Genomic DNA, 265,101 nt, shown 5'->3' on the forward strand with positions numbered 1-265,101 from the left:
TAGGTCCACTCATCAGGCTCTGCTAACTATCCCCCGCTTCAGTAAGAAAAAGACTGGTGGTACGAAATTTGCAGTACTTGCTCCTTCGTTTTGGAACTCCCTTCCTTCGGAACTCCGCATGTCATCTTCCTACATGGAATTCCGGAAGGGTCTCAAAACTTTTCTTTTCTCTCGAGCCTACAATGCTTAATCCCCCTCTGCTCCTGCCCGCTTCTCTCAATCCAACAGCGCCATGAAACCGCATGGTAAAAGTGCGCTATAGAAAAGTTTTTAAATTCAAATTCAAATTCATGATAAACCCACGTGTAAATGTGCAATAATGATCATTAACTCATTAACACCGGGACACTTGGGAGATGTCACGCTTTCCCACGTGTGGTGTGAGCATCTTGTTCCACAGGCTTGCTCTCAGTCCTATTACTGACTGTTGCACTTTTTAAAGGGAGAGAGAAGGTATGTGAAGCGCTCTGATACCTACAGGTAAAGCTAGCGCTATATAACACTTTTAAAATTAAAATTAAATTAGACCACAGGGAAGTCCCCACCACAACGTTTACAAAAGTGCTATTCTTAACCTCTGACTCTCAGCTGGATCAAACTGAGCAAGGCCTGAATGTGAAGAAAGTGGTTGTCTGTGGAAACTGCTACAGTGCATCAATCCTGAAGCCATGAAATCGTAGGCCTTCGTTATATTAATTTATAGTCAAGTGTGCAGCAGATGAAAAGACAAGACGTAAAGGGGAAGGGTCATCAGTAAATAAGATTGTACCTTGAAATATACAGTCACTAATGGGTATGGTTTAAGAAGCTTTTGCAGTCAGCGAAAGGAAAAGATTCAAATCAGTGAATCATTTTAACTTCAGGGCAGTTGTGACAAGCGCACATATTTACAAATATATTTACTCATCTTGTATGCTGTAGTCCTAAGTGGATGCATCACAGATTTTGGACTGTTTTTAAATATACACACTCAAACCCGCACAGACAAATTAAATAATTACATGCAGTTCCAGCCTTCAATGCTCTTCAATCTCGCCACGCAGCTGCTTTCAGGACACATGGGGGCAGATAGCAAAATGCCCTGGGCCTGGTCACAAACATAACAGGAAACGCACGCACTGCTGTGCGAGCTCGACGTCAGGTGATGGGCAGAAGTAAAGAACACAATTTAAGGGCAATCACCCTTCAGCTTGCACCTATAGCTGAAGTGTGATTGGCATGATTTCACTGCAGTCTTGCCGCCCAGGCCCCAGGCGCCAGCAACATTCACACCTCTCATGTGCTGTGCGCCTGGGGGCCAGATTGTATTGCAGTCTTGCCGCCCAGGCGGCAAGTACATTCACACCTCATGAGCGTTTCGTTTTTATACCGGCGTTAGGCACTCAAGTCCTGCGGACCCCCTGGAAATGTGTCACGGACCCCTGGGGGTCCGCGGACCACACTTTGGGAAACGCTGATCTAAGAAGTTTGGGGTTTTCACCTTTCATCTGATTTAGCCATAAGAGGGGCTTATGGTCGGTCTGAATCTTGAAGTGAGTTCCAAACAAGTATGGCCTCAACTTCTTCAGGGCCCAAACCACAGCAAAGGCCTCCCTCTCAATAGCTGACCAACGTTTCTCTCTAGGGGTCAGCCTTCTGCTTATAAAAGCAATGGGCTGGTCATGACCATCAATATTCAGTTGAGATAAAACAGCTCCCACACCCAACTCAGAAGCATCTGTTTGGACAATGAAGGTTTTGGAGTAGACAGGACTCTTGAGAATAGGTGCAGTACTCATGGCCTGCTTCAGGTCATTGAATGCCTTTTGACAGCTAACTGTCCACTGAACTTTCTTTGGCATTTTCTTGCTTGTCAAGTCATTAAGTGGTGTCACAATGGACCCATAATTTTTGACAAACTTCCTATAGTAACCAGACAGGCCCAAGAAAGCTCTGACCTGTGTCTGGGTGGTTGGAGGAGCCCAGTCCTTTATGGCCTGTATGTCTCCAATGGTTGAACCTGGCCTCCACCTACAAGGTGGCCCAGGTACACAACCTGACTCTGCCCTATCTGGCACTTAGTAGCCTTGATAGTGAGGCCTGCCTTTTGCCGGGCCTCCAAAACTTTCCTCATGTGGATCAGGTGATCCTCCCAGGTGGAGCTAAATACAGCAATATCATCTAGATATGCTGCACAGAAGTCATCCAACCCAGTGAGAACTTGGTTCACCAACCTTTGAAAAGTGGCAGGTGCATTTTTCAAACCAAAGGGCATCACCACGAACTGGTAATGACCTCCTGGGGTAGAAAATGCTGTTTTGGCCTTGGCATCCTCAGCTAACCTGATCTGCCAATAACCAGCTGTCAGGTCAAATGTACTTAAGAAAGTTGCAGAAGCCAACTTGTCTATCAGTTCATCTGCCCTAGGTATTGGATGGGCATCTGTCTTAGTGACAGCATTGAGACCCCTGTAGTCTACACAAAATCTCATCTCTCTCTTACCATCCTGGGTGTGAGGTTTAGGCACTAGAACTACAGGACTAGCCCAAGGGCTCTCTGAGGGTTCAATGACTCCCAATTCCAACATCTTTTGAACTTCTTTCTTAACGCAGTCCCTGACGTGGTCGGGTTGCCTGTAGATTTTACTCTTGACAGGCAGACTGTCACCAGTGTCCACCTCATGGGTGCACCAGTTTGTCTGACTGGGGGTCAGTGAGAACATTTGTCTAAAGGATTGGTTATGTAGGAGAGTGGGGTCTGCAATCCTATGGTCACCCCAGATTTTTGCTTTTTGCTTCACTGGTTTACGACTTTCCCTGGCTGTGGGCCTGCTAATCAGACCCACAGCCTAGCTGTTCTCTCTCTAAATTGACAACCATGTACTTTAGGTGCATTTACCAATTGGTACTGGGCCACCTTAGCAGTCCCTGTACAGTGTACCTTAGGTGCCAAGGGCATAGGTGTACCCAGGGCCTACCAGGGGCTGAAGCATGTATTATGCCACTCCTGGCTGGCCATCTAAAACTGACACAACTGGCTGCACGACAGCTGGGGCAAGGTGGTGTAATCACCCTTTGCTGTAGATATAGTATACCTATATCTAACCCTAAAATGGACACATACATTCCTATCAGTCACTCCTATGGCAGGCCTTAACAATCCTGAAGGCAGAGTGCTTGGAATTATGTGAGATGTTGCTCTAGCATGAGCTAAGCCCGTCTGCAGCTTGCGGAACCAAGTCCTAATAGCTGTTCCATGATAACGCTATACCATATACTCTTAAGTGCATTATCAACCTCGCGGTTAAATGCTAACTCTGGTATAACATTATCAAAACATGTCGAGTAAGGTGTCATACGAATTGGAATACTACCCCCTCACCAATTCTGGCAACGGGGGTAGCATTCCACCCTTCTAGAGGGACACGACATGTATGTAACTGAGTACCCCGGTTAAAGTTAACTCGAGCCTTGGCATCACAAAATGGATGCTGCCACCACAGACACAAGTCTGACCTCCTGCTGCTGGGAGTCCTTCCAGCGAGGACGGCTTGGACAAAGGGTTTCCTGTCTTGGGAGGTGCTAGCACCACCCCAGACAGGATTTTGTGTATTGGGTAGGATAGGCTTGAAAGGAATGAGACATGCCTGGGGCACACAAGGTGCCCTGTGCATACACCGGTTCAAACCAGTTGCTGGGGCACTCCAGCCCCAGCTCTGGCGGGAAACCGGACAAAGGATAGGGGGTGTAACCACCCCCCTTCCTGGTCCCACCCAGGGGAGGGACCTAGTCAGTAGTGCAGCCCCCTTTAGCAGGATAAAGGTAGGAGCTGGTCCCATTCCAAATCAGATTAATCCTGAACTACTCTACAAGAAGAAACTTTGGACTTCGACGTTCTGCTCCACAGAAGACTGAAGAAATCTCCCTTGTGGGCAAGGAGTGTCCACCCTGCACAAGCAGGCACCATCAAGCGTCCAGTGGCTTCCCTTTGTCGTCTTCCTTCCAGGATCCAGACTTCAGAGCCCGACGAGACCCGGATTCCCAGACCTCTCCGACCTCAACTCACATCTGCAGCAAAGCTGAGACCCGTGGGTGCGACGAGACACGTGGGACCGGCCATCTCGGAAGAAACTGCACTTCGCTTCCAGCACAACTCCCGAGGTAAACTCGACCAAGTGCTCTGGGGACTGAGAAGCCCCAACCCCGAGCAGCTCCTGTACCGAAGATCAGCCCTACAGCATCCACGAGATCTGCGTGGGGCCCTTCTGCTTGTTTGCTGCTTGACGCGTTGTCTGGTCACTTGCCGGCTGGCTAGTGGCCTCCTAGACAACGAATCTTTGAATCTTTGCTGCTGGTCTGGTTGCTCCAGACTGGCCCTTGCTCCCTTCCAAAAGAGGGGCACCCCGGACTCTCCTAGTCCGCACCAGACGCTTTCTCCACTCACCGCGTGGGCTGCCTTTGCCATTCCATTAGACTAAATCCATTAGACTAAAGGTGGACAATGGGGAGTCAGTGGCACTCATATTACTTGATTTGAGTGCCGCATTTGACACCGTCTCCCACTCCATCTTGTTGTCCACCTTGAAATCTGTGGGTGTCGGTGGCCCCGCCCTGGCCTGGATTGCTAATTTTCTTTCTGATCGCACATTTCAAGTGTTTTCTCCCACTTCTGTTTCCTCTATCCTCCCTTCTAAACACGGTGTTCCTCAAGGGTCTATCCTCAGCCCCCTCTTTTTTAATTTGTATGTGAGACCCCTGGCTTTTCTGGCAGAACAGGCAGGTCTCACGATTTACTCTTACGCCGATGACACGCAAGTCATCTATTCACTCTCCACCAATAAAAATGCTTCTTCTTCTTCCCTGCAAAATGGACTCCGACAAATATCTGCATGGATGCATGATCACAAATTAAAATTAAATGGGGATAAAACTGAACTGCTTCTGTTTGGCCAAGACATCTCGCTATGGGGCCCACAACATTGGCCTACGGAGATGGGTCCTCTCCCTACCCCAACTAATAATGCTCGTAATCTTGGGGTCCTCCTCGACAATCAATTGTCCTTTAAGCAGCACGTCGTGAAAGTCTCCGCCACCTGTACCACCATCATCAGGTGGCTGAGGAAAATCACGTGGATGCTGCCTGCTGACACCCTGAGGACGGTAGTCCAGGCTCTTGTCATCTCACGCCTGGACTACGGGAACATCTTACTCCTGGGTGCCAGTAAGGAGGTAACTAGGAAATACCAGGTGGTACAAAATATGGCTGTTCGCCTTATTTGTAACCTCCCGGCTAGAACTTCGACCTCGTCTCACATGCGCGAGCTGCATTGGCTGCGTATCGAGAATCGGATTAAATTCAAGGCTCTGTGTCTCATGCACAAAATCCTGACTGGAATAGCTCCACATTATTTATCTGTTCTAGTGCAGCGCTATGTTCCCTCTCGCGCACTCAGGTCCTCCATCCAAAATAAAGTGAAAGTACCGCGTATCAAGAGAGCGAAAATGGGAGGTCGGTCATTCTCCCTGCTAGCCCCCACTCTTTGGAATTCCTTACCTCTTTCTTTACGTTCGGAAAAGTGTTTTCTGACCTTCCGTAAGGGTATCAAGACCTGGCTATTTAATATGTAAGATGTTTGATCTAATGCTCCCTTCACCTCGTATACTTTCGGTCTTCTTTAGCGCCGGGAAACCTCCGGGTAGCAGTGCGCTTAATCAAGTGTAATTATAAATAAATAAATAAAATAAGGCCTGTTGACGCCGATTCCGGATCCAACACCGCCGACAGCGAGAGCCTGCGTGGGACAGCTCGTGCCTCCATCCTGGTCGTCGAAGACACCACCTGGTCCACGTGGCTGCAGAGTCAAGCGTCCACTCTTCACCTGATCGCGACGACGACATCTGGTTCCTTCCTGGTTCCACTCCAGTCACTGGCTAGTGACTGTGAACATTGTCCCCGCTGCTTTCAGGTCCTCTTCTTCACCAATCCACCCTTTGATTGCACCGGACATCTTCCTCCTGGTCGCCTGCAGCATCTTTTCTTTCAGGCTCCATTGACTTCAACGCGAGAACCCGACGCACTTTGACACCTATGCACCCGCGGCCCGTGGGTGAGGTAACAAGGGCACTTTGGTGCTCCAGGGTAGTTTAACTGTCCTAGGGCCAGATGTAGGTAAATCATATTTACCGACTCTTAAATACCGAATTTTACCGATTCGGTATTTAAGAGTCAGTAAATATGAAGGGGGGAGATGTAGGTATTTCCAGATGTAGAAATACCGAATCGTTAGAATTCGGTATTTACCGATTCGGTAATTACCGAATCGGTATTCCCTATTGATTCCTATGGGCTGTGAAACCCAAAGGAATCAATGGGAAATACCGATTCGGTAATTACCGAATCGGTAAATACCGACTTTTGCAAGGGTGCAGGTGGTGTCACTTTGACACCCTCTGGCACCCCAAAAATAGGCATGTGCGCCATGTGGCACACAGACATGCCCTAAGGGCATGTCTGTCTGCCACATGGCTAGGTGTGCATGCACACAAGTGCATGCACACCTGAATTCGGTATTTTAACACCCAATTGGATTGGGTGTTAAAATACCGAATTTGTAGGGCCTTTGGGACTCAGAAGAGTCCCACCTACATCTGAGATTTACCGAATCGGTAAAAATACCGATTCGGTATTTTACAGAATCGGTAAATTTACCGAATCGGTAAATTTACCGATTCTGTAAAATAATGCCCCCTACATACCAATTCTGAAATACCGGTCGGTAACGGCCGAAAATACCGATTTCTGGCCCCTAGTGTCTAGTTCCACAGTCGTTTTAGTCCTATCTAGTCGGATTGTCCGTACTCACCTTTAACTTGAACTGTACTGTCCATAGACGTTGTTACGCATCTCGCGTGTGAGTTCACACTCTGCACACGCGTTCCGTGGGCCTCCTATTACTTACCTAGTGTTAGTGTAGCGTGGTCCCATCGATCCTACAGCCTCTGGACAGCTCCATTCCTTCTATTGACTTTCACATTCCACTTACTTAGTATATGGTTTGTCGTGCCCCTAGGGCACCATTGTAATTTGTGCAACTTAAACGTATTTTTCCTAAGAGTTTGTCATGTGCTTAGCCCTCTGACCTCATAAAGAGTTCAGAGGTGTTGTTATTAATAAATATACTGTTTATTTTTCATAACAACCAGTGTGGTGTCCTTTCATCTGGTATTCAAGGGGTTATATTGTGGTAAAACAGCTGGCTTCACATGCCAAAAGAGTTTAGCCTAAAGACTGCTTTGTCCATGCTACCATTAGGCTAGCTGGTCTATAAGGTTGACTTACAACCAATCACCATAAGGGTTGTTTGGACTGATACAAGGTGATCACTAGAACTAGTGAGCATCATATATCAGGCCAACTTCTCACAGTCGCGGTTAGGTGGACCTTTCAAAATGAAACTGCAGATGTCTTTGTGGAGTCCAGGAGAGGTCAACCAATGTTGGATTCAATGTCAGATCACTAGGGAGACGTTGCTGGACAGGTGAGACACTCAAACACGGTCCGTGGGTGTCGGGTGCAGAGTGGACAGGACAGGGGTCATGGATCCGCCTGCATCCGGAGTCCTTGAATTTGGATGTTTCTGGACAGGGCCGCTGTCCTCAGGAGATCTGGTCTTTGTTGAAGCGTGGGCAGTCTTCATTGGGTTCTGAAAGTCTCTGGCCACAGGAAAGCGTTGTCTTCTTTTGCAGGGTCTTTGAGCAGGAGATAGGCCAGTAGGGCTGGGATCTAATCAGTAGTCGTTTTCCAGGCTCACCTGCATATCGTCTTCTTCATCCTTTTCTTCTTAGGTCGCAGAAATCTGAGAATCTAGGTTATGGGGTGCCCCTAAATACTAAATTTAGGGATGTTACAGGTACTGGCAGAAGGTAGTCAATGGACTACTTGCCTTTAGAAAGACCACACCCTTTGTATGTCCCCTCCCTTTGGGTAGGAAGCATCCCCTAACTTGATTGGCTAGAATCCTTCCATTCAAGATGGAGGATTTCCTAAGAAGGGTGTCCCCTCGGTCAAGGACACCTTAGGGGTTGTCCTGGCAGGTGGAGACGCACCTCTCCCGACTACTAATTTTCCCATCGACCTTTCCACCAAAAGTGGGGCTTGGTCAGGGGGCGGGCACCTCCACTATCTGGAGAGGCCCTGACTAGCATACCAAAGGCAGGAAGCCTTTGAGGCTCACGGCCCTGAATGCTGTCCCTGCTTGAGGGTCAGTGTGAAGCGCATCCACCTCAAGCATCCTTTGTTCCTGACCTACGAGACCGCAAGGGCTCCCACCTCAGGGTGGTCTGAAACATGTCTGTGTGTGGCAGGTCGGTGCAGGCCAGTCAGTTGACACGAGGGAGTTTGATGTTTTTCAGGGGGCATCTCTAAGATGCCCTCTGAGTGCATTTGGTAATAAATGCAGCTCTAGCATCAGTGTGGTTTTAGTATGCTGAGAAGTTTGACACCAAATTTCTCAGCATTCAGTAAAGCCTTCATGGAGCTGTGGAGTTCTTAATGATAAACTCCCAGCCCATGTACCCAGCATGGCTTCACTGCACTTACAATGTCTAAGAATGGACTTAGAGACTGTAGGGGCATGTTACGGGCACATGATCAGTGCAGAAGGTGTACACCCTAAACAAGCCTCACTCGTGAGTACGATAGGCGATGCACTTGTACCCACACATAAATAAGATGTGTGGTCAATCCTTGGGATGGAAGAATATTGTGCTAAGTACATTTTCGCTGAGAAAACATTCCACATGAGGCAGCATCTTAAGGGTAAAATAAGTTTGTTTGGGCTACACAATGTGAAGAGGATTTCCAAAATGTTGAATTGACATTGCTAATGCATCTGCATTGAAATGAATCGATCCCAATGCGGACGTTCATTTGGACGCACAACCAGCCTTGCACTGAATGTTGGAAATGGCAGAAGAAGCATGTAGGTTTGTCCGTACATTAACGAGGCGGCTGCCACGCATTGTACCTTGGGACATGCAGCTCAGAGCGGTGCCAGCTCACACTCTGTGCTTCTCTCTTGCGGCACTGCTTACCACAAATGGAAATCCCCACAAGTAGAATTTGAAACGGTGGATTGCCCATGTACAAGCAAGCGCTTCCTTTTCAATTACCGAATAATGTCCCTCCAATCCGTTTAACGCCCTAGAGGCAGAAGTCACCACTTTCTCTACTCCATCAAAATATTTGTGCCAGTACCATCCCTAAACCATACAAGCTTGCATTTGTTGTTTAAATGGTCTTCTTATGGATATCAGAATGCCCTAAATTGGGCAACTTACTGAGTTCTTCAACCAATACAAAAGGTCTTGCACAATCATCCGAGCACTCAAATTCATCACCTCCCTTGAGAAGTTGCCAAAATGGATGAACTAGAGATGCAAAATTCTTAATGTAATTGGTGTAATACTCTGTCAGTCCAAGAAAAGACCTCAGCCGCTCTCTGTCCTTCGATACCGGTGTCTTGAACCCTGATTATACCAAATACATCTTCGGGCTAATTCCCTCACCAGAAATGATATGGCCCAGATACATCACTGTACCAACTATAACCTGGCACTTTTCTCTCCTCGTTGTTATCGCTTCATTTTGCAGTCTCAACAATCTGTCTTCGAGAACTACATCATGATTTCCCCTACTTTTGCCATAAACCAAAATATCATCTTGGAGAAACATGATCTGTCTTACACCTTCCAACACCTTCTTCATCGCTCATTGGAAACAGGCCACCACTGATGCCAACCCAAATGGCATCCTGATAAATGGAAAAGTACCTGATGGCATGACAATGGATGCTAAATGCCTAGACTCTTTAGTTAGCACCACATGGTGATAACTTGACGACCTATACAAAACTCTAAAAACCTGTGCACCCTCCAACATGGTTAACTCCTCCGCAATGTTAGGTAAGGGTTGTCTATCCACCTAGATGTTCCTGTTAAGATCACAGAGATCAACACACATCCGAATCTTCTTCCGCCCATCCTTGGGTTCCAACACCACAGGTGTCAACCACTCAGAAGACTCAATCTCCTCAATAACACCCAGGTCTTTCAATCCCTCTAGTTCTAATTTAAGTGGTTCAAGCTGCATAGGTGGTACCCTACGGACTTTATGAACAACGGCTTTCGCTCCTTTCTTCAATATGATCTTATGCTCAAACTCTTGCAACAGTCCCAGTCTATCCGAATAAAAAGTCTGGATAGTGTTCCACAATATCATTGTCATCACAGATGCGATTAATCAACATAACCTGGTTGGGTGAGTTTGGATTCAAAGTGATTCTGAGATAACGCTGATGCCACGAGAGGTTGTCACCCCTCTTAGCAACATATATTTCCCCCCAGTTTCTCTCCTTTGAAAATTATCTTCACGGGAAGATACCCAATCAAATCGACTGAAATTCCCTCCTAACCTACAGGGTTAATATCAGACTGCAACAATTGAAGTTTCTCAGCACCAAACATGGTATCCCAATTCTTGTCGTCTATCAGGGTGTATGGAGACCCAGAACCGGCTCTTACATCAATGCCCTTCCCATCTATATTGACCTCATCTTCAGGTATTTCACATATCGCTGTGCTAAGACCATCCGGTAAGTCCTGCACTTGTTAAACAGCATCAGGACCATTTTCCTCTTGGTTCTTGCAATCTCCGGCATAATACCAACTCAAATTGTTGGACCTTATGGTTACCACTGCACAACGATAACATTTAAATTTAGTCGAAGATTTCTGTTTGTCCAAACTCAGCGTCTTCTCTTTGAGGGTTTGACATTTACTCTCATTATCTCAGAGACAGGTTTTTCTTCATTCCTCCTTTTCTTGATCCACCCTGAGGCTTGCTCAGCATTCTCCGCACTAGATATAGCTTCCTTCAAATTTGGATTCCAAGCTAGTAATTTCTCTTAAATCCTAGGATTATTGGCACTCTGTACCATCTGGCCTCTAATGAGAGGGTCTGAGGCTCACCAAATTCACACTTTCTGGCTAAATACATCAAACTAGCCAAGAAATTACTTACAGCCTGATTCATCAAGCCGAAATCGGCTCGCAAAGGGCCAGATTCTGAGAATCTGGCCCTTTGCGAGCGCTATTTTTGCATTTGGGATTCATCATCCCAAATGCAAAAATCGGTAATAGCGATTTCGCTATTTTGCGAGGAATTACATTTAAGGAATCTCTATTTGAGATTCCTTAAATGCAATTCATCATCCATTTAAAAATTGTGAATTCGCAATTTTGGCCCGCTATTTACCGCGAGGTCAAACCTCGTGGTAAATAGCGAAAACTTAGAAAAATGCTTTTAAAGGCATTTTTCTAAGTTGCATGTTGCACACACACATGTCCTTTGGACATGTGTGTGCGCAACACCTGTTTCAATTTGCATTTAAGGGGTGCTACAGGGTGTCCTTTGGACACCCCTGGCACCCTTTAAACCGCTATCTTATTTGCGATTAGCTAATTGCTAATCGCAAATAAGGAATACTCCCCATTCATTCCTATGGGCCTTTTGGCCCATAGGAATGAATGGGGAGTTATTCCTTATTTGCGATTAGCAATTTGCTACTGGCAAATAAGGAATGTGTAGGAATCGCAATATTTATTGCAATTCCTACATGAATCCCGTTTTGCGAGTCCTTAATAGCGATTCGTTATGAATCGCTACTAGGGGCTCGCAAAACGGGAGAATGATGAATCAGGCTGTAAATGCACTGCCTGTTCTTTCTGCCACGAGTGACACTCTTCGTGCACAGAAGTGTGCAGTGAGCATCACAAGAGACACTCACCCCATTCATAGCTGATCCTTTCTGCCATGAGTGACACTCTTCGTTCACAGAAGTGTGCAGTGAGCATCACAAGAGACACTCACTCCATTCATGGCCGATCCTTTCTGCCACTTGTGACACTCTTCGTGCACAGAAGTGTGCAGTGAGCACCACAAGAGACACTCACCCCATTCATGGCCGATCCTTTCTGCCACAGGTGACACTCTTCAGGGCCGGCCTTAGGCATGTGCAAGCTGTGCACCTGCGCAGGGCCACCAAACCCCAGGGGCCAATATATATCCTTAATATAATAATCCTCTGAGGATCGATACATATTTGCGTGGCAGCCCCTGGCAGGGATTTGGTGGCCTCCGGCTCTGTTCCACTTCCAAACACCCTGAGCCTACCCCCTCTTCACTGGCCTCGGCGCTCCGCCCCGCCCGGACCCCCTCTTCCGGGGCCCCCCACCTACGCTCCCTGCCCAGGGCCACCTTGAACCTAGAGCCGGCCCTGCACTCTTCGTGCACAGAAGTGTGCAGTGAGCATCACAAGAGACACTCACCACATTAATGGCTGTTCCTTTCTGCCTTGAGTGACTCTTCGTGCACAGAAGTGTGCAGTTTGCACCACAAGAGACACTCACATATACATGGTCGGTCCTTTCTGCCACGGGTGACACTCTTCGTGCACAGAAGTGTGCAGTGAGCATCACAAGAGACACCCACCCCATTAGTGGCTGTTCCTTTCTGCCACGAGTGACACTGTTTGTGCACAGAAGTGTGCAGTGAGCATCACCAGAGACACTCACCCCATTAGTGGCTGTTCCTTTCTGCCACGAGCGACACTGTTTGTGCACAGAAGTGTGCAGTGAGCATCACAAGAGACACTCACCCCATTAGTGGCTGTTCCTTTCTGCCACGAGTGACACTGTTTGTGCACAGAAGTGTGCAGTGAGCATCACAAGAGACACTCACATATACATGGTCGGTCCTTTCTGCCACGGGTGACACTCTTCGTGCACAGAAGTGTGCAGTGAGCATCACAAGAGACACTCACCCCATTAGTGGCTGTTCCTTTCTGCCACGAGTGACACTGTTTGTGCACAGAAGTGTGCAGTGAGCATCACCAGAGACACTCACCCCATTAGTGGCTGTTCCTTTCTGCCACGAGTGACACTGTTTGTGCACAGAAGTGTGCAGTGAGCATCACAAGAGACACTCACCCCATTAGTGGCTGTTCCTTTCTGCCACGAGTGACACTGTTTGTGCACAGAAGTGTGCAGTGAGCATCACCAGAGACACTCACCCCATTAGTGGCTGTTCCTTTCTGCCACGAGCGACACTGTTTGTGCACAGAAGTGTGCAGTGAGCATCACAAGAGACACTCACCCCATTAGTGGCTGTTCCTTTCTGCCACGAGTGACACTGTTTGTGCACAGAAGTGTGCAGTGAGCATCACAAGAGACACTCACATATACATGGTCGGTCCTTTCTGCCACGGGTGACACTCTTCGTGCACAGAAGTGTGCAGTGAGCATCACAAGAGACACTCACCCCATTAGTGGCTGTTCCTTTCTGCCACGAGTGACACTGTTTGTGCACAGAAGTGTGCAGTGAGCATCACCAGAGACACTCACCCCATTAGTGGCTGTTCCTTTCTGCCACGAGTGACACTGTTTGTGCACAGAAGTGTGCAGTGAGCATCACAAGAGACACTCACCCCATTAGTGGCTGTTCCTTTCTGCCACGAGTGACACTGTTTGTGCACAGAAGTGTGCAGTGAGCATCACCAGAGACACTCACCCCATTAGTGACTGTTCCTTTCTGCCACGAGTGACACTGTTTGTGCACAGAAGTGTGCAGTGAGCACACCAGAGACACTCACCCCATTAGTGGCTGTTCCTTTCTGCCATGAGTGACACTGATTGTGCACAGAAGTGTGCAGTGAGCATCACAAGAGACACTCACCACATTAATGGCTGTTCCTTTCTGCCTTGAGTGACTCTTCATGCACAGAAGTGTGCAGTTTGCACCACAAGAGACACTCACATATACATGGTCGGTCCTTTCTGCCATGAGTGACACTCTTTGTGCACAGAAGTGTGCAGTGAGCATCACAAGAGACACTCACCCCATTAGTGGCTGTTCCTTTCTGCCACGAGTGACACTGTTTGTGCACAGAAGTGTGCAGGGAGCATCACCAGAGACACTCACCCCATTAGTGACTGTTCCTTTCTGCCACGAGTGACACTGTTTGTGCACAGAAGTGTGCAGTGAGCATCACAAGAGACACTCACCCCATTAGTGGCTGTTCCTTTCTGCCACGAGTGACACTGTTTGTGCACAGAAGTGTGCAGTGAACATCACAAGAGACACTCACCCCATTAGTGGCTGTTCCTTTCTGCCACGAGTGACACTGTTTGTGCACAGAAGTGTGCAGTGAGCATCACCAGAGACACTCACCCCATTAGTGACTGTTCATTTCTGCCACGAGTGACACTAAATGTGCACAGAAGTGTGCAGTGAGCACACCAGAGACACTCACCCCATTAGTGGCTGTTCCTTTCTGCCATGAGTGACACTGTTTGTGCACAGAAGTGTGCAGTGAGCATCACAAGAGCCACTCACCACATTAATGGCTGTTCCTTTCTGCCTTGAGTGACTCTTCATGCACAGAAGTGTGCAGTTTGCACCACAAGAGACACTCACATATACATGGTCGGTCCTTTCTGCCATGAGTGACACTCTTTGTGCACAGAAGTGTGCAGTGAGCATCACAAGAGACACTCACCCCATTAGTGGCTGTTCCTTTCTGCCACGAGTGACACTGTTTGTGCACAGAAGTGTGCAGGGAGCATCACCAGAGACACTCACCCCATTAGTGGCTGTTCCTTTCTGCCACGAGTGACACTGTTTGTGCACAGAAGTGTGCAGTGAGCATCACAAGAGACACTCACCCCATTAGTGGCTGTTCCTTTCTGCCACGAGTGACACTGTTTGTGCACAGAAGTGTGCAGTGAGCATCACAAGAGACACTCACCACATTAATGGCTGTTCCTTTCTGCCTTGAGTGACTCTTCGTGCACAGAAGTGTGCAGTTTGCACCACAAGAGACACTCACATATACATGGTCGGTCCTTTCTGCCACGAGTGACACTCTTCGTGCACAGAAGTGTGCAGTGAGCATCACAAGAGACACTCACCCCATTAGTGGCTGTTCCTTTCTGCCACGAGTGACACTGTTTGTGCACAGAAGTGTGCAGTGAGCATCACAAGAGACACTCGCCCCATTAGTGGCTGTTCCTTTCTGCCACGAGTGACACTGTTTGTGCACAGAAGTGTGCAGTGAGCATCACAAGAGACACTCACATATACATGGTCGGTCCTTTCTGCCACGGGTGACACTCTTCGTGCACAGAAGTGTGCAGTGAGCATCACAAGAGACACTCACCCCATTAGTGGCTGTTCCTTTCTGCCACGAGTGACACTGTTTGTGCACAGAAGTGTGCAGTGAGCATCACAAGAGACACTCACCACATTAGTGGCTGTTCCTTTCTGCCACGAGTGACACTGTTTGTGCACAGAAGTGTGCAGTGAGCATCACAAGAGACACTCACCACATTAATGAGAGACACTCACATATACATGGTCGGTCCTTTCTGCCACGAGTGACACTCTTCGTGCACAGAAGTGTGCAGTGAGCATCACAAGAGACACTCACCCCATTAGTGGCTGTTCCTTTCTGCCACGAGTGACACTGTTTGTGCACAGAAGTGTGCAGTGAGCATCACCAGAGACACTCACCCCATTAGTGGCTGTTCCTTTCTGCCATGAGTGACACTGTTTGTGCACAGAAGTGTGCAGTGAGCATCACAAGAGACACTCACCACATTAATGGCTGTTCCTTTCTGCCTTGAGTGACTCTTCGTGCACAGAAGTGTGCAGTTTGCACCACAAGAGACACTCACATATACATGGTCGGTCCTTTCTGCCACGAGTAACACTCTTCGTGCACAGAAGTGTGCAGTGAGCATCACAAGAGACACTCACCCCATTAGTGGCTGTTCCTTTCTGCCACGAGTGACACTGTTTGTGCACAGAAGTGTGCAGTGAGCATCACAAGAGACACTCACCCCATTAGTGGCTGTTCCTTTCTGCCACGAGTGACACTGTTTGTGCACAGAAGTGTGCAGTGAGCATCACAAGAGACACTCACCACATTAATGGCTGTTCCTTTCTGCCTTGAGTGACTCTTCGTGCACAGCAGCGTGCAGTTTGCACCACAAGAGACACTCACATATACATGGTCGGTCCTTTCTGCCACGGGTGACACTCTTCCTGCACAGAAGTGTGCAGTGAGCATCACAAGAGACACTCACCCCATTAGTGGCTGTTCCTTTCTGCCATGAGTGACACTGTTTGTGCACAGAAGTGTGCAGTGAGCATCACCAGAGACACTCACCCCATTAGTGGCTGTTCCTTTCTGCCACGAGTGACACTGTTTGTGCACAGAAGTGTGCAGTGAGCATCACAAGAGACACTCACCCCATTAGTGGCTGTTCCTTTCTGCCACGAGTGACACTGTTTGTGCACAGAAGTGTGCAGTGAGCATCACAAGAGACACTCACATATACATGGTCGGTCCTTTCTGCCACGGGTGACACTCTTCGTGCACAGAAGTGTGCAGTGAGCATCACAAGAGACACTCACCCCATTAGTGGCTGTTCCTTTCTGCCACGAGTGACACTGTTTGTGCACAGAAGTGTGCAGTGAGCATCACCAGAGACACTCACCCCATTAGTGGCTGTTCCTTTCTGCCACGAGTGACACTGTTTGTGCACAGAAGTGTGCAGTGAGCATCACAAGAGACACTCACCCCATTAGTGGCTGTTCCTTTCTGCCACGAGTGACGCTGTTTGTGCACAGAAGTGTGCAGTGAGCATCACAAGAGACACTCACCACATTAGTGGCTGTTCCTTTCTGCCACGAGTGACACTGTTTGTGCACAGAAGTGTGCAGTGAGCATCACAAGAGACACTCACCACATTAATGGCTGTTCCTTTCTGCCTTGAGTGACTCTTCGTGCACAGAAGTGTGCAGTTTGCACCACAAGAGACACTCACATATACATGGTCGGTCCTTTCTGCCACGAGTGACACTCTTCGTGCACAGAAGTGTGCAGTGAGCATCACAAGAGACACTCACCCCATTAGTGGCTGTTCTTTTCTGCCACGAGTGACACTGTTTGTGCACAGAAGTGTGCAGTGAGCATCACCAGAGACACTCACCCCATTAGTGGCTGTTCCTTTCTGCCACGAGTGACACTGTTTGTGCACAGAAGTGTGCAGTGAGCATCACAAGAGACACTCACCACATTAATGGCTGTTCCTTTCTGCCTTGAGTGACTCTTCGTGCACAGCAGCGTGCAGTTTGCACCACAAGAGACACTCACATATACATGGTCGGTCCTTTCTGCCACGGGTGACACTCTTCCTGCACAGAAGTGTGCAGTGAGCATCACAAGAGACACTCACCCCATTAGTGGCTGTTCCTTTCTGCCATGAGTGACACTGTTTGTGCACAGAAGTGTGCAGTGAGCATCACCAGAGACACTCACCCCATTAGTGGCTGTTCCTTTCTGCCACGAATGACACTGTTTGTGCACAGAAGTGTGCAGTGAGCATCACAAGAGACACTCACCCCATTAGTGGCTGTTCCTTTCTGCCACGAGTGACACTGTTTGTGCACAGAAGTGTGCAGTGAGCATCACAAGAGACACTCACATATACATGGTCGGTCCTTTCTGCCACGGGTGACACTCTTCGTGCACAGAAGTGTGCAGTGAGCATCACAAGAGACACTCACCCCATTAGTGGCTGTTCCTTTCTGCCACGAGTGACACTGTTTGTGCACAGAAGTGAGCAGTGAGCATCACCAGAGACACTCACCCCATTAGTGGCTGTTCCTTTCTGCCACGAGTGACACTGTTTGTGCACAGAAGTGTGCAGTGAGCATCACAAGAGACACTCACCCCATTAGTGGCTGTTCCTTTCTGCCACGAGTGACACTGTTTGTGCACAGAAGTGTGCAGTGAGCATCACAAGAGACACTCACATATACATGGTCGGTCCTTTCTGCCACGGGTGACACTCTTCCTGCACAGAAGTGTGCAGTGAGCATCACAAGAGACACTCACCCCATTAGTGGCTGTTCCTTTCTGCCACGAGTGACACTGTTTGTGCACAGAAGTGTGCAGTGAGCATAACCAGAGACACTCACCCCATTAGTGGCTGTTCCTTTCTGCCACGAGTGACACTGTTTGTGCACAGAAGTGTGCAGTGAGCATCACAAGAGACACTCACCCCATTAGTGGCTGTTCCTTTCTGCCACGAGTGACACTGTTTGTGCACAGAAGTGTGCAGTGAGCATCACAAGAGACACTCACATATACATGGTCGGTCCTTTCTGCCACGGGTGACACTCTTCGTGCACAGAAGTGTGCAGTGAGCATCACAAGAGACACTCACCCCATTAGTGGCTGTTCCTTTCTGCCACGAGTGACACTGTTTGTGCACAGAAGTGTGCAGTGAGCATCACCAGAGACACTCACCCCATTAGTGGCTGTTCCTTTCTGCCACGAGTGACACTGTTTGTGCACAGAAGTGTGCAGTGAGCATCACAAGAGACACTCACCCCATTAGTGGCTGTTCCTTTCTGCCACGAGTGACACTGTTTGTGCACAGAAGTGTGCAGTGAGCATCACAAGAGACACTCACCACATTAGTGGCTGTTCCTTTCTGCCACGAGTGACACTGTTTGTGCACAGAAGTGTGCAGTGAGCATCACAAGAGACACTCACCACATTAATGGCTGTTCCTTTCTGCCTTGAGTGACTCTTCGTGCACAGAAGTGTGCAGTTTGCACCACAAGAGACACTCACATATACATGGTCGGTCCTTTCTGCCACGAGTGACACTCTTCGTGCACAGAAGTGTGCAGTGAGCATCACAAGAGACACTCACCCCATTAGTGGCTGTTCCTTTCTGCCACGAGTGACACTGTTTGTGCACAGAAGTGTGCAGTGAGCATCACCAGAGACACTCACCCCATTAGTGGCTGTTCCTTTCTGCCACGAGTGACACTGTTTGTGCACAGAAGTGTGCAGTGAGCATCACAAGAGACACTCACCACATTAATGGCTGTTCCTTTCTGCCTTGAGTGACTCTTCGTGCACAGAAGTGTGCAGTGAGCACCACAAGAGATACTCACCCCATTCATAACCAGTCCTTCATGCCACGAGTGACACTGTTCGTGCACAGCAGCGTGCACATGGCACCACATTAGTGCTCGGTTTATGCACATCGTCTTTAATAAGAATGCAAACATTTCAGCAGCCTCTGAGCTCCGCCAGGTGTTTCCACGGGTAAAACACTTATAAAGGAAAAACAAACCTGAAAAGACAGCTGTCCTGCGTCAGAGCAGCAGGCGGGCACATGCTCACCACTGGTCCCGCTGGGACAGAGGCCGCAGCCCCTTTAACAGACTCAAGACGGGTCCCAGCGTGTCAGGGCCAACATTGCACCCTTGTTCCAGCTGGTACCTAAGGGTCGGAGACAACACGCTTCATTTCACATGTCTGTAGCATGAGCACAGAAAAAGAAGCATGGAGACCCCGCCACCCCATCGAGCCCGAGCAGATCTCTCCCAAACAAGCATTGGCAAAGCCAACAGGTTTCCAATTTAAACTGCCAATACTGATCTATTGCCTCTCAGCACCGCGTGCACGCCTTTGAATGCACGCAGAGAAATGCGTGCACTCTGTGGCCATTTTGGTATGGTAAGAAACACATTCCATGATGGCTGCCAATGGTGCACATGTGTTACGACGCATGTGTGTGCATGCAGTGTGGCACACCACCGGAAGTGATGTCTTTTTTCAACTTTACTGTTCCAACGAGGCTGACAGCCATTTAAGAACGGTGAAGTAAAAACAAACCAGCATTTACAATGCAACGGTTTCGCCTTTTCAAAAGTTGTTGTTTGTGTTTTTTTACATAGCGCCAAGAAACCTCTTGGAAATTATTACAACCGCCTGCCACTTTTGTCGGACGAATGTTCACAAATGCCATTAATTACTCCACCTCACATGACTTCCGGGTGAAACAATTCTCTTGTATATTTTATTTGTAACCAACGAGTCCAAACTGCTTGAAGGGCAGGTAAAAAGCGCTTCACCCAGGACAGCGCTGTGCAGGGCGCCCTCGTATCTCTTTCTGTGCACACCCCATGTGTCTGGACCTGCGCTGAGTGTGCACAAGTATGAAAGTCAACTGCTTTAAAGCTGCGACTCGCACAATGTGTATAAGCATAACAAGTCAACGTGGTTTAATTCTGCGACTCGCACAATGTGGCAAGTGCACAAGTATAAAAGAGTCACCATGGTTTAACGCTGAGACTCGCACAATGTGCACAAGTATAAAAAAAAGTCACCATGGTTTAATTCTTCGACCCGCACAATGTGCACAAGTATAAAAAGTCACCATGGTTTAATTCTTCGACTCGCACAATGTGCACAAGTTAAAAAAAAAAGTCATCAGGGTTTAATTCTGCGACTCGCGCAATGTGCACAAGTATAAAAAAAGTCATCAGGGTTTAATTCTGCGAGTCTCACAATGTTTACAAGTATAAAAGAGTCACCATGGTTTAACGCTGCAACTCGCACAATGGGCACAAGTATGAAAGTCTTCGTGGTTTAATTCTGCGACTCGCACAATGTGCACAAGTAGGAAAGTCACCTGTGCACAAGTATGAAAGTCACCTGGTTTAACTCTGCGCCTCCGAGCTGTTTTAATAACTTTCTCATGTACTTTTAATGTTTGATAATATTTTGGTAGAGGGATTTTAATACCCTGTCTAACGTACACCTTGGGATTTTAATGTGTTTATAGGTTTGGTGCCTCGGTTTTTTAACATTCAATCAATTTGCCAACATTTCTACTTTGTTGTCAATTTTGCGCTGTGTTATTTTTAATGTCTGTACGTTTATGGATTCCCAAAAATGTGAATAAAGTGATGTTGATTGGTTGAACTCAGCAACTCACACAAAGTGCACGCGTATGAAAGTTACCCGTGCACAAGTGTGAAATCACCTGTGCACAAGTATGAAAGTCACCTGTGCACAAGTATGAAAGTCACCTGGGCACAACTGTGAAAGTCACCTGTGCACAAGTATGAAAGTCATCTGGTCTAACTTCGTGACTCATGCGGAGTCTGTGTGCTTTAAGAGAGCCGGGTGCTCTGCGTGCTGTTCTGCGACAGGCATTAACTGTTTGCAAAAAATACAATAAAAATAATCATAATAATCAGATTCATAACAATAATGTAGACTATTGATACAGCACCCATCAGAAACTAAACTTACCCATGAGTTATTATTATCCAGCCAGTCGATCGTGCTCAGAGGCGCTTTCTGTGCACTCGGCGCTTTCTGTGCACTCGGCGCTTTCTGTGCACTCTGCGCTGTGAAGGGCCCTGAGTGTATGAATGAATCCACTTGCCGCTCCCACCCAACCCTTCCCCGGTGGGAACCGACCCCGCGCGGCGCAGCAGCGCTAATAAATCCGTCATCGGCGTTAATTTGATCAAGCCATCCCGGGGTGACTTCCCACAGCCCCCCACCCTGTAATTAGAGCCAGCTCGCGCCGCCCCGGGCTGCAAAAGTGCGTTTCATTCCCCGCATCTGACTGGGGGAGAAGGGCGTCAAACGAAGAAAAAGTCGCGTTTTATGATCCGGATAAAAGGGATTTTATTTGCATGTTTTCCGCGTTCAACTGCATCCCCGTAGACATCTTATAAAAACAAGGGGTTTTGTTCCCTTCACAGCAGCTGTTTAGGAGGAAGGCTGGCTCACGGGGCGCAAATGTTTATTTGATAAAGCTATCAATTTACATAAATGATAGCGTATTTTAAGATATTTACCTGCGTGTTAGGATGGTGTTTCCCCCTAGGCAACACTTTGATAAACACGCACATAGTTACAGATAGATTCACTGACACACACACGCAGATAAAAACACACATATAAACAAACAAACGCGCATACTCACAGACACACGCATTAACATGCATGCATACATGATCTATGTATTCAGACACCCACAAATAAATATAAACGCATACACATAGACATGCGCAAACACACATACTCAACATACATATATGAAGGGCCGCTGGAGGTATACAGCGGAGAGGGCAAAATTATGAGACAGTAAGGAAAGGAAAATTATGCGGCGTGTTATGCCACATTTTGTGATAGTATGGCGATTATTAGTTTACCAGTTATACACATGTCGCAACTACCCGGACAGATGTTTCACTTCATTAGTACAAGTTTAATACAGAAAAACCGTAAAAAGCAACAGAAAGATGATCAGGTGATACACTATGGCAAATCAATAACTAGGCGGGAACGCCGTCTGCAGAACCGCATAATTACAGTCGTCCTGCACCTATGTCTGTCTCTGAACACACACGAGTAAACTCATGTACAAACGCGCAGGCCCGTTAATGCATCTACACACGTGTTTAGCTGTATACAAAAAAAAAAATACAATTAGATTTGATTCGACAAAATTAGACTAGATTTTCTGTCACCAAGGTACGGAGATTACAAGATTCGTTTTTTCATAACAATTAAAATATCTTGTGTACAGATAGTAAAAGGTTTGAGCATAAATAAAAACAAATCTAAAATAAAACCATAACTGAAAAGAATAGGTATATCCAGGCACTAGAATATTGTAACTGTGAAGCCGCTACCAGGTTTTTTACCCAAATAATACCATCAACAAATATCTGAACGCTTTGAACCTCTTCACCTCTTCCTCCCCTCCCTCCCTCCCTCCCGACCCCCCACCCCCCACCCCCACCCCATCCAGGCTAAAACGTCTGCTCCTCGCTTTCCCTGCAGGAGCTGCATTGGGTGCAGTGAAAGAAAAGAACAAACGAAAATAAAAAATATAGCGGCCAGATGCAGATAGCGCCCCGGCCTCAGTGAGAAAGAACCCAGGTCAACATTTCGATTCTACCCCAGCCCGGCCCACGCCCGAGAAACGAATCAAGCGCAGGCCTCTGAAGATGACCTTAGAATGTTATTTTAAATGTTTGAGAATTGAAAACAAGCCACCAAGATAAAAGGAGCGCACCTTTTATTGTAACGTTTTTGCACAAGTCTATTGAAAACTCAGCTGTAGTGAACAAACAGTTGTAGTGAACAGACCACAGGCGCACAGACACGGAGCAGAAACCCGTAGGAAATAGCGAAGACGCAGTACCTGTGATATTTTAGTGTCAGTGCGGCCGGGTTACAATGGAGAAACAAGTCAGGTCCCGGGCCGGCCAGCCAATCACAGCACGGCCCGGGGAATGACATCACGGGGGTGTCCCGGGCCGGCAGCCAATGACAGCGCGGCCCGGGACAAAGGGGCGGGACTTAAAAAAAGTCCCAGAAACGCCCCCGAATCGCGTTTTCACCAGAAAGCGTGATTGACAGCCTCTGTCTCCCAATGGCTAGCCTCCATTTATGGAGCTAGCCAATGGAACAGAGGGCGGAACTAAGCCCTACACTGTAGGGACATAAGATTTCTCCTGGGCGGAGCTAGGAGCTCCGACGCCAGACGAAACCTAAAAAGAGCACAGGAGTGCGCAAAACAAAAGCGGGTGGCCTACGGGTGTTTTAAAGCCGTCGTGCCATTGAAAAAAGATAATACATTGAAAGATACGGAGCGTTGGGCGATGAGCAGAGAAGCATCGAAGCAGGACGGGTGGGAGGCCCCAGAGTTAGGAAACAAAGTCGCCGACCAGTCAAGAGGCCAGGTTTGGGTCCCAAAGAGCCTCGTGCGGATGGTTGAAACTAGGGTGCTGTTCCCTTCCCGGTGAGTGGGTGCATCTGAAGTGGCTTCCATCATCTGTACGGTCTGATGACCGTTCTTCGAGGCATGGGCCAAGAGTACGTTCTGCTCATGAATCGGGCCTCTGCTGGCCAGCTTGAGATCTGGGCTTATTCTTCTCAACAAAACCAGCTGAGTATCTTTGAAAAGTTTAAACAATAAGATCCATATTTATGACCCGGGTTTGCGCCGCTCGTGCCCCACGCAACGTGGTGCAAAAGCAACGCAAACCTCAAGTCAGAATGTTTACCCCATGCAAAGCCACTTTGCGGGGTCCAAACATCTTGAGTAATGCAACGCAGCACAAATCGCTGCGTAGCCTGGCGCTGCCCTGGGAGGGCGTTGTGTGGGTGTTCCCACGCAACTCCCATGGTTTTTAGTGCATTCCCAGATCTACAAGACCGGGTAAACTTGGGAATCCAAGAACGTAACCTTCCCAGGGGAAGCATAACGAGGACTATTTCTCCTCGTTACTTCCTCTCTCTATGCAGGCTTCCTTCTGCAGCGCACACACATAAGGAATATGCGGCTCAGGATTGGTTTTATGCAGGAAGGTGTGCCTTCCTGCACAAGAACAATCCCGCGTGCAACGCAGGCACCGTGGTGCGAGGGTGCTGCGTTGGCGTCAGGCTGCCTATTGTGTGCCAGTGCTGGGGAAAGTCAGGAATGCGCTGTATGCCTTAAATACGGTGCATCCCTGCCCTTTCCTATGGATGCAGTGCTGCGGGCTGACTCGCAGCGCTGCACTGCGCGCTATTTCATAGATATGCGCCTAAGTTTCCAGCACGAGCGAGCTGTAGGCACAGGTCCCCGTTGATCCACCCCTTCCCTCTGCCAGTCTGATTCCAGGACTGAGTTAACTCTCTGAAGCAAGGCCCCTCTTAGGACGAGGACATCTTGAGAGTTTTATGAAGGCGTCCCTTAGGGGACTGAACCCGTGCCAGGTGCACCATGGGGCGCTGCCTGCTGGCACCAGGGGTGTGAGCACCTCCCTATGGTACAGGGCAGCGCGGCGGTTAACTCTAGAAATAACCCTGGCAGCGCAAACACAGGGCCCCTAAAAAGAGTAGGACATCCAGGGGCGTCCTTTAGGGGTCGCCAGGGGTCGCAGTTGCGACCCCTGGCTCAGACCTGTGCAATTCCTTCCATTCTACTTAGAAGCACACATAAAAGCAAGGCCTTGGAATCGCGAGGCAACGGTTAAAGGATGGAATGTGTCTGAAGTCAGTCTGGTGGGAGCAAAAGTGAAAGTAAACGCCCCGCCCAGGGGTCACGCGCACTGCTTGTGTCTACTCGCTTCAGTCTTGAAGCCGGCTCGCCCGGTTAGTTTCTCTCCTCCCTCCATTCCGGTACAGCGTCAGCATGCATGGCATATAAGCAGGGCTTTAAGTGGGATGAAAAAACTATATCCTTGCCTCTCTGTATCCACCACTCTCTGTATCTCCCCACTGTAGTGTCCTGTACTTAATAATGACAGACACTTACTTGATATTGAAAGAGCTTTATTAACATGCTCCTTACTCGTCCCTGTCCCTACTCTAACTAACCCCTTTCCTGTGCTGGCCCCTCCTCTTCCTCCAACGCCGTAACTCCTCCCATCCCAACTACTAGACTGTGCACATCATCTCATCTCCCCCTTTGTTAACAAATGAAACAAATTGACTTGATTATAATTCTTCAATCAGTCTTTTGGGCTTGTGTATGTCTCTTCTCGGTCGGAGACTCATTCCAGTGTCTGCGGGCACAGCAGCTGTCTGATGATCATGTCTCTGTGGTGTACCCAGTTGACTAAATCCTTCTGCATCGTGTTGGTCCGGGTCTCTGTCAAGGACCTCTTTCATGGCTGGGGTACATTTTTGGAAATGTGACACATTTCGGGTAATACGCCTGTTCTCAGACTCTGCGGTAATCATGGTACCCTTCTGCTGAGTGATAGTCAAAGGTTCATCTTTGAATCTACAGTCCGTCTTCTTTGACTGTTCTTGTTTGACCACCACACAGTCTCCTGTACGAAGGGATGGAGATTTTGCTCTCCGGCGAGTGTCTGCATACGATTTCATTTTGCTCTTGCCAGCTTGATCAGCCACCGCTAGCTCTCGATGGACACGTGTCGGAGACACCGGTCGTAGAGCTCCTTCCCATGTCGGGATCCGTGTTCTGATGGGTCGCCCTAACATGAGAGTAGCAGGACACTTTCCGGTCGTAGCATGTGGTGTCGTTTGATAGGCTCTTAGGACCTCATTGAGAGCCACTTGCAAGTCTTGTTTTTCCAAAGTGGCTTGTTGAAATGTCTTCTTCAAGGTGGCCATGAACCGTTCAATGGTGCCATTAGCTTGTGGCCACAAAGGCGTGACCTTACGATGTCGAAAGTTGAGATGTTTTGCGAAGCCACTGAACTCATGTCCATTAAAGGGGGGACCATTATCTGTTTTAAGCTCTTTGGGAACACCCCATGCAGTAAACACTTCGTCTAGGATGGCAATCGTGCTGGAGGCATTGGTTGAGGACACGAACTGTGCTATTGGGAATCTCGAGTATTCATCCATGATAGCCAATATGTATTTGCCTGACTGGAGTGGTCCATAAAAGTCCATGGCAAGTTCTTGCCATACCCCACTGGGTAGTTTAGTCATTTGAAGGGGAGCTGGGGAATGTCAATGCTTCACCAGTTGACACTGGGGGCAGTCTTTTAAGGTGAGCTCCACCATTTGGTCAAGTAGTGGAAACCATACTCACTCCCGGAGAGCTCTCTTTGTTGCAACAACTCCACGATGACCCTCATGGGCAAGGTTAATCACACCTTGACGTAGCTGCCTCGGGATGACGATCCGATGGTCTCTCAGTAGGAGCCCCTCTGAGGTGGCAGACAGCTCTTCACTGACATGTCAGAAGGCTTGCATTTCTTGACATATTTGAGGATCACTCGTTTCCTCCTCACTGTCGTGTCTCCAGCGGTGTGTGCGCAGTCGGCTCACTACTTTCTGAAGAATATTGTCTTGCGCAGTGGCTTCCTGTATCGCTTCTAAGGGGACTGCCGGTGGCCGGGCTAAGCTTACTACAAAGTGTATGTACTCTTCAGCTATTGAAGGAGGTGAGGCCTGGGATGCTTGAGGGTGTCGGGACATGTAGTCCGCCGGATTCTCTGCCTTTCCTGGTTTATGTATATTCTTGTAAGCGTAAACCCCACCTTTCAATGCGAGGTGGCATCTTGGCCTTGGGATTACCAAAGATGGTGACAAGCGCTTGGTGGTCCGTAATCATGGTGAAATGTTTGCCATAAATGAACACATGAAAATGCTCGCAAGCCCATACGACGGCGCGACTCTCCTTCTCAGGCTGGGAATAAGCCTTCTCGGTGTCTGGCATAGGCCACAATGTGTCGTCGATCAGTGTCATTATCATACTGAGCCAGGATGGCACCCAACCCCACTGGACTGGCATCCACCGTTATCTCCGTCTTCCTCTTGGGATTAAAGTAGGCTAGATTGTCCGCTGATTCCACCGCCTGTTTAATTTCTTGGAACGCCCGCTCACACTGAGGGCTCCACACAAATGGTTGTCCTTGTTTGGTGAGGACACGGAGTGGGTGGCTTATGGTGGCATAGTCTTTTATATACCTGGCGCAATAACTCGCCATGCCCAGAAACGATCGGATGTCACTCACATCTTGAGGGCTCTTGGTTGTATTAAGCGCTGTCACTTTCTCAGGGTCAGGCTTTATCCCTGCCCCTGAGAACACATGTCCGAAGAACTTGAGAGTGGACTGATGGAACTCACACTTGTCCTTATTGAGAGTTAGGTTAGCTTCTAGGAGAGCATGGCACACTCGATCCAAAGCTTTGTCATGTTCCTGTGTGTTCGCTCCATACACCAGAATGTCGTCACTGTAGTTCAGTGAATTAGGTATGTGTTTGATGGTCTGACGGATGACCTCTTGGAATATTTCTGCCGCAGAGGAGATACCGAAACTCAGCCGTTTGTATCGAAACAAACCCAGATGAGTGGCAAACGTCGTTATGTACCTTGATTTTTCGTGTAATTCCAGCTGATGGTATCCCTTATTTAGATCGAGTTTGGAAAATACCCTGGCTCCATTCAATGCTGATATCATATCGCTCAGGTGAGGTACTGGGTGACGCTCTCTTTCTATGGCTGTATTGGGGAGTCGCATGTCCACACATAAACGTACCTTTTCAGGGGTGCCCTTCTTTGGAACGATGACAACTGGTGACACCCATGGTGTGGGACCATCCGTTTTCTCGATAATGTCAGCCTGTAACAGTTCCTGGATTTCATCTTCTACGGCTTGCTGAAGATGAAAAGGCACTCGCCTGGGGTGTTGAGCCACAGGGCGCACTTGATCATTGATGTGCCGGCGAATCAGGCATTTGTTCATTTTACCGAGCCCAGTGAACAACTTGGGAAACCTACGAACAATGTCTGGATTGTCATTGACTCGGTATAAGATCTCAACCAGTCGGAGGTGCTCCGCTGTAGGCAGACTAAGGGGACAATCAGCCTCCGGGCCCTCAATGACGTGTATATGTGCTGACACAGAATTATTTTCATGTTTCAATGTTGTTGTGAATTTGCCCAGGCATGGTAGTGGTTTTTTCGCCATCCAAGTGAACACCCTGACATGTGCTGGACTCAAGGGGGGTGGTGGCTTCATTTTGTTATATTCGGTCACGGGCATGTAGTTCAATGACGCCCCACTGTCTAACACAAATTTGGTCGCATGTGTCCCCACTTTGATGCCTAATGGGGGATATTTCTTTAGCTGGTCCGGGTCTGCTACCATGCAGATATATTCATCTGTATATACTGACTCCTGAGAAGTCGATCTCGAGTCTCTTGACGATGACCGTCTCGAGGACCTTCTTGTCCGTTGGGATTTGAGAGACTCCCTGCTGGAGTACGACGAACCAGATGAGGATATTGCTCTGTCCTGTACAGCTTTTGCATGATGTCGCTTAGCATCTGGGCGAAACGACTTTGTTGTTTCACTCCTTCTTTCTTTGCTGTATACTCCGCACATCGCCTCAAAATGATTTTTCCGTCCACATTTTCGGCATTGTTGACCCATTGCTGGACACACATCTGTATGTGGGAAGTCATACCCACATCAATAGCATTTCCGTGAACGGTCTGTCTTTCTGACATGGTCTGGTTTCTTGTCTTTTCTCCTAGATTCATAGCGTCGGCGACCTTTGTGTTGGTGACGGGACGCTGGTATGGACCTTCTCTGTCGCTCACTTGATCTTCTGCGAGTGCTGTTGGTTTGCATCCAATATGCTTGCTCTCTTCTCTCACTACGCCCTGTCTCCATGTTCTTGGCATGCTCCTCCGCTTGGTCATACACCCGGGTCATTTCCTCTATTTCGTCGAGATCATGACTTTATCTCAGTAGTCGCCTACGGAGCGTCTCTGAATGACAACCCTCGATGACTCTTGGCCGAATGGCATCCTCCGTCGAGAATGCGTCAAAGTTGCAGTACTGAGACAGTCGGCGTAGTCTGGATATGAATGTGCTCATCATTTCTTCCTTGTCTTGACGGGCTTGATGGAATACATATCTCTCGTAGTCCACATTCCTTTTATGCACAAACTTTCTGTTCAACGCATCTCGCACTTTGTCATAGGTTCCTTTCTCATCGGTCGGCAGTTCTTTGATCACTTTGCAAACCTCTTTGCCGACCAGATTGCGTAGTGCAATTAATTTGTTTCTGTCTCCCGTGACTTTTGATCCTTCAAGATAGTCCTCGAGATCCTCGAGCCACTCCTGCCATCTGGGGCCCATACTTCCGCCAGCCACCAGGGTCAGTGGTTCTGGTGGGCGCAGGTGCGATACTCGAGTTGCAACTGGGGCTGCCGCCGCTGTACATGCCGCCGCTGTACCTCCACCATTTCGGCTCGGTGAGTTTGACATCTCTGGACTGAAGTGTCAGAGTTACCTTTCACTTGCGAGTGCTTGATGGCTTTTATCAATACTTGTTTTGCATCTACCAGTGCTTGTTTGTAATTACCAATGCTTGTTTTTTTGTTTTTTTGCAATTATCAATGCTTGTTTTGCAATTTCCAATACTTGTTTTTGCAATTATCAACGCTTGTTTTGCAATTTCCAATGCTTGTTTTTGCAATTATCAATGCTTGTTTTGCATTTACCAAGGCTTGTTTTGCAATTATCAATGCTTGTTGTGCAATTACCAATGCTTATTTGCTTAGGCCTTATGCTGCCTGACTTCAAAATGGCCGCCAGGAATTCACACATGGAGGTCGTCCTGAAGGTTGCCTGACTTTAAGATGGCCGCCGTTCTTGAGCTCTCAGTTCACACGAGACTTCACTCTCATTCATTCCTTCGAGGCATGCTCATTCTCCAGGACTCACCGGCAGCTGATGTCTGCATGCAGCATCGTTTGTTCAATGCCTCCGCGTTCCTGGACCTTCAAAAACATTCAGGTACGATCAGGGAAGCTCCTAGCTTCAGCTCGTTACTGGCATGCCATTCCTCACGTATCGGGGGTGAGCTGGCTACTTTCGCGCGCACTGGAGCTCTTCGTCGGGACACTTCCACACGTCCTGGGCAGCACCACAGACGCTCCTTGGTCACCGGAGCAGTAGGCAGAGTCGGGGTGGGCACCCGACTTCTCCTCATTCAACGCGTGCGACTTGCACGCATCGGGGGTGAGCCGCGATTTGGCGCGAACCGGCGCACGGCTTTAAAACACCCCAGCGCTCAATCGCGTTTTCTTCCTCTGGGCTCTACGCGACTAGCAGATCGCGGAGCAGGGGCAACTACCGCTGGCCTCTTGATCTGGGCGGCGGACTTACTTCAGACACACCTGTCTCAGCAGCGTTTTTCCTTCTTTCACGCTGCAGGGGACAGGGACGCTTCTTTGTGGGTTTCTGCGTGTGGCAAACTCCACCACCCCACCCTCGTCGCCAGCTCTAGTGTCCTGTACTTAATAATGACAGACACTTACTTGATATTGAAAGAGCTTTATTAACATGCTCCTTACTCGTCCCTGTCCCTACTCTAACTAACCCCTTTCCTGTGCTGGCCCCTCCTCTTCCTCCAACGCCGTAACTCCTCCCATCCCAACTACTAGACTGTGCACATCATCACACCCACTCTCTGTATCCACCACTCTCTGTATCTCCCCACTCTCTATATCCTTCTCTCTCTGTATCCACCACTCTCTGCATCTCCCCACTCTCTGTATCCACCACTCTCTGTATCTCCCCACTCTCTGTATCCACCACTCTCTGTATCCCCACTCTCTGTATCCACCACTCTCTGTATCTCCTCACTCTCGATATCCTTCCCTCTCTGTATTCACCACTCTCTGTATCTCCCCACTCTCTGTATCCACCACTCTCTGTATCTCCTCACTCTCTATATCCTTCCCTCTCTGTATCCACCACTCTCTGTATCTCCCCACTCTCTGTATCCACCACTCTCTGTATCTCCCCACTCTCTGTATCCACCACTCTCTGTATCTCCCCACTCTCTGTATCCACCACTCTCTGTAGCTCCCCACTCTCTGTATCCTCCCCTCTCTGTATCCACCACTCTCTGTAACCTCCCCTCTGTATCCACCATGCTCTGTATCTCCCCTCTCTCTGTATCCTCCCCTCGCTCTGAATCCACCACTCTGTATCTCCCCTCTCTCTGTATCCTCCCCTCTCTCTGTATCCACCACTCTGTATCCTCCCCCTCTCTGTACCCTCCTCATTAATCCACCTCTCTGTATCCATCACTCTCTGTATCCACCACACTGTACTCTCACCTCCTGAATCCACCCCTCCGTATCCACCACTCTGTATCCACCACTCCCTGTACCCTCCCTCTGTATCCACCACTCTGTGTCCACCACTCTGTACCCGCTCCTCCTGAATCCACCTCTCTGTATACACCACTCTGTATCCACCACTCCCTGTACCCTCCCTCTGTATCCACCACTCCCTGAATCCACCACTCCCTGTACCCTCCCTCTGTATCCACCACTCTCTGTGTCCACCACTCTGTACCTGCTCCTCCTGAATCCACCTCTCTGTATCCACCACTCCCTGTACCCACCACTCCCTGTGCCCTCCCTCTGTATCCACCACTCCCTGTATCCACCACTCTCTGTACCCTCCTTTGTATCCACTACTCTCTGTACCCTCTCTCTGTATCCACCTCTCTCTGTATCCACCACTCTCTGTATCCACCACTCTCTGTATCCACCACTCTCTGTACCCTCTCTCTGTATCCACCACTCTCTGTATCCACCTCTCTCTGTATCCACCACTCTCTGTATCCACCACTCTCTGTATCCACTACTCTCTGTACCCACCACTCTCTATATCCACCACTCTCTGTATCCACCTCTCTCTGTATCCACCTCTCTCTGTATCCACCACTCTCTGTATCCACCACTCTCTGTACCCTCTCTCTGTATCCACCACTCTCTGTATTCACCACTCTCTGTATCTCCCCACTCTCTATATCCTTCCCTCTCTGTCCACCACTCTCTGTATCTCCCCACTCTCTGTATCCACCACTCTCTGTATCCACCACTCTCTGTATCCACCACTCTCTGTACCCCTCTCTGTATACACCACTCTTTGTATCCACCACTCTTTGTATCCACCACTCTCTGTATCCACCACTCTCTGTATCCACCACTCTCTGTACCCTATCTCTGTATCCACCACTCTCTGTATCTCCCCACTCTCTGTATCCACTGTCTGTATCCACCACTCTCTGTATCTCCCCACTCTCTGTATCCACCACTCTTTGTATCCACCACTCTCTGTATCTACCACTCTCTGTATCCACCACTCTCTGTATCCACCACTCTCTGTATCCTCCCCCCTCTCGCGTGTGCCTACCTCGCCCACTGTGTATCCCCAGTTGAACCTTCAGTGCAGAGCTCTGCAGTGTGTTTACTGCCCTCCCAGGCAGAGGTGCCTGTGCTGTCCATCACGGACACACATCTGCATCACCTGAATGTTAGAGTTGAGAATCCTGACAGTGGTGACTCAGCCTTCAGGGGGTCAATCAATCGATCATGGGTTTGTTAAGTGCAGCTACTCACCCGAGCGGGTCTCAAGGCGCTGGGAAGGGGCGCAGGTCCCGGATGTTCACGGAGATCCGAAGAGCCAGGTCTAGAGGTCCTTTGTGAACTTGGAGAGTGCAGGCGTCTGTCTGCGGTGGAGTGGGAGGGTGTTCCATGCTTTGGCCGCGAGGAAGGACAAGGAACGTCCTCCTGTTCTGGTCTTCTTGATGCGAGGCACCATTGCGAGGGAGAGCTGGGCTGAGCCGAGGGTCCTTTGGGGTGCATGGAATGTGAGGCGGTTGTTCCAGTATGCAGGTCCGGTGTTGTGGAGGGCTTTGTGGGCGTGGGTGAGAAACTTGAATGTGATTTTCTTCTCGATGGGGAGCCAATGTAATGTCCGCAGGTGTTGGGTGATGTGGCAGAGGCGCAGTAGGTGGAGGACTAGTCTGGCGGAGGCATTCTGGATGTTCTGGAGTTTGTGTTGATTCTGGCATAGAGTGCGTTGCCGTAGTCGAGTCTGCTGATGACAAGGGTGTGGGTGACAGTTTTTCTGTGTTCGAGGGGGATCCATTTGAAGGTCTTTCATAGGAGTCGGAGGGTGTGGAAACAGGAGGACGAGACAGCGTTGATTTGGCGGTTCATTTTTAGTTTGGAGTCCAGGAATCTTCCGAGGTTGCATGCATGGTCCGTGGGGGTGGGTGGATTCCCGAGAGTGGGGAGCCATCAACTGTCATTCCAGGCGTCAGGGTGTGGGCCTTTGATGAGTAATTCGGTTTTGTCTGTGTCTAGTTGAAGGCAGCTGTTCTTCATCCACCTGGCGACGGCTTCCATTCCTTCTTGAAAGTTGTCTTTGGTTGTGTTGGGTTCATTGCATAGGGGAGAGGATGAATTGGGTGTCGTCTGCCTGTGAAACAATGTTAAGTCTGTAGGATTTGATGACGGGGCGAGCGGGCCCATGTAGACGTTGAACAGGGTGGGGATGATGGAGGATCCTTGCGGAACTCCGCAGGTGGTCGGTGTGGGATCTGAGAGGGAGGGTGGGAGTCTGACCCGCTGTGTTCTGCTGGAGAGGAATGATCGGATCCAGTCGAGAGCTTTGTCCCGGATCCCTGCGTCGTGGAGTCCGCGGGCTAGAGGGCAGTGAGAGACTGTGTCGAAGGCTGCGGAGAGGTCCAGGAGGATGAGGGCCATGGTCTCGCCTCTGTCGAGGAGGGAGCGGATGTCATCTGTTGCGGCGAGGAGGGCGGTTTCTGTGCTGTGGTTTTTCCTGAAGCCGGATTGGGAGGGTGATGTCATCAGTGTGTTTACTGCCCTCCCAGGGCAGATGGGCCTGTGCTGTCCATCACCGGACACACATCTGCAACACCTGGATGTTACAGGTGAGAATCCGGACGGGGCGGACTCAGCCTTCAGAGGGTGATGTCATCAGTGTGATTGAGCTGGGCTACTGACGTCATATGCAATGCGAGTCAGAGTAACTTTCACTACCTATGCATGTGTATTTGTATAACATGCGGCAAGCTGGGTAACACCAGAGGTAGGCGTTTACGCCCTGCACATACTCACAATGTATTAGTATTACATCTGACAGATATTCATTTTAGGTGAGAGAGCTCAAGTGACTCAGATCACATAATTTCCAGCAAGAGTTGGGATTCAAGCAGAGGTCTGCAGGGTCTCTGGTGGTCCGCCAAGCCAGGAGAGTACTTCGCCTCTGTCACACTCTCCGAGGGTTTCTGCTCAGAAGGCCCACAGGCGCTGCCCCCCCTGTTTACGATGGAAACTTAGATCTGTGCCCAGAATGAAAGAGAAGGCCACACTTAGAACACACTTTTATTAGAAGTTTCATTTCACAGATTCAAAAATATTTACACTTTCTCAATTTCCTCAACCTTCTCCAAAAAAACCTCAAGGATGGATGACTTGTAAAGATGGCGTCACCGGGCCCGAGAAGCCACAACACACACTTTAGAGCCCGACCTTAGATTTCCACTTTTAGCAAAGGCTGCTAGCGCCAAGCGTGAGGCATCAACCTGGGTTCCAGGCGCAGTGCAGGCGCCAACGCAGAAGCAGGGGAGCGTCAGGAGAGCAGGGTGGCAGCCGTGCCAGGGGGAGAGGCACTCAGGTGACCCTGTATGAGGAAGCAAAGGACACAGGTGGTTATTCAAAGTGGATGCAAAGCTCGTCCCAGAAACTGCACCTGTGCAGACACCACACCTGAGATGTGCCCACGGCTCGTGCAACCATCCTGGAGACCGGCGCTGCCCTTTTAAACCCTTTGCACAACCCGTCTGCCTTTGGCAATGATTTATTGGGATAACATAAACATAACATAATGATTGATAAGCTTTTATTTGATATGCAGGATATCTTATAAGCGTACACACAATACAGCCAATTACAAATCTACAAAAAACATCATTTAAAAAGGCAAATATTAGGTGCACATTAAAAAAGTAAAAGGACATGTAGTGCCAAGAATAAATTAGCTAAAAATGCATTAAACCACTACTGACAGTCTTACATCTTATCAACCAGAACTGTTTTAAAAATTTGGCTATGCCACATACAATAGGGGGGGAAGTGTCCGTCATTAAGATGCGCAGTGCTACTAAATAACTACGTGTGCCCATATTCCGGCAGAGGGGTTTAAGCCAAAAGCTCCTGGGCTTTGCATAATCCGGGCATTCGAATAGGATATGCGTAATGGACTCTATCCTATTAGGACAACATGCACAATAAGGGGACGTGTGAGCACCTGATTTCCACTTTGATACCAGAGCCCCAAGTGGTAGCGAGCCCACTCTAAATTTAAAATACAGTGCTCGGTCATATGGAAGAGTAATTAGGTCCAGATAGGGCTCAAACACTACAACATCTTTTACTGTTAAAAAGGCAGCAGTGGACTTGCAATGTTCCGGGTTTATAACTAGCTGTTCCGCAACCCAGTTCCAGTACAGTCTCTTCAACACCTCTTTTGGTGGGGCTGATCTTGATAACCAACAGTCCCTCAGTCCGATTTTCTCCTGAAGTTTTTTAGTGTCACTCAACCATCTTATTTTTGCCCAACCGCCCAAGCTCATTATCTCCGCCAACCCATCAGCATACGATTTTAAATCTTCACCCCTCCAGATACGTGTCCATAGAAGGAGAGGGCGAAGCCGGGCTTGGTCTTTAATGTTTTTACAGCCTGTATCCAACAGCACCGGTACTGTTGGGGTGCTCGGAGGGGTGGCAATTATGGATTTTAGGAGCTTACTCTCTACTGTTGCCAAGGCGTCCAGGCAGCAGTGCCCCCACAATTCGGCCCCATACAAGGCTGATGTTACTACCTTAGCCTTGTAGATGTCAATTACTGGGGTAAGCGACCTCCTAGGTGATGCCCGGAATTCCCTCAGGAGGGCTCCTCCTACTCTCTTGTGGTTGAGGACCATCTTAGCAATGTGAGGTGACCAGTTCATGCTATCCGTAATCCGAATTCCGAGGTAGTCAAATTCGGATACTTTCTCCAAGGCAACAGAGTTAAGAATAGGCGGGCGACCCAGTTTCCTTGGAGGATTTAGGACTAGGAACTTAGTTTTATCCACGTTGATTACTAGTCCCTTTGCAACACAGAAATCCTGGAAACGGGTTAGCAGTTTCTGGAGGCCTTGCGGAGTCTTGGAGATCAAGAGCGTGTCATCCGCAAAAAGCAGGGTGGGGATCCGCACTCCTCCGAGACAGGGGGCGTCGGCTGGTTCTTGCTGGAGATGTTCCACCACCCAATTCACATATAGTGAACAAAGGGTGGGCGCCAAAACGCATCCCTGCCTCACACCCCTAGACACTGGTATTTTCTCTGTTAGTTCTCCATTTCTACCCCAGCGGACCTGAGCAAAGGTATGGGCGTGGAGGCTAATGAGGAGAGACAAGATGTATGGAGGCAATCCCAGCTCATGAAGCCCCCTCCATAACTCCTCCCGGGGGACTAGGTCAAAGGCAGTCCTTAGGTCTATAAAGGCCAGGTATAGACTGCCCTTGCCTAGCTCCACCACCTTCCACCCCAGAAGTGCCAACCTGAACACCTGCTCTATTGTCCCCATTCCTGCCCGAAAACCAGCCTGGAAGTCTGATAATATTTTATTTTCCTCCACCCAGTGCAAAATCCTACCAAGTATGGCTTTACCTGCTATCTTTTGGGTGGAGTCTATCAGGCTTATAGGGCGGTAGTTCCCCGGGGTTTCTCTACATCCTTTTTTATAAATCGGGACCACTACCGCCCCCTTCCAGGAATCTGGCACTGACCCTCCCATCATGATGTCGTTAAGGAGAGCTGCAATAACCCTTCCCCACTCCACTGGATGTGCCCGCATAAGATCCCCCGGAAGGCCATCTGGACCAGCTGCCTTGCGGGGGCTACCCACCCAATTACCTTTTCGATCTCTAAAGATGTAAAGAGATCATAGGTATGGGGTTCGAATGCTAGTGGGGAGATCACCCTAACATTTAGTTCCCCATCTGCCGGGAGGTATAAAGCCCCGAAGTGTTTTACCCAGCTTTGTTGGGGGATATTACAGGGTCTCATAGCTGCCTCGGGCCTGTTCCGGGAACCTACAAGGTTCCAAAAGGCCCTTGAGTCCCTACTTTTGCTAGCATGGAGTAGGTCTTCCCAGAATTTCTCTTCCCACTCCATCCTGGCGGTTTTAAGGGATCTATTGTAGGCCTTCCTTGCTTCCAGTATACCGCTATGGGATTTATGCTTCACTGCCTCAACAAGCCTTTTTTTATGTACCCTACACGTTTGAGTATAGCAACCATCACCTTGCTTTTTACTTTGCTTATTTCCTGACTTACTAGGAGGGATGGTAAACACATTTGTCAAGGCCTCTACTAAAGAGGCAAAGAGTCCACTCACCCTACCCACCCCTTCCAAGGGAGACCCCAGAGTTGTCACTGCTTGGTTTAAGAGGGTTGAGATTTCTCCAACCCTTTCCTCGGAGAGGACCAAATTAGCCCATTTTATGCGTCTTCCACAGAGTGAGACTACAGACTCGTCGGGGGGAGCTAATACGGGGTTACTAGGACCCTTTTTTACAGGGCACCACCACTGGGCCATGGTTAAGGAAAGTGAATTATGGTCACTTTCAATCGTCGGGACCACAACCATATCCCTCACATGGTTCCAGAGACATACATCTAATAAGATGTAGTCTATTCTAGAGGAGTGTCCTGGTCTATTGTAAGTGTGGGCCCCCCCCCTGTCCGAAATTGTCCTTCCATTCAATGCCCTTAGATTTAGTTCGAGGCTCAGGGAGTATAGCTGTAACGCCACTTCTGACCATCTCCTAATGGGTGGAATCTCTAATACAGGGATCCCTATCCTAGTGTCCTCCTCGTCCTGGTCAAGGGCAACATCGGAGCCCAAGGGCTCGAACGTACAATTCATATCACCCGCGACCAGGGTACATGACTTGTGTGGAGTTTTATTCAGGAGGGTCTCAAGGAGAGATAGTACAGGCGACTTCCTCCCGCCCTTGGTCCCTCTGGCGTAAACATTATAAACATTTAGAACTGTTCTTCCCCTTTGGTCTCTTAAAATGATATTTTGAATATCCGGACAACCTGTCTGTAGCTCCTCTATTCTGCAGTCTAAGGAGGCTGCTACCCATATGAGTAGACCACCCGAGGGGCGTCCCTTCCCTGTTTCCGAGGTTAGCGCAAGTACAGAGTAGGAGGAGAATCCCACCCTATGTACCGGCTCCAAGCTCCAGGTCTCTTGGAAGATGCATAAGGAGTGCTCATCAACCCAGGCATTCCAATCAGGGAGAGCCAACTTTCTTGCGATCCCTGCGACATTCCAGCTGAAAACCTTAAAAACTAGGTCCGTCACAGCTGGTGTGTCACTGGTTGCAAGAACACTACTGCTTGTAGCCCTAACCAAGGGGACTTGCAAATAACAATCTAGAGGAATGTCCATAATGGCTACCATCCCACTAGCACTTACAGTTGAGGGAGAGGTAGTTCGGGAGGGTGATGCTACCAATGGGTCTATTCTGTTCACAATTTCTTTAACTGCAACTACATCTGTATGTTCCCTGGGATCGCCCTCCTCCAGTCAGCAGCACCCTGGCACCCACAGAGGGTTCAGCCCACTACCCCCAAGACCCCCAGCCCAGCGTGTGTCCCAGTTTTGGCAAAAATCAGGGGTGCTTGGACTCTCCCGTGGCAAGATAACAATTTGCCTAGGGTAGAAATAGGTTAGGTCCACTACTTTAACCCCAGGTACATCCATGTTTTTTATAGGAGTACAAATGGAGCTCACTACTCTGGGGTCTTGAAAGTTTATTATTATGCAGTCCCCCTCCTGGGTTTTTTTCCCCTGCCCTACCCACCCTACTCTGCGGACACTTAGGATAATCCCATCCGCACCAGTAGGAATTGGCTTATTTGACTTAAGCCAGTGGATGCACTTATTCTTAAGAGATTGGTGGTTCTCCGACTGGCCTTCCTTTAAAGGGGGAACGTTTACCAGAACAGCAACAAATGGTTGGCAGTCTGGCGGGAGATTTACGAGGGGGGATCCGGCGTGTGAAATTTTGAGGGGCCACTGTGGTAGTAGCTGGGGCTATTGATTGGGGAGCAATTTTGGTGACCTTCCCTGTCGCTAATCCCTGAGCATTATCTTGTAAGCCAGATGTTTGGATAGCTTTTGCTTTACCTCTGCTTGCCTGGGGCTGTACTTGTGGAAGTGGCTTAGACATAGTTCTGGCAGCCTCTATAAGTGTTGGTGTTCCCTTGGATTGGGGCCCTGCTTTAGGTGGGGACGGATTTTTGGGTGCTGGCGCTTGCACTCTGTTAGTTTCAGCCCTATTTGACCTTTTTGGGTGGTTGGGATCTACCTGTAGTGGTAAGGAAACTACTAGGGGCGCACTCCCCTTTAGTCCCATGTCCTGGTTATCGCTCACTCTTTTTAACTGTTTAAATGTAGTTTTAAGTGAGTAAAACCCGTCGAGGGTTGATTGCTCAAGTTTATCTATTCTAGCCCCCAGGCCCTTAACCTGAGTAAGTAGGGGCATCAAGAGACTATTTACCCTCTCCAAAATAATTTCAATAGTCACAGGGTCGATAAGCTTGGGGACATTATCAGTACTATCACTAGTAGGCGATCCCTTGGGAGAGACCACAGCATCCCCCACTACCTCGACTTTATCCTCTGGGAACAGGCCCTTTGCGTGTTTCCCACCTGGGCAAAAGGGTTTTCTTATTCTTTGATAGAGCGCGGCCTGTCTCACCAACCTACCCTTTTTAAGGTAACCTGCCTTTTTGCTTTTAGCCCTCTTATTCTGCCTACTTGCATCAGTTTCAGATACAGAAGGCACCCCATCTGGAATTACTATAGTGGGGGTTGGCGGTATTAGCAGTAATGACTGTGTTATGACTTTATTTAGAGGCATAGGTGATACTGGTGGAGTAGATATACTGGAGCCACCCACTTCTTCAATGCCACTAGGAAGAAGCGCAGCCAGATTGTTGGAAATGGGATCCCTGGCTGGCCAGGGCTTTCGCCAAAGTCAGTCAGAGACCACCACACCCAAGTCAGGGCAAGGGAGTTACACGCCAAGATAACCCCTACTCACCCTCTAGGTAACGTGGCGCGAGCAGCAAGGCTAAACTTGGAGGCGATGTAGGCTAAGTATTTGCGCACGCACCCCAGCAACAACAACCAAAGGCCCACCACAAAGGAAACTCCACACAAGGTTATATAAAAAATAGCCTTTGTATTACACCAAAACACATTAGATAAAACACACACTTTACAATGTGCCAGAGGCACGGGCAGAATTTACAGGGGATATGTACAAGACAGGGCCACCTGGACCACTGTCAGGAATCAGAAGTAGCACTTTCAGAAAGTAAAATTACTTTAGCACAAAATAGCACACAACCAGTAATCACTGGTAACCAGGATCTCACTAGCACCACCTGCACTAGGGAGAAAACAACCACCTATGTATCACAATACCTGTAGGGGTGTAAGAGGAAAACACATGATGCAATGCATGACATTCATTCAGAGGTGTAAAGGCACATGACGCATAAAAACACATTCAGAGGTGCAGGGGAAGGAAACACATGATGCAGAACCTACATTCAGCGGTGTAAAAGCAAAGCACATGACGCATAAAAACACATTCAGAGGTGCAGGGGAAGGAAACACATGATGCAGAACCTACATTCAGCGGTGTAAAAGCAAAGCACATGACGCATAAAAACACATTCAGAGGTGCAGGGGAAGGAAACACATGATGCAGAACCTACATTCAGCGGTGTAAAAGCAAAGCACATGACGCATAAAAACACATTCAGAGGTGCAGCACAAGAGAACACATGATGAATAAACTACCCATTCAGAGGTGTAAGAAAAGGAGACACAATAGCGCAAAATCCACATTAGCCACCACCTGTGGCGGTCCCTGTGTCCCAAGGTCAGGGCCTAAACGTGGCAGTTGCCCACAAAGTGCTGGGCAACTGGTGCAACATCTAAAATGGGCCAACACTGGAGCCTCGCAGGCTCTGCCCAACTGACTGTCTCTCAAGAGCCTCACTGGGCTCTGAATACAACTGTGGCCCCTTTTTGGTGGGAGTCCCCCCTCTGGGGGACTCGAGAACAATGGGCGCCCAGAGCCTCTCAGGGCTCTAAATAGAGATATGCCCCTTGGGCCCTTCGTGGGCTCTTTGCAACAAAGAATGCCCCTTCGTTGGAGCCTCCGTGGGCTCAGGATCAACACTACCCCCGGAGCCTCTCGGGGCTCTTGAAGCAAGTAATGCCCCAGGTAGTCGGGGCGGCCCTCTGCCAACCGGGGCCGCCCAAAGTGTTCTAACTCCGTTGGAGTCCCTCTCGGGGGACTCTGAACACCAAGCGCTGCCCTGCTGGGGCAGCAGAAAGGGAGGACAGGGCCCAGGTCACGGGGGCGACACCGAAAGCGTGCCCGACACACACCCCTAACCGCCTCGATCAGAGCCCCACTCACCGGTCTCTTTCCTCTGGTGGGGGCTCCTCCGGACAGCAGCATCTTTTTCACCGGCGGCTGGCAGAGGTCCGGGGCTCTCCTGTCACTCGGGAGCCTCGGCAGGACGTGCAGGCTGCTTCCTGCTTCTCCGCCTGGCCCCGTCACGATGCAGCTTGCCTGGCTTCCTGCCTCGGGTGTCCGCCAATGACAGCGCGGCCCCGAGCAGGGAGGCGGGCACTTCCGGGTCGCACTTGGCAGCGGCCCGGCAACGTTTTCAAAACACTCCGGGCTGCGGCGGTGAACCTTCTATTTTAAATATAAGGCGAGGTGGGCTCTCGCTATGGCCATGACAATAGCGGCACGGTCCCTGGCGAGGTGGGCACTCGCCAGGGGCTTCGAAATCAGCAAATCAGACGGGCAAATGCCGGGTGGGCACCGGCTGTGCAAAAAGCGCTCCCAAGCGCTACCACGGCAAATACAGCGCTCCCAGCGCTAGAGGGGCAACAAAGCGCTCCCAAGCGCTACAGGGGAAATCCAAAGCGCTCCCAGGTGCCCTCAGCAGGACAGAGTTCCAGCAAGTCCTTGTGGGGTCCATCAGCAAGCCAGGGGCTGGGCAGGACCCAGGGGGGGAGGGGGGGCAAGCCTTCCCCTGGGCCCAAGCAGCAGCATGCCCCTGGTAGATCCAAGTCAGAAACAAGAACATTTTCATGGGGTCACAGCCCCTCTTTTATACACCTTTTCCCTTTGTCTAAGGGCAGGGTGGGGGCGGAACCAGTCGCATCTGGTTCTGGAGCACTCTTGATGGCCCAACCACCCATTCTATTCACTGGCAGGGCTTGGGTCATCAGTCACACCACAGGGGGGCGGAGCCAGCATTGTGTGGGGAAAACCCAGCCCATCCAGGACACAGGTACACTCCTCCCACACATCACTCATGCTAATCTCACACTCACCACCGGGCAGACCCATCCATACTTCCTGGAGCCTGGCATGCCAGCCAGCTCCAGCCAATCACGCTCCAGCACCCTCACTGCACACATACATCAATGTCTAGAAGTGGCCTTTCCCCACTAGACACATACAAGCCACACATACCGTTGCGCAGCATTCACTCCCACGAGTTCACACATACCAAACTTGACCATGCACCCCTCACGCATCAGGAACTACCAGGGACACAGACATTCCCCATGCATTCCTATGGGAGGGCAGGCCAATCTCACACATGCACTCAGGGAGAGCACGCACTTTACACTGCGCCACAGTGCTAAAGTGCGCAAAGGCCAGAAATCACTATACTTTCAAGGCAAAAAGTTCAGGGGTGACCCTGCCAGAAGGCTCAAGTCCAACACAACCCCCTTCCAGCCAAAACGCAGGTGATGGACTTCCCTGCTTGGGGCGATAGAACACGGACGCGGGCCCGCACTGCAGGGACACCCTCCGGTTCTACGCCAAGTTGATCCATAAGACAAGCACATCCTTAAAAAAAACACAGGCCCAACTAGGCTACCCCACTGGTACTCCTTAGCTGTCCACGGCTAGGACCAGGCCCTAGGCCACCCACATACCACTGGTCCATGCCCCTCCACAGAGTGGGGGGTAGTAACCCCTGGCCTACAATAGCCATTCTCCACTCCCTTTCTCAGTGTAGTTCCAAACTACCACTGATCCTTTCACCTAGGGTCCGCACCCTCAGGCTGACCAGAGGTCACGGGCAAGATTGCCCCACCCTACCTCTACTTCTGAAGCACCCTCCAGAACACAACTCTCCCACCTGGGATCCACATTCACCGGATGCACAGGGGTCAGACTCCCTCTGACCCCCTTCCAGAGTTCTGTACCCTCCCACTGTAGAACAGGGTCCCTCCACTTAAGGTAGGCCCCGCCTGCTCTCAGGGTAGTACCACAACTTTCAGCCAAGAACCCTAAAGATCCCTGCTAGGCCTGTACCACCCCTTCTGGGTAACACAGGGTCTCTTCACTAAAGATGAGCCCCACCTGTGTTCACAGGGGTACCCCTAGAAGACAAACCGGCCAGGACACTGGCTACAGTCGCCCTGCCGTCCAGGACAGGCAACACCTGACCCTGGCTCCCCAACCTAGGGACGCTACCCTTTGGTTAGATGCCTGGCGCACCAGGACTTCTACAAGTTGGAAACAAAAATCTAAGACTTTCTCTCCTCCTTCAGCAGCAAGGCAACCACTGCAGGTCAATACCCCATACAGCTTACCCGGTTCCTTCTCATCAGGCAGGAGTTCCCTCTTGTAACTTCAGGACACTACATACAGTTGCCCTTACGTCCAGATCCGGAAACACCGGCTACTGGCTCCCCAACCGAGGGACGTACCCTTTGGTCAGATGCCTGGCGCACCAGGACTTCCTTGAGGGTGACACAACTAATGTGTCGTGTACAAGTCTGCCTGACACTCAGGACAGAAGTGGCATCACCATGGTCACTCCCTGGCGACACAACCCTTCTGGTTGGCCCCTGACCCACTGGCTCTTCCACTGGGGAACCTATCCCCCTCGCACCCCTCCATCTGGACTTCTGCACCCTCCCAACTGGAGCGGTACTGCCAGACACCAGAACTACTGGAACCCTGGTTACAGAGGTTCCACGTTCTCCAGACACTCTGGAAGATCCTCCTCAAATGACCTATTGGTACAGCCTAGGCCCCCGACCTGATGTTCCCTCTAGAAACATTCCAGGCCCTGACACTGGGTTTCGGGCACCTGGAGACATGCAGTCCCACCCACTCCTTCTCCTCTTGAGACAGGACGTGAGCCCCTACACCGAGACCTAGCTGGGCTACACTGAACCTCTTCCACCACGCAGGGCTGGAAGACACCTCAGACACTCCTTTTGGAATCACTCCATCCCCTATGCCTCTCTCCTCCCAGAACATTACCAACTCCAAAATTCTGTCTCTCAACAGACCACAGAAATCAAAAAGCAGGCTCCACTATCTGCAGACGTTCTTGGGAAACGTTCAACACACAGGACTTAGGTATCTGAACAAAACTAGCATTCAGCAAGCTCCCCATCCAGAGAACTCACAAACACATCCAGTGCCACACACCATTCATCCACACACACCCCTCCCCAGACTGGTAAGGCAGTTTCTACCACCCCTGACTTCTCAACCTGACCACACGTGACACAGGTACCCTTACTCCAGGGCAGGGACGGGGGACACATGCACTGGACACACTTATGCTGCCACCACTGGATCCCACCCTTCTGGTGAATCCAGAAAACACACTGCACATAGGGGGATGATCTACCCTCCCGAGCTAGGGACACCTAACTCAAAGTGCACAAGAAACACATTTCCACAGAAATGACATTTTCAGCAAACTTAAAACAATAATCCCCACAATGTTTTTATCTAAAATGCAGAGTTTTGTGGTGCAGCCAGCTGCTACTAAGGTACAACGCAAACACAAATCCTTATCCCACCGCTTGCCGCCAATGTTGGAAATGGGATCCCTGGCTGGCCAGGGCTTTCGCCAAAGTCAGTCAGAGACCACCACACCCAAGTCAGGGCAAGGGAGTTACACGCCAAGATAACCCCTACTCACCCTCTAGGTAACGTGGCGCGAGCAGCAAGGCTAAACTTGGAGGCGATGTAGGCTAAGTATTTGCGCACGCACCCCAGCAACAACAACCAAAGGCCCACCACAAAGGAAACTCCACACAAGGTTATATAAAAAATAGCCTTTGTATTACACCAAAACACATTAGATAAAACACACACTTTACAATGTGCCAGAGGCACGGGCAGAATTTACAGGGGATATGTACAAGACAGGGCCACCTGGACCACTGTCAGGAATCAGAAGTAGCACTTTCAGAAAGTAAAATTACTTTAGCACAAAATAGCACACAACCAGTAATCACTGGTAACCAGGATCTCACTAGCACCACCTACACTAGGGAGAAAACAACCACCTATGTATCACAATACCTGTAGGGGTGTAAGAGGAAAACACATGATGCAATGCATGACATTCATTCAGAGGTGTAAAGGCACATGACGCATAAAAACACATTCAGAGGTGCAGGGGAAGGAAACACATGATGCAGAACCTACATTCAGCGGTGTAAAAGCAAAGCACATGACGCATAAAAACACATTCAGAGGTGCAGCACAAGAGAACACATGATGAATAAACTACCCATTCAGAGGTGTAAGAAAAGGAGACACAATAGCGCAAAATCCACATTAGCCACCACCTGTGGCGGTCCCTGTGTCCCAAGGTCAGGGCCTAAACGTGGCAGTTGCCCACAAAGTGCTGGGCAACTGGTGCAACATCAAAAATGGGCCAACGCTGGAGCCTCGCAGGCTCTGCCCAACTGACTGTCTCTCAAGAGCCTCACTGGGCTCTGAATACAACTGTGGCCCCTTTTTGGTGGGAGTCCCCCCTCTGGGGGACTCGAGAACAATGGGCGCCCAGAGCCTCTCAGGGCTCTAAATAGAGATATGCCCCTTGGGCCCTTCGTGGGCTCTTTGCAACAAAGAATGCCCCTTCGTTGGAGCCTCCGTGGGCTCAGGATCAACACTACCCCCGGAGCCTCTCGGGGCTCTTGAAGCAAGTAATGCCCCAGGTAGTCGGGGCGGCCCTCTGCCAACCGGGGCCGCCCAAAGTGTTCTAACTCCGTTGGAGTCCCTCTCGGGGGACTCTGAACACCAAGCGCTGCCCTGCTGGGGCAGCAGAAAGGGAGGACAGGGCCCAGGTCACGGGGGCGACACCGAAAGCGTGCCCGACACACACCCCTAACCGCCTCGATCAGAGCCCCACTCACCGGTCTCTTTCCTCTGGTGGGGGCTCCTCCGGACAGCAGCATCTTTTTCACCGGCGGCTGGCAGAGGTCCGGGGCTCTCCTGTCACTCGGGAGCCTCGGCAGGACGTGCAGGCTGCTTCCTGCTTCTCCGCCTGGCCCCGTCACGCTGCAGCTTGCCTGGCTTCCTGCCTCGGGTGTCCGCCAATGAGAGCGCGGCCCCGAGCAGGGAGGCGGGCACTTCCGGGTCGCACTTGGCAGCGGCCCGGCAATGTTTTCAAAACACTCCGGGCTGCGGCGGTGAACCTTCTATTTTAAATATAAGGCGAGGTGGGCTCTCGCTATGGCCATGACAATAGCGGCACGGTCCCTGGCGAGGTGGGCACTCGCCAGGGGCTTCGAAATCAGCAAATCAGACGGGCAAATGCCGGGTGGGCACCGGCTGTGCAAAAAGCGCTCCCAAGCGCTACCACGGCAAATACAGCGCTCCCAGCGCTAGAGGGGCAACAAAGCGCTCCCAAGCGCTACAGGGGAAATCCAAAGCGCTCCCAGGTGCCCTCAGCAGGACAGAGTTCCAGCAAGTCCTTGTGGGGTCCATCAGCAAGCCAGGGGCTGGGCAGGACCCAGGGGAAGGGGGGGGCAAGCCTTCCCCTGGGCCCAAGCAGCAGCATGCCCCTGGTAGATCCAAGTCAGAAACAAGAACATTTTCATGGGGTCACAGCCCCTCTTTTATACACCTTTTCCCTTTGTCTAAGGGCAGGGTGGGGGCGGAACCAGTCGCAGCTGGTTCTGGAGCACTCTTGATGGCCCAACCACCCATTCTATTCACTGGCAGGGCTTGGGTCATCAGTCACACCACAGGGGGGCGGAGCCAGCATTGTGTGGGGAAAACCCAGCCCATCCAGGACACAGGTACACTCCTCCCACACATCACTCATGCTAATCTCACACTCACCACCGAGCAGACCCATCCAGACTTCCTGGAGCCTGGCATGCCAGCCAGCTCCAGCCAATCACGCTCCAGCACCCTCACTGCACACATACATCAATGTCTAGAAGTGGCCCTTCCCCACTAGACACATACAAGCCACACATACCGTTGCACAGCATTCACTGTGGGAGAGGTGTGGCGCCGCGGCCAGGGCGACTGACGCTGGAATCTGGGGACCACGGTTCGATCCCCGGCTCCGGCGGCAGGTTAGCCCAGCACCATGTGACTCTGGGCAATAGCTTGCTTAATCTTCCCGACGGCCCCCAGCGCCTAGAGACCCTTACGGGTGATTGTGTGCTTTACAAATGTGGACTTTACTTCACTCCCACGAGTTCACACATACCAAACTTGACCATGCACCCCTCACGCATCAGGAACTACCAGGGACACAGACATTCCCCATGCATTCCTATGGGAGGGCAGGCCAATCTCACACATGCACTCAGGGAGAGCACGCACTTTACACTGCGCCACAGTGCTAAAGTGCGCAAAGGCCAGAAATCACTATACTTTCAAGGCAAAAAGTTCAGGGGTGACCCTGCCAGAAGGCCCAAGTCCAACACAGATGCTCCAACCTGTCTATATTTTGCCCTATATCTAGCAGCTGGGGGGGGTCTATGGAGCAGCCCGGGACATCAACAGGGGGGACAAATTGGGCCCTCTCACAAGCCGGTGTCAGGGCCTGTGCAGCGGCCCCCAAGGATGAGCGTCTGGAAGGGAGGTAGACCTCAGATAGGCGGCGCTCTGACATAGCAATCTCCTTATCTATTACAGCCGCCACCCTGGTGATAAAACGGTCCATAGTTCCAATCACAGGGCTCCCGCCAACAACTCCCATTTCACCCTCACTCCTAAGCAATTTTCCAGAACGGGTTGACATGGTTGTACTCACTGCTGGTGGAAAGGGACGTGGCCCAGCCCAGCCTCTGACAGCCACTGACTGCCACAGACTGCCCTTGCTTTGCTTTTGCTTCGCTCGGCGTCCCGCTCGCGTCCCGCTGAGCGTCGAGCAGCACGTGAAGTAGGAGCGTTGCAGGCGGGGGGCGTGTCTGTTTGTGGGCGCGTCCTCGCGCACCTGAGGAAGCAGGGACTCCTGGAATTCCGAGTCCCTGCTGCAGCGCCGTTGGAATTGTCCTGGACCTCCCACTGGCTACCGCCTCACAGGCAGCACTCCCTCGTTTGGAGCCGCGGAGCGGGTGCGGCGAGAGGCAGCGGCAGCGGCAGCTCAGCTCAGCACTCGATCCCGAGGTCAGAGGGACAAGATGCACGCAGCAACCTCCAGTTAGCACCCAGGTGTGTCCCAAACGGAGAAAGAAACACGCGCCTTTACACTCTGGCCAGGCGGGGGGCGTGTCTGTTTGTGGGCGCGTCCTCGCGCACCTGAGGAAGCAGGGACTCCTGGACTTCCGAGTCCCTGCTGCAGCGCCGTTGGAATTGTCCTGGACCTCCCACTGGCTACCGCCTCACAGGCAGCACTCCCTCGTTTGGAGCCGCGAAGCGGCACCCGCGGAGCGGGTGCGGCGAGAGGCAGCGGCAGCGGCAGCTCAGCTCAGCACTTGATCCCGAGGTCAGAGGGACAAGATGCACGCAGCAACCTCCAGTTAGCACCCAGGTGTATAACATAATATAACATAACGTGTATCTATAGCAAGGGCACATTTAGTCAAAAGGGTGTCTTGGCAATGAAAAACAGATTGCTAATCCATTGTGCTTTGCACGCGTGGGTTCGGATCCCATCCTCGTCGCAATTTGTTAAGAAGAGACTCCACACGCTATGAGGTGAGAAGGAGTTTATTACGAACCGGATCCTTCAGTGCCAACCACTAGAGTGAGCTCACCAACATTCCAAGGCGAGCTTCACCCCAACATTCTAAGGTAGGTGAAACCAACAGGGGGAAAGGGGGGGAGCAGGGAGAGGGGAGGGGCGTACCAAGTTACAAAAAGATGTTTATTGTTACCCAACTCAATGGTACTCATTTTATCAACCTCAGAAGGATGAAAGGCTGAGTAGACAATCCCGGGATTTGAACCTGTGACCATGACGTCAAACACAGGCCCCTACGGTGGACGCATTACTCCACGAAGCCACCAGACCCGGCAATACAACATAGTTGGAGTTTTCTCTCCTGCCCACTCGCAATGTCTGTCCCTGCAGTTTCTGTGTCTAATGTCGTTCACCCTATAATCCAAACAATGGTTCAAGTGCACCACTTGGAATAGAGGCAATGTTTAGAAAATCACTCCGGAACGCCAACCACACGCACATTACAGCGACGTGCCCTGTTCTCAAAGTCCTCCAAGCGCCGGGTCATGAAATCGTTCACCCTAAGGAGATTGCCAATCTCCGTCTGTATCTCCGAGACGTCTGCCGTGAGGCTGGATGACTTGAGATCCAATGACTTCACATTCCCATTGGTTTTAGATAGGTCGGCCCGAATCAAGTTCACATCAATGGCCACGGTGTCGATTTTGTGGGCCAAAGCTTCATATTGTTGACCTATCGTTTCTTGATATGTTTGTTAAGTGCTTTCAAGATGGCATCTTGATATTTTCAAAAGATGAGGTGGAACACGCTTCACACTTAGATGAAGTGTGTAGTAGACTAAAAAGGTATGGTCTTACTCTCAAGGCACACAAATGCAAACTTTTTAGGAAATCGGTTGAGTATTTGGGCCATACATTATCGGGGGATGGTTTAATTTCTAAAAAATCAAATGTGGAAGCCATTCTCAGCGCTCCAGCCCCAAGCAATAAAGAACAACTGCTTTCTTTTGCGGCCATGTGTGAATATTACAGCAAGTTTGTAGTTAATTTTGCTACTAAAATGGAGCCATTAAGGTTATTAAGGCAAAGTAACACGTTTGTTTGGGAAGCTGAACAAGAAAAGGCATTCACTGATATAAAAAAAAATATTGTCAATTCACCAACTTTGAAACCTTTTAGGATGGGTAGGAAATGTATCATTACCACTGACGCAAGTTTGTATGGTTTAGGGTGTGTGCTTTCTCAAACGGATGGTGTCGTTGAATGGAATGTGGCTTTTTCTTCTAGGACGTTGAATGAGACGGAGCGCAAGTATGCGGTTATTGAACGAGAGCTGCTTTCTTGTGTGTGGGCCATTGAACATTACAGAATTTATATTTGGGGCAGCAAGTTTATCCTGAGAACCGACCATAAGCCGCTTGTACATATTTTATTGATTGGTGGAGGTTGGAACTCCACGGCAAGAATTGCACGCTTGGCATCAAAGCTACAGGAATACAATTTTACAGTAGAATATATTCCTGGGAAAATGTTTTTACTGCTGATTGTCTGTCACGTCTTCCTTGTGAAAGTAAAGGTGATAATGTTTATTGTCTTAGGGAGATTGATTTTGTTTTAAGTCTTTCTGATTTTGTTTCTCCTCAGTATCAGGATATCACTGAACAGTTTTGGATGAAATGTCAAGAGGAGGATGAGAAATTTGTAATGTTAAGGACATATCTTTTAGAAGGTTGGCCAAATAAAACTAATAAAAAAGTAAAACACACGGGAGGTACTAAAAGTCTGAAATCAAAGAGATAGCTGGAACCTAATAGTGTCCCATTTTATGCCCAGACCACAAAGTTGATCCAGAGAAATGACATTGTTATACCAAGGAGAGTGAGAAAAAGAGAAGATACAGAGTCTGAGGAACTAGAAAAAGTACCCATCAGCCCACTCAAAAGTGGAATCTCGTCATCTGGGTTTGTTTGTGTTGGAGAATGGTGTCCTACAGGCTCCTCCTCAGAGAGAATTTTCCGAGGTCGCCTACTATCGGACCCAATGGTCAAACATTCAACCAACAGATGGCAGTATATGAGCGGGAGGGGCAAGAAGTTGCAGTGCTCAAAAGAAGAAAAGGAAGGAAAATGATCCACGTGATTTAAAAATGCCTACATTGATGTCATAAGAAGCTTTATTGGGTCTGACCATCAATGTGGTATGGTTAAAAAGCAGTAAATGATAGCATGCAAGGAATTGCTACCCACCATATATGTTATTCGGTCAACATGTTTCAGCCTCAAAACGGCTTTCGTCAGGACCTATGATGTGCTACTGCAACACTTACTTTCAGTGATGTGATATGTGATCTACACCCACTTTCCAAGTGAAAAAATTGGTGTATCTTCTCCTGTATATACAATGTGGGAAACAAAAACAAAACAGGATTACAAGTATACAATTTTGTGTATCCCTTATCTCTGTAATGAATACATATTCACTTCAATGTTTATCACTTACCCTAATTGCAGGGAGAGAGAACCTCACCTCACCTGGCAACTGCTCAGGATAGAAGGAGGCCACGCACTGGAAATAAACATATAAATCTAAGGTTAAATCCAGAGGCAGTAAAAAAAGGGGTTTTGAATTTAAAGTTTAAAAGCATCTTTACTGGTGATACAAGAGGGCAAAATGGCAAGCGCAGATTTGGAGTGCATAAGGATGAAAAAGCGTCTCACTGGGTGTAGATCACATATCACATCACTGAAAGTAAGTGTGACATACCTAGTCACGTCACAGATGTCTCCCTTTTTCTGCTAAGGAAAGAGCAAAGATGGGTCTACAAACTACGCAGTGATACGGAGGGATTGAACGATGACATCCCATGGATGCAGCTGTGAGTTCACTTCTGAGTGCACATATGTGTACACCTGACCACATCTGATAATGATTTGATGCTACCCAGGAAAAGGCGAAATCAAGCTTTTCCAATATCACGTAGTCCACCATTCCACCGACAATGTCAACAGAATAGCCCCAATTGTTTTGCCACTCTTTTTATTACTTTTTAAATCTCCACGGTTACCAACTAATGAGAAAATCAATACTTGGTATATGTGTGAAAGAAAGAAAAAAAAATTCTACTGGGCACCGCCAAAGCATTTTTGTTGTGGCTCACTGTTTTGTTTATATGCCATTCCGCAATACTTTGCCATACTTCCAATGCAGGTCCCCTAATACGAATTCACACATTCGTCCAGGTTTCTGCATTGGTTTTACTACTATTAGACCATACTGTGTATCTGTGAGGCCTCGCGCAACACTAATGCCCTTGTCGCCAGTTTGCTGATGTTTAGAACTATTCTGCCTCAGCACACCACACTTGTTAACTCTGTACGACCCCATAACTAGTCTTTCGCCACGCGAGGTTTGGATAGCTCGTATGTGCCTACAAACACTCGAACATGTGCGCGAATACACATAAAGACACAGTCTTCAGAACTGATTTGAGTATGTGTGTGTTTTCAGTCGTATTTATTCACATTAGCGACTGACAGCATCCGTTCTTGGAGACAACAAGCTGGCACATTTGTTAGCAAACAAATGGACGTTTGAGATTGGCTTAGCCGCTAACTATGCATGAGCCAATGGGAGCGTCTACTACATGAGCCTCCTCCAAGGTCCGCCGTTTGCAGTTTAGATTCTGCTACGTTCTGGAAATCACATGTTCTTCCAGTTTACCAGTCCTATTGGTCCTTGTTTAACCACCTATACAAGCGCCGATACAGCCTCCCCTGAGTCGCTGAACATTTCCCTTCGAACAGTTTCTCTTCAAAGTCCGCTCGTCTTAGACTTTGGAGTTTGCTATGCGCTGACAATCACTATTGGCGCTTTAGCTGACTGCTCTGATTGGTCCTCGTTTTCCAACAGTGTGGACGTTCCTTTCCCGAGTTGCTAAATCGAGGGTCAGCTGCCATTGGTTCTGACCGTGTATACGCTGTTAATCAATCAGATCATTTTTGGTGACAGCTTCCTCTCAGGTCCGCTATCCTACATACTTAATGCCGCGGACAAGTCTGAATCACCGCCTCCCCCTCGGCTCAGTTCTCAACCCGAGGCAACGATGGAGAGGTGAGTGACTGCGTTTGCTTAGACAGACGCTGTAGAGATCTCATTCTTGGAAAGAATTATTTGACAGCATAGGAGTAGGCGTCTTTGGTCTCTGACTTTTGGTTACCCAACTGCTCTATTCACCATGCAGGACAGTTTAGGCCAGCCAAGTCATTCTTACCAGTGAGACGCTTTTTCATCCTTATGCACTCCAAATCTGCGCTTGCCATTTTGCCCTCTTGTATCACCAGTAAAGATGCTTTTAAACTTTAAATTCAAAACCCCTTTTTTTACTGCCTCTGGATTTAACCTTAGATTTACATGTTTATTTCCAGTGCGTGGCCTCCTTCTATCCTGAGCAGTTGCCAGGTGAGGTGAGGTTCTCTCTCCCTGCAATTAGGGTGAGTGATAAACATTGAAGTGAATATGTATTCATTACAGAGATAAGGGATACACAAAATTGTATACTTGTAATCCTGTTTTGTTTTTTTTGTTTCCCACATTGTATATACAGGAGAAGATACACCAATTTTTTCACTTGGAAAGTGGGTGTAGATCACATATCACATCACTGAAAGTAAGTGTTGCAGTAGCACATCATAGGTCCTGACGAAAGCCGTTTTGAGGCTGAAACATGTTGACCGAATAACATATATGGTGGGTAGCAATTCCTTGCATGCTATCATTTACTGCTTTTTAACCATACCACATTGATGGTCAGACCCAATAAAGCTTCTTATGACATCAATGTAGGCATTTTTAAATCACGTGGATCATTTTCCTTCCTTTTCTTCTTTTGAGCACTGCAACTTCTTGCCCCTCCCGCTCATATACTGCCATCTGTTGGTTGAATGTTTGACCATTGGGTCCGATAGTAGGCGACCTCGGAAAATTCTCTCTGAGGAGGAGCCTGTAGGACACCATTCTCCAACACAAACAAACCCAGATGACGAGATTCCACTTTTGAGTGCGCTGATGGGTACTTTTTCTAGTTCCTCAGACTCTGTATCTTCTCTTTTTCTCACTCTCCTTGGTATAACAATGTCATTTCTCTGGATCAACTTTGTGGTCTGGGCATAAAATGGGACACTATTAGGTTCCAGCTATCTCTTTGATTTCAGACTTTTAGTACCTCCCGTGTGTTTTACTGTTGAGTTGGGGGACTAGGTACTAGTTGGTCTATAAAAACATTTCCCCTCGGACCCTCCACCACCTTTTTGTTTTTTTGTCAAATAAAACTAATGTCAGGGATGATTTACTGCCTTTTCATAATGTGGCAGATGAGTTGTGTTGTGAAGGTGAATTGATTTTCAAATCTGGAAAATGTATTCCGCCAGGTGGTGTACAAGAGCTGATACTTAAGTTAGCACACAAAACTCAGCCATGAAGCGTCTGATGAGGTTACATTTTTGGTGTCCAGGCATGGATAGATTTGTTGACCGTACGGTTAGAGAGTGTAGCGAGTGTTGTAGTAATGATAAGATGCTGGAATTGTATGTTCCACCCCTTAAGACGGTGGAATGGCCAGAGTTTCCTTGGAACAAAATAGCTTTTGACATTTCAGGCACTTTCCATATTTTACCAGAGGCCTCACGTTTTGCTTTAGTTGTGATAGATTATCATTCTAAATGGCCAGAAGTGAAATTTGTGGCTAAATTAACTTCTGAGGTTGTTATTTCTTTTTTCAAGCAAGTGTTTGCAAGAGAAGGATGCCCTTCTGTGTTAGTGTCGGACAATGGAGTACAGTTAGTCTCATCTGAGATGAAATCATTTTTACAGACTTGCAATATTAAACACATTCGGACATCTCTTTATGAACCACATGAGAACGGACAGGTTGAGCGCTTTAACCGAGTACTAAAGAGTTTTGTTGCTGATGCCATTAAGGAGAGTAGTAATTGGATAAATGTGCTAAGGGAAAAGCTTTGGACATATCGCATAACTCCTCAAACCACCACGGAGGTTAGTCCTTTCAAATTACTTAAAGGTAGAGATCCTGCCTCAAGTATATGTCCTTGGTGGTTTCAGGAGAAGTGTAAACATTTGGAAGAGGATGAGGTCGACATTAAAAAGGTTGCGAACAAAGTTAGTTGTAAACAAAGTAAGTCAGCAGAGTGGTACAATAAGAAGTGGAAAACCAAACAGCATAGTTTGGCTGTTGGTGATTGGGTCAGGATTTTGAAACCCTATATAGTTAGCAAGGGATTGAGTAGGTTTGGTAGACCAATTCAAATCAAAAGAGTCTTCAGCAACACAGTCATCACTCAAGATGGCAAAGTCTGGAATGTGAGCAAGGTGGCTAAATGTCCAACACAAGATGATGTACAGTTCCAGTCTCAAGGTAATTTTGGTCATTGCGACAGTTCCAATGGTGGAGCTGGTTCTGGTTTCTTTTCTGACTCAGTAGCATCAAGAGTCAAAGATGACTTGCGGGTCAGAAGAAGACCTACTGCTTTACAAGATTTTGTATAATGTATTTTTGTTTATTTATTTAATGAGGGAGATGTGTTATATTCTGTATATTTAAGTTGTTATGTAACCTGTATTCCTGCCTCTTTAACTGCATGTGCCATGTTATGTTTCTTTACACATTCTATATTCTGAACAGAGCTTTGCTCATGCAGCATTCTGCACTGCTTGTCAGTTGTAACCTGGATACTGCTGTACTAGGATTTGATGCTGTGCTGATCAATAAACCTTTAAGAAAATCAAGCTTTACTGGATTATTACAAAAGGGTCGGTGTCTGGCGGGAGCACCAACAGTCTTGGCATATACAAGATACGTACCAGGGTACACCAGTAGCCATTTGTGAATGTACAGATGTACTTACCATAGTCAAATTTAAGGAAGAAGCTCAGTGACTGGGGTCCTGAATAACAGGATCCCAGTCAGACTAGTGAAAATAAAACACTGACACCAAGCAAAAAGTGTGGTAAACCATGCTAGAAGGATCCTACCTTCCTACAACACCCATCTTTTCCTCTCCCTGAGCGACAAATCCTCCAACACCAGAGTAACTTTCTCCAAATGCATGGTCAACGTAACAGACTGGATTTGAGCTACCTGCCTGAAACTTAACTTCGAGTGCTGATCTTTGGGAAGAAGAACTCCCCACGGGACTCCGCTTGGTGGCCTTCTGAGCTCGGACCTATACCCACTTCAACCAACCTCACCAGAAACCTGGGAATCATCTTCGACAACAAGCTCAATATGACGGTGCAGGTTAATGCAGTCAGATTATCCTGTTTCTTCATCCTTCGCATACTCCACAAGATTTTCAAATGGCTACACAGAACACAAGACGCATCGTCACACAAGCCCTCATCACGAGAAGCCTGAACAATGGCAATGCGAGAGCCGCCAGGATCTCCAACCATTTCCTACTCCATCTCCAGACCATCCAGAACGCTGCAGCTAGACTCAACTCAACCTCCCGCCTCTCCCCCACATCTCACCACACCTCAGAGATTTCAACTGGCTGCCAATATACAGACTCTGCCACTTCAAACTCCTCCTGCGTGCATAGAAAGCACTGCACAACATTGGACCTGCTTACCTCAACAACCGCGTGCACTACCACCAACCCACCGTAACCTGAGCTCAGCCACACTCTCACTCGTACACACATTACAAATCCACAAACGCAGAACGCGAGGTCGAGCTTTCTCCTACATCGAACCCAAGACCTGGAACGTCCTCCCACAGAATATCAGAGCCTCCTCCTCGCTTCTTGAACTCCACCAAAAGCTGAAGACCTGGCTCTTCTACTAAATATGAAAAGCCAGACAAGCACACCTTAGTACCACGCCTACACACCTGCTACAGCGCCTAGATACCCTCAAGGGTGAGTAGCTGCACTTTATAAATCCACTTAACATAATGTAACATAACATAACTGAGACCGTCACCATGCAAGTGACAGACGACACCTTTGTCACCATGAAGAAAGATCGGTGCCTCCTGGCACTGCTACACCTCTCCTCCGGCTCTGATATGGGCGACGCCCCTCCATCATCTACACCCTGTGATCCCGGAGAGGACCGCCCAACAATGTTCTGCACTGGTACTCCTTCCTCTCCCAACAGCACCAGCTCTTTCAGAAGATAGGCACCTCTAGATACCAGAAGCGCCCCTTTCCCTGCCTGGTGCCCCAGGGCTCTATCTCCCCCCTCAGGACATCGTCAGTCCATCTATGGAACCCCTCAAGCTCCAGCCACTGGTACCATCCCCAAAATACACCAATACGCCAACAACACCCACCTCCCTCTCTACAATGTAAAGCACACCAGGCCATGCCAGTTTCCATACCCTTTAAATTACAGTGAGTTATCAAAGAGTTCCACAGGCCATGCACAGTGATCAGCTTTGGCCACAAGGTCTGCGGCTGAGGCTCGGAGGGGAGGTGGTGCGGCTGCGGGTGCCAGCTCCCACACTCAGGGTGCACGGCAACAGGTAACAGCCAAGGCATGGTCCACACTTTAGAAAACTATGGGGCCGATTCACAGAACTAATCTGAGACAAAATCCTGAACTTACTACTTTCGGTATTCACAGAAGGCATTCAGTAGTAGTAAAGTTAGGATTTTGTCTTAAGTCTGTCTTAAATCTACAGGTAATGACCAAGGCCTGGTCCGCACTTTAGAAAACTATGTAAATCAAGTGAGACTGCTTCTGATTCTGCACCACCATTGACCTCACTGACAGTCATCAGGAGTGGTCCTTTTAGATCGCAATAAAGGTACTTTGTATATGGTGCCTCCTGGCAAGGTGTGCTGAAGACACAGCCTGTGACTGTGTACACTGTCCCTGGGAGCCTCATGGAAGGGGAGAGACAGAGGCAAGGGTGGACTACTGTTGCATCTGTTGAACATGCACCCAGGGGGTATATATACACTAACCAACCAATCCGCACCTCCCTTGTGAGGCCAAGGAGCCCAGAACCAGTCTGGTGTTGCTTGCGTCCTCGTCTAAAGGAGGCCTGGCCTGGCAGCTCAGGGTGGACAGCTCCTATCATAGCAGGACCAAGGCAGGTTTGCATATGGCTGGTCTCTGTCTGGAGTGGCAAAGTGGGTGCAAAATGATGGACTGGAATGCAGCATGAGTGATCACCAGTGGCTGAGCTAAATTCAAGCATTCCCCACATTGTTTTTGCTGCTTTTCTGCAATAAAATACCATGCAGTGTCCTCTTTGCGCCTTGAAGTAAATATTGTTGCCCCCTCGCACATACAGGATATATATATATATATATCTATATATATATATATATATATATATATATATATATATATTCTCTCGAACTCCAGTACACAAGCGATGAAAGAAAACTCACTGGTGCCGTGGCCTCGTATTTCAAATAGACGTTTATTGCAACGGGTGCCCAACGCGTTGCGGAGTTACTTCACTCCTTAATCACGGGTAATGTTTTACAAGTGGATTTACATTTTTAAAGGTACAGTGTTTCTGTTTCCCATAGACATAGAAAAAACATTTCAAGGTTTTGTTAAACACGATACACAGTTAAATTCATTTAAATTTGCAGAGATTCACATGATAATAGTGAAAATGAAAATTATTTATACTCTGTGTATAACTCCGAAACGCGTTGGGCACCCGTTGCAATAAACGTCTATTTGAAATATGAGGCCACGCCACCAGTGAGTTTTCTTTCATCGCTCGTGTACTGGAGTTCGAGGGGATATTTAAGGAGTGGCGTCCTTGCCGTGTTGCCCGTCGTCGTGTTGAGGCTCGATATGCTGGAAATTGCATTTGAAATATATATATATATATATATATATATATATATATATATATATATATATATATATGTGACCAAGGCCGCAGGGACGGTCGAAACGCGTCATAGCAAGCTGTTTACTTGGGAAATAAACTGTATGCTGCAACAAAGTTGGTTCATGCCTTGTATTTTCACCTGAGGGGTGAAGCGCTGCGAGGTATTGCAGATATATATATATATATATTCACTGAAAAAACCATAGGTTTCACACCAGTTATAGTTAGCTGGAAATTTTACTCGCATAAAACCATTGAAATTCCCACGTTATAGTTAGTTGGACTCACTATAACTTGCGCGTGCAATGCACTGCTGATGACGTCACATATTACATCACTCATGACATGGTCAGTGACATCACTCATGACATCACTGATGACACCATCCAGTGAATGTGTGTCTTTCCGAAAAATAAATATGTGTTATATATGTAAATGTAAAAGTTGATGGAAGAATAAATGTTTAAATAAGTGTTTACATGGATGTTTTTTTTTTTTAATTGATTGGGTAACTGGCTTATTAAGTGTATCTTAGGCAATACATATATTAGTGAGTAATGTTTAAATATTTAAATATAAGGATTAGTGTTTCACTTTGTGTATAAGTGGCTGCATGGGTTGGTGAGTAGCTACATGTGTATGTATATGGGTTGTTAGATGTTTGTTTTAATATCAGTATGAGTGTCTATATGGTTTGGTGGGGGTATTACTTAGCACATAGATGCATGAGTGACTGACTCTCTGTTTGTATGTGTTTTGAAGACAGCATATGTGCAGGACTGTATGGTTGGATGAGTGTGTATATGTGTATGTTAGTGAGTGAATGACTGTCTCACTAGTGACTTTATCAGTAACTACATATGTTTTAATCTAGTATATGTGAATATTGATGTATATAAGTGAGTATATGTGAGAGTAAGAGATTGTAAGAGTTCCTGTTTAAATAAGTATGTGTTTCTATAAGTGATTGTTTAAGAGAATAAATATGTGTAAATTTCCTTAGAAGTAAGGTGGTAGTGTGTGTATAGCTCTATATGCAAATAAATGGATGTTTAATAGTTTATTTGCATGTGTGAGTATGTGTGTGAGTAACTTTTGGATGACTGTCGGTGTGTAACAGGATGTATAGGTGTATCACTACATATGATGAGTGAGTATATGTATGAGTGACTATATAGAACTGTTTGTGAATGAGTGGATGTGTATATAGATGGTGGAATTACTGAATTGGTTGTTGTAACTGATATGGGTATCTCCATTTTTTTGAAAATTTTAGTTTCTATTTTTGAATTTGTGTTTCAAGGGTTACATTACAGTGAAAGGAGGTCTGTCACTCTGTCACAAGGATGGTGTCATCAGTGATGTCATGAGTGATGTCACTGACCATGTCATGAGTGATGTAATATGTGACGTCATCAGCAGTGCATTGCACGCCCAAGTTATAGTGAGTCCAACTAACTATAACGTGGGAATTTCAATGGTTTTATGCGAGTAAAATTTCCAGCTAACTATAACTGGTGTGAAACCTATGGTTTTTTCAGTGAATTTAATAGTTTTTTTAAATGCTAATTCCTAACTATAACTGGTGTGAAACCTATGGTTTTTTCAGTGAATTTCAAAGGTTTTTTAAATGCTAATTCCTAACTATAAGTGGTGTGAAACCTATGGTTTTTTCAGTGAATTTCATAGGTTTTTTAAATGCTAATTCCTAACTATAACTGGTGTGAAACCTATGGTTTTTTCAGTGAATTTGATAGGTTTTTTAATACCAAATTTATTTTGCTATCAAATATAATATTTTTTTTAATGAAACCTATATTGTATATTTATGTAATACTATTTTTTTTTTTGCCCTGGTGCGCTTCCGGGGCGCGTACCGGGGAGCGCCCCGGTCAGCGCAATTTTGCGGCGCGCCCCGGGGCGCGTACCGGGGAGCGTACCGTTAGCGCTATTGCCGCGAACAAAAACATCATCGTAACGTATCGCGTAGCCGCGTCCGCGTGATACGCACGGCGTAAGCGCGCCCGGAAGCACCCACGCGCATACAAACGCGCTACGTAAGTGCCCCGGGTCGCGTAGCGTAAGCGCGTCGGGTCATATGACCTGAAAATAACACTTTTCATTGGTTCAGAACAGTTTTGTTTTCTCACTAGCCTCACCTATTTTCCTCATTCCCACTTTGTACTTTGAGTGAGGAAGACCTGTTGAAAGACCTCTCTGTACCTATTTGTCTGAAAAATGGCTACAGTAGCAGCAGCAGCAGGAGCATTTGCACCACCACCACCACCACCACCACCACAAGGACCACCACAACACCACAGTGGTGGAGATGAAGAAGAGGAGGAGGAGGAAGAGGAGAGGAGCAGGTTCCTGCCTGAACAAACTACCCCATATAAGCCAAAGGTGCACATTATCTGGGAGTTTTTTTCCATCCCAAAGAACCAGAAGAAAGTTAATGCGCCAAAGGTGACTTGTTTAATCTGTGGCACTCAACTTTCAAGGGGGAACCCTAACAAAAAATACTCTTTTGGCAACTACACCATGATTCGGCACATGCAACGCCAGCACCCTAACAACTATGCTAGGGCAGAGGTCAGGGAACTGGCCAGAAACCCTCCCCAATCTTTTCCCAGCACCTCCCAAAGTAAACATCCCACTCCATCGGGTCCAGAGGCAAGGGAGATGATCCCAAGCATTCAACCCAAGTTTGCCAAACTTAAAATCGTTTGCATATTTTGTGGAGGGACAATTAGCTATGGTGAGCAAAGCATAAAACTTATCAACCGTGCTGGTGACAACCACAAGTGCCCCAAAAAACCTTAATTTTTTCCTGTTTTTTTTTTTGCTCCAGTTGAGCCATTTACAATTCCCTGTTTTTTGTTTCTCCCCATAAAAAATGCAAAAAAAATATAAAACAACAAAAAGAATAAAAAAACCAGTTCTTTTTAGAACTACCTCCAATTTATAAAAAAATGCTTATTTTTTAAAAAATTCTGTCATTCTTTTTTTTTTTGTTGCCCCGCGGGGCCCTTTTATGGCCCCCACATCAAACCTAGGGGGTTAGGGGGGTCTACCCTGCCCCCTTTTGATCATTTCCACCTTTGTTTTTGCCACCTCTTGTGTCTCGATCCTACCGAGACACAAGATGGAGGCAACTCCGGACTGTTTGGAATGTTGACAGACACCCGAGAGCCAATCAGCTTTCCGCTCGCGTACTCGCGTAGCGCGCTGGTACGCGCCCCGGTGCGCGTATCGGTGCGCGCTTATAGATATATATATTTTTTTGAACCTAAATTACTCAAAATCCACTGGAGCACATATCTTGAGACACAGCAAAGGCACATCGGGCTACCAGTCCCTACAATTTTGCCAAGTTTGGTGGAAATCCATTCAGCCGTTCGGGCTAAAAGTGAGTCCAACCGCCCTATGGAAATTAACATGGGGAAAACACGTTTTGGGACCCCCCTTTTATCTCGGCCCCTGCTTGACGAATCCCCCCCAAACTTTCAGAAAAGGAGCAGAGCGGAGCGGGCCATCTTCTCTGAGAAATTCGCGAAGATTTGTCCACCGGCGCCAAAGTTATTCCCAATAGAATGTCTGAATGAGGTCGCACACCGCTCGTCCCATCAGCGTGTGACCCCGGAGCATTATGGTCGATGTAGTCGGTATCAGCGGGTGCGCTTCTACCCGGGTCTTGAGTCTTCAAGGTATTCACTTGGTGTGCTTGCAATCCCTGGACACGTGTTTCGCGTTCATTAACGCTCATCAGCAGGGATTAGGCGTGTGCACGGGGTTGCTGCGTGGGCTTCCGAAAATATTCATAGGTCCAGATACCTCTCAAGGCGCGCGGATGCGTTATCTCGAGGTCGTCACCTCCACCGGCTCAAGGGAGCCTGTATAAATAGTATGTCTGAATGAGGTCGCACACCGCTCGTCCCATCAGCGTGTGACCCCGGAGCATTATGGTCGATGTAAACTCGGGTAGAAGCGCACCCGCTGATACCGACCACATCGACCATCATGCTCCGGGGTCACACGCTGATGGGACGAGCAGTGTGCGACCTCATTCGGACTTATTATTCCCAATAGAATGTTGCGGATTTCCTATGGAAAGTAGATCCTAACTATAACTACCTACTGGCGACCGCCAGTAGGTAATATATATTTATACATCAATGTCTTGTTTTGTTGCAAGAATGCCATTGATGAAGGGATTCAGCCCGAAACGCGTCTGGCAGTTTAAATAAGGGGTGACCAGTACCTGTCAAATCCGACTGCAGCTTCCGAATAAAAATTGGCGAAAATACATCTACCTGTGTGTCTCTTCCATTGAGGGCAACTCTTTTGGTTGGATATGTAGCGGCATGCCTGGCCGCGGAAGAGACCCGCCGCAGCCTGCGGTCCCGCGGTAACACTGATATGTGTTACTGATGTAACGGGAGGTAGCATCGCATTTGGACAGCACGAGAAGTATGCTAAAGTATAAAACCCTTGCACAAAGCTCATGTGTGCACCGAGCAGGGCCCCCCCCCCCCTTGTGCCTGTGAGCGGCTGCATTTGTTTACATCTGTGACTGGGGGGAGGGGGCTGCAGCAGACAGGATGTCCTGCACATCACCTCCTTAGATGCTAACATGCAGGAATGTGAGCCTCTGCAGTGATGCTGCCCTAACTAGCAGGAGCCTGCTGACCTGGCATTAGCCTGCTATGATTAATGGTCAGTCCGTCCCCCCATAATGAGCAAATGACAAAGCACCCTGCCCGGACCATCCTTTCCAAGCACCTGGTCTTAAGAGACACATCACACACTGTGCTGTCGTGTCAGGAAGCATTTTAGGAGGTAAGGCATACCGCTCAGCAGTCGCTGCGCACGGGGGAGCGATCTTCTAAGACCCCCCCCACTGAATCCATTTAATAGAATGGGCGTCTGGTGGTCTTTGCAGAATGTCAATGCTTGGTGTGAGTGTATATACAATACCAAAGTGAGGTATAGTGTGCACAGAGCCCAGTGGGTCCCCAGAGGTATAGCAGAGGGGTAAGGAGATGATACTAAAACTTCTATTTGTGGTGGTGTGGTTGAGCAGTCAGGCTAATAAGGAGGGTTGTGTTAGGCATTTGTTGTACACACTCAGGCACGATATGATGTCAGACACTCAGCAGACCGAATCCAAGACCAATTCTTCTGTATTAAAAGGTATTACTTTGTTATTTTATTTTAGAACCAACAGGAGTTGCAGGTAAGTAACAGAATCAAGAGTTGTAATACTTTTCAGACTGCAGTGGGAATACTTTACAGTATGAGAAATACTTTTGTGTTGTCAATTAAAAATAGTAGCAAACTTAGCAGTTAAAAGAGATAGACAGTTAAATGCAATAGGAGAAAGGCAATGCAAGTGGAGGAGTGTGGCTCACTGATTAGAGCGGCAGACCCTGATGCAGAGGTCTGGCCCGGGACCAGGGTTTAATTCCCGACGAGGCAGGGTCCTGAGCCCAAAAATGTCCACGGACTCGATAATTCGCGCCTCGGTGTCTATTCTAATCATGGGGTCCCACGCTGCAACTCTGGGCAATAGTTGCTTAATCTCCACGACGGCGGCCCACCCACTGCGAGATGCCTGGCTTTCACCCTGGGGATACCCAGTAGGGGTTATCTCACAGGGAAAAGGCAGGACGGGTTCCCAAGGCAGGCGCCTTGATGCCTTTGGGTGATATGTGCGCTATATAAGTCGCAATACATTTACATTTACATTTACAATCCTATGGGAGGAAAACAGGTATATGCATTAACAGATAAGTAAACAACTTACTCTTCCAGTCTTCAGGGGTTGAGATCAACACTGGGCAAGTTTCCATTTAAGGTAGGTACTGCACCACAGGCGGCACTGGGGCGGTCGGGTGCAGAGATCACTGAGCCCAATGTTAGTCATTGGAGACGGGGGGCACCCATTAGAGGTGCGATTTGTAGGTAAATGCCCACGGTTCCAAAGCACAGACCCCTGGGGTTGAACCAAGCATAGGGGGGCCTTGAAGCAGCACCATCCTTACACCACAGCGGCACAGAGGCGTCAGAGTGCTGGGTGCAAATCAACGTCGGCACAACGCTGTCTAATGGGGGATCTCGGTGCATAAAGAGGCTGCAGGCTTGGTCCATCAGGCTGAATGAAGGTGACCACTAGCAAGGCAGGTAAGTTGATATGCCAAAGGAGGGCAAGGCTCTGTTAGCTGGGCCCCCCAAGGTCAGGGAGCTGAGAATTCAGGGGTGCCCTTTGGTGTTGGATTTCTTTTAGTGGAGCTGGTCGCGGTCAGGTGGACCTTTCAAAATGAAACTGCAGATGTCTTTGTGGAGTCCAGGAGAGGTCAACCAATGTTGGATTCAATGTCAGATCACTAGAGAGACGTTGCTGGATAGGTGAGACACTCAAACACGGTCCGTGGGTGTCGGGTTCAGAGTGGACAGGACGGGGGTCATGGATCCGCCTGCATCCGGAGTCCTTGAATTTGAATGTTTCTGGACAGAGTCGCTGTCCTCAGTAGATCTGGTCTTTGTTGAAGCGTGGGCAGTCTTCATTGGGTTCTCAAAGTCTCTGGCCAAAGGACAGGCGTTGTCTTCGTTTGCAGGGTCTTTGAGCAGGAGAAAGGCCGGTAAGGCTGGGACCAAATCAGTTGTCGTTTTCCAGGCTCGTCTGCACGTCGTCTTCTTCATCCTTTTCTTCTTAGGTCGCAGAAATATGAGATTCTAGGTTCAGCTGTGCCCCTAAATACTGAATTTAGGGACGTTACAGGTACTGGCAAAAGATAGTCAATGGACTACTTGCCTCTAGAAAGACTACACACTTTGTATGTCCCCTCCCTTTGGGTAGGAGGCATCCCCTAACCTGATTGGCTAGTATCCTTCCTTTCAAGATGGAGGATTTCCCAAGAAGGGTGTCACCTCGGTCAAGGGCACTTTAGGGGTGGTCCTGGTAGGAGGGGACACTCCTCTCCCAACTACTAATTTTCCCACCGACCTTGCCACCAAAAGTGGGGCTTGGTCAGGGGACGGGCATCTCCACTATCTGGAGAGGCCCTGGTCAGCATACTAAGGAAATTTATTTTTTTGAACGACAAACATTTTTACAGGACTTTGATTTTTACATTGCTATCTCATGGCAAATACTTTCCACACGACCCACCTGGTAATTTATCATAATGTACGAAGAAAATCTATCAAAACGACAAAAAACATTTTTTGCAGGCCTGCATTTCTGATCAGGAACCGTCACCCGCCCAACCCCCTGTACTCTGCAGAGTCATCAGAAAGCCACAAGACCCTCACCCCGAGTAAATGAATCATTCTTCCTCTCCTGCTCCCAGCCTGATAACACATCCTTGACATCTTGATCAGGTTATCTGGACAATGGTCAGACTGCTGAAATACATAAATACAGAAATGTCATCCAGACAATCGGAGAATGGCTCGTAAAGCCAGGGCTTTTTGATCAAGGCAGCTGGGCAAAGAAACCTGAGGAAACCAAGCCCCGATCAAAGCAAAACTAACATTTGGCTGTGTACCTTCCCTTGACCAGGTCACCAACTGCAAACACCACCTGGATCCGGCTAAACAACAACAAACACTGCTCTGATCGGACAATGGTCTTGCAGCCAAAAGACTGGAATTTGAAACATATAAAAAGGCTTGTTAGCTACGGATTTAAGTAGCAGCCTCCTCTGTCTTGTCTTTGACAGGCTTTGGACTCTGTTCCACAGCCCGGGCTATTGAATAAATCTGGGTTCCTCCTGCAGACGAAGGCTCCTGTGTCTCCTTTTACTATGTATGAAGGGTATGGAAGATTTGGGCGGTTCCCCCGCCACCGAGACCCTATAAGTGGGTTATTCCGGTTCTTCAAATGGTGCGTGAATAGGCCCTTCACGAGTACGGAGGGACGGCCCGGTGGACGTGAGGAGGTGCATGGAGAGACTCCGACGGAGGAGCCCTACCCAAGGATTCTTGTAATATTCCGGTAGACCGAACGACTCACCCGTTGTTCCTCCCCACCCGGTCTGGGCCACTTGACCGCCTTCTCGCTGGAGTCCCCTAGCAAATAATTTCTGGAGCAGGACACAGCCCTACGTCTGCAGAAGAGAACTACCCCGTAAGGTAAGGGTGGACTGATCATCTACCAAGTCTGTATGATTCTGTTATTGACTTTCGCAAAAGCCAATTTATTATTGACTTTTGCCAAAGCCAAGCAAGCGAGGTGAATTTTAAAACCCGCTGGTGTCTGTTCTGTATGAAATCTGTATGAATTATTGTCCTTTGCAAAAGACAAGCAAGCGAGGTGAGTTTTAGGAACCCGCTGGTGTCTGTTATCTGTTTAAAAGCATGCCGGTCAGTAGTAAATTCAAGAGGTTATGTTGTTGTATGTGTACGCAGGACTCCCAGCTGGAGGAGGCCTGCTAGCTTCCTCCAGAAGGAACTCCTGGACACACTATGTATAATAAATATGGCCCCGCTGCCATAATGTTTTCCTCGTTTTGGGTGAAATACACCAAGAAAAGTAACGCGGAGTTACAGTGGCCATTTTTTGGCTCCTTTGATTCCCAAGTCCTTGCAAACTTAGAGGAGCAATTAATTAAAAGAAAAACGCGCCCGTCCATGTTTGAGTCTGTCCGATTTTGGAGGAAAGAGGTAGAACAGAGAGCTAGGAAACAGAAGGCGCAAGAAAGAAAACAAGAACGAATGTCTATGGCCGACCACGCCAGAGAAAATTTGCAAAATAAAATGACCAAATCGGTAGAAATAGCGGGTAGGGAGCATGAAATGAAATGAAATGAAATTGGATTTATAAAGCGCATGGCTGCCCGTAAGCGTCCCAGCGCTACCATGCGGACATAAGAAGCTCTGAAGGGGGCAAGGGAATTTAAGAGGCTTTGGGAAAAAGAAAGAATTTGAGACATTTGCGAAATTTGCTAAGGGACGGTTCAGTGCGAATGTGTCTGGGGGCCGGGTACAGAAATGTTATCCAGTCCGTGAGGAAAAAGTAAAGGTCCATATAGAGGGGGGAGAAGAAAGTGATTCCTTGCTTGATACCATGCTAGAAAGCCCTCCTGCATATGCCCCAATGTACCCTGCCCTGACGCCTCACACCCCGCATGCCCCCCTACCACCACCCGCTCCAGCCCCCACTGCCCCTCCTACCGTTTCCCCTGTCACACCAGCCCTCCCAAGTTTTCCCATGACTTCGACCACACACATTAACTCTGTCCTCGCTGAGGGAATGATAACAAGTCTCCATCAGTCCAACCCTAGCGGCTTTACCGCTACCCGTCCTTCTCCTGCTTCCCCGTGGTCTACAGTCAAACAAGACTTATGTCAATTATTTCATTCCCCCCGAATAACCTCCTTGCGCTCAGCGGTCAGCTTTTCGTCCCTTCAAGAGAAAGACCTACAGAGGCAACAGTGTGAATGTTGGATGAATAAAAAAGATATTTATTCCTTTAAAGAAATATGGTTCACCTTTTCACAATGGACAATTATGGAACAAACCACATGGGCTGAATACATGTGTGCTTTGGTCATGCAAAAATTTGAAAATGTGTCTGTTCAGATACCTACCGGATTGATGGTCCTTAGGTCACAAATAAAAAGGGGTGATGTTCAGGGAGAGGGGATGTTTGGGGCTATATCTGTTTTAGTAGCTTACCGTGACATAACTGCCTTTTCAAGTGGCCCTTTAGAAATAGCTATGCCAATGAGAGAGGCGGCCCCTGTCTTTGTTAGTGCACTTACCGATGCCCAAAATAATGGCCGAGGGGCTGTCGAAGCAAACTGGCGCAGGCTTTGGGTTCATGTTCCTTGGAAAATGTCAGAAGTAATGCAGTTAAAAGGACAGTTACCAGATCCCCGGAAGAATCCGGCTGCCTTTTACAGAGAATTAGGTCAGATTATATCTGCAGGTACTCTCGTTCCTGAGGATATAGATTTACTTTTTGGTGCGGTTGTACCCACTGAAATATGGGACAAGATTCGGCATACCGATCATGAAGTGGCATTGGGAGGTAAATGGTCTGACCTAGAGGCTATGGAAGAAGCAAGGGTAGGAGGGACTAAACCAGAAGCTTCCATCCTGACTTTGCCCGGTAAAATAATGAAATTTTTGAAAACACTTTTACGGAAACTGTCATTAATTGGGATAAAATAAACGCCTGTAGACAGCAAAAAGATGAAAATGTGGCTGACTTTACCAGTTTTGAGACTGAATACAAGGGACATAGTGGTTTGTATCCCCGGACCCCAGGTTCTGGCCCAGTGTTTGTCGACAAATTTGTCAGCAACTTACTTCCCGAGATCTCTGCCAGGCTTAAGAAGGTTGAGAGAACATGGTCTGCCCAAACTATGACCGGTATCTTGGCTATGGCTCAATATCATGAGAATAGGGAGAACGAAGATAAAGATAAGGAAAGTAAGAAGGTTAGGGATCTTAAGACTAAGGCACTTCTGCAGCAGGCTTACCCTCCCCGAGGTCCCGATGCCCGCAGGAATTTTAGACCGCAATCCCAACCCCCTCCAAGGGCTCGCCAGTCTATCCCCTCCAGTCCTCAAGGTACGGGAGTCCTCCAAACCGATCAGTGTGCTTATTGTAAGGGGTACGACTTTGGATAGATGAGTGTCCTGTATTAGCAGAAAACATAAGAATAGGGAAGCGAGGCCGACTCGGGATCATGGCCTGCCCAATCCACAAGATAAATAGCGTAGGCCCAGGGATGACACCCCCATCCGGCAGCGCCCGACCAACAGGTTTGATGGGAACGAAGCAACACGCACTTATTATAATGATGATTATGACAAAGTTGATGAGACAGGATCCTACCAAGCATAGGACAGCCAGGAAAGGGGTATTACCAGAGTGCAAATTCCAGTGGATCAAAAGGGCCCGTATGTTAAAATGTCAGTTGTGGGTCATGATAAGAATTTTCTTTTGGATACTAGGGCCACCGGGTCTTCTATTGCACGTCTGTCAGTCCCGGAGGCCCCCCTTTCTGGCAATATGAATGTCTCCGTGGGTTTTGCAGGGACGCCCGTGACCAGTCCTGTCTCTGAACCCCTCCCTCTCGATATTGGCCCTGCACATGTTGATGCTCCCTTGGTCCTTACTACAGGTTGCAGTGAGAACTTGCTAGGTTTGGATTTACTAAAAGCCCTGTATGCGACCATATCATGTAGTCCCCAAGGTGTATCCTTAACAATATCTCCGACTGCAGCTTCCTACATGTATCTGTCCGGTCCCCTCCCAGTAGAGTTGCAGTCTTTACCTTCCTCCCTCTGGGCATCATCAGACACTGATGTAGGGTGTCTCAACATACCCCCTCATGTGGTACGCATCCAGCCAGGTGCGCTCCTCCCCCGCCTTCGGCAGTATCGACTGCCCGCGAAGGAGAAATGGCCCTGTTGACAATAATATCTGAATTGATGGACAAGGGCGTACTGGAGAAGACACGTGGCAATATCTGTAACAGTCCCATTATTCCTGTTCTTAAAAAGACTAATAGAGATGCTCTCTCCCCTAAAATATACAGATTTGTGATTGACCTGAGAGCCCTTAACAAAATAACAATATCCCAATATCCTGTTGTCCCCGACATCACTGCCCTCTTGACGATCGTTCCCTCTGACGCCACACACTTCTGTGTCATTGACCTGAAGAACGCCTTCTTCAGCATACCCATACATCCTGACAGCAGACAATTTTCGGGTTTCTCCCTTGGTGGGCTGAGTTTCAGATTCTGTCGCGCCCCTCAAGGATTTACCGAGAGCCCCAGCCAAGCCCTAAAAAGCCAACTAGATTCCATGGAACTTCCTGACAATTCAACACTATTGTAGTATGTAGACGACCTCCTCATTGCTGCAAATTCTGCCCCAACATGTAAATAAGCTACTCTCTGTCTGTTACGCCACCTTGCCCTCCACAACCACCCGCAAAGTCTCTTTAAAAAATCTTCAGTTTTGTCAAGAGAAGGTGACCTATTTAGGTCATCTCCTCTCGAAGGAGGGAAGGAAGCTCACCGCTGATCGTGTAGCCATTATCAATGCTATGACGGCCCCACGAACACAAAAGCAGGTACGAGCTTTCATAGGCCTAACCTCATACTGTAGACAGTGGACTTCAAATTTTTCGGCCATGGTCAAACCCCTTCTTGCCCTCACCACCAAGGATGTATCAGACAGTTCCTTTCCATGGACTACAGAGCATGCGCAGGCCTTCGAAGATTTGAAGAGGGCCCTGTGTACTGCTCCAGTCCTCGGTACCCCTGACTATAGCAAACAATTTTTTCTTTGTGTACATGAGACAGGTGGCTGTGCATGTGCAGTCCTGACCCAGATGTTTTGAGGTCACCAACGGCCATGTGCCTATTTTTCAGCCACCTTAGATCCTGTTGCGAGGGCTCTCCCAGGATGCCTACAGGCGACAGCTGCGGCCGCCCTCATGGTCCGTCAGAGTGCGGGAATCTTCATGAGCTTCCCTCTGACTCTGATGGTCCCCCATTCTGTAGACACCCTCCTTAACAACACCAAGACACAGTACCTCACTAGCGCACGACTTACAGGATATGAACTGACACTCTTTGCCAGCCATATTAACATCAAAAGATGCACTGCACTAAACCCCGCCACATTACTCCCACTGGACACTCCAGATGCCCGCTTAGACCCACATGACTGCATTTTAAGGACAGAGGACGAGACAAAGGGACGGGTTGACTTACAGAATACCCCGATAGAGGACCCAGAAGGTACACTATATGTGGACGGATCATGTCTCAGAAGGCCAGATGGTAACACCTCAGCTGCCTATGCACTCACAACATTAGAAAAGGTAGTCGAAACAGCTCAGATTCCGCCCAGGCAACAGAACTAGTGGCCCTCACTAGAGCCTGTGAGTTAAGCAAGGGTATAACGGTAAATATCTACACCGACAGTCAGTATGCCTTCGGGGTGGCCCACAACTTCGGGAGGTTATGGAAAGAAAGGAATTTCCTTACTTCCCATGGGACCAAGATCCAACATGGCCCCCTAATACACCGACTGTTAGACTCTCTGTCACTCCCCAAAAAGGTGGCCTTTATGAAATGTCAAGCCCATAAGAAGGTGACAGACGATGTCGGGAAAGGCAATGCTCTGGCTGATCAGACAGCCAGACAAGCAGCGCTGAGGAAGAGGGAAGGAATGTATGTAGGAGGTCCCACTAGGTGGGTGACAGAAGGGGGCATGGTTGAAAATACAGTAAAAAGTGTGCTTGACATTCAGTCCCATACTACTCCTGAAGAACTAAGAGAGTGGGAAGATCACTTAGCAAAGGAGGGAAGTGATGGTTGCTGGGTCCGTACAACCCCTTAGAGACAATGGATGTTGCCTGACAGTCATGTGCTGGCAGTAGTTACAATGGCCCATGGTCCCGCCCACATTAGCGCGAAAGGAATTTGCAAATTGTTGGAACCTACATGGTACAACTCCAAAATACCAGCATATGCTGAAAAGCTGGTTAAAACATGTATGGTTTGCCTAATGTACAACCCCGGAAAAGGCACCGTTACTCCTAAGGGAGGATTCTCTCCTGCTACCTTCCCGTTTGAAGTCCTCCAAATGGACTACATCCAGATGGACAGGTGCGTTAACTTAAAATCTGTCCTGGCGGTGGTCTGTGCATTCAGTTGATGGGTGGAAGCCTACACCGTCAAAGACTGCACTGCTATCACTACCGCCAAAGTACTACTCAAGGAGTACTTCCCACGCTTTGGTTTGCCCCGCTTGGTCTGGAGCGACAACGGGACACACTTTACAGCTCAAATCATGGACCATGTCTGTACAGCATTAGGCATAAAACAGAAATTTCACGCCGCCAACCACCCCCAGTCAGCAGGCCTAGTGGAGGTATACAATGGCATCCTAAAAACTAAAATGGCCAAAATAGTAGCTGCGACCGGTGTCACTTGGGTTGATGCTCTGGCCTTGGCCCTACTGTCCACCAGAACAACGGCCCACACCAGGATAGGATTATCACCACATGAGATTGTGTTCGGGAGGCCTGCCAATGTATGGGGTGTCCCTCGACATAAGAAACTGTCAGATGTTGAATACCCTGTATTGACTGATTACCTGTACAATCTAACCAACAACTTTCGTACTCTTTATCACCAGGTGCACGAGGTCATACCGGACAAAAGCGAGGGCCCAGGACACGTCATCCAACCTGGCGACTGGGTCCTGGTGAGGAACTTCCAGTGGACCAAGAGCCTCGAGACCCGCTGGACACAACCCCGCCAAGTCCTATTGGCACCGCTCTGAAAGTGGATGGTCGAAAAAACTGGGTCCACTATACCCACTGCCGGCGTGTCCCTCTGCCTCTCCCCTACGATCAGTGGGTGAGGGAAGGACTGAGAGACACAGAGACAGAGACAGTTCCAACCTTTGTCCCATTCAGCGACGCCAGGCTACATTCCACATCCACTGAAGCGGAGAGTGACAATGTCCTAAAAGGAAGGGTGGAGCCCTCCCTTAACACTGCTCAGCATCAAGAACAACTGTTTCCTGATCATACCGTCCATGCTTCCGACAGGTATAATCTACGTTCCAGAGGGAAGGCTTGCCTTGGCTTCGCCAGGTGCCAAAGGCTGTAGGGCTGTGATCCTCCCAGGCTGAGAGTAGTGCCATTTGTAAGACTGAGGTCAACCATAATGGCCCTCGGCCACTGCATCTGGTGAAACAACCACCAATCACAGACAGCCACTAGGGGTCCCTGGCTTAGCACAATGGCCGCCTTCCCAAACACCCGTATCCAGAAACGAGATGCCAGTCTCCGACATAGCAGATGCTTCCTGGTCACCGTGGTGACGCTGTTTGTCTCCCTCCTCCTATCAATCCTTGGTTGGCTCTTACTGATCTACCATCCTGCTACATCACCAACTCCTATCCCGACTCCCGCAGAACATCAGTACTATTCCTTACCAGCCCCCGAATTACCCCGCCGTGCAGAATTTTTCAATAACACCTTCATCCAAATGTTGCATCACCACCAACTGATCATTAACACTTCCAACTGCTGGGTGTGCGGACTGATGCCACATTCCATGCTACATCCTGTCCCATTCTTTCCTTATCCATTTTCCATCTCTGGGTCTTGTCTTGCATGGTGGATGTTGATGCAGGAGGCCTACACTGTCAATGGTACTGCCCATCCTGTCCTTGGTACATTCCGTGATGATTTCTGGCGGAACAGATCTGGCAATGCCAATGCTCCTTTTTGCCCGACCAGCTCTTCCACATTGCTACTACCACCAGATGAGCTCGGTGAGATGGTAGTATTCAATTCCACCATTCGACAAACATTTTCCAGGTTCCGCACAAGAAAGATCCTGCCTAATGAAAGGGACACTTTGAAAGTCATAAATGTACAAGGCCGTGTCTGCATCCACGGCCTAGGGACTAAGAAAGTTGGCACCAGTATATGTGACATCACTAAGACACTAAACTCCACATCTCCTCCCAAGTTGGTGGCATCCCCCAACACCTATTTTATCTGCGGGACTGCCGCCTACACTTGGCTCCCCCATAACTGGTCTGGTACCTGCTATCTGGCCTTCCTCCTTCCACCAACATATTCCACCCATGGAGGTTACCATCTGACAATGAAGGGCGCCCTGCGTCGCTCACGTAGGGGTGTCATATCAGCAGAAGATACAGCAGGCCTGGAAGCTGGGGACTTCTTTAAAGGTATGCTTCCATTCTGGGGCCCCATGGCAAACAGTCGAGCTATACGTGGACTGACCAGGGTCCTTGAGGCCACCATCACAGTAACAGCTGGTGCCCTCTCCAACATCACTGCAGAGCTGCAGGTGTACCGCCTCATTTTTTTTAAAATCTGTTTATTAGCATAGTATTTCGAGCAGCAACATGCATACAATTCCATATATATACGAGCATATTAACAATCTTGGAGGTACATGTGTGCGTTGCTCAGATCATAGAATAAAACATAATGTAATTGATTTTTCATTTTCATTTTCATTTTGCTTTAAACGAACAGTCCCAACCATACCCGATCCCACCCTCCACCCACATGAAATCCCACCCGGCACTCTCTTAACAGGTACATCATGTAAAGATCGACAAGTGGGCGACGCCCAATGTATGAACACATTAGAATTAGTACACACAGATAAGGTGTGGTAGCGTGTACCATGGGTCAGCGTCTCTCGTACCCCAACATAGTGCACCGTGGGTTGTATTCGTGCATGAAAGAGTGAAGTAGGGCTCAGCCATACCTCAAGTGTCTACTCACTCGCGTCCTCTTCATCGTCGGCATTGTCAGCCTCAAATGCCCCCACCATGGCGAACCAATCCAAGGAGATCGGATTCCTCCTGTGCCCCCTACGTTCCTCCCTCTGTAGGGCCTCACCCTCCGCCTTACCCCAGCGTATAACTTCCGCCCTCCACAGGTCGGGGTCAGGCGGTTTAGTCGATTTCCATCTGATCGTGATAGCGCGTTTCGCCAGTAACAATGCCAAATCTGAGAAGCGCGTCGCCACGGACCTGGTGCGTGTTGATGGCCCCAGCCCCAGTATTGTACGCTCTAGTGTAGGGGACCTGGATAGAGCACCAGCCTGCTCAAGGGAGGCATGTACAGTGGACCAGAAATACCCTAGTTTAGGGCATTGCCATAACATATGTACCAGGTTTGCATCATCTGTGTCACACCTGGGGCAGTTGCTCTTGGATGCAGGGAACATCACATGGAGGCGGTGTGGCGTCAGGTAAGCTCTGTGCAGTAGCATTAGTTGAATGAACTTGTATTTGGGGGTCCTAGCTACTTTTTTGGGGAACTGAAGTATGCGCCTCCACTCAGTATCCCGCAACGGCCTCCCTATGTCTGTTTCCCACGCCGTCTTCAGTGGTATTAGAGTAAGTGCCCTACCCGCCTTTATGCTAGCCGTGAGCCACCTGGTCAGATGGCCACCCGTTCCCATGAGATAGAGCATTGCGACGAGAGGGTTCGTACCAGGTTCCCGCCCGTCCGGCGACCATGTGCGCGTAAGATAATGGCGGAGGCCGGCGTGTAGAAGAAAGGAGCCGTCGGGGATGCCCTGCTTGGTCCGGAAGTCCTCAAACGATAACAGGTGTCCCTCCGCATAGAGGTCTCCCACATGTGTGGCACCCGCGTCATGCCAGGGCCCCAGTAGGGTCGTCGTAAGTGTGCCCAGGCCCAGAGGTATTCCCAACAGAGGCACTGTGGGGGCATAAGGCGTCCCGGGGGATGTGTATTTTATTGCTTTCCGCCAATACGTAACCGCCAGTTTGAGAAGCGGCGGGGCATTTCTAGGTAGATCCGAGCCAGGTAGTAGCAAGGTGTGCACTTTCCCCTTAGCATGGTCATCCTTCGAAACATCAATCTCATGAAGATTACGGCCCGCCACCCAGTAAGCGAGCCATTGTAGCTGGCATGCATAATTATACGCCCTGAAGTCTGGCAAGCCCATACCGCCGGAATCAGAGGGAAGCTGTAACTTGGCCAGACCTATGCGCCGACGGCCATGACCCCACACAAGCTCGGTGAGGAGAGAGTCGAGGGTCCGAAACGTCACCGCCGGGATCTGGAATGGCAGATTGGTGAAGTAATATATGAGGCGGGGTAGCATCACCATCTTGGATATAGCCACCCTGCCGGGTATTGAGAGCGGCAATGTCAGCCAGAACTGAATTTGCGATTTCAACGTCCTGATAGCCCTCCCTAAATTGCCATCTATCATCATGCCCGCCTCTCTATATATTTGTATCCCAAGATATCGGAAGGTGGTGTCCGCCATCTGGAAGGTATGGGGGGCAAAAGGTAGGGGGGCCGAACCGTCCACTGTTGTAAAGGTGAACCCATAGGACTTAGATTCGCTGATGGTGAGGCCCGAGATTCCTCTAAAATCCTCAAAAACCCGGGAAACCGGACTCAAGTCGCCACTCAGGTTCCTAAGATATAATATAAGGTCATCCGCATATGCAGATACTATGTGATCCGTACCGTGCCGTCGTATACCATAGTGGGGGGCCATCAACCGAAGTCTACAAAGCAACGGTTCTAGGGCAAGGACGAAGAGGAGAGGAGAGAGCGGGCATCCCTGTCTGGTGCCTCTCGCTATAGCTATGGGGCCTGAAATTTGATGGGAGGTGCGCACTCTGGCCGTGGGGATGGTGTACAGCAATCCGACCCAAGCAAGAAATTCTGGCGGTATTCCGAAGCTTGCCAGGGTGGAGAACATATAGTCCCACCTCAATGAGTCGAACGCTTGTTTTAAGTCCAGAGATATGCAGCCCTCGGAGTCCGCGTTCACATTCTCTCCGAGCATGAGCTGGGCCAGGCGCCTAAGGTTCATGGCCGTATTTCGGCCCGTTAAAAAACCGCACTGATCCGGGTGGACCAGCTGAGGCACATATTGAACGAGCCGGGACGCTAGTACCTCGCTCAATATTTTAGAGTCAGTATTGAGAAGGGACAGGGGTCTGTAATCGGCCAGCTGTAGACCATCCTTGGCTGGTTTCAGGAGGGACGTGATCAACGCCTGCATGGATGAGTGCGGTAGAGAGGATGTACGCAGGGCCTCCGAATAAACAGTGTGTAATCGGGGCGCCAGGACGTCAATAAATGTCGCGTAAAATTCAGCCGGGAGGCCATCCGTGCCGGGGGTCTTACCCCTCGGAAGGGCACGTATCGCCTGCCTAATTTCCGCCACTGAAACAGCACGTTTCAAGTCGTCTTGCTGGGTGGCAGTAAGTTGTGGTAGGGCCAAACCTTCCATGAAGGCCTCAAGGGCGGGTGCCGACATGGGCTGCGGGGAATCGTACAGTGAAGTGTAATACTCCTTGAATGCCTTATTAATCCCTAGCTGGGTGGTAGCCGGGCGGCCAGATTGGTCCAGGACCCTCAAAATGGGTTGGCTGATCGGGGAGTCCCGCAATAGGCGGGCCAGCAGGGGGCCGGCTCGGTCGGCCTGTGAGTGTTGCCTATTCGTGTATTCCCTGTAGTCTATGAGCCGCAGGTCTTCCAATAGTTCCGCGTGTCTGATATGTGCTTCTTGCAGCGGTGTAAAGGGAACATTGGTGCCCGCTGCCTCATTTTCCAGGGACGCAAGTGAGCCCTCCACCTTTTTCAGTTGGCCAATCACCTCACTTCTCCTCCCCACTCTAGTGGCCATGGCAGCCCCCCTAAGACAGACTTTGAAAGTGTCCCATTCTATCTGTCGGGAGCTGGCTGTGTGTGCATTTATGGAGAAATAGGTGTCAATAGTATCGGATAGGGAGGACCGGAAGACCGAATCCTCGAGGAGATCAGGAGACAGTCGCCAAGTCGGGATGGGAGCCAGTTGTCTACCCCACTGCCATATAACCTCCACGGGGTTGTGGTCCGATAGGGTTTTCCCCATGTGTTGGGTCTGTACAATTAATGTCATAAGGGAGCGGGAGCAAAAAACATGGTCTATTCTAGTATGAAGCTGGTGGGGGGGGGAGTAAAAGGTGTATTCCCTGTCCATAGGGTGTATGCTTCGCCACACATCTACTAAATCCCAGCCCACAGCCCAACTCGCAAGCGCGTCTGCCTGCTTCCTGCTCTCGGTAGCCTGTAATGGGGGATGTGACCTATCTAGCCCAACATCAAGAACAGCATTGAAATCGCCCCCAATGAACCAGCGAAGATCAGCCCAACCCGCAATCACCTCATTTACAGTTTGCAAGAATTCCGACTGGTTTACGTTAGGTGAGTACACACATCCAATGACAACCGCCTCCCCATCCAATAGTCCCCGTACAAACACATATCGACCCTCCCGATCAATCCGTTGCTCCAACATCTGGAATGGAAGTGAGCCACGTAGCCAAATCGCCGCCCCCCTCGAGAATGCAGAATATGAGGTGGAAAAAAGTTGCCCTCTCCATTTCTTTCGCAGCTTCACCGCTTCAGCAGCGTTCAAATGTGTCTCTTGTAAACAAGCAATCTGCGTCCCCCTGCGGTTGAGCTGTGCCAGGATCCGGTGTCGCTTGTGCACTGATCCCATGCCCCGCACATTCCAGGTGCACAATTGGTAATTGTTAAGAGGCCCCATTACCCTTCGTGTGGTGCAGCAATGCGAATCTCTTGGGTGACCCCACACGTCTTGTCGTACTTAAAAATGAGAGTGTCTCGCAAACATTTAACCCCTGAACAAAAGGGTCCCTGAGCCAACGTACCCAGGAGCCAAACCATGATGCCCAACGTGGGCCCAAGTCAGTCAAGTTCGTGTGCATACCGGGGGTGGTAGGCCTCCGTCGTATGTCACTGAACGGACTGCGTGAGTTTGAAAGCCCACAAGATTATGGGCCCCCACACATGCAACCCACCATACGTGAAGGAGGGGGGGGAATAGTCATACGTTACCACCCGGAGAGGATCAATCGCTTCGTGGCTCAGAACTCCGCTGCCATCTGGGCTGTGATCTTTGGGTAGAGCTGTAAGCTGTCAACTGAGCCAGATACCTCAGTGCGGGTGTCGGTGGTGTCGGTGAGTCTGTCTCCGGGTGCTCCCGCGTCGTGGGCGGCCAGCGCTGCCTCAGTGAGATGCCGTTGCGGCGAAGTCGAAGAGTGGTCCACGGCTGTGTGCCCAAGGGGATGCACCACCGTCGATGTTCCATGGGAGGAATGGTGGTCGGGACTGCGAGTGGTGTTCCGTCGTCCTGGTGAGCTCCTGCGGGAGTCCCCTCGGCGGCCTGTGAGTGGGTCCTGTGACGTCGGCGGGGACAGGGTGACCTCCATCCATTCCGCTGCCTCCTCTGGCGAGTCGAAGAAATGGGACCTGTTGTTATGCAGGATTTTGAGCCGAGCAGGGAACAAAAGGGCATATTTCATGTTCCTGTCTCGTAAATTGCGTTTCACCCCGAGGAAGTTGGACCTGGCCCGCTGTACAGTGGGAGTGAAATCAGGGTAGACCGATATATTCGTATCCTCGAAGCGTATCGGTGCTTCCTCCCTGGCTGCTCGGAGGACTGTGTCTCGGTCTCTGAAGTGGAGGAGACGAGCGATCAGGGGGCGAGGAGGCGCCCCCGGCTGTGGGGGCTTCCATGGCACTCTGTGAGCCCGTTCCACACTGTAGAGGGCGGTGAGGTCTCTCTGGCCCACCAGCTTCCGCAGCCAATCTTCCACAAATCGCGTGGGGTCCCTTCCCTCGCTTCTCTCCGGAATGCCCAGGATGCGGACGTTGTTGCGGCGGGCACGTCCTTCTGCATCGTCCACCCTATCCCAGAGTTTCTTCAGCTGTTTCTCCACGTTCTCCAATTTTGTGGAATGTACCGTCTGCTGCGGGATTAGGTCGTCGAGCGCTATCTTGTGCTCTGCCACCCTGTCCGCCAACTTGTTGTGATCAGCCTTCAGTAGAGACAGCCCAGTCGCCATGGCATCCATGCGCGTTTCTAGCGCTTCTCGCGTCGCGCGTATTTCATTCAGGATCAGATCCAACTTGGCGTCCTGTGATCCCTTACCAGTCGGCGGAATGACTTCCATGTTGGAGGAGGCCAGCGGGTCGTCAGAGCCCGTTGATTGCGCGTCCATCTGTGCGCCCTGGGCCCGGGTTTTGTCCCTGTGCTTGCCCATGGATCTCGTGAGCAGGGTGGCGCTGTAGTGTGTGCAGCAGTCCGCCGCAGTCCTGTCAGGTGTCAAGTAGTGGTTATGGAGGGACCACCACGTGTTGGACTGTGGTGGAAGTAGCAAAGACCTCAGGGCTGGCAGTCGCAGTACTGATTAACCACTCGGTGTTACAACGCCGGGGATGGGCAGGTGCGCCTCGGTAATCCTTCAAACAGTTATTGCTCCAGCGCCACCGAGCCAGTGGTGTGGAAGAAATGGTGGGGCCCAGTGCACTGTAGAGCTAGCCGCATCCGCTGGCAGCGTGGTAAGAGTCTGGGCTGTAGCGCTCAGCAAAGGCGTCAAAGCGCTTTGCGTATTTCTCCACCTCTGACTTCTGTACCTGTGGACTGCGTGTTGGCCGTGCGCGCCACTCAGAGCCGGACGCCCAGGGTCTCCGGCCGGTGATTTAGGGGCAGGCAAGGCAAGAGTGCTACGTTCCAGGGGGGGACTCGCCGTAGACAAGATGGCGCAGGACCTCAATGTAGTCAGGCCGGCCTGGCAATGAATGTCAGAAAGCCCGTTGTGGACGGAGCTATACTCGTGGTGGCGGCAGTATATCACACGGGTTGTCCGCCCTTCAGTTTTCGTGGTCCCGTTATCTCTGCGGGCGGGGGGAGGACATCCCAGGAGTTTTCCCGCGTCCCGCAGGTCGCCGCAGCAGGCAGTCAGGCCACTGCGAAGCAGCCGGGCCAAAGGGCATTAGGGTCCCAGGACCACGCGGGGGATCACTCCACTCACCGCCGCCCCGGCCAGGAACAATGCAGTCCAATCCCGGGTTCCGCCTGGACCGCGAAGAGGGCAGTGGGTAGGCCGGCCAGGCCAGTCACGCGAGGCCGGGGCTTCACGGCGTTCCACAGGCCGCAACAGGCTCCGTCGGCAGAACTCGCAGGAGGAGCGGACTGCCAGGTGGAGAGCCGCACCGCTCCACGCCGCACGCCCCCGGAGACAATCCAGGTAGGGATCAGGTGGGCTGCAGGTAGGGAAATGAAGGATAAGTAGCTAGTGTTACAGGGCTAAGGACGGAGCTGGGGAACTACACGTCCACCATCGACGGCTCCAGGCCACGCCCCCCGGTGTACCGCCTCATAACGCTCCAAAATTGCATGGTCCTGGACGTCATCCTGGCTGATTGTGGTGGCGTATGTAAACTGATCGGCTCCAGCTGCTGCGTGTATATCCCGGACAACGCACCTACAGTGTACGATGCCATCCAACGTCTGCATCGTCTCTCTTCCGAAGTGTGTCTGGATGAAGGCAACTGGTCCCTCACCGGCTGGATCTGGGGCCTTCTTTACCAGTGGGGTTGGAGGGTCCTCATCTTCCTTGACTTAGGAGTAGCTGTCCTGGTCTCCTGCTGTCTTTGTTTTTAGTGCCTGCCAGTGCTCTGTACTATGTGTGCCCATACCATCAAGCCTCCGCCATCAAGCATTCACAACACTAATATGATGGTAATGGTCCAGCAAGAAACAGATGGGTTTATGAACATTGACATTTCATGAAGTATTTGCCACTCTATGGCAAAAGGAGGGTCTAAGGAAATGTATTTTTATGAACGACAAACATTTTTACAGGACTCCATTGATTTTTACATTGCCATCTCGTGGCAAACACTTTCCACACGACCCACCTGGTAATTTTTCATAATGTACGAAGAAAATCTATCAAAACGACAAAAAAACATTTTTTGCAGGCCTGCATTTCTGATGAGGAACCGTCACCCGCCCAACCCCCTGTTCTCTGCAGAGTCATCAGAAAGCCACAAGACCCTGACTCCGAGTAAATGAATCATTCTTCCTCTCCTGCTCCCAGCCTGATAACACATCCTTGACATCTTGATCAGGTTATCTGGAGAACGGTCAGACTGCTGAACTTTCATCCAGACAATCGGAGAATGGCTCGTAAAGCCAGGGCTTTTTGATCAAGGCAGCTGGGCAAAGAAACCTGAGGAAACCAAGCCCCGATCAAAGCAAAACTAACATTTGGCTGTGTACCTTCCCTTGACCAGGTCACCAACTGCAAACACCACCTGGATCCGGCTAAACAACAACAAACACTGCTCTGATTGGACAATGGTCTTGCAGCCAAAAGACCGGAATTTGAAACATATAAAAAGGCTTGTTAGCTACGGATTTAAGTAGCAGCCTCCTCTGTCTTGTCTTTGACTGGCTTTGGACTCTGTTCCATAGCCCGGGCTATTGAATAAATCTGGGTTCCTCCTGCAGACGAAGGCCCCTGTGTCTCCTTTTACTACATATGAAGGGTATGGAAGATTTGGACGGTTACCCCGCCGCCGAGGCCCTGTAAGTAGGTTATTCCGGTTCTTCAATACCAAAGGGCAGGAAGCCTTTGAGGCTCACGGCCCTGAATGCTGTCCCTGCTTTGGGGTCAGTGTGAAGCACTTTCACCTCAAGCATCCTTTGCCCCTGACCTACAAGAGCGCAAAGGCTCCCACCTCAGGGTGGTCAGAAACATGTCTGTGTGTGGCAGGTTGGTACAGGCAAGTCAGTTGACACGGGGGTTTTTGATGTTTTTCAGGGGGCATCTCTAAGATGCCCTCTGAGTGCATTTGGTAATAAATCCAGCTCTAGCATCAGTGTGGTTTTAATATGCTGAGTAGTTTGACACCAAATTTCTCAGCATTCAATAAAGCCTTCATGGAGCTGTGGAGTTCTTAATGATAAACTCCCAGCCCATGTACCCAGCATGGCTTCACTGCACTTACAATGTCTAAGAATGGACTTAGAGACTGTAGGGGCATGTTACGGGCACATGATTAGTGCAGAAGGTGTACACCCTAAACAAGCCTCACTCGTGAGTACGATAGGCGATGCACTGGCACCCACTCGTAAATAAGATGTGTGGTCATTCCTTGGGATGGCAGAATATTGTGCTAAGTACATTTCCAAGTTCGCTGAGAAAACATTCCACATGAGGCAGCTTCTTAAGGGTAAAAATAAGTTTGTTTGGGCTACACAATGTGAAGAGGATTTCCAAAATGTTAAATTGACATTGCTAATGCATCTGCATTGAAATGAATCGATCCCAATGCTGACGTTCATTTGGACGCACAACCAGCCTTGCACTGAATGTTGGAAATGGCAGAAGAAGTATGTAGGTTTCTCCGTACATTAACGAGGCGGCTGCCACGCATTGTACCTTGGGACATGCAGCTCAGTGCGGTGCCAGCTCGCACTCTGTGCTTCTCTCCTGGGGCACATGTACAAGCAAGCACTTCCTTTTCAATAACCGAATAATGTCCCTCTAATCGGTTTAGCGTCAGCAGAAGTCACCACTTTCTCTACTCCATCAAAATATTTGTGCCAGTACCATCCCTAAACCGCACGAGCTTGCATTTGTTGTTAAAATGGTCTTCTTATGGACATCAAAATGCCCTAAAGGAGGCAACTTACTGAGTTCTTCAACCAATACAAAAGGTCTTGCACAATCATCCAACCACTCAAATGTGTCACCTCTCTTGAGAAGTTGCCTCAACGGATGAACTAGAGATGCAAAATTCTTAATGTATTTGGAGTAATACTTTGTCTGTCCAAAAAAAATACCTCAACCGCTCTCTGTCCTTCGATACCGGTGTCTTGAACACTGAATATACCAAATACATCATAGGGCTAATTCCCTCACCAGAAATGATATGGCCCAGACACGTCACTGTACCAACTATAACCTGGCACTTTTCTCTCCTCTCTGTTAACCTTCCATTTTGCAGTCTCAACAATCTGTCTTCGAGAACTACATCATGATTTACCCTACTTTTACCATAAACCAAAATATCAGCTTGCAAAAACATGATCTGTCTTACACCTTCCAACACCTTCTTCATCGCTCATTGGAAACAGGCCACCACTGATGCCAACCTAAATGGCATCCTTATAAACTGAAAAGTAACTGATGGCATGACAATAGATGTTTAATGCCTAGACTCTTTGGTTAGCACCACATAGTGATAAGTTGATGACCTATCCAAAACTCTAAAAACCTGTGCACCATCCCACATGGTTAAACCATCCGCAATGTTAGGGAAGATGTTCCTGTTAAGATCACAGAGATCAACACACATCCGAATCTTCTTCCGCCCATCCTTGGGTTCCAACGCCACAGGTGCCAACCACTCAGAAGACTCAATCTCCTCATTGTCACCCAGTTCTTTCGATCCCTCTAGTTCTAATTTAAGTGGTTCAAGCAGCATAGGTGGTACTCTACAGACTTTATGTACAACGGCTTTCGCTCCTTTCTTCAATATGATCTTATGCTCAAACCCTCGCAACAGTCCCAGTCTATATGAAAAAAGTCTGGATGGCGTTCCACAATATCATTGTCATCACTGATGCGATTAATTAACATAACCTGGTTGGGTGACTTTGGATTCAAAGTGATTCTGAGATAACGCTGATGCCACGAGACTAAAAGGTTGTAACCCCTCTTAGCAACAAATATTTCCCCCCAGTTTCTCTGCCTTTGAAAATTATCTTCACTGGAAGATACCCAATCAAATCCACTCAAATTCCCTCATAACCTACAGGGTTAATATCAGGCTGCAACAATTCAAGTTTCTCAGCATCAAACATGGTATCCCAATTCTTATCGGCTATCAAGGTGTACGGAGACCCAGAATCGGCGTGTACATCAATGTTCTTCCCATCTATATTGACCTTATCTTCAGGTATTTCACATATCGCTGTGCTTAAACCATCCCGCCAGTCCTGCACTTGTCGAACAGCATTAGGACCCTTTTCCTCTTGGTTCTTGCAATCTCCGGCATAATACCAACTCAAATGGTTGGACCTTATGGTTACCACTGCACAACGATAACATTTAAATTTAGTTGAAGATTTTCTTTGTTCGTCCAAACTCAGTGTCTTCTCTTTGAGGAGTTGACGTTTACTCTCATTATCTCAGAGACAGGTTTCTCTTCATTCCTCATTTTCTTGATCCACCCTGAGGCCTGTTCAGCATTCTCCGCACTAGATATAGCTTCCTTCAAATTGTGATTCCAAGCTAGTAATTTCTCCTAAATCCTAGGATTATTGGCACACTGGACCAACTGGTCTCTCGTGAGAGGGTCTGTGCTCCCCAAATTCACACTTTCTGTCTAAATAATTCAAACTAGCCAAGAAATTACAACATACACAGCGGGTCCGTTCTGCCATGAGTGACACTCTTTGTGCACAGAAGTGTGAAGCGAGCACTACAAGAGGCACTCACTCCATTCATGGCCGATCCTTTATGCAATGAGTGAGACTCTTTGTGCACAGAAGTGTGAAGTGAGCACCACAAGAGGCACTCACTCCATGCATGGCTGATCCTTTCTGCCATGAGTGACAATGTTCGTGCACAGCAGTGTGCAGTCAGAATCACAAGACATTTACCCCATTCATGGCTTTTCCTTTTTGCCATGAGTGACTCTTCGTGTACAGAAGTGTGCAGTCGGCACCAGAGATGCTCACCACATACATTTCTCGTCTTTCCTGCGACGAGTGACACTCTTCGTGCACAGCAGCGTGCAGTTTGCACCACAGAGACGCTCACCACGTACATGCCCGGTCCTTCATGCCACAAGTGACACTGTTAGTGCACAATAGCGTGCACTTTGCACCACAACAGATGCTCACCACATACATGTTCCGTCCTTTTGCCCACGAGTGACACTCTTCGTGCACAGCAGCGTGCAGTTTGCACCACAAGAGACACTCACACATACATGTCTGGTCCTTCCTGCCACGAATGACACTGTTAGTGCACAATAGCGTGCACTTTGCACCACAAAAGATGCTCACCACATACATGCCCGGTCCTTCATGCCACAAGTGACACTGTTAGTGCACAATAGCGTGCACTTTGCACCACAAGAGACGCTCACCACATACATGCCCGGTCCTTTCCACCACGAGTGACACTCTTCATGCACGGTAGCGTGCAGTTTGCACCACAAGAGACACTCACACATACATGCCCGGTCCTTCCTGCCACGAGTGACACTGTTAGTGCACAATAGCGTGCACTTTGCACCACAAGAGACGCTCACCACATACATGCCCAGTCCTTCATGCCACAAGTGACACTGTTAGTGCACAATAGCGTGCACTTTGCAACACAAGAGACGCTCACCACATACATGCCCGGTCCTTCATGCCACAAGTGACACTGTTAGTGCACAATAGCGTGCACTTTGCACCACAAGAGACACTCACACATACATGCCCGGTCCTTCCTGCCACGAGTGACACTGTTAGTGCACAGTAGCGTGCACTTTGCACCATAAGAGACGCTCACCACATACATGCCCGGTCTTTCATGCCACAAGTGACACTGTTAGTGCACAATAGCGTGCACTTTGCACCACAAGAGACGCTCACCACATACATGCCCGGTCCTTCATGCCACAAGTGACACTGTTAGTGCACAATAGAGTGCACTTTGCACCACAAGAGACGCTCACCACATACATGCCCGGTCCTTCCTGCCACGAGTGACACTATTAGTGCACAATAGAGTGCACTTTGCACCACAAGAGATGCTCACCACATACATGCCCGGTCCTTCCTGCCACGAGTGACACTGTTAGTGCACAATAGCGTGCACTTTGCACCACAAGAGACGCTCACCACATACATGCCCGGTCCTTCATGCCACAAGTGACACTGTTGGTGCACAATAGCGTGCACTTTGCACCACAAGAGACGCTCACCACATACATGCCCGGTCCTTCATGCCACAAGTGACACTGTTAGTGCACAATAGCGTGTACTTTGCACCACAAGAGACGCTCACCACATACATGCCCGGTCCTTCCTGCCACGAGTGACACTGTTAGTGCACAGTAGCGTGCACTTTGCACCACAAGAGATGCTCACCACATACATGCCCGGTCCTTCCTGCCACGAGTCACACTGTTAGTGCACAGTAGCGTGCACTTTGCACCACAAGAGACGCTCACCACATACATGCCCGGTCCTTCATGCCACGAGTGACACTGTTAGTGCACAGTAGCGTGCACTTTGCACCACAAGAGACGCTCACACATACATGCCCGGTCCTTCCTGCCACGAGTGACACTGTTAGTGCACAGTAGCGTGCACTTTGCACCACAAGAGACGCTCACCACATACATGCCCGGTACTTCATGCCACAAGTGACACTGTTAGTGCACAATAGCGTGCACTTTGCACCACAAGAGACGCTCACCACATACATGCCCGGTCCTTCATGCCACAAGTGACACTGTTAGTGCACAATAGCATGCACTTTGCACCACAAGAGATGCTCACCACATACATGCCTGGTCCTTCCTGCCACGAGTGACACTGTTAGTGCACAATAGCGTGCACTTTGCACCACAATAGACGCTCACCACATACATGCCCGGTCCTTCATGCCACGAGTGACACTGTTAGTGCACAGTAGCGTGCACTTTGCACCACAAGAGACGCTCACACATACATGCCCGGTCCTTCCTGCCACGAGTGACACTGTTAGTGCACAGTAGCGTGCACTTTGCACCACAAGAGACGCTCACCACATACATGCCCGGTACTTCATGCCACAAGTGACACTGTTAGTGCACAATAGCGTGCACTTTGCACCACAAGAGACGCTCACCACATACATGCCCGGTCCTTCATGCCACAAGTGACACTGTTAGTGCACAATAGCATGCACTTTGCACCACAAGAGATGCTCACCACATACATGCCTGGTCCTTCCTGCCACGAGTGACACTGTTAGTGCACAATAGCGTGCACTTTGCACCACAATAGATGCTCACCACATACATGCCCGATCCTTCCTGCCACGAGTGACACTGTTAGTGCACAATAGCATGCACTTTGCACCACAAGAGATGCTCACCACATACATGCCCGGTCCTTCCTGCCACGAGTGACACTGTTAGTGCACAATAGCGTGCACTTTGCACCACAAAAGACGCTCACCACATACATGCCCGGTCCTTCATGCCACAAGTGACACTGTTAGTGCACAATAGCGTGCACTTTGCACCACAAGAGACGCTCACCACATACATGCCCGGTCATTCATGCCACAAGTGACACTGTTAGTGCACAATAGCGTGCACTTTGCACCACAAGAGATGCTCACCACATACATGCCCGGTCCTTCCTGCCACGAGTGACACTGTTAGTGCACAATAGCGTGCACTTTGCACCACAAGAGATGCTCACCACATACATGCCCGGTCTGTTCTGCCATGAGTGAAACTCTTCATGCACAGCAGCGTGCACATTGGACCACAAGAGACACTCACACATACATGCCCGGTCCGTCCTGCCACGAGTGACTCTGTTAGTGCACAATAGCGTGCACTTTGCACCATAAGAGACGCTCACCACATACATGCCCGGTCCTTTCCACCACGAGTGACACTCTTCATGCACGGTAGCGTGCAGTTTGCACCACAAGAGACACTCACACATACATGCCCGGTCCTTCCTGCCACGAGTGACACTGTTAGTGCACAATAGCGTGCACTTTGCACCACAAGAGACGCTCACCACATACATGCCCAGTCCTTCATGCCACAAGTGACACTGTTAGTGCACAATAGCGTGCACTTTGCAACACAAGAGACGCTCACCACATACATGCCCGGTCCTTCATGCCACAAGTGACACTGTTAGTGCACAATAGCGTGCACTTTGCACCACAAGAGACACTCACACATACATGCCCGGTCCTTCCTGCCACGAGTGACACTGTTAGTGCACAGTAGCGTGCACTTTGCACCATAAGAGACGCTCACCACATAGATGCCCGGTCATTCATGCCACAAGTGACACTGTTAGTGCACAATAGCGTGCACTTTGCACCACAAGAGACGTTCACCACATACATGCCCGGTCCTTCATGCCACAAGTGACACTGTTAGTGCACAATAGAGTGCACTTTGCACCACAAGAGACGCTCACCACATACATGCCCGGTCCTTCCTGCCACGAGTGACACTGTTAGTGCACAATAGCGTGCACTTTGCACCACAAGAGATGCTCACCACATACATGCCCGGTCCTTCCTGCCACGAGTGACACTGTTAGTGCACAATAGAGTGCACTTTGCACCACAAGAGATGCTCACCACATACATGCCCGGTCCTTCCTGCCACGAGTGACACTGTTAGTGCACAATAGCGTGCACTTTGCACCACAAGAGACGCTCACCACATACATGCCCGGTCCTTCATGCCACAAGTGACACTGTTAGTGCACAATAGAGTGCACTTTGCACCACAAGAGACGCTCACCACATACATGCCCGGTCCTTCCTGCCACGAGTGACACTGTTAGTGCACAGTAGCGTGCACTTTGCACCACAAGAGATGCTCACCACATACATGCCCGGTCCTTCCTGCCACGAGTGACACTGTTAGTGCACAATAGCGTGCACTTTGCACCACAAGAGACGCTCACCACATACATGCCCGGTCCTTCATGCCACAAGTGACACTGTTAGTGCACAATAGCGTGCACTTTGCACCACAAGAGATGCTCACCACATACATGCTTGGTCCTTCCTGCCACGAGTGACACTGTTAGTGCACAGTAGCGTGCACTTTGCACCACAAGAGACGCTCACCACATACATGCCCGGTACTTCATGCCACAAGTGACACTGTTAGTGCACAATAGCGTGCACTTTGCACCACAAGAGACGCTCACCACATACATGCCCGGTCCTTCATGCCAAAAGTGACACTGTTAGTGCACAATAGCATGCACTTTGCACCACAAGAGATGCTCACCACATACATGCCTGGTCCTTCCTGCCACGAGTGACACTGTTAGTGCACAATAGCGTGCACTTTGCACCACAATAGATGCTCACCACATACATGCCCGGTCCTTCCTGCCACGAGTGACACTGTTAGTGCACAATAGCATGCACTTTGCACCACAAGAGATGCTCACCGCATACATGCCCGGTCCTTCCTGCCACGAGTGACACTGTTAGTGCACAATAGCGTGCACTTTGCACCACAAGAGACGCTCACCACATACATACCCGGTCCTTCATGCCACAAGTGACACTGTTAGTGCACAATAGCGTGCACTTTGCACCACAAGAGACGCTCACCACATACATGCCCGGTCATTCATGCCACAAGTGACACTGTTAGTGCACAATAGCGTGCACTTTGCACCACAAGAGATGCTCACCACATACATGCCCGGTCCTTCCTGCCACGAGTGACACTGTTAGTGCACAATAGCGTGCACTTTGCACCACAAGAGATGCTCACCACATACATGCCCGGTCTGTTCTGCCATGAGTGAAACTCTTCATGCACAGCAGCGTGCACATTGGACCACAAGAGACACTCACACATACATGCCCGGTCCGTCCTGCCACGAGTGACTCTGTTAGTGCACAATAGCGTGCACCCTGCACCATAAGAGACGCTCACCACATACATGCCCGGTCCTTTCCACCACGAGTGACACTCTTCATGCACGGTAGCGTGCAGTTTGCACCACAAGAGACACTCACACATACATGCCCGGTCCTTCCTGCCACGAGTGACACTGTTAGTGCACAATAGCGTGCACTTTGCACCACAAGAGACGCTCACCACATACATGCCCAGTCCTTCATGCCACAAGTGACACTGTTAGTGCACAATAGCGTGCACTTTGCAACACAAGAGACGCTCACCACATACATGCCCGGTCCTTCATGCCACAAGTGACACTGTTAGTGCACAATAGCATGCACTTTGCACCACAAGAGACACTCACACATACATGCCCGGTCCTTCCTGCCACGAGTGACACTGTTAATGCACAGTAGCGTGCACTTTGCACCATAAGAGACGCTCACCACATACATGCCCGGTCCTTCATGCCACAAGTGACACTGTTAGTGCACAATAGCGTGCACTTTGCACCACAAGAGACGCTCACCACATACATGCCCGGTCCTTCATGCCACAAGTGACACTGTTAGTGCACAATAGAGTGCACTTTGCACCACAAGAGACGCTCACCACATACATGCCCGGTCCTTCCTGCCACGAGTGACACTGTTAGTGCACAATAGCGTGCACTTTGAACCACAAGAGATGCTCACCACATACATGCCCGGTCCTTCCTGCCACGAGTGACACTGTTAGTGCACAATAGAGTGCACTTTGCACCACAAGAGATGCTCACCACATACATGCCCGGTCCTTCCTGCCACGAGTGACACTGTTAGTGCACAATAGCGTGCACTTTGCACCACAAGAGACGCTCACCACATACATGCCCGGTCCTTCATGCCACAAGTGACACTGTTCGTGCACAATAGCGTGCACTTTGCACCACAAGAGACGCTCACCACATACATGCCCGGTCCTTCATGCCACAAGTGACACTGTTAGTGCACAATAGCGTGCACTTTGCACCACAAGAGACGCTCACCACATACATGCCCGGTCCTTCCTGCCACGAGTGACACTGTTAGTGCACAATAGCATGCACTTTGCACCACAAGAGATGCTCACCACATACATGCCCAGTCCTTCCTGCCACGAGTGACACTGTTAGTGCACAATAGCGTGCACTTTGCACCACAAGAGATGCTCACCACATACATGCCCGGTCCTTCCTGCCACGAGTGACACTGTTAGTGCACAGTAGCGTGCACTTTGCACCACAAGAGACGCTCACCACATACATGCCCGGTCCTTCATGCCACGAGTGACACTGTTAGTGCACAGTAGCGTGCACTTTGCACCAAAAGAGACGCTCACACATACATGCCCGGTCCTTCCTGCCACGAGTGACACTGTTAGTGCACAGTAGCGTGCACTTTGCACCACAAGAGACGCTCACCACATACATGCCCGGTCCTTCATGCCACAAGTGACACTGTTAGTGCACAATAGCGTGCACTTTGCACCACAAGAGACGCTCACCACATACATGCCCGGTCCTTCATGCCACAAGTGACACTGTTAGTGCACAATAGCATGCACTTTGCACCACAAGAGATGCTCACCACATACATGCCTGGTCCTTCCTGCCACGAGTGACACTGTTAGTGCACAATAGCGTGCACTTTGCACCACAATAGATGCTCACCACATACATGCCCAGTCCTTCCTGCCACGAGTGACACTGTTAGTGCACAATAGCATGCACTTTGCACCACAAGAGATGCTCACCACATACATGCCCGGTCCTTCCTGCCACGAGTGACACTGTTAGTGCACAATAGCGTGCACTTTGCACCACAAGAGACGCTCACCACATACATGACCGGTCCTTCATGCCACAAGTGACACTGTCAGTGCACAATAGCGTGCACTTTGCACCACAAGAGACGCTCACCACATACATGCCCGGTCATTCATGCCACAAGTGACACTGTTAGTGCACAATAGCGTGCACTTTGCACCACAAGAGACGCTCACCACATACATGCCCGGTCCTTCCTGCCACGAGTGACACTGTTAGTGCACAATAGCGTGCACTTTGCACCACAAGAGATGCTCACCACATACATGCCCGGTCTGTTCTGCCATGAGTGAAACTCTTCATGCACAGCAGCGTGCACATTGGACCACAAGAGACACTCACACATACATGCCCGGTCCGTCCTGCCACGAGTGACTCTGTTAGTGCACAATAGCGTGCACTTTGCACCATAAGAGACGCTCACCACATACATGCCCGGTCCTTCATGCCACAAGTGACACTGTTAGTGCACAATAGCGTGCACTTTGCACCACAAGAGATGCTCACCACATACATGCCCAGTTCTTCCTGCCACGAGTGACACTGTTAGTGCACAATAGCGTGCACTTTCACCTCAAGAGATGCTCATCACATACATGCCCGGTCCTTCCTGCCACGAGTGACACTGTTAGTGCACAATACCGTGCACTTTGCACCACAAGAGACGCTCCCCACATACATGCCCGGTCCTTCATGCCACAAGTGACACTGTTAGTGCACAATAGCGTGCACTTTGCACCACAAGAGATGCTCACCACATACATGCCCGGTCCTTCCTGCCACGAGTGACACTGTTAGTGCACAATAGCGTGCACTTTGCACCACAAGAGATGCTCACCACATACATGCCCGGTCCTTTCCTCCACGAGTGACACTCTTCGTGCACAGCAGCGTGCAGTTTGCACCACAAGAGACACTCACACATACATGTCCTGTCCTTATTGACACGAGTGACAGTGTTTGTGCACAGCAGCAGGCAGATAGCACCACAGAGATGCTCACCACATACATGCCCGGTCTGTTATGCCATGAGTGAAACTCTTCATGCACAGCAGCGTGCACTTTGCACCACAAGAGATGCTCACCACATACATGCCCGGTCCTTCCTGCCACGAGTGACACTGTTAGTGCACAATAGAGTGCACTTTGCACCACAAGAGACGCTCACCACATACATGCCGGGTCCTTCATGCCACAAGTGACACTGTTAGTGCACAATAGCATGCACTTTGCACCACAAGAGACGCTCACCACATACATGCCCGGTCCTTCATGCCACAAGTGACACTGTTAGTGCACAATAGAGTGCACTTTGCACCACAAGAGACGCTCACCACATACATGCCCGGTCCTTCCTGCCACGAGTGACACTGTTAGTGCACAATAGCGTGCACTTTGCACCACAAGAGATGCTCACCACATACATGCCCGGTCCTTCCTGCCATGAGTGACACTGTTAGTGCACAATAGAGTGCACTTTGCACCACAAGAGATGCTCACCACATACATGCCCGGTCCTTCCTGCCACGAGTGACACTGTTAGTGCACAATAGCGTGCACTTTGCACCACAAGAGACGCTCACCACATACATGCCCGGTCCTTCATGCCACAAGTGACACTGTTCGAGCACAATAGCGTGCACTTTGGACCACAAGAGACGCTCACCACATACATGCCCGGTCCTTCATGCCACAAGTGACACTGTTAGTGCACAATAGCGTGCACTTTGCACCACAAGAGATGCTCACCACATACATGCCCGGTCCTTCCTGCCACGAGTGACACTGTTAGTGCACAATAGCATGCACTTTGCACCACAAGAGATGCTCACCACATACATGCCCAGTCCTTCCTGCCACGAGTGACACTGTTAGTGCACAGTAGCGTGCACTTTGCACCACAAGAGATGCTCACCACATACATGCCCGGTCCTTCCTGCCACGAGTGACACTGTTGGTGCACAGTAGCGTGCACTTTGCACCACAAGAGACGCTCACCACATACATGCCCGGTCCTTCATGCCACGATTGACACTGTAAGTGCACAGTAGCATGCACTTTGCACCACAAGAGACGCTCACACATACATGCCCGGTCCTTCCTGCCACGAGTGACACTGTTAGTGCACAGTAGCGTGCACTTTGCACCACAAGAGACGCTCACCACATACATGCCCGGTCCTTCATGCCACAAGTGACACTGTTAGTGCACAATAGCGTGCACTTTGCACCACAAGAGACGCTCACCACATACATGCCCGGTCATTCATGCCACAAGTGACACTGTTAGTGCACAATAGCATGCACTTTGCACCACAAGAGATGCTCACCACATACATGCCTGGTCCTTCCTGCCACGAGTGACACTGTTAGTGCACAATAGCGTGCACTTTGCACCACAATATATGCTCACCACATACATGCCCAGTCCTTCCTGCCACGAGTGACACTGTTAGTGCACAATAGCATGCACTTTGCACCACAAGAGATGCTCACCACATACATGCCCGGTCCTTCCTGCCACGAGTGACACTGTTAGTGCACAATAGCGTGCACTTTGCACCACAAGAGACGCTCACCACATACATGCCCGGTCCTTCATGCCACAAGTGACACTGTTAGTGCACAATAGCATGCACTCTGCACCACAAGAGACGCTCACCACATACATGCCCGGTCATTCATGCCACAAGTGACACTGTTAGTGCACAATAGCGTGCACTTTGCACCACAAGAGATGCTCACCACATACATGCCCGGTCCTTCCTGCCACGAGTGACACTGTTAGTGCACAATAGCGTGCACTTTGCACCACAAGAGATGCTCACCACATACATGCCCGGTCTGTTCTGCCATGAGTGAAACTCTTCATGCGCAGCAGCGTGCACATTGGACCACAAGAGACACTCACACATACATGCCCGGCCCGTCCTGCCACGAGTGACTCTGTTAGTGCACAATAGCGTGCACTTTGCACCATAAGAGACGCTCACCACATACATGCCCGGTCCTTCATGCCACAAGTGACACTGTTAGTGCACAATAGCGTGCACTTTGCACCACAAGAGATGCTCAGCACATACATGCCCAGTTCTTCCTGCCACGAGTGACACTGTTAGTGCACAATAGTGTGCACTTTCACCTCAAGAGATGCTCACCACATACATGCCCGGTCCTTCCTGCCACGAGTGACACTGTTAGTGCACAATACCGTGCACTTTGACCACAAGAGACGCTCCCCACATACATGCCCGGTCCTTCATGCCACACGTGACACTGTTAGTGCACAATAGCGTGCACTTTGCACCACAAGAGATGCTCACCACATACATGCCCGGTCCTTCCTGCCACGAGTGACACTGTTAGTGCACAATAGCGTGCACTTTGCACCACAAGAGATGCTCACCACATACATGCCCAGTCCTTTCCACCACGAGTGACACTCTTCGTGCACAGCAGCGTGCAGTTTGCACCACAAGAGACACTCACACATACATGTCCTGTCCTTATTGACACGAGTGACAGTGTTTGTGCACAGCAGCAGGCAGATAGCACCACAGAGATGCTCACCACATACATGCCCGGTCTGTTATGCCATGAGTGAAACTCTTCATGCACAGCAGCGTGCACTTTGCACCACAAGAGATGCTCACCACATACATGCCCGGTCCTTCCTGCCACGAGTGACACTGTTAGTGCACAATAGAGTGCACTTTGCACCACAAGAGACGCTCACCACATACATGCCGGGTCCTTCATGCCACAAGTGACACTGTTAGTGCACAATAGCGTGCACTTTGCACCACAAGAGATGCTCACCACATACATGCCCGGTCCTTTCCACCACGAGTGACACTCTTCGTGCACAGCAGCGTGCAGTTTGCACCACAAGAGACACTCACACATACATGCCCTGTCCTTATTGACACGACTGACAGTGTTTGTCCACAGCAGCAGGCAGATAGCACCACAGAGATGCTCACCACATACATGCCCGGTCCGTCCTGCCACGAGTGACACTGTTAGTGCACAATAGCGTGCACTTTGCACCACAAGAGATGCTCACCACATACATGCCCGGTCCTTTCCACCACGAGTGACACTCTTCGTGCACAGCAGCGTGCAGTTTGCACCACAAGAGACACTCACACATACATGCCCTGTCCTTATTGACACGACTGACAGTGTTTGTCCACAGCAGCAGGCAGATAGCACCACAGAGATGCTCACCACATACATGCCCGGTCCGTCCTGCCACGAGTGACACTGTTAGTGCACAATAAAGTGCACTTTGCACCACAAGAGATGCTCACCACATACATGCCCGGTCCTTCATGCCACAAGTGACACTGTTAGTGCAAAATAGCGTGCACTTTGCACCACAAGAGACGCTCACCACATACATGCCTGGTCCTTTCCACCACGAGTGACACTCTTCGTGCACAGCAGCGTGCAGTTTGCACCACAAGAGACACTCACACATACATGTCCTGTCCTTATTGACACGAGTGACAGTGTTTGTGCACAGCAGCAGGCAGATAGCGCCACAGAGATGCTCATTGCTCACCACATACATGCCAGGTCTGTTCTGCCACGAGTGACACTGTTAGTGCACAGTAGTGTGCACTTTGCACCACAGAGATGCTCACCACATACATGCCCGGTCCGTCCTGCCACGAGTGACACTGTTAGTGCACAGTAGTGTGCACTTTGCACCACAGAGATGCTCACCACATACATGCCCGGTCCATCCTGCCACGAGTGACACTGTTAGTGCACAGTAGCGTGCACTTTGCACCACAGAGATGCTCACCACATACATGCCCGGTCCGTCCTGCCACAAGTGACACTGATAGTGCACAGTAGTGTGCACTTTGCACCACAGAGATGCTCACCACATACATGCCCGGTCCGTCCTGCCACGAGTGACACTGTTAGTGCACAGTAGTGTGCACTTTGCACCACAGAGATGCTCACCACATACATGCCCGGTCCGTCCTGCCACAAGTGACACTGTTAGTGCACAATAGCGTGCACTTTGCACCACAAGAGATGCTCACCACATACATGCCCGGTCCTTCATGCCACAAGTGACACTGTTAGTGCACAGTAGTGTGCACTTTGCACCACAGAGATGCTCACCACACACATGCCCGGTCCGTCCTGCCACGAATGACACTGTTAGTGCACAATAGCGTGCACTTTGCACCACAAGAGATGCTCACCACATACATGCCCGGTCCTTCATGCCACAAGTGACACTGTTAGTGCACAATAGCGTGCACTTTGCACCACAAGAGACGCTCACCACATACATGCCCGGTCCTTTCCACCACGAGTGACACTCTTCGTGCACAGCAGCGTGCAGTTTGCACCACAAGAGACGCTCACCACATACATGCCCGGTCCATCCTGCCACGAGTGACACTCTTCGTGCACAATAGCGTGCACTTTGCACCACAAGAGACGCTCACCACATACATGCCCGGTCCGTCCTGCCACGAGTGACACTGTTAGTGCACAATAGCGTGCACTTTGCACCACAAGAGACGCTCACCACATACATGCCCGGTCCGTCCTGCCACGAGTGACACTGTTAGTGCACAATAGCGTGCACTTTGCACCACAGAGATGCTCACCACATACATGCCCGGTCCGTCCTGCCACGAGTGACACTGTTAGTGCACAGTAATGTGCACTTTGCACCACAGAGATGCTCACCACATACATGCCCGGTCTGTTCTGCCATGAGTGACACTGGTCATGCACAGCAGCGTGCATTTTGCACCACATGGGACGCTCACACATACATGCCCGGTCCTTTCTTCCACAAGTGACACTGTTAGTGCACAATAGCGTGCACTTTGCACCACAAGAGACGCTCACCACATACATGCCCGGTCCTTTCCACCACGAGTGACACTCTTCGTGCACAGCAGCCTGCAGTTTGCACCACAAGAGACGCTCACCACATACATGCCCGGTCCGTCCTGCCACGTGTGACTCTGTTAGTGCACAATAGCGTGCACTTTGCACCACAAGAGATGCTCACCACATACATGCCCGGTCCGTCCTGCCACGAGTGACACTGTTAGTGCACAATAGCGTGCACTTTGCACCACAAGAGACGCTCATCACATACATGCCCGGTCCGTCCTGCCACGAGTGACACTGTTAGTGCACAGTAATGTGCACTTTGCACCACAGAGATGCTCACCACATACATGCCCGGTCTGTTCTGCCATGAGTGACACTGGTCATGCACAGCAGCGTGCACTTTGCACCACAAGAGACGCTCACCACATACATGCCCGGTCCTTTCCACCACGAGTGACACTCTTGGTGCACAGCAGCGTGCAGTTTGCACCACAAGAGACGCTCACCACATACATGCCCGGTCCGTCCTGCCACGAGTGACACTCTTCGTGCACAATAGCGTGCCCTTTGCACCACAAGAGACGCTCACCACATACATGCCCGGTCCGTCCTGCCACGAGTGACACTGTTAGTGCACAATAGCGTGCACTTTGCACCACAAGAGATGCTCACCACATACATGCCCAGTCCTTCCTGCCACGAATGACACTGTTAGTGCACAATAGCGTGCAGTTTGCACCACAAGAGATGCTCACCGCATACATGCCCGGTCCGTCCTGCCACAAGTGACACTGTTAGTGCACAATAGCGTGCACTTTGCACCACAAGAGATGCTCACCACATACATGCCCGGTCCGTCCTGCCACAAGTGACACTGTTAGTGCACAATAGCGTGCACTTTGCACCACAAGAGATGCTCACCACATACATGCCCGGTCCTTCATGCCACAAGTGACACTGTTAGTGCACAGTAGTGTGCACTTTGCACCACAGAGATGCTCACCACATACATGCCCGGTCCGTCCTGCCACGAATGACACTGTTAGTGCACAATAGCCTGCACTTTGCACCACAAGAGACGCTCACCACATACATGCCCGGTCCTTCATGCCACAAGTGACACTGTTAGTGCACAATAGCGTGCACTTTGCACCACAAGAGATGCTCACCACATACATGCCCGGTCCTTTCCACCACGAGTGATACTCTTCGTGCACAGCAGCGTGCAGTTTGCACCACAAGAGACGCTCACCACATACATGCCCGGTCCATCCGGCCACGAGTGACACTCTTTGTGCACAATAGCGTGCACTTTGCACCACAAGAGACGCTCACCACATACATGCCCGGTCCGTCCTGCCACGAGTGACACTGTTAGTGCACAATAGCGTGCACTTTGCACCACAAGAGACGCTCACTACATACATTCCCGGTCCGTCCTGCCACGAGTGACACTCTTCGTGCACAATAGCGTGCACTTTGCACCACAAGAGACGCTCACCACATACATGCCCGGTCCGTCCTGCCACGAGTGACACTGTTAGTGCACAATAGCGTGCACTTTGCACCACAAGAGACGCTCACCACATACATGCCCGGTCCGTCCTGCCACGAGTGACACTGTTAGTGCACAATAGCGTGCACTTTGCACCACAAGAGACGCTCACCACATACATGCCCGGTCCGTCCTGCCACGAGTGACACTGTTAGTGCACAATAGCGTGCACTTTGCACCACAGAGATGCTCACCACATACATGCCCGGTCCGTCCTGCCACGAGTGACATTCTTCGTGCACAGTAATGTGCACTTTGCACCACAGAGATGCTCACCACATACATGCCGGGTCCTTCCTGCCACGAGTGACACTGTTAGTGCACAGTAATGTGCACTTTGCACCACAGAGACGCTCACCACATACATGCCCGGTCGGTCCTGCCACGAGTGACGCTGTTAGTGCACAGTAATGTGCACTTTGCACCACAGAGATGCTCACCACATACATGCCCGGTCTGTTCTGCCATGAGTGACACTCTTCGTGCACAATAGCGTGCACTTTGCACCACAAGAGACGCTCACCACATACATGCCCGGTCCACCCGGCCACGAGTGACACTGTTAGTGCACAATAGCGTGCACTTTGCACCACAAGAGACGCTCACCACATACATGCCCGGTCCGTCCTGCCACGAGTGACACTGTTAGTGCACAATAGCGTGCACTTTGCACCACAGAGATGCTCACCACATACATGCCCGGTCCGTCCTGCCACGAGTGACATTCTTCGTGCACAGTAATGTGCACTTTGCACCACAGAGATGCTCACCACATACATGCCGGGTCCTTCCTGCCACGAGTGACACTGTTAGTGCACAGTAATGTGCACTTTGCACCACAGAGACGCTCACCACATACATGCCCGGTCGGTCCTGCCACGAGTGACGCTGTTAGTGCACAGTAATGTGCACTTTGCACCACAGAGATGCTCACCACATACATGCCCGGTCTGTTCTGCCATGAGTGACACTCTTCGTGCACAATAGCGTGCACTTTGCACCACAAGAGACGCTCACCACATACATGCCCGGTCCATCCGGCCACGAGTGACACTCTTCGTGCACAATAGCATGCACTTTGCACCACAAAAGACGCTCACCACATACATGCCCGGTCCGTCCTGCCACGAGTGACACTGTTAGTGCACAATAGCGTGCACTTTGCACCACAAGAGACGCTCACCACATACATGCCCGGTCCGTCCTGCCACGAGTGGCACTCTTCGTGCACAATAGCGTGCACTTTGCACCACAAGAGACGCTCACCACATACATGCCCGGTCCGTCCTGCCACGAGTGACACTGTTAGTGCACAATAGCGTGCACTTTGCACCACAGAGATGCTCACCACATACATGCCCGGTCCGTCCTGCCACGAGTGACACTCTTCGTGCACAGTAATGTGCACTTTGCACCACAGAGATGCTCACCACATACATGCCGGGTCCTTCCTGCCACGAGTGACACTGTTAGTGCACAGTAATGTGCACTTTGCACCACAGAGACGCTCACCACATACATGCCCGGTCGGTCCTGCCACGAGTGACACTGTTAGTGCACAGTAATGAGCACTTTGCACCACAGAGATGCTCACCACATACATGCCCGGTGTGTTCTGCCATGAGCGACACTGGTCATGCACAGCAGCGTGCACTTTGCACCACAAGAGACGCTCACCACATACATGCCGGGTCCTTCCTGCCACGAGTGACACTGTTAGTGCACAGTAATGTGCACTTTGCACCACAGAGACGCTCACCACATACATGCCCGGTCGGTCCTGCCACGAGTGACACTGTTAGTGCACAGTAATGTGCACTTTGCACCACAGAGATGCTCACCACATACATGCCCGGTGTGTTCTGCCATGAGTGACACTGGTCATGCACAGCAGCGTGCAGTTTGCACCACAAGAGATGCTCACCACACACATTTCTGGTCCTTCCTGCCACGAGTGACACTCTTCGTGCACAGCAGCGTGCAGTTTGCACCACAGTAGTGCTCGGTTTATGCACATCGTCTTTAACAAGAATGCAACCATTTCAGCAGACTCTGAGTTCCGCCAGGTGTTTCCACGGGTAAAACACTTATAAAGGAAAAACAAACATGAAAAGATAGCTGTCCTGCGTCAGAGCAGCAGGCGGGCACATGCTCACCACCGGTCCCGGTGGGACAGAGACCGCAGCCTCTTTAATAGACACATGACGCGTCCCAGCGTGTCAGGGCAACACTTCACCCTTGTTCCAGCTTGTTGCAGCTGGTACCTTAAGGGTCGGAGACAACACGCTTCATTTCCCATGTCTGTAGCATGAGCACAGAAAAAAAAGCATGGAGACCCCTCCACCCCATCGAGCCTGAACACATCTCTCCGAAACAAGCATTGGCAAAGCCAACAGGACTCCAATTGAAACTGCAAATACTGATCTATTGCTTTTCCCATCGGTGCCTCTCAGCACAGCGTGCATGCCTTTCAATGCACGCAGAGAAATGTCTGCCCTCTGTGGCCATTTTGGTATGGTAAGAAACACAGTCCATGATGGCTGCCAGCGGTGCACATGCGTTACGACGCATGTGTGTGCATGCAGTGTGGCACACCACCAGCAACTTTGTCTTTTTTCAACTTTACTGTTCCATTGTTGGCTGACAGCCATTTAAGAACAGTGAAGTAAAAACAAAAAAGAGCACAGGAGTGCGCAAAACAAAAGAGGGTGGCCTAGGCGCGTTTTAAAGCCGCTGTGCAATTGGAAAAAGATAATACATTGAAAAATATGGAGCGTTGGACGATGAGCAGAGAATCATGGAAGAAGGACGGGTGGGGAGGGTGGGAGGCACCAGAGTTAGGAAACAAACTCACCGACCAGTCAAGAGGCCAGGTTTGGGTCCCAAAAAGCCTCGTGCGGATGGTTGAAACTGGGGTGCTGTTCCCTTCTCGGTCAGAGGGTGCATCTGAAGTGGGTTTCATCATCTGTTCGGGCTGATGGCCCTTCCTCTAGGGATGTATGTCGTTACAACGCATGCTTTTACCCCGCATGCCTTTACGACGCAACTTTTACAACGCAAACCATTACAACGCTTAGTGCTTAGGGGTGCTGGATAGTGAATAGTTTAATTTACTATTCCAACTCCAGTCCCCGTGGATAGTAGGGAAGGTGTTGGATAGTAAATTAAATCTATTCCCTATCCTAGAGTGCCCCCCATCGCAAGTCGTTGTAACGACTTGCGTTGTAAAAGTTGCGTCCTAAAGGCACTGCGTTGTAAAAGTTGCGTTGTAAAGGATGTTTCCCTTCCTCGAGGCATGGGCCAAGAGTACGTTCTGCTCATGAAACAGGAGTCTGCTGGCCTGCTTGAGATCTGGGCGAGTCCTTCTCAACGAAACCAGCTGAGCGTCTTTGAAAGGTTTCAACAGTAAGATCCATATTTATGACCCGGGTTTGCACCGCTCTTGCCCCACGCAACGTGGTGCAATAGCAACGCAAACCTCAAGTCAGAATGTTTACACCTTGCAAAGCCACTTTGCGGGGTCCAAACATCTTGAGCAATGCAACGCAGCACATATCGCTGCGTTGCCTTGCGCTGCCCTGGGAGGGCGTTGTGGGTGTTCCCAGGCAACTCCCATGGTTTTTAATGCATTCCCAGATCTACAAGGCCGAGTAAACTTGGGAATCCAAAAACGTAACCGTCCCAGGGGAAGCATAACGAGGACTATTTCTCCTCGTTACTTCCTCTCTCTATGCAGGCTTCCTTCTGCAGCGCACACACATAAGGAATATGCGGCTCAGGATTGGTTTTATGCAGGAAGGTGTGCCTTCCTGCACAAGAACAATCCCGCGTGCAAAGCAGGCACCGTGGTGCGAGGGTGCTGCGCTGGCGTCAGGCTGCCCATTGTGCGCCACTGCTGGGGGAAGTCAGGAATGCGCTGTATGCCTTCAATACGGTGCATCCCTGACCTTTCCTAGGGACACAGCGCAGTGGGGTGACTTGCAGCGCTGCACTGCACCGCTATTTTGTAGTGTAGCTCCTATATTCCCAATAGGCTCTACGCATTGGAATAATATATCCTATAGATATGACGTACGACTGAGGTCAGTATGTCTCTATCGAACATATTAGACTTAACAGTGAGTGCCAGCTAGCTCAGAGGTCACTAGAAACTTTCTCGAATAAACAAGAAGGGATTCGTTTCTGACAAACGCATAAACATGACAACTTTGTTTACCTAGAACTGGAATAAATATCTTCAGAGTCGTGGGAACAATAGATAAGTATTTTACTCAGTCAATCGTGCATGCTTCTTTTCTACAGAGTTGCAGAGAAAATAGAGAGACGGGCGTTTCAGTAAAAGGGGTTTATTGAACAGTCTTCTTTCTCATGCAAGAGAGGTGAACTGCTACAATCGTTAGATAGAATGCAAAGTATAATGCGTACAGCGTAAACAGTAATATAATATAATACTGTAATAGCATTGTCTAGTGCTATGACATATAAAAATACATACAAAAATAACACCGGCTAAAATGCTCAACTGGTGCTTCTAAAATACGCCAACCCCAATGTACCTAACCCAGGTTTAGTACGAGGGAAGAAGTAAGTCTGGTCTTTAGCATAGGTTTAGTTTTTGCCAAGAACTGCCAAAGGTTTCTCTAGGTTCTAATCAGCTCCATACCTTTAGAATGAAGGAGGTTGGTATCTCTGTCTCGGACTCGATTTCCCAACACCCCGCAAGGGGAGTCAGGAACACTGAAGCTGGATTCTCAGCAGGAGGATGTCAGCTTCTTGTCAGTGCGTCAGCTGAAGGGTCGGCTTCCTTCGGCACTTGCTGTAGCGAGCTGCGTCGGGCAAGTAGGTAGTCGAGCTGCACCGAACCTAACCAGGCTTTGCTATAGCAAGTGAAGGTATATTTATACCTTGAAGGTGTTTAGGAATGCCAGCTATGACATAAAGTCGGGCATTTGAACGTCATGAATGAACCCCTAAGGAATAGATGTTCATGCATAATAATGAGTTTCTTGGAGAAATCAATATTCAGGCTAGGTGAAGTTCCCTTCTGCTTAAGAGTCTGGTTTTCCAAGAAATCGCTGTGACGTTTGGTGAACGGATGGAAGTTGCTATGCCTGTATTTGCGTAGCATGGGCTATGCCTAAATAAGGGCTTGATTTCTATGCCTATATAAGTGTAATGCAAATTGTACCTATATAAGGGCATATATCAGGAAAATGTATTCGGAATCTAAAACGCCATACAACAATTTCATAGATATGACCCTACTTTTCCAGCAAAAGCAAGCTCGAGACACAGGTCCCCGTTGGTTCCACCCCTTCCGTCTGCCAGTCTTATTTCCAGGACTGAGTTAACTACTTATTAGGACGAGGACAACTTGAGAGTTTTATGAAGACGTCCTGTAGGGGAAAGAACCCGTGCCAGGTGCAGCATGGGGCGCTGCCTGCTGGCATCAGGGGTGTGAGCGCCTCCCTATGAGTACACAGGGCAGCGCGGTGGTAAAATCTAGAAATAACCCTGGCATCGCAAACACAGGGCCCCTAAAAAGAGAAGGACATCCAGGGGCGTCATTTAGGGGTCGCCAGGGGTCGCAGTTGCGACCCCTGGCTCAGACCTTTGCAATTCCTTCCATTCTACTTAGGAGCGCACACAAAAGCAAGGCCTTGGGATCGCGAGGCAAGGGTTAAATGATGGAATGTGTCTGAAGTCAGTCTGGCGGGAGCAAAAGTGAAAGTAAACGCCCCGCCCAGGGGTACGCACATTGCTTGTGTCTACTTGCTTCAGTCTTGAAGCCGGCTCGCCCGGTTCGTTTCTCTCCTCCCTCCATTCCGGTACAGCGTCAGCATGCATGGCATATAAGCAGGGCTTTAAGTGGGATGAAAAAACTATATCCTTGCCTCTCTGTATCCACCACTCTCTGTATCCACCACTCTCTATATCCTTCCCTCTCTGTATCCACCACTCTCTGTATCTCCCCACTCTCTGTATCCACCATTCTCTGTATCTCCCCACTCTCTGTATCCACCATTCTCTGTATCTCCCCACTGTAGTGTCCTGTACTTAATAATGACAGACACTTAGTTGATATTGAAAGAGCTTTATTAACATGCTCCTTACTCGTCCCTGTCCCTACTCTAACTAACCCCTTTCCTGTGCTGGCCCCTCCTCTTCCTCCAACGCCGTAACTCCTCCCATCCCAACTACTAGACTGTGCACATCATCACATCTCCCCCTTTGTTAACAAATGAAAAAAATTGACTTGAATATAATTCTTCAATCAGTCTTTTGGGCTTGTGTATGTCTCTTCTCGGTCGGAGACTCATTCCAGTGTCTGCGGGCACAGCAGCTGTCTGATGATCATGTCTCTGTGGTGAACCCAGTTGACTAAATCCTTCTGCATCGTGTTGGTCCGGGTCTCTGTCAAGGACCTCTTTCATGGCTGGGGTACATTTTTGGAAATGTGACACATTTCGGGTGATACGCCTGTTCTCAGACTCTGCGGTAATCATGGTACCCTTCTGCTGAGTGATAGTCAAAGGTTCATCTTTGAATCTACAGACCGTCTTCTTTGACTGTTCTTGTTTGACCACCACACAGTCTCCTGTACGAAGGGATGGAGATTTTGCTCTCCGGCGAGTGTCTGCATACGATTTCATTTTGCTCTTGCCAGCTTGATCAGCCACCGCTAGCTCTCGATGGACACGTGTCGGAGACATCGGTCGTAGAGCTCCTTCCCATGTCGGGATCCGTGTTCTGATGGGTCGCCCTAACATGAGAGTAGCAGGACACTTTCCGGTCGTAGCATGTGGTGTCGTTTGATAGGCTCCTAGGACCTCATTGAGAGCCACTTGCAAGTCTTGTTTTTCCAAAGTGGCTTGTTGAAATGTCTTCTTCAAGGTGGCCATGAACCGTTCAATGGTGCCATTAGCTTGTGGCCACAAAGGCGTGACCTTACGATGTCGAAAGTTGAGATGTTTTGCGAAGCCACTGAACTCATGTCCGTTAAAGGGGGGACCATTATCTGTTTTAAGCTCTTTGGGAACACCCCATGCAGTAAACACTTCGTCTAGGATGGCAATCGTGCTGGAGGCATTGGTTGAGGACACGAACTGTGCTATTGGGAATCTCGAGTATTCATCCATGATAGCCAATATGTATTTGCCTGACTGGAGTGGTCCATAAAAGTCCATGGCAAGTTCTTGCCATACCCCACTGGGTAGTTTAGTCATTTGAAGGGGAGCTGGGGAATCTCCATGCTTCACCAGTTGACACTGGGGGCAGTCCGGTGAGCTCCACCATTTGGTCAAGTAGTGGAAACCATACTCACTCCCGGAGAGCTCTCTTTGTTGCAACAACTCCACGATGACCCTCATGGGCAAGGTTAATCACACCTTGACGTAGCTGCCTCGGGATGACGATCCGATGGTCTCTCAGTAGGAGCCCCTCTGAGGTGGCAGACAGCTCTTCACTGACATGTCAGAAGGCTTGCATTTCTTGACGGATTTGAGGATCACTCGTTTCCTCCTCACTGTCGTGTCTCCAGCGGTGTGTGCGCAGTCGGCTCACTACTTTCTGAAGAATATTGTCTTGCGCAGTGGCTTCCTGTATCGCTTCTAAGGGGACTGCCGGTGGCCGGGCTAAGCTTACTACAAAGTGTATGTACTCTTCAGCTATTGAAGGAGGTGAGGCCTGGGATGCTTGAGGGTGTCGGGACATGTAGTCCGCCGGATTCTCTGCCTTTCCTGGTTTATGTATATTCTTGTAAGCGTAAACCCCACCTTTCAATGCGAGGTGGCATCTTGGCCTTGGGATTACCAAAGATGGTGACAAGCGCTTGGTGGTCCGTAATCATGGTGAAATGTTTGCCATAAATGAACACATGAAAATGCTCGCAAGCCCATACGACGGCGCGACTCTCCTTCTCAGGCTGGGAATAAGCCTTCTCGGTGTCTGGCATAGGCCACAATGTGTCGTCGATCAGTGTCATTATCATACTGAGCCAGGATGGCACCCAACCCCACTGGACTGGCATCCACCGTTATCTCCGTCTTCCTCTTGGGATTAAAGTAGGCTAGATTGTCCGCTGATTCCACCGCCTGTTTAATTTCTTGGAACGCCCGCTCACACTGAGGGCTCCACACAAATGGTTGTCCTTGTTTGGTGAGGACACGGAGTGGGTGGCTTATGGTGGCATAGTCTTTTATATACCTGGCGCAATAACTCGCCATGCCCAGAAACGATCGGATGTCACTCACATCTTGAGGGCTCTTGGTTGTATTAAGCGCTGTCACTTTCTCAGGGTCAGGCTTCATCCCTGCCCCTGAGAACACATGTCCGAAGAACTTGAGAGTGGACTGATGGAACTCACACTTGTCCTTATTGAGAGTTAGGTTAGCTTCTAGGAGAGCATGGCACACTCGATCCAAAGCTTTGTCATGTTCCTGTGTGTTCGCTCCATACACCAGAATGTCGTCACTGTAGTTCAGTGAATTAGGTATGTGTTTGATGGTCTGACGGATGACCTCTTGGAATATTTCCGCCGCAGAGGAGATACCGAAACTCAGCCGTTTGTATCGAAACAAACCCAGATGAGTGGCAAACGTCGTTATGTACCTTGATTTTTCGTGTAATTCCAGCTGATGGTATCCCTTATTTAGATCGAGTTTGGAAAATACCCTGGCTCCATTCAATGCTGATATCATATCGCTCAGGTGAGGTACTGGGTGACGCTCTCTTTCTATGGCTGTATTGGGGAGTCGCATGTCCACACATAAACGTACCTTTTCAGGGGTGCCCTTCTTTGGAACGATGACAACTGGTGACACCCATGGTGTGGGACCATCCGTTTTCTCGATAATGTCAGCCTGTAACAGTTCCTGGATTTCATCTTCTACGGCTTGCTGAAGATGAAAAGGCACTCGCCTGGGGTGTTGAGCCACAGGGCGCACTTGATCATTGATGTGCCGGCGAATCAGGCATTTGTTCATTTTACCGAGCCCAGTGAACAACTTGGGAAACCTACGAACAATGTCTGGATTGTCATTGACTCGGTATAAGATCTCAACCAGTCGGAGGTGCTCCGCTGTAGGCAGACTAAGGAGACAATCAGCCTCCGGGCCCTCAATGACGTGTATATGTGCTGACACAGAATTATTTTCATGTTTCAATGTTGTTGTGAATTTGCCCAGGCATGGTAGTGGTTTTTTCGCCATCCAAGTGAACACCCTGACATGTGCTGGACTCAAGGGGGGTGGTGGCTTCATTTTGTTATATTCGGTCACGGGCATGTAGTTCAATGACGCCCCACTGTCTAACACAAATTTGGTCGCATGTGTCCCCACTTTGATGTCTAATGGGGGATATTTCTTTAGCTGGTCCGGGTCTGCTACCATGCAGATATATTCATCTGTATATACTGACTCCTGAGAAGTCGATCTCGAGTCTCTTGACGATGACCGTCTCGAGGACCTTCTTGTCCGTTGGGATTTGCGAGACTCCCTGCTGGAGTACGACGAACCAGATGAGGATATTGCTCTGTCCTGTACAGCTTTTGCATGATGTCGCTTAGCATCTGGGCGAAACGACTTTGTTGTTTCACTCCTTCTTTCTTTGCTGTATACTCCGCACATCGCCTCAAAATGATTTTTCCGTCCACATTTTCGGCATTGTTGACCCATTGCTGGACACACATCTGTATGTGGGAAGTCATACCCACATCAATAGCATTTCCGTGAACGCTCTGTCTTTCTGACATGGTCTGGTTTCTTGTCTTTTCTCCTAGATTCATAGCGTCGGCGACCTTTGTGTTGGTGACGGGACGCTGGTATGGACCTTCTCTGTCGCTCACTTGATCTTCTGCGAGTGCTGTTGGTTTGCATCCAATATGCTTGCTCTCTTCTCTCACTACGCCCTGTCTCCATGCTCTTGGCATGCTCCTCCGCTTGGTCATACACCCGGGTCATTTCCTCTATTTCGTCGAGATCATGACTTTATCTCAGTAGTCGCCTACGGAGCGTCTCTGAATGACAACCCTCGATGACTCTTGGCCGGATGGCATCCTCCGTCGAGAATGCGTCAAAGTTGCAGTACTGAGACAGTCGGCGTAGTCTGGATATGAATGTGCTCATCATTTCTTCCTTGTCTTGACGGGCTTGATGGAATACATATCTCTCGTAGTCCACATTCCTTTTATGCACAAACTTTCTGTTCAACGCATCTCGCACTTTGTCATAGGTTCCTTTCTCATAGGTCGGCAGTTCTTTGATCACTTTGCAAACCTCTTTGCCGACCAGATTGCGTAGTGCAATTAATTTGTTTCGGTCTCCCGTGACTTTTGATCCTTCAAGATAGTCCTCGAGATCCTCGAGCCACTCCTGCCATCTGGGGCCCATACTTCCGCCAGCCACCAGGGTCAGTGGTTCTGGTGGGCGCAGGTGCGATACTCGAGTTGCAACTGGGGCTGCCGCCGCTGTACATGCCGCCGCTGCACCTCCACCATTTCGGCTCGGTGAGTTTGACATCTCTGGACTGGCGTGTCAGAGTTACCTTTCACTTGCGAGTGCTTGATGGCGTTTATCAATACTTGTTTTGCATCTACCAGTGCTTGTTTGTAATTGCCAATGCTTGTTTTTTTGTTTTTATGCAATTATCAATGCTTGTTTTGCAATTTCCAATACTTGTTTTTGCAATTATCAACGCTTGTTTTGCAATTTCCAATGCTTGTTTTTGCAATTATCAATGCTTGTTTTGCATTTACCAAGGCTTGTTTTGCAATTATCAATGCTTGTTGTGCAATTACCAATGCTTATTTGCTTAGGCCTTATGCTGCCTGACTTCAAAATGGCCGCCAGAAATTCACACATGGAGGTCGTCCTGAAGGTTGCCTGACTTTAAGATGGCCGCCGTTCTTGAGCTCTCAGTTCACACGAGACTTCACTCTCATTCATTCCTTCGAGGCATGCTCATTCTCCAGGACTCACCGGCAGCTGATGTCTGCATGCAGCATCGTTTGTTCAATGCCTCCGCGTTCCTGGACCTTCAAAACCATTCAGGTACGATCAGGGAAGCTCCTAGCTTCAGCTCGTTACTGGCATGCCATTCCTCACGCATCGGGGGTGAGCTGGCTACTTTCGCGCGCACTGGAGCTCTTCGTCGGGACACTTCCACACGTCCTGGGCAGCACCACAGACGCTCCTTGGTCACCGGAGCAGTAGGCAGAGTCGGGGTGGGCACCCGACTTCTCCTCATTCAGCGCGTGCCGACTTGCACGCATCGGGGGTGAGCCGCGATTTGGCGCGAACCGGCGCACGGCTTTAAAACACCCCAGCGCTCAATCGCGTTTTCTTCCTCTGGGCTCTACGCGACTAGCAGATCGCGGAGCAGGGGCAACTACCGCTGGCCTCTTGATCTGGGCGGCGGACTTACTTCAGACACACGTGTCTCAACAGCGTTTTTCCTTCTTTCACGCTGCAGGGGACAGGGACGCTTCTTTGTGGGTTTCTGCGTGTGGCAAACTCCACCACCCCACCCTCGTCGCCAGCTGTAGTGTCCTGTACTTAATAATGACACACACTTACTTGATATTGAAAGAGCTTTATTAACATGCTCCTTACTCGTCCCTGTCCCTACTCTAACTAACCCCTTTCCTGTGCTGGCCCCTCCTCTTCCTCCAACGCCGTAACTCCTCCCATCCCAACTACTAGACTGTGCACATCATCACACCCACTCTCTGTATCCACCACTCTCTGTATCTCCCCACTCTCTATATCCTTCTCTCTCTGTATCCACCACTCTCTGCATCTCCCCACTCTCTGTATCCACCACTCTCTGTATCTCCCCACTCTCTGTATCCACCACTCTCTGTATCCCCACTCTCTGTATCCACCACTCTCTGTATCTCCTCACTCTCGATATCCTTCCCTCTCTGTATTCACCACTCTCTGTATCTCCCCACTCTCTGTATCCACCACTCTCTGTATCTCCTCACTCTATATCCTTCCCTCTCTGTATCCACCACTCTCTGTATCTCCCCACTCTCTGTATCCACCACTCTCTGTATCTCCCCACTCTCTGTAATCCACCACTCTCTGTATCTCCCCACTCTCTGTATCCACCACTCTCTGTATCTCCCCACTCTCTGTATCCACCACTCTCTGTAGCTCCCCACTCTCTGTATCCTCCCCTCTCTGTATCCACCACTCTCTGTAACCTCCCCTCTGTATCCACCATGCTCTGTATCTCCCCTCTCTCTGTATCCTCCCCTCGCTCTGAATCCACCACTCTGTATCTCCCCTCTCTCTGTATCCTCCCCTCTCTCTGTATCCACCACTCTGTATCCTCCCCCTCTCTGTACCCTCCTCATTAATCCACCTCTCTGTATCCACCACACTGTACTCTCACCTCCTGAATCCACCCCTCCGTATCCACCACTCTGTATCCACCACTCCCTGTACCCTCCCTCTGTATCCACCACTCTCTGTGTCCACCACTCTGTACCCGCTCCTCCTGAATCCACCTCTCTGTATACACCACTCTGTATCCACCACTCCCTGTACCCTCCCTCTGTATCCACCACTCCCTGTATCCACCACTCTCTGTACCTTCCTCTGTATCCACTACTCTCTGTACCCTCTCTCTGTATCCACCACTCTCTGTATCCACCACTCCCTGTACCCTCCCTCTGTATCCACCACTCCCTGTATCCACCACCCCCTGTACCCTCCCTCTGTATCCACCACTCTCTGTGTCCACCACTCTGTACCCGCTCCTCCTGAATCCACCTCTCTGTATCCACCACTCTCTGTATCCACCACTCCCTGTACCCTCCCTCTGTATCCACCACTCCCTGTATCCACCACTCCCTGTACCCTCGCTCCGTATCCACCACTCTCGGTGTCCACCACTCTGTACCCGCTCCTCCTGAATCCACCTCTCTGTATCCACCACTCTCTGTATCCACCACTCCCTGTATCCACCTCTCTGTTCCCTCCTCTGTATCCACTACTCTCTGTACCCTCCCTCTGTATCCACCACTCCCTGTATCCACCACTCCCTAAACCCTCCCTCTGTATCCACCACTCTCTGTGTCCACTACTCTGTACCCGCTCCTCCTGAATCCACCTCTCTGTATCCACCACTCTCTGTATCCACCACTCCCTGTACCCTCCCTCTGTATCCACCACTCCCTGAATCCACCACTCCCTGTACCCTCCCTCTGTATCCACCACTCTCTGTGTCCACCACTCTGTACCTGCTCCTCCTGAATCCACCTCTCTGTATCCACCACTCTCTGTATCCACCACTCTCTGTATCCACCACTCCCTGTACCCACCACTCCCTGTACCCTCCCTCTGTATCCACCACTCCCTGTATCCACCACTCTCTGTACCCTCCTTTGTATCCACTACTCTCTGTACCCTCTCTCTGTATCCACCTCTCTGTATCCACCACTCTCTGTATCCACCACTCTCTGTACCCTCTCTCTGTATCCACCACTCTCTGTATCCACCTCTCTCTGTATCCACCACTCTCTGTATCCACCACTCTCTGTATCCACTACTCTCTGTACCCTCTCTGTATCCACCACTCTCTGTATCCACCACTCTCTGTATCCACCTCTCTCTGTATCCACCTCTCTCTGTATCCACCACTCTACTACGGGTCTAGCTAGCGCTATACAAAACTTTAAAAATAAAATTAAATAAAATACAGTTACACAAACAGTGTTACAAATGTAAACAATGACAGGTGTAAACAGACAAGTTGTGGCTGAGGGGAAAATAACAGCAGATTTTCAATGAAAACAGAAATACACAACGAAACAATTGTGTCCTCATTAATTAGAGCCACATCTGTGGCGTCAATGGCGTTTCAACCCATAGATAAATGGAGGGTCATCATCAGGACAAAACTTCAGATGTAGGAGTTTCCACCAGCATGGAAGTTTGCACGCTTACACACGTTGCTGCCTTGCACACTCTGGGGCAGGTTTATTCTTTTTAGCACAACGCAGCATCCAACATTACTGTAATGCACAAGGGGGGGAGGGGAAGGACTGCAGACTCTAATGTATTGAGAATGCCCTGCTGCTCCCCACCCCTGTGCTGGCGCAAACACAGGCAGTCCAGAGCCGTGCACAGACTTGCATCATGGTGCAGAGGTGTGCGCGGGCATGGGATGTGTGCTGGATGCACACCCGGCTTTATACCCAGACAAATCCTTAATTGCACCCTAAACTCAATGTATGCTGCACCATCAGTGGAATGAAAAGCTTTCTCCTTGTTGGCGCCTGATTCAAGGAGGGATGATGGTCTTAGATACAAAACCAGGACTGGCCCTCTCAGTGATCTGGATTTGCATCAAAAGCTTTCGGGGCCTGTGCTGAGCCACCGACGCTACACACAAGTAACACCTCCTTGACCCAAAATGGTTCTAAGCACTATTTGTGCGGAGAGAAGAGCACCTTGCCGGAGCAAAATACGCTTAGGACTGGAAACCAAATACTCTTCAAAGGGTTTACCCACTTTACATGACATTGTACGACTCTGTCCCAGCGCAAACCCATGGATTATCCAACCCTCTGTTTCAGTGGGTGTCCCTGCGGCTGCCTTGTAATTTTGGGTTATTCCTCGTGCCCACCAGTATGTGTCAATCAAATGAGGCAGTTTGCACATATATATGTGTGTGTGTACATGTGTGTAACGCTTCAGCCACCCCTTGCACACACACTTCTAACGGGTGTCCCTGCGGGTGCCTTGTATTATTCGTTCATTCCTGGTATCCCAGAGTGTGTCAATGAAACGAGGCAGTCTGCACACATATATGGGTGTGTGCTTGTGTGTGTCACTTCCCCTACCCCTTGCACGCACACTTTTCATGGGTGTCCCTACGGCTTCCTTGTCCTCCTGCAAATGCCAGAAACCGGTCCTGGGAAGCTTGTTTCCGGTCCAGGGAAGGCATGGCTTGGCAGTTCGGGCTGGACTGTTCCCATGAGGCACAGGGTCAGACTGATTTGCATATGGCCATGTCTGAACTGGGGTGGCTGAGTGGGCTAAAGAACGGTGATGGATTAAACCCAGATCTGTTGACTGGGTGTGAGTGTTTGATTGGTTCAGATGCTCTGTCCATCACCACCCCCTTTTGTACCGCTTTGTCCTCCTGCACATTCACTGGGCTCATCAGTGTGTGTGGTTGAAATCAGTCTGCACATGTATGCAAGCGTCGCTCCCCTGCCTCCTTGCACACTCTGAGTTTGAGTTTGAGTTTAAAATATTTATAAAGCGCGCGTTCACCTGGCGGTTACATGGTGCTATGAGGTACTGAGCCCAAAAGGACAGGAAGATCGGGAAGGAGCAAAAGATAGGAGCGTTTATGAAGGGAAGGCTTGGGAGAAAAGGAGCGTTTTAAGCGCTTTACGGAAGTGAGAATATTGGGTGGAAGATCTGAGGAGGACGGGGAGGGAGTTCCAGAAGGCGGGGGCAAGTGTGGAGAATTTAGTACCTCCCCACTTGTTGCGCTTAAAGCGGGGAACTATCAGAAGTTGTTGGGAGGATGAGCGTAGTTCCCGAGTAGGGGCATAGGTTTTAATTTCAGAGGAGATAAAGGCTGGTGCTAAGCCGGCCCGGGCCTGAAAGGTGATGCAACCCATCTTGAACTGAGCTCGTTCTCGGATAGGAAGCCAGTACAAGGATTTAAGAAGAGGGTGACGTGATGGGATTTGGCCAAGTTATAAACCAGGCGGGCAGCCTGGTTTTGTACCAGCTGCAATCGTCGTATACTGTAAGCGGGCAAGCCACAGTAAAGAGCGTTGCCATAGTCTAGGCGGGAGATGACCATCGCCAGGACTATGATCTTTAGGGCAGAGAGTGAAAAGAAACGAGAGACTTTACGGATGGTACGGAGTGAGAGGAAAGAAGAGGACACCACTTGGTTGATTTGGGAGTGCAGGGTAAGTTGGTCATTTAGTTTAATACCGAGAGTTTTTACAGAGGAAGATGGAGAGGGAGGGGGACCTAGGGAGGGGGGCCAGAAGAGAGAGGACCAGGGACTGGAGCAACCACCTGTCAAAACCAGCTCGCTTTTGTCTGGGTTTAACTTCAGGTGGTTGTAGTTCATCCAGTCCCGGATAAAGGTCATGATAGACTGGAAATTGATCATGGACACAGGGGAAGGGGATAGGGAAGAAATAAGCTGGAGGTCGTCCGCGTAGTTATAGACGGAGACCTCCATTTGTAGAAGGGCAAAAATAAGAAGGGCAATGTACAGGTTGAATAAAAGAGGGGAAAGTTGTACTTTGCGGAAGTCCGCCGAGAAATCGCCCAGGCACACTGCCTGGGTGCGGTCCCTCAGGAAGGAGGACAACCAAACCAAGGCCGATCCACCGATCCCCGCCGCCTTGACACGGGAAAGTAAGATGGAGTGGTCCACCATGTCAAAGGCGGCGGAGAGATCGAGAAGGATCAGGGCCTGTGTTGGTGGGGCCTGGCAGCTGCCTTGTACTGTTGTACTTTCACTGTGTTCACCAGTGGACGTCAATGAAAAGAGGAGGCCGCACACACATGCATGTGCGTATCACTCCCTTGTGCACACATGTATGTAAAGTAAAGTAAAGTCCACATTTGTAAAGCGCACAATCACCCGTAAGGGTCTCTAGGCGCTGGGGGCCGTCGGGAAGATTAAGCGAGCTATTGCCCAGAGTCACATGGTGCTGGGCTAACCTGCCGCCGGAGCCGGGGATCGAACCGTGGTCCCCAGATTCCGGAGTCAGTCGCCCGGCCCTTGCACACATGCATGTGTGTATCGCTCCCTTGCACACATGCATGTGCATATCGCTCCCTTGCACACACATGTATGTGCGTATCGCTCCCTTGCACACACATGTATGTGCGTATCGCTCCCTTGCACACACTGCTCTAATGGACGTCTCTACAGCTGCCTTGTTTTCTTCAGTAAATAAACAACAATGGTTCTTTAGGACTTTTTAGGTGGAGCCTGGGCAGCGCATGCGCTGCTCTGCGAGGCTTGCTCTATTAGAGTATGGACTTGAAGCTCCGCCCAATTTTTTTCATTGGCTTGTGTCATAGCCCTTCGTAAAGGCTGGCTTCTGATTTGTTAATAGACTTGGTAGTCCTCCTTGGTACCGCCTTGTTTTTATTTGTAAACTCCCATGAGGACTGGCCCTTTTATTGCTGTTATTAAATGGTAAGTCTTATTTAGCCTGTAAGCACTATTTTCTTTAATGAGTTTCTCCTACTTCAGGCACAACATACTTTCCTGCGGCCTTCAGCGCGCCATGCGCACTTTAACTTTCAAGCAGACCCGGACAATGGCGGGCACTTCTTTGAAGTTAAATAGGTCTCACATTTACAAGAGTTTGAGCTATTGCCATTGTAAATAAAAATGCCTTTTATTTATGTGTTAATTATCCAAACAGATAAATAAAAGGCATTGTCATTTACAATGCCAAAAGCTTAAACTTTCAAGAATGCGAGACCTATTGCATTACAAATGCTTGTTTTGTATATATACTCACAACCCTAACTTCTTTCTAAGTTTTCAAATAATCTTGCTCTGCTTATTCCTAAATGTACATTAAATATCAGCAAAGTCAATGAAAGTGCAAACGGCGCGGTGCTCAAAAGGTGTCGTAGAGAGGTCTGGGTTGCGTGTATATATACAAAAAAGAGTCCCATAGAACCCCTGTTTATTTACAGTTGGTACCCTGGCTCGGATATTGGGCATAAGGATACACTGCATTTTCTTGCACAATCATTGTGTCAACAAGTGAGTCTTTGTTATCCGAAAGTGCCTGCTTCAACACCGCCACCTTCCCGGAGAGCTGGAAGCACGCCGAGATCAGCGCCCTCCTGAAGAAACCTACAGCAGACCCCACCGATCTCAAAAACTTCCGCCCCATCTCGCTCCTCCCTTTTCCTGCTAAAGTCATCGAGAAGATCGTCAACAGACAGCTGACCGCCTTCCTCGAGACGAACGGATCCCTCGACTCCTCGCAGTCCGGCTTCAGAGCCAACCACAGCACCGAGACCGCCCTCATCGCAGCCACCGATGACATCCGGACCCTGCTCGACAAGGGGGAAACAGTGGCCCTCATCCTCCTGGACCTCTCCGCTGCGTTCGACACGATCTGCCACCGCACCCTAGTCCAGCGCCTCAGCAACATCGGTATCCAAGAGAAGGCACTGGAGTGGATCATCTCGTTCCTCGCCGGAAAAACACAAAGAGTCCGCCTCCCCCCGTTTCGCTCCGAGGCCACCGAAGTCATCTGCAGCGTACCGCAAGGATCTTCACTCAGCCCCACCCTCTTCAACATCTACATGAAACCTCTCGCAGCCATCGCACGCCAGCACAACCTCAACATCATCTCTTACGCCGACGACACCCAGCTGATCCTCTCCCTCACCAGAGACCCCGACACCGCCAGAACCTGCCTACACGAAGGGATGAAAGATGTCGCCGAGTGGATGAAGGACAGCCGCCTGAAACTGAACTCGGACAAGACGGAAGTCCTCATCCTGGGATCTTCGCCCTCCGCCTGGGACGACTCCTGGTGGCCCCCAGCCCTGGGCACCGCACCCAAGCCAACCGACCACGCACGCAACCTGGGCTTCATCCTGGACCCCTCCCTCTCGATGACCAGACAAGTCAACGCCGTCTCCTCATCGTGCTTCAACACCCTGCGTATGCTTCGCAAGATCTTCCGCTGGATCCCGACCGAGACCAGGAAGACTGTCACCCAGGCACTCGTCACCAGCCGACTGGACTACGGAAACGCCCTCTACGCCGGAACCACAGCCAAGCTACAGAAAAGACTCCAGCGCATCCAGAACGCCTCCGCCCGACTCATCCTGGATGTCCCCCGACGCAGCCACATCTCCAGCCACCTGAGGAACCTGCACTGGCTCCCCGTCGACAAGAGGATCACGTTCCGGTTCCTCACCCACCACACAAGTCTCTCCACGACCTGGGCCCCAAGTACCTCAAGGACCGCCTGACCTTCTACACGCCCACCCGCCAGCTACGGTCCACCAACCTCGCCCTCGCAGCCGTACCACGCATCCGAAGAGCCACCGCCGGAGGAAGATCCTTCTCTTACCTGGCTGCCAAGACTTGGAACTCCCTCCCCATCCACCTTCGGCTGACCCAGGACCATCTCGCCTTCAGGAAACAACTCAAGACCTGGCTGTTCGAGCAGTAGCATACCCCTCCCCCAAGCACCTTGAGGCCCTCCCGGGTGAGTAGTGCGCTATACAAATGGCATGATTGATTGATTGATTGATTGATTGCATCGCTCCCCCGCTTCCTTGCAAAGCCTCTTTTGGTGGGTGTCCCTGCAGCGACTGATGTGAGGAACTGGGGTGATCCCCGAGCTCTACCTGTATTTCTAACTAGTTCCACATATTTGCAAACCATAACAATGTGTGGCTATTTCTAATGCTCCTTGGCAGGGGCGGAGCTTGGTCAGTAAGACTGGGGGTGCGAGCTTCAGATTTTCTGCCAATCGCGCTGGCGTATCAGGTTAATCATTATATGGGAAGCTGCGCATGAGGGTGGCTTAAGGGCCAGAGCAAAGGGAAACGAGTGCGGGTTGTGAGGCGGACTTAAGACAGTATTTTGTAAAACAACCATGCTTTAAGACTTTCAAAACAGAGAGGAGCGCATATGTGTGTGTTTTTGTCTGAATGAGTATTTAAAAATCCCCGGTGAAATCCAACTGACACCTTATCATACCAGACTGAAAGCGCCTGTACCCAACCATTTATTAAATAATACATTTATTGGAGGGGGTGTAACACCCCAGACAGCTAAAAAAAACTGAAGACAGAGCCAGGAAGGAAATTCACTTATGGTGGCCTTTGGCTCATCCCAGTAGACTCTTTCCCTCTCACGTCATGTTATTGGCTGAATGGGGTATCACCCAACTTCCTTTGGGGCTCTTGCATTGCAACGTATGAAGGACTATTTCCCATCTCAGAAGTACACTGAACCATCACACCTTGAACTGTTTCTACCACAGACGCACTTGTACTTGTATATTGTATATACGCACTTCAAAGCCCATAGGAATGCATGGGCATTAACTGGTCGGTATTTACCACATCGGAAAATACCGACTGTTTCCGATTCGGTAATTGCACATCTGCAATTACCTACATCTCGGTATTTTTATTTTCCGACCTCTTAAATACCGAGTCGGTGTGACTCGGTATTTAAGAGGTCGGTAAATAAAAATTACCTACATCTGGCCCTAGGTCTTTCAATTGTCCTTGAGCCTGGTTCCACTGCTGTGCTAAGCACTCCTGCAGCGGGACGCATGTGTAGTCTTGCGTGAGGGACAATGAAGATGCACGAAGCCATCATGCCTATGAGTTGCATAAAGACTCGGGCAGAGAGCGAGTGTTGGGGCTTGAACCTTTGGATTAGTAGCTGCATACTGTTTATTCTTGCAGCGTTTGGGTATGCTTTCGCTGTTAGAGTATTTATTGTTGCTCCTAGGTACTGCTGTACGTGGGATGGTTGAAGGTGAGATTTTTGGTAGTTTAACGTGAAGCCTAGGCTGTGGAGTAGGTGAATTGTTTTTGACATGTGGCTGGCGCACTGCTGGGCTGACTTTGCTTGTATGAGCCAGTCGTCCAGGTACGGATAGACATGAATATGTTGTCTTCTCAAATGTGCAGCTACTGTCGCTAGGCATTTTGTGAACACTCTTGGAGCTGTTGTTACACCAAATGGAAGGACTTTGAATTGGTAATGTTGATTTAGTAGCGTGAACCTGAGGTACTTCCTGTGAGCAGGATGTATCGGGATATGGCAGTGGTTCCCAAACTGTGCGCCGCGGCACCCCGGTGCGCCGTAATGAGGTGCCAGGGGCGCCGCGCGCACGATGTGGGAAATGGATGTGACACCTTTTAAGAACAACAGCAAATCGTCCGTGCAACCGGAAACTGCATGCATACTGCCACTCAAGGAGATAGCCCGTGTGTACCCCGTCCATGCAGGCAAGTGTGAAATGCTAAGGGGAGAGCTCCCCATGTTTCAGTCCGAGATCTGACGTCTGACACGACGGGCGCTTAGAGGGTAATTGAATATGCTTAATCGAATGCGCACACAACTGTCACAGCGGCGCCAGTCGCGGGGGTCCATTCAGGTAAGAGCGGTGACCTGAGTGGGGGTTGGAGGATACGTTCCTCTACTTTGCCAGGTACATTAACTCCTTTACCTCCTCCTGTTTCTGCCATCTTAGACTCTTCTGGTTATAAAACGTCCTCCCTCACCTTCCGGGATCTGTTCCAAAAACAGTGGTCTGTGCTCTCATTGTGTCATGCATCGGCAATGTGCTTTACCTTAGCCTGCCTTAAAATGGCTTTTCAACTAATCCCACAGATTCAAATGGCCCTAACCCTCCGCTGTCATATTCCACCTTACCCCAGAGGGCCCCACTGGTTTCCAGGTCGCAAACGTGTGCAGTTTGAAGACCCCGTGCTTCTCACACCACATGTTCTATGAAGAACCTCAATTGTGTATCCATCCTAAGCTTACCTCTTACCCCTCGACTTACCAATGCATCACTTATGGGGGGGGGGAGTGGCTGAAGCCCTTTCAGTCCAATGGGCGCCTGACACGGGGGGTAGCACCGCACACCTTGAGGGGGTGCGTTCTGAATAAAAAGTAAGGAGGCTGGTGGGTATACATTTGTGGAAAAGGTGCAGGTCGATGCCACTTAAATGAGGCACTGCAATTATAGGGGAGTGTTGTAAGTGCAGTAAAATCATGTTACCCTTCGGTAACGATTACTGTTATTTTCGTTTTATGTTTTTCTGTATTCATAATTGTTTTGTTCTTTTTTGTATAGTGCTCAGAAGCCTTGGGTACTTCACATAAAAACGAATTAAACTAAGAAAGATTGGAAACCTGAAAATAAAACGGAATACATTCAGACCATGAGCAGGGGCGTAACTTGGTCAGTAAGATCGGGAAGGGGTGAGCATCAGATTTTTCAACCATCACGCTGGCAAATAAAGTTAAAATATATTGTTTTATTTTTTAGCTGCTGGCTCTGAGCCAGTGAGGCGATGCTCCTACTCCATTGTGGAGGAGCCGCCCCTGAAATAGATTATATGACAAGCAGGATGCATGATGTAGCCTTACACCTAGAGCAGTCGACTTCGGAACTGGGGTACCGGGTTCGAGTCTCGGCAATGATGCTCAACATCCTGTGATTCTGGGCAAATCACTTAATCTCTCCGTGCCTAAAACTGAAATGTGTCCATCTATAACGAAACTGGTGCTCATGAAAAGCGCTATGATACCCGATTTCTTGGGTCTAGTTTGCGCTATATAAAATTTAAAAAAAAATGTTTTAAATGAGAGGGGCTTAAAAAGCAGTGGGAAGTGAGAGGAATACAGATTAATAGGAGTAACTAAATGAAGGGCAGGAGAAAGGGCACATTGCCTCAGCTCCTCGAAATAAAGCCAGAAATACAGAGAACCTGGAAGGTGAATTAACTCAATAAACAAAATTCAGAAATGAGAACTGATGGGCACATTCAACATTGTTCTGCGACATGGCGATAGTGGCAGCACATTATAAAGCGTGGGGGGCTGGGGTTACCACGGAAACCAGTGTTTTAAGTGGGATCCAGAGGGTGGCTGTGGGTGTGGAGGGAGTCTCTTAAAGGGGCGTGGTAAAAAAATGGTGGGAGCCACGGCCAACTGCTGATTAGGTCAAGGGAGCCGCAGGTCAAAAAAGTTTGGGAACCACTGGGATATGGAAATATGCGTCTTTGAGGTCCAAAGTTGCGAGGAAGTCTCCTTGCTGCAACAGTGGTAACACTTGTTGTAGAGTGAGCACATGAAAATGCTCTGATTAGATGTACTGATTTAGAGGTCTGAGGTCCAATATTGGTCTGAGAGACCCGTCCTTTTTGGGGATGAGGAAGTATAGTGAATATACCCCTGTACCTTGATGTTCTAATGGTACTAGTTCTATGGCCCCTTTTTGCAGCATGCTGATGACTTCTTGCTGCAATAAGTTGAGGTGTTCTACAGACATAGGACGTTGTCTTGGAGGTATGTTGGGTGGTGTGGAGGTTAGCTCTAGGCAATAGCCATCTCGGATAATTTGCCTTACCCACTTGTCTGTAGTGATGTTTTGCCAGACAAGTAGGAATTGTTGTAATCGTCCCCCGACCGGTGTTATATGGTCTGGGGGTAGCGCTAAAGAGTCACTGTTTTGTATTGGTAGAGGATCTGGTGGTGTTGTTCCCTCGTCCTCTGCCTTTGTTGTTATTGCCGCGGTATCCACCTCTATTGTTTTTATTATAGGTGGTTTGTGTGTTTCCCTTGTAGTTTGTGGTCTGCTGTGATGAGTTGCCTCTTGCAGCCCCCCTGTAATTTGAGCGACGAAAGGAGCCTCTATGTTGTTGTGACTGTAGGGCTCCCATAGACTTAGCCGTCTCAGTGTCTTTTTTCATTTTGTCCAGTATTGTATCTGTTCCTGGACCAAATAAGTAGTCAGGATTGACTGGCTGGTTTAACAAAGTGGTTTGGACTTCGTTTTTAAAACCAGAAATGCGGAGCCACGCATGTCTCCTGATCATAACACTGGTGTTAATATACCTGGCAGCTGTATCTGCTACGTCTAAGGCACATTTAATGGAGGCGTTAGTGATTAGCTTTCCCTCCTGTATTAATTGTTCAGCCTGTTCTTTGTAAGTGTCAGGTAAATGCTGGAGAAGTGTCTCTAAGGTATCATAGTGTGCCCTGTCATACCTAGCTAACAGGGCTTGCGTGTTAGATATTCTCCATATGTTAGCTGCCTGTGCGGCTACCCTTTTCCCTGATGATTCTTTGTCGGGAGGCGAAGCTTCCCCAGTTGTTTGAGAGTTTGCATGTTTACGTGCATTTGCCACCACTAAAGAATCCAAAGGCAATTGTCCCTTAATGAATGTAGGGTCTAGTGGCGCTGGCCTGTATTTCCTCTCTATTCTGGGGTTAATGACCTTTGCCTTAGTGGTGTCTTTAAATATGTCTCCTGCATGTTTAAGTAACCCTTTTAACATAGGCAGTGTTTTAACAGATCTTTCTGATGTGGCAAAAGTGTCAAAGAGGAAATCTTCCTCCACAGGGTCTGCATGCATGTCCACATTATGATGGGGGGGCTGTCCTTTCGATTAAGGAATTAAAAGCAGCTGTGTCCTCTGTAGGGGAAGGCCTAGCAGGGTATGCAGGTGTATCAGGAATGGGTTGAGAGTCACCGGGATGTACAGGGTCAGCCCATGGTTGAGTGTGACTGTCTTGGTCAGTATCTACTGGGTAGCTGTATTCCTGATCATATTCCTCATCCACCTCTTCATCTGAGTGTGTGGGTGTATATGAGTATGGGTTAGGCCTAGTTTGCTGAATAGGCTCAAATAGAATAGGTGAAGTAGAACAGTCCCTTTTCTTTTTGAGTGGTATAGTGTAAGTCTCTTTCTGAGTCTCTGGTCTGATCTTCCTCTTGTAGAGAGTGAGTTTTCCAGAGTTAGGGTCAATGTAAAGTTTTGATTGTTCAACTGATTCAGGGTCTGGATGTAAGACTTCCTGTTCAGCAGTTCTTGATGCTTTTGCCAATGTCTTTTGCTTGGTTTGTTTCGGTTCGATGCCGCTCTTGGGGTCGACCGCCTTTGTTTTTGAGGAAGGTGGGAGGCCAAACTTAATCGGTCCGATGTTCTTTTGTGGTACTACAGTTTGTTTCGGTAGTGCCTGTTTCTTCGGAGCCGTACTTTTTCCTGTTTCGACAGTGTTTTTTGGTTCGATTATGGCCTTGTGTCCTTGTGTCGATTTCGGAACCGATGGTTTCGGATCGACGCTCTTTGTTGTCGGTTCGACGGCCTTTTTCGGGTCGATTTTCTTCGGCTCGATCGTTTTCTTTTGCTGAGCCATTTGTTTGTCGCCTTTTTGTTTGGGGTCGACAACCTTCTTTGGATCGAGTCCCTTTTTTGTGTTGGCAGCTGTCGACGCCGATGTTTTCGGTTTGACGCCCTTTTGTTTTGGAGTAGATGTAGGGGCGCTGGCTTTTGGCTCGACGACCCTTTGGCCCGAAGACTGTATTGTCGACGAGTTTCTTCGGTCTTGACTCCGATGGATCGACGTAGTGGGGTCCGAAGACCGTGTAGTCAATCAGTTTCGGTTTCGTTTTCTGTTCTGTTCTGTTCCACCACTTTTGGTTTCGATACTACCAATTTCGTACGTTGATCCGATGGCTCTTTAGTAATATTCTTAGCCGAGCTGTATTGCGGGGCTATAGAATGTGTTTCGAGATCTTGGCTAAGGCCTCGACCTGAGCCTGTGGAACCATGGAGGTATAGGTATGGGGCGCCGTACTCACAGTTGGGCCCGGTTCGTCACTGGAGTCGTCCTCTACGGCTCCAATCCCTTGTTCGTCGTCCCCTACCTCGACGATGTCTTCTTCCTCGTCGATGTAGTAGTCGGAGTCATGCTCCGATTCTTGATCCAACTGTTCTTCATATTCTTCGGCTTCGGCATGATCTTCTTCGTCGGCGAAGATATTTTCTGGCTCTGGCGCTTGTTTTTGCATGGTTAGTCTAGCGGCCCGTCGAGTTCGAAGTGTCTTTTTGGAACGAAATTGAGCACAGGCTAGACAGTCGGATTCATTATGTTCTGGCGATAAGCACTTGTTACATACGGGGTGCTTATCGATATGTGGGTATTTAGAGTTACAAAGAGGGCATCTTTTAAATGTGCTCCGTTCCATTGACGACTGGTCGCGTGGCGCCGAGAAGGCCCGCGGCCCGATTTGACGTCCCAAGTTGTAAAAGTTTGTAAAGAAGTCTGTCGGCACCGATTCGAGACAATACCGACGATACCGAAGGCCTTTTGGCCTCTAGAAAGTGTAGTTTCGATTCCGAACTTCGAGTAAAGGAAAGTACATCCGAACCCAATGGCGGAAAAAAACAATCTGAGGATGGAGAAGATGCCGATGCGCACTGTAGTCCAGGGGAGGAGCCACCTATCTGGTGATACTTCGAAGACTCTTCCAGGACAACATTGAGCAATCATCCGGACCCAACACTAGGCGGCGATCTATGCACAGATATGAATTCAGCAGCCCACATGCCTCGAACATATAAATTAATGCATTATATGCCACAGCAATTCACAAGACCCTTCCTTACACAAAAAGGTAATACAGAGCAATTCACAGGACCCTTCCTTGTACGCGAAGGTAATAACACCGAGCAATTCACAAGATTCTTTCTTATACACTAAGGTAAGATCGAGCAATTCACAGGATCCCTCCTTATACTCTATGGTAATACTCAGCAATTCACAGGACTCTTTTTTATACACGAAGATATGACGGAGCAATTCACAGGATCCTTCCTTATGCACTAAGGTAAGACGGAAGCAATTCACAAGACCCTTCCGTGTACTCAAATGTAATGCCGAGTCTAAGGAAATGCAGAATCATTCACAAGACCCTTTCTTATATATTATGCTAAGACAGAGTTTACTGAAGGGTCTTGCGATTTGTTCTAAGGTTTGGCCAAATAATTCACAAGACTCCTCCTTATAAACTAAGTAATATAAGACAGTCATTGCATAATGGGACCTCTGGCAAATCCAGATCTCTGCTGCAATAGTAACTGGGGTGGTATGAGCACGTTTGTATGTTCAGAGGCCCATTGAGACGAGAACCCTGTCCTAAACTGGGTCCAAACGTAAGAGAGCTCCTGCATAGACACGTATTTGAATATTCAGAGATCAGACATACAAAAAGCCCCAGTACATGGAAAGACTGGGACGATGCTACGATTCCCCACCGCAATGCGTGGCACCAGATGGGACACGTAGGTTCCTTTTCACAAGCCAAACAACTGTCCCATCCCCCCACACCCTTTCCCCAGCTCGGTAGGTTTAAAAGTAGAAAAAATGTCCCTCTCGGTCCTGATTAGCTCTTTATACGGGGATTTCCTGTGGAGACGACAGACCAATTTTGAAGATTCGAAAGCTACATGAACTCACTAATACTGGCCTAAAGTCAAGTGACCACATCTCCCCAGCACTGATGTCCCTCCACCTACTCCTGACCAAGCACGGGCTGAATTCAACACTTGACGTGTCGTGCACAAGGCCCTGCGCAGTCACCGGCCACCTACGGTCAGTCCCTCAAAGCAGAGTCGCCAACCTTTGACCAGATCCCACTGTGTTGGGGGCAGATCTGATCCTGCAGAAGGCTTCGTCATCCGGAAGTGGCTCTCTCTGGAAGCTCTCAGAAGGAACCTTTGGTGGCACCAATGCAAAGAGCTGATACTAACACATTAAATAATAGCGCATTAAGAAAGAGGCCCAAAGAGGGGGAGGCAGATCTGGGGCCCCCTGCTGGGCTGGTCAGAGAGGAGAGCTGATAGCCATAAGGTACTTGAAACCTTTAAAAGTTGGATGGGTGTACACTGTATGGATTATTTTTGGGGTTCAATTTTACATCTGGCCTAAAAATAACTTGATGAACTTTTCGCCATCAACTCAACACGTTTATATGTATTTAATGAGCTTAAGATTAATGAATTGTATGTTTTGCTGTAATTTTGTCAAGCGATTTACTTCTCTGTTGGTCTTTGTGATTCTATTTTAGCCAATATTTGATGTAATTAATCATGCTGCCCTTGTGGAAAAAATTACAATGAAAAATATTTTTTTTATAAAGAAAGAGGCCAAGGACTCTTTGGAGACATGCCAGAGCCTGAAGCACTGAGTTTCTGTCCAGGACACGCGCGCTGGTCTTAAACTTCAGGTGCTTTCCAGAAATCTGACTCAGGGTGGAGGTGGAACTGTCAGAGGGGAATAGCCAGACACATTTCCTGTTTGCCCCGGAATAGTGCCATCAGAAAAAAAAGACAAGGGCACCCTTGAAATCAAAAGGGGTCAAGGCTAATGGAAACTTCTAAGAGACAGTGGTCCCTTATAACATCTGTGGAAAAGTAAATTTTGCCATGTTCTGTGTCCCTACGTGTCATCCATCATATGTTATGTGTGCATGATTAAATATGCATATGCGTTCCCCATGTCCGATTAATGACGCAATTACAGTTGTGTCCACCTCTAGTATGCCAGTTTCCAGTCCTCGTGAATACTACGAATATCAGGCCTATGTAAAGCTACGTTGCCACGTTTCTCAGTGTGCACGTTATTCTATTATAAAGTCCCCGTTTCTAGGCCTCAAAAGGGCCCGGACACCAGATTCAGCTCCTGTCTCCTGAAGCCTCGCTGAGGAGGGATACAGCCCCCACCTGTATCCTCGACCCTTCACTTACTTCCTGCCTCGCAGTGCCCGGCCCAGCCTGGCTCAGTCTCTGAGTCTGCCAAAAGTATGTTATAGTTCCAGTTATCAGTTCAGTCCTCCTTCTCTGCATTCCTAAACTACTGAATCGCATCAATAGTTTCCGTCATTGTCTAGCCTTCACGTCTCCACGTTAGAGAAATACTGCATTTAATGGTCATTTAATATTCTTCAACACGCACTACATGTAGAATAATGCATGGTCCAGTCTTAGAATCAAGTTAGCCTTTCCCCTCCTAACTTCTAGTTCCTATCAACATGTTCCCTAAACATCAGTTACTAGATAGGGTTTAGGTACATGTCGCTCCGACCCTCCAGACTTCAGTCTCTGCTCCTAGCACAGAGTTCATAGCCCCCAGCTTCTCCTAGTGATACGTCATTGCCAGTTTGCGCGCACCATCAGGTTAGAGGTCCCGGCTCCTCAGGTAGCCCCCTCCATGGTTTCCGCCCCATTCATGACATATCCTGTTACGTCTGCACCACATGTCTATGTATACGCCCAGTTACACCTACTTTCGCCTTTATCTTTCGCGACTGCTACGCGTCACGCCTTCTGCTCCACCCACTGCTACGCCTACTGCAATGTAATGCTATGTGTTTGCGTTATGTATATATGCTCATGTATTGTTATTAAAAGTCAGCGCGCTCATCCCAGATCCAGCCCCAGCAGCTGCTGGGCCCTGTCATCCTATTCCTATGCAGGTTGTCCTGTTCCTGTCCTTATGCTGTATTAAACCTGCAAAACTCCTACTACCTCGAATCTTGACTCTTATTTATTGAGCTATCTGTTATGATATATGTCTAGTCAAAAAGAGAGGTATTATTTATTTATTTACCACATAATGGCGCCCGAACAGGGACTTGCCCTTTCCCCACGCGTCGGTGAAGCCACGCCGACCCCCTGACCCTCTGCAGTCGTGACGGAACTCTTCTGCGCAGTGGCAGATATTTCTGCTCAAGTATCCCTCAGGCCCACGGAGGAGACGGAGGAGGCGGTCCAGCATCCAGACGAGACGGTGGAGGAACGCGGCGAGTCCTGACCAGAGCCCAAGCCAAGAGTCCAAGGTCCGAGGTATCCGGAGGTCCACCCGTAACTGAAGTCCGAAGCCCGAAGTTCGTCGTCCGTCGTCGTAGCAGTCCAGTCCAGTCCGAGGCTTTCCGTTCTTGCTGCCCGGTGAGTACCGTTACTGGGGTGGTATCTAGACAGGGTCAATTTAATTGACTCTGGTCTGTGGGTTGGTGGTACACAGTCCCACAAACGAAGTGTCCACTTCGGTGGATGCGGGTCCTGACGTGTCTCTTTATGAGACCGGTAAGTTTCGTACTGTTTCAGCAGTGCATCTAGTTTCTGTTCTAGTCAGTTTCTGTTCTCGAGAAAATTTATGTGTTCTGTTCTCAGTATTTCCAGGTAGTATTCTGTTCGAACTGATTATTTTAAATGTTTTTCATGTATTTTAATGTCGTGGTATGAATGGGGAATAAGTATCGTGTTCATTGTGTATTGTATTGTGTCTAGATTACAGTTCAGTCATGCCCATATTTTCCAAGTTACGTCAGTTAAAAACTAGAAAGGGTCTGCTGGAAGCAGCAGTTCCCGTCCCGCCCAGGGACAGTCCAGGTCACTTTATGTATCAGAAACATGGCATAAGTGCCATATTGTATCTAGATTTATGGGTAGAGTATACCAAACAGTTAGAAGAAAAGTATAGATGGCCCGTATCGGGTACATGGGATGCCGAATGCATCATGCGAGTAGAAGAAGCATTATGGAAAAAGAAAGCCAGACAGTCACAGAAAGATGCCATCGAGTTATTGCGTAAAGAAGCTCATAAAAGAACTGAAAAAGAAATCAGAAAGTCAGAATTAAGTAGAGAATCCTTAGAGCGAGCCCAAGAAAAAGAATTAATCGAGATAGGTGAACAAGTCAAAGCCGAACAGTCAGACAGACAGAGGCATGCCCTTATTAAGGGTATGTATCCTCTTCTTGCCGAGGGCTTGCCAAAAGCGACCCCGGAGGCATCCAGTAATTTTCCGCCACCATTAGTTCTGACCAAGCTACGTCACAAACCGACCGCAGCTGATATTTTTATTTCGTCCTATCTGGACGACACATTCCCTGAATATGTAAATCCTGTTCGCGCTCCGCCAGTCCCTGTAAATCAGGCACATCCTGCTCCTCCAGACACCGGGGCACCCCATGCAGTACCTGCTACGGTACCCCCGGTCCAGCCAGCATTTCAATTTCCCGCTCCGCCACGAAGAATATCAGTCGACGATTCTAGTCTAGGGGCCGCAGGAGGAGGTCCTCCTCAAACCCCGCCGCCACGCAAGCGTTTATCAGCACTCGAATTACATGCTCAAGCATCACAGCGTACTCCCAAGAGTAATAAATCTGTTGCAGAAATCAGGCAAGCCCTTGGCGAATGTGCCTATGACCCAGTCCCAGGCGAGAATAATATGGTTTTATATTCAGTACGCGTAAGGAGGGTGACCGAGTATCTAGTCACCCTACCCAATATGAAAGAAGATCTAGACAGAATATATAGTTTCATCCGTACAGGGGATGATCCAGAAAGTATTAGTGATGCCATGTCTCAAAGGAAAGCTGAGATCCAGCGTATGATATTAAAGTTTTTAATTAACTGTCTAATAAGAGAACAAGATTACCCGTCTAAAGATCCGGCCGAAATGAAAACCCTGACAAAGTGGAGTGATAATATAGCCGAGGGTAAGCACAATACCATTAGTGCCATGGAGAGTATGTACAAGAAAATCCGTAGAGAAATAATAAAGATACACGAACAACGTAAAGCAGCACAAGTAAGCGAGAAAGAAAGTAACTCTGATACTGAAGAGGTAGAGGACGAGAATCCCGCCAGAATAGCGTATGTAGGAAAATCTAGATTTCCAGATCGCCATTTACGCCTAGAACACAAGTCAATTTTCCATCATTCAGCACCAGAACAAGGTTCCCTAGAACAAGTGTTCCAAGCTACCGATCACATTCTAAAATCACGAATCGGGGGAGGAGCCAAGATGGCGACCTGAACGGACGTGTGGTCGCTCGGCTCCGCCGGCCCTGAAGACCCGCGCTCATATCCTGCCTGTAATCCTGGGGTTTCTTTCGCCCGACATGCGCGGGACACGAAGTCGATCCTGACGGTGTCCCTCTGGCCTCTCAGCCCTCCCGGAGTCGCGAGCTCTGGGGAGATCGTTTCTGCCCCGGACCTCCGCCCGCTCCCTGCAGCCTGCCGGACCTCGCAAATCTCAAGGGGAGGCTCTGTTGCTGTGGCTGCCTGTGCTGGGGGAGTGCTTCCGCCCGTCTACAGTCTTGCCTATGCCCTGTGCTCATTGACCTGCCGAGCTCACACGGAGCAGCTCCGGCACGGATATGTGAGGGCTTGCATGGGTTCCTTTGTTTGTGGCCGCCATGATGCCGGTCGGCTTTCTTCCTAGCTGCGCTGATGGCTGGTAAGATCGAGCTGCCCTGACTGCCCGCCGCACCATCGGATGCCCCTCGCTTATGCAGCGCGCAGGAGGGGACGTAAAGTGTTGTGGGGCAAACATCCACTTCCCTGTCGGAAACTGTGAACCCCGTTTTCCCCCCCTCCCAGCACTCCGTGGACTGCTGCTAAGATGGCGATGCCTGATCACCAACGGGGTGGAAATGGCGCTGGGACCTCTTCCTGGGGTGGCATGTGTTCATTGGTACGGGGGACCGTGTTTGAGCCCTCCACTGAGATTGGAGAGCCTCGAGTATCACGGCCGGACTGCACCTACAGGGAGGTGTTGAATATCCTGGATGAGGTGCGGTCGGAGATACTGCGTGCCTCGGCGGTGCTGTTTGAGAAACTTGATGCGTGTCTCCCTGCTGTGAGCCGAACGCGAGGGGTTCACTCTCAACAGGACTCAGGTCTGACTTGGTTACAACTTGCCAGCCCCTCGCTACCTCCTGTTGCTACTGTATCACCCGATATAACCGCTACTGGAGCTTCTGCAGACTTGTTGCCGCTCATTCACGCTGCTGTTGCTACAGTGTTTCCCCTTTGTTCTTCGATTGGCTGTCTGCCTCGTGAACCAGCCTGGCTGTGCAGTGCATCGCTAGCTTGTTCTCCTGCCCTTGCCCCTGCTCCCTCCTTGACTAGTTCCATCTCGTCGTTCAGCGACTTTTGCCATTTATGCGCTCTGGGAGTACATTTTGTTGTTGGACTACTATCTGCGGGGGACGACCGGAGTTCCCTCGGCGATGGTGCGCTTTCCTTATCCTCGAGGCGGCCATGTTTCCTCGTCAAGACGGATTGCAGCGGACTGCCAAGATGGTTGGGTGACAAAGTGCCTCCTAGATCGGGCCAAGGCTAGCCGATCCTCTGATTGCATTCCTGTACGGACTGGTGGAGGCCAGGACAGACTTGATATGTGTGTGGTACACAGGGTATTACTTACTATCTTTCCCCAATGAGGATGTCTCGGGTGCAGTTCTCTGGTAATTGATGCTGGGGTGTGGGATGCTTAATGAGCCGGGGGTGTCCGAGCGTGTACATTTGATGCGGGAGGGGCGGGTTCCTGGTTGTGTCACCGTCTTACCGGGTGGGGATCGGGGCTAGATTGTGATACGTATTGGCTACATGATTTGTATTTACGATGTAGATTGTTTCCCCCCGTCTGTCTCTATTATAGCTAGTGGTTGTTTTGCTCTCCAATTAAGGCATCCTTTGGGTGTTGCGACCTTTGTCATTGACACAAGCTGCATTATACACTGGCTACCCTGATTAATTGCTCGCTATCGGCTCCGCCACGTTTTTCTTTGTTTCCTGTTTGCTGGTCCTGGAAACTTATGGTGACGTGGGGGTTATTTGTACAGGGTAGCGTCCATCTTGCTCTCCTCTGTCTGCACTCTCATTACGGCGGCCATTTTGTCCCTTTGTCCTGACTGGGGAGGGCGTTTGCTGGGCCTCATAGTATAGTGGTCGCTCGCGACCGGATTAGAGATCGTGGTCTTCGGGGCTTCACTCTGGTTGTCCTGGCTGTTCTGTTTCTGACTGTGCCACCTCTCTGGTGAATGTAGAGGTCGTAGCTCCCCATATCTGTTCTGCTACTGTTGTTCATCCTGGTGAATTCGCACGTGGGGTGGAACTGGGTTTATCCTGTTACCGCCCATATGGACGGGGTGATCATTTCAGTACTGACTCGGGGTCCGGGGCACATCTGTTTCAATATTTCATTTGCTGGTGTATTTTTCGATTTTATTGCTTCAATTGGGGCAGGGGGCTATACATGGCTGGGGGACCGGGAGTTTGTTAATATTAGGGCTCCTCCTCCCTCGTTTCCTTTCCTTTTCGGGAGTGATAGACTGGCTTGTTCTTCTCTTCCTCCCGATGCTTCAAGTGTGATGGTTTTCTTTTCTTATCTTTTCTTCTTTCTTTTCTATTCTTCCTCTGTATTTCGGGTTTCTTTACTGGGCGACAGGCACTTTGCCGGGGGGGGGGTAGGCCGTAGCCTCCGGATTGTTGTAGGGTGGGGGGGTAGATTTAATTTCTCTTTTAGTTTCTATGGGCCTTATTTTTCTAATTTCTGCGCTTTCTTGTTCTGGTTTCAGTTCTGGGTCTGCCCTGAAGGTTAGTAGGTAGTGGGTGGCGCTGAGGGTAGTGCGTAACTGTGGACTGCAACTCCTATTGTTGGGTGTGTTACTGCCATCTCGACGTGGTGTTCTTCATATTGTTGTTCTAATTAATGCTGCCTGCTCATGTTTGTGTACTTACTGTCTGGACTCAGTTCTCCTTGATTTCATTCTTCATTGTTATATTTCTTTATAATTTTAAAATTTAACCTTCAATTCTCCTTTTCCTTGGCGACATGACTCCATTTTGTGTCACGGCTACTAATTGTTGCTATCATACCTGATGCCGTTGTGGAATAACGTTGCTCGCACCTGTGCTTAAAGTTTTGTGGCCGGCCTGATGGTTGTAGGCCCGTATTTGTTCTTTTTTGTGCACAATAAAGGTTTTAAAAAAAAAAAAAAAAATAAAAATAAAAAAAAATCACGAATCGGTTACAGTGAGTTAAGTACCATGCATGAACAGGAACTAGCCCGATCAGCAGTCCGATGGATTACTGATTCTACCACTTTTCCAGACGAAATAGTGGCACAGATGTTTCTGAAATTGCCCCCAGCCGAGCAGCGACTGGTGGGTATGTATATGATCCAGCACCTCATTACTTTGTATGAGGGTCAGCACTCTGATCCAGGTCCGTTACACGATATCCTGAACGAGTTACTCCAGTATAGATGGAAAGGTTTAGGTACCGATTTAATTAGTGTCATTCTAGAACAGCGCCACAAATATAGAACGTTTCTGAACCCGCATTTTGTTCATGTCTCCCCCCCCGAAAGTAAACCATTTTACATGGAAAGACAGAACCCGTTACGAGAAGTGCATCCAGTTAAGACAGAGGACGGTGAAATGCAACGAGTGTTTGTTTACACCCCGATTACAAAAATGGAACTCCTCGAAATGAAGAAATTAATTCCCTGTCATGACAAAGATCCAGCAGGGTTCCATAGAGAATTAAAAGACATGCTCCGTATGGGAGAATACACTTACCCAGATATCATTAAAATGTTAAAGGTCCTGTTGCCCGCAGGGGTGTATGAAAAGCTAAAGGAAAAAGAATGGGAGGTGGGAGAGAAAAAGATCGATTGGGCAGTTCTAGAAGCTGAAGACAAGGCACGAGTACCAGGTACCGGTCTAGGAGAGAAATGTAAAGAATTACCAGAATTATTAATACAAGTTTTACCTAGATTATTGACAACTAGAAAAGAAGACTGGGATGCAATCTCAGCCTGTAAACAGAAGCAAGACGAAGATATTAGTGATTTTTATTCTAGGTTTGAAAAATGCTTTAGCATCAATAGTGGCCTCAAGACAAGTAGTGAGTCATACCCTCACCTTTTTGTTACTAAATTAGTCGAGAATTCAAGCCCACAAATTAAAAATCGAGTTTTGAAAGTCGAAAGCACCTGGCAAGCTAATACTCCGTCCCAAATGCTCCAGATGCTTCAGTACCACCAGAATAGAATCAGGGAAGAGCAAGAACACGAGAGAAAACGTATGAAAGACACAAAGATGAAAGTACTAGTTGCACAATCTGTTCCTCAAGACAGTCAGAAGAGGGGTCCGAATCAAGCCAGTCATCCTGCAGCTCCCGTTAAAGGGAATTGCAATTATTGTAAACAGCCAGGTCATTTTATAAATGAGTGTGCAGTTCTGAAACACAACATAGCTACTGGTAAGACTAAAGAAAGACCACGTCCGCCTAGACAAGAGCAAGTTTCACAGACTCCTCAGCCACAGAATGCACAACAGACAGTTACAGTACCGCAGCCTATCGCTGCAACACAGCACGTCACACAGCAGATGTACCAGTATGCACAGTCTGAGTATCCAGAGTACCAGCAGTATTCATGAAACAGCCTAGAGAGGGAGGTAGGCTTGCCTCTCATCGAGATACCTGTAGATCAAGAAGGTCCCTATGTTCACAGTCAAGTATTAGGGAAAGACAGAAAGTTTTTGATTGATACAGGGGCAAGTAGGACCACAATTAGTCATGCCGAAGTTCCAGGGGCTCCGCTCTCAGGCTCAAGAAATGTTTCCCTTGGATTTTCAGGAAAACCTATCGTAAATGAGATTTCAAAGCCAGTTACTCTAGAAGTAGGTCCATTGTCCCGCACTACTGATCTGTTACTTACTAAGTCATGTCCAGAAAATCTATTAGGCATTAAGACACTGAAAGAGTTAGGCGCAGTTATATGTTGTTCCCCAGAGGGAATACGATTGTTCCTACGTGACTTTAAGGGTCACTATGTATTACGAGATTTTGATCCAAGACTGTCTAATGTTCCACAGCATTTATGGGCGCAAGGTCCAACTGATGTAGGTTATATGCAAATCACACCCTATCGTGTGACTCTCAAGCCAGGTGTAGTGTTACCACGAATCAGACAGTACAGATTGCCACCCGAGGCTGTAGCAGCCTTATCCAAAATTATTGACGAGCTCACCGCTCAAGGAGTGGTTGTAGAAACTGACTCCAACGTATGCAATTCTCCGATCATTCCAGTTATGAAACGTACTGATCCAAATGCACCCCCAGTTTATCGATTAGTGATTGACCTACGAGAGCTTAATAAATGTATTATTCCGCAGTACCCAGTTGTCCCAGACATCTCTTCTCTATTGACAGCCATTGATTCCGAAGCCACGTTCTTCACTGTCATAGACCTCAAGAACGCATTTTTTAGTGTTCCAATTCATCCAGACAGCCAGTTTCTTTTCGGATTCTGTTTAAATGGAAGGAGCTATATGTTCACACGCGCTCCTCAAGGTTTCACAGAAAGTCCTAGTATTTACAGTCAAGCACTCAAGAGACAACTAGACAACATTCACATGCCAACTGACACTGCCCTGCTCCAGTATGTCGATGATCTACTGATCACAGCCCGTTCTGAACGTGATTGCGAGCGAGCGTCACTAACGGTTCTGTATTTCCTGGCCGAGATGGGGCACAAGGTGTCCCCTTCGAAGCTTCAATTCTGTGTCCAGCAAGTGGTATACTTAGGACACTTACTGTCCAAGAGGGGTAGGCAGTTGACACCAGACCGTATCCAGTTAATAGCGAGTCTTCCTCAGCCCAAGACCCAGAAGGAGGTACGTGCCTTTATCGGCCTCACTTCTTACTGTAGACAATGGATTCCTCAGTATGCATTTCTAGCCAAAACACTGATACAGTTAACGACACAGGAGGCAGCCGCATCGACTGTTCTCCCTTGGACATCTGAACATACACTTAGTTTCAACGAGTTAAAGAAAGCTTTATGCCAAGCTCCAGTTCTAGCCACACCGAACTACAGTAAGCCTTTTACACTTTTCGTCACAGAACGCGAAGGTACAGCATTATCTGTTCTCACACAAGATCAAGCAGGACAAAACAAGCCATGTGCTTATTTTTCGAGCACATTAGATCCAGTCGCCCAGGCGTTGCCTGCGTGCCTCAAGTCAGTTGCAGCCACAGCACTAGCTATCAGACAAAGTGATTCTATAGTCTTAGGACATACCTTGACAGTACAAGTTCCACATTCTGTGGAAGTTCTTCTGAATCGAACACAAACTCAGCACTTGACAATTGCACGTTTAACAGGTTATGAATTGACACTGTTCCAGCCACACATAGAAATCAGACGCTGCAACATCCTGAATCCTGCTACACTGTTACCATCAGCTAATTCAAATTCTGCCACACATGATTGTGTGGAAGTAGTTAACATTACGACAAAACCAAGGCAAGATCTGACAGATACTCTGTTACCAGATCCCGACCTGACACTTTATGTGGATGGTTCATGTATGAGAACAAGTACAGGAGAACTAGTAGCCGCGTATGCAGTGACTACTGACACCGAAGTTATTGAGACACACCGTATTGACACTCTGTCCGCTCAAGCAGCAGAGCTAGTTGCTCTGACACAAGCCTGCATACACGCCAAGAACCTGAAAGTTAATGTTTACACAGATTCACGCTACGCATTTGGAGTTGTACACGACTTCGGAGTGCTCTGGCAGGAGAGAGGTTTCATGACTTCTCATGGAACCAAGATTCAGCATGGTCTCCTTATTCAAGCTCTGTTAGATGCCATACATTTACCGACATCTATCGCTATCATGAAGTGCAAAGCACATACGAAGGTCACTGACATTATTTCCCAGGGTAACGATCTAGCAGATCGCACAGCCAAGCTTACAGCGCAGACTCCAGACATTCCAGTTAACATGACACATACTCCAGATCCGACTACATGCATGACAGTCAAGGACCCTACTCAAGATGTCATAGATATCCAGTTACATGCTACTCCCGATGAAATCAAGAAATGGTCCGAACAAGGAGGGGTCCAGACAGATCAAGGATGGTTAACGAAGGGTAGAGCCACATGGTTTCTCCCCGACTCTATGGTTCAAGTCATTATTAATACCGCACATAGTCCAGCACATTTAGGGGAAAAAGCTATGTTAGACAGTATCCAGAACATTTGGTTCAACAAGCATTTACGAGCTGCAGCCAAGCAGAAAGTCCGTACCTGTATGATATGTTGTCAGTTTAATCCAGGTAAAAGTGTCCCGGTGGAACAAGGTGGTTTCCAGCCCCCTGACCACCCTTTTGAAGTCCTCCAGATGGATTATATTCAGATGGAGCGATGTCGAGGTTTCAAGTATGTCCTTGTAGTTGTATGCGCTTTGTCCAGGTGGACAGAAGCATATCCAGTCCCAGATTACACAGCCGCGACCACTGCCAAGCAGTTGGTTCGTGAGTTCTTCCCCCGTTATGGACTCCCTAGAGTCGTATATTCTGATAACGGCCAGCCATTCTCATCTGAACTCATGAAGCATGTTTCCCTGTTGCTAGGGTACCAGTGGAAGTTCCATTGTGTACGCCATCCTGAAGCAGCCGGTCTCGTTGAGAGACATAACCAGACTCTGAAAGTCCGAGTCGCCAAAATATGTAAAGAAAAAGGTGTGGACTGGCTAGTAGCTCTGCCAGTCGCTTTATTTTATATGCGCATGGTCGCACATTCCAGATCAGGTCTGTCCCCGTATGAGGTCGTTTTCGGCCGCCCCCCTAATATGTGGGGTACTCCTAGACCCCGAAGTATTACCGATGTTTCAAGTAATATGCTGACAGATTACCTAGCTTCCTTGATGTCTGCCCTCAACTCATGTCGTTCACAGGTTGCCGCCGCATTTCCAGACAATACCGAGGTGGCACCGCATGAAATCGTTCCAGGATCCATGGTGATGGTCCGCAACTTTGACAGATCAAGTCCGCTGGAGCCTCGATGGAAAGAGCCCCGACAGGTCCTCCTCACTACCCGTACAGCCGTGAAGTTGGAAGGACGCAAAGGCTGGGTACACCTTTCTCATATTAAACTTTTTAATGGACTGAAACCCGCCTTAAAGAACATTTCCCAGGATTCAAAGGATTGCCAGAATATTGTTCTCAAGGACTGTCCCGCAAAAGACATTGCTACAACCCCTCCCCTGTTAGAGAAAACTCCGCAGCAGGAGTATAAGTTAAAACTACGGTCTAGTAAATTAAGTCAGTCAGTTTGATTGTCTAAGTCCTCCCCTAGGTGAAACGGTTAGACTGTTTCTGACATGTATAAAATAGACCCCCATAGTGAGAGAGTTAGTCAAAACTCAATCCGATGTATCGTTTTTCTATGTTTCATATTATTTCTCAGCATTATGATTTCCTGCACCAGTTATGCATTTTACCTATGTTTCCCAGTTTCACATGTAAATAAGTCTGCTAATGCTACAGCAGAGCACACGTTTAGTGATCTGCCCCCTCATGAACTGTCCTACCGCCTCGCTATGCGTAATAACTCATTTATCCGTATGTTACATTACTCACACCAGACCAGCAATGCCACTAATTGTTGGGTGTGTGGTCGACTCCCCCCTTTCCAGACCCCGAAGGGAGTTCTGCCACTTTTTCCTTATCCATTTTCACATAATGGTTCGTGTGGAGCATGGTCCACGTTAACGTCATCCTCAACAGATATGTCTTTTCTTAACAGTACATGTTTTCCAGACAAGCAAGGTCTTCCCCACAGAACAGGGTTAGATCTAGAAAATGAAGTGTATAATTTAGGTAATTATTCGTCGAATTTTATGGTCCTGAATGTTCAGTCTGATACTACTCCAGACTTACCCGCTATTTCAGTACTACCAGTCAAAGGCGAATTATGTGTCCGAAATAATGGTTCCGTACATGTAGGACATAGTGAATGTACTACTATTGTCCAGTATAGTGACAGTGGGAAATCTATTTTCAAAGCTTCACGTCATTCTTATTTTATTTGTGGTCAAACCGCATATGTTCGTCTACCCCTCGATTGGGAGGGAACCTGTTACATTGCCTTCCTACTGCCACCAGTTTTCCTAGCCCCACCTGATTATCATAGAAATACACATCTAGTACACATTAGACATAGAAGGGAGTCCCCAATTGTCGATTATACTGAAACTGCTCTAGAACAGTATACAGATTTCAATAGAGGTTTCTTCTTCTTTATAGGACCTATCCAGAATAGTAAGTTAATCCGTAGACTAACCAGAACCCTTGAAGCTGTAGTAAATGAGACTGCCTCTGCTCTAGGTAACCTAACCGAAGAGCAATCTGCTATGAGATTTGTAGTTTTGCAAAATCGTCTCGTCCTTGACGTCATACTGGCCGATAGGGGCGGGGCTTGTAGAGTCATCGGATCTAGTTGCTGCATTTTCATTCCAAATAACGCGCCGTCTGTTTATTCAGCTATAACCAGACTCCATAAAATTGCCCATCTGATACACCAAGATCCAGGCCCCTGGACATGGTCCGGTTGGTTCTGGAATATATTTTCCGCATGGGGATGGAAAATATTGTCCTTTCTAGGTATTGCAGTAGCGATCATATTCAGCTGCTGCCTCTGTATACAATGTGGCCCTGCGATTTGCGGCATTTGTGCTACCTCTTGTATTCCTAGTCCCAAGCCCCGGTCTAAATCCCGTTCCAGGATAATTCGAGACGAGCAAATGATACTGTATGAAATGATAGATGGTATCATGAATATTGATGTTTCCTGATGGAAACGTAGTGACAAGGAGGGAATGTGGAAAAGTAAATTTTGCCATGTTCTGTGTCCCTACGTGTCATCCATCATATGTTATGTGTGCATGATTAAATATGCATATGCGTTCCCCATGTCCGATTAATGACGCAATTACAGTTGTGTCCACCTCTAGTATGCCAGTTTCCAGTCCTCGTGAATACTACGAATATCAGGCCTATGTAAAGCTACGTTGCCACGTTTCTCAGTGTGCACGTTATTCTATTATAAAGTCCCCGTTTCTAGGCCTCAAAAGGGCCCGGACACCAGATTCAGCTCCTGTCTCCTGAAGCCTCGCTGAGGAGGGATACAGCCCCCACCTGTATCCTCGACCCTTCACTTACTTCCTGCCTCGCAGTGCCCGGCCCAGCCTGGCTCAGTCTCTGAGTCTGCCAAAAGTATGTTATAGTTCCAGTTATCAGTTCAGTCCTCCTTCTCTGCATTCCTAAACTACTGAATCGCATCAATAGTTTCCGTCATTGTCTAGCCTTCACGTCTCCACGTTAGAGAAATACTGCATTTAATGGTCATTTAATATTCTTCAACACGCACTACATGTAGAATAATGCATGGTCCAGTCTTAGAATCAAGTTAGCCTTTCCCCTCCTAACTTCTAGTTCCTATCAACATGTTCCCTAAACATCAGATACTAGATAGGGTTTAGGTACATGTCGCTCCGACCCTCCAGACTTCAGTCTCTGCTCCTAGCACAGAGTTCATAGCCCCCAGCTTCTCCTAGTGATACGTCATTGCCAGTTTGCGCGCACCATCAGGTTAGAGGTCCCGGCTCCTCAGGTAGCCCCCTCCATGGTTTCCGCCCCATTCATGACATATCCTGTTACGTCTGCACCACATGTCTATGTATACGCCCAGTTACACCTACTTTCGCCTTTATCTTTCGCGACTGCTACGCGTCACGCCTTCTGCTCCACCCACTGCTACGCCTACTGCAATGTAATGCTATGTGTTTGCGTTATGTATATATGCTCATGTATTGTTATTAAAAGTCAGCGCGCTCATCCCAGATCCAGCCCCAGCAGCTGCTGGGCCCTGTCATCCTATTCCTATGCAGGTTGTCCTGTTCCTGTCCTTATGCTGTATTAAACCTGCAAAACTCCTACTACCTCGAATCTTGACTCTTATTTATTGAGCTATCTGTTATGATATATGTCTAGTCAAAAAGAGAGGTATTATTTATTTATTTACCACACATCAGTGAACATAAATAACCACAAAAGTACAATCAAGATTGGGTCTGCTATTGTCTGAATAGACAATATTTTATATAAGATAGACACAAAAATATACCAACAAAACAATATACAAACAGTGAGTGAGCAGGGCGTGAAAGGGTAAAGGGAAATCATTTGATTTGCTAACCACAGGCAGGCGACTTAAAAGTGACTTGCGAAATGCAAATGAGTAGAAGTCATAATGAGAACAACATCTAGTACTCAACAATTACACTAATTAATAGTTAATAATAATTAATGGGAGATAATCACTGGTGACACGCGAAGAAAAGGTGGGATAAGGTGGCTTCAACCTGCCGGCCAGTAGGATAAGGATACTGATGTAGGGCCAAGCCTGGTGAATTGGCAGATAGGGTGGTCTCTGGGGTAGGACCTTGCTGCGGGGGTCCTAGGGAGGGTGTAGTCAATGCGGGAATGATGGTGGTTCAGACAAGGGAACGGAGGCCCGACTTGAAGAGTCCCGGGTGGGCCCAGGAGGACTCTGCCTTAATTGACGGAGAATATAGGGAGACCGAGGCGAAGTGGGCTTGTTGAAGCCCCGCGCTTGAAATCAGCGGGGAAGAGTCTCGGGGGCATGCTGTCCGCGCTGCAGCAATGTGTTGCCACCTTATCCCACCTATTCTTCGCGTGTTGCCGGTGATTATCTCCCACCCTGCTACCATGTGGAACCATCCTTCAGTAGCTTAATCTGAGCAACTTCCCAGGCATTTGCTTTATGCTGAAGTCCTGATGATGATCCCATAACCTGGTTGGGGATCGAAACATCGTCAACACTTACATCTTAAACTCACAACTATTAATTAATGTAATTGTTGAGTACTAGATGTTATTCTCATTGTGACTTCTACTCATTTGCATTTCATTTCACAAATCACTTTTTAGTCACCTGCCTGTGGTAAGGAAATCGGATGATTTCCCTTTACCCTTTCACGCCCTGCTCACTCACTGTTTGTATATTGTTTTCTTGGTATATTATTGTGTCTATCTTATATAAAATATTGTCTATTCAGACAAAAGCAGACCCAATCTTGATTGTAATTTTGTGGCTATTTAAGTTAACTGATGTTATAAGGGACCACTGTCTCTTAGAAGTCAGGGATAGTGTCATGAATTCCCATGTTCCTAGAGACAGAAAGCTTCTGCACTTTGGGGCATCTAATGGAACCTACAGCACCAAGCAGTACAAGGTGTCCTATGAACCCCCCCCCAGAAGGCTGGTGCACCCCAAGAGTCTGTTCTGGAGCTGCTGGACTTCTCCACAGCTCAACTAATGCTAAGGGACACGCCCCTTTAGTAACCCTTGTTCTGTTAATATAAAGCATCGTCTGTGTTTGTTACTATGGACTGAACGTGTAGGAGACCTTTTTGGGGGGGAGTGGGTGGGGTTTTAATACAGTGCGAACTAGGCCCGAAGGTATCAGAGCGCTTTACATGAGCACCAGTGTCGTTACAGACGGACACATTTATTTTTTGTAGGGCATGGGAAGATTACATGATTTGCCCAGAATCACAGGATGTTGAGCGCCCCTGCTGAGGCTTGAACCTGGTTCCTCAGCACCGAGGTAGACCGCTTTAGCCGTTAAGCCACATGACCTTAGCTCATAAATTCACCATAAATACAGTTTGAAGCTCTAAGGCGCTGGCACTGTGTCATTTCTCACTCAGAATGGTTCTGCACACATGGCATGCAGTGTGGCCGCAGACCACCTCTAGGCCCCTGTGAGACACTGAAGTGCGCTCAGACCCAACCACGAGGGGTCCAATCTAGATTCCGGAGATGAACAGGTCTATAATGTTTCCAGCGTTTGCACCAGCCTGAGAGGCATAAAAGTTGTACAACAAACAACACAACACTCTGTGCTTAATTTGCAAAAAATATAAGTGCCAGAGCTCTCGTCAGGAGGCCACTGCAGCCTGCACCATGCATTGTCCCCGATATGCCACCAATGAGCGCAATTACGCAACTACTAACCACTGCACTCCTACAAGTGTGACAGTTCGGACTATTCCGGACACCCAAAGATATAAGAATGGCTTGGACACGGTGCTAGACGCCACATTGGCATTTGATAGGAGAGAATGGCCATATTTGTTTGCCGCCCTGGCTAGGCTGGGCTCAGGCCTGAGTTCTCGGAGTGGATCAGGCTGCGCTATCAGGCTCTGGTGGCGAGAGTGAGGGTGAATGGTGTACCGTCTAGATCCTTCCTATTGGGAAGCAGTACCCGACAGGGATGCCCGCTGTCGCTTTAGATATTCACCCTGGCACTGGAACCCTTGGCGGCTGGGATCAGGGTGGGCCCGCTTGTATGAGGGATCCCATCTAGGGGAGGTTGGGAGGAACAAGTCTCCCTATACACCAACAATATACTGTTATATGTTTCCAGACCATATTACCCGATAGCCCACATTTTGCACATATTTGAACTGTTTGGTAGCTGTTCTGGTTACAAGATTAACAGGGCTAAGTCTGTGGTTTTCCCCCTGTCGAGTTAACCCCCCAAATTCCCAGCAAGATGTGAGGCTCCGATTGAAGTAACAGGCTTTGAGTACCTTTGAATCTTTGTGACCAGGGATCAATCTCTGTTCCTGAAACATAACCATACCCCACAGGTAGATCGACTTCAAACGGATGCGATACATTGGCCTACCCTACCCCTGTTGTTGTCGGGGGGAGCTGCACTATATAAAATGATGTCCTTGCCAAGGTTTTTGTATGTCCTACAAAACACACCATACCCCATTCCTCCGGTCTTCTTCAAACAGCTAGTTTAGGTGCTCCGCACATTACAGAGGCATGGAGGAGCGCCTCGAATAGCTCTAAAGAACTCCAGAGGGAGTCTATGACGGAGGCCTAGCAATCCCAGACATCAAAAGGTATTATTGGGCCTCGCAACTGGTAGTGATTAATGACTGGGTGTATGGGACTGGGGGAACCAGCCTAAAGGGCAAATAGAGACGCGATGCCCACTAATATTTAAGAAATCGTTCTATACACCCGTAAGCGAAGGGAGAGCCTCCCAAGACATACGCCCACTGTGGTGGGGTGCCGGACAGAGGCTGAGATTCACGTGGGAGGACAGGATGTGCTGGCGGCCATGACTCCTCTTTGGTATAGCGAAAGACAGAAAGAGGTCTCCAACTTGCCGGGCTTCTCACGATGGGCGAAGATAGGTATTGAGCATTTGGGTGACATTTGGAGGAATGGGGCCTTTATCTCCTTCGACACCCTGAGGCAGGAATTTGGCCTAACAGAGTCCCAGGCACTTAACTATCTCCAACTGAGGCACGCTCTCCGCGTACACACCCGAGAGGGTGCGAGCTTACCGGACTACCCCCCTCTGGAGCACCGCCAGCTAGCTGATCCCATTCCACACAAAGGTGCACCAGCGATTTATAAAAATTAATGAACAACTCCCCAGACTCTCGGGGCTCCTTAAGAGAGGCTTGCACTGATGACCTGGGTTACATAGAGGACGAGGAATGGGTAGAAGCACTCCAAATTCCCTTGGATACAGCAATCCGAGCGCGTTTTAGGTTAGTACAACTCAAGATCCTACATAGGACATACAATCCACTCACCCTAGTTCACAAATTGGGGCAGTAAATGCTCCTCTATGCATAAGAGATTGCTGACAAGTAGGCTCCTTTGACCATACTTAATGGGAGCGCCCAATGATACAATGATTATGGCAGGAAGTGACCACTGTAATGTCAAGGGTCCTTTCAGTTAGAGTCCCAATTGATGCTAAATGGCTTTTGTTGATGATACAGGGTGAGGAAGACTGGCCCAGATACATCCGGCTATTTTTGGCACTGGTGGCGGGGAGGGCTAAACGTAATATTGCGAGGAGATAGGGGCGCGGCTCCCGCCATCGGTGAGGGTATGGGAAAAGAATCTAGACTGGTGCCAGAGGGCGGAGGAGGTGGTGTATCGCAGTACGGGATGCCCTAAGAAATGGGAGGTGTGGGGCCCCTGGCACACGTTTCGGGAGGTGAACCTACACAATGAGTGCCCCCGGTTTAAAGACGGGTTGCCTCTACGGAGCAGAGGGGAGAAAGTGAAGATAATACCCACTGCCTGGTAATGTTTGATGGTTTCATATGGTTTTACACACCACGATTGTGAAGTGACGACTTGCCTCGATGTAACAGTTATGACACAACACACTTCTGTACCTGCTTTGTATTGTCATATCTTACTCTGTATAATGAGCATGTTTAATACAAAGTTTTACAAAAAGAATGGCTTGGACAGCAGGCAATAGTGATTTTAATGCATATTGAACTAATGATTAACTGTTGTTGTGGTCATCTCTAAATTAGCCAGACAGCGCCACCTTGTGGTAGAATGTCACTAGCGCTGGGTTGATACCGGAAACCACCAGCTCAAATTAACCACTGACAACACTGTAAAGTCTCACAGTCCCGCCCCCATGTTATCCAGTCCCTCCCCCTTCTGTTCCTCCTACTGCTTTAAAGGGTCGATGGCGACACGGCAGCCACAGAAAAAATCAGCAAGACACGGCATCTTTCAGAGGGCAAAGCTTTGCAATGCCAGTAAGGGCGGCTGCACCACGGAGTGGCATGCTACTGACCCAGCCCAGACCGGCTGGCCTTCCAGAGGCACTGGTTTGTAGGATGCCCCCTGTCTCTCTTGTTCGGTCCCACGTTAGCTCCCTCATTGGTTAAGGAAGACTTCGACCCAGATTCTAGGCACTTCACAGAGAGTGGGGACATGGATCACGCCCCTCCCAGGTGAAAGGACGCCCCTCGGGAGGATGGCTCAGTCTGGCTCCAACATTCACTTGTAATTCTCAGAGTGATTGGCACACTGTCTCTAGGGCATGAGGGAGGCACAGGCCTGCTAACCCCTGCACATGGATTCTGGTGAGAACGGACACACTACTTCTGGGGCTCCCAGGGGGACCTGAAGACAAACTCGGACCTCCCTCCAGGAAAGGACCCTCTCCTGCCCTCGGCTGGACTCAGCTCACAGTCCCTTCTCCCTTCAATCAATTAATCAGGGGAATTGTAAGCGCGCTACTCACCTGTGAGGGCCTCAAGGCGCTAGGGCGGGCGGGGGGGTGGAGGGGGGGGTGTCCGCTGGTCTGTTTTAGCCGAAGAGCCAAGTCTTGAGAGTCTTCCTGAAGGTGCTCAGGGAGGGGGCGCGTCTGATGTCTGCCGGCAACTCATTCCAGGTCTTGGCTGCAATGTGAGAGAAGGATCTTCCACCTACTCTGGCTCTGTGGATGTGCGGGGTTTCGGCCAGTGCAAGGTTGGAGGATCGGAGGTTTCTTTTGGGTACGTGGAAGTTGATTCTGTCGTTGAGGTAATTGGGTCCGTTGTTGTATAGGAATTTGTAGGCGTGGGTGAGGATTTTGAAGGTGACTCTTTTCTCCACAGAGAGCTAGTGGAGTCTTCGTAGGTGTTGGCTGATATGTTTTTACTGGGGGATGCCGAGGACGAGTCAGGCTGGCGTGCTCTGTATGGTCTGGAGTTTGCAGAGTAGGGACTTGTTGATGCCGGCGTAGAGTCCATTTCCATAGTCCTGTCTGCTGGTGATGAGTGCGTGGGTGACTGTCTTCCTTGATTCCGGCGGGATCCATTTGAAGGTCTTGCGAAGTATGCGGAGGGTGTTGAAGCAGATGGATGTGACAGTGTTGACCTGTCGTTTCATGACGAGTGAGGAGTCGAGTATGATGCCCAGGTTCTTGGCGTGGTCTGAGGGGGTAGGTGGGCTTCCGAGGGCGGTCGGCCACCAGGTGTTGTCCCATGCTGACGGAGTGGTTCCGAGGATGAGGACTTCTGTCTTTTCGGCGTTGTTTCAGACAGCTGTTGGTCATCCAGTCTGCAACGTCTTGCATTCCTTTCTGGAAGTTGAGTTTGGTGGTGGTGAGGTCTCGGGTGAGGGAGAGGATGAGCTGAGTGTCGTCGGCATAGGAATACGAAGTTGAGGCAGTATTGTCGGACGATGGCTGCGAGGGTGGCCATGTAGATGTTGAAAGGGTCGGGCTCAGTAACGAACCCTGTGGGACTCCGCAGGTGATTTTCGTAGGATTGGAGAGGAAGGGTGTTAGTCTGATTCTCTGGCTTCTTCCGGTGAGGAACGATCAGATCCAGTCCAGGGCTTTTCTTTGTATGCCAGAGTCATGTAGCCTAGCGACTAGTGTGCAGTGCGAGACGGTGTCGAAGGCTGCCGACAGGTCGAGTAGGAGCAGGGCTGTGGAGTGGCCTTGGTCCAGGAGGGTGCGGATGTCGTCAGTGGCGGCGAATAGGGCGGTCTTGGTGCTGTGGTTGGCTCTGAGTCCGGATTGGGACGGGTCGAGGATGGCGTTCTCTTCGATGAATCATGTCAGTTCCCGGTTGACCGTTTTCTCTGCAACTTTGGCTGCGAAGGGGAGGAGCAAGATGGGCCGGTAGTTCTTGAGGTTGATGGGGTCGCTGTGGGCTTCTTGAGCAGGGGCCTGACTTCTGCCCGCTTCCAGTCATCTGGGAAGGTGCAGGTTTTGAAGGAGATGTTGATGGTGTGTTGCAGTTTGAGTGCGTTGGTGGGCGCGGATCTGTGGCAGATGCGAGGAGGGCAGGGCCCCCCCCCCGAGTTGATGCCTTTCATGGTTGAGGCGGTGTCCTCAGTCGTGATTGGTGTCCAGTTGGAGACAGTGGGTTGGCAGGTGTCTTAGGGGGGGGGCGGGGCGGCCGTGGTGTCTGGAGGGTGGTCGATGAAGTTGTCGTAGAGGGTTTTGATCTTGAGGTGGAAGTAAGTTCCCAGCTTGTCGCAGAGGTCTTGGGTCGGGGTGATGTCTGTGACTTCCTTGCATGGGTTGGTGAATTCCTTAAGAATCCCATGGACTTGAAACACCCACAAGGCAGTGTCTGTCATATACCACCAGGGCACCAGACGATATCTAGGGAGTCAGATTCTAGAGCGTAAGATCTTTCTCCTATACTGCCCCTTCAAGCTGGAATCAGCTTCCAAACTACATTCACTCCTGACCAGACTTTGCTAAGTTTAAAAACTCTAGAAGACCGGGTTGTTTTAATCAGTTGCTTGGCCCCGAGTTAGCAAAGGTACACCTACCGATGTGAGTGGTTGCGCTACATCAAGTAATAATAACATAACAGAGCAGTACACAAACCTCTACCCACAGAGGGGCAGCTCCCGAGGGGCCAGAGCACACTTTATTTCAGCTTTATGTTTGTGATGCGGCTGCATGCAGTGTCTCCCTCACAACTATCAGGGGAGTAGAGGTGCTCACCGAACAGGAAGGAGTTGAAGGCTTCCCCAACTGGAGGCCATGCTCCAACCAAGTCCATCTTGCAGGCCGCAAAGGGTCATGGGAGGAAGACGCAGCCCACCTACACATACCTTCCAAACCTGGTAACATTTCCCCTGATGTCCTTTATCAGGGGAGATAGTGGCACCAAACCGCTGGGGCGGGCGAGGGAGAGAGAGGCGGACTTTGGTCCAACAATGGCCCGCGCACAACAAACGCCTGTACCCCAAAGGGCTCTTGCTAGGCTCCGCCTCTCCTAAGCTCCGATTGTCAAGCAGCGCTTTGTGTCACTCTGAGGCAGCTGACGACTGCACCGAAGCTTATGAGCTGCACGATTTACTCAACACTTGCTCTGGGCATCATGTTTTTCCCAGTGGGCGCCATATCCTATTTTTAAACAAAGCTTGGATTTGATCTGAAGCAATCTATCGACCGAGGCCCAGATTTACAAACCTTTGCATCGGGCTCGCATTACTTTTTTGACACAGACCCAATGCAAGTCTACAGGTCTGATTCACAATCCAACACAAATCGTGATTTGCAGTGGGCTGTATCTTAAAGTAACGCAGTGCAGGGCAACGCGCTGCCTTGAGTATCTTTGCATCAAGGAGGGGTTCCAGGAGTGGCGCCTGGGCGTTCCCATGCAATCACTCATGGGTTTTGGCATAAATCTTCCTCTACAAATAACTGTACATGGGGATTTGCGCCAAAATCCCGTGCCTCCCTGAGGCTGGCGCAACAGGGAGCAATGATTCATTTCTCCTCGTCTTTTCCCTCTTTGCACGTGGCTGCATTCTACAGCCCCCATACAGAGGGAAATGCCATGAAGTATAGGTTTTTTGTACATGAAGGGACTCCATACTACACAGAAATTATGCTGAACATAACACCGACACCCTGCACTAAGGTGCAAGGTACCTGCATTGGTGCGTGGCTGCCAAAAGTACGTCAACGTAGCGAGAGAGCAGAACCGCGCTGGTTCCTTGTGGAAACGGCGCAGCTGTGCACTCGCCCGTTCACGCAACACAGTACAGCAACTTTACTTGTGGTGCTCACTGCACCAACTCTTTGTAAATGTGGCCGTAAGTACTTTGGGTGTGCAGGTCCGTTCCTTAACAAGCATCAGCAAAGCCCGTAGAGCGGGCTTTTTTACAATGTTGACAACGAGAAGCTGCGGTTGGATGAGAACAACGATGTGTGTCAAATTCTTGAAGCTTGTGCACCCAAGACAGCACTTTAGCTAAGGCGTGGTCTGAACTCCAGTATCTGCACTGCAGGTCGCACACCTGACCCCGGGCTTGGTTTAGATCTCAGCGGACGGGTTACTCTGTCACAAAGGTGGCGGATATCCATTGGATATAATGGGATTTATATTTCGGCGGAGTCACCCGTCTGCCGGGATCTGAATCGGGCCCCAAGTTACAGCACTTTGTGGCCTTGGCACAAACAGGTTTAAAAACAGTAACATCTGTTCGGTCAGTCGAATTAAGACCACCGTGCTTTTTTTCCAAAGTACAACTGGTAAGTGTTAAAGTTAATAAAAAAGGGAGTTCGCATCCTGCATGACCCTCAATTAGATGATAAGAATTCTCACTGTGACCCAGTAGCTTTAGGTGTCCTTTTACGTGAGTTTGCAGACCATGCAATGCACATGTATGCAGTGACGTCACCAACGAGTGGTGCCCCCTCTCCCCCTTGACCACACAGCCCATCTCCATACTTACCGCTGAGACATCTGGGTGCCACGCGGGCTACTCCGCCTTGTCCTGCAGAAAGAGAGGACATTGATTGACATGTGTCCATCCCACATCTGACCCATGACCCACCCCACCCCGGAGGAGCCTCTTCTCTACCAAGCTCCCTGGGCAGGAGGTTTCCTTGGCTTCAAACCTCATCTGTACTGCTGGACTCCTCTGTACTGCACAGCGTGAGGTGTATGTGGGCTCAGTACTGCATGGGGTGAATGGTATGTGTGCTCAGTACTCCAGAGGTGAACGGTATGTGGGTTCAGTACTTCAGAGGGTGAACGGTATGTAGGCTCAGTATGGCAGAGGGTTAACGGTGTGTGGGCTCAGTACGGCAGAGGGTGAACGGTGTGTGGGCTCAGTACTTCAGAGGGTGAACGGTGTGTAGGCTCAGTACTGCATAGGGTGAATGGTATGTAGGCTCAGTATTCCAGAGGGTGAATGGTATGTAGGCTCAGTATGGCCGAGGGTTAACGGTATGTGGGCTCAGTACGGCAGTGAATGGTATGTGTGCTCAGTACTTCAGAGGGTGAATGGTATGTGGGCTCAGTACTGCATAGGGTGAATGGTATGTTGGCTCAGTATTCCAGAGGGTGAATGGTATGTGTGCTCAGTACTTCAGAGGGTGAATGGTATGTGGGCTCAGTACTGCCTAGGGTGAATGGTATGTGTGCTCAGTAATCCAGAGGGTGAATGGTATGTGGGCTCAGTACTGCAGAGGGTGAATGGTATGTAGGCTCAGTACTGCAGAGGGTGAACGGTATGTAGGCTCAGTACTCCAGAGGGCGAACGGTATGTGGGCTCAGTACTTCAGAGGGTGAATGGTATGTGAGCTCAGTACTCCAGAGGGTGAACGGTATGTGGGCTCAGTACTTCTGAGGGTGAATGGTATGTAGGCTCAGTACTCCAGAGGGTGAACGGTATGTGAGCTCAGTACTGTAAAGGGTGAATGGTGTGTGTGCTCTGTACTGCAGAGGGTGAATGGTATGTAGGCTCAGTACTCCAGAGGGGGAATGGTATGTGAGCTCAGTACTGTAGAGGGTGAATGGTATGTAGGCTCAGTACTCCAGAGGGTGAATGGTATGTGAGCTCAGTACTGTAGAGGATGAATGGTATGTGAGCTCAGTTCTCCAGAGGGTGAACGGTATGTGTGCTCAGTTCCCCAGAGGGTGAACGGTATGTAGGCTCAGTACTTCAGAGGGTGAATGGTGTGTATGCTCAGTACTCCAGAGGGTGAATGGTGTGTATGCTCAGTACTCCAGAGGGTGAACGGTATGTAGGTTCAGTACTTCAGAGGGTGAATAGTGTGTATGCTCAGTACTGCATAGGGTGAATGGTATGTGTGCTCAGTTCTCCAGAGGGTGAACGGTATGTGGGCTCAGTACTCCAGAGGGTGAATGGTATGTAGGCTCAGTACTCCAGAGGGTGAATGGTATGTGAGCTCAGTACTGCAGAGGGGGAATGGTATGTAGGCTCAGTACTCCAGAGGGTGAATGGTATGTGAGCTCAGTACTGTAGAGGGTGAATGGTATGTGTGCTCAGTTCTCCAGAGGGTGAACGGTATGTGTGCTCAGTACTCCAGAGGGTGAACGGTATGTAGGCTCAGTACTCCAGAGGGTGAATGGTATGTGAGCTCAGTACTGTAGAGGGTGAACAGTATGTGTGCTCAGTTCCCCAGAGGGTGAACGGTATGTGTGCTCAGTTCTCCAGAGGGTGAACGGTATGTAGGCTCAGTACTTCAGAGGGTGAATGGTGTGTGTGCTCAGTACTCCAGAGGGTGAATGGTATGTGTGCTCAGTTCTCCAGAGGGTGAACGGTATGTAGGCTCAGTACTCCAGAGGGCGAATGGCATGTGTGCTGAGCACTGTAGGTTACTTTCCTGTAAGCATCTATTCGTAGCATGTAGTACCGTAGATTTATATGCTTAGCACACTCCTGCCATCTACTGCTGAGCGCGGATGTTGCAACTTAGCTTTTGTTCCAAAAGTCTTTCGGATCACACGGTGTAGTGACTCCTCCTATAGTCTGTAATGCGCATTGTTATCGGCTCCTTTGTTAGATTGTTTTTGTTCCATTGGGAAAGCTTAGGATAGGAGAAGAAAATGAGCGAGTAAAGATGACCATGGAAGTTATATTGAAGACAGATAAAAGTTGAGTAAAAGAGTGCGTTCATTAGTGATGAGCTTCCGGGGCAGAGGGCGGGTGCACATGAATCTACAGCACTACACGCTACGGATAGATGCTTACAGGGTAAGTAACATATTCCATTCGTGGCATTAGTTGGCCGTAGATACATATGCTTAGCATCAAATCCAAAGATGTGTTCCCCAAGGCGGTGGCTAGCTAACGGCTGACGTAGACGCTTCTTTAAAGAAGTTTTTCGAGTTCCTGCCCACTGATTCTAGAAAGACAGTGGCAGTAGCCTTGATATTATTGCGTCTAGATTACTGCAGCGGCCTGATGGCCGGGGTGAAAAAATCCACGCTAAAAAAACTTCAGAGTGTACAACACGCAGCAGCGAGGTTGGTACTTAAATTACCTAGAAGATCTTCTGCTTCTGCTGCGCTTCAGACCTTACACTGGCATCCGTTACATAAGAGGATCCTGTTTAAGCTCTTGTTGACCTCCTTTAGAGCTCTAAATAAGACAGGTCTGAAGTATCTTATGAGACGTTTTTCTCGCTATAACCCTCTAAGATGCCTGAGGTCATCAGGTGGTAATCTAATCAACATCCCCAGATTCAAGTATAAAACCAAGGGAGGTAAGACCCTCACGGTACTGGCTTCCAAGGCATGGAATGCCATGCCCCAATACCTTAGACTCCTGGCGCAGGAGAATGCCTTTAGGAAGCAACTAAAAACTTGGATCTATGGTTTGTCGGACGGTTTTGTTATGGCGGCCATCTAGATTTACTTTTGTATTTGTACACTGTCTTAGCGCCAGGATGCTCCTTTTGGAGCGACAGTTAGCGCTCTATAAATACCACATATAAATACAAATACAAATACAAAAAGGGTTCGTAATACAGCATGACCCCCTTTAGCTCGTTGATTAGCTAAGACATCAGCGCAGCAATGCTTGGTGAATGTATGTGGCGGGTTCTTCCATGTGGCTGCTTTACAGATATCCACTAGTGGAATGTTGCCTAGGAAAGCCGTAGAGGCTGCCTTCTTTCGGTTGGAATCACCTCTTGGAGCTGCAGGTGGCACTTGTTTGGCCTTGTGGTAGCACGTTTGTATGCATTGTACTATCCAGCTGTTGAGGCTGGGGATCCTCTTTCAGGATCTGAGGAGGCTACAAAAAGCTTCTGAGTTTTACGAATTGCCTTTGTCCTCTCGATGTAATTCTGCTACAGAGTCTGGTTTTGGAAAGAAAACTAGGAGCTCTATGGTCTGATTTATATGAAAAGAAGAAACCACTTTCAGGAGAAATATGGGGTTTGTTCTTAGTACCAATTTGTCAAGAAGGACTTGAAAAAAAGGTTCCTCTAAAGTGAGACCTTGAAGACCGCTGATTTGTCCAAGGGATGTAATAGCTACAAGAAGGCCTACCTACCATGTGAGGAACTGACGATCACATGAATGTAGAGGTTCGTAGGGTGGACCCATACATCTGGTGATGACTATTTGAGATTACAGACTGGAATACAGGGCGGAATAACCCTTTTCGGCCCTCCATAAAAGCTTTCATGGCCAAAATTTTAAACATGGACAGGTGTTCAGATTTTGTCTGTTTTGCATATATGCAGACAGCGCTAAGTGTAACCGAACAGAAGTGAATGCGAGGTCTGCTTGTTGTAAATGGATCAGATAGCAAAAAAGGTCCTGTGCCACAGGGGAGAGCAATTGGATGTGTTTTGTTAAACAATAGTCCACAGCTCATTTCCATTTTACTGTGTAGCATGTCTGAATGGTAGGCCTACAGGCTTGTTTTACAATGGCCAGTCCTTCTTGTGGAAGGTTTAAGTATTCAAATTCTAGGACTTCAGGAGCCAAATATCTAGATTGATTTGTTTGGGTTTGGGTGTCTGAGCCTGCCCCTGAGTTAGAAGGTGTGGGTAGATTGGCAATCTCTTGTGGTTTGGTACAACTGATGGCTGTAGTAGAGTTATGAACCATGCTTGTCGAGTCCACATTGGGGCTTTTAGAATTAGTGTGAGGGATATTGGTCTGAGCTTCTGAACCAGGTAAGGAATGAGTGAGAGAGGAGGAAAAGCGTAGGCAAATATCCCTGACCAGTTGAGCCACACGTCATTGCCCTCGGACCAAGAGTGGGGAAGTGTGGAGGTGAAGCGTTTTCCTTTCGTGTTAGGCTGTGTGGCAAAGATATCCAATTCCGGGGTTCCCCACCGCTGGAAGTACGAAGGGAATAGAGTATTGATTTCCCACTCATCTACCTGTTAAGCAGATCTACGAAGTTGTTGTCCACCCCTGGTAGGTATTCTGCTAGGAGGTGGATGTTGTGATGTATCATCCAATGCCATACGCGCTGCTTTGTACACAACAGCAGTAAGGAGTGTGTGCCTCCATGTTTTTGTATGTAATACATTGTGGTCATGTTGTCAGTGTGGACTAGAAACACTCTATGGTGAAGATATTCTGTAAAAGCTTTCAGAGCTAATTGAATCTCACGAAGCTCTAGGTGATTGATGTGTAGATACCTTTGTATTGGGGACCACTCAACATACACTCTGAGATCTTGTATAAATGCTCCCCAACCGTGCAAGGATACGTCTGTTATGGTAACTTTTGGAACAGCGGCTTTGAAGGGCCGACCCTGCAACAGATTGTTGCGGTTCCACCACAGCAGACAGCGATGTGTCGCCGGTCCGATTAACACTAGATCCTGTAGGTGCGCCTCCGCTTGAGGTCATTGTGACTGTAGACTCTACAGTAAGGGGCGAATGTGCAGTTGTGCATTTGGTGCTATGCAGATGCATGAGGCTATCATAACCATAAGGCTTGTCACTCGTTTGACTGTGACGTAACAATGTGGCGAAAAAAGGGACAACGCAAGCTAGATCTTTTGTTCTCTTGGGGGGACTAGGATAAACTTTTGCGGAGATGGAGTTTAGGGTTGCGCAGAGAAACGGCTGTGTCTGTAAGGGTTGTAGGTGAGACTTCGTAACATTAAGCATGAAGCCCAGGCTGTGCTGACGTTTGATTACTTTTTGAGTGTCCTGCAGACATTGTTGTTTGCTTGCACTCTTCATCAGCCAATCGTTTGGATATGGGAACACGTGTGTGCCCCCCCCTTCTGAGATGAGTGGGTACCACTGCTAGACATTTCGTGAACACCCTTGGTGCAGTAGTTATCCCGAATGGCAACACTTTGAACTGATGTTGGCCACTTACTTGAAAATGGAGGGAGCGGTGATGGGCTGGGTGAACTGGTATGTGAAAATAGGCGTCTTTGAGGTTTACGGATGTCATGAAGTCTTCTTGCTGCAGCCATGGGATGACTTCTTGAAGTGTCACCATATGGAAGTACCCCAACAAGACGTACTTGTTGAGGGGCCTGAGGTCTAATATAGGCCCTGAGGTGTTGTCTTTCTTTGAAATGAGGAAATGCAATGTGTACATCCTGCGTCCCTGGTATTGTTTCGGGACCGTCTCCATGGCTCCCTTTTGAAGCAGAGTTTGACCTTCCTCTTGTAAAAGTGTTAAGTGTTCATTTGCCGTTGCTTGTGACCGAGGTGGGATATTGGGTGAAGACGCTATGAGCTCTAGACAAATCCATCCGTTATTACTGACAGAACCTACTGATCGGAGGTGATTTGTTCCCAGTCTGTGTGGAAGCCCTGTAGCCGTCCCCCCCCACTGCTGCTAAATGTGGGGGTGGGGTGGCAGACAAAGTCACTTCTTAGTGGAAGTGGTTCCCTTGGTAATGCATCCACTACTGTGATGCCCGATTGTATGGCCTCTGTAGTGTGGTCTGTGGTATGACTTTCTCGTAAACTGGCATTGATAGGGGTTTTGCTGCTTCTGAACGGTACCAGTGCCCGTGGAGGTTGTTGCCTTGGATGCCTCTCTACACTGTCCCCTCCAAAAGGACCCTCTGTGTGGGTATGTTTGTGAGGCACCCATGGCTTTGGCAGCGTTGGTCTCCTTTTAAATATTTTCTAAAATGTCATCCACTTGTGGACCAATGAGGTGTTCTCCATCTTTGGCACCAATGGTAACATGGTGTCCGATGGTGTTTTCGGAGCCAAGGGTATTTTCGGCGCAGACAGCATCCTCAAATTGGAAGATGCCCTGGGTTTCTCTGGCCCAGTGTTCGGCTCTGAAGACTTCTTTAGCGTCGATGTATGTTTTTTGGATGCCAGTTCCAAGACTGTCTTCGACTTGGAAAGTGTGGGTGCCTTAGTCTTCTTGGTTACTTTTAAGGCTTGTTTGGATGGAGGGACGACTGTCTGCTCCTTTACCCTGTGCCAGACACCTCCATATTTTCAAAAACACAAGGGAACCCGAAAGGTAAATAAGGACCTTGGGTAACAGTTTAGTATTAGAACAATGGTCCTTAAAAAGAACAGTATGGTCATCAGGATAAATATAGACTCCAATCAGTGCCATATTAAGAGTGTCCAGCCGGACAGTCATATTAATCATTCAAAAATTTCAAAACCAAAAGTATAAACACATCAATACAGTGGGACACAATACTGCATCCTACATATACACATGAAAAGTACACTTTAGGACAGGAACATATCAGGCAAGAAAGGGTAGCTTGTGGAATATTGAACACAATTTCTAACAGGCTTCAGGAAACAGTAAATACACTTTTTTTAATCAGATTCGATTAATGTGCAAACTGTTTACATTAGTCGACGACGTTTCGATCCAAATTAAAAAATAGTAGGATCATCATCAGGTCAGTAAGGGTACAAGCCTGAATAATTAGAGTTTTCCTAAATTTGGCTTGCGGAAGGTTAAACCGCATACGCATTTGTTGGCGGTAGCCGAATTATAAGCATTTTCTGAGGATGAATAAAATCGCGTTTAAACTGTGAAAATAACAAGTTCCAAAGCAGCAAGTAGCGATGCAAGTTATGTTGTTTGATCCAAGGCTTAATGGCAGGGACACCTCCATGGCCCGAGGACAGTGAGGCTCTATGAGCCTGTGCTTACTCTTTTGTTTGTGTTTGCAAGGCTTTCACCACAGTACTCATGCGACCTTGCAAAGCGACATGCTGGGCCTCTTTTATGTCAGACCCATCTCCGCTGCTGGTGAGAAGAATGGGAACATCCATAGGAGCACCTTAGGTCCCCGCTTTTTCGTCTGGGTCACGTTCTTCCAGTTGCACTTGTTGGTCCCCAAAAATATCAGGGGCGTCTTCCGCTCAATGTGCCTCAATCATGGAGAGGGCCCGTCACCTCTCACGTCATTGTTGAAGAGTCTTTTTTGACCGAAAGCCCAGGCAGGCTTCACACGATGTCTCGTCATGTTCCGGAGAGAGACAGAAGTTGCGGTCTGGGTGAGGATCTTGCCTGGAGTACTTCCCGTGGCTGAAAGGCATCTTTTCCATCACTCCGCATGCGTCGAGTGAAGGAAGTTGATGGAGAATCCTATAAGTTGAGCCGGGCCGGAGGCCAGACAGGCAGAAAGCCAAAGTAAACTGCTGGGTTTCTTGCACGTCTCCTGTGATGGTTGATGTAAATTAGTCACCGAAGGGTCGGTGAAACTGTATCAAAGCTTCAATCCTGGAGCTTCGAAGAAGTCGTCCGAAGGCGGAGAAAAACCAACAATCTAACAAAGGAGCCGATGACCATGTGCAATACAGACAATAGGACAAGTCACTATACTTCGTGACTCGAAAGACTTTTCGAACAAAATCAACTTCCAACGTCGGAGCTCAACTCTAGATGGCAGGAGTATGCTAAGCATATGTATCTACAGCCAACACATGCTACAAGTATACATTTACAGCAGGAGCACAAGGCCTTAAAGAAGTGTGTATACTGGGGGAATAACACCCCCTCTGCCTTCCCTACTGGGAAGGAAAGTGTCTGAAGAAGCTAGAGATGCTTCTAGAAGGTGAAGTAGCACCTACCTTCTGCTCCACTGATTGTGCATCTCCTGCGGATGGTGACAGCCAAGGAGAGACTGCAAGAGAAGGAGAGAGAGAGACATGTGAGGGGAGCTGGGCTGGAGGGGTTCAGGTGGATAAGGGGAGACAGGGAGAGACTGCAAGAGAGAGAGAGAGAGAGAGAGAGAGGCATGTGAGGGGAGCTGGGCTGGAGGGAGGTTCAGGTGGGATGGGAGCCTGGGGTACAAAGGATACCAGGGATATGAGGGCAGGGCTGGGGTGCAAGGGCAGGGTGGGGGGGCAGCGGAGGGCATACAGGTGACCAAGGGAACCAGAGCAGTCGGAGTGAAGGAGCTGATGGGCCATGAGGGCAGATAAGAGTACAGGGCAGATGGGTCATGAAGCAAATAGTAGTAGAAGGGCAGAAGGGATTATGAAGGCAGATAGGAGTACAGGGCAGAAGGGCAAAGAGGGTAGATGGGGTAAGGGGGGCCAGAGGGGAATATGGGTCTGGTCGGGGGGGGTCATTCTGAAGGAAGACTGGAAAGGTCTGGGGGTTCTACGTAAGAGCGAGGTAGGTGGTATACATGGCAAGGGGTCGTAAAAGAAGGGAAGTCACACTTGGAGGTGGGCTGGGGGTAGCGGGGGCACAGGGAGGGGTCAGGCGGGGATGAGGAGGGGCTGAAGGGCCGCATGTCGATAGGACTCACGTACGGAGAACGGGTTGGGGGGGTCACACATGGAGAGGGGTACATGCTTGTGAATTCTTACCCTTCGTGCTGATGAAGGTCAGAAGCCCGCAGAGGATGAAGGCAGTGATGAAGAGTCCGATAGCATCTTCCATAGAGGGTCCAGACTCCCCAGACTCCCCTAAAGCGAACAAACAAAAGATGAAGTTGTGTGAGGGTCAAGGGACGCAGTCAGACTCGAGCGACCTCCCACCTGTTCCCCGATCCAGCAATACAGGAAAAGTTACAATCGCGTCACAGCTTCAGGCAATTCCAGATTCACAGGCTGTGCGTCACCGCAACACCTAGTGGCTGGGATTGGAAAAGCATTGGTGTACATGTCTCCTGGACCTCCCCATAGGTGGAGTCCATGTGACTCATGATGGTGGGCGTGGCATCGGAATACTGTGAGCTAAATCTCCTCTGATAAAAATAATGAGTCCTGGGTATCATGCACTAAACCATCGCTGCATTGGAGTGAATATTGACAATCCACACTAAATGGGGCAATAGTGATTTTTAGAACATGATATTTATATCAAATGGAATGCTTGCAATAAGTCTAACCACTGGCAGTCACTCGGGCCCTTCACCACAGATATGTCTTCACCAAGAAATCTTGGTGCTCATTTTACTTCAAATGGAAAAACAATGAGTTGGTGAAGTTCACCACCGACCGCGAACCCGAGGTACCAGCCATGTTTGTTGTGCGTCCGGCAGCGAGAGTCCCCATCAAGGTAGAGCATGAAGAAAGAGAAGTTATCCAGTTATCCAGTTCTGTTAGTGGGGTGATGCCATGACGGGTGGACCTCTTGAACCTCAACGCCTTCACTCATCGAATCAAACTATGAAAATCCAACATTGATCGCAGGGTACTATCTTTTTTTTGGGATAAGGAAATAAACTGAATACACATGTTGGCCCTGATTATGCTAAGAATAACAAGTCGGTTCTGTCGGGTGATAACAATCACTTTGATCTATGTACTCTATATACAAAGAGATATCACAATATATTCCGCCACAAATCTAAAGAAATCACAAACAAGGCAATAGAACCTTAAGGATAGAATCATACCAGATGAAAATGTATTTGTTTGCTTTTTTAGTTATTTACCAAATAAATTAGATGTGGCTGTCATAAACACAATTCAAATAGAGTGATACAATTGTGAATATAGTGAGAAATGAGTGACAAAGTGACAAGTGAAATCAATGGTGCACTATGTACATGACACACAGAGGTGAAGTTTGATGCAAGATTTTTGTCCTGTCCTTAGTTTTTCACATGAACATCAGAGTGTCTGACAGGATGGAAAGAGTACGATACATCTCCTGCTGGTGACCCAGAGGTCTAGTACCGCTTGCTGTGGTGAAATTCTGTTCTGAGGAACTCAGCAGAGAAGGTACTTGGTTCTGGATGAAGGCGGGCCGCCCTTCTTTGGAGTCGGCTTGGCTGACATACTTTGCCCCTTTGGCATGATCTTTGATGTGTTTCAACACTGAAGTGTTTTCATCTCTAGCCTACGTAAACATTACATTTTCTTTGTCAACTTTGGGTTGACTTAGTTAAACATTATTGTTTGGGGGGGTTCAAAATATGATTTTGCAGTTTGAGGCACTGCAGGTTAGGGGTTGTCATGGAAAGTTAAGAAAACCTTTGCAACCGCTCCTGATCAGTGAATAACGTGTAGCTCCTGTTCTGCGTCCTCACTGGACTTTGAGAATTCTCACCCGGTCTAGTTATGACCATTCAATGTCTGAACCTTCAGCGCTGAAATCTTCATATAGGGGTCAGCTGCACTTGTCCAAATTCAGACTCCCTGCGGCATCACATGGCAGCCCAGGGTTTTTATTTGTGCGTTTTAAATGGAATTATATTGAAAACACTGCAGCCCTTGCACTGAGTTTAATCTACACTCCGTGGAAGACACAAATTTCACCCTCATAAAGCGTAGACATCACTGGTGACAATTCAGGCAGAACACAAAGGGCATCTGCTCATAATCGAAATCCAAAACACATTAAAAAATGACTCTTTAACCAGAGTCATTAGTTACTCCCTGGGTCCTCAAATGCCCAAGATCTGTGTAGAGTTGCAGATGGCCAACCTTAATTTTTAGCATTTCCAGATTTCCTGTGGACTGACCCTGGCTGTACTTTTTGTCTTTGAAAGCATGAATTTTAAAGTTTTTTTGAAAGTGGGTACATATTGCCCCCAATTTGGACAATGCTTCTCAACCTGAATCAACTCTATAAAAGTGGTATCACTGCAACATCACCATGAATCCTGTGGACGCCGCCTATGGTCGAGGCCCAGCAGAGCGTTTATTTAGATGCGTTTCTAAGCCGAACCACCAGACGGTGAAATAATGCACAGCATGTGAATCTAGAGCAGGTTCATGATACCAAACCACCATTAACTTCAAACCCCAGAGCCTGAACCAGATGAATGAAGCGAACCACAGACCCCGGGAGGAAGAACAACCTCCCTCCAATGCCCATCACCATGAGACATTCCCTCTTACCTTCAGTATTAGCGCCCCAGCAGTCCAAGGAACCCCGATATTCACTCCGCCCCAAGTTGTCCCCCTTCCCTTTCACACATACACACATGCACGCATGCGAGCACAACCGCAGACATGCTTGCACATACACACATGCATGCGTGTTGGCTCAACCGCAGACATGCTTGCACATACACACATGCATGCGTGTTGGCTCAACCGCAGACATGCTTGCACATACACACATGCATACATGCTAGCACAACCGCAGACATGCTTGCACATACACACCGAGCATCCCACGCCTTTACCTGCCACACTAAGCCGCAGGCTCCTCTTAGCGCCAGTCGTGAGTGCAGAGTGGCTGACATAGCAGGTGTACTGGGTCCCGTGCTCCTTGGGGTCCCCCCACACCCGCACATAGCTGCTGAGGGTGAAGGTGCCGTCGGGGCTGGCGCGGTGGTTGGATTGCCAGGACCCTGTCAGATACTCCACCTCGCCCGCCGAACCATTGCGCCGCAGCCACTCCACCGTCACATCCAACGGGTAGTAGGACGCAGCCTCGCACTCCAGGACCTGGTCGCGGCCGGGCACCACGTAGAGGGGGTCTGGGTGGAGAGTCACCCGGGGTGGCTCTAGGGGACAGAAGGATAGGGTGGTCATGAGCAACCACATAAAAGAGGCAGTCTCTTTTCAGTTTCATGGAAAGGGGGCCAGGTACCTTTGCAGAAGTATTGCCTACTATGGGCCATATGTATCAAGCCAAATTGCATTCGCAAACACCGAAATTCGCAGAATTTCGGTGTTTGCGAATGCATTTTGGCCAAATGGTATGTATTAAGCAAATCTGCGTGCAAAATAAGGAATCGCAAAATTTGCGATTCCTTATTTTGCGATTGCATTTAAGGAATCGCAAATTTTGCGATTCCTTAAATGCAATGTAAGAAGCATTGAAAAAAATGCAAATTGGCCTTAAGGAATCGCAAATTACCACCCACTTCAAGTAGGTGGTAATTTGCGATTTTCTTGAAAAATGCCCATTTTTGCATTTTTCAAAGTGCCATGTCACGCACATACATGCCCTTAGGGCATGTATGTACACCACATGTGCACCCATGCTAATTTCAGGGGTGCAACAGGGTGTCCTTTGGACACCCCTGCACCCTTGAAATTATTCTCAATTTGCGATTCTCAAATTGCGAATCGCAAATTGAGAATAACTTCCCATTCATTCCTATGGTTATCCTGGCCCATAGAAATGAATGGGAAAGTATTCCTTAATTGCGATTCACAATTTGCTTATCGCAATTAAGGAATTTTAAGAAATCGCAAAAAAATTAGAATTTCTACATACATACCAATTTGTTAATCTCAAAATAGCGATTTCTTAAAAATCGCTATTTGATATCCGCAAATGGGTACCTTAATACATATGGCCCTATGTCCCTTCCAGAACTCTGAGGTCCTCCTCGGTGAATCTGGCTACGGTCCCTAGAATATCTCGCATCCGGGGTGGGGAATCCTCGTTTGGCTATCTCGGTGCTCAGGCCTGGAATGCGCTTCCCGCTTCATTGCGCTTCATTTTAGGAAGCTTCTCAAAACTCTGCTTTTTAATCAATAATGTGAGTTGCTCTTAGCTCTCTGCTTTCCCCTCTTCCCTTTTCTTTTCTGCAATTGTAGTTGGTTTGAGGGGTCTATTCCAGCGGCCTTTGATGCCGGGACACTCTTATGAGTAGCTGTGCACTATATAAATGCCTGTATTCAATTCAGTTCTCTACCTGGTCTAAGGTTCCCCTCACCTGTGGATGTATGTCGTTACAATGCATGCTTTTACCTCGCATGCCTTTACAACGCAGGTTTTACAACGCAAGTCGTTACAACGACTTGCGTTGGGGGCACTGGATAGTGACTAGTTTAATTTACTAGTCCAACTCCAGTCCCCGTGGATAGTAAGGAAGGTTTTGGATAGTAAATTAAACTATTCCCTATCCTACAGCGCCCTCCAGCGCAAGTCGTTGTGACGACTTGCGTTGTGTTTCCTGCGTTGTAAAGGTACTGCGTGGAAAAAGTTTCGTTGTAAAGGATGTTTACCCTCACCTGTCCCCCTAGATTTGTTCCCACTTGTACCACGCGTTGGTCACAGCTTTTATCTCCATACAATGAGATGTGTCTTATTCTTAAACCTGCAATCTTCGGATCTAAAATGACACACATTTCCACCACTAAGAACTATCTTTGATTCAGAGATCTGCGTGTCACCGGAGGGTCACGAGCTCCAATACTTGGAAGATGGGGTTTACGCGCATGTCCTATGTGGAATCTGCAGGTTTCTGGGTGACGGGCTTTGCACAGGGTTTGTCTCTACTGAGCTAACCCCCAGATGCATCAACAACCCATTTTGCGATTCCTTAATATCGAAAAATACCGATTTGCTATTAAGGAATAGCAAAATGGAATGCATCAAGAAATCACTAAAAAAATAGCGATTTCTTAGAATTCCTTAATTGCGACTCGCAAATTGTGAGTCGCAATTAAGGAATACCTCCCCATTCATTCCTATGGGCCAGGAGGCCCATAGGAATGAATGGGAAGACAATCTCAATTTACGAATCGCAATTAAGGAATACCTCTCCATTCATTCCTATGGGCCAGGAGGCCCATAGGAATGAATGGGAAGACAATCTCAATTTACGAATCGCAATTAAGGAATACCTCCCCATTCATTCCTATGGGCCAGGAGGCCCATAGGAATGAATGGGAAGACAATCTCAATTTGCGAATCGCAATTAGCGAATCGCAAATTGAGATTGCGATTTCTAGGGTGCAGGGGTGTGCAAAGGACACCCTGTTTCCACCCTGAAATTGATCTGTGCACATATGTTGCGCACACACATGCCCTTAGGGCATGTGTGTGCGCAACATGAAAGTTTGAAAAATGCACGTTTGTGCATTTTTCAAAGTTTTTGCAAATGACCATGAAGTTGTACTGCATGGTAATTTGCGTGCCCTATTAGCGAATTCGCTATTTTTAAAACTTTCATGCATTGCATTTAAGGAATCTCAATTTGAGATTCCTTAAATGCAAATAATTGCAATTTAGCGAATTCTCAATTTGCGATTTTTGCATTTGGGTTGATGCATCCCAAATGCAAAAATACCGGTCGCAAAGGGGCAGATTCTGAGAATCTGCCCCTTTGCGAGCGGATTTTTTTTTTATGCATCTGGGCCTATCAGCCAGATTCATGAAAGACAAATCGGCACGCAAAGGGCCAGATTCTGCGAATCTGGCCCTTTGCGAGCGCAATTTTTGCATTTGGGATTTATCATCCCAAATGCAAAAATTGCTATTAGCGAAATCGCATATTTGCGGGGAATTGCATTTAAGGAATCTCTATTTGAGATTCCTTAAATGCAATTCATTAACCAATTTTAAATTGTGAATTCGCAATTTTTGGTCGCTATTTACCACGAAGTCTGACTTCGTGGTAAATAGCGAAAAAATAGAAAAAAGCACTTTAGTGCATTTTTTTCAATTGCATGTTACACACACACATGTCCTTTGGACATGTGTGTGCGCAACACCTGTGTAAATTTGCATTTCAGGGGTGCTACAGGGTGTCCTTTGGACACCCCTGGCACCCTTGAATTCGTATCCTTATTTGCGATTAGCAATTAGCTAATTGCAAATAAGGAAGCTGTAGGAATCGCAATAAATATTGCGATTCCTACATGAATCCCGTTTTGCGAGTCTGTAATAGCGATTCCTTATTAATCGCTATTAAAGACTCGCAAAACGGGTCTTTGATGAATCTAGCTGTAAGACTCACGCAGGGCCTACTCATGGCTTATTGTTTGCATACCCCTCCTGCAGTCTCTTACCAGCGACCCGCAGCTCCACAGCCTGCTGCACGTGGAGGTACGGGGTATACACGATGCAGAGGTAGGTGCCCTCGTGCTGGACGCTCACATCGCGCAGCAGAAGCGAGGCGTTCCCATGGCGGTGCATTTCCTGGAAGAAGATCTCAGCCCCATCCTGTGCGACAAGGATGCGGTCAGTCACCCCATCGTAGGCGTACACCACGTGTCCAGAACCCTGGAACTGGTACCGCCACTCCACCGAGAAGCGGTCGTCCTTCAGCGCCGAGAAGCCGCAGTCCAGCACTACCTTGGAGCCCAGCCGGGCCGCGAGCTTAGGGGTCTTTGTGAAGACATTCAGAGCCACTAGGGATGGGAGCAAAGAGAGACAGCCATTAAAATACAGAAACACCTCCTGTCTGTGCAGTCCAGGAGGGACACTACAAACGCCCCTCTGGACACTACCACATGCCTCTTCTATTGATATGTAATAGTTATCTATTGGGGAATTCTTCAGCAATTCAATACAGCTCATTGATAAATGACTCAAACTAATAGCTACAATAAGGTGGGTTAGGAAAATACGCAAGAGGAAAAAAGATTCGAGAAGATATTTACCCTAAAACCCATGTCTATGTGTATTTTCATTTTAATGGCCCAAAAGATCCATATCACTGTGCTCGAAATTAATCCCTTAAAGGATAAGAAAGAAAAGTGCGTCTGTCTACGTCTCTCTCTCTATTTAGAAATAAATCTATACATGGCCCTGAAAAACCCAAAAGTTAAGGAATATTATAGTTATGTGAAAATGTCAGTTAAAACATACCGTACCCAACAGGGATACCCACATCTTTAATTTTTATTTTGGGCAGCGGGGGGAGCTCCAAGTCCCGCACCGACTCCCTGCAATCGACCCAATGGGCTGCGCAGGAGCCGGCAATGTGGTTTCGGGTTTTTAGGTCGAGCCTGGAGTCAGGGCGCATGCGCTGCTCTGGGAGACTTGTTGTAGAGGAGTAGGTAATAGAAGCCCCGCCCACTCTTCACTCCTATTTCCCATTGGTTTGTGTAAGTTGTCCTTCCTAAATGCTGGCTTCTGATTCGTAAATAGGCTTGTTAGTCCCTCCTTACTGCCGCCTACTCTCCATTTATCACCTCCCATGGCGACTGGCCCTTTTACTTCGGTTGTTATATGGTACCTGTTATTTAGTCTTTGGGCACTGTTTTCTTTATCGTGTTTTTATTTCTGCAGGCATGACGTGCCCTGCTTACATTCTGTCCATGGTGTCTTCTTTATAACCCCGCCCTTCCACCCGCCCTCCGTGCCTTCTGTACCACCACCCCCGGCCCTCCATGCCTTTTTTACCCCGAAGTTGTCTGTGCCTTCTTAAAACCCCGCCTACCTGCACTTTGTCCGTGCCTTCTTTAATACCTGTTCCCGCCCTCCCTCCCATTGTCCGTGATACCTACCATCTGCAATGTGATATGTCTTGTATTTACGCAAGTTTAACCCCTTCCCTGTGGGGTAATTCCTCCACGCTGTGGGGGGGGGGGGGGTCAGGGGGATGAGCGCGGCGCCATGATGCTCGTGATGAGACCAGCTCCTCATGAGTCACGGTGGAGCTGTGCTCATGACGAGCTGGTCTCGTCATGACCGCGCCCACTGATTAATTCACCCACACAGGTGGGGACTCAATTGCGCGTGGGCGTAGCGGCGCCGTTATGACGAGACCAGCTCGTCATGAGCACAGCTCCATTGTGAGTCATGACGAGCTGGCCTCGTCATGAGCACTGAAGAGGTTAAGCTATTGGCATTGTAAATGACAATGCCCTTTATTTTTGTTTTTAAAACATAAATAAAACACACTGTCATTTACAATGTCAATAGCTTAAACTTGCGTAAATGCGAGACCTATGGCATGCAAATGCTTTTTAACCAACCTTGATGTGCGCAGATGAGAGCTGTCTATCAGAAAGCAGGTTTTAAAAAGATTGACAGTATAAGGGGCGGTACATCTCATTAAGCCCTCCGATTGGCTAAAAAACATAATCTGCCCAGAAAAGATCATCTAGACACCCCAACGAAGCTGTCGTGTACCGGAAGTGACATCACCTGTAGTGCACCGCAAAAGACCCCTCTGTTGCTCAGGAAGTCCTGATCCAGCCGCATATGGGCAGAGTTTGCTGTCCTTGCTTTGAATTCCTAATTGCCGGAGTCTGCTTAGCCGCATGTAAAGAGTACGGTGTATGGGCAGACTGACTGGGGCCCACCAAAGAGGCCTTCGCTTGCTCAAGCACAGGTCGACAGAGCTCTGTGAGCGGGTCAGTGTCCATTGAGTTGAGAGGGACGCACGTCAGGGGCCACAGCTATCCATCAGGAAATGAGAGTGGCTTAGGGCATTGTAGTGGGTCGCTCTACCACGGCATGCGAGCTACCATTTGGCGCAGAGACTGTGATGGTGTTATGTTTACTCAGACGGGAGTCCCTTGCTCACTTGGCCACTGGATTCAAGCAAGCCGGGATGAAGAAGGCTGTAATGCCAGAAACCGGTCCTCGGAAGCTTGTTTCCGGTCCAGGGAAGGCATGGCTGGCAGTTCGGGCTGGACTGTTCCCATGAGGCACAGGGTCAGACTGATTTGCATATAGCCATGTCTGAACTGGGGTGGCAGAGTGGGCTAAAGAACGGTGATGGGTCAAACCCAGATCTCTTGACTGGGAGTGAGTGTTTGATTGATTCAGATGCTCCGTCCATCACCACCCCCTTTTGTACCGCTTTTGGCCGCCATAAGTGTGGCAGTGTATGCTCAGACGTGAGTCCCTTGCTCACTTTGCCACTGGATTCAAGCAAGCCGGGCTGAAGAAGGCTGAAATGCCAGAAACCGGTCGTAGGATGCTTGTTTCCGGTCCAGGGAAGACATGGCTTGGCAATTCGGGCTGGACTGTTCCCATGAGGCACAGGGTCAGACTGATTTGCATATGGCCATGTCTGAACTGGGGTGGCAGAGTGGGCTAAAGAAAGGTGATGGATTAAACCCAGATCAGTTGACTGGGTGTGAGTGTTTGATTTGTTCAAACACTCCGTCCATCATCCCCTTTTGTATCGCGGTGTTATGTTTAGGGCATTGACACTGTGAGGACCCAGCGGCGTGCTTGCTGTGTCGGCCCTCAGCAGATTATGGGGTGTGGAAGGCCATTCGGCTTATGGCAGTGGATACAGCAGGGAACCTGGGGCAGTTTGGCAGTGAGTACCAGCCAACTAAGGGCAAGGGGCATGGTCTGTATCTCTTCAACTTCTATGCATTAAAACCAGCTCTAGACATGGGGTTGATCGAGCCTTAGAGCAGCGGTGTAATTTATATTTACTGAGTTTATTACCACTGCTTATTTTCACACACATATATATATATATATGAGATAACTATGTGTGTATATATTGTCCATTTGGTATCCTCTGCCCCGCCCTTCCTGTTATGGTGTCCTCCAGCGGTCTTGAAGACAGGCAGAGGCTGCATTGGTCCGGCATTTCTAGATTTACTCAAAGTTTTTAATCCCAAGAGTTGGGTCCATGCTCCAACTAGTACCAAGGGACGTCACGCCTCGATTTGAAACTTTGTCTGGACTTACACAGGCTTTGCACCATCTCCAGCCTCGCTGCATTTGTATGTATAGGATACGGACTATAACTCGGGAGACTGCTCACGGCTGTTCTTTCGCAGGGCGGATCCCAATATATGGATTAAGACATGGTCATGTTTTCATCTAAACTCCTGACGCCCTCAGCGATCACTGAACAGATCATACGCTCACAATCTTGAAAATAAATTGATGATGAGTGTAACAAAACTCAAGGTACAAGAGTGTGGGAACTTAGGGTCACCTAACTTAAAACAATCTTACTTTACATAGGACATGAACTCGTCGAATCTTGATGAATATGAAAACACGTCTAGAATATACACTCCCATACACCAGCTAGCTGCTAAGTACACTTTAAAGACATTTCTGTTTAAGCACAGCGGGTTTGTGCTTTCTAAGAAGATGTATCTCTACTTTTAAAGGCGGCAAATGGGTGCCCCCACTTCCACCCCAGAACCTGAAGGAAGGCTGGGTTTACTACAATGTGAATTACTTTGACAATTACCGAAGTTGTATAAGTCCACCTACAAGATCTGTTTCGGCTCGAATTAAGTAGGGCCTCTTATTTCTATATTGGATTATTGTAAAATTATTAGATTCTTGCAATGTTTCAGTAGCGTCTAAAGAACAGTTTACGCACTAATTCCAATGCGCAGCAACAAACAGAAATGTAGAGCAAGATCTGTTTAAAAAAAGAAAATGAAATGTGGGGTGATCTTAGGGGAGAGATACTAGAATGCTGACCTCCAGCCCATATTAGGCATGGTTATGGGAGTATTAGGGAACAGGAACTGAGGACTCTGGATACAAAAGCCACTGGAAAAGTTCCCCTTACAGGAAAGGTATGTGTGGGAGACAACTCTTAATTCATATGCACTTGCTTTTATATTTATATAACTCTTCATGCCTTGGTATAGGCGTCTAACCGCTGGAAAAAGGTACAGTTTTGTGGTGTTATTGTTATGAAATGGACTACGATGAATTAGCCGGATAACGTGCATGTTTTTATAACGCTTGTGGACTAGTGTTGTAAATGATTACTATTGTTTATTCCTGATTTTGAATTACATTCATCTCATGTGCAGATTTCAATGGTACAAAAGTATGTAAATACTAAACTCCAATAAAGCATTAGTAAAATACAATTTTAAAAGTACAAATGTGTCCAAGAATCTTAAAAGAAGCCGGAAGTTCACAACACCCTCCACAGATATTACCGTGGTAGGTTAGACCTTCATTAGGTTACACCTTCATAGTCTACATCCTCAGCAGATGTTACTAAGGTAGGTTACATCTTCATAGTCTACGTCCTCAGCAGATGTTACTATGGGAGGTTACACCTTCATTGTCTACACCCTCCTCAGGTGTTACCGCTGTAGGATACACCTTCATAGTCTACATCCTCAGCAGATGTTACTAAGGTAGGTTACATCTTCATAGTCTACATCCTCAGCAGATGTTACTAAGGGAGGTTACACCTTCATTGGCTACACCCTCCTCAGGTGTTACCGCTGTAGGTTACACCTTCATTTTCTACAGTGTGATGCTGAGAACGCAGACCAGGTACTCATATGTAGTTCAAATTTGTAAAAGAAATACAAGTTTCCATAAAGGATATGAAGTAAGGGTCAGTTTTAATACTCAGATGAACAGCAGGTAAAGGTGTTTGCTGTCCACCCGTGCCCAGAGGTCCCCTTGAGGTCACTGAGGGACATGTGGTGCCTGCAGCCTCCGGGGTGCACCTGCTCATGGTTCGGTTTCTTCTGGTGGCCTGTGGCTGCCTTCACTCTGGCCTCAGGTCATCAGGGCTTCTTCAGCCCTACATTAGGTCATGGGTGGGACAGGGGCGAAGGAACCTTGGGGTCCGGCAGGGGGCCGTCGATAGCAGGAAGGACCTGATCTGGCCTCAAGGCTGGTGGTTGCTGGACCTCACCACACTAGGGGGCACATTAGGATGATCCCATCGTATAGAGGGACCGCCCGTCATAAGGGCGGGGGTCCCGTGCCTGCTATTAGGATGCGCCCGCCACAGTGGCGGGCGCATCAAGCATTCCTGGCATTGTGGCGGGCAGTGCACACAGCACCGCCCGCCACAATGCCAGGAAAGCATGTTGTGCACTTCCATGCACAACATGGCAGACACCGCGCGGTGCTCGGAATGCCCCCCTGTGCACCCACCTACCCCCCGGAGTCCATGGGGGCCCGCAGAGGGCCCCCAAAGCAGACTCCACATGCCTTTCAAGGCATTCACATTAGCACATATTAATATGGCTGGCGGTGTCTGATAGACACCGCCACCATATAGAACCCTTTTCCGCCCGGTCGACATGTCGACCGGGCGGAAAGCGGCGGACGGTCTTTCCGTCCGCCGCGGACCCCCCAGTCATAATAATATGGCTGGGGGTCATTCCGGCACGGATGGCGGGCGGATCGCCCCCACCAGGCCGGCAGATGTCACTATTACAGGATTTATTGTATTGTATTGTAATAGCGCTTACTACCCCTGACGAGGCGTCGAAGCGCTTTTTCGGCGGGTAGCACGCTACTCCGGGACCCACAGAGGATTAGTGTTGAATTAGTATAGTGAAACATGCAAGTACATTTTAAGTGGTGGATAGGTTAGTCAGTTATTTGGATTCGGAAAGCTAGAAGAAGAATAGAAGAGGAAATATGGATGTATGCTACACCGAAGAATGAATGGATGAATGTGCCCTACCGAGATTTGAATCTATGACCTCAAGAACACCACATTTGTCAGTGAGTAACCGAGATAAACTGACAGCCCAATTTGTGGCCCTCAGAGGGTGACTATTCCGCATTGCAGAGCAGGATTCAACTCAACCAGCACCGGCCTCCACTGGGGCACGGCTGGCCCCTCAAGCCTGCTCAGGTCTGAGGTCTCAGGAGGGTGGCACCCTGGAGCTTGAGTGAGGCCGGGGCCCGCCTTTTACTGGGTACAGTCTTCCAGACCCCAGGTAATCACTTCAAGCCATGAAGCCAACATCACGGCCAAGCGCAGACCTTTTCCCAGATAAGCCGCGGAAGAGGCAGCGCACAGCTTCAGCATTAAGGTCCAACATTCGCAGCGCATCCCCGTGGTTCGCGCAGGGCGATAGGGAGGTTGTTTTCTAAGGTTGGTGGCATCACTAAGGAGCTTTGTACAATGTAAGACGACCAAAATCCCAAAAAGGAGAGCAGATAACAGGAAGAACTTTACAAAGGAAAAGGAAATTAGAAACAAATATTGACAAAGCCAATAGGTCTCATCTCTGCGAGAGTGGCTGCTGTTCAGCAAGGGTCAACGTTAGTGGCATAGAGGAGAGTGGAGTAAAGTGGCATGGAGCAGAGTGTAGAAAGGAGTGGCATACAGTAGAGTGGAGTGGCGTAGAGTGCAGTGGCGTAGAGTGGAGAGGCGCCCACTGTCTGCAGAGGGAACATTCACGGAAGCAATGTAGTAGAAGTCTTTGGCATCAAGGAACTATCTCAATCGCAGCCTCGCCTACTGCAGTGAACTCGCACTCCGCGGCCTTTGCTCTTTCTTAAGCGCTAGAAGAGCCCACAAGTAACTGTGCTTAACCGCATGCGTGCGGGCGGAATTCCGCTCGCACGCTGAGATTTGCGGAAACGCATGTTACGTGACGAGCTGGGCTCGTCATGAGCGTGCGAGGAGGCTACCTCATGACGAGCCCAGCTCGTCATGAGCGTGCAAGGGGTTAATGCTTCTGCAAAGTACTTTGTGTTGAACATTACTGCAAGCTACGCCATGTAACACTGATTACACGCCCCGCGCTTGCTGGCTGTTTCTAGACAGAAGGAACAAAACTGAAAAAGAGAAATTTTTATGCTCTAGGAACACAAAACACTTGGAACCCAAAACAGTGATGAACATGCTACTTACCAGTATGCATCTGTTCTTGGCATGTAGGGCTGCTGACATTCATATCTATACCATAGATCGCCGCCTAGTGTTGGGTCCGGATGATTGCACATTGTTGTCCTGGAAGAGTCTTCGAAGTATCAGGAGATAGGTGGCTCCTCCCCTGGACTACAGTGCGCATGGCCATCTTCTCCATCCTCAGATTGTTTTTAGCCATTGTGGCGAAGATGGAGTGTAACAGTGTGAGCGATGACAATGCTAAGAGTAAATGTAAATTCTGCAGCCGCTACAGGCGCTGGGGAGGAGGGTGGGCGATATGAATGTCAGCAGCCCTACATGCCAAGAACAGTTGCATACTGGGAAGTAGCATATTCAGTTTGAGGCATGTGGGCTGCTGAATTCATATCTATGATACAGAAAAGGGGGAGGTGATGAACAGAGTGTCTGAATTAAGCAGACCACTCTTACCCAGTCCAAAGATCAGGGCTTGATCCATCGCCGTTATTTATCTCACTGCCCCATCCCAGCTCAGAACCTGGCTATATGCAAATTAGTCTGTCCCTGGCCCAGTGCATCATGGGAACAGGGCAGACCAAACTACCAAGCCAATTCTTCACCAGAAAGGAGACAAGCTACCGGGGACCGGTTTCTGGCATTTCAGCCTCTTCGGCCCGGCTTGCTTGAATCCTGATGGAGCAGTGAGAAAGGGACTCATGTCTGAGTATACCCTGCCACACCTATAGTGGCCAAAAACGATACAGAAAAGGGGGTGGTGATGAACAGAGTGTCTGAATTAAGCAGTGGGACAGGAACGGACTAATTTGCATATAGCCAAGTTCTGAGCTGGGATGGTGCAGTGAGCTAAAAAACGGTGATGGATCAAGCCCTGATCTTTGGACTGGGTAAGAGTGGTCTGCTTAATTCAGGCACTCTGTTCATCACCACCCCCTTTTCTGAATCATTTTGTCCACCATAAGCGTGGAAGGGTATACTCAGATGTGAGTCCCTTGCTCATTGCACCATCAGGATTCAAGCAAGCCGGGCCGACGAGGCTGAAATGCCAGAAACCGGTCCCCGGTAGCTTGTTTCCTTCCCAGTATAAGAAGTGGCTTGGTAGTTTGGTTTGTCCTGTTCCCATCATGCACTGGGACAGGGACGGACTAATTTGCATATAGCCAAGTTCTGAGCTGGGATGGTGCAGTGAGCTAAAAAACGGTGATGGATCAAGCCCTGATCTTTGGACTGGGTAAGAGTGGTCTGCTTAATTCAGGCACTCTGTTCATCACCACCCCCTTTTCTGAATCATTTTGTCCACCATAAGCGTGGAAGGGTATACTCAGATGTGAGTCCCTTGCTCATTGCACCATCAGGATTCAAGCAAGCCGGGCCGACGAGGCTGAAATGCCAGAAACCGGTCCCCGGTAGCTTGTTTCCTTCCCAGTATAAGAAGTGGCTTGGTAGTTTGGTTTGTCCTGTTCCCATCATGCACTGGGACAGGAACGGACTAATTTGCATATAGCCAGGTTCTGAGCTGGGATGGGGCAGTGAGCTAAAAAAACGGTGATGGATCAAGCCCTGATCTTTGGACTGGGTAAGAGTGGTCTGCTTAATTCAGGCACTCTGTTCATCACCACCCCCTTTTCTGAATCGAATTCATATCTATAGCATAGAATATATAGCAGTCCCTCCATTAACGGCGGCCGCCTGTGCCAGCTGCAGACGTCTGAAAAAGTGTCTTTAGAACAGCCTGTCCTACAGCTGCTTGGAGTGCACATTTACACAGTAGTGTTTCGTAAATGTGTGTGGGGTAGACCATGTGGCTGCTCTACAAATGTCTTCTAAAGGGATATTTCCAAGGAAAGCCATGGAGGCCCCCAACTTGCGGGTGGAGTGGGCTCTGGGGGGGACCGTTAAAGTGCGCTTAGCTTTTTGATAACAAATCTGGATACACTTAACGATCCACCTGGCTATCCCTGCTTTGGAAATGGGGTTGCCCTTGTGTTGGGCAGAAAAGGCAGCAAAGAGTTGTGTCGTTTTCCTAAAATCTTTGGTCCTTTCAATGTAGTACATCAAAGCTCGTTTGACGTCAAGAGTGTGGAGCATTCTTTCAGCCACAGTCTCTGGGTTTTGAAAGAACACAGGTAGTTCAATGGTCTGATTGACGTGGAACTGTGAAACTACTTTAGGAAGGAATTTAGGGTTAGTGCGCAGCACCACCCTGTTTGAGTGAATCTGTATGAATGGCTCCTGTACAGTGAGCGCTTGGAGTTCACTTACACGTCGCAGCGACGTGATGGCTATTAGGAGCCACTTTCCATGTTAAGAACTGAACCTTGCAAGAATGCAGAGTCTCAAAAGGGGGGCCCATCAGCCTGGTGAGGACCACATTAAGGTTCCATACAGGAGCTGGTGGGGTCCTGGGAGGAATGACTTGTTTCAACCCTTCCAGAAAAGCTTTAACGGCAGGCACTCTGAAAACCAAGAGACGCTGCCTGTTTTGGAGATAAGCCGCTATGGCGGATAAGTGTATCCGAATGGAAGCATATGCTAGATTGCATTTGTAAAGATGTAACAAATAACAAATGATGTCGTGAGTAGATGCATCTAGCGGGTTGATGTTGTGTTCTGCACAGTAAATGACAAACCGCTTCCATTTTGCTGCATAGCAAGCTCTGGTGGTGGGCTTCCTCGCCTCCCGTATGATATCCATGCAGTCGGGAGGCAAGTCAAGGTAGCCAAATTTTAAGACTTCAGGAGCCAGATCGCCAGGTTGAGCTGTTGCGGATCTGGATGCTGAATGTCGCCATGGTTCTGCGTCAAAAGCCTGGGTGTGAGGTGAGGCCTTTGATGCGGTACCACGGAGAGTTCTAGAAACGTGGTGTACCATAGTTGGCGTGCCCACGTCGGAGCAACCAGGATGAGTGTCATTGAGTGTTGCTTTAGCTTTCGTGCCACCAGCGGTATGAGAGGTGCTGGGGGAAAAGCGTACGCAAATCTGCCTGACCAGTTCATCCATATCGCATTGCCCTGCGACTGTGGGTGCGGGAACCTGGCGGCAAAGCTTTGGCATTTTGCGTTTTCCCTTGTGGCGAACAGGTCTATCTCTGGATGACCCCACTGCTGGAAGTACGGGCGGAGTACTGATGGATGTATCTCCCACTCGTGCATTTGGTGGCTGTACCTGCTGAGCAGATCCGCCATCTGATTGTCCTTGCCCGGGAGGTGTTCCGCCATGAGGAAGATGTTCCTCTGAATGGCCCACTGCCACATGCTCTGAGCCAGATGAGACAACTGTGGAGAGTGCGTACCTCCCTGCTTTTGAATGTAGTACATGGCCGTCATGTTGTCCGTCCGGATCAACACGACCTTGTTGCACAGATGTACCTTGAATGCCTTCAGTGCCATGAAGATTTCCATCAGTTCCAGGTAGTTGATGTGCATTTTCTTTTGCTGCGTTGTCCATAGTCCCTGCACTGTGTAGTGGAGTACATGAGCTCCCCATCCCTGGAGAGATGCGTCCGTCGTCAGGATAATCTGTGGCACAGGCTCCTGGAACGGTCGGCCCTTGCAAAGGTTGTGTGGATTCCACCAATGCAGAGAGCTGTATGCCCGACCGGTCACCAACACTAGGTCGTTCAACTGCCCTTGAGCCTGAGTCCACTGATGAGCCAAGCATTCTTGGAGCGGACGCATATGTAGCCTCGCGTGCGGGACTATGAAGATGCAGGAGGCCATCATGCCTATCAACTGCATGAACACTCTTGCTGGAAGCGAGTGTTACGGTCTGAACTTCTGGATCAGTGCCTGAATGCTGTCGATCCTCACAGAAGTTGGCTGAGCTGTGGCTGCCAGAGTATTTATCGTCGCGCCCAAATACTGCCGCACATGGGCTGGCTGAAGGTGCGACTTTGGATAATTTAGTGAGAATCCCAGATTGTGAAGGAGGTGAATGGTGTGGGACATGTTGGCAGCGCACTGCTGGGCCGACTTTGCTTGAACAAGCCAGTCGTCCAGATAAGGGTAGACGTGAACGTTTTGTCTCCTGAGGTACGCAGCCACTGTCGCCAGGCATTTTGTGAATACCCTGGGCGCTGTGGTCACTCCGAAAGGGAGGACCCTGAATTGATAATGCTGATTCTGAATGGTGAATCTGAGGTATTTTCTGTGTGATGGATGTAGTGGAATGTGAAAATATGCATCCTTGAGATCCAAGGTTGCGAGGAAGTCCCCTTGATTGAGCAACGGAAGAACCTGCTGCAGTGTTAGCATGTGAAAATGTTCTGAGAGAATATACTGGTTTAGGGGTCTGAGGTCCAGTATGGGTCTGAGGGACCCGTCCTTCTTCGGGATTAAGAAGTACAGGGAGTACACTCCTGTGCCTTCTTCCTCCACTGGCACGAGCTCGATCGCCCCTTTTTGCAGCATGACGAGTACCTCCTGCTGCAATAAGTGCAAATGCTCTGTGGACATAGGACGGTGTTTTGGGGGTATGTTGGGTGGAGTGGATGTTAACTCCAGACAATAACCCTACTGGATAAGGTTTCTGACCCACCTGTCTGTGGTGATGGATTGCCAGACCGGCAGGAACTGCTGCAGTCTCCCCCCGACAGGTGTTGGATGGTCGGGGGGCAGTGACAGGGCGTCACTGTTTGTTGGTGGCGGAGGAGCGGGAGTTGTTGTTTCCACGACCTCTGCCCTTGGTGCTGTTGCCCCGATAGCCGCCTCTACTCTGCTTGGTGTAAGAGGACTGCGCCCCACCTTTAGTGTATTGCGTTTGCTGGGACATCTGGCTTCTGGAAACACCTCTATTGCCTGAGCGACGAAAAGTAGTGCCCCGAAACTGTTGGGACTGGAGAGCTCCCAACGACTTTGCAGTCTCAGTATCCTTTTTTATTTTTTCCAGGGTGGTATCCACCTCAGGACCAAATAGTCTATCAGGGTTTACAGGCTGATTGAGGATGGTGGTTTGTATCTCCGGCTTGAACCCGGAGATTCTGAGCCAGGCCTGACGTCGCAACATGACACTAGTGTTAATGGCCCTTGCCGCGGTGTCCGCCACGTCCAGTGCACATTTAATAGAAGCGTTGGAGATGAGCTTCCCTTCCTGAATGAGCATCTCCGCTGACTCTTTATACTGATCTGGTAGATGTTGTAACAGGGTCTCTAGTGTATCATAGTGTGCCCTGTCATATCTGGCCAAGAGTGCCTGAGTGTTCGAAATGCGCCAGATATTGGCCGCTTGAGCCGCCACCCTCTTCCCTGATGCCTCCAGCACTTTAGATTCCATGTCAGGGGGAGGAGCATCACCAGTGGACTGTGAATTTGCCCTCTTCCGGGCATTAGAAACAACCAGAGAGTCCAATGGCAACTGGCCCTTGATGTAGGTAGGGTCGCCAGGTGCCGGTCTATACTTTTTTTCAATTCTAGGGTTGATAACCCTGGCACGTGTGGGTTCTTTAAAAATGTCCGCAGCATGTTTCAGAACCCCTTTCAGCATTGGGAGAGTCTTGACAGTCTTTTCTGCTGTGGAAAAGGTATCAAAGAGGAAGTCCACCTCAATAGGGTCAGCATGCAGCTGGACGTCGTGGTTTTTAGCCGCCCTCTCAATTAGGGCATTAAATGCGGCAGAATCCTCTGTAGGAGAGGTTTTGACATTGTACACCTGAGTGTCCGGGGCAGTGTGCTGATCCCCTGGGTCCCCTGCATCCACCCAAGAGTCCTGGTGATCCTCAGGATCAGTGTTGTCAGGGAAATTATACTCCTCCTCATCACCTTCCCAGCCTCCCCATCCGAATAAGTGGGGGAGGGTGTAGCAACTGTTTGAGTCCGTGGGGCAAGTGGCTCAACCAGAACCGGGGAATCCGTAGAAGGCTTCTTGCGCTTCAAAGGAATCGTGTAGGACTCCATAGGCTGTGCCGCCGTGATCTTCCTCTTGTAGAGGGTAAGTTTACCGGTGTCGATAAAGTGTTCCGACTGCTCTTCCATCAGGGGTTGTCGATGCTTCGAGCTCACCAGTGGCTGAGAAGGCTTCAACCCCGCAGACACCTGCACGGGCGCGTTGTCGACCGGCTTCGGTGCGAACGCCTTCGGTGCCACCTTCGGTGGTAACGTGAACAGGAGTGGCGCCGAGGACTTCGGCGTTTTGGCAACTTGCTTTGGGGTGGAAGCATCCTTCGGATCGACCGCAGAAGCCTTGTCCCTGATGCGTTGCAAAGAGTCCGAAACCTGCTTTGTGAAGGATGCGGACGGTTTCGTCGACCCGACAGACGGCCTCGATCCACCAGCGTGTGCCGACTCGAGCGTCGATGCCGTGGCTTTCTCCGGCCGATGCGCGGGATCAGCCCTCTTAGGTGCGCCGTGTCCTCCGACTGTGTCGACGGCCTTCGGCGCCGGCGGCTTCGGGTCGGCGGGCTTGACAGCTTGTTTTTGGGGCCCAGTCTTCGGCTCGACACCCTTGAGCGATTTGGGATCGACACCCTTGACCGACTTCGGCTCGACGCCCTTGGTCGACTTCACCTGGTCGACAGCCTTCTTCGGCTTTGGCTGCGCCGACTTGTCGGAAGACGAGGAGGCGGCCAGAGGGACAGACGTCTTCGCTTTCGATGGCGTCTCCATCACTTTCGTTTTCGTCGACACCGAAGCTTTCACTTTCAGTTTCGGTTTCACCAACGGCGGCTCCGCAGAAGTGTCCGTAGCCGGGCCCGTAGGCGAGGCCGTGGAACTGGGTGTAAGGTCTTGGGTAAGGCCTTGTGGCGATCCCTCGACCTGAGCCTTAGTGATTGTCCGAACGGGGCATAGCTCTTCCCCTGAGCTATCTTCCGTGGCCCCATAGGCCTCATTGTCATCTCCTACCTCGTCGACGACTTCTTCAGTATCTAGCACTTCGACGTCTGCGTCGTAGGTGTAGTCGATCTCCTCCGCTGGAGTGGAAATTGGCTCTTGATCTTCTGGCTCGTCCGGTTCTTCCCTCTCGAAGATGTCCACCGGTGCCGGGGCCGACTGCTGGGCCTCCATGCGCGCCACGCGCCGAAGTCGAATCGTCTTCTTAGATCGAAAACGGGAACAAGCAATACAGTTGGCTTCATCGTGATCCGGCGAGAGGCACTTGTTGCACACCGGGTGGACGTCGATGTGGGGATACTTCGATCCGCACACGGGACATTTCTTGAACGGGCTCCGTTCCATGATGAACGTTGATTGCGTTGACTGGGCCTTGAGCACCGAAGAGGCACACGACTCTTCTGGATGTCCGACTCAGGAACTGAGCCGGAACAGAGCTGGGCACCGAACGCAAGACAATACCGACGGTATAGGAAAAGGCCTTTGGGCCTTAAGAAAAGTCTATATCGATTCCGAACTGGAGATGTCGAATAAACATCCGAACCCAATGGCGGAAAAAAACAATCTGGGGATGGAGTCGATGCCCATGCGCACTGTAGTCCAGGGGAGGAGCCACCTATCTCGTGATACTTCGAAGACTCTTCCAGGACAACAATGTGCAATCATCCGGACCCAACACTAGGCGGCGATCTATGCTATAGATATGAATTCAGCAGCCCACATGCCTCGAACACATTTATATCAGATGCTCTTTCACAATCTCTTCCAGCACCAGTTGCTGAATCGTTAACACCACAGTATAGTCGTCTGCCTTGATCCAAACTGAAGAGGTGCTATACAGCGCTAAGGTATGGGCTTCGGGGCACTGCTTAAGCCAGTTGAGGTCTCTTGAGGATTCTCATTGTTGACACAAAAAGAAGGGTCATTAAACAAAATGCATTTCCCCAACCAATCACTAGATGGCAGAAGTATGCAAAGCATGTGAACCTAGAAGAATGCTGCAAAAGTGAAAATGTCAATCCCTTCTGGCTCCCTCTCCCCCCTCCGATCCTGTCAAGGAGTGTTGTGGGGACGCTTACCCATGGTGCTCTTGGCCTGCTCCTGCTGGCCCTCAGGTCCCGGCACCCCCCTGTGGACGCTGGAGATGCTGAAGGTTTTCTCGGGGTCCTGCAGGATGCTGGTGTACCATTCCCCACCCAGGTCCGGGGGGCTCTGCTGCTCTGGGGTCAGAGACAGGGCCCAATCCAGGAAGGCTGCCTGGGGCTTAAAGGGGGACACCTCACAGAATGAGGCGACCCTCCGCTCGGACGCCCGCTGCTGGCGAAACTTGCGGTTCAGAAGCCTTCTGGTGGGGTCTGCAAGGAGAGAGAAGGGAAAGGGTCACAGAGATACCAGCATCACCCAACCAAAGCCAGCACCCCGTGCAGAGCTTTATCACAGCAAAGCGAATACCTTGCCACTACCAATCCTCGGCTTATATCAATGCCAGGTGATAGCCCATGCCAAAGTCGTGTCCAAGCCGACACTTGCCACAAAAAGCCACCAGGGTAAAACCAACACCATGACCCAACACCCCCAACAACAGAACAAAGACAAGAACCAAGTAAACTCTTGACCTAAAAGTCAAGGCCAAAAATATTAAGCCCAGGATCTAGCAAATGGCACACACAAGTCAACACAAAGCCCAGCTCCCCTTCAACAAAACCAATGGCCCAAGCCACCACCAGGCCACAGCCAACCCAAGTACCTAAGGTCCACCTCAAAACCAGGCTAGGCTAAACACCATTTTACAGTCAAGACCACAGCTAAGCAACACCAATCCAACCCAGACAATACCAGAGCTAAACCTTCACCACAAGAAAACCAAGACCAGGCAGAAAGCAACGTTGGAACAAAGCCAAGACCAGGCTAACACCAAGCCCAGAGTTACACTCCAACAAAACCAATCCAAGCTCAAGCCAACACCAGAAGCAAAGCTCTCTTCTGACATATAGCCTTAAATGAAGGCAATTAAGCTGTAGCGTACCAACACCAAAGAAAAACATTGCCCACAAGTAACCCCCCTTCCCCTAACGCCTCAACACTACTATTCTGATGTAATCACTTGAATAAATCCTACACTTCCCCCAACAATCTTTCAAACTCTCCACCCATACCAACCTCCTGTCAACACAAGCACTCTAGCCACACCTCTGCTCTACCCAAGGTAACATCCAGAACAGAAAAACACCCTTCCCACAGAGCTGCTTCGCCATAACCAATCTCCCTCCAAAATCGACACTCTGTCTACAATCCATTCTACCTAAACTAACTTCAAGTCAACACCAGTACCCTGCCAGTACCTCTACCCCAATGAAACCAAACCTCTTCTAAACCTCTAAGGCACTCAAACTATCACCAGGCGTCATAGCAGCCAAGCCACTTCCAAGCCAATGACCCATCCATACCTACGTCTAAATCAGACCAATGCGTCATCCAACCGTCCACCACAGTCAAGCCAACATCATTCCAAATTAATGCTCTGACCAACCCAATGTCCATCCGACACTCCCACCCTGTTGACAGAACACACACCGAAAACAAATCCATACGTTGGAAGCACTGACCATGTCTCTTAAGAAACCTCAAACCATGAAAGCTGTCAAACCACTCAAACATTTCCCTCTTCAAGTCAGTGTGCCCACCCCAACCTAACAGCAAAGAGCTCCCAAATGCACTTCCCCCTAAAATACACACCGCGGTGCATGCTCTGGGGGTCTCGGGCAGTCAGAGGTTGTTGCACAGTAACCTCTCTGTGGATACTGTCGTTTACCAAGGGTGTCTCAGGCCTGAGTGCTACTGCACTCCAATTGGAGAAGCCATTTACTGGCTTCGTACCCATACAGCCCATGGGTGAGGACAGTGAGTAGTTTGTCCTTCCTCTTGGACAGTCACAGCTATAAAACATCCCAAGGACAGCAGGAGGTGACACCTATTGGGGCTAACACACACCCCAAAAGTATCTATGGGGTGGGTATAGGAACCTATATTATTATTTAGTATAGGTGACTGCCCTCTTCGAGGAATAATCTCAACCTCTGTCAGGGTGAACCCTCAAAGTCACTAAATTAATCTGAGCTGACCCCCTGGTAGCCATGTGCAAGAGGAACAAATGAGGGACGGAATGCTGGACAATCCAAACATTCATCCCCAGCCACAGATCTGGGTTAAAACCATCATTCTTTAGCTCACCAGGCAACCCCAGTTAGGACACAGACATATGCAAATCAGTCCAAACCGGTTCCAGGATGCTTGTTTCTGGTCCAGGGAAGACCTGGCTTGGCAGTTTGAGCTGGAATGTTCCCATGAGGCACAGGGTCAGACTCATTTGCATATGGCTGGGTTTAAACTGAGGTGGCGGAGTGAGCTAAAGAATGATGGGTTAAACCCAGATCCTTGTGACTGGGGGTGAAAGTTTGTATTTTTCAGCATTTCACCCATCTTCTGCTTTTCCCCCGGGTAGCCATAGCACAGAGCAGACAGCCTTAACTTACAGCAATGTGTAAATAATGTATGCAGGACTAAAACAGTAGTTAAGTCGAAATGCAAAACAATAATAATCCCAAAACGAATTAGAAAAATAAAGTACAAGGGTTTTCTTTCCATTATGATTAGCAGAAATGCACGGGGGTCGAACAAACACCTCCTCAAGCTTACTCCTGGCAGAAGAAAAATGTGAATGACATAACATACCAACGGAGGAAGAGGGCAGGCATGAAGCCCCCATAACTAAGTACACTCAATCAAGCAGATATTTATAAAGTGCTCAGAATCACCCGTGAGGGACTCAAGGCGCTGGAGTTGTTTTGTGCTGCATGGCGATATATTCATTCAAACAGCTAGGTCTTGAATCCAGTCCTGAATCTCGGAGTGATGAGGCGGTCCCGAGGTGCAGGGGAAGGGGGTTCCATGTCTTTGCTGCCAGGTACGAGATGGAGCGTCCTCCGCTGTTGGCTTGGTGAACTCGGGAGGTGTCTGCGAGGAAGAGGGAGCATGATCATAGGTGTCAGGTCGGTTGGTGGAAGGTCAAGCGCTTGTTGATGTATGCTGGTCCTATGTTGTGCAGGCCTTTGTATGCGAGGGTCAGCATCTTAGATAGGGAGCCAGTGCGGTTTCTTGAGGCGCAGTACGATGTGGGTCTATCTGGGGGGGTCAAGGAGGAGTCTAGTTGCTGAGGTTTGTATTGTCTGTAGTTTCTTCAGGATGCATGCAGTGATTCCTACGTAGAGTGTGTTCCTGTAGTCCAGCCTGCTGGTGACGAGGGCCTGGATGACGGTCCATCTGGTGCTGACTGGGAGCCATCTCAATACCTTGTGGAGCATTCACGGGGGTGGACGCAGGGGGATGAGACTATGTTGACCTGTTTCTTCATAGATAGCTTGGTGACCAGGAAGAAGCAGAGGTTGCAGGCGTGGTCTGTCGTGCTGAGGGGAGGGCCCAGTTCTGCGAGCCTCCATGGCGAGGGGTTGTTCCTAAAGACGAGGACTTCCGTCTTGTCCATGTTTAGCTGGAGACAGTTGTCCTTCATCCAGTCGGCGAAGTTCATCAGACATCTGTGTGAAGTTGGCTCTGGTGCTGTAGGACAGCGAGACGATGAGCTGGGTGTCGTCAGTGTAGGAGAGGATGTTGAGTCTGTGCGATCTGACGGTGTTGGCCGGGGGGTCATGTAGGTGTTCAAGAGGAGGGGCTGAGGGAAGATCCTTGGGGGACGGAGCAGCTCTTCTTGGGTTCTGATGTGAGCGGTGGGAGACGGATTCTCTGGGTTCCTCCGGTGAGGTATGAGGTGATTCATTTGAGGGCATCTCCCTGGATTCCGATGTGGTGGAGTCTGTTGATCAAGGTGCGATGGGAGACAGTGTCGAAGGCGGCTGACAGGTACAGGAGGATGGGGGCTGCAGACTCTCTGGCGTCGAGGAGGGCCCTGCTTTCGTTGGTGTCTGCGTTCAAGGCTATCTCTATGCAGAGGATGGCTTGAAATTCAGATTGAGAGGGGTCCTAGAGGTTTGGTGTTCCAGCTGTTCAGTGAGTTGCTGACTGATTGCTTTCTCAAGAACTTGATCGATCCTGGATCGAACTCTTGCTCAGTGTCCTCTTAGCAGCCAGGTGAGGACAAAAAGAGGTAAAAGAGGGCGATGTAGAACACACTCGATCGCAACCCTAAAATAACTCATAAAGGTCCTGCCAGTCACCACGTCAGTGACAGATGAACTCACCATGGTGCCTCCACCAGGCATCAGCCACCCCTACAGAGACAGGTGAACTCACCAATCACAGGAACCAGACACCCCCACGGTGACAGGTGAACTCACCAATCACAGGAACCAGACACCCCCACAGTGACAGGTTAATTCACCAATCACAGACATGAGTCCACAGGAACCAGACATCCCCACAGTGACAGGGGATCTCACCAATCACAGCCACCCCCGGAGAAACAGATGAACTCACCAATCACAGGGCACCAGCCACCCCTAGGGTGACAGATGAACTCATAGATCACAACCACAAGAGGCCCCTAGAGCGACAAGTGAACTCGCCAATCACAGGAACCAGACACCCCCATAGTGGCAGGTGAGCTCACCAATCACTGCCATCCCCAGAGAATAAGATGAACGCACCACTCACAGGGCACTAGCCACATCTAGAGTGACAAATGAACTCACCAATCACAGCCACCAGCCATCCCAGATGAACTCACCAATCACAGCCACACCAAGAGAAACAGATGAACTCACCAATCACAGGGCACCTGCCACCCCTAGGAGAGACAGGTGTACTCACCAATCACAGGCACCAGACATAACATAACATGTTTATTTGTAAAGCGCACGTTCACCCGTAGGTATCTTGGCGCTGAATAACAGGTGTTTATTGTTACCCAACTCAATGGTACTCATTTTATCGACCTCAGATGGATGAAAGGCTGAGTGGACCTGCCAGGATGTTAACCTATGACCATGAGGTCGAAAACAGGCCCCTGCAGTGGATGCATTAGTCCACTAAGCCACCAGACCCGGCATCCCCACAGTGACAGGTGAGTTAACCAATCACAGCCCCCAGCCGACCCTAGAGTGACAGGTGAACTCACCCATCACAGCTACCAACCACCCGTAGAGTGACAGGTGAACTCACCCATCACAGTATCCAGCCACCCCTAGGGTGACAGGGGAACTCACTAATCACAGACACCAGACATCCCCACAATGACAGGTGTATTCACCAATGACAGACATGAGTCCCTTCAATCACCCCCACCAGTCACAAGTACCAGTCCCTGCAGCTGTCCCTCCCAGTGACAAACTGACCTCTCCAGTCACAAGCACCAGTCCCTTCTACCACCTCTAGCATGACCAATGAACTCACCAGTCCCTTCAGCTACCCCTACAGTGATAGGTGAACTCACCAGGCACATGTACTATTCACCTCCACAGTGACAGGTGAACTCACCAGTCCCTTCAGCTGCCCTCACAGTGACAGATGAACTTACCAGGCACATGCACTATTCACCTCCACAGTGACAGGTGAACTCACCAGTCCCTTCAGCTGCCCTCACAGTGACAGATGAACTTACCAGGCACATGCACTATTCACCTCCACAGTGACAGGTGAACTCACCAGTCCCTTCAGCTGCCCTCACAGTGACAGATGAACTTACCAGGCACATGCACTATTCACCTCCACAGTGACAGGTGAACTCACCAGTCCCTTCAGCTGCCCTCACAGTGACAGATGAACTTACCAGGCACATGCACTATTCACCTCCACAGTGACAGGTGAACTCACCAGTCCCTTCAGCTGCCCTCACAGTGACAGATGAACTTACCAGGCACATGCACTATTCACCTCCACAGTGACAGGTGAACTCACCAGTCCCTTCAGCTGCCCTCACAGTGACAGATGAACTTACCAGGCACATGCACTATTCACCTCCACAGTGACAGGTGAACTCACCAGTCCCTTCAGCTGCCCTCACAGTGACAGATGAACTTACCAGGCACATGCACTATTCACCTCCACAGTGACAGGTGAACTCACCAGTCCCTTCAGCTGCCCTCACAGTGACAGATGAACTTACCAGGCACATGCACTATTCACCTCCACAGTGACAGGTGAACTCACCAGTCCCTTCAGCTGCCCTCACAGTGACAGATGAACTTACCAGGCACATGCACTATTCACCTCCACAGTGACAGGTGAACTCACCAGTCCCTTCAGCTGCCCTCACAGTGACAGATGAACTTACCAGGCACATGCACTATTCACCTCCACAGTGACAGGTGAACTCACCAGTCCCTTCAGCTGCCCTCACAGTGACAGATGAACTTACCAGGCACATGCACTATTCACCTCCACAGTGACAGGTGAACTCACCAGTCCCTTCAGCTGCCCTCACAGTGACAGATGAACTTACCAGGCACATGCACTATTCACCTCCACAGTGACAGGTGAACTCACCAGTCCCTTCAGCTGCCCTCACAGTGACAGATGAACTTACCAGGCACATGCACTATTCACCTCCACAGTGACAGGTGAACTCACCAGTCCCTTCAGCTGCCCTCACAGTGACAGATGAACTTACCAGGCACATGCACTATTCACCTCCACAGTGACAGGTGAACTCACCAGTCCCTTCAGCTGCCCTCACAGTGACAGATGAACTTACCAGGCACATGCACTATTCACCTCCACAGTGACAGGTGAACTCACCAGTCCCTTCAGCTGCCCTCACAGTGACAGATGAACTTACCAGGCACATGCACCATTCACCTCCACAGTGACAGGTGAACTTACAAGGCCCATGCACCATTCACCTCCACAGTGACAGCTGAACTCACCAGTCCCTTCGGCTACCCCTACAGTGATAGGTGGACTCACCAGGCACATGTACCATTGACCTCCACAGTGACAGGTGAACTTACCGGGCACGTGCACCATTCACCTCCAGGGTGACAGGTGAACTCACCAGTCCCTTCAGCTACCCCTACAGTGATAGGTGGACTCACCAGGCACATGTACCATTCACCTCCAGAATGACAGATGAACTCACCAATCACGTCGAAGAAGAGGCTGGGCTCCACGTCCTGGGGCACGGTGAAGTCTAGCGCCTTGGTTCGTTGGACGTCATCGCGCAACAACATCAGGGCCTTCCTTTGCGACACGCCTCTGGCGAAGGAGCCCGCATGACCCTTGACCTCCTCCACATACCAGCAGTCCACCAGGTTGCCCAGGGATGTAGTCTCCAGACAGCCAGCACTGCCCAGCAGAGCTGAAAGTGTATGACAGGGGGTTAGGGATTATCAGACATCTGACACGTGCAAATATAAAGCGCTATACCAGGACTCCAGCGAGTGGCGCTAAGCGTACTCCCGCAGCCCATGGGGAGGCATGGCACATACCTCTGGGACTCAGAGGCGGGAGTGCAACATTACCAGTGAAATCAAGTGTGAGGTATGAGGTGCACCCGAGCCCAGTGTGAGGTGTGATTTACCTCACATACTCAGTATAAGTAAACCCCACCTCTAGACCCAGAATGTATGAGGTGTGGAAAAAACACCTTTAACCCGCTGAGCTGAGTGGAACAAGCTTTTACATGGAAAAGGGAATGAGGCGTGGAAAATACACCTAGCGCACGGTGAGCTGTGTGGAACAGAAACCTATAAAAAGGCATGAGGCGTGGAAAACACACCTTGAATGTGCTAAGCTGTGTGGAACATACACCTGGAAAAAGGCACGAGGCGCGGAAAGCACACCTTGAATGTGCTAAGCTGGGTGGAACATACACCTGGAAAAAGGCATGAGGTGTGGAAAACACACCTTGAATGTGCTAAGCTGTGTGTTACATACACCTGGAAAAAGGCATGAGGCGCGGAAAACACACCTTGAGCCCGCTGAGCTGTGTGGAAAATACACCTGGGAAAAGTCATGAGGCATGGAAAAAACACATTGAACCCGCTGAGCTGTGCAGAACATACACCTGGGAAAAGACATGAGGCATGGAAAAAACACCTTGAACCCGCTGAGCTGTGCGGAACATACACCTGGTAAAAGACATGAGGCATGGAAAACACACCTTGAATGTGCTAAGCTGTGTGGAACATACACCTAGAAAAAGGCATGAGGCGTGGAAAACATACGGAGTCCTTTCTCGACAGGAGACGTGTTAGGGCCGCGGTTCCAGGCTTATTACGGTCGGAATAGGTAATTGCCCCAAATATAGGGTCCATCTTATCTTGCTGTGACTGGTTCAATAATATTATCTGGACTTACCCTGCCTTGGCTAATCTCACCTACGTGAAGCTTACTTCGCTGTCTTAATAATTTGAGTGGACGGGATTCGCCATATTCCTTGCTGATTTTATCCGCCATGGACACTCTGACATTACATTTTAGGAGTGCCTTAATGATGCCCTGAAGAAGTCCATTTGCATGGATGAAACGCGTAGGCTGTTCATTTCAAACTGATTGCTTTTAACTTTTTGAATAAACGAAGCACTTACAGAAAAATCTCTGGTCACGGATCTGATACTTTGATGTGTGTTTGTTTATCTCTAAGTGGTGCACATTTGCTCCTGTTGGAAAGCGTGGAAATCATACCTTGAACCTGCTGAGCTGAGTGGAACATACACCTGGGAAATAGCATGAGGTGTGGAACATACTCCGTGAACATGGCATGACATGTGGAACATACACTTGTAACCCAGGGCGTGGGTGAAGTGAAAGATACACCTCGAAGCCTGAATGAGCTGTGTGGGACGTACGCTTTGGGTGAGCTAACCCACGTTACCTAGTGAGGCACGTGACCCACCACTAACACCAGAGTGAGGTGTGGCTGTAGAACCAGCACCCGTGTGACGAGGTTAAAACATCTCTCCTGCTCTAGCAGGCTGTGCTGACCTGAAGCTGGACTCTGGTGTGAGATGTGAACTGTGCATATGGTGTGGAACAAGTTTTTATTTTATTTATGCGGCGTTGGCGGCTAGAATTAGGCGGTGGAAGAGCGCTGTAGAGCAGTGTGCTCCATCAACTTGCATGTACAAGGTACAGCTAGAGCAGCCGAGGGTGAGGCGTGTGGGTGCACGTCACGCGCAGCAAGCAGGGCCTGCGGGTGCGTGACTCATGCAGCGAGCGGGGCCTGTGGGTGTGTGACACGAGCAGCGAGCGGGGCCTGTGGGTGCGTGACACATGCAGCGAGAGAGGCGTGTGGGTGCGTGACACATGCAGCGAGCGAGGCGTGTGGGTGCGTGACTCATGTGGCAAGCGGCACCTGTGGGTACGTGACACGTGCAGCGAGCGGGCCTGTGGGTGCATGACACGTGAAGCGAGCGAGGCGTTTGGGTGCATGACTCATGCGGCAAGCAGCGCCTGTGGGCGCGTGACTCGTGCAGCAAGCATAGCGTGCGGGTACATGACACGTGCAGTAAGCGGGGCCTGTGGGTGCATGACTCGTGTGGCAAGCGGCACCTGTGGGTGCGTGACACGTGCAGCAAGCATGGCGTTAGGGAACATGACACGTGCAGCAAGCAGCGCCTGTGGGTGCGTGACACGTGCAGCAAGCATGGTGTGCGGGTACATCACACGTGCAGTAAGCCAGTGGGCCAGTGGGTGCATGACTGTTAGAGGGGTGATCCCAGAGGTGGGCAGATTCGACACCTGACTACCCTGTGACCCACCTCTCCTAGGAACACAGCCGAGCACTGGCGGGGGACCCCTCCGGGAGAGGACCTCCGATCTAGGATCGTACATGCTGCGCTAGCACCACTCGACAAAGGGACACCACACCGTAGGATTTAAGAGAACGTATTCTTTATCTTCAAGAAAGCAATGGATATGATCCGCAGATTTTTATGTACAGGCGAGCAAGCGCTCAAAAATGTCTCGGTAAGGGTAGGGTAGCGGGACAGTCTCAAAGTTCAAGGTTACTTGCGGGTGCGTATTCTGCGCACAGCTCTCAATCCTCGAGCCGGGGGATACGGGGTGATCTGGGGTCCAGCCGGACCAGGGTAGTCTCTGAGCCGCGATCGAATCAGCAGGGCTCGAGCAAGGAAGTTTCAGTTCTCACGGTCTTGGGGAGCCGCGATCGAATCAGCAGGGCTCAGGAGTCTTAAGGTTGCAAGGGAGCTGCGACAGCGTCAGCACGGCTCAGTGATCATTCGGTTGAAGGGGAGCCGCGACAGCGTCAGCAGGGCTCAGGTGGTTCTTTCGGTTGCAAGGGAGCCGCGACAGCGTCAGCAGGGCTCAGGTGGTCTCGGGCAGAAGTCCTTCTCCGCTCGGTAGGAGCCGCGACAGCGTCAGCAGGGCTCAAGTAGTCTTCAGGTTGCAGGGGAGCCGCGACGAGGTCAGCATGGCTCACGTAATCCAGGATACAACTGGGGAACGTCCCTAGAGTCACTCTTGATATAGGACTGCTCCCCTTTGATGTCCGGAGTCCTCGCCGGCGAGGTCTTAGCACCTGAGGGCCGGTTGTTGGGGGTTCCGCCTCGGCGGCTCCTTTCATCCTTTCAAGTTGGGTCTGGAGGGATCCCAGACACTCAGCGGGCCTGGAGCCAGCCGTCAGGGAAGCCGGATGGGTGATCGAAACTCATCTCTCGGGGGGAGGTGGGAGGTGTGATCGAGCTACTCCTCCCTCTCTCACTCACAGGGAGCGCTCTACCCCCTGGCCGGGTATGGCGCCGAAGGCCGAGGTCGGGCTGGGGCCGGGGCGGCCATCTTAGGTACAGGGACATGGGCCTCGGGTACCAGGGAAATGGAGGGCGAGGATGGGGAAGCCCAGTGTCGGGGATGTGGGTCATGGAGGGAATGGTCGGGTGAATCAGGGTCATGGGGAGCTGCACGGGTCAGGAAGGACCACGCCACGAGGCCGGGTCCAACACGCGTCCCCCCCAGCTGAAGATCGGGGAGAACTACCCATCCTCTTGGGGGTTCACTTTGCTGAGGCGGAAGAACCTGGAGAGGCCATCAGCGTTGGCGTGGTCGGTACCGGGGCGGTGCTCTACTGTGAAGTCCATTCCCTGGAGGGAGATTGACCATCGCAGCAGTTTGGGGTTCTCTCCTCTCATCTGCATGAGCCACCGTAAGGGTCGATGATCTGTCTGCACTCGGAAGTGGGTTCCGAACAGGTAGGGTCGGAGTTTCTTGAGGGCCCAGACTACTGCGAACGCTTCTCGTTCGATGGTGCTCCATTTCTGTTCTCGGGGCAGTAACCTTCTGCTGATGAAGGCCACGGGCTGATCTATGCCCTCCTCGTTGAGCTGGGACAGTACGGCCCGATGCCATGCTCGGAGGCGTCTGTCTGGACCACAAACTCTTTGGAGTGGCTTTGACAGGCGGGGGTCCAGTGTACGCGCTTGGGCTGCTTTTTGGACGTCAACTCTGTGAGGGGACCCACTATGCTGCCGTAATTCTTTATGAACCTCCGGTAGTAGCCGGTGAGGCCCAAGAAGGCTCGGACCTCGGTTTGGGTGGTGGGCGGTTCCCAGGCCAGGATGGCATCGATCTTTGGCTGGAGGGGGCGACCTGCCCGCTTCCGACCTGATGGCCTAGGTAGGTCACTGACCCCTGCCCAATCTGGCACTTGCTGGCTTTCACCGTCAAGCCTGCCTGGCGCAGGGCTAGCAACACCCTCCAGAGGTGCCGGAGGTGCTCGTCCCATTGCGAACTGAATACCTCAATATTGTCCAGATATGCGGCGCTGAACTCTTCCAGCCCGGCCAGGACTCGATTTACTAGTCTTTGAAAGGTGGCCGGGGCGTTTTTCATCCCGAACGGCATCACTCGAAAGCGATAGTGCCCGTCCGGGGTGGGGAAGGCGGACCGCTCCTTGGCTCCCTCTGTGAGCGCAATTTGCCAGTAGCCGCAGGCGCAGGCCAGGTCGAAGGTACTCAGGTAGCGAGCAGACCCCAGTCGGTCGATGAGCTCATCGGCGCGGGAAATGGGGTGGGCGTCTGCTCGGGTGACGGCGTTGAGCCCCCGGTAGTCCACGGAAAACCGAAGTTCGGGGACAGCACCAGGGGCCGCGGCTTTTGGGACCAGCACCACGGGGCTGGCCCAGGGACTGTCGGAAGGCTCCACCACTCCTAGGGTGAGCATTTTTGAGACTTCGGCCTGGATGCAGGTCCGGACTCGGTCAGGCACTCAGTAGGCTCGGTGCCGCACCGGCGGGCTGTCTCCGGTGTCCACGTCGTGGACACACCAGTCGGTGACTTTGGGGACCAAGGAGAACAAATCTGGGAACTGCCCCAAGAGCCGGCGGCAGTCCTCACGCTGCTGAGGAGTGAGGGAGGGAGAGAGGCTCACTCCATCTACGGAGCCATCTTTCTCTTTGGCACACAGGAGGTCAGGGAGAGGCTCCGTTTCCTCTTCCGCTCTGTCGTCGGTGGCCAAGAGCAAGCTCAACTCCTTCCACACGAAGTGAGGCTTGAGGCGGTTCACGTGGAGGACCCGAAGGGGGTTCCGAGGGGACTGGACGTCCACCAAGTAGGTCACTTGGCTTTTCCTCTCCACGACCTTAAAGGGGCCGGTCCATTTGTCTTGGAGGGCGCAGGGTTTCACCGGGGACATCACCCAGACCTGCTGGCCCGGTTGAAACTCGACCAGAGTGGCATTCTGATCATACCAGCGCTACATCTCCTCCTGACTTTCTTCGAGGTTGGCTTCTGCCAGCGCTCGGAATTTCCGGGTCTGATTTAGGAGGGTGAGAATGTAGCGGAACACATCTGGAGGAGGTTCTCGGGGGGCCGTCTCCCATCCCTCCTTAACCAAGCTGAGGGGCCCTCGGACGGGATGCCCGTACAGCAGCTCAAATGGGCTGAACCCCAGGGACTTCTGGGGGACCTCCTGGTAGGCGAACAAGAGGCAGGGGAGGACGTTCCACTTGCGCCGGAGGGGCTCTTCTAGGCCCATGATCATCCCCTTCAGTGTTCGGTTAAACCGTTCCACTAGGCCATTTCCTTGGGGATGATACGGGGTGGTGACTTTGTAGGACACTCCACATTGTTGCCACAGGGACATCATGTATTTCGAGATGAAGTTTGTGCCGCGGTCACTCACGACCTCGCGGGGAAAACCCACTCGGGAGAAAATCCCCATTAGCGCCCGGCCCACCACGGGGGCCGTTATCGTGCGAAGGGGGATGACCTCTGGGTATCGGGTGGCGTGATCCACCAGGACTAAGATGAATCGGTGACCTTGGGAGGTTTTAGGGTCCAGGGGCCCTACTATGTCGATCCTGACCCGCTCAAAGGGGATACTGACGACGGGGAAGGGTTGGAGGGGAGCCTTGCGCGTTCCTCCACTTTTTCCACTAGCCTGGCATGTGAGACAGGACTTACAGTGGGCTTCTACATTCGCTCGCATCTTGGGCCAATAATAGTGCGTAACTAGGCGGTCATAGGTCTTGTCCTGGCCCAAGTGTCCCGCATGGGGTACATCGTGGGCCAGGCCCAGGAGGAAGTCCCGGAAGTGTAGGGGTACCACCAGCACTCGGGCTGACCCTAGCTCGGCAGACTTCTGCTCACTGTATAGGAGATCATTCTCCCAGTATACGGAATGGGTTCCAGTCTGGTCTCCTGCAGCTTGGGCCGCGGCCTGTCGCCGGGGTCCAACCAGGGAAGGGCAAATGGCTTGCTCCCGGCAGAACTCCTCTCGGGAGGGGCCCCCATCGTGACGCCACTGCGCCAACTCGGGTAGGTCATCTAGCTCAGGGACCTGTGCGGGCTCGGGATGTAAGGTTTCGTTGTTGGTGACGGGTTCTCCTCCTGGGGAGAGGCCGGGGGGCTCAGTTTGGTCGTCTCTATCTTCTCCTACAGGGCGTGGGCTGGGAGGCTCGGCGTCGACAGCCCCGAGGGGGGTAGTCGGGTGGACATGGATCGGGTGGAGGCGCACACCCACTCGGGTAGGCCCATCATGCCCAGGTGGGTCTTGCGTTCCACCTGTCTACACGGGGAACTTTCTAGGTCGTTGCCCAGGAGACAGTCTACAGGTTGGGAGGCTCGGACAGCGACTCGTATTTTTCCTATCACTTCCCCCCATACGAACGGTACTAGGGCCATTTTACAGAGACTCTCGGTGTTGTCAGCGGACAGTACGGGGCACAGGACATTTGGAATGATCTGGTCCTCTCTGACTAGGTGACTGAGGACACCGGTGATACTCGCTGTTGGACCCGGCCTCATGGCGTGGTCCTACTCCTTCCGCATGGCGAGCCCAGAACGACATCGGCCCTCCACCCAGCAGCGGGCAGCCCTTTTGCCCGACACTGCACGCCCCAACATTGCTGGTCCGGCCACCATCCCGGACCCCCACTACCGACCTGGCCCTATCGTGGGCCCCTCACGACCTAAGCATGAGGCCGCGCCCGACTCCATCTTGGGCCCACCACGTCACGACCACGTGACCTCTGCTCCGGCCCGGGCCCCAGCGAAGCCCAGACATCGAGGCACCAAGATCCACCCAGGTGGTCGAGTGGCCACTCGACAGATCCCGGAGAAGAGGGTGTTTCGATGGCCCTCCAGCCGTCCCCGGACGCCTGGTTTCGATCGCCCTCCGGCCTCCCTGGGCGCTGGCTCCACCCCCCTGCTGGGGGTCTGGACACCATCATCCCGGCCCTTCTGACCCCCAGGCGCGAGGGTCCGGACATCAAAGGACTCCAGTCCTATATCTGGGCCAGCCCTGGATTAGGACGTCAGTTGTATCCTGGACTGGAGAGCCTGCTGGCGCTGCCGCGGCCTACCTTGCTGAAACCCTCGTGAGAGCCTGCTGGCGCTGCCGCGGCCTACCTTGCTGAACCATCCGAGAGCCTGCTGGCGCTGCCGCGGCCTACCTTGCTGAAACCCTCTTGAGAGCCTGCTGGCGCTGCCGCGGCCTACCTTGCTGAACCATCTGAGAGCCTGCTGGCGCTGCCGCGGCCTACCTTGCTGAACCATCTGAGAGCCTGCTGGTGCTGCCGCGGCCTACCTTGCTGAACCATCTGAGAGCCTGCTGGCGCTGCCGCGGCCTACCTTGCTGAACCATCTGAGAGCATGCTGGCGCTGCCGCTGCCTACCTTGCTGAACCATCTGAAAGCCTGCTGGCGCTGCCGCGGCTCGAACCCCTCTGAACCCCCCAGCTCGAGGATTGAGAGCTGTGCGTAGGGTATCCCTTCCTCCGCCCAGAGCTAGACTGTCCCGCTACCTACCCCCCTTTCCGAGACTCTACGGATCCTTCGATCCATCTGTATATACTGCCAAGAACCAGCAACCTTTTCTACTTATAAAAGCTTAAGAACTTGATCTCTTGTGTGGTGTCCGTTTGTAGTGTTGTGATTACTCGGCTGTACGATCCTCGGAGAGGGCCCTCATTCAGGGGCCCTCATTCAGGAGGCCCCTCCGTAACGCTCGGCTACTTCTCGAAGGAGAGGCGGACCTAGGGGTGGTCAGTCAGACCTCTTCTGCCTCCCCCGGGGTCGCCTTTCTAACATTGGTGGCAAGCGCCGGGATCCGAGCCCACGCAGATCGTACAGAGAGTAATTCACTCACTACCAAGAAAAACCCACTACGACCATGAACACAGAATTCCAGAAAGAGAAAATGGAAGACTACAGCCACAAGGAGCTAAAGCAATTCTGCAAAGAGCTAGGCATCGCTACCACTGGCTTAAGCACCAAAGAAGACTTTAAATCGGCCCTACAGGCCTGGGTGGACGCCGGCGAGGCGCCACCCCCGAGTGAAGATAACCCGGGCCCGAACGGCGGCCCGGAGGCCGAGACGAACCCAGCGGGAGGGAGACCCGCAAACCCAGACACGGGCCTCTCCCACGAAGACGCCCGAGAACGAGAGAGGAACCGGCTCCACGAGTTGGATCTTGCTCGACTCAGACAAGAAGGAGAAATCCAACTGGCAGAAAGGAAGTTAGCCCTCGAGGAGAAAAAACTCATGCTCGAGCACGAGCGCGTCCTCAAAGAAATGGAACTTAAAGCCAAGGCAAACGAGTCTGCCATCGCCGGGGGTTAGACCTCACCCCCGCCGGTGGACACAAAGGTGCACATACCCAAGGATGTCGTCAAAGAGTACTATAAGAACGACGACATCCAACAGTGGTTCAAAGCCTACGAGGTCGCCATGGCCGCCCATCGAGTACCCCTCAAGGACTGGGGCGCCGGCCTGTGGGGGAAGTTTATCAACGAAGGAAGGGACGCCCTGTTGGAGCTCCCTGATACTGAGATGACCTCGTACGAGCACATGAAGACCGCCCTCCTCACCCGCTACGGACTCACCCCCGAGATGTACCGGCAGCGATTCAGAGACTGCAAGAAAATCCCCGGTACCACGTGGGTGGAGTACGTGAACTTTTACAGCAGAGCCTTCGAGGGGTGGGTCAGAGGCTGCCAGGCCACCACCTACCAGCAGTTGATTGACCTCATTCTATGGGAACATCTGTCCAATAACTGCTTCATCGAACTCCGGCAACACCTCCTCGACAGCAAATTGACTGAGCCACGAAAACTCGCTGTCGAGGCGGATAGATGGGTGAGCACCCGAGTTCACCGGAGTCCACTGGGAGACTACGGCCGGGGATCCCCGGGGAACCACCGACCACGAGGCGGCGGAGTAGGCCAGAGCCGGGGTCGAGACGTCCCCCAGGGGTCCTCCCCCACCTCCACGTCGCCATCCCTGGGCCAGAGAGGGGGTCCCCCAGCCAGACCGGGGCCCCGCCCGAACGTGACGTGCCACAGATGTCAGCGACTGGGTCATTATGCGAATGACCCCCTCTGCCCAATGAATCAGCGACCCGGCACCACCGGTCCCCCAACCCGCCAGATCGCAGCCGCTGCCCTGGGTGAAGAAAGGAGTGAGGAGGAGGACGACAACCCCGAGCAAGCCGAGTGGGAGCCCGCCGCCATGACCTTAGCATGCCTGGGTACTCACGACCTGATCCCCCGAGGCCCGATCCCCGGCAACACCCAGAAATACCGCCAGTGGGTCACCATCAATGGACGCCGGACCGAAGCCCTCCGTGACACTGGGGCCAGCGTGACAGCGGTCCGCTGCCATCTGTTGACCCCGGAACAGATCCTTCCTAACGTCCTGTGTCCAGTCCGGTCCGCAGATAACTCAGAGACTTTGTGCCAGATGGCCCGCATCCCCTTCGAGTGGGGGGGAGTGTCGGGCGTGCTGAAAGTGACTGTCCGCGACGATGCCCCCGTGGACTGTCTCCTTGGGAACGACCTAGAAAGTTCCCCCTGGGCTAACGTCGAACGGAGAGAGCACCTGGGGATGCTAGGCCTTCCCGAGTGGGTCTGTGCGACCACCCGCTCCATGACCGCCCGAGCCTCCACCCCAGCGGGGGAAGCTCCCACAGAGGAGCCGGAGTGGCCCGCCCATCCGCCGCCCGTCGTCCCCAAGGACGCCGACCCCGAGCACGGCCCCCAAGGGCCCGACCAAGAAGATCTCACCGAGCTCGACCACCTCCCAGAACTCGCCCAATGGCGCCAAGAAGGTGGCCCCACCCGCGAACAGTTCCGGCAGGAGCAGAAAACCTGTCCCTCCCTCGAAGGGATTCGACAGCAAGCCGCTACCCAAGCAGCTGGAGACCCCGCGGGGTCCCACTGGATCTATTGGGACAACGACCTTCTCTACAGTGAGCAAAAGATTGCTGAACTAGGGGCCGGCCGGGTACTGGTCGTACCCCTCCGATTCAGAGACTTCCTCCTGAACTTAGCACATGATGTGCCCCTCGCCGGGCACCTGGGGCAGGACAAAACTTACAGCCGCCTGGTGACCCATTTCTTCTGGCCAAAAATGCGCACCGATGTGCTTAACCACTGCAGGACCTGCCCGACCTGTCAAGCCAGCGGGAAGAGCGGGGGGAAAGTCAAAGCCCCGCTCCAGCCCTTCCCCGTGGTGACTACCCCCTTTGAGCGAGTGGGGATAGACATCGTAGGGCCCCTGGACCCTCGAACCTCGCAGGGGCACCGCTTCATCCTCGTCCTGGTTGACCATGCTACCCGCTATCCTGAAGCCATTCCCCTCCGAACCATCACAGCCCCCGTGGTGGGCCGAGCCCTCATGAGCATCTTCTCCCGAGTCGGCTTCCCCCGAGAAGTCGTGAGTGATCGAGGCTCCAACTTTATCTCAAAGCATATGCGGTCCCTATGGCAACAGTGCGGGGTCACCTATAAATTCACCACCCCGTACCATCCCCAAGGAAATGGACTAGTGGAACGATTTAACAGAACATTGAAGGGGATGATCAAGGGCTTAGAAGAACCACTCCGGCGCAAATGGGATGTCCTGCTACCTTGCCTCCTGTTCGCCTACCGAGAGGTACCCCAGAAGTCCCTGGGGTTCAGCCCCTTTGAACTCTTGTACGGACACCCGGTCAGAGGCCCCCTCAGCCTGGTCAAGGAAGGCTGGGAGACAGCAGTTCGAGAGGCCCCACCTGATGTCTACCGGTACCTCCTGACCCTCCGCAATCAGACTCGGAAGTTCCGGGAACTTGCCGAGGCCAACCTGGAAGCTAGTCAGGAGGAGATGAAACGCTGGTATGACCAGAACGCCTCGTCCATCGAATTCGAGCCGGGCCAGCAGGTCTGGGTCATGTCCCTGGTCGAACCTTGTGCCCTCCAGGACATATGGACGGGGCCCTTCAAAGTGGTGGAGCGCAAGAGCCCAGTCACCTATCTGGTGGACATGGAGTCCCCCCGGAACCCCCTCCGGGTTCTGCACGCTAACCGGCTCAAGCCACACTTTGCACGCACTGAACTGAGCCTGCTGCTAGCGACCGATGACGGAGCTGAGGACGACTCCGAACCCCTACCAGATCTCCTCAGCACCACCGAGAAGGACGGCTCCATCGAAGGGGTCACGCTCTCCTCTTCCCTGACCCCAGAGCAGCAACAAGACTGCCGGAAGCTGCTGGGGCAGTTTGCGGATCTGTTTTCCCTCACTCCGGGGGTCACCCGGTGGTGTGTCCACGATGTAGACACAGGAGACAGCCCGCCTGTGAAACACCGAGCTTTTCGAGTGCCCGACCGGGTCCGGGCCTGCATCCAATCCGAAGTGGCCAAGATGTTAGCTCTGGGGGTAGTCGAACCCTCCAACAGTCCCTGAGCCAGTCCCGTTGTCCTGGTCCCTAAAGCCGCCCCCCCCGGAGCCGCTCCGGAGCTCCGGTTCTGTGTTGACTACAGGGGACTGAATGCCGTCACCAGGACCGACGCCCATCCCATCCCCAGGGCGGATGAATTGATCGATTGCCTAGGGGCCGCCAAATATCTCAGCACCTTCGATCTCACGGCGGGGTATTGGCAGATTGGTCTTACCCCTGGTGCACAGGAGCGATCGGCCTTCTCGACACCAGACGGCCACTATCACTTCAAAGTGATGCCCTTCGGCATGAAGAACGCACCCGCAACCTTCCAGAGACTAGTGAACCAAGTGCTGGCCGGTCTAGAGGAGTACAGCGCCGCCTATCTCGACGACATTGCAGTGTACAGCCTCCACTGGGATGAGCACCTGACCCACCTCTGGACAGTCCTGACGGCCCTTCGGCGGGCCGGACTCACCATCAAAGCCAGTAAGTGCCAGATAGGCCAAGGGTCCGTGACCTATCTGGGACACCAAGTGGGGAGCGGCCAAGTGGCTCCCCTCCAACCAAAGATAGACACCATCCGGGCCTGGGAGCCCCCGGTCACCCAAACCGCCGTCCGCGCCTTCCTGGGGCTCACCGGATATTATCGGCGATTCATAAAGAACTACGGGAGCATTGTGGGGCCCCTCACAGAACTGACCTCAAAGAAACTACCACAGAAGGTGCACTGGACCCCCGAGTGTCAGGCAGCCTTTGAAACTCTGAAGACTGCCATGTGCACCGCCCCTGTGCTCCAGGCCCCCGACTACAGCAGAGAGTTTGTGGTCCAAACCGACGCCTCAGAGCACGGCATCGGGGCCGTACTGTCCCAAGTTAACTCCGAAGGCATCGACCAGCCTGTGGCCTTCATCAGCCGACGCCTACAGGCACGAGAGCAGCGATGGAGCACCATCGAGAGGGAAGCCTTCGCCGTGGTGTGGGCCCTCAAGAAGCTCCGGCCCTACCTCTTCGGCACCCACTTCCGAGTACAGACCGACCACCGGCCCCTGCGGTGGTTGATGCAGATGCGAGGAGAAAACCCGAAACTGCTGCGCTGGTCCATTTCGCTGCAGGGGATGGACTTCACTGTGGAGCATCGCCCCGGCAACGACCACCCCAATGCTGACGGCCTGTCCCGATTCTTCCGCCTCGGCGAGGAGAATCCCCAAGAAGATGGGTGACTCTCCCCTGCCTTCAGCTGGGGGGGACGCGTGTTGGACCCGGCCTCATGGCGTGGTCCTACTCCTTCCGCATGGCGAGCCCAGAACGACATCGGCCCTCCACCCAGCAGCGGGCAGCCCTTTTGCCCGACACTGCACGCCCCAACATTGCTGGTCCGGCCACCATCCCGGACCCCCACTACCGACCTGGCCCTATCGTGGGCCCCTCACGACCTAAGCATGAGGCCGCGCCCGACTCCATCTAGGGCCCACCACGTCACGACCACGTGACCTCTGCTCCGGCCCGGGCCCCAGCGAAGCCCAGACATCGAGGCACCAAGATCCACCCAGGTGGTCGAGTGGCCACTCGACAGATCCCGGAGAAGAGGGTGTTTCGATGGCCCTCCAGCCGTCCCCGGACGCCTGGTTTCTATCGCCCTCCGGCCTCCCTGGGCGCTGGCTCCACCCCCCTGCTGGGGGTCTGGACACCATCATCCCGGCCCTTCTGACCCCCAGGCGCGAGGGTCCGGACATCAAAGGACTCCAGTCCTATATCTGGGCCAGCCCTGGATTAGGACGTCAGTTGTATCCTGGACTGGAGAGCCTGCTGGCGCTGCCGCGGCCTACCTTGCTGAAACCCTCGTGAGAGCCTGCTGGCGCTGCCGCGGCCTACCTTGCTGAACCATCCGAGAGCCTGCTGGCGCTGCCGCGGCCTACCTTGCTGAAACCCTCTTGAGAGCCTGCTGGCGCTGCCGCGGCCTACCTTGCTGAACCATCTGAGAGCCTGCTGGCGCTGCCGCGGCCTACCTTGCTGAACCATCTGAGAGCCTGCTGGTGCTGCCGCGGCCTACCTTGCTGAACCATCTGAGAGCCTGCTGGCGCTGCCGCGGCCTACCTTGCTGAACCATCTGAGAGCATGCTGGCGCTGCCGCTGCCTACCTTGCTGAACCATCTGAAAGCCTGCTGGCGCTGCCGCGGCTCGAACCCCTTGGAACCCCCCAGCTCGAGGATTGAGAGCTGTGCGTAGGGTATCCCTTCCTCCGCCCAGAGCTAGACTGTCCCGCTACCTACCCCCCTTTCCGAGACTCTACGGATCCTTCGATCCATCTGTATATACTGCCAAGAACCAGCAACCTTTTCTACTTATAAAAGCTTAAGAACTTGATCTCTTGTGTGGTGTCCGTTTGTAGTGTTGTGATTACTCGGCTGTACGATCCTCGGAGAGGGCCCTCATTCAGGAGGCCCCTCCGTAACGCTCGGCTACTTCTCGAAGGAGAGGCGGACCTAGGGGTGGTCAGTCAGACCTCTTCTGCCTCCCCCGGGGTCGCCTTTCTAACACTCGCCCCGGTGTCGCGAAGGGCCTCCACCCGGTGGGCGTTCACCGTCACTAGTTGCCGGTATTTCTTGGTATTATCGGGTAAGGGGGCCCCGGGAATCATCTCTCGGTCTCCTAGGGAGACTAGGGCCATGGCAGCGGGTTCCCACTCTTCGGTGTCCTCCATCTCCTCCCCTAGGGCTACGTTGGCTACCGGTCTGGCTGGGGGAGCTGTCGTGGAGGGTCGCGGGTCCATGGGACACTGGGGGTCACTGGCGTAATGCCCTGGCTGTTGGCAGCGGTAACAGAAAATAGTGACCCGGTGCCCACGGTTGCCCGGTGGGGCAGGATTGGCTGGTGGGGGTGCTGGTACGGTCTGGGATTGGCCTCTGGGGGGACTACGCTGGGGACCTGACTGGGAATCCTTCTGTCTTCCTTGGTTCCCCCCTCCCCTCTGGCGGGGCTAACCCTGATTGCTTCGGGGATAGTCTCCTACGGGCCCCCGGGGGACTCGGGTGTTCACCCAGCGATCGGCCTCCACAGCCCGCTTCCTGGGGTCTGCAAGTTTGCTGTCCAGCAAATGTTGGCGTAGTTCCACAAAACAGTTCGCGGACAAATGTTCCCATGCGATAAGGTCGGTAAGCTCTTCGAAGGTGGTAACTTTGCTGCCCTTGATCCATCCTTCCAAGGCTCGACTGTAAAAGTTCACGTACTCCACCCACGTGGTGCCAGGGATCTTCTTACAGTCCCGGAACCGCTGGCGATACATCTCGGGGGTGAGCCCGTATCTTGTGAGGAGGGCTTCTTTCATGTGGCTGTAGGAGGTCTGTACGGAGGACGGCAGATCGAGCAGGGTGTCTCTCCCCTCGTTTGGAATCGGCCCCACAACCCAGCTCCCCAATCCTTCTGCGGAACTCGGTGTGAGGTCATGGCGACTTCGTAGGCCTTGAACCATTGCTGGATATCGTCGTTCTTATAGTATTCTCTCACCACATCCTTGGGGATGTGGACTTTTGGCACTACCGGGGGGGAAGGTTTCTCTGTTCCCCGGGGTTCGGTTTTCTTCACTCCGGGCCTTTAGCTCGATCTCCTTAAGGCCGCGCTCGTGCTCCAGCTGGAGTCTCTTGCCTTCGTGTTCCCTTTGGAGTTTCTTCTCTTCCAACTCTCCGAGTACTCGCAGCTGCTCTACTGCTAGCTTCTTTTCTGCTGGCTTTAATTCGCACTCAATTTTGAGTTTTGCCAATTCGAGTTCATGATTGTGGTTTCTTTCTCTGTCTGCCAGTTCTTCCGGGGAGAGGCCCCCTTCTGGTGCGCTGCTCCGTACCCGAGTGTTGCTGCCCACTCTTGGGTTGCGTTTGGGTTCGGTCGGCTGCTCTTCTCCTCCTCCTGTCGCGGGCGGATTTTCCTCGGACTCTACCCAAGCTTGTAGGGCTTTCTGCATATCCTCCTTTGTATTTAGGCCTGTGGTAGCGATTCCTCGTGTTTTGCAAAATTCTTTCAGTTCTCTGTGTGTGTACTCTTCCAGCCGCACGGAACGTGGTACTCGCGTCGGCTTCAGTGAAACTCTTGGTGTTTGTTTCCGTCATCTTTGTTTGGTAGTGCGTCAGCCGCTTACTGTACGATCTCTAGATTATGGGCTTGGATCCCGTCGCTTGCCACCAGTGTTAGAGGGGCGATCCCAGGGGAGGGCAGATTCGACACCTGACTACCCTGTGACCCACCTCTCCTAGGAACACAGCCGAGCACTGGCGGGAGACCCCTCTGGGAGAGGACCTCCGATCTAGGATCGTACACACTGCGCTAGCACCACTCGACAAAGGGACACCACACCGTAGGATTTAAGAGAACGTATTCTTTATCTTCAAGAAAGCAATGGATCTTTATGATCCGCAGATTTTTATGTACAGGCAAGCAAGGGCTCTAAAATGTCTCGGATGGGGTAGGGTAGCGGGACAGTCTCAAAGTTCAAGGTTACTTGCGGGTGCGTATCCTGCGCACAGCTCTCAATCCTCGAGCCGGGGGATAAGGGGTGATCTGGGGTCCAGTCGGACCAGGGTAGTCTCTGAGTCGCGATCGAATCAGCAGGGCTCGAGCAAGGAAGTTTCAGTTTTCACGGTCTTGGGGAGCCGCGATCGAATCAGCAGGGCTCAGGAGTCTCAAGGTTGCAAGGGAGTCGCGATAGCGTCAGCAGGGCTCAGTGATCGTTCGGTTGCAGGGGATCCGCGACAGCGTCAGCAGGGCTCAGGTGGTTCTTTCGGTTGCAAGAGAGCCGCGACAGCGTCAGCAGGGCTCAGGTGCTCTCGGGCAGAAGTCCTTCTCCGCTCGGTAGGAGCCGCGACAGCGTCAGCAGGGCTCAAGTAGTCTTCAGGTTGCAGGGGAGCCACAATGAGGTCAGCAGGGCTCACGTAATCCAGGATACAACTGGGGAACGTCCCTAGAGTCACTCTTGATATAGGACTGCTCCCCTTTGATATCCGGAGTCCTCGCCGGCGGAGGTCTCCGGTTGTTGGGGGTTCCGCCTCAGCGGCTCCTTTCATCCTTTCAAGTTGGGTCTGGAGGGATCCCAGACACTCAGCGGGCCTGGAGCCAGCCCTCAGGGAAGCCGGATGGGTGATCGAAACTCATCTCTCGAGGAGAGGTGGGAGGTGTGATCGAGCTACTCCTCCCTCTCTCACTCACAGGGAGCGCTCTACCCCCTGGCCGGTTATGGCGCCGAAGGCCGAGGTCGGTCTGGGGCCGGGGCAGCCATCTTAGGTGCAGGGACATGGGCCTCGGCCTCGGGTACCAGGGAAATGTAGGGCGAGGACGGGGAAGCCCAGTGTCGGGGATGTGGGTCATAGAGGGAATGGTCGGGTGAATCAGGGTCATGGGGAGCTGCACGGGTCAGCAAGGACCACACCACGAGGCCGGGTCCAACAATTACTTGTGCGGCAAGCAGCGCCTGGGGGTGCGTGACACGTGCAGCAAGCATGGCGTGTGGGTACACGACGCGAGCAAGGCCTGTGGGTGCACGAGATTTACAGGAAGTGGGGCGTGGGGCACGCAACACATGCAAGTCAGGCATGGGTACACAATATGTATAAAAGTGGAGTGTGTGGGTACAGGACACACACATGCAGCGAGTACACAAATGGGGCAGTGACAGTGCTTTAAATGGAAATATAGAAGTGCAGGCACTCACTATCCAGAGCACCTTTTTGCTTCAGAGAAGTGCCGGCACTCTTCCATTAAAGTATTGTAGCAGTGCTGAGAAGTGCAGGTACTCTACCATTAATGTTTTGCAGCAGTGCTGACAAGTGCTGGTACTCCCCCATAAAACGTACTGTAGCAGCACTGAGGAGTGCCTGTGCTCTCCCATTAAATATATTATAGCAGTGCTGAGAAGTGCCGGTACTCTCCCTTTAAATGTATTGTAGCAGTCCTGAGGAGTGCCGGTACTCTCCTGTTAAATGTATTACAGCAGTGCTGAAAAGTGCCGGTACTCTTCCTTTAAATGTATTGTAACAGTCCTGAGGAGTGCCGGTACTCTCCCGTTAAATGTATTATAGCAGTCCTGAGGAGTGCCGGTACTCTCCCTTTAAATGTATTATAGCAGTCCTGAGGAGTGCCGGTACTCTCCCGTTAAAAGTATCAAAGCAGTCCTGAGGAGTGCCGGTACTCTCCCTTTAAATGTATTGTAGCAGTCCTGAGGAGTGCCGGTACTCTCCCATTAAATGTATTATAGCAGCCGGTACTCACCCCTTAAATGTATTGTAACAGTCCTGAGGAGTGCCGGTACTCTCCCGTTAAATGTATTACAGCAGTCCTGAGGAGTACCGGTACTCTCCCTTTAAATGTATTGTAACAGTCCTGAGGAGTGCCGGTACTCTCCCGTTAAATGTATTATAGCAGTCCTGAGGAGTGCCGGTACTCTCCCTTTAAATGTAGTATAGCAGTGCTGAGAAGTGCTGGTAGTGCTGAGGATTGCCGGTACTCTCCCGCTAAATGCATTAATGCAATCCTGAGGAGTGCCGGTACTCTCCCTTTAAATGTATTATAGCAGTCCTGAGGAGTGCCGGTACTCTCCCTTTAAATGTATTATAGCAGTCCTGAGGAGTGCCGGTACTCTCCCGTTAAATGTATTATAGCAGTCCTGAGGAGTGCCGGTACTCTCCCGTTAAATGTATTATAGCAGTCCTGAGGAGTGCCGGTACTCTCCCGTTAAATGTATTATAGCAGTCCTGAGGAGTGCCGGTACTCTCCCTTTAAATGTATTATAGCAGTCCTGAGGAGTGCCGGTACTCTCCCTTTAAATGTATTATAGCAGTCCTGAGGAGTGCCGGTACTCTCCCGTTAAATGTATTATAGCAGTCCTGAGGAGTGCCGGTACTCTCCCTTTAAATGTATTATAGCAGTCCTGAGGAGTGCCGGTACTCTCCCGTTAAATGTATTATAGCAGTCCTGAGGAGTGCCGGTACTCTCCCGTTAAATGTATTATAGCAGTCCTGAGGAGTGCCGGTACTCCCCCTTTAAATGTATTATAGCAGTCCTGAGGAGTGCCGGTACTCTCCCTTTAAATGTATTATAGCAGTCCTGAGGAGTGCCGGTACTCTCCCGTTAAATGTATTATAGCAGTGCTGAGGAGTGCCGGTACTCTCCCTTTAAATGTATTGTAGCAGTCCTGAGGAGTGCCGGTACTCTCCCGTTAAATGTATTGTAGCAGTCCTGAGGCGTGCCGGTACTCCCCCTTTAAATGTATTATAGCAGTCCTGAGGAGTGCCGGTACTCTCCCTTTAAATGTATTATAGCAGTCCTGAGGAGTGCCGGTACTCTCCCGTTAAATGTATTATAGCAGTGCTGAGGAGTGCCGGTACTCTCCCTTTAAATGTATTGTAGCAGTCCTGAGGAGTGCCGGTACTCTCCCGTTAAATGTATTGTAGCAGTCCTGAGGCGTGCCGGTACTCTCCCTTTAAATGTATTATAGCAGTCCTGAGGAGTGCCGGTACTCTCCCGTTAAATGTATTATAGCAGTCCTGAGGAGTGCCGGTACTCCCCCTTTAAATGTATTATAGCAGTCCTGAGGAGTGCCGGTACTCTCCCTTTAAATGTATTATAACAGTCCTGAGGAGTGCCGGTACTCTCCCGTTAAATGTATTATAGCAGTCCTGAGGAGTGCCGGTACTCTCCCGTTAAATGTATTATAGCAGTCCTGAGGAGTGCCGGTACTCCCCCTTTAAATGTATTATAGCAGTCCTGAGGAGTGCCGGTACTCTCCCTTTAAATGTATTATAGCAGTCCTGAGGAGTGCCGGTACTCTCCCGTTAAATGTATTATAGCAGTGCTGAGGAGTGCCGGTACTCTCCCTTTAAATGTATTGTAGCAGTCCTGAGGAGTGCCGGTACTCCCCCTTTAAATGTATTATAGCAGTCCTGAGGAGTGCCGGTACTCTCCCGTTAAATGTATTGTAGCAGTCCTGAGGAGTGCCGGTACTCCCCCTTTAAATGTATTATAGCAGTCCTGAGGAGTGCCGGTACTCTCCCGTTAAATGTATTATAGCAGTCCTGAGGAGTGCCGGTACTCTCCCGTTAAATGTATTATAGCAGTCCTGAGGAGTGCCGGTACTCCCCCTTTAAATGTATTATAGCAGTCCTGAGGAGTGCCGGTACTCTCCCGTTAAATGTATTATAGCAGTCCTGAGGAGTGCCGGTACTCTCCCGTTAAATGTATTATAGCAGTGCTGAGGAGTGCCGGTACTCTCCCTTTAAATGTATTGTAGCAGTCCTGAGGAGTGCCGGTACTCTCCCGTTAAATGTATTGTAGCAGTCCTGAGGCGTGCCGGTACTCTCCCTTTAAATGTATTATAGCAGTGCTGAGGAGTGCCGGTACTCTCCCATTAAATGTATTGTAGCTGTCCTGAGGAGTGCCGGTACTCTCCCGTTAAATGTATTATAGCAGTCCTGAGGAGTGCCGGTACTCCCCCTTTAAATGTATTATAGCAGTCCTGAGGCGTGCCGGTACTCTCCCTTTAAATGTATTATAGCAGTCCTGAGGAGTGCCGGTACTCTCCCGTTAAATGTATTATAGCAGTCCTGAGGAGTGCCGGTACTCCCCCTTTAAATGTATTATAGCAGTCCTGAGGAGTGCCGGTACTCTCCCGTTAAATGTATTATAGCAGTCCTGAGGAGTGCCGGTACTCCCCCATTAAATGTATTGTAGCTGTCCTGAGGAGTGCCGGTACTCTCCCGTTAAATGTATTATAGCAGTCCTGAGGAGTGCCGGTACTCCCCCTTTAAATGTATTATAGCAGTCCTGAGGAGTGCCGGTACTCTCCCTTTAAATGTATTATAGCAGTCCTGAGGAGTGCCGGTACTCTCCCGTTAAATGTATTATAGCAGTCCTGAGGAGTGCCGGTACTCTCCCTTTAAATGTATTATAGCAGTCCTGAGGAGTGCCGGTACTCTCCCGTTAAATGTATTATAGCAGTCCTGAGGAGTGCCGGTACTCTCCCGTTAAATGTATTATAGCAGTGCTGAGGAGTGCCGGTACTCTCCCATTAAATGTATTGTAGCTGTCCTGAGGAGTGCCGGTACTCTCCCGTTAAATGTATTATAGCAGTCCTGAGGAGTGCCGGTACTCTCCCGTTAAATGTATTATAGCAGTCCTGAGGAGTGCCGGTACTCTCCCTTTAAATGTATTATAGCAGTCCTGAGGAGTGCCGGTACTCTCCCGTTAAATGTATTATAGCAGTCCTGAGGAGTGCCGGTACTCTCCCGTTAAATGTATTATAGCAGTGCTGAGGAGTGCCGGTACTCTCCCATTAAATGTATTGTAGCTGTCCTGAGGAGTGCCGGTACTCTATTTTTCAAATTGAAGAAGTGCAGGTACTCGATAACGGACAGTACCTGCCCATTGAAAGCACTGGGGCGCAAGTAGGTTGCACAGGTATGGCACGTGCAGTAAGTGGGCCTGTGGGTAAAGAACACGTGCTGCAAGGAGGGCGCGTGGGTACAAGACACGTGGCGCAACTGGGGCGTGACAAGTGCAGCAAGAGGGGAGTGTGCTCTATAGCAACAAGGCTAGTCCAGTTTTGAGTGACAGCGATGACAGCTCATGCAAGCAGCAAATGAGAGCCGACAGAAAAGAAGGACTACGAGAATGCAGGTGTACCTATGTAAACGGAGACTGTGACGTAGGTCCGGGGAGAGAATGACTTTCGGTCTAGGTGGGCAAGGGTGAGGAGTGTTTTAGGGGCCGCTCTTTGTTTTTAACCCTTTGGATGAGTCGGACGGCCCGATGTCACTGTGGGCGTGTGCGTCGGACGATCAGAAGCGGTCTTATCTGCGCACACGTATAATGTTGCCGCATCGCGGGGGAATTCCGCCCGCATTCAAAGGGTTAAAGTTCCTGTGCGCAGGGCCAGCCTGCTTGGACGAGGAGCGCACCCCGGCTTCTAGGAGCTGACCTGGAAAGGAGACTGGGCGAGGCGCTCGGGGAGTAAAGTTGATTTACTCCTTCAGTTAACAAACTTCCAAGCTCTGTCGGCACTGAGGACTCTAGAGCAGGGCACCCACCCGAGTTCCTTGGCTAAGTTTACGCCTTTGTGAAGAGTGAGAGTGCATGTTCTGCACACATGGCCTCCCGGGGGGCTGACTGCACGAACACTTGTGCTGAGCACGTGTTTCACTCTAGACACGCACAATCACCTATCACAACTACCTGTAAGTAAGGGTCAGATCATGCTAACAAGCCGGGGCAAATGGCGTCATCCACCCTGTGCTCCGAAACAGTTGTGTTTCACGGAGGACCCGAAAACACGCGAGAGCTTTATGGGGGTTCAGAGAAAGGTGCGAAGTTGTAGACTCAGCAGGACGAGAAGTGTGAGTTGTAGAACCGGCCCGGTTCCAGGAATTTTCATCTGGATGGGCCAAGTCGTTCGTTCGGGTGGGCCAACGTGGGCTCAATTATTGTTAATCCTGTAGGTAGCCTGCTACAACCCCAAGATTGACATCATATTGTCAATTCAAAATTAGTCTTTATTCGATAATTTTTCAATCATAAAAAGACATTTTACAATTAAAAGTTGTTTTTGTTACCACCCACAACCCAACAAGAAGCAATATCCACAATGAGTCAAATGCAAAACAAATCCTAACTCATCCTATTTACATATTTATATACTTTTAAATGTATAGTATTAAAACAGTTATAAAACCTTATAAAAACTAATTTCATCAATACAATATATATCAGTTACTTATACAGTATTCAAAACATGTCACTTGCTAAATACAATCTGCAAATTTGAGTGGCAGGGTCTAATGACTATCCTCAGAGTTACTCCAGGCTCGTTTTGCGTGCCCGAATTATCCACATAATGGGCTCAATTATTGTTAATCCTGTAGGTAGCCTGCTACAACCCCAAGATTGACATCATATTGTCTTCCAAACAGGCATATAGTGCATTAAGGGCCAGATGTAGGAAGCCAAATTGCAATCGCAAATGCTGAAATTTGCAGAATTTCAGCGTTTGCGATCGCAATTTGGCTGTGGGCAATGTAGGTAGGCAAATACCCGCACGCATTCCTTATTTTGTGCAAGCATTTAGGGAATCGCAATTTGCGATTCCCTAAATTCTATGCTGATAGGCATCGCAAATTGCGATTTTGCCTTAAGGAATCGCAAATTACCACCAACTTCAAGTTGGTGGTATTTTGCGATTTCATTTCAAAAAGCACTTTTTGGCTTTTTAGGTCTCACCTGAGCCAGCGTATGTGCTACTCTTCGAGACATTGAGTGTGTGGGTTTTCAAAGTGCTACCACGCGCTTTTGGCAGGCATAGAGCGAGCGGTTACGCGCACAATGGCGAGCAGAGGCATCATCTGGCTTTCCTCTCTCGTCATGGTGCGCGCACACCACTCGCCAGCCTGCTTTTGCCGTTGCGCGCATTCCTCGCGGCACCCTTTCCTTGCTCTACCAAGCGCCTCACTCCGCCCCTTCCCCACCACAGAGTGTGTCCCCGCGATCGTGATCACTTTCGCTTTTATGGCCGCACAGCCAATGCTTGTTTAGCACGCTTTTCTTTCCTTTGGCCAATGCTTGTTTATCACGCTTTTCTTTCCTTTCTGTAGGTTCTCTCTTAGACGGTTTTTCTTATGCCTTTATTGCCTCCTGTTCTTAAGTCTCCTATTAATGTCTCTAATACCAGCTTAGTTCTGAGCAGAGGCCGCCTTCAGATAAGCCACCAAGATGGCTCAGTGTGTTAACCCTCACCAGTAGTATTTGTTGTGATCTGCAGGTCACAGGTCTATGTGCAAGACCAACACAGGCCTCTATTCTTCCAAGGTTGGTTTAGTGAGTGCCATTAAGATTGGTATAGGGAATTTATTTACAGGACTTAGAAAAGTCAGCAGTGTGAACAGGAGGCCCTATCTAACAAGCATTGGCATAGCCAATAGGTCTCGCTTTTGAGATCTTATAAGTATTTAGTTTTGCAGCACAATATCCTTGGTGCAACAACATCAGCTGCTGCATGGCTAAACCTTGTACCTTATAAATGCTTAGCCATGCAACAGTTGATGTTGTTGCACCAAGGATTTTGTGCTGCAAAACTAAATACTTATAAGATCTCAAAAGCGAGACCTATTGGCTATGCCAATGCTTGTTGCAAAGTGTGTCCGAATGAGGTCGCACACCGCTCGTCCCATCAGCGTGTGACCCCGGAGCATTATGGTTGATGTAGTCGGTATCAGCGGGTGCGCTTCTACCCGGGTCTTGAGTCTTCAAGGTATTCACTTGGTGTGCTTGCCATCCCTTGACACGTGTTTCGCATTCATTAACGCTCATCAGCAGGGATTAGGCGGGGTTGCTGCGTGGGATGCCGAAAATATTCGTAGGTCCAGATACCTCTGGGTCTAGAGATCATCAGTTCAACAAGTACCTACTTGCACCCACTGGGGTAAACCACTCAAGAACTCCATGTACCAGAGTCCCTGGGGGCGATCCGGAGGAGGGGCTAGCGGTGTGCGGTCCATTGCGATTGTTTCTACAAATTGGCTCCCTTGAGCTTTGAGCCGACGGGCTCCTGGACGACGCACCTGCATGCCGGTTCGGGCTTCGAGGCCATTGACGGTTGCTTGGCGGCCTTCTCTTCCACCCCTAACTATTTTCTCCACTGATGAGGGAACTTATCCCAAAACCCGAGCCATGTCTCGGGTGACATCCAAAAACCCGGGACATGTATCGGGTCTAGAGATCATCAGTTCAACAAGTACCGACTTGCAACCACTGGGGTGAACCACTCAAGAACTCCATGTACCAGAGTCCCTAGGGGCGATCCGGAGGAGGGGCTAGCGGTGTGCGGTCCATTGCGATTGTGTCTACAAATTGGCTCCCTTGAGCTTTGAGCCGACGGGCTCCTGGACGACGCACCTGCGTGCCGGTTCGGGCATCGAGGCCATTGACGGTTGTTTGGCGGCCTTCTCTTCCACCCCTAACTATTTTCTCTACTGTGTGCGGTCCATTGCGATTGTTTCTAGCTTGTTGCGAAGTGCCATGTTGCATACATTCATGCCCTTAGGGCATGTATGAGCACCACATGTGTACACATGCACATTTCAGAGGTGCAACAGGGTGTCCTTTTGGAACCCTTGCACCCTTGAAATTGCGCCCACAATTTGCGAGTGCCTCTTGGTTACTCGCAAATTGCAGGCGCAAATCCTATTCATTCCTATGGGCCTCTTGGCCCATAGGAATGAATGGGAGGGTATTCCTTGATTGCGAATCTCATTTTGCGATTCGCAATGAAGTAATATTAATGAATCGCAAGTATTTTTGCGATTCCTACTACATTCAATTGTGCCAGTCCTTAATAGCAATTTGGTAAATATCGCTATTAAGAACTCTCAAAATTGAATTTATCTACAGCTGGCCCTTAGAGAGTTATTTGAGAGTAAGAGTTGATGCTTACACTCAACAGCCCCAACACTTATCCTTTCCAGCAGGCCAGGCTTGGGCACCAGCACCAGGATTCCCAGCAGATTCTAATAGTAGCTTAAGGTTAAGTTGATCCCTGTTACCACACCTAAGTCTTGACATTTCGCACTAGGAAGACGGATTACTTACTCTGTGCAATTTGCCCAATACCTATTTCTTTGCATAGTGCGAACTTTGTAACTGTTTATTTTCATGTCATTTTTTTGCAGCGTACTTTCATTGATAAAAAAGTTTAAAAACAGTAACACATTTGGAAAAAAAAAGTATAGTTGACAACTGAGAGCAGGTTTCATGCATGACAAATGTAAACCCAGTAATTGCAGTCACACAAGTAACCTTCCGGGGCTTATTACACAGAGTGCCCCGGGGACAGAGAGGGCCACAGATGCTTGTGCAGCCCCTTCTGCAATACTGATAGCACTGGTGCACGTGTATAGCCAGCGCTATATTCAGAGGACGTTCCATCATTTGCATGGGCCGTGACCCCATGCAAACAAGGGAACCATTCTGCCTCTTAGCCTGTCCATGTTATGGATGTGGGCGCAGAGGCAATGAGGCGCAAATCATGGGAAACAAAAGCAATCATGCAAACTAACAGAATACTCCAGCCATGGTTGGGTTTTGTACCAGTCTGAACTGTATGCTCCATAAAGTGCATTTGCTTCTCCCGGACCACGTCATGTTGTGTTATGTTGGTTTGTAAAGCGGACTCTAACCCGGGAGGATATCCCGTCACTGGGAAGGTGTGAGATTAAACAAGTCCACGGGTCTATCAAACTCCCTAAAAAGAGTTCATGAGCACAGACAGTGCAAGCGAATGGATCCTACTTAAACATGGAAAAAGTCCTATTAAATGGTTGGAATCCAATGACCCACCGAGGGCTGGGGGTCGCGTAACTAGGAGTGGAGTCTGCGGCTTAAATTGACTCAACACGATTGACAGATTGATAGCTCTTTCTCGATTCTGTGGGTGGTGGTGCATGGCCGTTCTTAGTTGGTGGAGCGATTTGTCTGGTTAATTCCGATACCGAACGAGACTCCTCGATGCTAACTAGTTACGCGACCCTCAGCCCTCGGTGGGTGATGGGATTCCGTCCTTTTAAATAGGACTTTTTCCATGTTTAAGTAGGATCCGTTCGCTGGAACTGTCTGTGCTCATGAACTCTCTTTAGAGAGTTTGATAGACCCGCAGACTTATTGTTTGATATATAATTGTGTTGGGGATATCATCCGCGCAGGTCTTTAAACCATTCCCTGAGACCCCCCATCGATCATAGTGTTTTGTTTTTTAAGGTGTGAGATTAGCCAATCCATGGGCCTAATGAGGTTACTAGTAAAGCCAGAACTTCAGCTTTTTGTGGAATTCCAGCAATGAGGAGGCTCGAATATCTAACGGCATATCTATTCATGCTCTAGGGCTGATGAAGGAGAAGGTTCCAACGGCAAATCTTCTTTTCCATATGCGTGAGTTGTGAGCAAGTAGGAGTCTTGCCACCGTGAGGTGACTGGAAGGCTTGTGAGAGCAGATGGTATTGGTGTTGGTGTTGTATGCTGGCCAGAGTGCCTTGAAGTTTTAGGTGAGGAGCTTGTAATGTGTTCATTTGGGTATGGGTCGCCAGTGCAGCTCCTTGAGGTGAGGCGAGATGTGCGAGTGTCGTGGGAGGGCGGGAGTGATTCGGGTTGCTGAGTTCTAGATGTTCCGCAGTCTCCTGATGAGATGCTCGTTGTTCCTGGCATAGAGGGAGTTCTTGTAGTCTAGGTTGCTGGGGACGAGAGTGCGGGTGATGATTTTCTGCATGTTCACTAGGAGCCATTTGAAAATCTTCCTCCGCATCTTCAGTCTGCGGACGCGTAAGGCACTGAAGGCGTTGACTTGGGCTGTGATGTTGAGTTTGCAGTCGAGAATGATCCGACGTTTCTTCGTTTGGGTTATTTAGTTCTGAGGTAAGTCTAGATAATTAGCCTTACTGCCACTGTGGGTATATCATTCCACTCTGCATCACCCGTGTGAGCTCCTTATTGAACTGAAATATGATCAGTCCAACGCGAGTAGATGTGGTTAGACAAAGAGTGCCACTGAATGAATGCAGAAGGGGAAAACCAAACTATGCAGCAGAGTGGACTCAATTATGCAGCACGGTCAGCACATTATGTGGTGTAATAAAGCACATTTTGTATAGCATTTTTTTGTTAGGTTTTTTTACTCATGTTAACACGTTATGGGCCTAATTTGCACCTCATTAGTACAGATTTAAGACATAAGTATAGCAATAAACAACTGAAAAGTGAACAGTCAACCTTTGCAAAGGGTCTTCAACTGCACTGGAACATGTACTGTAGCATTATTTAGTAACTTTTTTTTAATCTCTGTTTATTAGCATTTATCAGTGTAGCACAAACGGTATTTCAGGAGAATTTAAAGGCCACATAATCAGCATGTGCCCAACTGACCCAGACATGAAACATACCATTAACTCCCCCTCCCACACTCAACAGTCCCACCTCCTCACCCACGACAGATGGCATTATTTCAAGTTTGTATTACCGCACCCATGTTTCTGTACCACTCCCCCTGTCCCCACTGCCACCTCTCAGTACGATGGCGTGCATTCACTCCCCATAGGGACCGCCTTCCCTCTGGTCACTCAGATACGCCTCACGGACACCTCACCCAAGCCATCCACACCACCGAAACCCCCGGGGACTTCCCTATGGTGGGCCCTGCCCAATAGTCACAGGCCTTGACTTCTCGCCAAGGGTACCAGAACCTTTCAAACTTGCAGGGACATCCCCACGATCGATATACCCGCTCCTCTGCCCGCATCCATCAACGGAGGTTCGATGCCCACTCCGGCAGTATTGGCAGGACCGGTCTTCCTTATCGCCTGACTAGATCTTTTTTTTTTTTTTTAACAGAGTTTTTACATAGCATGACCTTGACCCGGTATCGAGTATCAGAGCGCTTTACATAGCACCAGTTGCGTTACATGAGGACAAGTACATTTTTGTTAGGCACGGGGAGATTAAGTGACTTGCCCAGAATCACAGGATGTTCAGCGTCATTGCCGAGACTCGAACCCGGTTCTCCAGATTCGAGGTCGACCGCCCTAACCGTTAGGCCAACTCCTCTCCCCTCCCCTCCTCACAACTGCCACCAGCATCAGTCGCTTCAGTCGTGTTCTTCATTGAGGTCCGGATGGGCACTTTTGGGACAAGAGAAACTTGGGAAAATGGCGTGAAATTCCCACGTGTGGACTTTCAAAACAGGAGGAGTCTGAAAAAAATGTGAAAAGCATATGGACATAAATTGTCCAAAAAAAGGAATGACTAAAGGAGTAGAATACGCCGAACGGCAAACATTTTGCTGTGCACTGGTTGGGGGGAAAGGTCTGCCTGTATACTGTGGTTACACTTCCCTGTGTGCCCTGCCCACAATCAATCAATCAATCAATCAATCAGGTCATTTATAAAGCGCACTACTCACCCGTAGGGTCTCAAGGCGCTGGGTGGGGGGGGGGGGTGCCGTTTACTGCTCGAACAGCCAGGTCTTGAGCTTCTTCCTGAAGGAGAGGTGGTCTTGGGTCAGGCGCAGGTCGGTCGGGAGTGAGTTCCAGGTCTTGGCAGCCAGGTAGGAGAAGGATCTTCCTCCTGTTGTCGCTCTTCGGATGCGGGGGACGGCGGCGAGGGCGTGGTTGGTTGATCTGAGGAGGCGCTTGGGAGTGTAGAAGTTGATCCGGTTGTTGAGGTAGCTCGGGCCTTGGTCGTGTAGGGCTTTGTGCGCGTGGGTGAGGAGACGGAAGGTGATTCTCTTGTTGACCGGGAGCCAGTGCAGGTCCCTCAGGTGTCCGGAGATGTGGCTGCGTCGGGGGATGTCGAGGATGAGTCTGGCCGAGGCGTTCTGGATCCGCTGGAGTCTCTTCTGGAGTTTGGCCGTGGTTCCGGCGTAGAGGGCGTTGCCGTAGTCCAGACGGCTGGTGACGAGGGCCTGGGTGACTGTCTGCCGCGTTTCGGTGGGGATCCACCGGAAGATCTTACGTAGCATGCGCAGGATGTTGAAGCAAGACGAGGAGACGGCGTTTACTTGTCTGGTCATGGAGAGGGAGGAGTCCAGGATGAAGCCCAGGTTGCGTGCGTGGTCCGTTGGTTTGGGTGCGGTGCCCAGGGCGGGGGGCCACCAGGAGTCGTCCCAGGCGGAGGGCGAGGAGCCCAGGATGAGGACCTCCGTCTTGTCCGAGTTCAGTTTCAGGCGGCTGGTCGTCATCCATTCGGCTACATCTCTCATCCCTTCGTGCAGGTTGGCTCTGGCAGTGGTGGGGTCGTTGGTCAGGGAGAGGATCAGCTGGGTGTCGTCAGCGTAGGAGATTATGTTGAGGTTGTGTTGGCGTGCGATGGCCGCGAGGGGGCTCATGTAGACGTTGAAGAGGGTGGGGCTCAGTGAGGATCCTTGAGGGACGCCGCAGATGACTTTGGTGGCCTCTGATTTGTACGGTGGTAGGCGGACTCTCTGTGTTCTTCCGTCGAGGAAGGAGGTGATCCATTCCAGTGCCTTCTCCTGGATTCCGATGTTGCCGAGGCGCTGTATTAGGGTGCGGTGGCAGACGGTGTCGAAAGCCGCGGAGAGGTCCAGGAGGATGAGGGCCGCTGTTTCTCCGTTGTCCATCAGAGTTCGAAGGTCATCGGTGGCAGCGATGAGGGCGGTCTCGGTGCTGTGGTTCGCTCGGAAGCCCGACTGTGAGGGGTCGAGGGATCCATTCGTCTCGAGGAAGGCGGCCAGCTGTTTGTTGACGGTCTTCTCGATGACTTTGGCCGGGAACGGGAGGAGCGAGATGGGACGGTAGTTCTTGAGGTCGGTGGGGTCTGCCGTGGGTTTCTTGAGAAGAGCGCTGAGTTCGGCGTGCTTCCAGCTCTCAGGGAAGGTGGCGGTGTCGAAGGAGGTGTTGATGATGTCCCGCAGGTGGGGTGCGATGACAGCGTCGGCCTTGTTGAAGACGTGGTGAGGGCAGGGGTCAGTCGGAGATCCGGAATGGATGGAGTTCATGGTGCGGATGGTGTCTTCGGTGCTGATCGGGGTCCAGGTGCGGAGGGTGGTGGTGGGTGGCGTCGTAGTGGTTGTGGCTTGCGTTGGTTGGTTGTTGAAGCTGTTGTGTATGTCCGTGATCTTGTTGTGGAAGTAGGACGCGAGGGAGTTGCAGAGGTCTTGCGACGGGTTGATGTCATTGTTTCCGGCGTTGGGGTTGGAGAGCTCTTTCACGATGTTGAAGAGTTCCTTGCAGTTGTGGGCGTTGTTGTCCAGTCGATCCTTGTATGTATTTTTCTTGGTGGCGCGGATCAGTTGGTGGTGTTTCCGGGTGGCGAGCTTGAGGGTGGTCATGTTGTCCGTTGTTGGTTCTCTTCTCCAGGCTTTCTCGAGGACTCGACAGTTCTTCTTGGAGCTCTTGAGTTCGTCGGTGAACCATGGTGTTTTTCTGCTGCCGGGTCTGCTGGGTGGGGTTCTCAGAGGGGCGAGTTCGTCCGCGCAGTCGTTGATCCACTTCGTGAGGTTGTCGGCGGCCTGGCTGGGGTTCGCTGAGTTGGCGGGAGGGTGCTGGCTCAGGGAGGCGGTGAGCTGGTCGGCTGTGATCTTGTTTCAGCTTCTTCGGGCAACCTGTTGCTGGTGGTGGTGGATCGTCGTTCTTCTGAAGGTGAAGTGGACGCAGCTGTGGTCCGTCCAGTGGAGTCCTGTTGCGTGGCTGAAGGTGACGTCTTTGCTGGATGAGAAGACGGCGTCGAGTGTGTGTCCGGCGAGGTGGGTGGGGGTGGTCACCAGTTGCTTGAGTCCGAGGTTGGCGAGGTTGTCGAGCAGGCTGATGGTGTTGCGGTCGTTGTTGTTCTCCAGGTGGAAGTTGAGGTCCCCCAGGAGGATGTAGTCGGCGGAGGGGAGAGCGTGTGGGCTGACGAAGTCGGCGATGTCCTCGCTGAATCGTGTGCGTGGTCCCGGGGGTCGGTAGATCAGGGTGCCTCTGAGGGTGGTGTTCGGGTTGGTGTGGATCTGGAAATGCAGGTGTTCGGCGCTGGTCAGGGTGTCGTCGGTGTTGGTCGTGATGCGGATGGTGTCTCTGTGGATGATGGCGATGCCTCCTCCCGTCTGGTTGGTGGTGCGGTCCCTCCGGGTGATCTTGTAGCCCTCTGGGATGGCGATGGCGATGTCTGGGGCTGAGGAGGCGTTCATCCAGGTCTCGGTGAGGAAGGCAACGTCAGGGGCGGTGGTGTCGAGGAGGTTCCAGAGTTCTACGGCGTGTCTGTGGACAGAGCGGGTGTTGAGCAGGATGCACTTGAGGTGGTTGCTGCTGGAGTTAGGCTTGGCGGGTGCATGGAAGGTCCGGATGCAGGTGAACTTGCAGGTGTGACAGCTGAAGGGTCCGTGGGTGTGCTTCGGGGCGGCTCGGTGACATCCTGGGATGCGGCCGGTGTTGAGTGTGATGAGATCGGCGGCGCTGTAGGTTCGTCGGGGCGGCTTCCGTCGGTGGGGGCCAGGGGTCCTGGCGCTGGTCGCGATCCGGTCGCGGACGGGCGCAGACGGGCTTACCTTTGGCGCGCCTTCGGCGCACAATCGGCGCGCCCGCTGCGCGTCAACGCTGCGCGTGCGCACGGTCGTCATTTAAGGCGAAGTGCGCGGGTGGGCGGGGCAGCTGGGAGGCGGGAGCGGGGAGGGAACACAAGGAGAAAAGGGCGGGGTCGGCGGTGGTGGCGGGAAGCGGGGGCGGCGAGGGAGGCGGGAAACAGGACGGGGGACGGCGAAACAATCACAATTTGCAGTTTAAAAGGCTAAGCACGGGGAAGGACTAAAAGAGGCAAAAACAAGCACAAATGACTGTCCAAACAGGCTAAACACGGGGAAAGACTAAACGAGGCAAAAACAAGCACAAATGACTGTCCAAACAGGCTAAACACGGGGAAAGACTAAACGAGGCAAAAACAAGCACAAATGACTGTCCAAACAGGCTAAACACGGGGAAAGGCTAAACGAGGCAAAAACAAGCACAAATGACTGTCCAAACAGGCCGCGAGGCGGGCAGCGAGGCAGGGCACAGCGGAGGGGACAAGACCCACTGCCCTGGCATACTTCAGTCACCCCTCTAGCTGGGTGCTCTATGCCAGTGGTGTGGGCACAGGTGCATGAGCCCTGTGCCCCTACAGTACCCAGGGCCATTCCTGAGCACTGTAAGTGCAGTGATGCCATTAAGAGAATATGGTGCTGGGAGTTTGTCATTACGAACTCCACAGCTCCATAATGAATACACTGAAGACTGACAAGTTTGATACCAAACTTATCAGCACATTAAACCACACTGATGCCAGTGTGGGATTGAATGTAAAATGCACCAGAGGGCATCTCAGAGATGCCCCTTGAAACCTAACCTACAATCCACGTCTGGGCCGAGTGGCTGCCGAGGCTGCCACACAGCAGACATGTTGCTGGACCCCTGGGTGGAGAGCCCCCGCTTTCCTGGGCCTGTAACCATGCACATCCTGGGCGAGGTGCTAGGTCTCCTCCCCCAGGATGGGCAGGGGGGAAGCTTCAAAGGCATGCCGCCTCTGTGAGCTTCTCCAGGCCACTTGCTGTACTCAGCAACTGGCCCCCCACCCGTTCTGACCCCCACTCTGGCAGGAAGACTGGCGGGAAACCCTACGTCAGGAAGGGCGGTGTGCCAGCCTGTGCCAACTCCACCCCTCAGGTGGGAGTGTTGAGGTGTAGCACGACCCCGGGCTCCGGCCATCTTGTAGAAGGGGAGCCCTGCCCAATCACAGCTAGGCTCCTGCCCCCCTCCCACAGGAGAGGAGCAGGCTAGGGGATGTACCCACCCCAGGACAGGGACCCATTGGTCCCAGACCTTGCCCTACATGTAACACCCCTAAACTTAGTATTTAGGGGCACCCTGAACCTTCCTTCCTCAGATCCTGATAAGAAAAGAAGAAAGAAGATCAAGAAGAAGACGACCCGCCAAGCAGCTGCTCACAACAGAACGACACTCACTGACTTGGCCCCAGCCCTACCTGCCTGTCGATCCTGGAACCTGCTCCTGCTTAATCCCAGCGACTCCTGCGGACAGCAACCTTGGGACACGCGGAGGACCTGCCTGTCTTGACCCTCAAAGACTGGGACTCCCATAAGCAGAGGCTCTGCTTCAACAACCCACCTGGTGCCAGCCAGGAACCGCAAATCCAGCCCACTCTGCACCCGCCGAGCCCGGCCCGTGCCCGAGTGATCCAAGACCACGAGGACGTCTCCCTGGCGACTGCGACCCGAAGTCCAGTGCCCAAAGACCCTCCTCGACGACCCAGACGGCGCCTGCAGCCTCAGAACCCGGGACCCCTCCTACCGCGACCAACCGAGAATAAGATTCCCTGACACCCAAAGACACCCCTGCACCCGGTGCCCTGGGGCTCCCTGTGCCTCCCTTTGGGGTACCTACCTCTTCTCCAAGATCCCTCTTGAAGTGGTGGTCGCACCTGGAGGTTCACCGTCCCCGAGCCTGCAGCCTTTGTTCCCTTTTTACCTTTCCCATTGAATAACATTGAGCGCCCGACAGCTCAAAAGCACCCTGCACCCAGCCGCCCTAGTACCTCTGGCCGTGCACCCTGTGCCCTATCCTACTTCCCCATTTGCCCTGAGCAAGTGACCAGGAGGCCAGCTCCCACAACCTCGTGGCCTGCTAGCTAGCAGCCACCAACCGAAGGCCCCCTGTCTCTTATTGGATATCATTGGGCCTAACTACCTCTGCACCCGGCTGCCCTGTGCCGCTGAGGGTGAACCAACTGTACCTACCTGACCCTGGGGGACCCCTGAGTCTAAGCCCAGAACCTTAACTTCACCAGTCGAGTACTCACCTGGAAACTGGTAACTCACTTACCTGCCATAGGATAACATTGACTGGTTTGACTCAAAAAATCTTCTAAGTGTGAAGTTTTGAAAACTTAAAATATTCCTATAAAATCAGCCGAATTCCGAAGTACTCACCTGTGATCAGGAGAGAAGCCAGTACTGTACCTTGTAGCCCAGTACTGAACTGCAAAAATGAATCCTAACCGGGTTTACTAGTAATCTGTATTTTCTCCATAGGAACCCATTGTCTGCTTTTCTATGAAATTTCTTCTTTTGAAAACTTGAAATATTCCTTAAAAACCGTACCAACTACTGAAACGCAATTACTTACCTGTCTTAAGTAGAGATCCCAGTGCTGGACCTAGAAGCCCAGTACTGGAGTATGAAAGTAACGAGAACGTACTTTACCTGTAACCTGAATTTTCTCCCCTTGGATTACATTGCTAGATTTTCACTGAAAAGTTTCTTAGTGAGAACTTTTAAAATACCTTTATATTCCTTAAAAATCAGTGCAATAACCAAAACGTTTTTAATAAACTGTTTTCAGCTTAGACCCCAGGACTGAATCTAGGATCCAGTCCTGGAATTACAAAAGTAATCTACAAAGTAATCAACTGTAATTGTGTAGAAAAACCCATTGAGCTCAATGCTAAATTGTGTACAGAACTGTGTTGCCTGCTGCAACTCCTGTACTGATTGTGTTTACAAAGTCATTACCTTTCTGAAAAGTAATTATCTGAGATCTCTCATTATTGAGAAAAGTATATTTTGATACCTGTTGGTTCTAAAAATAAAACTATTATATCTTTGATATAAAAACAATTGGCCTGGAGTTCAGTTCTTGCATGTGTGAAACCTTTTGCCGACTGAGTGTGTACAACAAATGCTTTACACTGTCCTCTGGTACTGCCTTACTGCTCGACCGAGCTACCACTTTAGAGAGTAAGGTCAGCCCTGACTTTAACCTCTGTTATACCTCTGGGGTTTGTGGACTGTATACACACTGTACCTTATTCTGGTCCAGTATATATAGAGCTACTTTCTCACAGTAAGTGTGAGTTGTAGACAGCTGGAAGGTAAGTGTGAGTTTTAGACACAGCTGGAAGGTAGGTGTGAGTTTTAGACACAGCTAGAATGTAAGTGTGAGTTATAGACACAGCGGGAAGGTAAGTGTGAGTTATAGACACAGCAGGAAGGTAAGTGTGAGTTGTAGACACAGCTGGAAGGTAAGTGTGAGTTGTAGACACAGCTGGAAGGTAAGTGTGAGTTTTAGACACAGCTGGAAGGTAGGTGTGAGTTTTAGACACAGCTGGAAGGTAGGTGTGAGTTTTAGACACAGCTCGAAGATTGGTGTGAGTTTTAGACACAGCTATTTATTTATTTTATTTATTTTTATTTAAGAAGTTTTGTATAGCGCTAGCCAGACCGCAAGGTATCGGAGCGCTTCACATAATTACAAGGTGGTGCAAAAAGAAAGCAAACAGAGCATATCAAAGTACAATACAGTGCACAGAGTCCGTCAAGGTGCGAGTCACAATAAGAGGAAGAAGGAGTCCCTGTTCGGGCGGGGAGCAGAGTCTCTTGTGACATTCCAGGGTGGTCCTATCTGTTAGTTGAGGAGTGATCCAGGAATAGGATTTTGAGCTGACTTTTGAATTTAGGGAAAGAAGGAATAGTTCTGATGTTGGGGGGGATAGAGTTCCAAATTTTGGGTGCATTCCCGGCGAAGGACCGATCCTTGGTTTTTTGTTTTCGAGTTTTTAGTGGGATCAGGAGTAGGGTGTTAGAGCTTCTGAGGTTCTTGTTCTGACCCGCTTTTTTAAGTTTGGCTGCCAGGTATTCAGGTTTGCCAGTGTGAAGGGCTTTGTGGGTGAGGCATGCTGTTTTAAAGTTCGCCCGCAATTCTATTGGTAACAATTTGAGTTCTTTTAGTGCTGGAGGGATATGGTCAAATTTCTTTATTCCAGTGACCATTCTGGCAGCCGCGTTGAGGGTTGTTTTCAGTGGAGCAAGATGAATTTTGGGTATTCCGGAGAGGATTGCATTCCCATAGTCAAGTCTTGATAACACCAATGCTTGGGTGGCTTGTTTGAGATCATTGGGTGGAATTAAAGGTTTTATTTTGCTAAGTAGCTTCAGATTGAGGAAGGCGCTCTTAGCCGAGATCTTGATGTGTTTGGTCAGAACTAGTTTAGAGTCAAGTGTGATGCCTAGTGATTTGACAGAGTCCGCTAGGGAGAGATTCTTATTGAGCGCGTCTATATCTTTTAGCCATTCCTTCATTTGTGCGTTTTCTTCTTTGTTTGAGATGAGGAGTAATTCAGTTTTGTCAGGGTTCAGCTTTAAATGGTTACTCGACAGCCAGCATTGGACTTCCTTTAGTGTTTCGTTGAGTCTGTGGATGTCATTAGCAGAGGAGATTTCCAGATAGATTTGCTAGAATGTAAGTGTGAGTTATAGACACAGCTGGAAGGTAAGTGTGAGTTATAGACACAGCGGGAAGCTAAGTGTGAGTTGTAGACACAGCGGGAAGGTAAGTGTGAGTTATAGACACAGCGGGAAGGTAAGTGTGAGTTATAGACACAGCGGGAAGGTAAGTGTGAGTTGTAGACACAGCTGGAAGGTAAGTGTGAGTTGCAGACACAGCTGGAAGGTAAGTGTGAGTTTTAGACACAGCGGGAAGGTAAGTGTGAGTTATAGACACAGCGGGAAGGTAAGTGTGAGTTGTAGACACAGCTGGAAGGTAAGTGTGAGTTTTAGACACAGCGGGAAGGTAAGTGTGAGTTATAGACACAGCGGGAAGGTAAGTGTGAGTTGTAGACACAGCTGGAAGGTAAGTGTGAGTTGTAGACACAGCTGGAAGGTAAGTGTGAGTTTTAGACACAGCTGGAAGGTAAGTGTGAGTTGTAGACACAGCTGGAAGGTAAGTGTGAGTTTTAGACACAGCTGGAAGGTAAGTGTGAGTTTTAGACACAGCGGGAAGGTAAGTGTGAGTTGTAGACACAGCTGGAAGGTAGGTGTGAGTTTTAGACACAGCTGGAAGGTAGGTGTGAGTTTTAGACACAGCTGGAAGGTAAGTGTGAGTTGTAGACACAGCTGGAAGGTAAGTGTGAGTTTTAGACACAGCTGGAAGGTAAGTGTGAGTTTTAGACACAGCGGGAAGGTAAGTGTGAGTTGTAGACACAGTTGGAAGGTAAGTGTGAGTTGTAGACACAGCTGGAAGGTAAGTGTGAGTTGTAGACACAGCGGGAAGATACCTGTTAGTTGCAGACACGTGTGTTAGAAGAGGGCTGTACAGGACAGAGACAGTACATTCCTTCACGTACCGGCACCCCCCTTACAGCACTCATAATACACTCATACCTGGGACTATGGACTACCCTCCCTAGTCCAACTCCCTCCTCAATGTCCATTCTTCCCGCTGCTCGTCCCCCCAGCCTGCCAGTCACAAGTGCAGAGTATCCCCTAGTTGGAGCGTGACATCGCCAAGGTGCTAGTTTTCTAGCCAGCAGCACCTTACATATCAGAATACGTGACCCCATCATATCAATTTAAACAACTAAACTACGAGTTCCAGAATGCAACGCTCTGTCGGCTGAGCAGTCCGGGTGCCTCATGATGCTGGACGTAGATAGTTCCCTCGGCCCCTGTGCACTAAAAGGGGCAGGTTAGGCGCGAGGCAGGGAGGAGGGGGTAGGATATGGGAGGAGGGTACAGGTGTACGGGAGGAGGGTACAGGTGTGTGGGAGGAGGGGGCAGGATATGGGAGGAGGGTACAGGTGTACGGGAGGAGGGTACAGGTGTGTGGGAGGAGGGGGTAGGATATGGGAGGAGGGTACAGGTGTACGGGAGGAGGGTACAGGTGTGTGGGAGGAGGGGGCAGGATATGGGAGGAGGGTACAGGTGTACGGGAGGAGGGTACAGGTGTGTGGGAGGAGGGGGCAGGATATGGGAGGAGGGTACAGGTGTACGGGAGGAGGGTACATGTGTGTGGGAGGAGGGGGTAGGATATGGGAGGAGGGTACAGGTGTACGGGAGGAGGGTACAGGTGTGTGGGAGGAGGGGGCAGGATATGGGAGGAGGGTACAGGTGTACGGGAGGAGGGTACAGGTGTGTGGGAGGAGGGGGCAGGTGTACGGGAGGAGGGGGTAGGATATGGGAGGAGGGTACAGGTGTACGGGAGGAGGGGGCAGGTGTACGGGAGGAGGGGGCAGGTGTACGGGAGGTGGGGGTAGGATATGGGAGGAGGGTACAGGTGTACGGGAGGAGGGTACAGGTGTGTGGGAGGAGGGGGCAGGATATGGGAGGAGGGTACAGGTGTACGGGAGGAGGGTACAGGTGTGTGGGAGGAGGGGGCAGGATATGGGAGGAGGGTACAGGTGTACGGGAGGAGGGTACATGTGTGTGGGAGGAGGGGGTAGGATATGGGAGGAGGGTACAGGTGTACGGGAGGAGGGTACAGGTGTGTGGGAGGAGGGGGCAGGATATGGGAGGAGGGTACAGGTGTACGGGAGGAGGGTACAGGTGTGTGGGAGGAGGGGGCAGGTGTACGGGAGGAGGGGGTAGGATATGGGAGGAGGGTACAGGTGTACGGGAGGAGGGGGCAGGTGTACGGGAGGAGGGTGCAGGTGTACGGGAGGAGGGTGCAGGTGTACGGGAGGAGGGTGCAGGTGTACGGGAGGAGGGTGCAGGTGTACGGGAGGAGGGGGTAGGTGCACGGGAGGAGGGGGCAGGTGTATGGGATGAGGGGGGCAGGTATACCGGAGGGGGGGCGAGGGAGGGGCATCTTTCCCTCTTGTGCTGGGTTTGGAGAGGAGGGATCTCGGCCTACCGAGAAGATGGGGCCACAAGTCAGTTTTCATCTCAAAAGTGAAAGTGAAAGGAACCGAAAATCTGCAGCTGGAAATCCCCTGAATGAGACACTGGGACCGAGGGAGGAGAGACAGGGGGAGGGGGGGGGGGGGGGGTGACCCACGGGGCGGAAGAGACACCTGCTGTTGTGAGAGACGGAGAAACTGACATCCACCGCAAAGGGACGGCAGTTCAAGGGGGCTACAGACCTCAGATCCAGGAAGAGACGGCCGCCAAGGGACTCACCCTCAGGAAGAGACACCTGCTGTTGTGAGAGACGGAGAAACTGACATCCACCGCAAAGGGACGGCAGTTCAAGGGGGCGAGAGACCTCAGATCCAGGAAGAGACGCCATGCTGGGGGCGAGACGGCCGCCAAGGGACTCACCCTCAGGAAGAGACACCTGCTGTTGTGAGAGACGGAGAAACTGACATCCACCGCAAAGGGACGGCAGTTCAAGGGGGCGAGAGACCTCAGATCCAGGAAGAGACGGCCGCCAAGGGACTCACCCTCAGGAAGAGACACCTGCTGTTGTGAGAGACGGAGAAACTGACATCCACCGCAAAGGGACGGCAGTTCAAGGGGGCTACAGACCTCAGATCCAGGAAGAGACGGCCGCCAAGGGACTCACTCTCAGGAAGAGACGCCCGAGTAGACAGAGAGACCCCTTGAAGCAAGGAGGGCGCAGCCCGGGACGAGACAGCAAAGAGGACTTTAAAACGACTATGAGGAGAGACCCCCCCGCCCCCCGATACTCACCCGCAGCTGCGCTCAGCAGCAGAGACACTTTGTAGATTGTGGACGGCGGCGCCATCTCGAGAGAGTGCAGGGAGCGTGAGCCGTGTGATCCTCGGCCTCTCAGGGCGCAGGCGCCGTGTGACCCTCCAGGAGCCGTGTGATCCTCGGCCTCTCTGCTGTCCCTGATGCTCGAGTGTCAGCGGCTGCGATGCCTCCTGGCTGCCGTCTGTCTGTCCCTGCGCCCCGTCTGTGCCGCCGTCGCTCTCTCTATGACTGCAGGAGGTGGGGAGGGAGGTGATAAACACACTAATGTACTTTCACTTTCACTTCTGCGCGTCCCGCAGCCGGGGCCCTGCCATGCTCCGCGGGCCCCGGTGGTGCGTTCGCTGGGAGCCGAAAGTACCCTTCTAACTCGAATCCAAGAATATGTCGCCAAAGTATTTTCAAAAAGGGTTGAAAGTTGTATTGTTGGATGGCTCTGACAACGGCGCTCAAGGGCAGCAGAAGGGATGCCACTGGGGCGCTGCCACGATCCGAGCCAGGGCAGGCGGCTCGCGTGGCCTCGAGCAATGCTTGTTTGCTACAACGGGTTATGGATGACTTTGGCAACTTGTGACAAAGATTTGAGTTTCATATGCTTTTGGGATAGCGGTTTCTATACTTGATATATTCAGGGATGATTGTCATCCATCACCATTTGTAGAATCGATCACTGGGAGAGGGATTTGTTACTTAGAATCGTTTGTGATTTTAAAATGTGGAGTTAGTTTTGTTTGCTTTTTATATATTAGTGTGGGAGAAATTGAACCAGGGCCATTTTGTGTTTCTGCTTCTCGCACTGCAGAAGGAGGTTGGTTGCGTGCGGGCGGAGCTGCTCTGCAAGCAGGGCTGCGCAGGAGGGGCGTGCCCACTCCTGAGTGCGCATGACCGGTTTGGTCAGCCATGTGGGTCCGACCAAACCAGCCACGCGCACTCTGCCCTTCTCCATGCAGCCTGCAACGCAGACTACGTGGAGTACGTGGCCGGGCCATTAGCCCCTGTCTGGGCGATGTCCCGACCAATCACAGGCATAGGGGCGGGAGCCTGGCTGCCTTCTTCCTGTTCCTGCTGTCCGAGCCCTCGCGCTCTCACATCTGGGTGGTGGTAACACCCCGTTCCACGGCCTCCCCTCTGCCACATAGCAAAATAAAACTACCAAGAAAGCGTTTTGAGTCCATCAAATGACACATTTACCCCCCCCCCCGTACCTGTAGGTCTAAGGAACTCTACAGAAAGATGCAAAGAAATCTCACTATTGTTTTAGAAGAAAATAAAAAAGATCGAACTCTCACTCCAATCTAAGTCCACATGAAAGAAAGCGTCTGACCCTTGGTCACTCTTCGGAGGAATCTTCCAGGACAATCACATTTATAATGTCACAAAGCTCAGACCTTCCTCCTACTTTCTTGAGTCTTTTTCCACCGCCACCTGTAAGATATGAGCCTCTCCATGACACCACACCGACTGAAAGTCACCACCTAAAGAGGAGATGCTTGGTAGCTCAGCGAGCTGACAGTAGTACTTGATGCCTGTGTTTTCCAGGCCCCTGGCAGTCCTTGCAATGAGGACTGTCCACCCGCACTTCAGTCACTCAAGCTCTGGCTGCAGCATCTGACCACCGATGTGGAGTTAAAGATTCTTCATGGTCACAAAAAAGCAGTTTTTGCTCATCAGCCCTGATGTAAAATGGCCTAATGTATCTGACGAGGGACCCCTCCTGCACTTGACAGTCAGTGGTAGCGGTGGTTGAGCAGTCGAGGCTCCGTTGGGGGGTGATGTAGATACAGGTCAGTGAACACGACTCATAACTCATGCAAACAGTACACGCATTAAATCAATGTCCAGCCAAATACTTGCTTCCACAAGAAAAGTACTTTTATTTCTAACTCTACCCATGCGATGAACTATGGCATTCAGAAGCAACAAGACAATCCCCCTGGAGACCGGGGCTCTAGTAGTTGTCCGGCGAATCCCCGTCGTAACGGTTTCGGGGTTCACTGATGGCTGCATCAGGCAATGCAAACTGTTCGGACATACTCAAGACTTCTCTGTTTGACTCTAGAAATTCAGTCAAAAGTGTCTATGGTGCTGCGGCAGCACTGGCAGCAAATCCCCCAAGGCCCAACGGGCCAGTTGTGGTCTTACCCACTCTCGAAGCATGGAAGAGTTTATCGCTGCAGCGGGCTCTTTCAATATAAGCCCGCGAGTCCTGCTCAGTTCACAGTAGTCGGGCTTCTCGCGGCCCACACAGCGGCACGCACCAGTGCAGACTTCCTCTCCTAAGTGGTGCTGCCAGAGGTCTGTCAGTTGCCGAAGAAACGAAGAAACTCCTTGCTATTGGACTTTGCTCAACGGGGGTGATGGGAATCCTTTCTTCAGCTCCCGACTGGAGTCAGCGAGGGTGCAACATTGTCTGTGGCATCTCCGACAGTCCTCAGGGGTGAGTCAGGGGCAGTTCCCTCATAATGCGGGTGGAACCTGCGGATCGTAGCCTCAGTCTTTGGGTAGCGACACGAATCCTCTAGCAAGGCAGATACTGGAAGCCCCTCCTGTCATATGAGGTTGCCCCGAGACGTGGTTATACAGGCACAGGCTCTCCTAGCCCAAGTGTCCCGGCCTAGACGGTCACTAGTCTTGGCACTCCTTGAAGTGGTAACTTTACCGGTGGCGCCCTCTGCCGTACGGGATCACTGCAGCGCAGCGGTACAGGTATCGCAGATGCGCTCAATACACAGCTCAATCTATGGCGGCCCGCTCCTGGCATAAAACTGAAAATAATCCTACACACAGTTGATGTTCGCAGACAAATCCTTGCAGATGGAGTCCTCTCTGTAGTGCTCCCCCCTGGACCTCGCCCCCTCCAACGCTCTCCTCTTCCTCACATGGCACACTGGTCTTGGCAAGCAGGCAGGCGCCGGTGCTCCATGCAGAGGACTTTTCCAACGCCATGTATGACGCTTGCAGTCATCCACAATTTCTAGCCAACACTGCCCAGCATTCTGGGACATGTTTGTTTCCCTTCTCACTAATGGTACATGCTTTCAATATCCTAGCATTCAAGCTGAAGTCAACGAAAAGTCATCTCTTGGACGGGTCACACATGACATCGCTCCACTTGTTATGTTATGTGTATTTGTAAAGCCCACCGTCGTGGCGCTGACGAGCCCCGACTAGGGTAGGCTGGATAATTGAAAAGCCAGGTCTTCGGCTTCTTGTGGAATTCAGTGAGAGAGGAGGAGGCGGCTCTCGTGGAGTGGGAGGCCGTTCCACGCTTTCGGAGTGATGTCAGAGAACGCTCGTCCTCCCGATCTGGTTCTGTGCATGCGTGGGATGTCTGAATCGGAGTCCTGCGGAGCGCAGGTGTCTGGGCGGCTGGTGGAAGGAGATGTGGCTGTTTAGATGGGTCAGGCGTGTGTTGTGTAGTGCCTTGAATGTGTGGTTGAGGAGTTTGAAATGAGTACGTTTGTGTATCGGGAGCCAGTCGAGCTCCCTGGGGGAGGGGGTGATGTGTGTTCTGTTGGGAGGGTGAGTCTGGCTGCTGAGTTCCGAGCTGCACTTGGCAGCCATGATGTCTCCAGAGACCCCGCCCTGCAGCCGACCTCAGAAATGTATATTTCTCAGACTCTCCAGCTCAACAAACTATTCATCTCCTGAGTTCTGCCAGACACTAACAAACACTACAAGTCTCACTGCCTTCCCTCCTGCAGCCCTCTCCACTCACCTCTGGTCCCCTCCATCCCTGAGACTCCCTTCATATCCCTGACCTGCACAGGCGCAGGAACTGTGGGGTGGGGCGTTCGGGGGTGATTTATCACCCCTCAGATTTTGGATTTGGGGTAGGCAGGGGACAATATACCCCGCCCTGATTTTGAAGTGGAATTGAAGATTAAACAGCGGCAGACAGAGCATGTCTCTCTGCATCCACCCTGCACAGGCCCTAAACCCCCTTCGAGCTCTTTAATCTGAGAAGTAAAGTCTGTGGGGGCTCCAGGACCTCTTGGTTCTGTTAATTATTTAATTGCGGTTGTTGAGGCGTTGCGCCTCCCCTGACATCATTCTGTGTGTCAGGCCAGGTGAGCTGCGGAGCAGGGGAGGCTGGGATGCTGCGTTGTGGTGAAGCGCCTGCCGGCTCTGTAGGCTTGAGAATAAGGAGAGGCTCCGCCCCCCTCGATGACAGCAATTAGCCCCTCCCATGCGCCCGCGATTTTGCGGAAGTGCAGCACTTTCGCAAAACGGACGGGCCGCGTCGGTCATTGGCCGACGGCAGCACCAGCGAGGTAGCGTTGCCGTCGGCAGCATGGAAGGGGTTATATTATTAGAGAAAAACAGAGAGGTCTGAATCCCTGGCGGGGACTGCACCTGCAGCTTGATTTCAGAGAGACAACCCTGGCAGAGTGTTTGAGCCTCAGTGTCAGTGGAAACATTCCAACCAGAGAAGCCCAGCTGCACAGGCTGTGGAGACACATCTGTATATGTGTCTGTATAATATAATGTGATCAGTGTATTTATTGATCTCCATATACTAACACTGATTGGATAAGAATAATTGAACACACAGCAGCGACCTTTGGTGTTCAACAGAAAAGAGAAGGATGTAACACCACAGTCTCTGAACTGTACAATGTGTAATCTGGACTCTAATCCCAGCTTCCCACTTGACCAAACTGTGTGATCCTCGGCCCATCACTTAACTTCGCTATGTATCTTATTCCTCCGGTTTGAGAGCACTTTGAAGTGACTCAGCACAGCATCTGTGCTCTACAGAAACCTCACCTGTATATGGTTAATATAAAAGAATATGTCACATTTAAGAACAAAATAGACTATAAATATAGAACATAACAAACTGACACATTTTACATAATCTGTGGCAGTATCAGAACATGGGGATATTCTTGATTGTTTGATGTACCCCCACTGAGTAATTACTGGAAGGAAGGGATCCCAACCGAAGCATTTTCAATATTTTGAACCTCAAAACAATGCATGAAAAATGCAGAAACAAATATACAAATGATAAAAAAATGTAAGTCACAATGAAATATAAACAAGCATTTGCAATGCAATAGGTCTCGCATTTGCGCAAGTTTGAGCTACTGGCATTGTGAATGACTATTACTTTTATTTATGTATTGGTTTTTAAAACATAAATAAAAGGAATCGTGGTTTACAATGCCAATAGCTTAAACTCACGTAAATGCGAGACCTATTGCATTGCAAATGCTTGTTTTTTATCCTGCTGCAACAGATGTTTGTAATTGAACTTTAAAGAGGATGGCACCAATCCAGCTGTGCATGATTCATTTTACTCACCATGGAAGCAATTATAATGGCATTGACTACACCATACCTAATGACCTCCATATGCACACACTGGATGTGAGCGCGCTCATGTAAAAGTTAACACCAAATAAAATCCACACATGAAGGAATGACACTCGATGGGTCTGTCAAAATAGTGCATCTATCGAGTAACGGTAAAATGTCAAAACAAAGAATTGAGCAGAAACACAGTCTTTAAGAGATAACAGGCAGGTAGGTGTAAGTGCTAAACGCTAGGCAAGGACAGTGCGAGTAAATACCTATTCTAAATATGCAAACTTGCAGAACCACTGTTGTGAGTCGAACGAATAAAAACAGCAATCAAGAGCAGTTTCAACATTTATTTATTTATTTATTTATTTATTTATTTATTTATATAGCGCACTACGACCCGAAGGCGTCTAGGCGCAAAATCCCAGTAACTAAGTTGCAAGAATGTCAACAGCTGTGAGGAAAGTGTCTAAAAAATAAAGAGATGCAGGAGTCGTTGCTGAAACAATGCCACAGCAATGCACAAGCTGTGTCATGCAGGCAGTCAGCACTGAAGGAAATGTCATTGCAAGATGTCAAGTCAGCACATTAGAAGCTCCATCTGCTGAATCACCATTGATAGATTGATAGATAGGTCTTGCTCCTCGTCTGTCTGTGTCACTATGCGCTGAAAGTTCAGATGCCTTTGGGGGAAAAGTGCATTTTAATACAGCTAAGAAACAATTCTTTTCTGTCTCTTCGAGATGGTTTGGGCTCTCGCCATCGATTTTACCTTAAACTGCATTCCTGGACCGCTACACCTTTATCATGGCACAAACAGTGCAGGTCCAGATTAATTAATGAACTTTACTAAGGGAAAAAATTAATGCTGAGTAATAATTTATTGGTTACAGTACTTTATTAACATTGTGAGTTTTTGAATAATTTACTACTCTGATTTCGATCAATATAATATATAGCCTAGACATTGCATACTGAAAGGTAACCCTATTTGGAAAACGACCTTATGAAAGTATGGGTAATTGTACGAGCAAAAAGATTTTAAATAACAACGTGAAAGAGCAGCAATGTGGCCAGGGCCGGACTGGCCATAGCGGGTACCGGGCAAGCCCACAGTGCGACGCATGGGTGGGGGGGGCGGTTTTAGGTCCCTGGGGGCCGTTTTTGGTACAGGGCCGTTTTTGCAGCGAAAACCGGCCCCGGCAAAGAGCTCTGCGGCACCTCCAAACCCCCCCGAGTGGGGAGGGCGGCCGAGCACTTTGCCAGGGCCAGTTGTTGTTCCCAGTCTGGCCCTGAATGTGGCACGAAGAAACTGATGTACACATTTGTTTACTAACTCCTATGGCGCATGGTTTTGTTATCAATTTGCCCCGGATGTGAGTTGTGACATCCCTGTTCATACCTCCTCTTGAGTTCTTCATTTTGAATGATTGAAAGTGCTACCCTGAGGGTGCCGCTCATCACAAAAATATGAGGAATTCCCTCTTGCCCCTTGAATAGGCCTCCATTGTTATTATTATTAGTTTTGTACATTGGCAACATGATTATTTAATTTATGCTACAAATTTTGAAATATTGCACAGATATCGTGCACTTTTATTGCCATGTATATACACATGGTTAGAATCCACTTGAAGAGTGGGCTTAAAGGAAACCATTGCGCTTTCGGACGCTGTCTGTCCAGGCGCTGCATGGTTTGTAGTGGAGCACTCCACCCTGAGCGGCCCCTGCATCAAACAAGCAAGTTGCTGTTAGCAGATGCTGTGCAAGTAAAAAATGCCTTATTCCCAATGCGGAGAGCTAAAAAAGAAACTAAGAGGAAAAGGCCAGTATGATAACAGATGATTGTGTAGAGCACTTATGCATCCTGACGCTACAGCAACCCCAGCATGATAACATTTACACATGCATGCATCGTCACGTATGCACATCAGAGTTTTAGCAGCAACCGTGAATGGATGGGGTTTCAAATAATTTTAAAATGCATTTGCGTGCACACAAACCCATGCACGCACGTGTGGACCCTCTCCCTCTCTTGATGGGGAGTAGTAAGGGAAATGCAATATACGCCTATGCCCCGTCCTGTGTGCAGCTCCGTTGCAGTGCCCCAAACATAGTTGTATTTTTTTTAATTTATTAGTGTGCCACCTAACTTGCAATTGGCTTTTGTAACCTTTATAGCATAAACATGATCTAGAGTCATAAAGGATGATCACAGGGCGCACGCCCTGCCTCCGGTGCAGATATCGACGAAACCAGAAGTCAGGCAGCCTTTGTTGGACGTGGGCGGGGCCTGCCAAACAAACAGGAAGGAACCGCCGGGGAGGACGTCCAGAACTCTGCAGGCTCCAGGCTGAAGTTCCGGCCCCATCAGAGGGACCGGGTGAAGAGCGAGGTAGACTGCATGGCACCAGAGGCAAGACGGTGCTCCAGAGTGGTGAGGAGAGCCCCGTGGCGTGCCAAGATTCGGCCAGGGAACCTGCAGACCGTGCCGGTGAGTGACAGCTTGGCTGGGTGCATTGCCGGCGCCCATTCTGTTAGTGGACCCATGTCTGTAAGGCGCACGCTGAAGGACACACCATGAGTGTGCACATTTCTGAAAGAGACGCCATGAGCGTGCACATGGCATGTCCGGGCGCCATGGGATGTGAACGCGTATGGCGCCAGCAGGCATTGTGATAACGCCGCGAGCTGTGTCGTACGCGTGCACAGCTGATGTCTTTCAAGCGCGTGCACCTATCCTGTCCCGCATCGCAAAGCAAGTCAGCAACAATAGACCTCGCCCAGGCGTGCAACGCATGGCGCTGGTTCGCTAGGCGAGACCTAAAAAAATATAAATGTTCATTTTAATGGACAGGCTGTGTTTTTCTAAATTTAAAAGAAGCCAAATTTTCAACTGTACATTTTGCTTCTTTATTTGTCTACACTTTATCAAACTGTAAATATTATTACGTTTTCCTAGCAGTCAGAGACCCCCTGAGAAGGCTTTGTGGAACTTCAGGGGACTCCAGGTCACCTGTTCATAACCACTGATTTAAGAGTGCCAAAAATAGCATAAATATGGGGTATTCTGATTATCATACGTTTATCATATTCTGCTTATTAGGTTAACCAGGCTTTTTTCTAATCTCTAGTTACCTCCTTCCGGATAGCCACCTGTCTGTCTTAGCGCTGGGACGCCCCGCTGCTGGGGCAGCCATAAGCTTTATAAGTTTGCTTAAGATAACATAACATAGCATAACAATGTGACATTACTGTGTTTGTGAAGTATAGACATACCACTTTTGGCGCAGAGAAACCGTGCAGGTTAACAACAGCTACAGGGTGTGACATCTCATCCACACATAAATGTGTAAAACTAGTGGTAAGTGTGATTGCTGCTAGGTTTTCACAAGGAATGTATGGGAACATCAAAACTACAAGTCCCATAATGCAAAGGGCTGCTGGTTAGGAAGGTAGGATTCGCTGAATGTGCCAGCCATGGTGTGGACCCTGCTTATCTGTGTGTTTAACTTGTGGAGGAGGGTGGGTAAGGGTACTGAGCAGAATAACAGTTGTATAATTTACTGTCAAAGCTGAGGTCCACAAATACAGAAGTTGGAGTTGAACGACAACTTTACTTTCCACTGAATTCTCCTGGCTTCCGACTTGTCTCATACATTGACCTTAAGACAGTCCTGTTTTGTTTAAGCCGACAACTCTTTGGAAGCCGCGGCTCGGAGGCCTCAACTTATAGCATTATATTATATTATATTATAAGTATTATGGTGGAGACGGGACTGTGTAGGACCGCACAACCAGGAACCATTCTAGTCTCCATAGTGTGCAAAAAGGGACTGCTTTAATGAGACAAAAGCTTAATGCAGATAAACTCCTCTTGAGACTTGCCCTACAGACGACAAAAGGCCAGACTCGCCAAACATTGAGTTAACCTGACCATCCACCCCCTTCCCTGAACGAGCCCTTAAACATGACCATGTACAGCAGCAAACTCATCCCTCCAGACTTGCACACATCACCAACATGAAATGAATGAATGAAATGTGACTTGTAAAGCGCACGGCTACTCCAAGGAGTGTCCCTATAGCAAAGTAAACTCAAACCTTCTATTCTACTCTAATGGCATGGCCTCCCGCTGCCATTCACCCTCTGTGGCGGTCACCCCAAGCATAAGCACAACCGACCTGCCTTCAAGTCCAGGGATACTCTCAAACACTGCCCCCCCCCCCATAGAAACCCACCGCACCTGTTCATCAGCGACAAACAGAGACCAACGCAATACTTTTACACATCTGTCTCCGCCAAAAAAGGCCAAGCCAGGCAAAGCAAACTCACCCATTTTAATCCAACCCATTCTATAGCCTTATAGGCCGTCGTGGCGGGCTATACTGGCTATTAAAGGCCCGCTCCAGCATTAAAGCCTTTAACAAGGGAGCAGAACGTTAATAGCCGGTATAGCCCAGCTACAAAGGGCTATAAGGCTATTATAATATTCTGCCACTAGAGGGAAGAATGTTTTAACAAATAAAACAAACGCTTTAGGGAGAGCGAGGGAAGTGAAATCCCCTCAGGCTCCTTGAAGCCTTTGTTCACAGCCAGAGCTGGGAACAAAGAAACATTGTAATGTTGGCGCTCCGGGTTTATACCAGCCGTTATAAGCCCGGAGCACTCCATTGTTTTCAATAGAGCTCCCAACATTCCAATGTTCTAATATGTCTTATTTTGAGGAAGGGAGGGGCATATTAACTCCCTCCCCTCACAACAGCACGCCGCCCTACCTGACAGAAGGGAGGGGTCACTCCCAACTAGCCACGTCTGTGAAGTTCCAAAACCCCACCCCTCGGACCTGTTCACCAATGGATCATTCTGTGTCCCTGAACCCTCCCACCTGCCTTAAAAGCGCATTGGAGCAGGGCTAAAAAAATCCCCTGTCTTCACCTGGGACAAAGTGTCACAGATCAATAAGAAAGCAAAATTGAGACTTTAAAATTCAAAATGAATGTAAAGTCCACATTTGTAAAGCGCACAATCACCCGTAAGGGTCTCTAGGCGCTGGGGGCCGTCGGGAAGATTAAGCGAGCTATTGCCCAGAGTCACATGGTGCTGGGCTAACCTGCCGCCGGAGCCGGGGATCGAACCGTGGTCCCCAGATTCCAGCGTCAGTCGCCCTGGCCGCGGCGCCACACCTCTCCTGTGGAGTAATGAGTCTACAGCCTCCATATCCAAAACACACAACTGTCCGAAGGAATCCGACAGCCAGGGAAGACGAGGACAGGCTTGAAATCCACCACTGACCCCTACACCCCGCACCCCCATCGCCTCCACCAAACTCCCCTTATTGAAGTACATGGAGGTGGGAGGAGGCTCCGGGGTGGTGCTGAGCTGGGGCTCCGGTTTCTGTACGGACTCCCCAGAGCTCATCCCGTGGTTGCTTTCAACCAGAAGCTCAGTGAGGGGTTCCCCGGAGAAGAGAGTGTGTGATACCGCCCAGCCAGGGCCGGACTGGGAACCCAAAGCAGCCCTGGCAATTTTGTCGGACCAGCCCGGGATTGAAGAGGGGGTGCAAATGTGAAATACTGCTGCATTTGTTACTGGGGGCCGATATTGCAACACTACTGCCAACTGGACTCCAGTAACAAAACCGGCCCCCACGTCTAGAAAACTGCCCCCATCCTCCGGGGAAACACCCAATACCCTCTGCGGCCAGCGCCGGTCGGCGACGCGGTACTCGTGACGAGCCCAGCCCGTCATGCTGCACAGTGGAGCTGTGCTCATGACGAGCTGAGCTCGTCATGACTCCGCCCACTCCCATGGAACGCCCGCACAAGAGGGGAATTAGCCCCGCGTGGGCGGACCGTGGCAGTTATGACGAGCTCAGCTCGTCATGAGCACAGCTCCACTGTGCCTCATGACGACCTGAGCTCGTCATAAGCATCGAAGGTGTTAAGGCGTGGGCAAAGGGGGCAGTTGCCCAGGGCCCCCACCTTCCGAGGGGCTCCACGTGAAAGTGACCTGTCTCTCTGACCTATCTCGATTCCATTTCTCTCTCTTAAAACCTCTCTTCCTCTGCTTTCCTCTCTCTCTCCAGTGTCATCTTAAGGCTTCTATGGCCCTGTGCAAGACATATTTCAACTGTTGTGGGATATGAATGATCCTAAAATGGGTAACAACACTGAAATTTGTTTCACACAGGGGCACCCAAAATATGTCTTGCCCAGGGCCCCTAAAGACCTCAAGATGCCTGCAGCAATCATCCATATAGTCAAGAAATGTAATAAAACACCAAAACCAAATTTGGAAAATTAACAATAATTGAATGATTACAGTGACATGGAAATACTTTAAATATGATGTGTGGAACAGGAGTTATTAAAATATAAAACTGAATCATTTTAAAAACCAAAGCAGCCTTAGCAAATGAAAATGAGCAAATGGTCTCCTCGCTGTGGTGCTGCAAAGTAACCAAGCGGCCTCTAGAGGGCGGTGGTGCTTCGTTTTGAACGCAGGACAAAGATGTCCCGGTGTTTACAAGTGACTGGTTTTGAGACAAGGCCGCCCTTAATACACGTAGAAACTGAAGATTTCTTTGATTTTTTTATTTTAATTCTATATAAAACCAGCCACCCGCAACTGAAGCTGAAAATGCCATAGCAATAATTACGAATCTTGCTGCAAATATAACAATGATTTTCGAAAAGTGAATAGAAAGAATCCCACTCAGTCAAAACGTTTCTGCCATTTGAGAAGCTCCAGGCGAGCAGGTCCTTCGGGATAGAAGTGACCCTCTTACCCGTGTGGGCCACAAGACACCACACACGACTGGATAACCTGCTATTTGACACGTCGCCAATAGACAGTGCTTAATTTGAGCCGGTGGTTGCCCCACTCGTTCGTTCATGGACACTGAGAGTTGTTTTCTATTTTCACACTTTGACTCAGAGCAAGCGACAGAATGGCAGAAAAGGGAGAAAGATGTGGCCAAGAGAAATGTAGGAAAACAGCGACAGAGAGAACACGAAGGGATGAAAAAGAACTTAGGGGCATATTATCAAGAAACGGCATTAAAATTATCGCTGCTTTAGCGGCAGAAAACTGCCGCTAAAGCGGCGATAATGGGCTTGATAATACGCCGTAGAGAATCCCCATAGAAGCCCAGGTTCTGGTGTTAACTTGGGCTTTTATGGGAATTCACAAGGGCATATTATCAAGCCCATTATCGCCGCTTTAGCTGTAGTTTCCTGCTGCTAAAGTGGCGATAATTTTAACGCCGTCCTTGATAATATGGCCCGTAGAAGTGAGATATGAAGGGGCAAGGAGTGTGTGGTGGGGGTAAAAGACGCACGAGGTGGAATCGGGGCGAGGTGGTCTTGGTGTTTATAAGTCTGACGTTCAGCAGTGCCGGAGTCCGATCTCTGAGAAAAACGTTGGGCCCGGCCCTTATCATTTTTCAGATTAAGCACCGCCAACAGGTAGTTACTGTACCTTCAGGTAGGTCTAATCAAAGCTGTCGACGATGGTGTCCCACAAGGGTCTATTTGATCACATATGTTTTTGCGTTCATGCCCAACTCTTGGGGGCACATTTACTGATCTTTCTCATAACATGAAAGGGAGAGAGTGAGATATGTTTCATATTTACAAAGATACGGATCATTTCTATTTCTTCCTTGCGCTGGCACACTGAGTGCCGCCTGGCGCCAACGAGGCAGACTCGCAGCGCAGTGCAAAGGATTGTAACAGCACTGTTTCTATGCTTTGGAGCAAGTGCTTTATAGAATAATGTACAACATGCCTTCGGTTCTACGTCACATCATGTGGTACAAATAGAAATGAACACGGTTTAATTTGGATACCACCACCAGGGGCGGCTCCTCCATGAGGGCGGAGGAGCGTCGCCCCACTGCTTTCTCGCAGTGCGAGAAGCAGAAACGTAAAATGGTATAAATGCCATTTGACATTTCTGTTTCTCGCGCTGCGAGAAAATAGCAGAAGGGTATGCCTGGTTGGGGGCAGGTCAGGGAGGAGTGGCTAGCCCAATGTTATGGGCGCTGACTGTTTGGTCGGCCCCAGGGCCTCCCCGTAGACGCCTGTAATGACGGCGTCCTACCCAATCACAATGCTGCCATTGCAGCGTTGTGATTGGCTTAGGGGAAGAGAGGGAAGCTGCCTGCTTCTGCTTCCTGTGAGCAGAGAGCAGGAGACGCGGGAGTCCAGGACCGGAGGCGAAGGTACTTTTTTTTTTTTATTAACATTTTTTATTCAATAAATCCCCCACCCGCGATTCATGCTGGCTGCGACTGACCACCAGCGCAGTGTTACGACACCTTCCTGCACAAAAACAATCCTTCGAGGTATATTCCTGTTCCTATTCTGCAGCACACATGGAAAGGGAAGTAACGAGAGGCACTACACATGCTTCTGTCAGGTAGGCAAATCATTATGGCACAAACCCAGGTTTATGTCTTTGTACATCTGGGTTTGCATCAAAGTTCATGGGAGGATGTATGTGAACGCCCATGCTCCACCTATGTGACGCCTACCCGGGGCAAAATAATGCAAGGCAGCGCGTGCAGAGAAGGAACTCCTACTGTCACTCAATCAATCACGGTGTGTTAAGCGCGACTACTCACCCGTAAGGGTCTCAAGGCGCTGTGGGGGGAGTCGCAGGTTCCAGTCCATCAAGGAGGGGGTCTGTCGAAGAGCGAGGTTTTGAGGTGTCCCTTATGAATCACTAGTCCCAGGTCATTCCTTATGGCACTCCGTCCTGTACCCTTGCCCAGCTTCTTTTCTTCTCGTTCGGAATCTGGAAATGATCGTCTGGCCCTCACATTGGTGGAGTTATACTTTTCAGCTGCTTTAATCGCAAAATAATTCATAATATCCCACCCGCCATTCCATGAAAAGAGATTTTTCATTTCTCGTCTTGAACGGTCTAGTGTTGTGGTCTTCAAACTTTATATTGCTATGCCCCACAGTGCAAAAAGAAATAATCATCAGGCCCCCCTTTAAAAATGTTCTCAATTATTCTATTGGCCTGGCAATGTTTAAATATGTCTAGACGTAGATAAACATTGTAGTTACGTTCTGTTACCATTTTTAAAAAATGCAATCAAATGCATGCTTGCCAAACATACTATTCTGGTCACGCAGGCCTCACTAATGTGTAAAAGTATCCACAGTGTGGTTATTAGAAATGGGGGTCGGGGTTTTGAAGAATAATGGGAGTCCATTCCTTTTGACCCCTTCTCGCAGCCAGGATATAAATGACAAACTTTGTTAGTGATGGCCCAGCACAGAGCAGCTTACTGCAGCTCACCCCCCTCCCTGCTGAAAACAAAGCCCTGCTATCACCATAATGCTTCTTTTGGCCAGAGCCTGGCGCCTCTCCCCCATCACTTGAGCCCCCCTCCGAGGGGGTCCGCCCCCCAGTTTGAAGACCCCTGTGGAGTGGTGTGGCTCACTGGTTAGAGGCGGCAGACCCGGGAGCAGCGAACGGCCCGGGACCAGGGTTCAATTCCCGACGCGGCAGGGTCGTGGACCTAGGGTCAGCGGACTCGACAATTCTTGCCTCGGTGCCTACTCTAACCAGGGATGACACTCGGCAACTCTGGGCATTAAGCTTGCCTCATCTCTACAACGGCCCCCCACAGACGCCGGGGATGCCTGGTTTCACCCTGGAGATACCCAGCAAGGGACCATCTCACAGGGAAAACCAGGACGGGTTCCCCAGCGGTCTTCAGCGCCGGGACGCTTACGGGCAGCAGTGCGCTTTACAAGTCCCACACATTTACATTTATTTTATTTTTTAGTGGGACCCCGCTTAGACTACAGGATCGCAATTTACCGTCTGCATCTAAAGTAGTCACCCATCTACCTGTGCATTCAAATGCGAGGCCCGATTAGTCTGTAAGGCACATCTGTCCTTGTACAAATACACTTCATTGGCGACCCATTCGCAGTAGAATTGTGCTCAGGGCCCGGGTTCTCATCCTTCAAGCGATGAGTCAAACTTCTCCAGATTTCATGGCAGCTGAAGTTAGCAGGCAAAAGTCGACCCGTAAACCCAGATCTAATAATAAACATCTTCTAGGAGTCCAGACAACCCAAACTGTGCCTTTCGAAGCCCACGCCTTCTCTGAAATGGCAGCCAGAATCTGGCGCTCATTCCCACCATCTCTTCGTCCTGAGGGGCAGATTTACAAGCCCCTTGCAACACATTTACGCCGTTGTTGCGTCACTTCTGCGACGCAGCGGCGGCGTAAATCATGCGCCATGTTGCGCCGTATTTACAACGTGACGCATCTAGGGAGATGCGGCACGTTGTAAACCCCTATGCCACATGAAACCTGCGTCAGGTTTCATGTGGGCGCTCCAGCGCAGGGTGGGCGTTCCCTCGCAGGTACGCCTCGTAAACGTAACGCAGTAAAATCTACAAGATTTCACGGAGTCACTTTTATAGCCATGCTGCATCAAAACCCTGCGCCTGCTTGAAGCAGGCATAAGGAGTGATGCAGAATGTTAGGCATAGGGCACCCCCAAGCCTTGCTGTAGCCGCGTCGCGCTTGCGACGCGACTACAGGAATGCGCCGCATTTCCGCCGGGGGATTCGACACGCATCTGCCCATCCGTGCGCCATGGTGCGCCGCATTGTAAATGTGGCGCATCAGTGGTGGCGCACGGGTGGTTTTGCTTGTCGCAAGTGTTCTGGAGCATCCCTGCTGATTTGCAGGGATGCTCCAGACCTTGTAAATCTTTAATTTTTCACTTTAGAAAATTATTTTTAAAAAACATTTTTATTCACCCAATAGGTACACCTGTTGCATTTGACAGACCTAAAAAAGCACATGACCCAGAGGTGTATGGATGCTCTATAAATGACCCTCACCATGACATAACACGGGTGAGCTCTGCTGCCCTCGGAGGAGCCTTCCAAGCCGAGGGGTTCAAGGGCGAAGGAGTCACTGCCCCCCAGCTTTCCTTCCTTCAGGCAAAGGTAACACTCTGCGCTTCTTTCAGGGGACTTCCTGCTCTGAATGGTGGGACCCCTAATGCAAGCCGATTAAAGTGCCCACAATCCCCACCTGGGTTTAAACGCACCCTCCCACATCAGCCCCGTAGCGAGGACCTTACAGACATGTATCCCAGAGTTCCATGTGCTACAGAGAGCGTAGACTATGGCAGACTGAACTACACTCACCCTCTGTCCCCCCCCAAAGCCAGAGCATGTCAGCTCCAGGCCTCTGCTGGGCACATCTACCCCCAGCCTCTGGTGCAAGCTGTAATCCGTCTTAAGACCCCCTTCTTCCGAAGAAGGCTGTTATATTTCCATTTAATGCTGGTTTGTATTGTACATATGTTTTATTGCTTAGAATGGTTCATCTCTATGATGCTCCAGAGATTCTAATGTGATGTCACCGCTGTGCTATTATTATCAGTGGGTCCAGCTGTGTCTGGCAAGAAGCTGTTTAGGATCTTTCTCTGAAGAATAAACCTACTTGAAGATTTACCTTGTGTACCTGATTTAATATCATAACAAATTTGGCGACGATTACTTCTTGACCAGACAAGAGGAAGAACACACTGGTTGGAGGAAGATAGATTATCCATAACAAAGGCCGGCTTCCTTGGTCACCGTTGCCTGGTAGATGTGGTATAAAGACGCTGGTGCAGGCGGGGCTGTGACGAGTGAAAGGAGTCCCCTGCCTTTCTGGAGACGGAGGTGTTTGTGACCCCCGTTACCTGTGACCCCGGGGGTTCACCACAGCAAGGAATGAAACCACCTGCACTCACGGGTCAGCTTCAATCAAGACAGACATACAGCAACTTTGTCAAAGTCACCCTTTGCAGCATTTATATTAACAAGCATTTACAATGCAACGGTTTCGCCCTTGCAAAAGTTAGAGCTATTGGCATTGTAAATGACAACATTTTTATTTATGTGTTGGTTTTGAAAACAGATAAATAAATGGCATTGTCATTTACAATGCCAAAAGCTCAATCTCTCGCAAATGCCACACACACACACACACACACACACACACACACACACACACACACACACACACACCCAGAGAGCACCCCCACACACACACACAGAGCCCCCCCACACACACACCCCCACAGAGCCCCCCACACACACACCCACACAGAGCCCCCCACACACCCCCTCTTCTCAGCAGTACTCTAGAAGCTCTTTTTAGTTTAGCACGATGACCAGAGAATGCTGTGCTATCAATGTAGACTTATAAATACAGAACAAATCAGATCCTTCAACGACTTTCACTAAGGTGAATTCACCAGCAACGAACTACAGAATACATTGTTGTACTGAAACTGCCACTTCGACCTCCAAGAAGAAATACTGTTTTGCACCTTAAAGGGAAGACGACAAAGCGGACACCCAAGGGGCTCCAAAGTTCGTGGCTTAGGATCAACGTTTTGCTTAGACTAAACATTTCAAAATATATATTTTTCTTTATCATAAAACATATCTCAGATTGTGCACTCTGAACCCCCTCTTACTGCTTTGTAAACTGCTGAGCAGTTTTGCAGAAGAGAACCGTTAGTGGATTATAAATACTGAGGCACTGTAGACAGGAAGATATCTTAAAGACACAAACAGATGGCAAAAACTCCAAGGCTCTCCTGAGAAGCCCAAACCTCCTCTTCTGTAGGGCACTAGGGCTGGGATCAGAGAGGCGTCTCAGTCACATGGGGGTGTCCCATGTAAGCCCTGTGCCAGAGATACAGGGCCCTCAGCTGCAGGCCCATCTGTCGGCCTTCCTGTGTGACAAGCCTGGCTCAAGTCTGAAGGTACACGAGTTGCACTCCCAGCAATGACTACCAACAAATACAATGCAGTCTCGACCGATGTATGCCGTCGCAGCTCAGTTACTTAAGTACAGTTTAGGAGTGCTAAGAAAGTGACATCTGGCATTAGCAGTAGTGCAGGACCCAAGTATGTGGACCCACGCCGATACCTGCTTGAGAGCTGGGGGCAGCAAGTCTGGCCCAAGGGCCCGACGTGCTCTGTGCCGCTTCCTAGTTGGCCATGTTTGGGCCTGCGAAGCTCGCCCCAAACCTGGCCTGCCGCTTTAAATACTGTGCCTGTAACCGAAGTGCAGGCGGCCGCTCCGGTCAGGGCACTGTCCTTCCCCATATTAGTCAAGCCCAGGGACACTATTCTTAGCCCATCTGTGCCCGGTGCTGAAGGCCGAAAAATAACTCGCCCGCTGACTTCTCCGAAGCGGCCCTGGGGCCTCGTGTTAACATAAGGACGAAGGGCACGAAGAGTAGGGCACAGGCTTACTAGAAACCAACGGCCTACATGCAGCTGTGAAATGGGTGCATAATGTCCAGGGACCCCGCCACTGAAGACCCCTGCCCAGGTTTTGAATCTTGCACGTTTACTCTGATGAGCACCACTGTTTGGCTTCAAAAGGACCGGCAAATGCTCAAAAAAAAGGTTTCAGCACTCCGTCCATCATCTTGTTGTGTTTGTTGAGTTTACATATTTTGAACATATTTAGCACCTAATAATCTAGGATATGTACATGTTGATGTGTATACTTTTATAGTTACACATGTGAATGTTGCACACAGACCTTGCTCGTTCACCTTGGTACATGGAGTTCTCACTACAAATGAACAATCAGAGAACCCCAGAACAAAACAGGATTTAATTTCGGGGATCTCACAGTTAAATCCAGACAGTAATATAAAGCAGCAACGAGTATAGCCTTTAGCATATATTTCAGGATCCCGCAGAAATATTATTTAAGATTGTTAAAAAAAACTTTTTAAAAATATGTTTGAGCAATTGTTCTTAGTTTAGAACATTTTACATAGTTAAACATATAAATTATTAAGCGCTTATTGTGGTGAGTTATTATAGTATGTCAAGCTACGGAACGGTGGCATTGTAGAAGTTAGCTATATGAAAACAGTTACTGGTAGTAACAACCGTTTTTAAATCAAGTAATAGATTACAAGTGAGGTGTTATTTTGCTGACGCAATGTGCACTCCTGGTATTCATTTTGAAATCCTGATATGAACGTTTCAAAGCATTTGCTTATCTAGTTTTAAGATTTTAGTCAAATGGTTGGTGTTGTAAGGACTGCAAATATAGTTCAGTTCACTCACCAGTTTTTTGTTTTTTTTTACATGGAGCTTCATATTACACGTGTTATTTACAGCGCCTAGAAACGGTACCCTTTTTAATGGTACTCTATTTACGCTCAAAAGGCTGAGATGAGAGATCATTGGTAACAAGAATATTGATAATCATAAACAGAGCTAGTCTTCACACTGGCACTGTGTGGATTTTCGTGTAATGATGAACTCCGTCTAGTCTAAGCAAAACGTTGATCCTAAGCCATGAACTTTGGAGCCCCTTGGGTGTCCGCTTTGTCGTCTTCCCTTTAAGGTGCAAAACAGTATTTCTTCTTGGAGGTCGAAGTGGCAGTTTGCTTTTTAGAGTTTGCTGGCGGAAGGTGTTTCATAAGTTTTAGGTGCTCACTTACAGCAGGGTCACAAAGTGACACATCTATTGTTCAAAAGTGCAACAAGGGCATTGTGTTCACTGCTAAGTGCCAGGCATGGCCGGCACTGCAACATGGCTGTTTCTCTGTTCATGGTGAAGGGTTTTCTCCAGATGTGGACGGGGAAAGACTTACTGCAGACTCATGTTTGGAATTGAACTGTCAAGGAGCTTGCACTACCTCTGCACACTTCACATCAGGCTATAAAAGAAGTAAATCAAGCCAATTAAAGAATAAGAACCACTTTCCCACATGATTTTAACTGTGACATTCAGAACTGCACACAATATCCCAGAGGAGTTTCAATCTGGTAACCCAGGACTAAACAACACAACAGATGTGTCTCTGTTACAGGACACAATACTGCAGATGAGGCCTGCGGACAAGCACACAGCGCCCTAGACACATCTCCTGCACACAATACTCCAGATGAGATCTTCAGAACTGGGGGCAAACTTCATATGAGGCCGGCAGAAGTGAAGAGTATACTGCAGATGTTTCCTCCAGCACTAGAGGTCTCCACAATGGGACACAACGCGCCAAAGGTGGTCTTGAAAACTGTACACAATAACATAACGGGTATTTGTAGAGCACACGTACACCCCCAAGGAGGTCCCTTGGGTCCAGTCACAGATACCAGCTGTTCATTCTAACCCAGCTCAAGGGTACTCCATTATCAACCTAAGAAGGATGTAAGGCTGAGTGGGCCCACTACTCTTGAAGAGACCTCCATGATGGTGCCAACCACTACAGATGAGGGCTTTAGATAAAGAGACAGTATGTGAGATAGAGTTTACCAGTGCTGCGGACACTGGACACTGGTGGCACAGCCTCCCTCGTGTGCTGGTTGTATCTCATGACCGGCAGGTGCCCTAGAGGTGTCTTCCTCTATGTGGCCTTCGGCACTGGACACAAGACGCTGGAGGTGACCCTTAGGAAAGGGTGTGCAGAAAGAATATTGAGTAAAAAATATCGAGGTGCACAAATATCGAAACATAAATATCGTGGTTCAGAAATATCGACCGCAAGAATATCATGGTCAAGAATATCGACTTAAGGTAAGTATGATCGATTTTAAAAATATCAAAATCTTTAAAATAGTTTGCAAAAATATAGTTGTTAAAAATATCGATTTTTTAAATTAATGTTATGTAATTTAGTATATATTTTAAATGTATGTGATGTATGTTTTTTGCCTAAGAATTGTTTGTATTTTTTATATATGTGTTAAATGTTTAGTAGTTATTAAAAAAACATTATTTGAATTTTGCGTTTTTAGTTCCGTAGCGGGTTGTGGGTTTATAGGACAACAGAGGGGGAAGTAATTTAATTATATTAAAATAATTGATTTAGTTTTTATTTATGAACATTGGTTTGATTGAGATGTTATAGTGTTAAATGTGTAAAGTAATTTATTAATAATGAATACATAATTGGTTGTTAATTAATAATAATGAATTAAGTGGTAATTAGTTATGGTAATTGTGTAATTCATTGTAGGTGTATGGTTTGGTGTGTATAGGTGTAAAGAATGGGAAGTAATTTATTTTTAATTGATGAATTAATAGTTGGTTTTTAATTATAAATAATTAGTTTGGAATTAATTATGGTAATTGTGTAATTAATTTTAGATGTGTGTTTTGGGGTGTACGGGTTAAAGGGTGTTAAGTAGTTTATTTATTTTTTATTAATCATTATTTGTTAATTGATATTAATTACATTGTTAAAAAAAATTATGGTAATTGTGTAATTAATTTAAGGAGTGTGTTGTAGTGTTTATAGGGGTAAAGGGTGGGATGTAATTTGTGCTTAATTAATTATTATATAGTTGTTAATTAACGTTAATTATTTTATATTTATTTTGGGTAATTGTTTATTTTTTGTGTGTTGTTTTTACTTTTAAAGTGGTAAAGGGTGGGCATTAAATACATTTTAATTACTTTATAATTAGTTTATTAATAGTAATAATTTTGAATTTACAAATAAGTTCTAATAGTCTTTTATTATTTTGTAGTTTAATTTTGGTGTGTTTTGTGGACATTATAGTGTTAAAGTGTGTGTAGTTAACTAATGTTTATTAGTTTTTTATAATAGTTTTTTAATTGATTATTAATTATTTTAATCATGGAAGTACATTTATTTAAAAATGTTGAAGTGTGTTGTTATTGTTTTTGTTTGTAAGTATTATCCAGTTTAAACAATTAAAAAAAAAATGTATTTATTATTTTATTTTATATAATATTTGTAGGTATTTGTTTTATGCAATTAATATTATCATATGTTTTCTTTTTATAAATGTAATATATTTGATTTGTAATTTTCTACATATTATTTAGTTATTTTTATAATATTATTTTGATTTTTAATATATATATTTTCTCTAATGGTTGGAGTGTGAATAGTAATTTTTGCCTCTTTGCTATCCAACACTTTTCCTACTATTGCACTCACTGGAGTGGGAATAGTACATTTTACCCCTCCACTATCCAACATTTTCCCTACTGTAGCACTCACTGGAGTTGGAATAGTAAATTTAATTATTCCGCTATCCAACACTTACTCTACTGTTGCGCTAACTGGAGTGGGAATAGTGAATTTTACCCCTCCGCTATCCAACACTTTCCTTACTGTTGCACTCACTGGAGTGGCAATATTGCATTTTATACCTCTACTACCCAAGACTTTCCCTACTGTTGCACTCACTGGAGTTGGAATAGTAATTTTTACCCTTTCGCTATCCAACACTTTCCCTACTGTTGCATTCACTGGAGTGGGAATAGTAATTTTCACCCCTCCGCTATCCAACACTTTCCCTATTCGTGCACTCACTGGAGTGGGGATAGTAATTTTTACCCCTTTGCTATGCAACATTTTCCCTATTGTTGCACTTACCGGAGTGGAAATAGTAACCCCTCCGCTATCCAACATGTATCCTACTGTTGCACTCAGTGGAGTGGGAATAGTAATTTTTGCCTCTTCGCTATCCAACACTTTCCCTACTGTTGCACTCACTGGAGTAGGAATAGTAATTTTGACCCCTCCGCTAACCAACACTTCCCCTCCTGTTGCACTCTTTGGAGTGGGAATAGTAACTTTGCCCCTTCGCTATCCAACACTTTCCCTTCTGCTGCTCTCACTGGAGTGGGAATAGTTATTTTTACCCCTCCGCTATCCAACATTTTCTCTACTGTTGCACTCTTTGGAGTGGGAATAGTAATTTTTGCCCCTCCGCTATCCAACACTTTTCCTTCTGTTGCTCTCACTGGAGTGGGAATAGTAATTTTTACCCCTCCGCTATCCAACACTTACCCTACTGTTGCACTCACTGGAGTGGAAATAGTTATTTTTATCCCTCCGCTACCCAACACTTTCCCTACTGTTGCGTTGACTGTATTGTGAAATTTAGGTTTAAATATTTTTTAATAGTATAGTTTTTTAATTTATTATAGATTTTTGTTTTTTTATATTTTAAATCATTGATATGTATTTTTATTTTATATATAATTTAATCTTTTAATATAAATTAAAAATGATAGTTTATTAAATGTTTTAAAGTAAATATATATGTATAAATAATTATGTTCTTTTGCAGACCAAGTACTGCTGAGGAACACCGTTCACCTGCCATTAAGCGCCAGTGCCAGCAGTGGCGACAGTTACCACCAAACATGAACAGTTCAATCCGTAAGGCAGGAATGAGGCGGCACCCCAAATTCGATATGGGTGAATTTAATCACCAAACAACAACGCGTTTTAGCCGCAAAACGGCCTTTGTCATGTTGTTTTCCTCCTTCTCAGTCACCATTTTGTATCCATGACGACATAATCAACATAGAAGAAACATTACGGTTCACAATCACCATGATTCTAAATAACGGAAATATTTTGTGTCAAGAATACATGACTTTGGATTGATAATTAATTATATGTGAGTCAGGGTTTGTTTTGCATATTAAAAAATGCTCAAAAGCATTATTTCACGTACAGGTTTGAACTCAAATGCCAATGTTTATCCAAATCATAGAGATAGAAAAATATATCAGGCTTGCTGTACTATTATTGTGGTACAGAATCCATGCTATCTTGAACTTTTTCTTAAAATAAGCATATATGTGACATTAGAAATTATACAATTACAGTACATAAGAATAAATACCTATTTGGTGTTTAGGTATATTGGCGCATAGCAGCACTTGATCGTGATTAATGCCAAGTGGCATACAGTTCCTGTTATCTAGTCAATCATTTTCACATATGTGAGAGTTAATATAAATTCAAATATAAATTCATGTGAGCCAAATTGCTAAATATTCTTAATAGCATCTAATTGAATACTAGTGACAGATTAAGGGATGCTTGTGGTATCTGAGAATTTCGTTCTTTTATAGTGCAGGGGTGTGTATAACTGACATGTGTCTAACTGTAATATTATGGATACATAAGAGAACTAAGACAAGGGATTAAAAAACCCTATAGGGTATTTTAAAGGCAGGGACCGAAGGAAATTTTATTCTCCCAGCATGCAAGTACAATCTTGTGGGCGATACATGATGCCCGATGGGTTCCTGCAAATTCATGCCTTAAAGCGAACATAAAGGGGCAAATGCCCCATAGTCCAACATCCTGAATTACGGTCCTAAGTGATAAGTGCACCCTATGATAAAAGGACAAAAAATATAGTAGTAAAAAGGAAGGAAAGCAAAATCCCTATGCTAATAAAGCACCCAAAGGTGGAACAAAAAAAGTCTCAGTATATAAAGGATTTAAAAGGACCAAAGTCCGGGAACAGTGTTCATAAGTAACGAACATAGCAACATGAGCACAGGGTATATCATACGCCTATATGGGTGCACAATCCTTCCTCCTTATTCAGGCTGTAAGGAGTTCTTGTGTTGAGGTCAATTATGTATTTAGATTCGAGAATCCGTAATTCTTTTTCTCGATCTCCTCCTCAAATGTGTTTGTAGATCCTGTCAATGTCACAGAAATTAAGCAGTTTTCTGTCACTGTTGTGTGCATCATAAAAAATACCTTGCTACTGGATAATTAAAATCCATGTTAGTGATGGCTCTCTGGTGTTCTAAGATGAGCTTTTTCAAAGCTAGTTTCGTACTGCCTGTGTAACGCAAATCACATGGGCATTCTAATAGATACACCACAAACTCAGTGATGCATGTGATGAATTTGTTAATAAAGTTTTCTTTGCCATTGTGCATTTTGTATGTCTTGCAACTAGAGATGGATCTACAGGCCTTACAGGCATTGCACTTGTGAAATCCCTGTGTGGTCTGCATCCATGTTGTATTGGGTTCGATGATTAAGTAACTTTGGACCAATTTATCCTTTAAGATTTCGGTCTTCGGTATGTGATGATTGGGAAATTTCCAACAGTTTTGCCAATTACGGAGTCTAATTTTACGAGGCTACAGTGTTTACCTATTAAACTTTTCAATTTGTTTGATCTTGCACTGAATGTTGTTATCATGCAGGGGAGATCTGTGATTCCCTGTTTCGTTTTCAAATCTTTGGGGGCAAAGAGAACATCTGTGTGTGTTACATTGAGCAGTTTTGAATGTGCCTGGTTGAGGACCTTGTCTGAATAACCATGGTCTCTAAAGCGTTGTTTCATGTTTGATGCTTCTTTTGTGTATACTTCATCTGTGCTACAATTTCTGCGTGCACGTTATAGTTCCCCATAGGGGATACTATTCAGCAAGGAGGTAGGGTGGTGACTGCGGGCATGCAGGGTAGTATTTCACGCAGTTTTTTCCCGAAATAGAGTAGTTGCTAATTTGTTGTCTTTGACACTCACTTTTATGTCAAGAAATTCACAGGTTGTATCACTGATGGTGTGTGTGAAATTCAAACTGAGATTGTTTCTGCTTAATGTGTCAATGAATTTTATAGCATGATCTCTCTCACCATCCCAGATGATGAAGAGATCATCTATATAACGAAGCCAAAGTGGCACATGTTCAGTGTACTGTACGTTGGGTTCACTCCATACCACTTGCTCCTCTCACCAGCCCAGAAATAAATTCGCTAGGCTGGGGGCGAAGCAAGTGCCCATTGCTGTGCCTGACCTTTGCCTATACAGAGTTTTCTCAAACAGAAAAATATTTTCTTGAAGGCAGAATAACATAATTTCCTTTAGCAGCATTATATGATCAACATTCTCAATACATTGTCTTTTCAAATAGTACAAGCATGCTTCCACTCCTTTGCATTGGTTTATACATGTATACAAGGAGCATACATCTAGGGAAATCATTAGATAACCCTGTTCCCATTTAATGTCATGGATACGTCTCATAACGTTTGAGCTTTCTTTACAGTATGATCTTAAACCGGTAACATATGGAGCTAAGAAATGGTCTAAAAAGATAGTGTTTTCCAGTAGGCCTCCATTCGATGAAACAATGGGCCTCCCTGATGGCCTAGGGGGATGTTTATGTACCTTGGGCAAAAAGTACAAACAGGGTACTTTGGGATTGTTGTTTTTTTAGGAATCTGTGTTCATCATCGTCCAAAAGACCTTGTTGCCACCAATTGTTTAGCATATTTAAGTACTTATTGACAGTGCAGTCATACGTTTTATCGATTACTTCATAACATTTTTGGTCGGCAAGTTGGCGGGTGGCTTCAGTTCTGTAACTCTCAATGTCCCATACAACAATGTTGCCCCCCTTATCAGACGGCTTTATAATGATCGTTGGATTTTCCATTAGGTATTTACTGCATCCCTTTGGCCTTTGGTAAGATTGTCCCATATACAGTATGATCGGTCTGCCCTTAGTTTAACCAGTTCATAGATTATAGGTTGGTGAAAGGCTTCAATGTTATCAAATGCTACATTGGGATTAAATTTAGATGTTATTTTAAGACCACTTTTTGAGGGTATGTCCATCGTGAAGCCTAAGGTTCTTAGGATTGAGCCTGCATCCACGTCAGATAAACTGCTGCCACCAGTTTCAAGTTCATGAATTAGCAAAATAGATTCAGCTTCTTCCACTGAGAAACTGTCAGATGGAAGTTGTTGCGTGGGTTCTTGTTTTGAGTTCGTCATTCGTCTGCATTCATTCGGTTTGGATGAAGTGTGTAACTTCATCAGTTTTAATTTCCTAACAAACAAAAATAAATCAATGCGAGTGTTGACATATTTCCAATCAGTGGCAGGACAGAAGGATAGTCATAATTTAAGCATAGATTCCTCGTTAGGTGTCAGAGTACGTTTGAATAAGTTGATAACAGAGTTGTCCATCTCCATAGGTTTTTTTTTTTTGCCAATACTTGGATCTACCTCCTCTCCTTGTTAGTCTCAATTTCTATTTTTGTTTGCAGCCCTTTTAATTCTGTTTGTGTTTTTTTATTAAGTTTATTTGTTATATTTTATTAAATTGTATATAAAATGTTTTTTATTTTGTTAAAATTAAATGTGATATTTAATATATTTAATATATATTATTTTATTTTATATTTAAATAAAAGTCTTTGTACTTACCTGTTTAAGTATAGGAGTCGATATTTTTGTTGTATATATTTTTTCATCGATATTTTTGACATCGCTGTTGTGTCAGTGAACCTTAGAAAAGGACCTGATACACCAGAAGGAGTCTCCAGCCCTGCGTATCCACTGCCAGAGATGGACTGCAGAAGAGAGAACAATCTTTCAGATGAGGCTTCCAAACTAGACACAATCCAGTTAAGGGTTCCTGATCCGGCCACAATACTCCAGGTGTAGTCCCTAGTAAAAGGTACCCCTGGTACATAGTGCATGGGTACTGAAGAGGGTCCTCTGGGGCTGCAGCACTGGCTGTGCCCCCCAGGGACCCCTCACCAAGGCTGTGCACTTTAGGGAATCTAGATATATGAACACTGACAAATTAACACCTTGGTTCATTGCAGGCTGCGTGTCTTGGTGCAGAGAAATCTGAAGTGTCAACATGGCATACAGCCCTGCGTGCCATGCCCCCATACACTGCATAAGGTATAGATAAGTCACCCCTATGACAGGATTTTAGCCCTGAGGCATGGTGCACTACATCCTAAGTGAGGGCCCATCAGCATGAGCAGATATGCCACTACAATGTCAAGTCCATTCTATGATGGTGTAAGTGAACAGGGAAGCCATGAAGAGTACATGGGCTGGATACTCGTCAAAACAAGTTTCCTAGCTCCATGAGGGCTTCACTGATTCCTAATCACGATCTTGGGTTGGTGGAAAAACAACCTATCAAGGCTCCTGTAGTGCCCCTTCCCACAGGAATTGGTCAATAGAGAGTGTAGACACCCAAAAGGTAGGACGTTCTCTGCGGTGAGGTTGAAGCGGGAGGATCAAAGGAGCTGGCAAGACAGAGTTCTGAAAGCCGGGAAACAGGTAAGTGGCAAGCGAAGAGGCTAAGCGAAGGGGGGGAGTGTGGGCGGTATTTAAAGAAGACTGGTTTAGAACATTCATAAAGGTCACATTCTAATTATTTGTAACAACGAACAGGTGCAGATAATTAAGTTAATGAGGCTGCCTTCTAGAAGGTGTTTTAGAATGTTCACAAAGGTCCCGTTCTAATTAAATTAAATTATCACACAAATGGTATCAACTGAATTTTATACATATATCGCAAATTATATTGGACTAACTAAAAGTGGATTATACACCGATCTTCGTATTATTGTACAACCACTGGTCTTACTCTCCATATGGACACCTTAAATGTATAACATAAAGCTCCATTATAGACAGGAAGCTCTTCCATCAGAACTCCCCTGTTAGACGCACGTGACTCGTGGTGTTGATCCATGACCTAATGTTAGTGGATGTTGTGACGGTCCCCTGATGAAGGCACTCCAGCCGAAATGCGTGTAGTGTTAGCCTTCTCATTCATTGTGATTGTTCTGGATTTTGCCACTCTTTCTATACTGTGCAATGTTTATATATACAAGTACTGTATAAAGTTAAAAGCAAATTTATAAATATGAAATGAAATGTTTTTCATGGACACAATAATGGTGCACAATCTTTGATAATGTATTGATGGTTTTAACTATTTAGTCAAACATAATTTTTGATAAATGGTATAAAAAAGAAAAAATATTTTCTATATTAAAATATATGTGTCATGTCTAAGACTTGTAAGAATTGCGCATTGACCTGTATGATGTAATTGTTGTTTTGCCCGAATATATTTCCTATTGTGTACGCTTGTCTAGGTTGCTTTCCCTTTATTGTTATTTACTCCCTACGTCTAGCAAGCACATTGTGCATGTAGTGGCCCCTTCTCTCCTAACTTATAATCCCCCCTATGATACCAACCTTAGAAAAAGGAAAAACTTCAATTTTATGTTTTATACCAGTAGGAGTAACTGCCTTTTAAAAAGAATTTAAAATTTCATTAGTAACAATAGGATGATTTAGGTTCCAATCTGTCTACATACATTATACATGTACACATCACAGTCTGGGTGACTTCTACACGTCAACGTGTCATATCCCTATCCAGCGATATCACCACTTACCCCGACCCCTGTGTTAGCTGTTTGTCCCACCCAGCGTGTCATAGCTATCTTTCTATTGGCCAGCATTAGTCACAGGGTCAAAGAGCGTCTTTCATTAAGGCTACCTGTGGTGACAGTGGTATCAACAAGTCATCCATGATATTCAGAGAGTCAAAGACCTCCTTCCAAACCACTGACCTCTAACACATTCCACATGCCTTGGGTATGACCGGTCAGTTCTAAGGCCACTGCTGTACAGATGTGCAGGTGTACAGTGCATATGACTTAGATATTTAAAGGATAGTAAGCAGTGTTTGCTATTTAATGGAAATGTTCATAAAGCGGTATTAACACCTTGCATGCTCATGACGAAGTCAGCTCGTCATGAGCCAAGACCGTTGGAACGCTCGCATGCTGGACTGATTCCCCTGCTGTGCGAGCGTTCCACACAAACGGGTGTGGTCATGACGAGCTCAGCTCGTAATGAGCACACGAGCACTGTGGCTCATGACGAGCTGACCTCGTCATGAGCATGGGGGCTCTGTGCGCACCCCCACTCCCCCCTGCACAGCTGGGGAATATGCCCTGCAGGGAAGGGGTTAAAAGGCCATTGCTCATCAGTAATCAGGATCTCTTTCCCATATCCAACAGGCTGTGGATGCCACCTGTAGATATGTCTTTGTATAGACATAATTTATTTTTTTTATTTTTGGAGCTTATAAAGCGCACGGCTACCTCCGGCGGAGGTGTCCCGGCGCTGAGATTACCCGAATGCCACCCAGAGAAGGTACCAGGAGTAAATCCTACAGAAAAAAAGGAGCAGACACTATTATGACCGATTAGTAAACAACCAGGTTTTGAGTTTACGTCGAAAGACCGTCTCAGATTCAATGAACCTAAGATCCAAAGGTAGGCTATTCCAGAGTTTGGCAGCAGTGACGGTGAAAGTTCTGCCGCCACACCTGGAAAGTCTGAATCTTGGGACGATCAGTAAACGAAGGCTGTTAGATCTGAGGTGTCTAACTGAAGATGAAATTTTAAGGCGTTTACTCAGGTAAGACGGGCCTATTCCATGAATGGCACGAAATGCCAAGGTCAAGATCTTAAACTCAATACGCCGAGCTATAGGGAGCCAGTGAAGCTCATCTCTATACGCTCTGACTGAGGTGCGAGCAGGGATATTGCCAATAAGCCGAGCCGCGGCGTTTTGGACAATCTGCAGGCGATCAATCAAATACTGGGGGGCACCCGCATACAGACTGTTAGCATAGTCCAAATGTGTGGTGATAAGTGCCTGGACCACCATTTTGCGGGAAGATTGAGGAAGATACGGGAATATCTTCCTGATCATGCGCAATTTCGCAAAGCAAGCCCCCGCAACCTTGTTGACTTGGGACTTACCAGACAAGGTGTTATCAAATGTAAAGCCTAGGTTGCGGGCAGCCTGAACTGGCTTAGGAGGGGGATCCAGAACAGTGGGCCACCACAGGCTGGCCGGGGGAGGAGATTTCTGACCGAAGAAAAGGACCTCAGTTTTTTCGGCATTGAGCGCCAGGTGGTTAGCAGACATCCACGTGCAGATATTGCCAAGGCAGTTTCTAAAATTAGAAAAATGGGAGTCAGAGTGGCCTCTGAATGAAAAAATAAGCTGAGTATCATCAGCATAGGAGACCACCCTGACACCCCAAGATTCTACTACCCTAGCAAGAGGAGCTACGTAGATGTTGAACAATAGAGGGCTGAGGGCAGAGCCCTGAGGCACCCCGCACAGAAGAGGTTTATCCTCTGATTCAAATGGGTGCAACGTGACCCTCTGAAACCTGTTCGACAGAAAGGAATTAATCCAGGCCAGTACTGTGCCACTGATCCCGAGCTGATGTAAACGAGTTGCTAGTATGTCATGGGATACAGTGTCAAATGCAGCGGATAGGTCGAGGAGGACCAACATGGCCTCCTCGCCCTTATCCACTGATTCCCTAATAATTTCTGAGACCTCTAGCAACGCAGTCTCGGTGCTGTAACCCGCTCTAAAGCCGGACTGGGACTCGTGTAACAGCTGATTAGATGCTAGATACTGGGCCAACTGAGTCTGTACCGCTTTCTCCAAGACTTTAGTAGGTTTAGGCAGAAGTGAGATGGGCCGGTAGTTGGTGAATTGTAAAGGGTCAGCACCGGGTTTTTTTAGAATAGGGATTAGCCTGGCCTGTTTCCAATCTGAGGGAAATTGACCACGAGACAGAGAGGCGTTCCAAATTGTGAGGAGAGGTTTAACCAGAACAGGGGCAAGATTGCCCATGATTTTGGCAGGGACTGGGTCCAAAGGAGAACCGGACTTCACTTTAAATAGCAAGGACAAGGCTTGTTCGGAGGTGAGCTCATCAAAATGATTAAATGAGCTATGACTGGGACATGTTATATCCGGGGGGTGGCAGAGTGCAGCAGTATCAAAAGAAGAGGAGAGTTTGCTAATTTTGTCCTGAAAAAAATCCGAAAGTCCGTTGCAAAGATCTTGCGTTGGAATACATTGGGTTTTCGTGGCAGGAGGATTGACAAAGTCTTTCACGATAGTAAAAAGAGTTTTAGAAGAATTCTGTGCCTGATGGATAAGATTGGAGAAATAAGCTCTCATCGTAGAGCGTTGCAGCTTATGGAATTTGTTCCGGGCAGATTTATAGGCCAGTTTAGCAAAAGGGTCATAATTTTTTCTCCATTTGCGTTCCAGTTGTTTACATAAGCTCTTCTCCTCACGAAGCAAGGAAGAGGATCTGGAAGAAGACAACGGAACAACAGGGGCAACGGAATCAAGGGCCGAAGAAAGGGCCGAATTAAATCTTGCAGTTTCTTTGTCAAGGTCTTCTAGATGGTTAAATTGAAACTGAAGATGAGGTTCTAAAGACTCACAAGTCACTTTGGTCCATCTACGGCCACTGTCTCTATGAAGAGAGGATGGGGAAAAAGAAGAAGGGGAGGTGAGGGTAAAAGGAAGAAGGAAGTGATCAGTCCAAGTCAGAGGAGAAGGGGACAAAACAGATATGCCAGGATGATTAGAAAAAATGAGATCTAATGTGTGCCCTGCAATGTGGGTTGGGCCTATAACTAATTGCGGCAGAGTAAGTCCCTGTAAGGTTTCCAACAGGGAGGAGGCTTTAGTAGAGGAAGAATTATCAATATGGAGATTGAAGTCTCCCAAAACAATGAAATGGGGATGTTTAAGAAGAAAGTCAGCAATAGAATGCGTCAAAGCATTGAGAGAAGATCCGGTAGCTGTAGGGGGATTATAAACCAGAATACCGGCACAGATGGTGCTTGCTGAGTCCATTATAGTGAAATAAGCAGCTTCGATAAGACCGTGATTGGGGATTTTAATTAGGTTCAGTTTTAAGTGAGATTTGGCAATTATCGCAAGGCCCCCTCCAGGTTTAGAGTTTTCGCGATTAATGCCAGTAAAGCAGTAGCCAGGAGGGATAGCTAAGTGAATGTCCGGAGTAGATGAATCTTTGATCCACGTTTCGGTGAGAAACAATATGTCCCATTTATGGGTATCAAGTAAGAGCCAAATATCGGTGGCGTGGGCTGGAAGTGATCTGCAGTTGATCAACGCCGCTTTTAAGATACCTGAGGGCTGCAATTGACCCCTCAGAAGGTGTTGGGAAGCATTGGACACAGCCGGGATAGAAAACTTGCATTGTGAACAAGAGTAGCCAGTAACATCCAAGCTATTGGGTTTACAACAAGAAATAGGGCTGCAAGAATTGTAACGAAGATGTAGCAGCTGATCAGAGGTCCATGAGATTTTTGGGTCATTAGAAACAGGGGTTCTGGCACTGGGCGCGGATCCGGCGCGGACGGGCGCAGACGGGCTTGCCTTAGGCGCGCCTTCGGCGCGCCATCGCCGCGGACGGGCTGGTCCCTTCTTTATATCCATAACCCTCTGGCGGTGGGAGGAGGGTGGGAGGCGTCCAGGAGCTGGAACGCTACCCTGCCTCCCCCCAAGATGGCGGTTCCGCGTTCTCCCGGCCGGCAAGAGCGCTGTGCTCGGCTGCGCCGGGGGAGAGATCAAAGTCGGCCCCTAGGACGAAGCAATCTCGTCCGGACCGCTCAACAGGTCAGAATTTCTATTAAAACAGCTCCAGTTAAAATATAAACAGTCTTTTTAAAAGCACATCAGGTGACACAAGTATGCAGGTAGTATTCACCACGCACACACAACACACGCAAAGACGAGTTTAAAATTCACCCGCACAAAAGGGAAAGAAAGTGCCCCCGGCTTTCCGCCTCAGGGGTGTAATGCGCACAAGTAATCTGTAGAGTGAGGGGGCGGGAGAACCTAAATAGTGAGGGAGGGCGGGAGGCGTCCAGGAGCTGGAACGCTACCCTGCCTCCCCCCAAGATGGCGGTTCCGCGTTCTCCCGGCCGGCAAGAGCGCTGTGCTCGGCTGCGCCGGGGGAGAGATCAAAGTCGGCCCCTAGGACGAAGCAATCTCGTCCGGACCGCTCAACAGGCCATAAGACCCAGTGTCCAATTCCTTGGACATTATCTTTTTAGTGAAAATATCTAGCTGAGGATTCTAGATTCGGTGGTATGCACCGCAAAATAGGTCTTCAGTGTATGCAATATCCTCAAATATATGTTTTAAAAAGTCCAGCCCAGATGTTGTCACAAGTCTTTCAATTCGTCCAGTGTCAGAGGTTTACCATCTAAGAATATATGTCCCATTTTGTTAATCCCAACTTTTCTATCTGTGAGCGTACCTTGGGCACTAACACCATTGGAAGCATAGCATGTCCTTTCAAAGGTATTTCAGGTGAATACATTGTTTGCTGTTATAGTACTGCAGTATCTTTTGCCAAGCTCAGATTGTAACTGTATTTTACTGGAGTAGTTTCTAGTGGGTATAGGTCAGTCAACTCTCATTCCACCACTAACAGCGAATGTTCGGGGCCATCCTTGTACCAGAAAGGAGCATATTATGGCTCCCCCACCTATTATAAGGGATAAAGTACCCCCTATCATACATTACAATGATGCTGCTAGTTACCAGGGAGTTCAACAACCATATAATAGATAGAAGTTGAAGGCCAAGTTCCTTTATAAGATTATGAAACTCTGAAGTGACTTCCAATATCCTTATCATGTATGCCAGGGGGTACTTTATACCATATTATAAATCCCTGGTATGTAGCTTTTTCTTATGAAAGAGTGAGCATGTTTACAAACATGAGGAATAAAAATAAAACCTCCAGTGCAAAATTAAGCACATCAAAAACGTGTTAATTATTTGTTGTAAACCGTTCAATAGAAGTTAGTTATTTAAAAAAAGAAATCTCTAGCTCGGAATGTGTAGAAGCATGCAGAAAGTCCCTAGCTTTTCTCCAACTATATAAGGAGTGCAAAAAAACAAAATTTTCTTTCTGCTTGTCATTGTAAGCTAAAAAATAGAGCAGAAGAAGGAACATCAGTGGTCCCTTTTTGTTGCTTTAAACAGCTGCTTTAAATATGCTCTGTGACCTGACTAGCCGTTCACCTCAGCTGCTGGCTCTGGCAGAGGGCATTGTGACATTAGAACTCGACTGTAATAACCTTGTAATAGTCGCGTTCTGAGTGGGTGTGACACAAGTCATCGATAATAGAGAAATTAGATACTGGTGTTTATACAGGCATTATAGAAACCCAAATATTATAATACAATTCCATGGATGGGACTGGCATTGACCCTTCATAGGGTAAGGTCTCAATATCCCAGGCAATGCAAGGTTGTCTTCCAGCCAAGATCAATTGAATGTTCCAGAACAATGCTTGGGAGAGTGGTATAGGGCAGTGGCGTAGCTAGGCACTTTGCCGCCCATGGCGGTCCCTGCCTTTGCCGCCCGCGATGGCTGTGCTGAAGTGCGGGGATAGGGGGTGGTGCTTGCCGATGAATCCTGCCTCTCATGAAAGAGCGGGGACGAAGCCACCGCCCCCAAAAACTCGTATATCTTTTGCAGCGTAATTCTTCTCACCATAGAAAGCAGGAGTGTTCTCCATCCTTCAGGCTGTTATTGTATTTTCAATACCACAACCCCATGGGTACCGTGTAGCACAACATGGCGATCCCTACGACTTTTAATACTACGGTATCTTACAGATTCCTCCTTCCATATTATCGGGTGTTCCAAATGTGTTCGTCTTGTGCATTCCATAAAGTGGAAAGATCTCTGACTTATTCCAGTTTATATGGTGGCCTGAGATACGGCCAAACTGGATTATATCTCTCACTACAGGTACCAGGTTCGGCTCCGGAAACCGAATGTACAAAAACGTTAACTGCGTATTCTGACATTAGCAGGCGTCGAC

The 265,101-nt window shown here is 49.4% G+C and overlaps 1 protein-coding gene across 2 annotated transcripts; it reads right to left on the bottom strand.

Annotated features, from left to right (window-relative positions):
* Window positions 1-34,610: 34,610 nt before the first annotated feature.
* Window positions 34,611-229,690, bottom strand: TAPBP (TAP binding protein). 2 transcript variants are annotated; one of them, XM_078641626.1, is made up of 9 exons: window positions 229,409-229,690; window positions 189,437-189,655; window positions 182,430-182,705; window positions 167,024-167,365; window positions 163,456-163,779; window positions 160,682-160,775; window positions 159,935-159,987; window positions 151,861-151,902; window positions 34,611-34,926 (listed from the first exon to the last, which is right to left on the bottom strand). In XM_078641626.1, exons 1-9 carry the CDS (start codon window positions 229,461-229,463, stop codon window positions 34,733-34,735), a joined length of 1,599 nt encoding a protein of 532 aa, XP_078497752.1. In that variant the 5' UTR covers window positions 229,464-229,690; the 3' UTR covers window positions 34,611-34,732. The 2 variants fall into 2 exon arrangements, with proteins under 2 accessions (XP_078497752.1, XP_078497753.1); XM_078641627.1 differs by having other exon boundaries at window positions 34,619-34,926; window positions 163,460-163,779; window positions 229,409-229,661.
* Between the last annotated feature and the right edge of the window lie 35,411 nt (window positions 229,691-265,101).

Source organism: Lissotriton helveticus, chromosome 5_1 (assembly GCF_964261635.1).
Source record: "Lissotriton helveticus chromosome 5_1, aLisHel1.1, whole genome shotgun sequence".
Lineage (NCBI taxonomy): Eukaryota > Metazoa > Chordata > Amphibia > Caudata > Salamandridae > Lissotriton > Lissotriton helveticus.

Bases quoted from the DNA above. Each gene is read 5' to 3' on its own strand.
- TAPBP (XM_078641626.1), bottom strand. From the start codon at position 229,463: ATGGCGCCGCCGTCCACAATCTACAAAGTGTCTCTGCTGCTGAGCGCA. The intron at 163,780-167,023 runs GTAAGAGACTGC...TCTGTCCCCTAG, and splicing joins TGTGGAGCTGCGGGTCGCTG to AGCCACCCCGGGTGACTCTC. The intron at 160,776-163,455 runs GTAAAGGCGTGG...GCTTTAGGGGAG, and splicing joins CCTGCGGCTTAGTGTGGCAG to TCTGGGGAGTCTGGACCCTC.